The 288,358-nt window shown below is 42.3% G+C and overlaps 1 protein-coding gene across 1 annotated transcript; it reads right to left on the reverse strand.

Annotated features, from left to right (window-relative positions):
• Positions 1 to 11,387: 11,387 nt before the first annotated feature.
• On the reverse strand, positions 11,388 to 175,455 carry PEX5L (peroxisomal biogenesis factor 5 like). The gene is made up of 14 exons (XM_054040095.1): positions 175,418 to 175,455; positions 80,554 to 80,658; positions 62,417 to 62,528; positions 57,214 to 57,423; positions 53,787 to 53,913; positions 53,067 to 53,163; positions 41,671 to 41,766; positions 26,913 to 27,029; positions 24,514 to 24,657; positions 20,476 to 20,546; positions 18,980 to 19,177; positions 16,875 to 17,040; positions 16,340 to 16,497; positions 11,388 to 13,407 (listed from the first exon to the last, which is right to left on the reverse strand). The coding sequence occupies exons 1-14, from the start codon at positions 175,436 to 175,438 to the stop codon at positions 13,203 to 13,205; spliced, it is 1,827 nt and encodes a 608-aa protein (XP_053896070.1). The 5' UTR covers positions 175,439 to 175,455; the 3' UTR covers positions 11,388 to 13,202.
• Positions 175,456 to 288,358: the final 112,903 nt, after the last annotated feature.

The following is a 288,358-nucleotide window of genomic DNA, read 5'->3' on the forward strand; positions in this document are numbered from 1 at the left end:
TTCTACTGTTTTCTTCTAGGTTAGGCCTTTCTAAGTGTTTGTCTGTAACCTCTCAAATCCGTCTTTGGATATTAGACCTGCTTTTCATCAAATTACAAATGCTTTTTTGAGGATTCTGCTGCTCAATGTGGGGCTAGGCCATAAAAAGATATGTTCCACTCTATATGCATCCAAAGAAGTGGGCAGTAGCCCACGAAAGCTTATGCTCTAATAAATTTGTTAGTCTCTAAGGTGCCACAAGTACTCCTGTTCTTAATGCAGGAGGAGATAGCATTCCAGACATGACTCTGACATGGCTTTCTCTACAGAAGCATAGGGGTTGAGGGCAAGTTAGGGCATGGCCATGGCCAATGGGTCTATAATTTTGTGGACAGACTGGCCATAGCCCCTTAAGTATGTGGGGAGTTCAGGATGGCTGTCATTACTATAAAAAGGAGGATGGTTCCGGGGTTAGGGTGCTAGTCTGGGAATTGGAAGACCTGCGTTCAGTTCCTTGCTCTATCACAGATTTCTTGTGTGACCATGGATAAATCCCTCTGGCCATGTCTATGCTACTTCCTATGCGCACGGAGGGATTTTTTTTCTGTCAATGTAGTTAATCCATCTCTCTGAGATGGTAGCTAGATGGACAGAATAATTATTTTGTCAGTCCAGCTGTCTATATGCTGGGGGCTAGGTTGAGCTAACTACAGTCCTCAGGGTGCAAAATTTTTCACAGCCTTGAGCAACATAGCTATTTGATCTAATTTTTTAAATGTAGACCCAGACCAGAGTGTCTCTGTGCCTCAGTTCCCCATCTGTAAAATGGGATCATTGCATTTTGCCTTTCACAAGGATGTCGTGAGGATAAATACGTTAATGCCTCCTGCAGCGATTAGGATCTGAAATCTGAGTAGCTGAGAAAGGATGTAACAAGACCTTGATCTGTGCTTTTAAAGTATTAGAGGGGGTAAGGACATATCCTGAGCATTTCATAAAAGTGATATAGCGGTTGCTGTGGTGATGGCACAAGGTACTTTAACCTCTAACCACTGATTCCTTTGTTATGGTCGGGTTTTGGTGTCGGAAGGAGACAACTGGGACACAAACAGAGTCTTGTTTTTTGACAGCCTGGCTAACAGAGCAAAAGGTTTGACATACATAACTATGGTCCACACAGAGCCTTACTGAGTGTACCTTACACAGCATTGGAATTTGGGCCTGTGATGGGGTGTGTAAACTCCAACCTGGCAGTGACAGGATTAAGGGGAGCTGGAGAACCCTATTAGCCCATTATGTGGCACCTAGAGGGGAGAAAGATTAGACCCAGGTGGAGAGAACCAGACCTGGTAGTTCATATAAAGAAAGGACTGCAAGGCCAATAGGGGGCTGAGAGAAGAGAGTGCCAGAGAGCTTATCCCTGGGTCTGCCCCTTACGGGAGAATCAGCAAGAGGGAAGAGTTCCAGGCAGCTACAAGAGAGGGTAGGAACCACCCTGAGAAAGCTCCTCGGCAACAGACTGGGACAAGCCGCAGGGAGAGACGAAACTTCAGGGAGAGAGGACTGGAGAGCACAGCTCCATGACTGACTCCTGCAAAGAGGCAAAGGTAGGAATCAGCCCAGGGAATCAGTGAGGGATCATAAGAAACAGGCCCTAACAGTTTATCAGAGGGGCCTTGGGCTGGAACCCAGAGGAGCAGGCAGGCTGGGGTTCTGCTACTGGAGTGGAGGTGTAGGCCCTGGGAGTAAAGGAGTCAGGCCTATTGAACCTAGAGGTGCCAGATACCAGTTTTCCACTGGAACGTCCATCAAAAAGGGACCCTGGCAGCTCCGGTCAGTACCAGTGACCAAGCCATTAAAAGTCGGCACGGGGGCTAAGGCAGGCTCCCTGCCTGCCCTGGTTCCGTGTGGCTCCTGGAAGCAGCTGGCATTGCCCTGCGGCCCCTAGGCTCAGGGGCAGTCAGGGAGGCTCCGTGTGCTGCTCCCCTCCGAGCGCCGGTTCCACAGCTCCCATTGGCCATAGCCCTGAGCCCTCTCCTGCACTCCAAATCCCTCAGTCCAGAGCCCCTTTCTGCACCCCAAACCCCACATCCCCTGCCCCATCCCAGAGCCCTCATCCCCTCCTGCACCCCAACCCCCTGCCCCAGCTCAGAGCTCCTGCACCCTGAACCCCTCATTTCTGGCCCCACCATGGAGCCCGCACCCTCAACCGGAGCCCCACCCCCTCCTGCACCTCAACGCCCTGCCCCAGCCTGCTGAAAGTGAGTGAGGGTGGGGGAGAGCGAGCGGCGGAGGGAGGGGGATAGAGTGGGGGCGTGGGTCCTTGGAGAAGGGGCAGCAGTGGTGCCTCGGGGCAGGGGTGGGGTAGGGGGTGGGGCAAGGGTGTTCGGTTTTGTGTAATTAGAAAGTTGGCAACCCTAATTGAACCCAGACTGGGGCTGAAGGTCTGGTACATGGTCACTAAGATGCTGGGATTTTTGTCTGGACTTTTTACCCTGGAAGGGGTGAGGCTCTAAGCCAGAGGGGCTGAGTTCCACGAAGGAACAGACCACCAAGTTGTCCGAGTAGCTGGCGATGGGGCATTAGACAGAATTCCATCTAGACTGAAGTCCTGACTTTGACAGTGTCTGGTATAAGATGATGCAGCCCAAGGTGCAAGAAACCTGTAGCAGGCAATTGTGAAATAACTTTTCCTTAGGAACAGTTTCTTTTTAACACCCAGTCACTTAGGGCCAGATTTTTACAAGAGCTCAGCATTTTGGGAGCTGAGCATTTTTGAAAATCTGGCTCCAAATGTGGGTTGCCGAGGGCTTGAAAATCTGGCTCTTATTGGGCGGCTTATGCCCCAAACTATGAATGTTTTTTATATCCCTTCATTATAACAGTTATGTTAGCCTGTCTAATATAACTGCAAATCAAATTGCAACAAGAGAAAATTATGTAAATTCATAGATGCAGGTTTCTTTGATAAATGGCAAAGTACAAAAGTAATAGAGAATGCTGTGGCTGCTGAGATTCATTAAAGGATGGCACTGCTGAAGTAACTGGTCAGTTCAATCAAAAACAGGCCGTAGCTTCCTATTGGAGCAAAAAGGCTAAAAGAAAAGAATCCATTTGTTAGTCAAACCGTAATGTATTTCACTATTGGCTGGGCATGTGCTGGAGGAGAAGTGGAAGGAAGTGTGGAAGGAAAAGTAGCTTAGGTGCCTATTTCATTTAGTGAAATAGCTCATGAAAAAGGGATTTGTTAGAGAAGTTAACATTGCTGCACTGGAGCTGTGTTAGCTAAAATGACAACAATGTCCCTCACTTCTGTTGTGGAACCTGTAACATGGAGTGGCTAAAGGAAGCTACAGGTTGTGACTTGGTTCACTTGGCTTCCTGTAAATGCACTTTGTTAGAGGGCTCTGTAACCATAAACGCAGTGTGGCTTCAATTTTTACATTTTAGGGCCAAACCTATAAGTTACTGGGATTTCTGCCCGAGTAAGGACTGTAGGATCCAGCCCTTAGTTCCTTCATGACAAGTGTCTTTAACATGTGATTCATCCAAACTTTGGCTGAAATAGGTGGGAGGCTGTATTAATGTCAATTCTAATTCTCACTCTCTTGCAGATCATGTTCTGTTCCTGTTTACAGTGTTACAAACATAGATTCTATCCCTTATCTAATTTTAGTGTTCACAGGGCCATGTAGTGGTTGTGCTATGAGGATGCATCTTTATTCAACGTCAGATCTATTCTCCAGCAACTGTTTGCTGGGTTCACATCAAGGCTAAATCCTGAGGTCACTGCTCTGGCAAGCTCCCATTGAGGTCTATGACTGTTTGCTTGAGTGAAAACATAGGAAAAACTGAGTATCTCCAGAATGAGGTTAATGTTCTTTTTGGCTTTTCCCTTCAGATCATAGGCTTCTCAATGCTACCATGCACTGAGCAATTTACAGTGTACAAGGAAAAAGGAAAAGCCTTCCCAAAGCCTTCTCTGCATATTATTATGATGACAATCACTTGTTAATGTCTCAAACAGGGACATTTTGAAGAACAGAACTCTGAAATCTGAGGTTTCAGAGCAGCAGCCGTGTTAGTCTGTATCCGCAAAAAGAACAGGAGTACTTGTGGCACCTTAGAGACTAACGAATTTATTAGAGCATAAGCTTTCGTGGACTACAGCCCACTTCTTCGGATGCATATCTGAAATCTGAATTTCCCGCACCTGTATTTTACAGTTTGTTTGACAAATTTATTCTAAATATATAGGCATCTTCCTAGTGGAAGACTTTTAATCACTAAAACCCCAACCGATTTCTTTTCCAAAGACCCTGTGACATAATATTCTTAATTCGTTAGAGTTTCCTGAAGATACAACTTCCATGATTCCAATGGAAAACTCAGAGAATATTTCAATACACCTGCAATTCTGAGGGGACAGAAAATGCCTCAGAACAGATGTTCGCCTGGTGTAAATGTCATTGTTCTATTAACTTCAGTGGAGCTATAACAGTTTACATCAACTGAGGATCTGCCCCCTAATTACTAAGTAGATGTGGCCCAATTCCCCTGTCACTTAAAATGGCCCTGCACTATTTAATTCCATGGACTTTAATGGAGTTACTCCTGATATACAGCAAGAAAAATGGGAGGAGAATCAGGGCCTTTATCTTTATTTTAATGATATTTTATAGTTGCATTGTAAGTATTACGGGTTTCATGTTTTAAAGCATTGTTCAATTGTGTTTCATTTTGTTTTTCTAACCATATGGGAGCTGGTCGAAAGGCTAATGAATCAGCTGGAGAAACTTCCATTGACTTCAGTGGACTTTGGATCAGATCTGTGATGAACAAAACCACCTTGTCATGTCTGAACTTTAACCACAGAAACACATCTCTGCTTCCAAATAGCTAGGAATGAAAATCTCAGATTTAAACGGAAAAAAAAAAAAGTCATTTATGAATATGCTCTGAGAAGTAAGTTCCCCATTTAATTTTAAGCAGAAACAACCAAAGCCCATCTTCAGCTGCACAAGAAATCTGTCAAGTATTTGAAGCCACAGACAAAGTTTATTTTAAAACATATTTAAAAATTGCACAGTTATAAATACAATTTAATATGTGGAAAAGAATCACAGGAAGGCATGCTTCCAATACAGTACAAAAATACTACATTAACTGTGGTGCTCTGCAAATTGAAATCTATAAGCTTAATAAATTAAACACATCAATATACATACAGTTCATTTGTAAGGAAGTAGTTTATTTTAAAGAGCAGTGCAAGAGAACATCAAACTGAAGCATCAGTAAACTGCAGCTCTGTGTTTTTATATTTATTCGCAGCTAGTAATGCACTGAGTATACAGAGGCAAAGTTACCTATTGTGAGAGACTAACGTGCCACCCCATTGTTATGTATAAACGCAGATTGCTCGGTCTGGGTCGATTTGAAACAGAATGTAAATATTCAAATATAGGGTTAAATTTGGCTTTAGTTCACACCTTTGCATCCTTAGGCCCCGATCCTTCTAAGGCTTACATCTGTACTTAACCATGGGTCTACAGTGTATAAAGTTGAATATGCATGTAAGTCTTTGCTGGATCATGGCATTTGTGAAATCATTGTGGTTGTCCATTGTGGGTGTAACTATGAACAGACCTTATAATCTCTTCTTTCCTGTCTGCCGTAAATTGGCTTAAAAATAAAGCCCAAACCTGGTGCAAAATGTAAGGACTTTTTAAAACAGTATGCAGCATATGGCAGAAGCAGCACAGAATGTCTTTCAAAACAATATATTTTTAGTTTAGTCTAGATATGTTGCACTCAGATATATAAAATATATATAAATATTTTGATTTTTCTAAATTTACAATAGAGTACTGATATTAAAAAGGCTGCTAACTTAAGGATATTTTTCGGCCAATGTAAACGACAAATTCTGCAAAAGGGGTGGGGAGCGGGGGAGATCAAAGCATATGAAGGTCCTCACCTGGCAAGCTCGCTCAATGGGACTGCTTATATGTGAGAGCTTTTGCAGGATCAGGGTCTACCTTAGTAAACTTCTGATTCTTCCTCCATCCCCTCTCCCCCAGCAGTTATTGCTATTCTGTGTTCAGACCCTGTAATCTTCCTCCTTTTTAATATTGTCACATGTTCTTTTTTCATATTGTCCATATTTGATCAGCTAACTAAGAAGGTAACTAACTTGCATTTCTTCTAGAACGTTTTCTCTGAGAGCGTGCAGCTCTCTGTCCCCAATATATTTTTCCCTTTCCAATGAAAGAGAAAGTAGAAGAGGGCTATAATAAGGTATTTTATTTCCAGCCTAGATGTTATTTGAAGAGTAGTTAATACTGTATGATGTATCCACAAGAATCTTTGTTCCTATATGACTCGTTTATATTTTATAAACATTTCTTAAATGGGCCTGGAGTGAGATTGCTCCAGGGCCACTTTATGGTCCAATCCAGTTCTTATTGGATCCAATGGGGATTGGACTGGTCCCTTAATTATTTACACCTCTATTGTGGCTGCCAGTCAGGCAGTCAGTTAGTGCCAGTTGTGTTGTGGTATGGATATCTGTGTACTATGAATGGTAGTGAGATCACCTATCTAATCAGTCAGTGTTAGTCACTGTCTTTCTGTGTGACATATAGGCCCAGTTTTTCCAAAGGGGCTGTTATTTCTGAGTGCCCAGCTTTGAGGTTTGAGATTTCAATAATGCTGAGTGCCCACAACTCTAGTTGAAGTCAATGGCAGCTGCAGAAACTCTGCACCTCTGAAATCCAGGGCCTATGTCTTTCAAACTGTGTACCTGAAAATTAACTTCCCCGGATTTAAGTGGACACATTTGAAAATTATGGCCACAATAGCAGTTAGCCATGATGGTTACTGTCTGCTTTGAGATGGTTCTGGGAATCGGATGCTCTGGTTTGATGGCATCTGTCCTAAATCTGTCAAGAAAAGCTTAAAATCTGAATCTGAAAATCCAAACTGCCAGTTTTCAAGAGGGGTAGGCCATCCCGCAGTCTGACGGCTCCTTAACGCTTGTAAAGATCAATATCCCAAAGACGCGGCTGCAAAAACCTTATACCAAGGATTTCTGCAATTAATATAATTAAACATTAAAAGCAAATGTGAAATCGACAGCGCAAAGTAAGCTATAAGGATGGGATTTTCAAAAATGGTCAGCATTGGTCTACTTTTGCCCCCACTGATGTCAACAGTACATCTCCCATTTTAGAGCTGGACCAATATTTTTTAAAATCCCATTCAAAATAGCCCATTACAGAAATTAATAGTTAAAAACCACCCATGTTTGAGCTTTAGTCATGCAGTCTGTAAAGTTACATTCAAATGATGTATCTTGCATGCTTCGGGTTAATATTTTGGTATGTTCATATGTGAATACTGTTCCATGCAATATTTTTGTACCTGAGGCTATGTATTTCTTTAAAAGAAAATAAAATTCACATTTTTACAAACCTTGTATCTAAGCCCATCTTAAGAAAACACTATTAATTAAGAGAGAGAGAGAGAGATTTGTTTGAAACCTCAATTTAATTTTAACTGGACATAAAAATAGTTTCTTGACTGGGAGAGAGGATAAAAGAAACAGGAAAAAATGGGGTTGGCTCAAAAACAAGTATTAATAACTTTTTACATCATAAAATACTAGGTTTGCTTTTCTCCTGAGAAAGGGCATCCACTGAAGATAACTGCACATCAACTTAAGTACACAAGAGACCCTGTTCAAAGTGTGTTGGAGTCATTGCAATGTATAGACCTAACAAGAAAGGAGCCCCTTACTCTCACTGAGTAATTGTACTCCACAATATTCCCATTGACTCCAGTGGGGCTACTCATGGCGTAACATAGGCTGATCAAGGGTATGACAATCCAGCCTTGGATCAGTACCTGAACACATGCACTAGATCTGATCCTGCAAAATACCGAGCACCCTTGACTCCCATTGAAGACAACAGGATTTGAGGGTGTTCAGCATCTTGTCAGAGCAGACCTGTGGTAAGATCACCATTACCCTAAAGCAGCGGTTCTCAACCTTTTTCTTTCCGAGGACCCCCAACATGCTATAAAAGCTCCATGGCCACCTGTGCCAGAACAACTGTTTTTCTGCACATAAAAGCCAGGACAGGTATTAAGGGGTAGGAAGTTGGGCAATTGCCCGGTGCCCCATGCCACAGGGAGCCCTACAAAGCTAAGTTGCTCAGGCTTCAGCTTCAGCCCCAGGTGGCGGGACTTGGAGCCCCGGGCTTCAGCCCCAGGTAGTGGGGGCTTCGGATTTCTGCCCTGGGCCCCAGCAGGTCTAATGCCAGCCCTGCTTGGCGGGCCCCCAGTGCATCACAGACTCTGGTTGAGAACCACTGCCCTAAAGGCTCTGCAACCGGGAATGTGGTTTAAATGGCATGAAATACATATTATATAGGAAAGACTCCAAACCTTAGAATAAATTAATTACCTAGATAGGTAACGAATCTCTTCTGGAGAAACAGGAGAGTAATGAGAATGGAAAGCAGGAAAGTGGGATTAAGAAAAACCAAAGCAGCACTGCCATTTTGGGTCAGACGACAGTTTCTTGACCCTGTCCCTAAGGTGTCTTCTCCATCCTGCTGAGAGAGGCAACGGTCACAATGTGAAATTGCTATTTTGTGTTGCAGCTGAGCTCACTGCACTCTCAACAATTATTTTTAGCTTTCTCACAATTGACCCAACTGTTGACCTGCCCCACAACAGACCAAATAGGCAGCAAAGTAACAGAATACTTTGCATTCCTTGTGCTTTTCATCTAGTGATATCACAAAGGTGGATAAGAATTATTTCCCCCTTTTCACACCTGGGACCCAAGGAGGCTGTGATTTGCCTAAACTCTGTGTATATTTCTGTGTATCTTTTTCCCCCATTCCCTTTCTTACTCCTTTATTTGATCTCTTATATGTTTTCTGTGGAGCGCCAATTCTACTGCTCTGTGGCTATGACTACAATCCATGTGCTGTTATAGCATTTATTCCTGCTTCAACTTACCCCCCTAACACCTACACAGTTTTGGACAGTGAATCTATGCAGTTGGGCATCCACTGGCCATACACAACTGGACAGCAAGCGTAGGGTTGAGCCTCTTAGGAGCAGCCCAGTTGGCCATTCAGTTCCCTTAGCTGGTCACTCAGTAGCCTGTAACCCCCATGTACTGCAGAACTGCAGTGCTTCTGCTAATTTGGCATCCTTACATGCCTATGGGAGGCAGGTTTGGTTTCTCTAGCTTTGTGCATGCAACTCTCAATGTCAATTGTATGTGTATATGACCAGGGGAATACAGATTTGAGCTAGGTCTCCCCTGTTAAATCAGTAGACATCTGCTTTCCCCCCATCTTGTTCAGTGGTGGTGATCATGGGGTGTAATCAGGACCCTACATTTAAAAACAAGGTAATAAAGTAGCCACTCTACTAATAGATGGTCCAAAACCAGAGGTATTGTGAACTACTGTCAGTCTTGAAAACGAACCTTGTTATTTTATCTGCAAAAATTCAGGCAGTTAAATTGTTGTTTTGGATGGCATAAAAATAAAACTTCAGCAGGGCTAGATTTGCCAGATTTGTAGTAATATAATTATCCGTACAGAGATGTTCTAAACGAATTTGTGTGATGGGAGAGCAAAAAGCTAGATCTGAGCTTTTATGCCTTTGCTCTATTGCCTCTATCCAGCGCTCCCTCCTTCCTTTATTACCACCCAAAAAAACACTCTTTCCAGATTTCAATTGCAGGACACCCTCTGCTCTGCCTCATTGAGAGCTGAGAATTGTCATCATACATCACTGTCAAAGCAAAAGAGAAAACTGTTGTCAGCTGATATGAATTTAGCAAGCCTGCTTCAGCTAAAATGAAAAAAGATTTCCCAGCCAGTATTTGGTATTCACTGCTTAAAGGAAAACTGCAGTTGTTCATTATTATACCCATATTTATTTACAAATACCTGCCACTGTTTCAGCATTTCTCCATTCTGTGGTGCACCTCTGTGTGGGGCTGTTATTTTAATGATACATTCTTAACTGATTATTTTTAGTTACTGTCTTACTCTTTGTTATTACAATATTGGATAATGATCTCACTGCACATGAAGGGGTGGGGGCTGTTGTCTGGCTTGTTGGAAAAGGTGTGTGCCCCTTTAAGCACTAGAAAGCCAGCGAGTTATTTTCAGCTGCTGCCGCAGACCAGGTCAGCTAACTTATTCCCTCTTCCCCCAATGACTGAAAGTGGTGGGGGACTATATAGGTCCATGCTGGTGCAAGAAAAGCCCTCTTTTATCTGAACCAAGCAGAGCAGCACCTACCCTCCCACCCATGGAAGTAGTGAAATACTGGGTTTTGTAAGGATCCACTGTGGGCATTGCGCTAGTCATGCGTTTCTCGGGGGGGTGTCTGCAAAGGAACTTGCCCCTCACTGCCAGATTGGCCAAGGTGAAGTGTTTTTTTTACCATTCCCATAGCAGGTGGTACCCCAACTTTTCCTCTTGCCCCCCACTTACCAATAATGGAATGTGCCACGCTCCCCTGGCCAGGAGCAGGAACAGGGCCAAAGTGGAGCTGGGGGCAGAGCAGGGCTGGGTAGTGCTCCTTCCCGCCCCCCCAGGGCCAGGGCCCCGCCACACCCCCGGATGTTCCTCTGTGCCCCTCTAGGGGGCATGCCCCACAGTTTGTGGACCACTGCCATTGCAGGTTCAGGGGGGCTTAGCTGGGCAAACATGAAAGGAGAATGGTGTTGCAACTCATTGTGTAAACATTGGGCAGATGTCCAGTGCAAGTACTCCATAGGCAAGGGATACAGTGATTAGATAAAATGGATTAGTCAGGGACTTAAAGGAGGTATTCCTTAAAGGAGCAGAAACAGGATGGGGGTTTCAGGGCTCCTATGACTGAAACATCAGGGAGCTGACCTCTCCTCCTCCATAGCCTTCCCCCACCCTCATTCGAGGTGTGTGGGGGGAATGATGAGGTCCCAGCAGCAGCTTGGGTGGGGACCAGGAAGGGGTAGGGCTGATGGAAACCCCCTGGGGTATACACCTCTACCCCAATATAACGCTGTCCTCGGGAGTCAAAAAATCTTACTGCGTTATAGGTGAAACCGCGTTGTTTTGATCCGCCGGAGTGCGCAGCCCCGCCCCCCTGGAGCTCTGCTTTACCGTGTTCTATCCGAATTGGTGTTATATCGGGTCGCGTTATATCGGGGTAGAGGTGTAGATTGAAATGATTATGGAATCATGTGCACTGTACACTTTTATCTGCTGGCTATTCCCAGACATTTAAGAATAAAATTGTGCTCTGATTAAACCACATCCAATGTCCTCCTTCTGGCATAGCTAAACAAGGAGTTTTCCTTTAAGTGGTTGCTCAAAATAAGAAACAACTGCAAGAAACTTTTTATTTGTACTAGTGAAATAGACCCCCTTGCCCTACAATCTGTGCAGTGGCTTTTTTGATACAGCTCTTTGGGGGCGGCGGGGGGAGGGGAGGTTAAAATGTCATTTATAGGGAATGTGTTACTTTCCCTGCTTTCACCTGCAATAGCTACTCTGTCCTGTCCATTCCTGAACACAAACCAACACAGTATATTTTTAATGTAAAAATGGTTTTCACTATTTAGAGAAAGTACTAAAAAAAAAAAAAAAACCCAACCCACAATGCTTGAAAATTAACTCTGTACAACTCTATAAATCTGTCTTGGATGGATGGATGCCCCCTGTGCTATACATGTGCATTGTACCCAATCCCTAATATGTGCCGAAAAACTCATTTTGAAGTCGGACTTGAAAGTGCTCAGCACTTCATAGGAAGCATTTGGAACCTGTCGATTCAGGCTGTATCGTAGGAGCTTTAAACGCTGATGAAAACTAAGGTCTTGATTCTGCAACCATTGAGGTCAATCAGAGTTTTGCCATTGATTTCAGTGAGAGCAAGATCAACCTCTATAGCCCCTGTCCTGCAGTCCTTATTCAAGCAAATCTTTACACTTCAGTGGAAGTTTCCCCCCAGAGTATGGTCTGTAGACATCCGCTCCTAAACAGGTTCTTCTTTAGTTCCTGCGGAAAGCTGAAGGAAGAGATTCATTTTTTTTTCTAAGATGACATTTACCTCCAGTTAATCTGTATTTTTGTGTGTGTGTGAAACTACTGGTACGTGCATAATAAATATTCTATTCACTTGAGATTATAACTGATACCCTATTTGCATTTTTAACACTAGGATTTGGAAAGCTATCTAGTGTCAAGAAGTTATATTTGGTCCTTTATGCCAACATGGCTATATCTATATCTATATATATATCGCCTTAAATCTTTTGTTCCTACTTTAAAAGTAAATAAAAGCACAGCATACATTGACAAAAAGATTAAAGTGCTTATGCACATACACAGGCCTGAAACCTACCAGGACCTCCACATAGGCAGCGTCCTGCTCTTTGCAGGATTGGGGCCATAATTGGTACAAACAACAATTCTAGTGCAAATTACTGCTTCTGCTTACAAAGCTCATCCCTCTAGTAAAGAAAGAGCCCAACCCTGTAAATCCTCCATGTGCAGAATTCCTCTTGAATTCCATCTCCGAGGGCCTGTGAATTAGGTCCAAAAGTAAAATTGAATCAAGGTACCTTTACAAACAAAGCCCTTATTGATTGCCAGCGAATCTATTCATCACAAAATATGTCTACCATACATGTACCTCCTGTCAGAGCTATGTGGAAGTAGGACCTTGAAGAGAGGGGCCAACAAACAAACAAAAGTATAGGGACTCCACATTGTAGGGGCGTGCGGTGTCAATTTAGTGCAATGGGCAATAAGGTTCCTTCAATGTGCTGCTTCCCACTCTAATGTGCAACAATGATTATTAGGTTTTGTCTTAAATATATTTTCTCTGTATAGGTGTGAGTGTATATATATGCATATCTTGCATGGGATGAAGGTTCTTCGGGTATGACTGCTTCATCTAGGTCAGGTCTTTGTCAGATTAGCTGCTGTTCATTTTAATCCTTCATTTGAGTTCAATAGTATTTACAAAGTTTTGTGCTTTTGAAGATTTCCAGGAATTGGGTGATGTCTGGTAGAACTTCCCCTAGTGTTCTACGGCCCACGATCTTTTGGAAAGTGTCCTTGGTCATTTTGAAACTGGTAATGAAAGAGTTTTGTATTTCCTAATACATCTTAGTGACTTGGCTGCTTTTGTTTTTTTTATGGCTCTAGGTTAAAAGCTCTTAACAGAACATCCAGATCACCCAAATTAGCGGCTTGAAATAGTTCTGGCTGGTCCATCATAGACAGAGCGATTCTGAGTGCTGCCCAGATATTGCCTGAAATTTCCGGCTGGGGAACCTGCTGTTGATTCCTGCTTTTTCTTTGCAAACTGAGAGCAGTGAGAAAATTGCTGACAGCCTCTCTGTGGGGGAGGAAAGAAAGGCAACATCCGCATATTACAACATAATCTCTTTTGTTTAAAAAATAAAGTATATTTTGTCTTCCTTCTAAGGCATTACAGTAAAATCAAACACATTATCTGACAACATGGGAGACCACAATCTCTTTGTAATATTCTTGCTTGATCTGCCTTTAACAATTCCGGACAAAAGTGTTGCTGCAAGACTTCATTGTTATGTATCAAAAAGGCTGCACTTGTGTAGTGATGCAGAGATGAACCTACTCAAGTGCCTGGGGAAATTCTCCTTAGTGTGGCTATGAATTCCATTATACATGTGCCTTGTTATCTTAATTGTATTGTTGACACTTGGGACTCTTTTTACACAGACCTGGATTTTACCCTTGATTCACACAGAGAACCTGGTCTGTGTATGAAATGTATATTGGGCCATAGACTTACAGGAAAGGGATTTATGGAGAGAGACCATCTTGTTTTATGATCTGATTGGCGTGTATGGATGGTCCAGTCGTTTGAGTACTGACTTGGGAGACACAGGTTCAATTCCCTGCTCCATCATAGATTTTCTGGATGAGTCACTTAGTCTCTCTGGACCTCAGTTGCCCTTCTGTAAAATGGGATAATAGCACTTCCCCATTTCACAGGGGTGTTGTGAGGATAAATACTTAATGACTGTGAGGTGCTTGGCGACTGCACTGATGGGGCCATATAAAAACCTAAGATAGAAGCGAACAAGGCTGGCTGGCACACCAGTTCACTGGCTAGGCATTTTGATGGCAAGCATCAGCCCGGCCCCTTCCTAGTCCCCACCCAAGCCACTAAAGGGCAAAATCCCCACTTTCAAATAAACCAAGTGCCTGGAATATGCATTTAATGGTAAATGGCTATGTGGGACTTTATTTCCAGGAAATAAACCAAATTGTTTGGCTTCCTCCTGAAATAATTACAAAAAGGAACATAGTAGTCCTAAAGGTTCAAAAACCAGAAGACAAACAAATAGAACCCAACATCTTTTTCTTTAATCTCCTGATTTTTCTTGGCATCTGACTCATGATTTTTGAATGGTTGGGTTTGGTTTGGCAATATACTGAAGGTCTATGAGCAGGGCCGGCTCCAGGGTTTTGGCCGCCCCAAGCAGCCAAAACAAAAAACAAAACAAAACAAAAAAAGCCGCAATCACGATCATGATCGCGATCTGCGGCGGCAATTCGGCGGGAGGTCCTTCACTCCCAGGCGGAGTGAGGGACCGTCCGCCAAATTGCCGCCGAATACCTGGACGTGCCGCCCCTCTCCGGAGCGGCCACCCCAAGCACCTGCTTGAGAAGCTGGTGCCTGGAGCCCTGTCTATGAGTTTTGCTTTTGAACATACGCCAGGATCTGGCCCGAAATCACTGTTTTGAAAGCTGTCTGTACTGAGTGTGTAAGTGTTACAGAAAATTAGGTACTGTACCGTTCTGTTAAGACACCCCTTCCCTAGTAAGGGCTTGTCTAGATGGGGAGTTATTCTGGAATAATTATTCCTGATTAATTGCATGTGTGGATGCTCTTATTCTAGAATAAGAGAGTCTTATTCCAAATTAGATAATCCACTTTGGAATTAGGCACTATTATTCTGGAATAAGAGTGTCCATATATGGAGTTAATCAGGAATAGTTAATCCCCTACTTTATTCCCCTACTTTATCTGGTTTAATTTTCATGTATAGACAAGACTTCAAACTAACATGTAGATTGAACTATTTCAAGTGGGCATCTGCATTTCTTTGTTTTTTTTAATTTCATCTTTGTGGGTAGAGGAATAGTGTTGCTAGCTATTGGAATCACCCAGTTTGTCTGCTTGATACAGCATGTTATGCCTAATTAGTGATGAAAATGAAGTAATTATAATAATTGTTACTTCACATTTTGTTCAGTTTGGGCGATGCAAATCAATATTCGTTTTCATTTTCACTTTCAAATTCACGGTGCTGCATTATTAGTGTTGCAAAGAAACATTTAATGTTTTAAAATCAACTGTTTTCATTTGATTTTTTAAATTACAGAAATATTTCTATTGATTTTAAGTTTCATGGAAGATAAAATCACTTGCACTGTTTTGAAAATCTCAACTGACACTTAGTGCTTTTCATCCATAGATTGCAAAACGCTCTGCAAAGGAAGGTAAGTAATATTGTTCTCATTTTAAATGGTAAAATGAGTCTGAGAGATCAAGGGATTTGCCCAAGGAAACACAGAAGGTCAGTGGAAGAGCCAGAAATGACCTCAGGAGAGATGGTCAAAATTTTTCCATTAAAGTTTTTCCAGTGAAAATGGCTACTTGTTAGAATGAAAATTTCCAAGTGAAATGTCAGTTTTTGATTAATATTTTCTACTTTCTGCAACTGAAGAACATTTTTCCCCCAAACTTTCATTTTTTTTGACAAAAACTCCAAAAAAGTCGTAGAAAAATTTAGATGAAAAACAATTTTTTTCATTTTTGTTGAAATTATTCATTGGGAACTTTCCCCCCAAATCAGCTCTGAAACCAAGATCTCCTGACTCCCAGCCCAGTGCTCTGTCTTTGTTGCCTCCTGTTGCCTTATAAAATTTGTTCTGACAAAATGAGATATTTGGATCGTAGGCCCTGATTCAGCAAAGCACTTAAGCACATGATTAGTCCCATTGAGTCTACTGGGACTACTCATGTGCTTAAGTACCTTGCTGAACTGGGGCCTTAACTTTTTATAACATACTCTTCAATTGTTTTATTATATTGTACAATGAATATTATCCCATAGTCCAAAGTGCTTTACATTCATCCAAAGAGTATAACAATATCTTAAATTAAACAAAGATCAGAATACATGTTATAGACTTCTAGCTCAAAAATAAATTTTCAGTTTTTAGAAGCCACCTTACTTTTGGCTTTAAATGTTGATATTCTTTTCATAACTCACCTGTAAGCTCCTAGGTTGATGCAGCTTATTCCCAAATTGTATCTGGACCTAATGAAGCCTGGCTGAATTTCTAAAGCTCTAGTATATGCCTCCACAGCTTCCTCACTTCGATCCCCATTTGCCAAGGTTGCTCCAAGGCGGTTCCATAATGAATAGTCCTGATAACAAAATGAGAGTTTTCTACTATTGGTTTAAGACAAAAGGATATGAGACCTTCCCTTCCCCCCACAAAAGTAATGATCAGTACAGAAAATGCTTGTACCCTCTGTTAATTGGTGTGGAATGTGAGGTTCTGACACATGATTCTAGACAACTTCATAAAATTACTCCAATTAATCAGTGTGCAGCCAAAAATTGGACATGCATAAATCTGTTTCTCATTAGGGCTCTCTTGCAATTAACATTTCTATTTCAGGTATTAAAATTTTAATGGCTGAAGAGACATCTCATTAATACTGGTCAGCTTCAAGTGAGAAAGGAAGAGAGTGGCTTGTAAAATGATGATTTTGCATTACAAAAAAAGTTTAATAGGTACCTCTGGCCGAACAGTTAAGGCAGCATTAAATGCGTCTATTGCTCTGTTAAATTCTCTGTTCAGATGGAAAAGCACTCCAAGTCCTGTTTGCAAGTCAGGGTCTATCATCTCACCATTCTGGTGAGCTGCCTCCAGGTACACTTCCTTTACTTCTTCGAGTAATGAACTAGAAAAGGGTGAAAAATAACACCAAACTGCATTTACCATTCTCTGTAAATGCTGCACCATCTACTGCACAGCCAGCAACTCAAGTCTTTATACTCCTCTAAAACCTGTGCAAATAGGCAGCTTCAGCTCGATTGTTGTAATGACTTATTCCGACTCTGGTTGAGAACTGGCCATTAGAGGTCAAAGGTTTACCAGCACTAAGCCAAAGTGCTGCTGAAAACTCAGGCATATCTAAAATACGGGCTATAAGAGCTGTTGAAGCTGGATCAATTCTCTCGGGCACCCTAAAAAATGGATTAGGGGCTGTTCTCAAGGTTAAAGCAAGGAAACCAGGTTGGCAAAAATGGTAATCAATCCTCAAGAGTCTTAGATAAAGATTTTGAAATCTACAGCCAAGATTTCAAAGACAGATGCCAAAATTTAGATTCCTAAATTCACAGACTTTGGATTAAGCCCAATATAACGCACTTCATCATTCAGTAGAAGTTCCCTATTTTATTGTTGCTTAGTCAAAATGATCTTGCTAGCACAAGATAACAATAATAAACATAACGCCCCATTTCTAAATGGCACTAAACGGAATCCTCCCAGCATTTTGGGTCTATGAAGAAGTTGCTGAAGGTTTTTAAAAAGTTCAGAAATAGATACCTTTCACCACTAATGTAAGTGGAAATCTAACGTTTAGACCAACTAGCAAAATAACAATAGGAACTGGTGGTAAAGGGTCTACTGCAGAACAACTTCTAAATGTTCTGAGTGGACTATGTGCTTGTGTGTGTTCACACGGATACTACACCATATTTAAAAAAGATTTTCCTGATCCAATGATTTAATCACTTTAATTGGAATTGTTTTTCTTACTCTTTCTGGACAGTAATGTGGAGAATATCATAATGTCTATAAACCAGTGGTACAGCCTAATCTGGAATACCGTGTGTGGTACTGGTCACCCCGTCTCAAAAAAAGATACTGCAAGATTAGAGGGGTTCAGAGAAGGGCTATGATCAAGGGTCTGGAAAAACTCTCATATGAAGAGAGATTTAAAAGCTTGGGATTGTTTAGGAAGCAGGGGCGGCTCTATGTATTTTGCCGCCCCAAGCACGGCAGTCAGTCGGCTTTCAGCGGTGCACCTGCGGGAGGTCCGGCTGGTAACATGGATTTGGCGGCATGCCTGCGGGAGGTCCTCCGGTCCCGTGGCTTCAGCGTACCCGCCGCCGAATTGCCACTGAAGCCGCGGGACCGGCGGACCTCCCGCAGGCGCACCGCCAAAGGCTCCCTGACTGCCGCCCCCACAGCGACTGGCAGGCTGCCCCCCGCGACTTGCCGCCCCAGGCACGTGCTTGGTGCGCTGGGGCCTGGAGCCGCCCCTGTTAGGAAATCACCGGGGAGTCATTGTGGCCAAGAATTTAGCAAGATTCACCAAGAGGAATTGGTCATTTATGTGGATATCAAGAACACCCAGAGTTATAATTAATTATAAATTTTGTTGAAGGGATAGTAAATCTCATGCTTCAGGGCTTAAACTAATCTCCAACTATTAGACACCTGAATGAGACCCAATAAGGGGAAGAGTATCCCACGTATGCTTACTGGAGGACTCTGACACTTTCCTCAGAGACAGGATAATGGACTGTCAGATCCCATACTGTTTTCTCACAGGTGAGTTTTTGCACATTCTAAATGGATGCTGATGTTTCAAGCTTTTATCTGAAAATGCAGAAGAAAATAATCTCATCCCAACAGTGTGAGGGGGATTCTACAGCATCGTTTTGTTGGGTCTTATCAGGGATCAAAATTCTTATGTTCCTATGTAACTTAAAAAATCTGAGCAGCACACTGTACATTTGAGAAACTCCATTGAAATCAATGGAAGTTAGAAGCCAAAATACCTTAGGGAATCTGGGCCTAATTGTTTCAGGATGCTAATCCAGGTTTACCTTTCTTTTGATGGCTCAGACTTTCTCCTGGTAAGTGCTGGAGACCCTCTTTTGCTCTTCATGATATACTTGTATTTTGGGTTTTGCTTTATCCAGTTTCTTAAAGCTTCACAGGCTTCCTGTTGATGGCCAGTATTAGTGTAGCTCACAGCCAAGGCCATCAGAGCTTTTAAGTTGTTTGGCTGTAGCTGCAAGCACCTAAACAGAGAAGAAAAATATCTTAGTTTCTTTTAGCAAAATGCAGTGCATCAATTCTTCCAACATAGGGCCTGATCCTGCAACCCTTACTCACAAAAGTAGTGCTACTGGCTTCCAGAGGACTGCTGGTGTGTGTAAAGAGCCACTCACATTAATAAGGATAGCAGGATCTTGGAGCAGGGAACTTGCCTTGTTTTTGTGTGTTATGTGCCATCTGCGACTATGGTGTTATATAAATAAAAAGCTAATACTCCCCACACTTTCTGTTATCAGCATGGCATAGCAAATGTGGGAGGAAGCCTTTTTTTAATAGCACCTGCCTAGTAAACAAATAGAAGACTTTTGAGTAATCTAGAAGTGGGCAGTTGTAGAAGGCATTTGGCTATGTAAAAAGAAATTTTGAAGATTGAAACCAAAGCCCATCTTTTTCAATAGAATTGTTGGGCCAGATTCTGCTCTCAGCTACACCTTTGTAAAGCCAGAGTCAGCTCACGGACTTCCATAGACTTTCTCCAGCTTTACACCAGGATAATGCACAGGGGAATCTGGTCTGCTATATCTGTGAGTGGCATTGTTGAATGTTTCAACCTACCAGGGACAAACAAACTTGTCAGGGAACCCTTTGGATTTCTGTGCAGATAAGGAAAAGATGACATTACATATAAATGAGTTACGGTAATTGAAGTATCCTTAGGTAAATTGGCTTGAATGTTAACATCGCTAATGCAATTAAGTTTGGAGTGTATACTTGGCTACAAGTGGAAACAGAATATAGTGCAGCAACACTCACTACAGATAAAGGCAGAATAATAACTCTGATATTTAGGAATAGGCATTTACTTAACAGGTATAGTGTGATCATTATATTCCCATCAACCTAGCAAAGTTCTCCATCAATTAGTATTCAGTGGCTGAGGATCTCCATCCAATTAAGGAAACATTTTCATTAAGACAGAAACCTTTAGAAAATATATCAAGTGTCTAGAATATTGAAAAGACATTTTATTTGCGTTGTGCCTAATTCAGGTTCGTTGTGACATGTAGGTTTTCTTTTGTGTTTCCATTTATTTAATTAAATATGAGATTTAATATTGCCATTAACTCCATAGGAATGCAAAATCATGCCTCCGGAGTTACTATGGAGACTAGAGGTAGCATATCACTTCTGTATGCCAGTCATTCCCCCTCCCCCCCAATTAAATGTAAAAGGTCAGAACACAAGTGTGAGATGAAATACACACAGGCATCCATTAACTAATATTGATGGGATCCATTATTTTGCAAATATCTTCATCTACCTTTGGAGGGCGACAATAGCTCCCTGCTCATTTTCATTCTCTGCCTGTGTTATACCAAGAAACTGCCAGGCCTGCAAAATAATAACTGTTATTTTATGATATGTCCCCAAGTGCAATTGGAATCACAGAACAATATCCCTATGCTTACTTAAATAAATGGATACATATAGACAGCAGCATGTATCCAACACTGGCCTGACTACAGTACTTCTATTGCCAATACACCAACAGTACAAAGCAAAGTGATTTTGGATATCTTTAGGCCATGTTTATCCATGGGAAGTTCCCATTTAAGTCCATGGTGATTCTACACTGTCAGATCCCATACTGTTTTCTCACAGGTGAGTTATTACACATTCTAAATGGATTCTGATGTTTCAAGCTTTTATCTGAAAATGCGGAAGAAAATAATCTCACCCCTACAGCGTGAGGGGGATTCTACAGCATCATTTTGTTGCATCAGGTACATACAGCAGTAGACACAGTGGGACTCAGATGCACATACACAACCACTCCTGTTGATTTTAGGTGCAGTGGCCCGTGCATATCTGAAGACAGACTTTAGAGTACTATGTTGAATCCCACTCTTTCTTTTTCTTTTCCACTGGTTTCAGGGAAGCTATAGCAAGTTATGCCAGCTGAGTATCTGGTCCCCTAATATTTTGCCCCATACACCCTTGCACCATGAAAGGAATGCCCTTCTCCCAAAAAAGTCATAGCTTTTAAGTACTGTGATGAGGTGTACTCCCCATGCCTGCCCTGGAAGAGCTGAATTAAGTGGGGTGGTCCCAATCAGCCAATTAAGCTGCAAATGCATAAGATTTAGGGTGTGGGGTGGGAGCTAATTAGAAGGAAGCTCACCTCTGAGGGAACAGGTGGGGCTTCTATAAAGCCAGGAGGCTGTCAGCAGCATGGGAGGAAATCTGCAATCTCTCCCCCTGAGGTAAGGGAGAAAGATGGGGCATAGGAACCCAGGAAGAACCTTAGTAGGCCTGAGAGAGGCGAGTCTGACTAGGAAGGCTGAAGAATGAAAAGCTTGGAGAAGCACAGTAGAAATAGTGAAGGGTTGAAGCAGTAAGGTTAGTGTAGCTGCAGACCTTAACTGCTCGCTACAGGGCCCTGGACTGGAGCCTACTGTAGAGGATGGGTCTGGGTTCCCCTAGCATCCACTGCAGAATGGGATTGCTAGTGGCAGTGAAGAGGAAGACTGCCTGAGATGCTGTGGGAGTGATGTAGTCAGTGCAGTGGGCATGTGGATGCCAGTGCAGGACTCTGAAAAAACGTGCCCGGAAGGGGAAAATAGAGAGTGATTTGGCCGGAGGGCTGCTGAGTCATGAGGCAGCCGTACTGTGAGAAGGAAGGGGGCACTGAACTGGGCGGAGCTAAGCACCAGAAGGACACAGCAGTGAGTAGACCACCCTGTGACAAATATACAGGCTGAAATTGTGCTTGTAACACAGCCTTTAATGCAAATAATAAACATTCAGTGGGCCTATTAAATTCTTGACATTCCATTATCTTTATGATTTCTAAGTATGACAAATACTGCAGTATAGGAAACATCAGTATTTTAACGGCACCCGAGGTAAGTGGCTTATTTCTGCTTCATGTTGCTCCTAAGACAGTTTCATGTAAATTGCATCATGTCAGTCAGGTACATTGTGAAATCCTTTCTCTTGCTGCCCTATAGGACTCGGTCTTTGGCTCCTCCTTTCTTCACACCTGACTCCTAGGCTATTTTTTGTTGCTCCCACATCCCACACATCAATTTCAGCTCTAAAATTCAAATAATTCACACTGCCTTTTAACATTAGATACCCGAAACACACAGCAGATGGAGCACTTTCAGCCATGCAGCCTTGAAATATATCACAGTCCTAGCTTTTGCTGTATGCTAGTATCATAGAATCATAGAATCATAGAATATCAGAGTTGGAAGGGACCTCAAGAGGTCATCTAGTCCAACCCCCTGCTCAAAGCAGGACCAATTCCCAGCTAAATCATCCCAGCCAGGGCTTTGTCAAGCCGGGCCTTAAAAACCTCCAAGGAAGGAGACTCCACCACCTCCCTAGGTAACGCATTCCAGTGTTTCACCACCCTCCTAGTGAAATAGTTTTTCCTGATATCCAACCTGGACCTCCCCCACTGCAACTTGAGACCATTGCTCCTTGTTCTGTCATCTGCCACCACTGAGAACAGCCGAGCTCCATCCTCTTTGGAACCCCCCTTCAGGTAGTTGAAGGCTGCTATCAAATCCCCCCTCATTCTTCTCTTCTGGAGACTAAACAATCCCAGTTCTCTCAGCCTCTCCTCATAAGTCATGTGCTCCAGACCCCTAATCATTTTTGTTGCCCTCCGCTGGACTCTTTCCAATTTTTCCACATCCTTCTTGTAGTGTGGGGACCAAAACTGGACACAGTATTCCAGATGAGGCCTCACCAATGTCGAATAAAGGGGAACGATCACGTTCCTCGATCTGCTGGCAATGCCCCTACTTATACAGCCCAAAATGCCGTTAGCCTTCTTGGCAACAAGAGCACACTGTTGACTCATATCCAGCTTCATATCCACTGTGACCCCTAGGTCCTTTTCAGCAGAACTGCTACCTAGCCATTCGGTCCCTAGTCTGTAGCAGTGCATGGGATTCTTCCGTCCTAAGTGCAGGACTCTGCACTTGTCCTTGTTGAACCTCATCAGGTTTTTTTCTGCCCAATCCTCTAATTTGTCTAGGTCCCTCTGTATCCGATCCCTACCCTCTAGTGTATCTACCACGCCTCCTAGTTTAGTGTCATCTGCAAACTTGCTGAGAGTGCAGTCCACACCATCCTCCAGATCATTAATAAAGATATTAAACAAAACCGGCCCCAGGACCGACCCTTGGGGCACTCCACTTGAAACCGGCTGCCAACTAGACATGGAGCCATTGATCACTACCCGTTGAGCCCGATGATCTAGCCAGCTTTCTATCCACCTTACAGTCCATTCATCCAGCCCATACTTCTTTAACTTGGTGGCAAGAATACTGTGGGAGACAGTATCAAAAGCTTTGCTAAAGTCAAGAAATAACACATCCACTGCTTTCCCCTCATCCACAGAGCCAGTTATCTCATCATAGAAGGCAATTAGGTTAGTCAGGCACGACTTCCCCTTCGTGAATCCATGCTGACTGTTCCTGATCACTTTCCTCTCCTCTAAATGTTTCATAATTGATTCCTTGAGGACCTGCTCCATGATTTTTCCAGGGACTGAGGTGAGGCTGACTGGCCTGTAGTTCCCCGGATCCTCCTTCTTCCCTTTTTTAAAGATGGGCACTACATTAGCCTTTTTCCAGTCATCTGGGACCTCCCCCGATCGCCATGAGTTTTCAAAATTGTATCAACTACAATTAACTTTCTCTGGCATATCTCAGAATCTTCCATTTCCTTACTCATTAGCCAGTATTCCTATGTATTTCTGAGATTACTGTTTACAAATAAAAATGCTGTAATGTTTGCTAGGAACCTGCAATACAGATTTGAAGAATACCTTAATTCCAGAGCGGGGTGGAAATTTTTTTGAATTGAAAAATGGTCTTTTTCTACAATGGAATTTTTTGTGAAAAACTGTTGAAATGTTCCCTCCCCCCCCCCCAAAAAATAGAAACAAAACAAAAGAAATACTTTAAAAAATATATATATATTGATTGAATATATATTTGATTGAAAATGGTTATAAACATTGTTTTATTTGCCAGAATTTTTGGTAACTGAAAAATTTTGATGTCATGTCAAATAATTGTTAATAAACTGATTAACATCTTCAAATAACAGCTTTAAAGTTTTGAAACTGCAAAAATAAGTTTTCATTGTTTGATCAGCTCTGCTTAATTCATTTCAAAGTATATGATGCTCCTTACACATTGTTACCTTCCATTTTATTTCACATAAAAACCACTGCCAAAAGTTTTGACCTTGAATCCTCCCCATCCTTGCTATGCTAGGTGAAGTGAGACACTTGTAGCTGCTTCCCCTCCCTAGATAAAGGCAGGGGAGTGAATACCTCTGCATCACTGGGGTCTTGTAGAATGGCAGCCTCCATGTATAAGATAGTGAGGGGCAGGTCTCCTTCTTTCAGTTTTTTCAGTCCTTCCTCAAATGCACCAGGCCAGTCTCTGAAAGGGTTTTCGGTATGAAAATAATAGCCCTGGAGCAGACAGTTAATGGTCCAGTGATGAAACACAGTAGCAAGGAATGTTAAGCACATACAGTTAAATAGCTTATTATTTCCCAGCGAGGTGTAAAACTTCTTTGCTGCATGAAAATGGTACGAGTTCCCTTGTAAAGTTTCAATAAAAAAAGTGTAAAATGATGTGGTTCACATCCAACAGACCAGGGCACTTGTTACTGGCCCTTTATATTTACCCTAGTTTCCAAGAAAGTTGTGACACCCTGGCATTCCCTTATTCACCACTGCATAATTAGGATATGTTTTGCACAAAGTATGCCTTGTGAGGTATCATTCTAAAAGTCTTGATCTGCTAGACATTAATATCTTGTTGGATTGTATGTGCTATCATATGTGAAGTTATGCAGTTTGGCTATGTATGTGTTACTGAAACATGTTGTGAGGTTGAAAACACCCACAAGCAGCCTTTCAGGTACAACAGTAAAAAGTCCAAACAATGTTAATGGCTTATTGAGGAAATTGACACAAGCACAAGGATTTCCCCAGGTATTGTATACAACAGAAACCTCTCAGAGATAGCACTACACAATGGGAACTGTTTGACCCAGATCACAGCAAAAGAGCTTTCCAGGAAGTGGGAAGAAGATATAAAAGGGGGAAATGACATCATGACGGTACCTCACTCTCCCTACAACAACACACTTGGAAACACCTGAGGAACAAAGACTGAACTGGGGGAAGTGATGGCCCCAGGCTAAAGAGACTTCTAGCCTGTGTATGAAAACCTGGGAAACCCACGCTGCAGAGCAAATGCAGCTTGTGCCTTAATCTGCCAGCCTATTTATCACTCAGGATGAGAATTTGTTAGTTCATATCCTATCTTTCTAGTATCTTAGACTTAGTTTGCATTTTATTTATTTACTAGGTAATCTGCTTTGATCTGTTTGCTATCACTTATAATCACTTAAAATCTATCTTTTGTTAAGTTACTGCATTGAAATATGTTTTAATCCAAACCAGCGAGCTTTGACTGGAGTGCTTAGGGAAAATCTTGGCTTGATTATCACAAGTATGCATTGGTCTCTTCACATTGAGGAAGAGGCAAACCAGGTATTAAACCCATATACTGGACAGATTTGACTAGGGGAGGATGGTACTGCCCTGGGGTCCTAGGCTGGGAAGCTGGTGGTTAGAGAGCCTGCATGTAACTGCAGCTGGGTGTGTCCCTACCTGTGTTAATGCTGGTGAAAGTGTTGGCTTGCAGGGTGTTGCAGCTTGTCACCGTAGCACAGTGTGAGAGGGAGCCCAGGCTGGTGGGTCAAAGGGCTCGTGGTACCCCAGTTCCGGGTGGCACCCTTCACAAAAGTATTATACTTAGGAGATAGTCACTTCCTACACAGTGGACCCCATCCATTTCAATGGGAGCAGGATTGGTCCCAGTGTGCACCAAATATATCAAACTTTGGCATAAAGAGCATGTCTCGCATGGACTAGCCTCCCCCAGTGCTTTCAACTCCATGTCGGTTCAGTGCTTGCACATATGAAATAGCATAAAACCTTCAATGAACACCCAAGGGGCAACTCCGTATTGCAAGCACTTGAGCTTGTTTTAGGTTTGAAACAGGGTTTGCCTCACTCTGCGACTGCAACCCAGCTTGTGTCAGCCAATGAAGCCTGGTCATCTCTGCCTGGAGTGGATGTGCTCTCAGGCAACGTGCTTTTGAGGGAGATAAATGAGTGCCTGAATAAGGACTATAGAAACTGGGTCATAAATCATAGGGATCACAATTTTAGGGTTGTCCAATCCACCTTCCTGCCAATGCAAGGTAAAGAGTGTTTTAATATATGAAGAAAGTGAGAATATAAATCAAAGAAAAATACATAAAGGAGATGGGGAGTGAGAAATTTCATCCTAGGATGGGAAGTTGTTGAACACATAGGGCCAGATTTTCAAATGCCCAACACTCTTAATTTAGGGCCTGGTTTCAAAAGTGCTCAGCACCTAGCCGCTCCTATTGTGACACTTATAGCTAGATTTTCCAAAGAGTTCAGATCCCAATATGCTCTCAGAGTGCTGCACTCTTGTGAAAATATGACTCTTACTCAAGTGCCTACATGGGAGCTGAGCTCTTTTGAGAAATTCTCGCCTTAGTGGCAGGTAGTGTGTAGTTGTGAGGAGGAATTTCCTTGTTTCACTCTCATAGACACCAAGGAGAGTGACTCTAAAACCTGCACAGAAACGATATGCTGTGTTAGCGGGTTACTGATGTTACCTTCTCACTGGTCGAGACAGTTACTTGGCCGCGCGCTTCTTGGTTCTCTGAAATCCAGTTTCTCTGAGCCATTTCTTCCCATTCAGCTTGCATCTTATCCCAAAACTCTGTGTCTGACTAGGAAAAAAAGAAAAGGGGCAAGGGGAAGAAAGAGAGAGAAATTAAAGAAACTTTCTAAGAAAATGCCACCTGCTTTTGATCCTCCAAATATGAAAACTTATATACAGGGTCATCTTCAAATGACTTCAGTTGGTGTTAAATTTTCAAGGTTGTAAGTTTAAGTGACAAAAGGTGAAAGGCAACAATGACAGATTTGAGGAGTAACTCATGTTTTCTGAACATCTTGGGGCCCGTTTGGTGTAAAATCCTTTTTGGATTAGGCAAGGCTCCCGTGCCCTCCTTAGTTACAAGTTTCAGTGACATTTTAGAAGTACGGTATGATCTAGGTGTTAGCACCCATGACTCGGAGCTCTTCCCCTAATTTACTGTATGATTTTAGGCAAATCACAAATTTTCATCTCTAAAGAAGACTTCAGTGATCTTGAAAGCTTGTTTCTTTCATCAACAGACGCTAGTCCAATAAAAGTTACTACCTCCCCCTTGTCTGTCTAGTCTAAATCCTGATATTCTGAGCTATATAATCCTTGCCTATCTCAGAGCAGGGTTGTGAATCTTAATGTTTGTCTAAGTGCAGTGAGGTTATCGGCTGAAAGAATAAAATGTTAAAAAAATCCTTCCATTAAGGTTCTTCTCTGAGATTGATTTCCATGCACCTAGTGTTAGAAACTAGCTCACAGTATCTAAAGGACACTGCTAAATCAGTCGCAAGTGTAAAACCAAACCAGAGATTACCAGCAGATAAGGATTTTAAGGGAGGTCAGATTTTTGGCTTTGAACTACTTGACATTATCCCTTTAGATTTAAAGTCATAATAGTGCATATGATAGACTGGTGAATGATGCCATGTTTCTGTAGGAAAAGAAATTGGGATCTTATCACTTCATCCCTAAAAAAGCCCATACAATCAAGCTCAAAGCAGTGGAAGTGGTGGGAGATTTGGAGAGGTGATAAAAGATGCTATATAAACTCAAGATTATTATATTCAGAACATGTTTCCTGTCTGTGGCTCTGCTTGCCATATTGCTTTTTGATGAAAATAAAAATAGGTGAGTCAGAAACAGGTGTTTATAGCACTAAATCATCAACTGCAGCGCTGGTGATAATCCATCAGCACTTGGAATGCTTAAAATTCTTAGCTACTTACTAATTTAAATTTGGAAATTACTTTCACAATCCGCACTTACAATTTTTAAGGCATAAACACTTCATTGGTGTGGCTAAGACCCAGTGTTTCAGGACATCCCCAAAATGTTAAGGAGCTGTATAGTCATTGTCTGCCTCTTCATTCCCACTACCCGGGAGAACTTAGGAACTCAGTGGAGGCAATGAGCATGTTTAGCTCCGAAGTTTTGGGAAGTTATGAGGCTCTGTAATTGATAGTTGAGCTACTCAAGCGCTCGTGTTATAAATGTTAAGCACTCGAAACATTTATTCATTAAATTTTTAGTGGCTTAGCCATAAATGGGTTTCCTTTCACTCTACTGCATATCAAGAAGATGCCTGACCCTAGCTCCCATTGCCATGGGGAGCTTGGGAGTTAACGTTGTGTGGGCAGTGCAGCCAGTTGGAGTGATTACGAATGATCGGTGATTATATGGCTATGAAGAAGTGGCTGGATGTGTCAGCTGTTCATTTGCAGACTTTCTAACATTTAGGCCCAGCTCCACAGGAGCGAGGCAGAGGTTTTGTACCATATTCCTAGCAGAATTTGGACATGGAGACATCATAACTCACCATGGGAGGATCATGGTGTAGAGCCAGCATTGGAGTTCCTCTGCAGCCCATCCTCCCTGAGGAGGAATGTCTGGGAATAGGGGGCATGGACTGGATGGTGCTATGCCCCAGTCATCTCTAGTTGTAGTATTGGCCTCTTGTGGCCATTGGCAGTGGGTATAATTTGCAGCAGCCCTCAGCCTGCCCTAAATTATGCCAGGGGATCATCTTGGTGTGCAGCAAGGACAGGATTCGGAAAGCACAAAAGCTACGTTTGAAGCTCCCATCCTGAGCTATGGAGTGCACTTTATGGTTGTAGCAGAGGATCTGAACCATTGCTTTGTTCTTTGTAAAGAGGTGAAATCTGGTGAGAAGGTGTAATATATTTTCCCTTGTGGTAGCTGGATTCCATTCAGACACAATTTTGACCTTCTCTCTTAGGATAAAGAGAGAGATTTTATTTAATTTAGATTTATAAAATTCCCACAGCACCCACCCTAATCTCTTTGGCTGTTGATGTAACTTCAAATACATAATAAACATTCAGTTCCTTTCCGTCACAGGTCTGATTCTGCCACTCTCTCACACTGAACAGTACTTCTCTCCATGAATAATCCCACTACTTGGAGTGAATGAGGATGGCAGGTTTGGACCCTGATGTAATTAAATTTCATCTCTCATAGGTGTGTTCCTTTAACATGAAACCCTTATCACATAGGTAGCATATGTTCTCTGTGACGCAGGATTTGCTGTAGCTTAGGCTGCATCTTGTTGGCAATAGAAGCAAATTGTTACATAAAATGAATGCAGTAAAGTTTGTCCCTTCCAAAAAACCAACTGAGCACATATGATGCTAAAGAATGCAGACAAAACAGCTCAGAAGAGGATCCGTATCCTATGCCTTTTGGTGTATTGAGCATTAATTCTCAAATTCAAAGAGGAAGAGGTAGAAAGTTTAGGTACGTCCACACTGCAACTAAAAACCTGTGGCAGCGAGTCTCAGAGCCTGGGTCAACTGACTCAAGCTTGCTGTACAGGGCTAAAAATAGTGTAGATGAGCTGGAGTCCAGGCTCTGAAACCCAGCAAGGGGGAAAGAGGGTCTGTCTCTGAGCCTAGGCTCTAGCGTAAGCAGCCATGTCTACACTGCTATTATTAGCCCTGTAGCGAGAGCCCCGCAAGCCCAAGTCAGTTGATGCAGGCTCTGAGATATGCTGCGGTGGGGCTGGTTTTTGGGGGAGGGGTTGTTTTGTTTTGCAGTGTAGACATACCCTTAGAGTCAGGATGTTTACTCAAGTGGAATAATGTAAATGAGGCTGTGTGATACAGGAAGAGAAATCCTAACATTGCATCATATGCTGTATCAGAGAGAGACCTGTAGTAGCTGGTTAAATATTATAGCAATGAGAACAGTGAGAAGTTCAAAGGAAAGGAAAGGAAAAGAGGCAACTACAGAACAAGCACATTAAGAGTCTGAAATGAGACTGAGATTTAGTGGCTGTAATAAACAGAGTGAAGCAATGACTGTGGTTGCCACAAATCATGCTGAGAAATACAAGCACCTCCGCAGAAAAAAAGAGACTCCAAGTTAAGGTGCCACATTTTCACCATTCATGTACTAGGAGAAAAGGGGGACAAGTAATCCCAAAGAAGAGTGCATCTCTAAGCCTTTGGAGATATGCTCCAGTTCCTTCTGCTGGGAAAATTCACTGGATGGCCAGATCTTCATTGCACTGAAATTACTAAATGCGCAGTACCTGAGTTTGCTTTGGCAGTAAGGTGTTAGTGTGACTAATCTCAATGATTTTGATAGGACTATTTGAGGAGAGAGGTACTGAAGGTCTTGTAAAGATTGTAAGGCTCATCCTTATATGCACTCCTGATATGCACAGAGGTATCGTGATCGAAGTATTGAGTCTGGCCAAAGCTCATCTGTACTAATGTGACATGCAACAACACGTCTTCTCAAAGGAGTTTAGTGACAGAGGAACGTGCAGACTAAATCCAGGTTGAGTCAGCAGTGCAAGAATTTGACACTAGATATAAAGGGCTAGGAAGGCTTGTGCTCATAGACAAGTGATTGTTACAACTTACAGGACTGTTTATATAGTCTATAGGAAGATGCACTATCTAGAGGGCTAACAAGGCATTGCTTATGTGCCCGTCACTGCAGTATCTGGATGCCAATATCTGGTATTTTTCTCCATAATCATAAGCAACAGCTTCAGACCTGTCTGAACTGTGCAATTATTGGTCATTGATGGTACATGCCATATTTCTTTGTGAATCAGGATTCCCATGTGTGTCATCCACTCAAGGAGAGAGAAGACACACATCTCTTTTGGTAAAAATTCTGAGTTTAATTCAGGGGTTGTGTAAAAATGTCCTTTATATAGGTAAATTTTAATACAGCCATTATACAAGCTGTCATTTGAACAACAGGTAATTCAGGGTACCAGTGACAAACGTTGATCTTCAGTATTTATAGCTGTGAAATTCTGCTTTTAGTATTATTTCTTGCAAAATCATTCATATGACCAATGACGGGGGGAAAAACTTATTAAAAATCCACTTGTCTTTCTTCTCTCTGCATATAATTAGCAAAGATACTGTATTTTTAAAATCTAAGTCATGGGTCAAATTCTGCTCTCTTTACATGTTTGTAACTCCCAATGAAGTTCACATATTGATATGAAATATGGTATAATTTATTTATCCTTTGTAGTATTGCTGTGGGATATTAATGCTCCACTCTAGAGCTAGCTGCAATTTTGAGGTAGGTAAAGTGATCCCTATGTATCCCTGCATTACCTCCCAAGAGTTCTGATAATTGTTTTTTGTAATGTACTTTGAAATCCTTGGATGAATAGAAAGTGCAGAATATTTTTAAAGATTACACCACACCAGCTAATGTATTTCAGATATTAGCAGATTCTGTATCATACATACTGTGCTGACATTAACCCTGTTAGTCTCATAGACTTTAATGGGCCATCATGATAATCTAGCTTGACATGCACCTCACAGGCCTTAGAACCTCACTGACCCACTCCTGTAGTAAGTCCCTAACCTCTGGGTAAATTACTGAAGCTCTCAAATCTTGATTTAAAGATGTCAAGTTACAAGGAATCCACCACTTAATCTAGTTCAAACCAGCAAGTGACCCGTGCCCCATACTGCAGAGGAAGGCAAAAAAACTTCAATCTGACCTGGGAGCACGGGTGGCTCTAGCTTTTTTGCTGCACCAAGCACAGCAGGCAGGCTGCCTTCGGCGGCTTGCCTGCAGGAGGTCCCCGGTCCCACGGATTCGGCGGCATGCCTGTGGGAGGTCTGCCGGTCCTGCAGCTTCGGCGTACCCGCCGCCGAATTGCTGCCGAATCCGCGGAACCAGCAGACCTCCCGCAGGCAAGCCACCGAAGGCTGCCTGACTGCTGTCCTTGCAGGGACCGGCAGGGTGCCCCCCACGGCTTGCCGCCCCAGGCATGCGCTTGGAGCGCTGGTGCCTGGAGCCGCCGCTGCTTGGGAGAAAACTCCTTCCCAACCCCAAATATGGCAATCGATGAGCATGTTGGCAAGACCTACCAGCCAGACCCCTGGGAAAGAATTCTGTGTAATAAACCAGTGACATCCCCATCTAATGTCCCATCTCTGGCCACTGCAGATATTTGCTAATTTTTCTCCCTTTCTTTTTCTTGCTGCTGCTGTGTTTCTAGGGGAACTGAAAAATAATAGAGCTTTTGGGATTCTTATGGGTCCCCTCAGCTGCTGCTCACAGAGGGAAGTCAGATTGGAGGTATCTAGGATGAAGCAGTGCAGAAGTGCACCATGCTACCCACTTTGCCCTGAAAACCTCCATGGATACCCCATGAGTTTCATGGGGAGCCAGGCTGGAGTACTGGGGGAATAGACATGTTATTTGATGTTGGCAATATCCGCACTGTGACCTGCACAGAATCCACTCTTGCCTGTGAGTGGGATCTCTGCTGGTGTTAAGGGGAATGGGTGTCCCAGTGTGTGGAGGGCTCTGTGGGGAAAATTACCAGACAAACAAATAAGTCCCCAGGCCTACGATGGTGCCAGTAAATGGGTGCATGAGAAGAAGTGTGTGGCGGGGTATACTACCCCTTGAAGGAGCAGTCTACAGTTGGCAGCTGAAGTAAGCTCCTTTGTATTCAAGGATCCCCCCAGCCTGCCCTGGGGTGGGGCTCTTTCCACAGGAAGGAGCTGAGCAGAAGTGAGGGCCCTAGAAGCCAGGCAAACTGTGGTCTCTCTCAGGCTCCAGGGGACTAGCCTGTTTGGATCCAGAGACTTTATTTGCTGACACTAAATTTGGGGAGCTCTGAACTGGGGCCCTGAGGTAAGGCCCTTAGGAACCTGATGACTGCTCTTTCCCAGAGACCTTCTTAAAGGAGACATCTTTGTTTTGTTTTGGCTTCCCCTTGCTTGATCCTTTACCAAGAAACAATGTTTCAGGGCAAGCAGGGCATGGCAATACCAAATATATGGCCCAGGCTCATTTTATCAGGTACTGCGTACACGGGAAGCTGGCCATGACACTGCAATAGATCTGACTGTTAATAATATCAATGGCAAGAAATGACGGTGAAGAAATGTACCACGCACTTTTTCATCTGCATTACAATGACATCAGAGGTGCTTGCCTGAAGTCATTAAAATGTCAAGGGGATTATATAAAGATGCTTGCACTCCTTTGGATATCTACAGCAATGGCTCTCAATCTTTTCAGACTAGTGTACCTCTTTCAGGAGTCTGATTTTTGTCTTGTGTACCCTAAGTTTCACCTCACTTAAAAACGACTTGCTTTAAAATCAGATATAAAACTACAAAAGTGTTACAGCACAGTAGTACTGAAAAATTGCTGACGTTCTCATTTTTACTATTACAATTATAAAATAAATCAACTGGAATATAAATATTGTACTTACATTTCAGTGTATAGTATATAGAGCAGTATAAACAAGTCTTTGTCGGTATGAAAATTTTAGTTTGTACTGACTTTGCTACTGCTTTTTTATGTAGTCTGTTCAGGGCCGGCTCTAGGCACCAGCAAAACAAGCTGGTGCTTGGGGCAGCACATTTCTAGGGGTGGCATTCTGGCCGCCCCTAAAAATGTGCCCCGGCTGCCCTAGCTCACCTCTGCTGCTGCCGCTCGCACACCACGGCTCGTGAAACAGCTGATTCGTGCGCCGCTGCTCGCCCTCCCTCCCAGGTTTGAGAGCCTGGGAGGGAGGGGGAGACCCCAAGTGGCCGCGGCGCGCGCGCGCGCTGCTTCACCCCCTCCCTCCTAGGCTTGAGAGCCTGGGGGGAGGAGGCAGGGCTGGGGATTTGGGGAAGGGGCGGAGTTGAGGCGGGGCCGGGGGTGGGGTAAGAAAAAAACGGGAGGGGGGGCGGCCAAAATTGTTTTTGCTTGGGGCGGCAAAAATCCTAGAGCCGGTCCTGAGTCTGTTGTAAAACTAGGTAAATATCTAGATGAGTTGATGTACCCCTTGGAAGACCTCTGCGTACCCATACAGGTTTGCGTATCCCTGGCTGAGAACCACTGATCTACAGCATGAGAGAGGTCCACTGGCAAGAGGAAAATTGTATTTGGAACAGTTCTGCAACATCCTGGAAATGTTAAATCCATGCTGCTAATCACAGCATGTTGCAAAATCACTTATTGCTCAGGACATGTAAAGATCTGCTGCTCAACAGGAATCAAATAGTGTGGATACTTTCTAAATGTAGATTTTTTTTTTATAGCTATAGCTGTTCAAAACCACTCTAATCTACTTAAATTCATTGTTTTAAACATTCTCTATTACATACTAAAAGCACCCTAGCCAGTTTACAGCTACATAGCCAACACACTGTTGTTATGCCGTGCATTACAGTTTAGGGCACTGCTGGGTGACATGCTGAACCCTGAGAAACACCATTCACGGGCAGTGACTCGACTCTAATGATGTGGATCAATATTTAATAGGTGTTCTAGGGATAGCGGTTTCAAAAGCATTCAGCATTGAATTAACTCTGCTCCTATTGATGTCAATGGGAGCAGAGTTAGGGTATGTCTACACTGCCAAAATAGTTGTTCTTACTTCAGGTTGGCTAACTCACATTAAAATAGCAGTGAAGACATGCTAACTTGGCTTTTAATTTGGATTAGCAGCTGCAGTTCAAGCATGGAGTTGAACTCAAGCCGAGTTGCCCCATCTTCACTGATATTTTAACCCAAGTTTGCTAATGGGGGTTAGCTAACCTGAACTAAGAATGCACTGACTTTTTGCAGTGTAGACATACCCCAAGGCTAATGCTAAGTGCTTTTGAAAATCTCACCCCTAACATCAGGGCTCCTGGGCTTAGTTCCATTCCCTGCTACTGACTTGCTGTGTGATCTCATGCACGTCACTTAACCTTTCTGTCTGTTACCCCATGAAATGGGGGAAACAACACCTATCTCACAGGGGCATTGCCAGAGTTAATTAATGCTGGGGAACATCTTTGTATGAAAGATGAACAGAAGCTTTCATAGTAATATCATGGATGATGTGTTACTATATTAACAGTCTCAAACCATTTGGAGCATTTATGTAGAGTTACAAAAAATCATGAAGTATGTATTTTATCATTTGGCTCTTTACATGTACATGGTATTCCATCTAAGAGGCTATTATTATTGCCGTTAATTCTAAAAAAAACACTGAAACAGTTACATTAACTGACAGCAAAAATATTCCTCTGGTTCTCTATTTCCTGATGTATAATTACCAAAAAAAACCCCACCCAAAACCCTGAAAGCAGCCTGTTTATTGACAGATGTCTAAACTTGCTTCTGTTAACCTTTCATGCTTTCTGAGATAAGAATTTTGACTGTACTGATCTGCCTGAAGAAATAGCTAATCAGAATGAAATCGATTTGTGAAGATTCTTCTTGACCAGTGCTTTAAAAAAAAAAATGAAGTGGGTTTGCTTTTTTAAAAAAAAAATTACTGCTTCAAAATACTATGAGATTTTTTTTTTCTTTAAAGGCACAAAAATAATTATCATACGGTCATCTTAGCTTGATAATTTGCTGAAAGAAAAAGGGAGGTGTCTGTCTTTTTAGTAAAACCTACAGCTATTAATTTAAATAAAGGCAAATATAGGATTCCCACCAGGCATTTACAGGGAATATTAGGTAAAATTTTCAAAAGTACCTAAATATTTTAGGCTCCTAAATCCCATTTTCAAAAGTGATTTAGGCATGTAGGGCCAGATTTTCAAAAGTATTTAGACACCTATAGATACAACTAGGCACCTAATGGGATTTTCAAAAGTGCCTAAGCAGGTGAGGTGCCTAAGTGCTATTGAAATCAATTGCAGTTAGGAGTCTAACCTGTTCAGGTGCTTTTGAAAATCCCAGTAGGTGCCTATCTGCATCTTTAGGTGACTAAATATCTTTGTAAAACTGGCCCTTAGGAGCCTAAGTCCCATTACCTTTCACTGAGACTTAGGACTGATCTAACCTAGAAAATGACATCGATCCAGATACATTGCTCAGACGTGAAAAATCCGCCTCCGAACCTCTGAACATCATAGTTAAGCAACCTAAGTCCCCATGTAGCCAGTGCTAAGTCAACGGAGGAATTGTTCTGCCAACCTATCTACTGCCTGGCTAGGTCTACACTACCCGCCTGAATCGGCGGGTAGAAATCGACCTCTTGGGGATCGATTTATTGCCTCCGGTCGGGACGCGACAATCGATCCCCGAATCGACACTCTTACTCCACCAGCGGAGGTGGGAGTAAGCGCCGTCGACAGGAAGCCGCAGAAGTCGATTTTGCCGCCGTCCTCACAGCGGGGTAAGTCGGCTGCGATACGTCGAATTCAGCTACGCTATTCACGTAGCTGAATTTGCGTATCTTAAATCGACTCCCCCCTGTAGTGTAGATGTACCCTCAGGGAGGTGTATTATCTATGCTGATTGGAGAACCCCTCCCATCATCGTAAGTAGGCTACACTGAAGCATTACAGCAGTGTTGCAGCTGCACTGCTGTAACATTTTAAGTGTAGACAAGCTCTTTAGGTGCTTTTGAGAATTGTACCCATTCGGTTTAAATGAGGGTGTTTCCCCAAAGGATACCCACTCATTCTCAACTGGGAATGCATAGTATGAAGTAGGGGAAAGGAGGGACTAAGGAATTAAAGTCTATGGAAATGATCTAAAGCTGCCAGTTCTGTCATTCTCATCAATCTTTATTGTAGTCCCTTTGTGGCTATGAATTGTGGGATAGGGCATAAAGTTACCACCTGACTTAATATTTCCAGACTCAGGCTTATTTTCTCAGTGATCCCGCATCCTGCGTGAGTGTCACATGTTGTTATGATGTCACATATTGGTACTCCACTGTCATAGTGTTTTGCAACTACTAACTAATTTTTGATGCCTCGTCACTGCCATGTTGCACTGGAATATGCTAATGTAACACTGATGCAAACAGAATGAAACCAAGGTGCACAATTTGAATGTTCTCTTTAAGCTTGTGAAGCAATATGACAAGTGACCTAATGTCTACCCTACTGTAAACTAGTGAATGTGCTATGCCGTAGCCTCAGTGTTGCTTTTCAGTTCTGAGAAGTTTCTCACAAGCTGTAAATGTTTGCACTTTCCTGGATTCACTTTGTTAGCCGGTTGGGATAAATCATACTGGACGATAAAACTGCCATTGTAACAAATTGCAAATACATAAAGCCGCCTTATGGTGGGAATTTGCCTCAGGCCCACAGTTTTGAGAGGGCCCCCAAAATGATAGAGGGGTGGCCAGGCCAAATTTGAGTGAGTGGTGTTGCAACCTGGCTGTGGAGTTGCAGTGCCACTCAGATTTGGAAACTGCCAACAATAGTGTGAGAAGCAACGTGCCTGCCCCAGCCTGGCCCAGATCCCACCATTGACACCACTGACATCATTGCGCTGGGCCTGAAGTGACCTACCAGGCCAAGAACCTGTATGTGTAGTAGCGTGGTCTGAGCTCTGGGAGAGGCAGGAATAGGAGCAGCCCCCTGGCTGCACACAGGGCAAAGCCCCCGCAAAAGGGAGGCCAGAGATCCCACAGACCTGGGTCCTCTCTGACCCCCATCTCTTCCCTGGCCCCCCCATTCCTTCAGAGAGGACAGCAACCCCACAGACCTGGGCCCTCTCTAACCCCTCCACCCCCTTCTTAAACTCTTTAATCTCCATGGTAAATTTTTTGGAAGGATGTTGCCAACTTTCTAGTCGCACAAAACCAAACACCCTAGCCCTGCCTCTTCCCAAGGCCCCGCCCCCGCTCACTACATTCCCCCTCCCTGAGTGTCTCACTCTCCTCCTCCCTCACTCACTTTCACTGGGCTGGGGCAGGGGGTTGGGAGGGCTCTACCTGGGGGTATGGGCTCCAGGGTGGGGCTGGGGATGAGGGGCTTGGGGTGCAGGAGGGTGCTCTGGGTTGGGGGGACTCAGGGATGGGGCAGGGGTTTAGGGTATGGGCTTACCTTGGGTGGTTCCTGGTCAGTGACACAATACGGGGGCTAAGGCAGGCTGCCTGCCTGTCCTGGCACTGCGCTGCACACGCCCCGGAAGCAGCCAACAGGTCCGAGTACTAGGCAGGGGGGCTAGGAGGCTCCACGCGCCACTCTTGCCCACAGGCACTGTCCCATTGGCCGGGAGTGCAGAGCTGATGCTCGGGGCAGGGGCAGTGCGCGGGGACCCCCTGCCTAGAAGCTAGACCAGCTGGCCACTTCTGGGACACAGTGTGGTGCCAGTCAGGACAGGTAGGGACTAGCCTACCTTAGTGCCGCAGCACCACCGACCGAACTTTTAATGGCCTGGTCGGCGGTGCTGACCGGAATTGACAGGGTCCCTTTTCAACCAGGTGTTCTGGTCGAAAACGGGACACCTGGTCACCCTAATGGAAGGCTTCAGTTTCAGATTAGATTCAAATCTAATTTCCAAAGAGACAGGAAAAGTAGCCAAGCCTGCAAGCACCCAAGTTACTGCAAGCGTATCCCTAACATCTCTATAAAGGTAATTCACTCCAATCTTTTATTATCTAAAGATTCTCTGAGGGTATGATTCTCTTTACGCCTCTTTAAGAAGAAATTACCTCACAGACCTAATTTCATCGCAAGGTTGGACAACCTGAGATGATCCCCAAGGTGATCCATGGGTAGGAGATGGTTTGGCATCTTCACTCTCTAGATTATTAATTAAATCCTTTTCACAAAGGTAACAAAGATCCTAAACTTTGCTTTCCCTCCATGATCAGTTCTGTAACTAATCTCACCATTTCAAGATTTCTCACTTGAAAAGTATTATAGAAACATCAAGAGCATAAAAAATGAATTTTTGGACAGTGTCTAGCTTCGCCCTATAAATGTGCTAATGTTTCTGAGCTGGGCTGGAAAATGATTCTCAACCACTCTAGCTTCCTTATTGCTTTGTTCTGGCTAGAATGGCAATTCAACCTTTCAAAAAACCTCTTCAGATGAAAATGTGCCTGGTAAGGTCCTGAAGCATATTTTCCTTTACATTTTAAACACCTGGTCCAACTTGGTATATTAAACAGAAAAAGGTTACTTTGCCAGTTACACAGTTAGAGTCTTTTAATTAGATTCCCTTTTAATACCTGTTTTCCAGAATACATTAAGGCATTTTAATAATCTGTCCTTGTTGCCTCAGAATGACCTTGTTAATATGCAGGTGCATTTGACAATATATTCCTCTCTGTATCTTGTAATCTATTTCAGTAATGTTGCAAGTAGTGTCTTGCAATTTATTTGCCTCAGACCATTGCTCTTGGTCTTTATGCTGAATGTCACCATGCTTAGCTTCTACCAGTTGCAAGAGCAGTACCACCGTTAGCCAGAACACTGACTTTACAACAGTGACTTTAACACTGATGGCATCACTGAGCACTCTATCATCCGATTCCACGCTGCTAACTCACCGACTACAGCATAAGTGTCCCAAGTGAAGTGACTGAAAATATAGAGAGAATTTTGAGCAGGTGAGGTTCGAAAACACCTCTTGCATGATGTGGAATGCACGGAAAACCTTTCATGCATGACCAACAGTTCTTGATAAACAATCTTTGATCAGGAATAAAGAATCAATGGGTTTAGGGGGTAAAAGAGAAATGCATTCAGTGTATGGTTTGTAGCATCTCTATGTTCTTAGTGGGGGAGGGATAGCTCAGTGGTTTGAGCATTGGCCTGCTAAACCTAGGGTTGTGAGTTCAATCCTTGAGGGGGCCACTTAGGGATCTGGGGCAAAACTGGTCCTACTAGTGAAGGCAGGGGGCTGGACTCAATGACCTTTCAAGGTCCCTTCCAGCTCTATGAGATAGGTATATCTCAATATATAAACTGAACTCTAGTTAATTCTTTCTGTTTATCTAGTCTTGTAAGCTGAGGCAAGAATTTTTCCTATATGCATTAAAACACTGAGAAACAAATTGCCATATCCTATTATAAACAATAAACCGCACCAATGAAATGTATCTGTGTATGAGGAGCTCCATTTCTAGTTAGAGACCAGACTCAGCCATAAGGCCTGATTCTGTTCTCATGTAAACCAATGTAAACCCAGAATAACTCCACTGAAGTCACTGGAATTACACAGGCATAAGACAGGTGTGAGAGCAGAATTGGGACCTATATGGTAACACTTAGATCTGCTTCCAAACATCCCCAAAGTTCAGATGTGTTTGCAGAGGTGATTTCAGTCTCTGGAAGCTTGCTTCACAGCCAAACTTCCTCAACCAAGATCACGTTATCTGTGGTTCTCACACATTTCATCCTGGGCTTTGTCCCAGAGGAATGATGGATCATGGCTGTAGGGGTTTGAAAGGCTGTTGAGGGACCCCGTTGAGAGGTTTAAAGCTTAGGAATCAATGATACCATCCAAATCCTTTTTGGTTCATATCACAACACACGTCATTTGGTAAAGAGCTGTCTTTGTCCAACAAGGCTCAGGACTGCATTAGTCAAGTGTTCCTGGTCAGCACTGGAAAGGCAAAGATGTTACAGGACAGGATTGAGGTACATTGAGGAAACTTGCACATCACTTGCCTGCAGTTTTCTGGACTGAAGCCATTAGTAAAACCACCCTGGAGAAAACAGAGAATCCTCTATATGTTAAAGTGCAATCACTGATTTTTATTAACTTGCTTTAGAACAGGGTTACTGTTGTAAGTTCATCTCTACCCCAATATAACGCGACCCGATATAACACTAATTCAGATATAACACGGTAAGCAGTGGTCCGGAGAGGCGGGGCTGCACACTCCGGTGGATCAAAGCAAGTTCGATATAACGCGGTTTCACCTATAACACAGTAAGATTTTTTGGCTCCCGAGGACAGCGTTCTATCGGGGTAGAGGTGTACATATAATTACCCATTCAGTGTCTAGCAGCAAGTTATCCTTCTGTACGGAGATGGCTCTGAACAAACTCCACCAGATTCTAATCCTGGATCTGGTCTAGGTTTGGATGCGAATTCAGAGCACAGACCTGCCTATAATGGACTGAACATGCAGGTAAGTTGCAAATACCCGATCCCTGGGGAAAATCTGCATTTCGTTTTCATACTCGCAAGTTTTTGAAGTGTTTAAATCCACGGGAATTTTTCTCGGCCCATTATAGGGAGAGACAATTTGGATTGTGAGTTGTGATTCAGGCCCATCTCCATGTATAGCTTAGCTTTTATTTTCCCAAGGCAGATAATGGTACTTTAAATGAGTAATTTCATGAAATGTATCTCTCCTCTGCCTTGAGTAATCGAATTCTAAGGTGTTCCTTTAATTGTGCTATGGATTGAATTTGGAATGCATTGGCCCATTACAGGAACAGGTTTGTTTCATAGGTGAATGTCAGCCTTATGCCAAGATACAGCAGAAAATAAAATGATACCTCAACAGCTGCCTTTGCTCTTTCAAATTCCTCCTCCAAGGAATGATTTCTGGAGAGGAGTGAACCTCCCCAACGCTGCTCTTTGGTTAATCGTGCCTTAAAGAAATAAAGAATAAATAAGAAAGAATGACACGCTTTGTCACAAACTTTCAAGATCCTTCTCTTTCTTTCTTCACTAATTTTGAAAGTGACCTTCATCTGGTGCGATGCTGTGTGTTTCCCTATGTGAATCCCCACCAACACTGGACACAGCTTTAGCAGTGTCCACTGCTTCAGTGGAGCAAAGTAACGTCTCATTCCCTAGAGTTTCCTTTTCACTCGGGATTTAGACATGATGAAAAATCCCAGCTTTGGTTGTGAAAGTAGATCCAAAATAGTCCCTTGAAGCTTCAGAGAAAATGAACTTCAGAATGGTTAAAAAGACTATGTAACATTAAAAGCTTGTGCCTCGAATAAGCTATCGTCACACCTCCCCTTCCTCCCTCCACCCCCCCCGCCCCGCAGGTTCATTTTGCTTCATTCTGCAAGACAAATGTAGCTGTTGGAATTCCTAATCAGGAGAGCTGTCATACAGGTACCATTTCATTTTTTAATGGACTGTATTCAACATGATTAATACTTGGTTTAAGTAGTTGAAAGTTTATGTTTGAGAACTGGATCCTGTACAGTTCAGCCTCTATTACCTGAACCCTTTGTGTTATCACCCCAAACTCCCCGCTATCTAAAAAGAGGGTCACATTCTCTGGTGCCTGTTAGTTACACTGACAAACCCCTTGACTGTCTGAAAGCTTCATTTTCTGAATTTATGCCATGTTCCCTGAAATTATCATGTAATCTCACTGTAGCCATTTCTGTAAATTACAATCTACTTGAAAAGACATTCAAGTGGATTTGTATTTTATTTTTTTTTCAAATAGACATTAATTTAAAAGACACAAGGTGGGTGATATATTATCTTTTATCTTCTCCAATAAACAATATTACCTGCCCCAACTTGTCTCTCTAATATCCTGGGACCGACATGGCTACAATACCACTACATACATTTTTTTAAAAGAGACCCAAAATACACAGTACTCCCCTGCCTCTGTCTGCAAGTCTTTTACAATGAAAAATCAGTGCGTGAGAGGTCTGAGTTGTAAATATATGTGGAGAGGACTTTCCTTATGATGATAAAAGGATGTGGGATTGGTTGGCACACAGGAAATGCATGGGACAGATATACAAACCTCACAATTTGCAGTTTTCTCACTCTTATCTAAGTGATTCAGAATGGGCAGAAGAGGATTTCTAGACAGTTCTCGGACTTTGGGTGGGGACTACAAAGAGAGCAGGGAGACATCTTGAAGAGGAAAAGTGTGAAAGTTAGGCTACGGAAGGAGTATTTGGCTGCTATTTTGTTTGCTTCTACTATTGTTCTTTCATAATGGAGGTGCATTTAATTCCCTATCCTCTGCAGGAGAAAGTTGTACCTGTTTTCTCTGCACTTGCTGTATCTGTTTGTCAGGCTGTGTCCTGAGGTTCAGGAACACTAGTACAAAGACCTCCTTTGTATTGATTTTCTCTAAGCCTTTAGTACCTTGAAGACTTCAGTTATAATAAGAGATGACTCCGAAATGCAGGGCTCAGACCTAAATCCAGATCTAGGCTTTCCCAAAGGCTGGAGGAATAAGTTCTGGGGTGTTCTTCCAGCTCTACAGATAATGGACCTGAGTCACCAATGTGTGAAACTGGAGGACTGCAATGGTGAATTGGGTTCAGTGACCAGTCATGGATTTTTGGATCCAGATGTGAACTTTCCCAAAATTGGGGGTGGGGATTTAGATTGTAGGATTAGGTTTGGGGTATCTTTAATATCAACATCCTGTCCCATGTTTTATGTTCAACAGGTACAATCTCTATTGCCTGACCATCCTGCATACTTTAATTCTCCTCCTCCCTTCATTGTTCTTCCCCTGAAGACCCTTTCCGCTAGTCCTGCCTATAACATATGCCACCCTAATTTTAAATAGATTATTCTTTGTGTGTCTTAACAACACATTAGAAAATATCTCTCTCTCTTTGTCTCTACTTGCACATTCCAGAGCTTGGTTTACCATTGTTACCATGACTGCATAGGCTGAGCTCAAGGGATGATTGTTGTTTTTGACATCCCTAGCACACTCTTCTCTCCACTCTATCCCACTGGAAGCACCTTAGTAATGTCCTCTACAACTATTCTTTTATTAAAATAATTCTAATTATGCTTTTGTACAAAAGGCACAGTGCAAAGAACTATGTTAAGTCACTGCAAGGAAAACCACATGGTGACCTCTAGCCTTGCCAAATAGAAATTGCTCTCTGACTCCGCTAATCCCTTACCCCCACACTTGCCTAAGGTTAAAACTCATTAGCTATTTGTCTGCCCATGGTCCCAATTGCATTAATTTACATGATTATATTTCTGATGGTTGTACTTGGTGATATTCAATTACAATGAACCAGATTCATCCCTGATGTAACTTCACTCCTTTGAAATTCAGGTTTGAACCTGACAAAATGTGTTGTATCAGCAAGTGCTGTACGGGCATTGTTGTGATTAAGTAACCTAATCAGAAGTATACCTATAAGCAAATGTACAGAATTCATCTCCAGGAGAAGCAGCACTTTGCCATATTCTTAATGCACAGTCTCAGTACCTAAATATTTTTCTCTTTTTGGGGAAGGATACTGACAAATAGGGCCGGCTCTAGGCACCAGCAAAACAAGCTGGTGCTTGGGGCAGCACATTTCTAGGGGCAGCATTCTGGCCGCCCCTAAAAATGTGCCCCGGCCGCCCTAGCTCACCTCCGCTGCTGCTGCTCGCACACCACGGCTCGTGAAACAGCTGATTCGTGCGCCGCTGCTTGCCCTCCCTCCCAGGCTCTCAAACCTGGGAGGGAGGGGGAGATCCCAAGTGGCCATGGCGCACGAAACAGCTGATTCGCGCGCCGCTGCTCCCCCTCCCTCCCAGGTTTGAGAGCCTGGGAGGGAGGGGGAGACCCCAAGTGGCCGCAGTGCGCGCGCTGCTTCACCCCTCCCTCCTAGGCTTGAGAGCCTGGGGGGAGGAGGCAGGGCTGGGAATTTGAGGAAGGGGCGGAGTTGAGGCAGGGCCGGGGGTGGGGTAAGAAATAAACGGGAGGGGGGGCGGCCAAAATTGTTTTTGTTGGGGCGGCAAAAATCCTAGAGCCGGCCCTGCTGACAAAGGGTCAGATTCTAATCTTATGTGTGGAATGTTTCTTTGCCTCCCTTAAATCTATTCCTGCGCTTGTGACTACATGTTCAGAGGGATTTTTTAAAAGAACTGGAATCATGACATACATTTGAGATTCCAGTCTGCTCCAACTGTGTGTATATTCTTCATATGTCTTTGTGCCAGCGAGGTTAGTTTACTGCAATGAAATCTGTATTGGGCTACCGAACACTGAACCAACACCTGCTGTTAGTGTAGAACAAGATGGCACGATTGCTGTTAGAAGTGGGCAGTAGGGATTCTGCCTAACTGCTGTTTCATGCTCTGCACTGGATGCCTTTGGCATCTGGATTGAGTTTAAGATTTAGCTGTCAATGACCAGATACCTGGGGGTTGTAGTCCTCTCCCCATTATCCTCCATGGCAGGGGTAGGCAACCTATGGCACGCGTGCCGAAGGCGGCACGCGAGCTGATTTTCAGTGGTACTCACATTGCCCGAGTCCTGGCCACCGGTCCGGGGGGCCTCTGCATTTTAATTTAATTTAATTTTAAATGAAGCTTCTTTAAACATTTTAAAAACCTGGTTTACTTTACATACAACAATAGTTTAGTTCTATAGTATAGACTTATAGAAAGAGACCTTCTAAAAATGTTAAAATGTATGACTGGCACGCGAAACCTTAAATCAGAGTGAATAAATGAAGACTCGGCACAGCACTTCTGAAAGGTTGCCGACCCCTGCTCTATGGTGACCCATGGCTGGGCTGGGATCTCAATGGCTGCTGCAGTATTAAGGTAAAGGATAAGGACCCAGGACATCTGGCTTCTGCTTCCACTTTTGGCACCAACCTCCCATGTTGAGCTAGTTGGAAAATCTTATGTTTTTTCCAGAAATTTCCAAACGTGCATTTCATTAGTGATGGGGGGGGGAAAGGGACCAGAAATGGAGAGCTGGCAGACATACCAAGGAGCAGAGTTCTGCTGTGGCTTTCTCTAACAGGGGAATGGGCATACTGGAGAAGTGGCCAGTGGGGCTGCACACAATGTGGTCCATGAAGTCAGTACTCTATGTTGGGAGGTAGGTGCAATAGTTGCCCACTATCTACTGCCTTTGGGGTAGAACGTCTTATTCCCCCGTACCAATCATTTTGTGCACATTTTTCTGCACTTGCTCTCTGTTTACATGGGGTATGTGCTGTTGGTGAGAGGAGTAAATAATAGACTAATTTTGTGATCTCTCTTCAAAGTAATGGGCCTGTTCCATTCCTGGTGTAACTTTCCTGATCTCATTAGAGTTACTGGCACACCAAATATGGATCCATCTGCCCCATTTTTCTTACCGGTAGACACCAGACCACCTTATGCAGTCCCTGACAAACATTCTAAATAGTGATGCGCAGAACTCCTGATGTGAATTGTGAGTTATAAATGTTTTAGGTTTATTTCTGATCTCGCTTACGTCAGTGTAAATCAGTAGTAATTCCAATGAGGCCCACGGAATTTCAATAGTAAGAGTGGTGTGAGTAGGGTGACCAGATGTCCTGATTTTATAGGGATAGCCCCGATTTTTGGGTCTTTTTCTTATATAGGTTCCTATTACCCTCCCACCCCCGTCCCGATTTTCACATTTGCTGTCTGGTCATCCTAGGTGTCAGAATCAGACCCAATTTCCAAGAGTGGGCACTTATGTCCAGGGCTGGCTCCAGCTTTTCTGCCGCCCCAAGCAGCAAAAAAAAAAAAAAAAAGGTGATTGGCGGCACTTCGGCAGCAGCTCAATCGTGCCGCTTCATTCTTCTGCAGCAATTCGGCAGCGGGTCCTTCACTCCCTCTCTTCCTCTTCGGCGGCACTTCAGTGGCAGCTCAAAGAGGAAGAGAGGGACTGAGGGACCCGCCGCTGAATTGCCGCCGAAGACCCGGAGGTGCTGCCCTGATACCGGACAGAGTGCCGCCCCTTTCTATTGGCCACCCCAAGCACCTGCTTCCTTCGCTGGTGCCTGGAGCCGGCCCTGCTTATGTCAGGGTTTTGCTAGTCAGTCTTTGGATGAGTAAATCAGCACATAGAGAGCTCCAATATCCAATGTTTAGGGCAGGTGAGACCAAAGTTTGAAAACTGAGTTTATTGGGTTATTGAATAAGCAGACCATGTACCATTTGAAATTAAATATATTAAAAATATTCTGTTTGCAGTTCTCATCATTGAGGAGAAAACGAAATTGTAACAAGACCAAATTCTGTAGAACATTTCCAGGCAGATAAATTCACAAGTGGGAATCTGCTTAGGTAGCTGGCACCAAAAAAACTTGGCGCTACAGAGCTTCAAAAGGTAAAATTGGGTAGCATATGACAGGAGTAGAATACTGAGAAGGAAGAAGTCCACAAACTATGACTGCCCCAATGTTGTTGTGTATTCTGACCTTCAGATACATTTAAAAAAACAAAACAATAAACCTCCCAAAAGGTGCCATTGTGACTTCTATTAACATTGCTCTGTTAATTGAAATTCTGCTATATGCAGGACTTTCTGTTTGTAAAGAAAATGGAATAGCTCTACGATAACTTCAAGCACAGAAAACACGAGCCGTTCTTTTAGAGAGCATCTGCTCCACACTGGGGACGGAAGCTAGTATGCTTGGAACTGTCAGAGATGGACAGTGAAGTGCATTAAGGTGATTCTCTCAGGAGTTGCAGATGGCGAACAGTAGCAAATTTGACAAGTTAAAACCTCCAGTGTATGGCTGGACCATGTTGCATATACATGGGGTGACCTTTAATATGAAGGTCAAGATCTGTGGTGGATAAACATTGGCAAGTGTATCATCTAGTAAAAGCCACAATAAGGTTTATTTTACTACAAGAGTATTCAGACCTTTGTGATGGTAGAGGGATGGGGCTGTTAGGGGACCTGCAAGGAGGTAGAGAACTTTTCACCTACTGGTGGCAACCTGACCCATGTTGGCACTGACTGAAACTAATTAATGTTTGGTGGACTCAGTCCAGTTCTTTGTAGAACACTGTTTGCATCACACACACAGAAACTGACACAGTGCACTTCTTGTCAGTGTCAACTGAGAAACTCAGGACTGAATGTGTAGTGTCCTGCTTGGAGAGATGAGCACAGGTTGCAGGAGGGAAATTTAGAGGAGGCAGCAGGACCCCTGTCTGTGAGCATACGGCTCCAGCTGCAGCATCTGTAAATAGTTCTCTTAATAAAGAGCCAATCTAGTTTTACAAGCATGGAGTCCTTTCATGTTATTACCCAGCACATGGGACACGAAACAGAATGGGCCAGGGAGATTAAACTATTCTGAGTGGTCCCTCCACTAGGACCTCAAATAGGTCCTTTGGTGCTATTATAAAGTATTGGAGCTCTTAATTGTTTCAGAAAAAGAGCAGCCACAGAAAGGGCTAAAATGCCTTTCCACAATATCTTCTTTTATTGGGGATAATTTTCCACATGTGAATATGATGAGACTTTTTGTCACACTTATGGAAATATGCTTTGTAACAAAGCTCCGTGGCTGTCACTGGCCATCAGTACAGTAATGTTTCTTGACCACACGAGAGAATGACTCAAGATGAAAATAATTCCACTTATCAGGAATAATAAACACAGGGCATTGGGTCAGCAACTCTAGCTTTATCTCCCTTTTACGTTGGCAAAGTCAATTCAACCTTTTCTTATTTTGATGTTACAGCCATTTTACTTTTATGGAAACTAGTCTAACTGAACATGTGCAGCATAAAAAAATGGATTTTTTTTTGCTTCTGCAGGTACTCTGCTTGAAGATTAATAGGAAACAGATGCAAAACTACAGCCTCTGTAAACTAAATTTGCAACTGTTCTTACAGAATGCCACACATTACAAATTCTGTGAATGTCTGCTTGATTTATACATACCCAGGATACACATAAGCTTCCTGCCAGTGAAACTTGCTAAACTGAAGAATACTCTCTTAAAAGAGAGCATGGATGCACTTAAAACTAGACTGGCCAAAGCATGAGACAACATATGGTACTATGCAGGGAAATGAACTACACAACCTAGCAGGTCCTCTCCATCGCTAACGTGTCAATCTAGCATATAAAATATAAAGAAGAGGAAGGTGTCATTCTATTAGAATTAGTGCTAATTTAAACAGGAGAATAATTTCAGATTTTGCAGTTAGGTGAAAATTGGTAAGGAAAAGAAGGATCATCTGAAGAGTAAAGCACAGAATAGGTGACAGGAGAACAGGGTTCTATTTTCTGCTCTGCCACATATGTCTTGTGTGACCTGGGACAAGTCACTCAGTGGCTCTGTGCCTCATCTGTGAAATGCAGATATTAATACCCACCTGACATGGGTATTTCAAAGCATTTTGAGATCCCGGGATAGAAGGTGCTATATAAGGGGAAATTACTGCTATTAACTGTATTATCTGTGTCCTTGAAACCCCACCCATGCTCTGACCTGGATAGAATAGTGAAATTGCGCAATTGAGAGCTCAAAAACCAGCAAATGCCAAATGAAGGTTGTATGTTCAACCTCTCCTCTGTCCCTTTGTATGTATGCATTACAGTATAACATTTAATTAAGCATTGCCTGAAAGCCCTGTCCAACACACCTTACAAGGGTCCTCCTCTGAGGAGGTGCAGAGCCTAAATTTAGAACTAAGTCCACTATTGCTGAGTTCTTTCTCCAGTACAACTTATTGTTCCACTGGAGAGGCTGCTACACACATCTGTGGATATGCTTATAAGCACTGAAGTACGGATTCCTCCTTATATTCCTTAGAAGTTCTTCAGCTATGGAGACTCCAGTTTGGACAATAGAGTTTGGGAAAAGGAAGCTTTTTAGGATCCTCATAGCACCTCCTCATTATCAATAATAATAGGAAGCTAATAGGAAAAGGAAGCTTGAGGGGGCAAAGGAATCATTAGGGGAAGGGGACGTATAGGGCCCAGGAACTAAAGGAGATTAGGGCGAGGGACACTACAGCTACAATGTACAACAGCAGTCTCTCTCTCTCTCTCTCTCTCTCTCTCTCCCTCTGCACTACAAGGTATCATGGCCAAATCCTGCCTTCAGCTACGACAGTGCAATCTCCTTGAAATCAAGGGGTTACATCTACCCAGATTCTGCCCTCAACTATACCCATATAACCCCGTTGCTTTCCAAGCTATTGAATAAGTGGATATGAGGACAGAATTTGATTCTAAGCATCCAATTCATTTTTAAAGTAAAAAATCTGTTCACCTGCTCGGTCAACAAATTTCTCACCGTTTTTTCATTATTATTAGGTACTGAGTGAACTGTATAGGATTCCAGAATGCTGAAAAGATCAGAACTGAGTATCCGAGTTTGGCTCCTTTTCATGTTTGCTGGGCTGGGCATTAGCTGGGTTAGGAAATGGCTTGGCTGCATGTCTTTTGAGACGCTCAGCACTGTATTTAGAAGCATGATTTAGGCTAGAGTCTGAAGTGTTCTGACATCATTTCTCTGCACATTGGAATTTTCCGTCCTTCTCTTCCCCCTTCTCCTTTGCTTTCATTATCTCTCTCCAACCTGCTTCTGCACATTCATTTCTGCTTTAAAAAAAACAGCTCCATCTGGAATGGGCGTACTGCCTTTAAGGGGCTAGAAATACTATACTAGGCTCCCAGATTGACAACGAAGATGGTATAAGGATCCTAAAATGAGGATTCCATTTCCTTAAATCATAAGCAGTAAGAGAAGTAAAATATAAATTAATGGATCCTTGCAGCACAGCAATATTTAGCGTTTCTTCAGCAGTAATTTAGCGGGGGACGTAAAGAATATAATTTGCACTGATGTCTTTGAGCAACTCATTGGGGGAGGAGATTCTTGGGGCAGCAGTATGAAGGAGGTAAATGGACTCATTCTTGTGAATGATGTTAGTTATTTTAAATCCGTCTGTTCTGTGGAACAGGACAGGAGCTTTCTTCTTTCTGTATGACTCAATTCTTTTCTTCTCCCATGTCAGTGAGTTTCCCTCATTCTGTCTCTTCCCATTCTCCCAGTCACTTTCATTCTGCCTTTTGACTACTCTTCCAGTCACTTACTTTTCAAATCTTGTGGTCTGATTCTCAGGGCCATTAGGCCCTTTGTGCTGCTCCCCACTTCTTTGGAAATGTCAGAGTAGATCCAAACTAAGCTTGCCTACCTGGAGGATGGGTGGTCACAAACTGAATCATATGAACTACTGGTGATTATTGTTATTGTTTGTTTTCACTAGCACCCACAATATGCTAGGCAACCTCCAAACACAGAAGAAGGCCCAGTCCATCTCCAAAGACCTTACAAGATGAAAGGCAAACAGCCAGATGAAGCGTAGGGGAGCAGGGCATAATATATAACTAAAGAAATCCAGGTGGTAATTGGCCTTATTAGGCAAGATGTTATAATAACCCTACAGAATAGAAATGCTGGGGCAGATCCTCAGTTGGTGTAAATTGCCACAGCTCCACTGACGTCCGCTGAACTCTGACAATTACACCAGCCGGTGATGTGCCAGCTGTATGCAGTGTTCATGTTTAGCCCGAAGGTCTAAAATTGCCTCTCTCTCTCACTTCAGGCCTTGTTGGAAATACACCTCTACCCCGATAGAATGCTGTACTTGTGACCCAAAAAATCTTACCGCGCTATAGGTGAAACCGCGTGATATCGAACTTGCTTTGATCCGCCGGAGTGCGCAGTCCCGCCCCCCCGCCCCCCCCGGAGCACTGCTTACCGTGTTATATCCGAATTCGTGTTCTATCAGGTTGTGTTATATCGGGGTAGAGGTGTCGTTTTGTTTTGTTTTTTAAATAGGCCTCTTTCACTTATTCATTTTCTTGAGCTTATGGCTGATTCTGAATGTTCCTCACTGTGTTAGCAAATCCAGTGTAATTCTTTTATTTTTATTTTTTATGTTTGTAAAGGAAAAATGATTCACTTATTGGATTATATTAAGTGTGAGAGGTTTAAAGTGCTCACAAAGGATAAAATGGCTGAATTTTATCCACAGGCTATTACCAGCGACAAAAATGATTTAAGTAAAAGAACCTAAAATCATACAAGTTAAGAAAAGGGTTGGCAATATGTGGTTTGATTGTAACACATAACAACTCTACTGTGCTATTGATTTTTTTTTTTTTTTAGTGTGTCAACAAATACTCAGCAATGTCTGGCTTTTTGCAGAATATTAATGGAAAGTCACTGTGTTGAAATAACTAGTGTTTTTCCAAAGGCCCCTTTTCTTGATATGCCAACAATTTTCCTAATAATGTTCAAGGAGCTTTACTTGAAGTACAATGAATGTTTAAAAAAAAAAAAAAAGAGAGAGAGAAAGCAACAGCAGATCCCACAGAACAAGAACAAAAAGTCAACTCTTTGAAGAGCAGCTCTAACAAAATACCTTCTCCAAAACTCTCCAAAAAACACATTAATCCCTAAGTCCTCTGTTCAGATAGATAGGCCTTTGCAACATAGTTAAAAGCAAAAAACTGGGGCTGTTTCAATCCAAAAGAGAGAGAATTCTGAATTTGCTGCTATATTTCATAAGAGCATGATCAGAAACAAGGAAAAGTTAAGTTAGAAACCTATCCCACCACTCGTTACTTATTTTGGTTTATGCTTTTAACGTAAATGATTGATTCTTGAAATCTGTTGATTCTCCCCAAATCACTTTTAATTATTGCACTCTATTTGCTGTTCCTGAGCAGAATGTTATAAGATGATGATGGTTATTTTGTAACTATGAAATTCCCCAATCCATAGGGAATGGTGCATTTTTATTGGAGTTTCAATCGTAATTATTTATCTAATTATTTTTCTTATTTATCAGCACCATTATCATTATTCAGAAGGTGAGAGTCATAGCTTGGATGATAGTCATGCATCAATACTCCACTTCTACTGGAATATACTTCTGAGGAGATTTATAAATTAAAAAGCATTAGCCCCAGGCTACCATGCTCATTCACTGAAGTAATGAACACTGAGATGCTAATGTATTTCAAATACATATAATCTGCTTTTGTAATGTAATGCAGTATGTAAAGATTTAGCTGCATAATTCTCATTGAGTTAACTGATGACATTGAAAACACCCCATTTACAGTTCTCTTGATAGTGAAGAGTAACACAATGAAACAATACCTGCTTGGCTTATTTGTGTAACTGGACCTAATAAAATCACTTACCTGTGTTGCAGGTACTAATTCTAAATCTGATGCTGAATTGGACTCCAAGGCACTTTTGACACTAGTCAGCTCAGACTGCGATCTGTTCTCTGTAGACCTATAAATAACGCATTTACATATTCATTATTGTACACCAAGAAACTATATCTAACAGTTTAATAAATACATCATGACTAATTGGGTTAATTCTGTTAGCTGAGTAGTTTTTAATTGGTGGATACTGATGGTGCACTGACTCGTCTTCCTTCTTGGTTCTGTCTGTTACACATTTCAGCCCCATGCAAACAATGATCAACACAACCTGTCCTCATAGAAGAGATCTGGGGTATGATTTGCCATTATACAGGTTAAGCCAATGGAGTTACATTGTCATGGACCTACTATAATGAAGTGGAGAATCAGGCGCACAGCAATGTTCTCTCTATTTTATAGCAAGGTAAACAGAGGCACAGAAAGCCACTGAGGGAGTCAAAGTGTGAGTAAGGATCAGCACTCCAGAGCACCAGGCTCCCAGTCCCTTATTCAGACCATGCCTGTCTCCCCTTGCCCAGTACCCTAATTTTCTTCCTTTCTAAGTTCTACAAGTGATAATGCAGAAATGAAACACACTGGGCCAAATTCAGCACTTGTGTCAGTGAGTGAAACTCAAGTGGAAATCTCCGAGCAAAGTTGGCAGTGATGTAAACGGTGGTGTAAAATTGGTGTGGGTGCATGTTTTACCATAAAAGCTCTTTTGATGGAGCTCTAGATGATGAAGATTTTCGTTCTGTAGCTGAATGACCCTTGCCGTTCCTCTCTCCATGAAACTTCACTTCATCCCATTTCTCGAGCTGTGTCTGAATATTTACTGGAAAAAAATGAATCTTTTAGGGAACCTAATTCAGAAAACATTATGTCTACAGCTCCATGTAATGGTGGTGAGGAAACGGCACCTCTAAATCACTAAAATCCTATGATGATTGGAAAGCATATGTTTTAGATGGAGCCCAATCCTTTAGGGCAGTTGAAATTCCTGGGAAAAATTGACATATTCGAGAACCAGCAATAAGTTACCTAAATCTTGATTTTCATAGTCACTAAAATTTTAAGATCCTTCAGGAAATAAGTGGGACTGTGCTTGAACTCAGTTATTTCTAAGGCGGTGATTCTTTCACGGAGGTTGCGGAAGTCACGGATTCCATGACTTTCCGCGACCTCTGTGACTTCCGCAGCGGCTGGTGTGGCTGAGTTTAGGGCCGCCCAAGCTGCTGGCCCCAGGGCCCGCTGCTCGGGTGCCCTTCAGCCGCTGCTGGAGCGACCTGGGGCCAGCTGCTCTTGCAGTCTCCAGGGCCAGCCACACCAGCTGCTGCAGCTCAGGAGGCTGTAGGCAGCTGACTCCGGGGACTGCGCAAGTGACAGCTGGTGCGGCTGGTCCCGGAGACCGCCCAAACTGCGGCCCTGGGGGCAGCTCCAGGGAGTGTCTGAGCTGTGGTCCCCGGATCTGCCCTGGGGCCAGCTGCATCAGCTGCTGCTCTGGCGGCCCTGGGCAGCTGGCTCCAGGGACTGTGGGAACAGCGACTGGTGTGGCTGACTCCAGGGGGGGTGCCCAAGCAACAGTCCTGGGGGTGCCCTGGGGACCGCCCGAGCAGCAGCAGTCTCAGGGTGGCTGGACGCCATCTGGAGAGCAGTCCCTGGGAGCAGCGGTTGGGGGGCAGTCAACCCCCAGCACTGGAGCAGTGGGGGGCACTGGGGACCCAGAAGTAGAGATTTAGTCATGGGTATTTTTGGTAAAAGTCATGGACAGGTCACGGATGGTGAATTTTTATTTATTGTCTGAGACCTGTCCATGACTTTTACTAAAAATACCCGTGACTAAATCTTAGCCTGAGTTATTTCAATGTAAATTATATACATTGGAGGGATTGTGGCAGCTTCTTGGCTGTTTTGGTTATTTTTAACCTGTAGATTGTGGGCCAGATTTTGAAATGCCTCCCTTTTAGCACCTGCAATTTATGGGTACAAATGGTTATGGAGGCAATTAAATCATTTAGTCACATGTCTGAAATGATTTTCAAGTTTATTAAGGTCCTCAGACATCCAGATAACATCTTGAACTAACCTAGACAAATTACCGGGGTAATAAATAAAAAAACAATAAAATATAAGATTGGAGGCTGAAAGCCTCTTGAACATCAGGGTCTTTTAAAGATCTACCCGGATGGAAAGAAACGCTGTTATCTTCAGACAGATAACATTCTCCTTGTCAATTTTTCTCTTGTGGTTGGAAATGATTCAGGTTTGGGACAGTTTGGAAGGAAATGACCTGAATTTAACTTTTAAAAAAAATCATTATCCTGCCAAATGTTATCCAGTGATGAGATTTTGATAATCTATATGAATACTGTGCTTGGGCCAAGAATGGAACTCTCACTTGCCACTGCTTTTCTGGGCCTGATGTGTTTAGGTAAAGTAGGGTGACCAGACAGCAAATGTGAAAAATCTGGACAGGGGATGAGGGGTAATAGGAGCCTATATAAGAAAAAATCGGGACTGTCCCTATAAAATCAGGACATCTGGTCACCCTAAGGCAAAGCAGTGTGTTACAAGTATAGTAGGCATTTGTAATATTTGCTGATTTTAAAGGAAGGTCTAAAATGGGCCTGGCTGGTTTGAGAGCTGTGTCTTGCTCTAACTTCTAATAATACCCCCAGGTGATGACCTGGTTGTTTTGTAATTAGGATTTTTTTTCTAACTTCTATTCATCGATTTTCAAAACCTTTCTTGAGAGAGTTCAGTGATCCAGGATGCACACTTATGGTTACTCTTTTGCACATACATTGACCCATTACTAGAAGTGGCTTACATTACCCAGCACAGAAGAAGTATTTAAGATAATATTTTTAAAGACACTGTCCTCTTCCTATCCTTTACCAGTATTTAACATGTATTGCTCCAGTCCTTCACCTGGATCCCTTTCCTCTTTAGTGTAATGTCTTTTCCACCGCACACACTAGTCTCTCTGTATATAATCCTGGGAGACCACACCTAGAATTCAATTTTGGCAATTCATTACCAGAAAACAAGAGGGTGGGATTTTCAAAAATATCTAAGTGAGTTAGAGAGTGTTAACTAGGCACCTATCAATAGGAGTTAGGCACCTAACTCATTCAGGTGCTTTGGAAGATCCCACCCAGAGACAATCTGGAAAGAGTTTTGAGAAAGTTGCCCCCCAATGATTTTACTTAAGTTCTGACAGCTTATCTCACAAGAAGCATTGCTCACCATTTATAAGTTATTGGTTTATATTTAATTAAAACTTGGCATTTGTAAGCCTCTCTCTGGTAGCTACCCTCTTGTTGATTAAAAGTGAACATGAAATGTTTAGTGAGAGAGAGTATGCCAGAGATGATAAATTACTTTCAGACCAGCCCAGCTTGGAAATGTATTATCCTAATGGCCGTCTGATCAACATGGCAAAATGAGTTTGTGGACAGAGCCCAGCTCCTAATAGATAAGTGTCCACATCATAAAAGTGACCTCACAATTGACACCGAGGGTATGTCTAAACTGCAATTAAAAACCCGCGGCTGGCCTGTGCCAGCTGACTTGGGCTCGTGGGGCTCAGGCTCAGCGGCTGTTTAATTGCGGTGTAGACATTTGGGCTTGGGTTGGGGACTGGGCTCTAGAACCTGTGAGTTTGGAGGCTGCAGCCTTAGCCTGAATGTCTACACCTGAGTTAAACATCCCCTTATCCTGAGCTCCGCGAACCTGAGTCATCTGGCACGGGTCAGCTGCAGGTGTCTAATGGCAGTGTAGACATACCCTGAGTGGCACCTTGGAAAAAGAATGATTGATTTTATTTGCATTTAACAGCTCCCCTCCACTATAAAAACACTTTACCCTCTTACCAACACATTCCATTGTACGGGCCAGCTTCTCCATTGCCCTGCACCCCGTGTAGTCATTTACACCAGCGCACATCGAGAGTAAAGTGGGTATAAAATGCTACTAAATCACAATTTACTTGCACTATGCAGTGGTGTAACGGTTTACGGAAGGTGCATGGCGATAAGAAGATGGCCCAGGGTGCTATTCTGTGATAGCAGCAAGGAGCAATTGGTAAAGTTAAGCATGGCTGAGTGGCACTGATGAAATAACCAGCTCTTACCTAAATCTAATGATGACTTCTCTGGCGCTCTCCCAATCTGGACCTTCTGCTCAGCATCCACGTTTATAAGGTCTGAGTTGTCTGTCTTCTTTCTGTGGGTTGAAGCCTTTAAGTTTTCACCTCTTGATGCATTCTCTGACTTCTTTGTCTTGCTTTGGGTTTGTAAGACAGGTTCACTCAGATCCAAGAGATCCAGCCCGGTTGATAATACTATCAGAGATGCAAAATGTTAGAACTCAGTATTGAGCTCAGTTTTAATTTATTTGATTCGATTTTTCTTTTAAATTTGTTTTAATTGACTAAGGCAAAATTGAGTTAAATTAAACACATTTGGATTTGACACAGTAGATGTTACATGGTTACTGGGTAAGGACTATGACCAAGATTTTGAAAAGTGACTAGTGATTTTTGGGTGCCTTGTTTTTTTGGATGCTGGTCTTGAGTCACCTTTAAAAGGGCGTGATTTTCAGAAAGGCCCTTTTAAGTTGTTTCAAGTTGGCAGCAGAAATCACTAGTAATTTTTGAAAGTCTTAGCCCAGAGTTTCCCACATGATCTGGTTGTCCCAGTATTATGCAATTTGGCTCTGAGAGAGGATTAGGACCAGTCTCACCAGTTTAAAGTACTGAAAGCAATTAAAACCCATCTGAGTACCAGCTATTTATGAGATTACTACTGTGTTGTGCTCTATTAGGGAGATGATTATAGACTAAATCAGCTTTACCTGACAGCTTGCAATCATTTTGTGTTCAGAGGTAGGTTTTCAAAGACGCATGTGAGGAGTTAGTGGAATGATTCACACTGACTCTAGCCAATCGCTTTGAAAACATTCCCTTCACAATTCTCCCAGTGAAAAATAACACTCTGAGACAACCCAGGCTTGCCTTACTCATGCAGCTCATCCTAATGAGGTCTCTGGGACTGTTCATATGGGTAAGGCAAGGAGGATTTGGCCCTCCATATTTACAGTGTTTTAGGGAGGACATTTCAAAACAATCTGAGATTTGGATGCTCAGTTCCACTAAACTTTAACAAGAGATTGGCATAGAAATCCTTTAGGCACCTCTGAAAATATCAGTCTAAAATGTGTTAAATACCGTAATTAGTTTTTTGGACACTGCAAGAAACACACACCAAGCTAAACTGTTAATGAGATTCTTATTAAAGGGCCATTGCCAATATAAAAATCACAATTGTCTGAAATTTTTTTTACCTACACATTGATACAAGTAACATATAAGATTATTTTAATAGACATTAAAAAACATATTTTTCTCTCTTTTCCAGTTTTCTTAGTTGGTTTATTTGACAGCACTCTCTTTATATTCAGTTGCACTGTTTTCCTTTGGAGTCGCTCAATTTCCCCTTGTGTTTATGTGAATCTTCCACATAAGAGGAGAGAGAATTTTTTTTTTCAGAAATAGATAAATGTGATTGTAAAGCAACAAAAACTGGCAGGGGTATTTTGGGGCACGCATAGCACCTATAATTACTTTACTTTTTTTTTTTAAATGAATGCTTCCCCTTTAACTACCTGCAGTACCTACAGTCATTCCTGTAACATATTTGTCTGTGCTAAAAGAAAAACTATTATTCAGTTTCATTTAATTCAACGTTTCATTTTCTACTGAAAGCTGCATACTGCTTGGGTTACACATTAATTAGAACTGAAAATAATTATCCTCAGCTCTAATAAAGGAATTAGGGATTCTAACAGTTTGAGTTTATATGAATGTTAATCTTTCATTTCACTGAAATCTTGAAGCTGCTAATTTTTATGTATTTTCCTGCAATTTAAATTAAAAAAGAAAACTTTTTTTATCAATTTAACAATTCCATGCAGATAAAATAGACCTAACAACTGACATCAGTGCAAAAAGAAATACAACAATAAATCCTCTGTTTGCAGTAGAATAATGGGAAGGGACAGCACCATAAATCACGAAAAAAACAACATATCATGTGAAAGCAGTCCAATATTTTCAAAAAGGTCTCAAAAGATGTTATCTGCAATTATAATTATTTTAATTGTTGACTACTTATTACATATTAAGCACCCTTTACTTTTCTTCGATGTATAAGGATGATATAAGCAGATATATTTCAGATTTCCAAAAGTCCACATGCTAAACTGACTGCATTCAAGGTATCACTTTTAATCCTCTAATTGCACACAATGAATTCCAAGGTTAAAGGAGGAAAGGAATAAACAAACAGCTTCCCAGAAGTTCACCAGATGCATGAAAGCATGGGTTGATAATTGAAGACACTTATAGTTCCTACAGGTCAGAGTTGCTTCTGCTGTATACTTTACTGCTGCTGACCAAGGTTCTTTTGTTACACCTGTTAGTTGTCTGTAAATTTTCAGGCATTCCTTGTCTGTTGGCTTTGACACATTCGTGGAAGGCAGCTCATATTAGATCAGTTTCCCATTTGTCCCAAAATATTCATTAATTTATAGTCACTACTGTAGCATTCACCACCATGGTTTTCTACTGCATCAGACATGGCAACACGGCACCTCCTATTCATACAACGCACTACAAACGTTACTATGTTGAAACCTTGGGTGGGGTTTCTGCCTTCTTCTTAACTGCATTTGTTTTTTTAGTAGGGACATTTGTACAAGCATGAGCTTAGATTTGGCTAATGTTTTCTTGAGCATGTGTAAGAAGCAGAAGTGTGGGTCGGCTGGGAAGTCAACATGAATTATGTATGATCATCGTCAATATTTTCAAAGGCATTACAAAGACTTGAATCCCCTTCCTAATATGCAGGATTTCCTGCACAGCTTACTGGGCTTGGAAGGGTTCATATAGCCCAACAGCACATGTTGCAGCGTAGCTTTTTGGGGGGGATACCCATGAGATGTAGTCTTAACCAGTGAATTAAGAAAGTTTCTTTGTAATTTATTATGTTTGTACATTACCTAGCATAGTAGGGCCCAACCTGGTGGTGTCTTTTCAGTGCTAGAATTTTAAATAATAATCCTGCCTTAATTCTGAATGTCCTTGCTTTTGATGGCTTAGTTTCAGACTCAGCGTTATTTCAGCAACCTTTACAATTCAGTTTTCCAAAGCCCAGGATGAAGTCTTAAGTTGTTGCTTTTTCATCTTCTAAGTCTTGACTCAGTGAATTCGGTTTTGACTTTGGAATTCTAAAAGTATTTGGGGTATGGTGTGTTTGATATCATAACTGAGTAGGGAAGTACCAAGTAAGGAAAGGGTGAGGTAATGAAAACAAGAAATATCTTGGAAGAAGCCAAACATTCATTGCTGGTGATTGGTTGAGGGAATCTGACACGATGAATGAGGAGGTGTAGTCTTGCAGTGGCCTACTCTTATGGTGCATTAGTGTAATATCGCTGCCAGTCCTGCTTATGGTGAGCATTTTTTTCCCTCCCAGCTCTGAAGTTGTTAAAACATACTGAAGCAAATTGTCAGCCCAGTTAGCATATGAATATATGTACAGTTGTGTGCCTAATCTGTAGGCACAATTGCCCTCATTGCCTTTGAAAATTAGATAACTGCAAACACAAATATATCAGGTACCTGATTTGGACATACAGATGCAGTATTGTGCACACAAATTATGTGCACGTTTCACATGGCAACTGGCAAGTGCCATCTGTCTGAAATTCTTTCTCAATGTGAAAAATTCATTCATAAGTGGAATCCAAAGCAAGATGTATGAACACAAATTAGAATTCTCCACTTGGCCATTCCAATGGCTTGTAACAAGGCAAGCTGGTTTATGAAATATTTATAAAATATAGTAGTTGTGTTGACTACATTGTCCCTCAACTGATTGATTAATATACTTTGATTAACCTTTATACATTGCAAGTGGCATATTACCTCTGAACATACCACTGAACAGCAACACTAAAATCTTAAAAACCAATCCTGCAAGACAGTATACTTTTCTTAATTTTGAGTGCTTTCAGGATTGCCATATCATTTTTATTACTTGCTCTATCTTATTGAAACACAAGGCAACTAAGAAATTTATTACATTCTTTCAATAGCAAAGCTCCGGAGCTCAGCTTCAGGTTTTCTCTTCTTTTCCCAGTGGGAAGGGGATAACATTTTAGTATCTCTTTTTTTCTCCCCAAGTTTTCAGTAAAGCAAGTCTGTACGTAATAAAGAATTAGTGGCAGGAAGACCAGTGTAGTTTTGACAAGCAGAAATGGAGTAATATTTGGCTCATGTTTTTCATAAAGGAACTTTTTTCATTTACAGAAACACCTAATGCTCCATTATGTCCAATAAAGTAGGGAAGTAAAACCCTGTTCTATAATTTAGGTCAGTGTAAATGCTAGGGTAAGAAAAAACTATACAAGAAGCGGGTTCAATGATAATGAGCCTTCGAAACAAACTTGGCAGTAGTAGCACTGGTATTAGAATACTGTTCATCAGGAGTTTTGTCACAATTTAGATGAACATATATATATTTTTTTGTCATTAACTGAAATTCACTCCAGCCTAGCATAATTGGTGGAGAGATTTTTGTGGGGATGTGATGGCCACGAACTGCTACAGCTTGAACTAGGACAGTAACAGACTCATATCTTCCATTGATCAGACACAGAGGGGGATCTGTAACATACACTCACCAATGGGATTATAAAGGTACTCTGTACTTGGGAAGAATCTTACTTCCCAACTGGAATGGCCATATTCATTACACAAGCCCAGTGGTGAAGACTGCATTGTAGACTAAATGAACTTTATAGAAGTAAGATAATATCTAGACAAGGCCATGAACCATTACTTAAGCCTTTATCAAAAACCATTAACTCCAAACTTAGGAATTTTCGATAAAACAAGAGCTGGTTAAGTTTTTGCAAAAGAAAAGCCAGGCTGAGGAGTTACCAAACCAAAATCACTTTCCCAGTGGACTAAAATCAGAGCTGCGTATCTCAGCCCCTAACTCTGAAGCTTTGGTATAATTTGAGACCTGGATCCTAACAACCCCAGGTTTAAGTTTTGATTTTACAAAACCAAAGCGTGACCAACAAGGTTTTGCTACTCCCAGATTAATCGATTTGTAATTTACTACAACTCAGTTTTGTAAAAATAATAATGAATCATGTTTGATTTAAAAAAAAAACTAATAAGTTATCTGGCAAAAAGTACAATAAATAAGCTAAAATTAAAATTAATTATCTTCCTTTAATGAGTGATGATAAAGAAAATTAGTTACCAGCTGTATTTGATGTTACTGGTCTGGCAATGGCTTCTGGTTTGGTTTCACAGAGAAAGTCATCAATGGAGGGGCTCAAGAGGGGTCTGCTTTCTTGTTGCTCATTCACCAGCTGGCAACAGAAAAACACAAGGGTCAAAGAACTTTGTTGAGATGTAAACTCTAAAGAAATTAAATTAATCCTTACAACAGAATGTGGCTAGTTTCTGCTTGTGGGAGAAGAGAGACTCCAGTGATTGTCACCTTTTTCTAAGGTACAGGCAGCTTTGGGGTTAAACATAGACTTTTAACGGCTCTTTCTGAATGTCTTAAAATTATGCTCAAATTTCATAAGCCATCTGTCTTGGTAAAGTACCAAGATGGTTCTTCTATAGCAATGGTTACATGCTATTGATTATAGGCCTAATTAATGAATACCTGGTGGCATGAATGCATGAATTTCACTTTTATATCATCTGGGTGGGAATGACCAGTCAATGTTGATTCATTGAGGTGCATGGGAGGCATCCTTTTTCCACTAATAACTCACACATGCAGAACTTTAACACAATTTATATTAGAAAATACACATTAGCCCCTTCAATGTAACCTGTTACGTGAGACACTTCTGTGGAATGCAAGAACATATGAATGACATAGCGCGAACTCTGTGAAGTTTATGAACTTTTGAATTGGTTTTTGGCTGTGTAGGGATTATAAATCTACTCTGCAGTTTGAACTCTTTGCTCCTGTAATTTTCATTGCATGAGTTTGGTGTTTTTTAAGGAAGATTCAATTCAGATTTTCTGCCAGCTAAAGGCAAACCTGTGGTACTGCACAAATTAGGGATAAAAGAATCCAATTATTGTCCCTGTGCTGCAGTTGACTCTCTGCTGTTCTCTTTGCGGCATCAGGGCCTCTGCAGACACAACTGGGTGCCCTTTTGATGGAATGGTTTGACTTTATTTTATCTTTAAGAATGTTTTTTCCTCTGTTCCTTTTATCTCAGTCTCTTTCTTCCCCATTTTCACCCTTGCTTTCACCCCCCCTTGTTTTCTCCCTCTTCTATTCTCCCTTTTTCAAAAGTTTTTATTAAGTGGCACATGAACCCCACTATATTTTTAACATGAGATGACCTTTCAAGCCCAGGATGTTTGGATGGTTCAGAAATGGCTAAAAGGCATTTTCTCTTTCTTGTATGACCTCTGTCAACAGCCGCCCTGAAAGTTAGTGACTATTAGATAATGTATAAAAAACCCTCTGATGTGCATCAGCACTTACCCGGACAACAGAATCTCAAATTATTAAGAGTAGCAGAACCACTCAGCTTCACTGTTCTTATAAGGCTTGATTCTACACCCCTAAAGTGCTCAGCATTTTGCAAGTCACAGTACTTCACAAAGTGATAGGTTGGAGCTGATGAGATATGGGGGAGCATGTCCATTTCTGTGAAGAGTCGAATTTTCAAAGTGGCCCCCACATGTGAGCATGTATGTTTGGCGTGAGCACCCGCTCATATGCTCAGGATCCTACATTTGTGCACTCAAAGTAGACATACATAATGAAAGAGGTTAGTGAGATAAGTGCCCAATTTGTGTGTGCCAATGGGTGCATGGGGAAATTTTAGATGCTGGTTTGAAGATTTGGCAATAACAGATTCCCATGCACTAGAATCCTGATATTTGTATAGTCAAATTACAAGGGCACCTTACAAGAGAAGTAATCATATGGTTTTCATCAATGTTTTCCAAATTATTCACTCAATGGAATTTAGGGATCAAAGTCTAATGCCACATTCTTCTTTTTTGAACACATATACAAGTAATTTCCTAATTTAGGTGAATGTCTGCACTTGATCTGGAAACTGCATTTTTTCCAGATGCTGATCTTTGATCTTCATTACTGCTGGATCTGTCTGTACACATATTTTCTAGAGCTACATTTCTAGCAAATATTGTTGGTGTGTCAGACATGTCTCTACATAACTGCACGTTCCACTTATGTGATTTTAAGTTTACCAGGTATAATATACTCCTAGTCATTTCTAGTGGGGGGAAACCAGCTTGGATGCTGTGAATATTTTAAGGCTCTCCTTCTTCTTTTTAATGATTTAACAGCCCCCAGAAATCATCTGTCATGATCATCAAGTAGGCCTCTATCCTTTCTTCCCTCTTGCATTTATGGATCCCATTGTAGGATCACCAAGAGCTTTTCTGCAGGGCTTTTGCAATGCTGAAGATCTGTGCCCTAGGAAACAAAAAGCCCAACCAGAAGATTGTCAGAGCTCCCAGGTCAATGGGATCTTCCAAGGTGTATTTGTGATATGCTAGGGTTCTCAGAAAAGTCCTATAGAATTTGATAGGAATGAAACTATAGGTTTCTAAAAAATCTATAGGATTTAATAGTAAATGCTAATATTTCTGTAATTTTTTTAACCATCCTATAGAATAGGATTATAATACACCATTAAATTATATTGGATGGTTTAAAAATGTTATTACATTCTCTGGAACTTTACCTTTAAGGGAAATATGGAAGTTGGGGATTAAGGAAGGGGATATTGAGAGTCATGGGAATGGAGACAGTCAAAATTGCCAGCTGGGAGGGGCATAGGTTGATAGGAGAGGAGCTTAATGCGGAGGAGTTGGGAAGGAAGGATTGCAGTGGAAATTTGGGGAAGCAGCTATGGCAATGTTGAGAATCAGAATGGGGAGAAAAGAGAGGATTCTAATCCAAATGGATCCGAGTCTCTCAAAAGGTTCAGGTGTGGTTTGGGGATGATTAAGAGTTGAGACATATTGTTCCTCCCCCACCCCCAGTTGGCTGGTTCCCACATTCCAAGTCATTTCTTTGTTATTCTTACAACAAGGCAACTGTCACTCACTAGGATGATATTAGTGATGTGATGGAGGGGCAGCTCAGAAGCCCCTTGTTAAAATTCTGCTACCAAAATGAAGGAAAACTGAGGATTATCTCTCCTACCACTGTCCTCTGCAATTAGTATATTTCCAGAAAATGCACTTGATCTGTTTGCCAAGTTGTGTTGCCTCTCTCCTGAGTTTTGGGCATTTTTGTTTAGTTGGAAAAACAAATAGGTCCCTCATCTTTTTGCTCTTTCCCTCTGTGACACATACACTGATTTCCTTAAGGGTTAAAATCTTGTGGGAGCTCCTTATAATAAAGATTGCTCACTGGATCAACCCTCAACTGAAAGATTTGGGCTCAAAATAGTCTAGCTAACACAACCATGATAAGTGTCTACTAATTCTTGCAGCTTAATAAACACAGACTACATATGGCCCAGTAATACAACATATCAGCAACACAGCAATTATTTAGCAGTGGGGAAGTTATTTCATGACATATCAGACTCTTCAATTATAAGGAATCCCACATGCTGACTCTTTTGCCCTTGATAAGCTGGTATAGGAATAGACTTCTGACTACACTGAGAAGTATGCCATGCAATTTGGTAAGGCCCCCTCTCTCACATCTTGTTTATATCATTTGCATTCCATTGCTGCCACATGTGTTGGGCCAAATTCATGCCTGATCTAATTCCACTGACTTCAAAGTTACACCAGTGTTCTGAAACATTCATATCCATAGTTTAGTATTAATGATGATTTATGGTTCACAGGCACCTTCCATCGAGGCTCTCAGAATACTTTAAAACATTAATGAACAAAGCCTCATAACACCACTGAGGTAGAGCTAGAGAAGTATTGCCCCTACAATATATATATATGAGAAAAGTGAGGAAAAGAGAAATTGAGTGAGTTGACCAAGGTCATGCAATAATTTATGTGGCAGAACTGGAAGTATAACCCAGATCTTCTGAATTCCATTCCTATGCTTTAACAACTAGACAACACACTCTTATTATACTGTAGTATTATAGGATAATAGGGGACAGTATAATACGCTCCAGTATTAGGTATTTGCCAGTAATGCAAAAACTACATTTATAGAGCAGTGTGTAATCATTAATTGATTTATGAATCCCAACTCAACTAGTGGGTGCCACAAATTCAGTGCCCTGACAGCTACATTTTGCTTTCCAAAATCTCATTTAATTGAAACATAGTCTCAATTGAAAGATGTCTATAAACTTGTCTAGTATGCTACTTCCTTATTGACTTCACATCTGAGGAGGCTCCACAATAACATAAAATATTCCTTCTAAATTGAAATGAATTTCATGCACATTTATCTGACTTATGCTATCAGACACCAGACTAGAAAAACTTGTGTTTTTCCCCCACAAGGAATTCTTTTCTCCAAAACGTGCTTGCTTTTGTTATTCCACTGTCATAATCATGACTGAGGGTGTGGGTATTCATATTTTTGGGAAGGTAGTGGGTGGTACAAGTATCTGTCTGGAGGCAGACATCAGCCCCTCTAATGTACTGTATAACTCACTTATCTTTAGCTCTGATCTGAGATGAGAAATTAGTCCTTTGTAAAGAGTCTAGGTTCCTGATGTGGCGCTTTTGCCTTTCTTTGTCCCATTATGTACAGGCAACTGTATATGCCCCCATTCAGTATACAACATGCAGTTTCATAGTGCACAGATGGAATCCACTGATTTCCATTTTACGACTCGCTATCATTCACCACATTCAGATACTCTTGCCAATCTTGCTATGCTAACTGCCATAATGTCCAGCAGGACTCTGGCTTGTGGGGCTTGGAGAACTGCTATGGTTTGTGCCATCATTCCCATCTGCAAGTATATGGTAATATTTTATATAGCTACCAAGTGCTTTTATTGAATTTACTGGTTTTCTGTCACTTGTCAAGGAGCGATAGTGCTCCTTGAGTCTAGACTCTCTCGCTTCCTGACTTCCTATATTTTCCCGTCTGATCACTTTCTTCACCCTTAACTTCACCTTTACTCTCTCTCACCCAGGGACAACTTGGTGCCACCTGGCAGAGGGCATGGGGTGCATAGGCTTGTACAGGGATCCCTTGGGTTAGATATATGCATAATAGTTCACCAAAGGGTGGTATGTCAAGTCTCTACCGAGAGCCAGTAGCCCACTTGTCATCGTAATCATTGCAAAATGTGTATGCAGGTAATATTTAAGAGTTGTGTCTCTATACTGATATAGGCTCTTAAGGTCTTGGAGTTGACAGGTCACCAGGAGGTGATGTACTTCAGAAAAATTCCTTTTATCTATCTCCCTGTCTGCCCGTTTGTGTATTGTATGTCTCACAATGTATGCCTATTTGCAAAGTTAGCCAAGGCTAAATAAGAGACTGTGAAGTCTACAAGAAAGGAAATCTACCGGATGAAACAAACAGTAGGAAGTGATCTGTTTATGAATAAAGACATACATCTGGTATATCTTGGGGTTCAAGAAAACACACAGGATCCTTCACTTAGGAGGCAACTGACACTTGCTTGTCTCATTAAAAGAGTGTCACAGCCAACCTGTAAAGCATAGCAAGAATTTTGGGTAAGCAATATTCTAATCTCTGCTAGAGTATCTGCTTAATTAAGTTCAGGCTCTTGAATGCATGTTATAATTTTTTTATATGTTACCATTTGTTTCCAATACTTCTACTTGCTACTACTTGAATCTCTGTTTTGTTAAATAAACAAATACATTTATAGTGAAACTAACTATAAGTGCTGTGTGTTAAGTGGAGCAGTGACCTGAGGCGGAACTGGTAAGCTGTGTTTCTTTGGAAGCAGTGAATCTGGAAACAGTGAATCTGTGAATACTGCAAGTGTTGTGTGGACCATGTGGATGCTTGGAGGGCCCGAGGGTTGGAGTGTGCCAAACTGCAGAGTAACAGTGGAGTCTGAGATTCCTATAGGAGAGTGCTTGTGTTGCCAGTGGCGGGTGGAGCTGAGGAACTGACTGATGGCAGGCACAGACAAGGCTTCCTCGTGCTAAGGGCAGGCAGCAGTGAGGTGCCTCTCAACCCTGGGAAGTGACACACTCTCCTTGTACCATATTTCCCTGCAATTACTCCTCCCTGCCAACGGGAGCTGCTTTGGGCTGTGGTTACAAGAGCAGCCAGGCGGCCCCTCGGCCTCCCCCCTGACTGCTCCGGCCCACACTCCTGCTGCTCGCTTGCAGCCTGCGTGGCACTCTGAGCTGTGGTGAGGGCGGGCTGAGGAGCAAGAGGATGCACTGGCCGCCTCAGTGCCGTGCCACCAGGGTAGGTGTGAGGCCAGTGGAGGGTGACAGGGTGGGGTTGAGGGCTGGGATGGGGCTCAGGGGGAACCGGGTCTAGTGACAATGGGCAGGGGTTGAAAGGATGGATAGGATGGGGTCAGAGGCTAAACTGGGTGGGATAGGACCTGACCATGGCTAGCTGAATGGAGAGGGGGGCTAATGTGGAGGAGGGGCAGGACGAGGGACTTTGCCGTAACTCTCCCACCTAACGCTAGCCACCACCAGGCTCCCTCACTCACCCAGAGAACCCCCAGGCTGCTCTAGGCTCTACCCCCACCACCAATACTGGCTTTTCCATCCACACTCTACCACATCTCTCTCACCTTGTAGTGGTGCCTAGCCCAGATTCACTCCAGTACTCCTGCCTGGACTGCTCCAGCTCTCCCACTCCCTACAAAGCCTCCTCCACAGGCCCATCCCATCCTGTAAAGACACCCCCTTAGATACAGTCCACTATCCCCCGCCACGCTCCATCCTTCCCAGCAAGCTCCCTGCAGGCTCCTCCAGTTACTCCTGGCTCCTCCCCAAACCCGGGGAATACTGGCTGTCACCACTCCTGGGGACCTCATGAGGGGAATTGGTGAAGCATCATCACTGACTGGAAATGTTCCCAGTTTTGTTCTTTCTGTAGCCTTTGGTTCTTGCTTTTGATATAGGATCCTCTTGTGAGTCTAGTGGCATCAGACTTATCTTGTACAGTGCCTGATGAGAATGTAAAGGTGGCAGGATCTTGTATATCAAAACAATTGGCTGTGCCTTGCTGACAACGTACAGTTTTCTAAAACTGCAATAAAAAGAGTTTTAAAACATCCAGGCAGCAACCAATCAAAAATATCGGTATAATAAGGTCCTGTTTGTTGAGGAAATGCTCAAATCTGAGAGTGCCAGAAGGCCTGTAGGTAGATGAACCCTGGGAACTTCCCATATCCGCAGGTAAATTACCAGTGTGAAGACCAGCTTCCTATCAATAGTCAGACGTTTGCAGGTAGAAATGACATTTAGCCTGCACAATCTGCCTTTGGATCAATGGCTACTACTATCTTATTTACCTTGTTCCCAAAACAACCAGAATTACCTCACAGGTGAAATGGTGGCCACCAATAATTTAGAGCTGACAGCAGATAGGTGTGTGTGTGTGTGTGTTTAGGATTCCAACAGATACAAGAATGGGCATTTAAATTCACATGTCTAATGTAGTGTGTAACGCATCTACTGTGCAAAGGTATTTTGTTTCCGCTCTACAGTATCTCCTAACTCTTTCTTCTTTTCCAGACCTTGAAACTTTTATATTCAAAGTCAATGTGCAGTGACAGTGAGTTGTCGGTTATGTTATAATCTTTAAATGTTGAGATGTGTCCCCTTTCTAGTTATGTTGGCCATTTGATTTAGATTCTTTCTACAGTGGAGTTTTTTTCTTCCAGATGAATAGATGCATTCTGCTTCCTTTCAAACTGTTTTATATCAATATGAATTACACATTCTTTCATTTCTTCTCTTTTTATTCAGTGCTGTGTCTTAATTGTAGAGCTTTGCATTTTCCATAGAAGAAATCAAAACTCCGGAGAAGGTGTTTTTCTTCTTTATAATGAGTTTATACAGCCCAGAGAACATTTACTGAAATATCTGGTACATTTCTTTGGGAACTCTTAACTATGCTCTTGACAAAGACCAAGTGCTTTCTTTGTTTGCACCATGTACCTTTCTTCAAACCTTCCGGTACTCACTTATCTAAACTCAGCATAGATGAAGCCAGCTTCCTTTCATAGTTCCTTTAATTTCCTAAGCTACTGGAGCTTATTCCTTATGCCAGCAATCGTGTTTAGAACCTATGTTTGTAAACTTTACATTACAACTATTCTGTTTGGAGACCACCCTCTTTAAAGGAGATGAGTAGCTTTGTGGATTAGAGCAGGGGTTCTCATACGTTTTCATAGCCTGAACCACATTAAATAGAGATCAATTCCCCTCCCATTCGCAACTGCACAGATTTACCCCTTCCCTTTAGTAATTCTAGAGCAGTCCAGAGGCAATTACAGCAATTCCTTACAAAATATTAGGGAAGTATTTAATTTATTTAGACTCTTTTGATGTGACTCAGCACCTGAAAATGTGAGATCCAGCACCATGGGGCCAGCCAGCTTTCTACAAACCACCAGCAAATGCTCAGTGGCTCACCAGTGGTGCATGGATGAGTTTGAGAACCTTTGTGCTAGAGGCTTATATATTTCTACGGACTATCTCAGATGGACAGGAGATATAATCGCGTCTCAATTTGGAGGAATGATACACTGGCACTGGAGAATTTTTCTTGGAGCTAATCCTCCTACTCTTCAGCCTAAAGGTCCATGTTATGTCTAACCACCGAATCAGTATGAAGAATGTGAAGATGGAGAAGAGAGGACTAAACCGTGGCAAAAATACCTTGTCCTATTGTAGAATGTACCATTTTGTAAAGATCAGACAATACTGGCCAATCTTCAGCTGTGCTGAAAACTCTCGAAAGTCAAGGTCCCAAATAACAAAAATCTCTTTAAACCATACCCTTGCAGTATTTTGGCTGTGCAAATGTATGGATATAAGAGAGACTGTCCACTCGTAGTATTTACATACATGGGTTTAGTTACATTTTTAGAAGCTAAAGAGATATTTATTCACTTCTATTTTTGTTTATACACACACACCAAAGCAGTTGATAGTTTGTGGGCACATTAAGCCTAATGACACAGCTAAATATCCATACAGGATGTCTTTGAAACAAGTAGTTTGTGTCTAAACACAACAACCTTGCAGCTCATCAAAGGATAGACTGTTTTTCCTACCAAAAAAACAGTTTTCATGTAAATCTTTTTCTAAAACAATTACATTTCCTTAATTTCTATTCTCTGCAAATTAGAGTATATACTAAGGCTACTTTACACTGCTCTGGCTGTAAAAAATCACCTTAAAATGGATGCAAATTATTCCGCTTTAAGACCACTGAACACAGCCTGAGTGGCGTAAAGGGGCTTTGATGTAAATGAAAATCTGGCATATGTTGCTTAGGGAGCCCTTGCGGCAAAAAAGCACAGTTAATATAGTCTTAATTGAAATCTGATTCAACAATTGTCATTGTCTCAGAATTGTCTATGGAATGGATCATCTCATCCGCTCTACTTTTTGCAGTGCAGGGTCAGAAAGAAGCCGAGGAGCTCAGTTCACCATTTCCCTGAACCTTGTGTAGTCAGTTACACCAGTGAAAAGTGGGTGGTAAACACTACTGTTCTGATTTGGGGCCATTTTACACCCATTTTTCACTGTGGTCTGCTGTAAATAACTACACAAGGTACAGACTGGCAGTGAATCTAGCCCATGGATGTAATGCTTCCATGGGGAATGAGATGCCATAGAAATAACAAAAGGGTCCAGTTCCTCCATCTGAATATCACTATTTACAGTGGATGCCATGAAATCGTAGGGCTTTCAGGACCTGACCCAAAGCCTATTGAAATCACTGAGAGCCTTTCCATTGACTCCAATGTGCCTTGCATCAAGCCCTCATTGCAGATGTCACAGAGATTCGTAACCCTACCAAAGCTCAGGAATATTAGGATACAGTTTTGTTGTTGTTGTTGTTTTTTTTAATTCAGGTTTATTTGCAACTGTGGGGTTTATTTTGGAGAAGTAAGGAGGCTGGTCTGTGTAGCAGACTGCACATTAATCTGAAGTCTTTGTGTTATGGAGTCAACATACATAGATTTCCAGCTGTTGTAATGCTCTAAAAGGCTGCAGATTTTTTTTCTTCTGGAGCTTTCACAATGTTGCTAATACTGCAAGTGCATTCCTTAAACACAGGCACTTTTATCCTGTACTCATTCTAGCCCATATGCAGTATTTATAATCATGTACCTATCACTGTAATTTCACCATTGGTGGAATAGCTGGTTCCTTCCCCCACCTGCAGGGCTGGAGTAGCCCCCACAGCATAGGGGCTGGAACTAAGGGTGTTGGGGGTGCTGACATACCCCGTAGCTTGAAGTGGTTTCCATTACATACAGCGTTTACAGTTTTGTTCAATGGCTTTCAGCACCCCCCGCTATAAAAATTGTGGGGCAGGGGGCCTGGAACAGTGTGGTCCTAAAAAAAAAAAAAAAAAAGACAGGTCTTGTTTAAATTGGTTTCTATAATGTAATAGCATCTATAGAAATTACTATGTACTTTTGGGGGAGGTCTAGGTTGGATATTAGGAAACACTACTTCACTAGGAGGGTGGTGAAGCACTGGAATGCGTTACCTAGGGTGGTGGTGGAATCTCCTTCCTTGGAGGTTTTTAAGGCCCGGCTTGACAAAGCCCTGGCTGGGATGATTTAGTTGGGGATTGGTCCTGCTTTGAACAGAGGGTTGGACTAGGTGACCTCCTGAGGTCCCTTCCAACCCTGATATTCTATGATTCTATGATTCTACTGTAAAAACCCATAGGGCTTGATTTTCCATTGTCTTGAGCCTTGTGTTGTCATCTACACCTGAGCAAAGTGAGTGTAAAGTCTGGCATTTATAAAAATGTTGACCATAGAATGAATAGAGACTATCCTTTTTATGGGTTTTCTTTTTAACCATCCTATAGAATTCTATAGCAGGAATATACTTTTCTGTTAAATTTTGTAGGGTTGTCATAGAAACTGATGGAAGGTTTGTCATTTTCTATTAAATTGTACAGACCTTCTCCATAGGGGGTCTGGCTTTGCACAGGTATTGGCACTGGAAATGGTCATATGGCTAACTTGAAAGTTCTCTGTGGGTCTTTCTAGTTGCACCATGCAACTTAGGTGACCTGTAGCACAATGCAAATAGCAAGTTAGAAATAAGAAATACTCAAAGCAATAGCCATCATAAATAGTTTGCAATATCCCAGAGACTGAATTATGTTTGCATAAAGTATTTGTTATTTAAAATAAATCAACAACCAAATCTGTAAAAATTGATTCCTATTCACAGATAATTCATGAACAGAAAAAGGGGCTAAATTAATCTAATATATTATTTGCTGCATATAGCTTTCTCAGATCTTTTTATGACCATAGAATAATAGCCAGGACATTTTTAAACGTAATTATATTGTTTCATATCATTCTATTTTTATCTCTTCCTTTTTTGTTAAATGGAGTCCCATACAAAGATATATTATAAATGATTTTAAACTCTCATTATTTCCCTTGGTAATGTACAATTAAGTTATGTGACAGAAAAGTCTGTTTAATTTGTGATGGAAAAGTCTGTTTAATTTGTGATGGAAAAGTCTGTTTAACTTTAGGCAAGCAGCCAATTTATGAGTTTTAAACTATGTTGTCAAGGCAACATTTTTTTATTATTCTCATGAGAATGTTCGTGCTGAAATCATACAAACTTGTCTAAAAACAATAATACTAAAATAAGTTTAATAGTATTTAACTTAGAAATACAAAGTTGGCTAACATACACTTGCATATTTTGTTTTCACAACATTTTAAAGTTATATAGCTTATGCTATGTGGCTAATATTAGATGAAACAATATAAAGGGGAAAAATAATTTAATTAATTTTAATGTGTTGCTACTGGTAGATAACTTAAAAACAGATGAGACTACATAGCTTTGAAGTACTAAATTCATTAATAGCATCTTCTATATGTCAGTAGTCCATTAAAACACAGTATACAAATAAGTATTCAGCATATGGCAAAGGTCTGTTGTATGAGTCCAATGCTACTCCCACTGAAATAGTGGCAAAATTACCATTGACTTTAAAGAGAACAGATTTGGCCATTTCAAGACAACTTTTGTACTGTATGTTTATGTGAAATGGGCCTGATTGTAGTGTGAAAACAATCCCAGTACTGTAATGCTATTAATTTCAATGGAGTTATTCCTGATTTACACCAAAGTAAGAGAAGAGACTCCACCCAAATATAACTAGTCTTGCTGACTTTAATTTTTGCCATTCTACATAGTGCCTGCTAATAATGTATATTAATTAAATACTTCCATAGTGCTATGGTTTCCTTCGTACAAGGGATGCTACAAATCATTCTGCAAATTTTAAAAGCTAAGAAGCTCATAAGAGGTTTTGAGTCATCCAGAACAGCGGGGATTGCTCAGATTTTAAATAGGAAACTATGATTATGGGCCAGATTTTTCCTGGTGAGCCATGTACACACACCAGAAAATCTATCAGTAGCAGTTTGAGCCTATAGTTGAAACCGGCAACCCTAATTCCGTTCCTCCATAAAGACACACAGAAACCATATGGCAAGTCACCTGTGAGTGACTACATGGAAAGTGACAGCCACAGAGAAAGTGGTGTGGTCTACATATAAATTCAAGGACATATACAAATATGACTAGACCAGCAATGATGTCTATGTGTGGTTTCGTCCAAAAACTTATTGCTAGTCTTAGTGGTAATAGAATGCCCCAGGAAAGGATGGTGCACAGGGCTATTCTCAGGAGAAATAAGGAAATCGCATACTAATGCTGCTTACAGAGTATGCATAATATGTAGTGCGTGCCCTTTTAAGAAATGGGGAAGGATATTTCACTTTCCTCATCTGAATGTGGCCTTCTGGGTGTTATTCAGCAAAAATTCAGAAATCTGTGATTTTGTTGTTCCAGGATCAACCTGTCCTCCGGAAGGCAAAATTTCCTCCCCTTCTTGTGCATTGTGATAACAATGGAAATGTTGAGCTCTGCACAGCATGTATCAGCGAGAGTCTCTTCAAGGCTCTGTATGGGCTCAATCTCGCACCCATTTGAAGTCCATGGAAGTGTTGCCTGTGAGTTCCCAGGAACAGGATCATACCTTATATGAACAGCTGACAGGGGACAGTGGGGGAACCACTAAGGCGTTCCTTGGTTATACAGGTCAGTTTGGGGCCTTTTGGCATTAGATATTATGTTATATCTGATTTTATGCTGAACTTCCATAGGTTTATTTGTGCAAAAATCTGTGTATGTGTTTCAGCTGTATGTTGCCCTCTGACATTAAAATGATACAGAGCCGGGTCTCTGCAAAACTTGCATGAACTACATATGCATACCTCATGTGTATTAGTTATGAACACAAAGGAGTGATTATTTTTCAACAAATGATTTGCAAATGTTTTCTTGTTGGCAAATTGTTCACAAAGAGTCTGTGATATAAACAAACTAGGGAAATACATCCTAGATGGAGCTACTATAAGGTGGGTGCATAACTGGTTGGAAAATTGTTCCCAGAGAGTAATCATCATTGGTTCACAGTCATGCTGGAAAGGCATAATGAGTGGGGTTCCGCAGGGATCGGTTCTGGGTCCGGTTCTGTTCAATATCTTCCTCAATGATTTAGATAATGGCATAGAGAGTACATGTATAAAGTTTGTGGACGATACCAAGCTGGGAGGGATTGCAAGTGCTTTGGAGGATAGGATTAAAATTCAAAATGATCTGGACAAACTGCAGAAATGGTCTGAAGTAAATAGGATGAAATTCAATAAGGACAAATGCAAAGTACTGCACTTAGGAAGGAACAATCAGTTGCACACATACAAAATAGGAACTGATTGCCTAGGAAGGAGTACTGCAGAAAGAGATCTGGGGGTCATAGTGGATCACAAGCTAAATCTGGGTCAACAGTATAGCACTGTTGCAAAAAAAGCAAACATCATTCTGGGATCTATTAGCAGGAGTATTGTAAACAAAATGCGAAAAGTAATTCTTCCGCTCTACTCCACGCTGATTAGGCCTGAACTGGAGTAATGTGTCCAGTTCTGGATGCCACATTTCAGGAAAGATGTGGACAAACTGGAGAAAGTCCAGAGAAAAGCAACAAAAATGATTAAAGGTCTAGACAACATGGCCTATAAGGGGACATTGAAAAAATTGGGTTTGTTAGTTTAGAAGAGAAGACTGAGAGGGGACATGATAAAAGTTTTCAAGTACATAAAAGATTGTTACAAGGAGGAGGGAGAAGAATTGTTCTTCTTAACCTCTGAGGATAGGACAAGAAGCAATGGGCTTAAATTGCAGCAAGGGTAGTTTAGGTTGGACATTAGGAAAATCTTCCTGTCAGAGTGGTTAAGCACTGGACTAAATTGCCTACGGAGGTTGTGGAATCTTCATCATTGGGGATTTTTAAGAGCAGGTTGGACAAACACCTGTCAGGGATGGTCTAGATAATACTTAGTCCTAGAGGGCAGGGGACTGGACTAGATGACCTCTCAAGGTCCCTTCCAATTCTATGTTTCTATGATTGTTACATTTATTCACTGTTCAAAATCATTAGTGAATTTCTTCAACAAATAATTCTAGATCTGTAGAGTGTTCATAAACATTTGACTGTGACTATTCAAAAATGGCATTGTATTGATTAGTTAATCATGTGGTATTGATTCAGTTCCTTTATCGGGTGAATTAAGCTGCCAATTCAGTAAGGCACTGAGGGTAAGCCTCAAAGCCCTTAAGCATGTGTTTAACTTCTTCCCTATACAGCAAAACACTTCATCACATTCTTAACATTAAGCACATGTTGAAGTGCTTTGCTGAATCAGGGCCTAAATCTCTAACTGACCTAGAGTGAATTGTGAATCTGACTGTTGATTGTACAATTCAAAATGTGTCTTCAATGAATATTTGAGTGTAAACTGAACTTTTCATGGTTATTCCTGCTAGTAAATAATTCTCAAGTGCTCAAATGTTTCTAAAAAGTGAACACACAAAACTTGCAAAGAGGGTCAAATAGAAATTTACTTTTGAATTCACATGAATATTCATAAATAATTTTCTCCATTAGTCACTCAGCTGCAGTCAGTAATATATGATTTTCTGTAAATAGATTACATCTCTCTCTCCCATTTTCTAGCTTCCATAAATAACAAATGCACTTTAAAAAATTTGTCTTCTCTCTCTGTTTGAACCTTCTTACCAAGAGACAGGGAGACAGTAATATAAAATGGAGACACATTGTACCAAATCCCATTAACACTGAAACCCTGCTTTCTGCACAGATACTTGATATACAGTATTAAATTTGGATACATCTGAATGCCTTCTTATGCCAATAAAGAGACTTTCACTGACAAAATTGAGATAGACTCACAGAAAGTAGAGACTGAAAAGACCTGTTAAATCATGGTGTATCTTGCTGCTAGTGTAGTATGTTCCTTAATGTTGATACAATGGGCCAGATTTGCAGGTGGTGTGAATCAGCAAAGCTATGCTAATTCATAGCAGCTGAGGATCTGTGATTATATTTGATCATGTAACTTATGGTAAAGTAATATTTGCTATATTCATGAATTTGAAAAAAATATTTCAAATATACAGTGATTATTTTTCTCAACAAATAAGTGTCACCTCTTCTCAGGAGAGGCTGGATAGGAGCATAAAAATAATTGAATGTGAATATGTGTCCAGCTTGTGCTCCAGTGAATGTATATGGTATTTTCCAGGGAGAAGAGGAGAGAGGGAGCTTCCTTGAAGCTTTACTTAAAGCACCTTCACACGTTATAACTGGCAATTTCTCACAAAATCCAGGGACTGTATGTCTCATACCTATACTGTAGACGCCACTGATCTCATCTGAGTTTTCTTTCCCAATCAAGCATGGTAAGTCCTAGTTTCACTGAGCACTTTGTGTGTGTGTGTGTCATGTTTTGTCCATTATGAAAACAAATGGGTCTATTTAAGTAGGAATTGCATGTATTCTGGAAGCCACTTCACATGCAAAATTCCCACTGAGTTCAATGGGAGTTGCACGGGCGAGGGGCTGCAAGACCAGGCTCTTAATGAGAACTTGAGATAACCATTACAGTTACAAAAAATACACAGCTACACAGTATTCTTCAATGCTGATTCTGTGTGACTAGTAGATGACCTTTGAAAGACTAGACCTTACTCTTTTGACCTAAATTTGATTTGACTTGGAAAGTTTGGCCAGTGGTAATTAGTAATTATTTCCATTTGATATACATATTATATCCTGTGAGCAGCAGCCACATCCATCTCTCTCATCATGTGAAGAATCAGGACAAATATACCATTAGTAAAGGCCGAATATATATTGCCATATAGCAACACAGTATTCTGAATGAATGACCTGAACAAGAGGTTTGCACAGAGACATTAAAGACATAAATTCCCAAGTGGCCCCCTCAAGGATTGAACTCACAACCCTGGGTTTAGCAGGCCAATGCTCAAACCACTGAGCTATCCCAGTGGTTTGAGCATTGGCCTGCTAAACCCAGGATTAAAGACATAAGAATCTTAATACAGCAACACATCCAGAAAGTTAGGATACAAATGATAAATATGATATGATCATATACCATACATAACACATACATGATGCAGAGGTGGCTATGGAAAATACTCACTTTTTCACTTGATTCTGCTTCCTTTTGGCTTGTGCACCCCATTGGTGCATAGCAGGGAAATAGGTACTTGTGTGTAGTGGAAAAAATTACACTGACTAATAAACACGAGCATTTTACTTAGAAAAACTGTCACAAACTATTGCTGAATGAAATTGACAAACAACCAATACAAATAGTGCATCAAACATGTTATGAACCTGGGATGAAGTCCTGGCCCATTGAAGTCAATAGGAGTTTTGCCATTCACTTCAAGGGGCCCAGGATTTCACCCCTCGTTTCAATATTTGTGATTCTTAAACTGGTTAGTGTAAAATTGGAATGTGATGCATTAAACAAAGCATCCTATTCCCTCATGCAATCGTGTTTTAACTAATACAGTATATCACAAGTATAATACAACATTTGACAGAGGTTTAGGAGGAAATTGACAAATGTTTTCCAATGTATAGGAAAATGTCAATGATCAAAAATTCTATTATTAATTAATTGACTTAGTGTAATACATTTTATACAGGCTATAAGGTAAGCTTGTACTGGCATTTTATAAGTCGCATATTATTTTTAAACATAAATATCTATTACCCTACAGTAGAAAAAAGGTTTTTGGATTTTGTTGAAGATTATTTTTATGTAAGAAAAGCCATATAATGTATGACATCAAACCTATTGTTGAATATGAATAACCTTGTGTACTTTAATGTTAAATATTAAGCATCAAATCAAGTAATTGTATTAAATTCTGTTACTAGTATGTTGCTGGGGAAAATATTGCCAAATTTAGGCCAAAGTTGCTGGTTAGTCACATGATTTTTTTTTTAATTATCCAATTCAGATGTATTATACATTTGTGTCATTTTCATTACCTATAGTCTACCACCTATCAAGTTTCAGGTAATGGACCTGTCTTCTTGCATTTATTGGCTTAACAAAGATGAAAACAATGAAGTATGTAAAATAATCTAATTTGAAATATGAGTTAAATGCTAGTGAAAACTTAAGGGATTTTATGTATTTATAAATGATACCACTACCAAGTGGTTGTTATATATGATTTTATATATACATATTGTACATATGAATAGGTGTGTGTGTGTGTATATATATATATATATATATATTATGATAGGTAAATACTGACAGCATGAATAATATTTGACCTTTTAAAATCAATTTTAAATACTCTACTGGTAACTGACATATGTATATTGTGCTTACTACAAATCATTTGATCAGAAAATTTGCATTTTTTTGTTCAAAAGCTCCAAAACACAAGCAGTTAATTTATTTACCATAAGCTATTATCTTCTATAGTATGTTATGATGACACAACATTTAATTTTGTATAAAATATTTTCTGAAGGGTCAAGCTCAAGCAGAATCACTAAAACTAATATACACCAATTGAAAACCTAAACAATGAATGAATTTCTCCTCATTCCCCTTGTTTTATGTGTGGCATTTTATAATAGCTTTTTCTTTTGGGAAAACTATAATTGCCTGTTAAGTTTTGACTCAAGAATGTTAATGCTTATCTGCTAGTTAAATTACATTCTTCATTAGATTAACATATGTCAGCTGCCTACTGGAATCCTAACATTCTGCCCACCTGTGATGTCATAGTAAGGAGGGGCTTTTCCTCTGCAGACTCCTCCCTCGGTATCTCCTTCATCACCATGGCAACAGCCTTATCTGCCGCCCTAGAGCCTTTCCCCTACAACAGTGAAATCAACAATGGCTTGTGTCAGGAGGAATCTTTGTTACTGGTTACAAAAAATACACCCCAGAACAATCCAGTAATTAAATGACGGTGTTACGCTGGAAGTAAAAGTATGTTGTTGTTGAAAATAAAATACACACATACTGTTAAAAACAAAATACCAAAACCAAACAAGTAAACAACCCCCCCCCCAAAACTTAATTGATAACAGAGTTGGGGCCCCGTCCTGCAGCTTTTACTCATATGAATCACTCCATTGACGTCAATAGGACTACAAACTGCCTTGCTTTTGTGAGGCCTCGCGGGAGTACATCAGCAGGAGTGAAGGAAGTTGAGAATCTCACAGAACTTGGCCCTCATATGAGTAATATCTGGAGGATCAGGCCCTTAATTTCTTCACCACTAGTTAATTGTAGTTATTTGCAACTTTACAGCGGAAATATACATGCTTTCTACTCAAATCAGATTATAGACAAAAAGAAATCAGACTGTTATGAAGATTTACAGCTTACGTAAAATGAAAGTTAAATTCTCCTTTAAATACTCTAAATTTAAGGGCAAAATTCTCCTCTTGGATCTACATTGTAGATCGTGAGTCTCTGATACTCTGCTCTCCCTGTATGTATAGAACTTCTGTAAGTATCAGTGAATGTCTGAGGGTGTAGGGAGAGAAGAGTAGTGGAGCTTGATTAGACTTTTCTTACACTCACAAAACTCCATTGAAGTCCATGGGAGTTTGGGGTGTACAAAGACTGAAGGATCTGGCTCCATGACTTCAGAATTTTGCCCTAAGCTTACATACATTTCATTAACTAAGAGTCTATTGAATGTATTTCTTAACTACAGTACAGTATAATAAGAATGATTTTAAAATAGCATTGTATACTGTGTCCTAAGAAGGATACTATTTATTGATACCAAACAATGCGATGTAATTTTTATATCACAAATACCGTATAATCGTTCACAGCTCAAAAACATGTGCATAATATTGCAATTTTAAAACAATGTTTATGAAAAAACAAGGTCAAATTTAACTTATTTGTGCAACGCATTGCAGTTAACCTAGAGAGAGTTCTTTGCATGCTGCAAGAAGTTCTCATACCATAAGTGTCATAAAACATAGGCATGCTCAATTTGTAATTCCTTTGATATCCAAAGAACTGCAAAAGGCATTGTAAAGTTTACTTCAGATTAGGATATTCTCTCTTATTTGGTGAGAAGAGAGTTCTAAGTGCAAAGCATATCAAAGGTTCTTGTCCAAACATTTATTTATTCATGATTCATTTGATATGTTACAAATCCATGAAAATATTTTCCTTAATATGTGGAGCTACTATTTAGCTAGCATTAGTAACATGCTGTTTGACTTTCAGAAACCTAATCCTTTTGTGTTGAATGCTATAGAGAAGTAGTTTATTAGCTAAAAAAGGATGCATCAGAAAGCATGCAGTGCTTTTTATTTCTTGCACAGTAGAAACCCACCAAAGCAAAGGTCAGGTCACTTTTTTGAAGACAGAGCCACTTTTTCTTCAAGGTTTCACCTACTGCCTGAAAAGAGTCATGATACTCACATTAGTGCCTGCTATCAACTTTTTTAAAAAATAGCCCTGTGAATGGCTGATATCATACACCACATATCTCATCACTTTAAAAGTGTGGCTATAGTCAGAAAAGAAACTCAGTAAAAATGACATCTTAGGATACTGTATTGCTTTTCCTTCAGTGACTTTCATCTCACATTTGCTATGTTTGGAAGTCAAAACACAATTGAACTGCAACCCCACAAGAGTGTGGGTGAACCATGTTGATTTATTTCTGACTGGTACACTCATGACATACAATAAGATTCTGGAATCAGAACTTAGCTTTGCAACATATTTGATGATTGGAGAGGCAGAGCAGAATACAGTAGCTGTAGTTCCCAGTGATTTCAATGGAGGGAGATGCAGGTGCTCAATACCTCTGAAAATCTGGCCACATATTTATGTGCTTAAATATGGATTTCAGTGCCTAATGTTAGGTGTCCAAGTTTAAATGTTTTGGCCACTTCAGGGTACTCTTGTATATACTTGAAATTTTGCCTATCTGTAAATTTTTGGCATCAGTACCTCTGACAGCTTGCATGAGCGAGTTTGATTATGTCTTGTGGGACACAATCAATTATTTCCCCCTTTCAAACCTTGAATCATAGAATATCAGGGTTGAAAGGGACCTCAGGAGGTCATCTAGTCCAACCCCCTGCTCAAAGCAGGACTAATCCCCAGACGGATTTTTTTTACCCCAGTTCCCTAAATGGCCCCCTCAAGGACTGAACTTACAACCCTGGGTTTAGCAGGCCGATGCTCAAACCACTGAGCAATCCCTCCCCCCAGCTATCCCTTCCTGTAGAAAGGAGGGGGAAAACAAATCTAGTCTTTGTATCTAGGGCACAGAAATGGTTAATACACTACCGTTAGTTAGCTACAATTGAAATGATAATCTGTTGGGTTCTAATTACAATATTTTAAACACAGAGATTACTATATACATAATCATGCAAGAATTGCTTTAAAATGTGTATTTATTTATTTGGCTGCCTCCATTGTTAAGTTGTTCTCCATTGTTAAGTGTTATTTCTTAGCAATATTGGATTGCTGTACATATTGTCTGTTACAGTAGCTTGGTGTTGAGCACTATAGTTCTTCTGGAACAGCTAATTTTACACTTGCAAGCTCCTCATAATGAACAGTTCATCATAACTCAGAGACCTGGGGTAAATTATTTTCTCATATATGCATCATTTTGATCACTGAGTGAATGAGTTTCACAAATACCTCTTTTGTCAGCAATGTGCAGATTTAAAGAATTATGATGCACAGCATGCAAACCTGCATATAAAGCAAGGATACTGTCTTGAGTGAATTGGTGCAGGGAAAAGGTATGATTTGCTTTCATACAATATACTGTAGCAGTAAAACTGAGGAGTATATCAGTGTTTTGTTGTCTGGTACAATTAAGATTAAACCACTCCTTTTTAGGAAATATCTCCAAAACAAGATAAACAATACAATAGAATATTTCCACAGCACTTTGAATATTGTAATAGGGTCAGCTAAAAACTTGCTAACGATTTCTGCAGGTTCTCCCAGGTTCTCCCAGGATGAGAGAATGGATGGTAATAGACATTTCCATAGGAGTGTGCAGATTTTGCAAACCCACTCTGTAGGGAAATACACTGGTTTAGCAGCTGGTGTTTCTGAATAGCGCCAAATTAAATTCAGTACAAGTCACACTACTTACAAAGAATGTGGTACGTGTTAATGAGGATTTAATTAAGCTACTGTAAAAGAATATTAATTTAAGGTTCAGGACAGCATGAGCATTTTTTAGTGAGTGAAAACATATAATTTAGCAACTGAGAAACTCAGAGGGCAGAGGACAAGGGTTGGGGGGTGATTCAGCGATAATGAGGCAGGGAGAAGGAGAAGAAGGTGAAATTCGAGGGAGGAAAGAGGAGCCAGAGAGAGGGTGGTCTGGTCTATACTACCCGCCTGAATCGGCGGGTAGAAATCGACCTCTCGGGGATCGATTTATCGCGTCCCATCGGGACGCGACAATCGATCCCCGAATCGGCGCTCTAACTCCACCAGCAGAGGTGGTAGTAAGCGCCGCCGACAAAAAGCGGCAGAAGTCGATTTTGCCGCCGTCCTCACAACGGGGTAAGTCGGCTGCAATATGTCGAATTCAGCTACGCTATTCACGTAGCTGAATTTGCGTATCTTAAATCGACTCCCCGCTGTAGTGTAGATGTACCCGGTGAGAAGAGGGGAAAAAATTAGGGTGGAATTGATAGGTTTGTTGGTGGAGGGAGGGAAATCGATGAATTTGATAGATGGGGGATGCTAATAAAGTCATGCATCTGCATCAATTATGCATGTTAGGATATTTGCTCATTTGTATACTACCTCCAGATTTTCAGACATACAGCCTTGACAGGTATGTAAGCCAAAAGAAAGACTCAAACAGATACAGTTTTATTCGTCCAATGTCTTTCCTTGGTGGAGTAATAATATAAAGCACAATGATGCCATTACACACAGAAAGTGTTACACAGAAATACAAAGGTATGTTTTAATGCAGAAAGGGCTGTTAGATTTCCTCCAAGATATTTCAAATTGTTTCCCAAGGCTTCTTTCAATTAGTAAGCTGGGGAGTCTGCTAATTTACAATTATAGATCCTGTTCCTAGCTATTCCTCCGCCCCATGGCTCCACAGTCTGCTGACAAACCACTTATTTCAGAAAGCCTTTACAGCATGTAATTAAGTTCATCACCAAAAGGGTGGACATAATTACCTACATATTTCACATGGAAAATATTTTCCTATTGCAGGTCTGTCTCAAAGTTCTAAGCAGGCACAATAATTGATATAGAAAATATTTGTTTCCAGTTACATTGTGAAAGTTCACCAAATAGCCACCTAAGAAACTGACTCAGCATTAACCCCCATGCTTCCATTTTTATAACCTTCAGAAATGCATTTGAGTACATTTCAGGCTGAATTTCTTTTAAATGTTAATGAACTCATTTAAAGCTGCTAAATAATGAATTGTGTCCTTTTAGTTGCTAAGAGAAAGGCAACAATTTGATTCTGATAGTCTATTAGATTGACACTGATTCTAGATTGGGTTAGGGAATGGGAAAAGAATGACTATTATCAGCTATAGGAACCCAGTAGCCAACAGATCAATGCTTCTATATCTTTTTAAATAAAACCTTTACCAGGTCCATAGTCTGTGATCTCTATGTACAGAACCTGTGTCCTTTCATGCTATTAAATACAATGAATCTCTTGCAGTGGGAAATCATATACTTTGGGCTTATTTTGAAATACAGTTTCGACTCCACCTCATCTGAATTCTGCAACGTGAGCCATATCTCTTCCCAACCATAATAAGCTCCCTGTCATTGTAACCAACATAACCAAGTACTCCTGCATGGCACAGAACCCAGCTAAGCTATGGCTCTTTGCATGACAGCATGCTGGTGCTATGTAGGGGTGAGCTGGGTTGTCAGAGTTCTACTACGAGAGGGATATTCCCATCATGGTCCTCTGTGGAGGGTGCACACTAGGGGGGCAGAGTCTATTCTAGCCATTAGGCCTTGAGAGGAGGATTCCTGAAACCCTGTCTCCTCCCTCACTGCGTTTCCCCAATGCCCAGCCAAGAGAATGTAAAAGTAACTGTGCCCTCCCAGCTGCAAAGAGGGATGGATCAAATTCTGTCCTCAGATATGCATGTACAACCCCAATTGACTTAATTAAGATCAGATGATATGTCAGCGGCAGTCATGCATACTTAGAATTTGGCACTGTATAAGCAGGTCAAGATAGAGAAGGGATGCACTGTCTATAGAAGAACATTACATAGAAATGCAAAAGAAGCAAAAGCCCTGGCATGATGTGCTAAAGCACATTGGGACCAGGGCAGGAATACAACTGGCCTCAGAAACTGGGAGCAATAGAGAATCTGATGCATAATCTACAAATACATTCTTCAAAAAACTACTTATAGATGTAAAAATTAATGAGGAAGAGCAAATACAACCTATCTTTCCAAAAAATGTACGTGAGATGTGTAATTACTTACGATCAGGCATGCCGAACCTTATTCTAAAAAAGCACAGCAGATACACATTTTCAGTTAATGGGAGAAAGATTTATCAAGGGCCAAATTCTGCCCTCACCTATATCTGTACTGCCTCATTGAAACTGGTGGGGGTACATGGGTGTTACTGAGGGCAGAACCTGGCCCCGAGAGCACCGTTTAGCAAAGCAGAGAGGTTACTCATATAATATGTGATGTCTATTAGAAAAGTCTGTTCTCAGCTGAGAACAATGTCAATCATGAAGCACAAACTAGATATACCTGATCCAAAGCTCTTGAATATTGTAGAACTTTCTGTATAGATACCAGTATGAAGTTCCAAAAATTTTGGTGACTTTGCATCTGGTGTTCTGGTTTGGGTTCATCTGTGGCACACACTTCTACCCATCCCATAGATCATATTTTACCTTTATATATTTTAATTAGAGCTGTATGAAACTCAGTGCTTTTGGGTTCCCAGGACTCTGGGCAAATGCTTTTCCTACTTTAAGTCCACATGGCTCCATGCCTACTAAGTTTTGCATTTGAACCAACTCCAAAACTCAAGAGTGGCTTTGCATGGTCAATACCTGAAACCACAACTCAGCCTGGGTCTCCTGAAAAAATGTGGCAAAGATTTGCCCAAAGGTTGGTGAGCATCTGCAAACCTTGCCCAAGTTTCAAGTTTGAAACAAACGCAAACAACTAGGCAAGTTTCACCTAGTTTGGGTTTTTTAAGGCTGGTTCTGCACAGATCCTCCTTTCATCTCATCTGCCACTATAATATGGTTACTTCAGTAAAGGTCAAAAACTCTCCTGAGCTCTTGCAAATTTTTGATAGGAAAAGTCAGGCTCAGGAAACTTTTAGTGACATCTTTCCTATGCATGAGCAGAAAGTCCAGCCAGACTTACTCCAGCTTAAAATAGGTCTTTCATTAGGTATTCAACTCATGCTCTTTGCTTTGAAAGGTGACTGACTGTGATGCATATTTCATTTTTCAGACTAAAATGTCTCAACATTGTTCAGGTCTGTAGAATACTACACCATTTTCTGAAAAGAAAATCAGTTTTAAATGGCAACACAGAACTGAGAGGGTTTTATTCCTTTTTTTTAAAGGCAAATTTTATGGAAAATATATTTAATTGATGGAAAGCTTAACATAATTGTAGCTTTAAGTTATAGCAACTCAGGTCGTTTGTGCTAAGAAAGAGAATAGACCAAGCTACCGTACATGTTGCACGCTGGCTGCTTGGCTGCTCTCCAGATCTCCAAGCAGCTGATGTATTAGACTTACAGTACCAATTAAATAGCCTATTCAAAATGGATTTATGTGCCACAAATCATTGTATTTTGCAGAATTTAAAAATAAGAGATGAGCCATGCATGGTTCTATTGTTTAAATTATGCAGTGCTAACATTTTCCCTCCTCAAAATGAGTGCACAACTGGACAGTGATGCCAACAGAATTCCCGTGGCTATGGAACATTAGAAACATCTTGAGTTCTCTTATAAAGTCTAAATGTACTTTCTCCCCTGCAGCCCTTCTCAGTCCTTTCTGTTCCGTTTTGCCCCCTTCCCCTTTTCTATCCATTATCTACCTGTTCCTCAGTTACTTTCTTCTTGTACTGTTTTCTGGTCCAGCATCTCTTAAAAAAAATAAGAATATCCCTGCTGGCAGGCAGAGCTTTGAGCCAATTCAAGATAGCTGCTTCAAAGCAAGTATCATCCTGTGGATTCTCTTTCTCCGGGAGACTTGAGCTAGGATTTTTAGAAAAGCCTAAGGGATTTAGATACCTAAATCCAATTTCAGTGGCACCTGGGCCTCTCCTTTGAAACTTCCAGACTTTGTTTGGTCTGTTTCTCCATGATACTTATATGGCCCCATTATTGGGGCCGTGCCCGAAGTAACAGAGGAAGAAGTCTTTGACAGTGCCATGAATTGAACACACATCTCCCAAGTCTCAGGCTAGTTTCCTAACCATCCTTCTCTCTTTCTAATATTTGCCTAAATAAATCCATGTCATCCAGACTGCAAGGACACATTTTTTGCTTCTCGTGTATGGAACGTCAGCAAAGAAAATTGGCAATGAGAATAGTAATGAAATAGCACAAGCTTTTCCACTGAAGTATGTGTTTTGTGTGAATGTATCCAACAGCACAGAAAAAGTGCAGTTCTACTCTGAAAAGTGACTTTGTCAAAGTGGTACTTTGAAGTTACATGTTTATTATCTCAGTGATTGCTGTCTCAAATGCGCTGCCCTTACAGGTTTCCTAACTGCTATCAAAGCAGATTCATCCTGAACTTGGAGAGTCAAGCTAGGTTAATATATGGAGATATGCCCATCTCATAGAGCTGGAAGGGACCCTGAAAGGTCATTGAGTCCAACCCCCTGCCTTCATTAGCAGGACCAAGTACTGATTTTGCCCCAGATCCCTAAGTGGCCCCCTCAAAGATTGAATTCACAACCCTGGGTTTAGCAGGCCAATGCTCAGACCACTGAGCTATCCTTCCCCCCGCCCTTTTCACATCACCAGTAATAAAAACTCTGTAGGCCAAATTCTGACTTAATTGATCCTTGCGCAATCCCGTTGTCTTACACCTGTGAAAATATATTTAATTGACTGAAATTTAGTAAACAATTCTGTTGTTGATGCACATATAGACTCTAGCTCATTCCCTAAGGTGTGCTGGCTGCTGCAGGGCTAACAGGAGAATGGAGTAAAAACTTATTTTTGTTTCTCAAGTCAGCAGATTTGAGTCTGAATACACACAGGGAAGAAATGTATTGAGTACAATGGTGCCATTTTTTATGTAATTAGGAGTTGGAGTAGAACCACACTTTAAATCACCATTTTATAAAACTGTTAGGAAGTATGGAGAAACTAGTCAAGTTTGTCTCCAGCAATCTTATTTGCTGCTTTCATTTCCTGATTATTTTAAGCTGGATACTCAAAGAGCAAAGTATCTTTTGCTAGCCCAGTCTCTGACTGATGGATTTTAAACAGTTTCAAGGAATAGCCATAGAACTGCTCTCTTTACATCTCTGTGTATTTTTTTTCAAAGGAACACTGTCTGGCCAGTATGGTTTAGCAGATGACCACTTAACATTTATTAGATGCTTATCAGAACAAAGAATTGATGATAATAATATTTTGCTTCTTTAATGAAGTCACTGACTAGAAGGGTTCCATGTGTCTAGGCTAGAAAGTCATAGGTTCTAGTCCCAACCATGATTTGAACTCATGCCATTACAGTATAGTACTTGGATGATGCATTCGTTGGAACGAATATCCTTCAGATAAGACATCAAACTGAGGTCTATGGTGCCTGCCCAGGTAGAAGTTAAGAACTCATACCACTTTTCAATCAGTTTAATATTCTTGGCTATCATTCCTTCTCTTGGTTAAATGATTAAAATGGTGCATGTGCTATTTCTGAATGCATAACAATGCATTTGCCTGTATCTGCTGCTCTTCTAAAGGGTAAGTCAGTGTCCTCTATTGCTGTAGGATACCTTGCATATGAAAACTGCTATACTAAAATCTATGCTATTCGTTCATAAAATATTTATAGAGAGAAAATGAATCATATACAGAAAACACAATAGAAAAGTACTGTACATTAAGAGTATGTTTTACTATTTTGGTATGCACAATATAACTGAGGAGGAGGACTCTTAAAGGAGTTAGTTCCAGTGTTTTGCATTTACAGTGTGTAAATTTGCTTCAGTGGAATTGCATGGGATGTAAATTAGGACAAAATTTGGCCCTTTGGTTTGCTCAGTCCTGTAGTTATACAAAACTCCTGGACCAAATATCTTGGAGCTCGTTCTGCCCTTGGATATATGAATACAACATTCACTGACTTCAATGTTTTGCTGCATGCATGTGTCTGAAGGGTGAATATGTTCCACTGATTCCAGTCAGAGTTATTTCCATGTAAGGACTGCCAGTTAGATTCCAAAGTCAATCTCAGGGAAAGGTGCATGTATGTAGTTTTAAACAGTATCTTATTCTGCTCTCTATAACAAAAAATAAAATAAAAATCCTCTAGGATTTGCATAGGTGAATGGGACTGTGATACTCTGCTAAAAGTCGACATCAGTGAGATACCAATAGAATCCTGCACAATAACACACCTACACTCTGCTTAATAAGTTGCAGATTCCCAGCATGGATAGCTCTGGGCAGGAATATTTGTGATATGTCCTGTCACTGCTCCATGTGCCTTCTTCGGATGGGAACTGGAATCTCAGAAGAGGGAACTTTCAGCAGCAGAACAGGTTCCCCTCGTCAGCACTGCATTATAGGAAGTCCTGCTGTCCCCCACTGGTTCCCTCTCAGTTCTCCTGCTCTGTCAGCCCTGATGTGTGTATCTGCTGGAAGACCAGTCAGTGGGACTTTAAATGCTGCATATGGGAATTTTTCCAGCTTAGGTCAGGTATGAGAAACTCCAAAGGCTTTGATGTGCTGAGTATGCAGGTTGGAGGACCAGAATGCACAAGAATGTGTACGTGGAAAAATGTGACCTCTTTCTCCCTGACCATTCTTCTGTGTGTGTCTAGAACAATGGAAGCCAGTCAGAGCTGGTTGCTTGCTGTTCTTCATGTCCCCTGGGATTTAGATGAAGGAACATGGGGGAGAGAAGGGCATGTTTGCCACTTTAGTAAGTAAATTAGGTACATTTTCCAGCTACATTGAGGATCAAAATTTGGCCCTGTGTAACAATCAATGGCAATTTTGCCTGGGTAAACACTCACTATTTCAGGATTTGGATTTATGTGTATCTTGACATTATTTAAAACCATGAAACATATTTGTTCCCTTTATTAAAAGACATTAAATGCAGTTTGTTGTTTTTTAGCCACAAATCAGAATTAAACTGTAGTGCTTTTACACATGCAGGCCATTAACCAGAATTATGAGTAAACCATTTAATACTGCTAAAATCAATTTGGATTATATGTAATCTGTGGAGATTTGGAACCTTGTATTAGTGCTAATGCTGTTCAAGATGTAATGCCATAGCTAGATTAAGCACTGAATTGATGCTATAGTGAGTAACTATGACAGTGAAAACAGAGAGAGTATGAATATATTTTATTTTCAGGCATGCATTTGCTATGAATGAAAATGAGCAGAAAAAGATGGCATTTTTCAATTTCTTTGTTAAGATCAGACAGGTTTATCAAAGAGCCAGAATATAAAATAGCCTTGTTAAGGGTTTATAGAGCACCCACATCATTCTGATTGACTTGATGACTATAAGGGTAACTATACTTTTCAAGTCTGTCTTATATGACATGTCTGTAAATTAGAAATTCATTGGTATGTCAGGATAGCCATTTTCAACTGCAGTGAATACATTTTCCCGCTTATTTTACATTAGAGAATGGCCTGAGTTGCAAAGTTCAGTACCTTTATGGAGGTTAAACTTCAAAGTTCAGGGAGAGGTGGGTGGGGAGGGGAATGCTGTATCTGGGTTTTGGTTTGGCTCCATCTTTATTTTATATCAATATAACTTTCTTACTCTGCTTTCTGCACTGTGGGCATCATATGCACCACAGTTTGGGAGTCCTGACAAGTGAAGCAACTTGTTATAAAACCAGCCTCTAACTGCTATGGACTATCTGTTGCTTGCGATGGCTGCCATAACAAGCGATAACACACACAGACCAATCCTGAGCAGAAGATCTAGCAATACCACAAAACACATGTCTGATCTACAGTGATGTGGAGGGGAAGTCAATGAACAACTTAAGTACCACATAGGTTACCCTGGAAAAGATAAAGCCAGCTGCTACAGAAAATGGATAGTATGTGAGTGGTGCTCTTAGCTATTGGCAAAAATATTCACGTTGGCGTGGCAATACAGAAATGTTCCAGTGGCTGTCTGTGCACAGAGGGGCTATCTTCAAATGACTGGGGGGTACTGGCTTCAATCTCAAGCTCTTGTCCCTTTAGGAAGGAAAAGAGCTAGTATTTATGGGAAGGGTGGCTTGCTGTTTGGTTTTGCTATTATTTCCTAATTATGAAGCAAGAGGACTCTGCTGGGTTTATTGTTCTTTGACCTACTTTTAAATCTGTGTCAAAGATGCCTAGAGTCTGGGATATACTCTTTCAAGTAGAGTATGTTGTAAATGGAAATATACTTTTAAAAAGAATAAAGTGATGTACACTCCTAAGCTGTTAAAATCACAAGCCCTAACTCCCTACGATGTGTAGGAGATGTATTTACCTTATTATCAACTTTTACAAATCTAAACTCTTTGCTCTGACTCCAACTTGACACCTGTGTAGCTCCATTCACTTCACGGTCGAACACTTGGGTAGGGGAGAGGAGAATCAGGTCCTATTATTTCTTATTTCTTTTGTGGTGGCTGCTCAAATTAAGCAGAGCAGGAAAAGTGTACCCAGTTTTGGCCATCTGAGTCATCAAACATTTAGAACAAGGGGAAAGGAGAACTAAAGGGGCCTGGCACAGTGAGAAATCATTACTGGTTTTTAAAAGTACCATTTTAGTACCTTTCTTGCTCATCTTTGGCTGCTCTCCCTGGCTCTTCCTGGAAATGGGTGTTAAAGTACAATGAGCTCCTGCATCCAGTTTAATTGTTCCATCACCAACTGCATTTTTCCCACCTGCGCTGAGGCTGCTAAAATTCCTACTACCATAAACATATCCTGTTAAATGTGTGTACAACGCAGAGGTGAATATTCTCACTCCTATCTCCATTTAAACCAGAGCTGGAGCTTCCAGCTAGGTTGCCCCTCAGTGATTTGTACCCCAAAGGACCATAAGTAAAACAGAATAAAATCAAAGGGCCCAAAATATTAAACAAAGCTGGGGATGCCTTCTAATCTAATCAGATAGCGTATGCACAGTTTCGTTTGTAGTTAGGACCTACAATTAGTGTCTTTTAAAAAAATGTCAGTCCTAAATATGTAGCATCCCTCATTGTAGAGAAGGAGCCAGACCTCAAGTGTAGTGAATATATAAGGAATTCTTTACTGAAGCTGTTGGACATAGACAGATCCTGAAGCTCTTTCTCTAGTTCTCTTATTTACAGATTAACTACCACAGCATGTGCTACCTAGGTCTCCCTAAATCTTGTTTTATACTAAACAGTCATGGAAGGGATTGCAGATTAAACTATGGGAGACAGAAACTTAACACTGACTAAGCACATTTCACACTAGAGCACGGTGCTTCAAAAGCTAGTTAAATATGGGCCCTAAAACCTTGCAGCATTGGCTAGAATATCTGTATATTCCTCGAGAGACAAGGTGGGGGAGGTAATATATTTTATTAGACCAACTTCTGTTGGTGAGAGAGACAAGTTTTCAAGCCTTGACCTAAATAGAACTATATATGGCTTTTGCTAGACACCTAATTTCAAAACCAGTTAAGAGACACACAACTTCTAGAGTATCAGAGGGGTAGCCGTGTTAGTCTGAATCTGTAAAAAGCAACAGAGGGTCTTGTGGCACCTTTGAGACTAACAGAAGTATTGGGAGCATAAGCTTTCTCAAAGTGCCACAGGACCCTCTGTTGCTTTTTACAACTTCTAGAGTAATTGTGATCTCTTTCAGTTGTTGTACACTATTGTTACACTGGAAGACAGGATAGTTAAGTAATATATTGTCATTGGTATTTACTAACACTTATTGAAGAGAAATAGGGCCAGACTCTGATCTCAGTTATGTGAAGCCAGAGTAACTGATCAGAATCTTGGCCCATTACATTTAGTGGTAATTTCAGGACAAGAATCTCAGAGAATGGTTTAATCTAGTTTAGTTTATTTTTTTATATTTGCCATAATGATGATTTAATAATTCCCCACAGATTTTTTTTTATTAAAAGGTTCCTTCAAATACTATGCACAAATAATGGAAAATATTCCTGGTATCAAAACATAAAACAGCTTAATCACAAAATAAGAGTGTAATACCAGTAAATTGCATAGCGGGACAGAAAGATGGGCAAGGAGAATGGATGGAAGAAAAGAACAGGTGTGCAGAGTGAGTGGAGGGGGTGGCCCTGAGTTTGCTTTAAAGTTCTCTTATTTTCTCAAGGCAGGCAAGCAACGTTGCATTCATAGGAGAAGTTTAAAGGCTTGTCTAGATGAACAGCTGGAATCACATGTTTGCATCCCGCCAGGATAGAATTAGCCATTCACTTTGCATGGTGGATAAATCTGGTTCCATGCAATGTAATTGTCAGCCAAAGCCTTAAAATGTAAAGTTCTTTCTACTTTGCATGGACACTAAAGATCCTGCACTTTTTGAAAGTGTAGGGGTTTGCTTCAGTGCCCTTGACGTAAAATCTCCCCTTATCTCTCTTCTGCAGTGTTTGCTTTTCTGTAAAGTTGTCTGAGTCTTAGTGTGTGTTATGTATATTCTGGAACACAACACTCAGTTTCAACACCACACAATGGCAGATGTCTACTCCAATATTACCTGTCCCTGAATAACAGCAGACTGCCATTCTACAGACAACAGCTATCACAGAGGGGGTATTTGGGAATAAGGGGCAAGGGAATATTGTCTGTATGTTAATGCAAGTTTGGTTCCTGACCCGGAAATGGCCTCTCTGCTCAGCTTCTTGAATTTGGAATGATCTTATCTGAAACACTGGTGTATACTCATGCTGTTTTTTTACAGCATATGTGTACGCCAATCTGGTAGATGGTAACTGGCCAGCCTCTGGCCCTTGGTTTATTACATATTTTTTGAACCATTCAGAAAGTGCTTAAAAGTGAGCTATTATAATGACTCTACTGTTTAAAAACATCATAAACACATTTTAAAAAACTACTATCTCATAGCTACCTACCAGGGTACAGGATTTATTTTTCTATTCTAATATGACACTGAAAATTTGATTATAAAAGTGCAAAAAACAAACATTCACTTCTAGATGATACCTTCCAGATCTATAGAGAGGTTTACTTCTATCCCAGGTAACACAAAAAACTGTTTTTATAGTTTTATGTTTTATAGTTAATAAATTAAAGTAATAATTAAACACAAAGGGCCAGGTTTCCAGATTTACACTAAGTGAGATTACAACCTGGCCCATAGTTTCTGAAACTGAAATTATGATCCAAATTTCTTTCAGCCAGCACAGCACTAAACACCAGCCTGGTTTTTGTTAAAATCAGTTTAAGTAAGGTGATGTAATGCAATAAGCACAAAGAAAATCTTTTTTGGCAAATCAGTTTGACTTTTTCCCAAGTACACTTATTTTTTTGCATTCTTAAAAAGTCACCAGGTTATCAATAAAAATGTCCTGGTTAGGCTAGGCTTTTAAAAATGTGCACAAAAATATGCAATTACTCACTCCATTTTGGTCCATACTGCTGAAATTTAGTCTTATGTGTAAATAATTGTTGAGATTTTTTACAATTAGAGCACCTAGAAGCTCTGAGTCAGGAACAAGGATAATTTTTCTAATTTTTACTCTTGTCTTTGCAGGACCAAAATGCACGCAGTTCCCTGCCAAAGAGAGAGAATTTACATTCTTTTTTATAAGCAGCAATATCACTAAATTTCAAAAGTTAGCTGATAGTTTGGTGATTAATATCTCTCCTAGACATATTTTAGTCTATAAAATAAAAGCTCTTTAAAATTAGACATTCAGTTGAAATCCTAAGAGAGTCCTCTTGTGTGATTAAATCAGAATGATAAATCCACACTACTAAACCAGCCTTAAATAAACCATTCTAGTTTGGCTGGTAAAAGTTATGCTTTTGTTCAATAAGAATGCATTAATGAATCAGTATCTGCAGCATGAGATTTTTGACCTGGTAATGAAAAATGAGGATGACTGGGAAAATAATTAAGTGCCTCAAATACAAAATGGTGTGAACTTAGTAAAGATTTCTGCATGGATTTGTTCTGGAGTCTCAAGACTTCTTGAATATGATCATCTCATATGCGCAAGTTTGTTAAATCAGCAATTACATATGCTGAGAAGCTTCTTTAGTGCTTACTTTCTTGGGATGTAAATGATATTGCTTATATTTCAAAATTGGCTTACGGTACATGGAAAATCCCTCGGATGTACTGTAGCTCCAATTAGCGGAATTTGCTGTCTTCAGCTAGGATGTCAAATCTGGCACTTTCCTGTCCTGTGTAGTTAAGACCAAACTAAAATCTTCTTTGTAGCTCAAGGCATAGTCACCTAGAGCTTGGGAGGTTAAGCTGTGTGACAGCTATTGTCAGAACTGTTTCTCTTCAGGGGCTCATAAAACATAAAAAAAAAATCCCATTAATATATCTTAGTAGTCATGCATTACATACTCTGCTTGTGAGGCCTTCTGCAAGAGCAGGTTTGTTTAGAATGGATTGGTCTTGTACATCAAAATAAATCTTTATCAAATGGAAGACAAGCCAGAGATGAAGTAACCACTTTCCAAATAGCCTGCAGACACCCCCTTGTTATTTGCTTGTTATGAGAGACTCTTGTAGCTAATTATCTGGGGAGAAAACTTGTTTGACTGTTTATTACTCATCCTAAGGGCTAGATTGTAAGTCCATGTGTGAGGTAAGAACACTGTTTACACCCATCACCCTTAGCTGGGCTACCTAAACCTTGGCTCTGGGTGTATAGGAACAAGCAGGGCTGTTCACCTGTAGGTGGATATGGAATGGGTGAAATCTTGGCTTCTGCCTGCTCGCTGGGGAGAGTAGCTGAGTGAGCACAGGAGGGGGAGTAGTAATTTACCCCTGCCCCCCTCCCCCATGTAAGGACGATGGTTTATGGCCTTGGAGATGTGCATCAGTCACACCCTCCTGGGGCTACTGTTCACGTAATGTGGGACTACAGGAAGCATAAACCCAGCATAAAGCCTTTCTTTGTTTGTGGTGTTTGGATTTTTCTCAGAAGTGAAACTCCCAAGGGCGGAGGTGAAAGACGACATTGTCAGCTCTGACACAGAGAAGCTATGTGAACAACTCTTGAGGTATGTGCTTGGACCACCTCGACATTGCTTGGAAGTTTTTTCAATCCTATAATGGTGAAAAGTGAACCAAAAGGGGAGCTGTCACAGATGCTGACTGCCATGAGAGGCTAACAGACGTGCATTTCATGCCCAAATTTGTTACAGTAGAGAAACCTAGTTAGAATAACACTCCAGAGCAACTGCCTACCTCACAAACTCCAAGAAACATACCTATTAGTTAATCCTTCTTGCGTGTTTGTAAATACAATGAGCCAAATCCTCTCTTCCCCTGGAGAAATGTGCATGAGGAACAAAATTAACTAGGAAAGGCAATGACAACTCACGGAGCTCCCCAAGGTAGTGTTCTGTCAGGGACAGACAGGGGAGGGTGTGTGGATCTCCCAGTGTGATGCTGCACTGGTGTTGGAATGAAAAATCATCTGCAATATCCATGGAAAGCAGACATCTTTATAAACTTGTTAACCATCAAATGCCTAAGAGGAAAGCACTAGAGTTTTTCTATAAGGGAAGATGCATCTTCAGTTACACGGGGGCTGCTTTGCACCAGTCTACCATAGCCACCTATGGGAAGATCACATCAACATAGAGAGATCAATTGGTAGTAGAGAGGGCAAGGCCAGGACTTACCTATTCCCTAGTGACACCCCATGTAATGGTCCCTTTGAGTTATTGGCAGCCAACATAAAGTTAAAGCAGCCAGACCAAGATCAGAGGACCAAAAGATTTGGCTTAAAGCCACCTTTGCACACCTCTCCCTGAATTGTGCTGTGCATGGCTCAGTTGGGTCAGCGTTTTGAAGATCCATGTGAGTGCTTTATTTTTAAAGTAGACTCTACATTTCCTGCACAGAGTAGGCTTCTTTGGCCAATAACAATGCTAATGATTGAAGGCAACTGGGCCAAGGCAGGCTCAGAGCTTATTCTCATTTCCTAGCACATCAAGGAGCATTCCCTTCAAACCACAGTTCATTATCCTGAAAATGTTGGAAAAGATTTGCTGTCTTTCATGCCCCTGTTCACTCACAGATGGAGGAGTAACACTTTGTGTGCCTGCTGAGTCTGTTGCTATCTTTTTAGTATTGAAGCTTTCCTTCCTGGCTGCCTCCGCCCCCAGCACTTGTTCAGATTCCGGGTGAAAAGTTGATTTTTTGTTTCCCTGTCAAAATTTTGCTAAGAAACTACAGATGAAAGAGGGCGAGGGAGAGGAGAACATAACCTATTGAAATAGTTTGTTTTACTCTTGAATAGCAGGGATTCAAAAGTATTATTAAGAATATTTCTTATTGCTGTCTAATCCTTTTACTTATACTGAAGTTTGCAAACACCCTGAAAATGCCTGCAGCTATCATGGATTTTTAAAATATTTTGCAAGACTAAATGTACACAGGAAAAATCCATGTTCATTAGTTCCCATTATTTGTAGGCAGAGTTTGAGTAGCTGTGAATGGGAACTGTACACAAATTACCTTAGTTGTGAGAGCAAAAGTGGGCTATGTGAGTGCAAATGTGGCTTAGACCCATGTGTGCAATTCGTGGGAGCAGACTTCTTTTACCATGTTTCTAAAACTTGACCCTCGAGGTTTTCTTGTTGATTTGCAAATCTAAGTCCACGGCAGGCTCCAGTGTTTTTGCCACCCCAAGCGGCGAAGAAAGAAAAAAACAAAACAAAAAAACAATGGCGGCAATTCGGTCCTTCCCTCTGAGAGGGACTGAGGGACCTGCCGCCGAAGACCCGGACGTGCTGCCAGGGCTGGCTCTGGCTTTTTTGCCGCCCCAGGCAAAAAAGCCTCCGGCCGCCCCTCCCCCCCCCCAGCGCGGCAGGGGAGGGTGGCCGGAGCCCCGGGGGGAGGGCAGCGAGCCCCGGCCGGGGCTCTGCTGTCCCCGGCAGCCAGAGTGCCCGGGGGAGGGCGGCGAGCCCCGGCCGGGGCCCCGCTCTCCCCGGCGGCTGGAGCCGGAGCACCGCGCCACCCCCCTCCAGGTGCCGCCCCAAGCACAAGCGTGGTGGGCTGGTGCCTGGAGCCGGCCCTGCGTGCCGCCCCCTTCCATAGGCTGCCCCAAGCACCAGCTTGCTGTGTTGGTGCCTGGAGCTGGCCCTGTCTAAGTCCATACTTAACTTTTTGTATACATACACAACTGCCATTCATAAGCATGCAGGATAAAACACTGGTTATAGTATTTGTATCATGTAGCTACTTAACTAGAACCTACTCAAATGCACATTACCAGGACTGACTTGCTTCATGACTACCTCAGACTAGCCACTAGTGTCTAATAGCAGCATTACAGTACATCATTTGATCAACATGTACCACTTTAGAGAACAAGATGGCTTTCTCTTTTTCCTGGTATCCTGCAGCCAAAACTAAGCGAGGCAGGGCCTTTCTCACAGGATTTATCAGACTAATCTGGTGCTTTCCTAACTTTTGCAAAGTGGCTTTGAATTTTCCCATCATGTATGGGCATATGACAGTCTCCCTGATGAATTCATAGATTTTAAAGCAAGAAGGGACCAACTTTTAGATCATCTGGTCTGAACTCCTGTATAACACAGGCCATAGAATTTCACCCAATTACTCCTGTGTTGAGCCCAATAACTTTCTGTTTGACTAAAGTATATCACCCAGCATATCTTGTAAAGAGAAAAGTGAATTCATGAATCCTGCAAGGGTCACATCATGGGGTTTCTGCCTTGTGCTCTCCTCCAGGTGGAAAGCAGTTTGTTGACTTACTGAGTGACCTGCCAATCCATGGGGACATCAAGCTCCAACAGTGGGTCTGCAGAGAACCTGCCCTGCTCCTCCTACTTCTGTCCTAGCAGCACATTTCCATAAGGAACCCTACTGCCATTGACATCCATCTATCATCTTTATGCTTCACATTCTCTTCAAGGGGGTCACAGACTGCAAGGTAATTCTACTCCTAAAAGTACTAACTTTCATTGCCTGTTGAAGTGGAAATACTTGGTGGGGAGCACTTTTGTTGCACAGATGTTACTTGTCTAACCACCTGCCAGCCTCAGCACCCCTAGAGATAGGTGGGAAATTGGTGCAAAGGGTTTTCCTTGGGCTTCAGATAGAGCCTGAAATCCCAATCATGCTCTGCTTCCCCCTCCAGTGGCTTTGGGGCTTTTAGCATCCACCACCCTTTTCCCTCCTGCTGCTTTGCTCCTCTCCACAGTGCAGAATGGCAGAGAGCATAGAGCCTATACACATTATTATAGCAGCATTACATTTTATAGGTGAGTGAGCTGGTAATTCATTGCATTACGAATTGCTTTTAGTTTCCGGTTATGTTTCTTAGATAAAGGCTCTTAGTGAGTAAGCTGAACAATGGTAATAAGTTGAGAACTGGTTTATATTTTAATATGCAACAATGTTTGAAAAGCATTATCCTCTGAGGTGAAAAATTTATGGTTGTTAGTCACAAACCCCTGGCTACAATGCTCAAATCAGGAATTTTCATTTCAGTTAATCAGTAGGAATTTTGGGGTTGTGGTCACTGCAGCCTGTACTGCACTTTCTATGTTATGTTTGTCATGCAGAAAATCACTCTGAGATTAGAATAGGAGGTCTGAGTAATGCAGGGCACTGGAGATCATTTAATGCACATGTGAGGTTATAATTTTATCTGATAGAACAAACACAGGGGTAAACCCCTGGATAGATAAACCATAGCTACAACTTCTTATGGGTCTAGACGGAAGAGTGGTAACGATCCTTCTAGCACTATGGTGTTGGCTTTCCCCACCTAACATGACCTGATAGCAAGTGTGAAAAATCAGGAACCTTTTTTTGCAGGTAGGGGTATAGTTTCCTATGTAAGACAAAGCCCCTAATATATCGGAACATCTGGTCACCCTATCCCCATCCCTTCATCCTGGCTTCTTCATGTAATGATTAAATATCATTGGTGGGGGGGGGGGGGAGGATTACAGTGGCTCTATCCTGTGAGGCATTGAGCTCCTTCTGAGATATGCTGAGTGCCTGTGCTCCCAGAGGATGCTCAATGGGAACTCTGCACATATTGTGAAGTAGATTTTTCAGCAAAACTCTTAAATGATTTCAGTGGGGATTCCTAAAAATTGATGGCACGATATAGCCCAGGTGTACTGACATAAGGCATGTAACAGGCAGGACACAATGAATATCAAAGGCACTACAGTTATTAAGTATCTCCATGAGACTCACCAGAACCAGAATAAAATCACCCCGAGAGGCATCTAAGTTTTGAAAGCAAAGCTAATGTGTCAAATGCTGCCATATCTCTGTATAAAGAGAACTGTTTTCCCAGCTCAAGACTCAGGTATTCAACTACATTAGCCACTTCAAAAGGACGTGCTTTTATTTCAGTCAGTGGATATGACACATCAAAAACCATGATACATCAGTCCTCTGTCCACAATTCAGTGACATGCACCATAACTTGCAGTATTTTATGCTGAGAAAACAACTTAATTCATAGTACAGTCAATAGCTGTCTTCCAGGCTGAAATGAAGAGACAGACTTCAGCATCTAAATTGCACACGAGTCTGATGTGAGAACTGACAGCAGGAGGAAAGTCTATCTTTGACTTATCTCTTTATTTATTTTTAGTTTCAAGTTTTGTGCTGCTTTATATTGTTTATATGGACTTAATGGAACACACAGAGCTACCCATGCAATTAAAAGAATGTGAACAATTAAAATAAAGAATTCATGTATGAATTCTTCAATTCATAGATTTTGATGGTATTGTTTTTCTTTCCTGATACCCTGTCTCAAAGCTTTCTGCATCAGAGATGTGTTTATCTTGATCCCACGGTTACCAGGGGGATGAATTCTGAGGAAAGACGTCTTCAAAGCTTCTCTCCTTTCTCATGGCTCATTTTGTCCGGTACAGAGTACCAAATGTAGACAGCAAGTGCAATAGAACAGCAGGGCCATGGAGATGTAAAAGAATCTTTGTATTTTACAGGTAGGCAAAGCACTTCATAGGAAATCTTCGCTAAGCAATTGTGTCAACTCTGCAGGAGAAGAGAACAATTTCTAAGAGTTTGACAGCTTTTTCCATGGGGGATTTGGTGGGTAGATGGTTATGAGGAAACACTTCTGTATGGAATCTTCTCGTCTCTTCTTTCGTTGTTCAGATTCTTGAGCCAAAGCTGGAGGCCACATGGGAGTGTACTAGCTAAGAGGACACCAGAGTAAAAGACAAATGAAAGAGATGAGGAAAAGTAGGCCAAGGGGAAATATAAAATGGATGAAGCACTGCTTGCTTCTGAGCACTCAGAGGAGAAAATACTTTTAAGGGAGAGGGAATACACAGTAACATGATTTTCGAACTGATGGTCAGAGATATTATAGCTCTGGTACTATGGAGTACCGTGGAAAGGGATCTGGGAGTTATAATGGATTACAAACTAAATATAAGTCAACAGTGTAACACTGTTGCAAAAAAAGCGAACATCATTCTGGGATATATTACATAAGAACGGCCCTACTGGGTTAGACCAAAGGTCCATCTAGCCCAGTATCCTGTCTTCCAACAGTGGGCAATACCAGGTGCCCCAGAGGGAATGAACAGAACATGTAATCATCAAGTGATCCATCCCCTGTCGCTCATTCCCAGCTTCTGGAAAACAGAGGCTAGGGACACCATTCCTACCCATCCTGGCTAAGAGCCATATTAGCAGGAGTGTGCAAGACACAAGAAGTAATCTGTCCATTCTACTCTGCTCAGATAAGGCCTTGGCTGGAGTATTGTGTCCAGGTCTGGGTGCCACATTTCGGAAAAGATGTGGAGAAACTGGAGAAAGTCCAAAGGAGAGCAACAAAAATGATTAAAGGTCTAGAAAACATGACTAAGGCTGCGAGTATGTCACAGAGGAAATGGAAGTCATGGATTCAATGATTTTCCGGGACCTCCGTAACTTCTGCAGCTGCCAGTGCGGCTGGCCCTGGGGCCACCTAAGCAGCTTGGGAAGCTCCTGGGCCAGCCACACTAGCTGCTGCTGGGGCAAACTCAGGCCATCACACCTCCACCTGCCCAGCAGCAGCAGGAGTTTGGGTGTGGGAGGGGGCTCAGGGCTGGGGCAGGGGGTTGGGGTGTGGGAGAGGGTGAGGGCTCTGGATGGCGCTTACCTTGGGGGGCACCCTGGAAGCGGCTACATGTCCCTCGGCTCCTAGGTGGAGGCATGGCGAGGAGGCTCTGCATGCTGCCTCCGCCCGCAGGCACTACCCTTGCATCTCCCATTGGCCAGGAAGCTGTGGAGCCAACTCTTGTGTCAGGGGCAGCACGCAAAGCCCCACTGGCCACACTTCCACCTGGGACATGTCGCAACTTCTGGGAAGCCACGCAGAGCCAGGTAGGGAGCATGCCAGCCCTGCCAAACTCCCCCCCCCCAGCAACTGCGGGGGTCCCAGGATATCATAGCCCCCTCCAGCACCAGTGGGGTACTGGGCTGCCCCACAAGCACCCATGGCACCCCTGGGCCACCCCCTCTAGCGCACCCGTGGTGCCCCTGTGCCATCCTCTGCCCCAGAGCACCCAGGATTTAGTCAGGGGTATATAGTATAAGTCATGGACAGGTCCCGGGCTGTGAATTTTTGTTTACTGTCCATGACCTGTGTGTAACTTTTACTAAAAATACCCGTGACTAAAACGTAGCCTTAAACATGACCCATGAGGAAAGATTGAAAAAATTTGGATTTGTTTAGTCTAGAGAAGAGAAGACTGAGAGGGGACATGATCACAATTTTCAAGTATGTAGAACGTTGTTACCAGGAGGAGGGTGAAAAATTGTTCTTGTTAACCTCTGAGGCCAGGACAAGAAGCAATGGGCTTAAATTGCAGCAAGGGAGGTTTAAATTGGACATTAGGAAAAACTTCCTGGGAGGGTAGTTAAGCACTAGAACAGGTTAGACAAGCATCTGTCAGGAATGGTCTAGTTCAGGGGTTCTCAAACTGGGAGTCGGGACCCCTCAGGGGTCACGAGGTTATTACATGGGGAAGTCGCGAGCTGTCAGCCTCCACCCCAAACCCCGCTTTGCCTCCAGCATTTATAATGGTGTTAAATATATTAAAAAGTGTTTTAATTTATAAGGGCAAGGGTTGCACTCAGAGGCTTGCTATGTGAAAGGGGTCACCAGTATAAAAGTTTGAGAACCACTGGGAGTTATTACATAGTCCTGCCTTTAGTGCAGGGGACTAGGTAATCTATTGAGGTCCTTCCAGTCCTACACTTCTGTGATTCTATGGTGATAGGTGCTAATGCAAAATCTAAGGCTGGTTATTTTCTTCAATTTAAATTTAATACATTGAAAAAGTGCATATTCCTTTACTTTGTCCACGTGCAAAATTCCCAGTGAGTTGTGAGTGCAGAGCAATGACTGCCCCAGACTGGTGCTGTTTTTTCCCACACTGTTGGAAAATTACTCTATAATACAAGCATCTGTAAATCATATCAGTGGTTTTGCTCTGAGAGTTCCAGAACAATCATTAATTGCCATTGCAGGTACCTACCAGTGAATGTCTCCATTATCATTTATTAGAAGGCATTTGTATCATAGTACAATAACTCAGAGTGGGCAGTGAAGCAGCCATCCCTGCTCATACCCTTGCTTCTGCTGTGCTGGGATTGGTTCCAACTCCTGCTGTGGCCCAAGGGAGCATGTGCAGAGGGGCTGCACATATCTGGAAGGAAAGTGAAACCCCGGGAAAGCTGTTACCCTTGTTCTGCCCTTAGCCCTGAGCGTCCATGAGACTCAGCACAAAGTTTAAGGTAGCGAAGTTAATGCTTCAACTGGGCCATGGCGGTTTGGAGGGCAAAGAAGGACAATCCCGCAAAACCTGGGACTATTGGGAGCTATGCTGCTGCAATGCAAAGCCACCAAAATTTAGCCAATTTACAAGCCCCTAAAAAATCTCAGTTTGCACATCCTCAGAAGAGACTTATTTGAGTTCAGCAACTAAAATCTCCAAAGAATCCATCATCCCTGAGCATGCTCCATCCCTAACAGTGCCCACATGTGACCAGACTGCATGCACCAACCCCACAGAGTGACTGTGCATGTTCCACCGGAGTGTTATGGGGGCTCAGAAGTAGGGTTACCATATTTAAAAAATAAAAAAAGAGGACACTTCACGGGGCCCTGGCCCCACCCCTTTCCCACCCCCGGCCCCGCCCCAACTCCGACCCTTCCCCACCCAACTCCGCCCATTCCCTAAAGTCCCCGCCCTAACTCCCCCTCCTCCCTCCCAGCCACGCGAAAAGGGCTGCCCAAGCGCTACCGGCTTCACGGTTTGCCGGGCAGCCTCCAGACCCTGCGCCCCCGGCCGGCACTTCCCCAGCACAGCTGGAGCCTGGGAGGGGAAGCGCCCAGCCGGGGTCGCAGGGTCTGGAGGCTGCCTGGCAAACCATGAAGCCGGTAGCGCTCGGGCTTCGGGCAGCCCCTATGCCTCCGGACCCTGCGCCCCCGGCTGGGCACTTCCTCTCCCGGGCTCCGGCTGCTCTGCTCCTCCCCTGACTCTTCGGCTCTGTTTAAGAGCCAAGCTGCCCGAGCCAGCGCTACTGGCTTCAGGCAGCCCCCTTGCCTCCGGACCCTGCGCCACCGGAGCAGAGCAGCTGGAGCCCGGAAAGGGAAGTGCCCGGCCGGCGGCTTGGGGTCCGGAGGCACGGGGGCTGCCCGAAGCCGGTAGCGCTGGCTCGGGCAGCTTGGCTCTTAAACAGAGCCGAAGAGTCAGGGGAGGATCAGAGCAGCTGGAGCCCGGGAGGGGAAGTGCCCAGCCGGGGGTGCAGGGTCTGGAGGCTGCCTGGCAAACCATGAAGCCGGTAGCGCTCGGGCTTCGGGCAGCCCCCTTGCCTCCGGATCCTGCGCCACCGGAGCAGAGCAGCTGGAGCCCGGAAAGGGAAGTGCCCGGCCGGCGGCTTGGGGTCCGGAGGCTGCCCGAAGCCGGTAGCGCTGGCTCGGGCAGCTTGGCTCTTAAACAGAGCCGAAGAGTCAGGGGAGGATCAGAGCAGCTGGAGCCCGGGAGGGGAAGTGCCCAGCCGGGGGTGCAGGGTCTGGAGGCTGCCCGGCAAACCGTGAAGCCGGTAGCGCTCGGGCTTCGGGCAGCCCCTATGCCTCCGAACCCTGCGCCCCCGGCCGGGCACTTCCCCTCCCAGGCTCCAGCTGCTGTGCTCCTCCCTGACTCTTCGGCTCTGTTTAAGAGCCGAGCTGCCGCCGGAGCAGAGCAGCTGGAGCCCGGAAAGGGAAGTGCCCGGCCGGTGGCTGGGGTCTGGAGGCAAGGGGGCTGCCCGAAGCTGGTAGCACTGGCTCGGGCAGCTTGGCTCTTAAACAGAGCCGAAGTCTGAGTCAGGGGAGGAGCAGAGCAGCCGCGGGAGAGGAAGAGCCCGTCCGTATTTTTCCCGGACATGTTCGGCTTTTTGGCAATTCCCCCCGGACGGGGGTTTGATTGCCGAAAAGCCGGACATGTCCGGGAAAAACCGGACATATGGTAACCCTATCAAAAGGGCTTTCCCTGTGGTTGCGACTCCCGTAATTGCTGCTGTGGTCTGGAGTGGGGTCGGGCACTGGAACGGAGAGCAGGGAGCTTGTCTCTGCTGAGCTCTCGGTGAACACCATGCTGGCACCCAGGCATCATGGAGGCTACCTAACTCAAATGCAGGGGAGGCAAGAGCTGGACTGTGGGGACAGAAAGGGATAGTTAGGGACAGGGACTGGAGGGGGGGGAAGGTGGGAGTGGGGAGAGATGCTCTGACTGGGAGCTGGGGGAGGATTGGGAGCTGGGGGGTGGTGGAGAGAGTACGAATGCCTGGGCAAGGAGGATGAGACAGGCTGGGTAAAGAGACTGGCAGTGGGAGCTGGTGAGAGAAATGTATATAGGGGGCTGGGGCTGGGAGCCAGCTGGTGTGGGGAACACTGAGCTAGGACCGGGAGCTGGGGGCCAGGGAGGCGATTAGGACAGTTGGACATGGAGACTGGGGATAAGGAGCCATGGAGAGAGAGAGGGGAGAAACTGGGATTGGATGAGGAGCCTAGGCAGGGAGACTGGGATTCAGACTGGGAGTAACTGGGTGCAGGAGGGAGAGAAAGATTGGATGAGGAGAAGGGGGTACAGGGACTGGCTGGAGAAGGAGACTGGGGACAAGGAATTAGAATGGTGGGTGGAAATGGGACATACTGGGCAAGGATGGGATGGGAAGCCTGAAGCGTGGAGCCTGAGAGTGGGTAGACAAAGAGTAAGGGACTAGGAGTAGCCAGTGGCGTAGCCAGCTTCTAAGAGGAGGGGGAGCAAACATAAAAAAGGTGCCCCCCGCCTGGGCTCCTCCTCTGGCCACGCCCCCCTTGGCTCCTCCTCCGGCTGCTCCGTGCCCCCCCCTTGGCTGGCTCCTCCGGCCGCACCGCCCCTCCCCCCCATGGCTCCTCTGGCCCTGCCATGCCACCCCCGCGCCTCTGGCCGCGCACCCACGCATGGCTGTCGGCCATGTTGTGGGCACCAGCCTGCGCCCCCCCCCCTCGCTCCTCCAGCTGCGGCTGCCTGCGGGCCGTATGTCACGCCCCCCCGCTCCTCTGGCTGCGCGCCTGCACTTGCCGCCCCCACCCCGCATGGCTGCCGGACGTGTTGCGGCCTGCGGGCGGCCAGCCTGCGCCCCCCTCCCTCCGGCCGTGGCTTTGGGTCGCAGGCCGCGCCCCCCGCTCTGCCGGGTGCGCGCCCGGCTCGCCGCGCCCCCATGACTGCCGGCCGCACTACGGGTGGCCAGCCTGCGCCCCCCCTCATTCCTCCGGTCACCTTTGGAAAGGCGCCGCTTTTGGTACTGGGAGTAGCAGCCAGGGATGGGGAAGAGACAGGGCTGGGACAGGGACAGATTGGATGGGACAGAGCAGAGGGGGTCACTCTTTGGGGGAAATGAACAGAAGGGTCTGTGCTCACTACAGCAGACTCCCCTCCAGCAGCTGGAATGGACCCTAAGATTCCTGACTCTCACCATTCCTCTGCTGTCAGAAAATAGCTGTGAAACCCACTGGCCAAGTAGAGTATGACAACTGACTATTGCAATCAATTGCTCCATTAGCTCCAGTGACAAAGGTCTGTGTTTGGATCTAAAGGTTCCAATCCTGCTGATGAACCACATGGGTGTCAATATGATACCATGTAATGGAATTCTTGTTTTTTCAGTTTGCCTTTTTTCAAACCTAGGAAATTATACTCCAACTATGTTAAAAGAACATTGTTAAGGTTGCAAAGTCAAGCACTCAAAAAGGAAATGCCAGAATTAATTCAGAGTTTGGTATGATACAGTCTTTCATTATATGGTCACATACAATTTTTTCCACAGGAGCCCTGTGCATAGATTGGACCTACTCTGGGGATGAATCAGGATTGTTTACTGAAGGAGTCTGGTGTTTGTAGGATACTTACTTTATGCGTTGCAGAAGTTGGAAAGTGTGTAGTGAATAAGGCAGGGGTGTACAGGAAGAGAAAGGACAGTCTCATGGTTAAGGCAGTTGAATGCTACTCTGGAGAACTGGAGTCTATTCCTGCCTCTGCTACAGAGTTCCCATGTGATGCTGGGCAAGTCACTTAAGCCAGACTTTTCATAGGTGTCCACTGGTCGTGTGTTCCTTATTTTCTGAGTACCAAAATTGAGACCTTGGGGTCTGATTTATGAAAGTGCTCAGGTCTCTCAGCTACAACTGAAGTCAATGGGAACTGTGCTTTGAATATGCAAAGTGCTATATAATGCTAAATTCCCTGGAAAATCAAGCCATAAGCCTCTCAAATGGGGCACCCAAAATTAGTGGACACTTTTGACCTTAATCTTTCTGTGCCTCAACTCCCCATTTTAAAATGGGGATAATATCCCCCAGGTCACATGGGAGTTGTGAAAATTATTTAATGTTTGTGAAACAACTCAAATTCTATAGTGATGAGCACCATAGAAAAGTCCAGGGGGGAACCAGTAACTCTGTATTCATATCAGAGTGTGCAGTAAATAAGGCATGGGGCCACATGAACAACAAGGATAAGACAAAATATTGAATAGCTGCTTATGGATTAAGCACTGTCCATCCTGTGTACTGAGTGAGGCAGGGGTCCTGTAGAAAAAATAGTATGTGATTTAATTAAAAACTGTATTAGAATACATTTGCACAAGGGATTTGTATTATAACATATATTCACAGGCCACCTTAATTCTGTTATTTCCTAACTTTTGAGTGCTTCACTTTGCAATCTTAATATTAATTTAGTATATTTAAAGTCATATTATAATATAGTAATAATACTAATCACCAAGTTGTGCCTATAGCTAGCCATTGTGTTACTGTTTATCTTATCCTCCCCTATCCCTCCCATTGTTTGGTGCAGTCACTTTTAGCATATATTCTTAAATTGTATTGTAAATACTTAAGGGACAGGGAGTGAGTCTTCTTGTGTATTTGTACGGCACCTAGCACAGTGGAGTCCTTCTCCTGATTGGGGACTTATTTCATGTTGAGCTGTGAAGCTCTGATAGCATCTAAGAATTAAACTCGGTGGACTCAAGGCCCAGAAATAGTTTGCACAAACAGAATCCACTGCAAGCTGAAAGCAGCCCATCTCCCAAATAAGAGTCTGAACTGCATCTGATTAAGAATTAATGTATCTAGCTGCTGCCCGTACAAAACATTCTCAAGTTTCCAGCAGCAAAATTTTTCCGAGGGATACATTAGCTGGAGCGTCTTCATATCCTCTGTGTGTAAAGCTTAACAGTCAGAATCCTGAGAATTAAAGTTTTAAAAATGAGTGATTCAGCTTAGATAATGAAGCTTTTTTGCCACTCAGGTTAGCGAAAAGGCTCAGGAAGTGTGACATTTTATTTCTCCAGAGCAGTTTTTTTATTTAAAAGGCCAGTTAGGAGTGAGATGCAAAAACTGAAGAAAATAAGAATCTGGAAACTTAAAAGCCTCTTTCTATTGTACTGCCACACTTCAGCAAAACACACTCAGTTTCCTTTAATTATCTTACCCATTTTGGTTTCCTAAATATACAGAAGGTTGTGAATCCATTGGAAGACTTCAGTTGCAAAGTGACATTCCTAACTCTCATAGTGTGTGGGATTTATGCTGCAGGGTTATTTCACCCAATCACATAAGTAAATCATTAAATCGTGGGTAAAACTTTTACAGAGCAAACAGGACCTTGCTTTTTAGGGCCAAAGGACCCCCACAGAGTCAAATATGGAATTCAATATATTTACCTCTAGGTTCTCCCTGCATAAAGGAATCCTCCTATGTTGCCACCCTAGCTCTCAAGAGTATGGGGTATAGCTGGGGGAACTGGGGAATGGCCTGCACCCTGGTGATCCCTGGTTGTTGGAATGGTCCCTTGGGTGCCATTGGCAACAGTTCTGAGGTTGTGTTGCTGGCACAGGGGCCCGAGGACAGCAACAGTGGGGTTCGTTGCCCGGAGTGCTTCGCGCCAATAAACATACCGGGGTGGAGAAACAATCAACGTTTATTTGAGATCTCAAAGTGGTGCAAGGAGACAGGCAAGTCTCAAATCAAGCACACCAGCAAAAACAGTTTCTCTCTTCTTTATACATTTTACAACTAAGCCCCCCCTCTCTCCCACCCCCCCTCTACTCCCCCTCCCCTCTCTACCGAAGGCATGTTTATACATTTAAGCAATTAAATCATTCTAGGGCTATAAATCTAGCTTGTTAGTAACTTCTCCCTAAACAGTTATTTGGTTCTGTTTGCCCTTAGTTTATTACCCCTTCCCCAGCTAGAAACATGCAAACCTCATCATAATTGTTTGGTACCTGGTATGAACAAGGTTGGGAGAAGGGATAGCTCAGTGGTTTGAGCATTGGCCTGCTAAACCCAGGGTTGTGAGTTCAATCCTTGAGGGGGCCACTTACAGAGCTGGGGCAAAATCAGTACTTGGTCCTGCTAGTGAAGGCAGGGGGCTGGACTCGATGACCTTTCAAGGTCCCTTCCAGTTCTAGGAGATAGGATATCTCCATTATAAAAAAAAGTAATTGCTAACTGGCTATTTACACATTCCTATCCTTGGCTTTCGAGGTCGATTAGAGTTAAACATGGAAGGACAGAGTTTAAACATGGAAGAACTTTGGCTCAGGCAGGCCTAGTAACCCCAACAGTTGCTTTAATCTACTTCAGAGACTGGATCAGAACAGAAATTACCTCAGAAAGGTGGGCTAATACTCCCTGATCTAGTCTTGGGTATAAAACAGTACTGTTGGCATGAGTGGAGAGTTCTGATTTGGTAATGCTTTACATGCACATTGCATAGATGTAAATGACCCCATGAAATGCAAGGGTGTAGAGAATCAGGCCCACAGTCTGAAACTTGATGCTTACACCATAAAGCCATCTCCCCCAAGAAGTGTACATTTTATCTGTTCTCCAGGTGATCAATTCTTGTGCAAACAAAAAAGGAAAATTCCCCCCCTTTAGCGATTAGGAATTTTTCCTCCTTTGTGTAATGAGGTGCAACTACTTGACTGTATATAGATCAGTGCTATGGCCTGGAACTGGATCTTTCAGGCCGGCTGGATACTATGCCTCCTTCTCTGACATCCTGCCAGTGAGTGCTGACACTGCATTTTTAAAGCTCTTTGCAGAGATCTGTATATTGAAAGAGATTGAAGTTCATTTTGGAGCTAGATAGATATAGTTTAAAATGTCAAGGGCTCTTTTTTTCCTCCCCCACAACCTATGCCTGGCTTTATCCAGTTCTTTGGCACCTTTTGAAACTAATTGGGTCTCTTGGCACATCACGTTGTGTGGCTCTGCAGCCTCATGCTCATTATAAATTCAGCTGACCCTTTTTAGAAGACTTAGGTGTTAAGAGAACTCACCTGGGAATCTGCTTCTTCTTTTGGAAGGCCAGGTGCCTTATTCCTTCTAATTCTGTCTGTGTAATTTCAAACAAACTGTATTTTGTTGAGCAGGTGAGACTCATGTATCTGCTGTTTGATCAAAGGAAGTTTCTTTTCAAGGAGAATTAAATTGTACTTTTCCTACATTATACTTTAAATGACTTTTAATATGTAAGGCCCTGATCCAGCCATAGAGTCCCACTGAAGTCAGTGGGAGGATTAGGGCCTAAAACTTCACAGCAAGGCTTAGGCAGATTCCTGAGAAGCGGAAAGCTAAAATACAGCCCTTGTCTTCTAGAACCATGCTTGGGTGTGACAGTGGAGCCATATCAGCTGCACGTTGTTCACCAGAGTCATTTTCCCATTGCAATAGCTGGCTGCTGCAGACCTGGGTATGGTCATAGCCCTGTGTCACCTTCACCCCCAAGGGATGGCTAGTACAGGAGATTATAGGGAACACAAAAATTGCTGGTCCCTTATACCCCCTACCTTTTGAGTACCTACCCCATGCCCAGCCACAATCTGGCCCGTAATACTGTGGTGCAGGTTTTGTATTTGGTAACAGGAAGTACCAGACTGATGCCAGAATCAAAACAGTGAATATTCTAAGCCAGACAGACTTTATGGACTCCTGCCTATAGGCCACACAACCCCTCTGGAGATGGGTTCTGTGAACTCTGGCCATTGGGCCACACCGTCCTGTAAAGGTGGGCCACTCCGAGGTGTGTCTCACTCTTCATGGGGGGCAATAAGCTGGTAGCTACTCTAACACTGTTGGAGTTCATCTCCCTCTCTGGATGCGCCTAAACCTTCCCTGCCAAAGAGGGCTTCTGTCCCTGGCTCAGAAAAATGCATCTGAAGAGAACAGCTTTTCTCTTTGCTACTGAGTGGCACGTTTTTCATGGGAGGAGGATGGCCCAGACCACCTCTCTTAGGGCTTAATTTCTCATAGTGTTCCCTTTGAAATTACTGCAAACATGATGTGTTGCACTTTAGTGTCTAAACTTTTGATGTAATGTGGGTGATTTGCAGACACAGGGACTGAAGCTGTTTGCCATTAGCTAAAGTGCCCTGATTCTGATCTCTCTTACACTGGTTTTAAACTCCTTTGATTTCACTCCTGATTGACACCAGTCAGTGAGTGCAGGTTCTGGGTCTTGGTCTCTGCATTGCATTTGATGGGTTTTGTGAGATTTTCATCAGGATTTTGCCAATTGTCCATTGACTACTACATTGAAGTAAATTCCTGAAAGTTCACATGCTGTTCAAATGATGATTAACTTTTTTTTTTTTTTTTGGCTATCAATTTGTCCTTCTCGGTCTTTAAGCTTTTCTGTATCAGTGTCACTAAAAACAATTATTTAAAAAAATGATAATTATTACAGGGTACTTCAAAAGTTTCTTATTCTTACAGAGTACTGCAAAAGTTTCTTATTTCCAAGAAGCATCAGAAACAGCTCATTGATCCTCTTGTCAGTAAGCTCCACAATGCAAAGTAATTATCATTTCCTTTTTATGTGGGAGAATTTATTTCAGTGGAAATGTTCAAAGTTTAGAAGAACCGACTTCAGTCAGAGTTTTAATTAGTGACTTTTGCATTTGGCTCCCTGCTTCCATTTGCAAAACTGCTGGATGAGACTGCCTCTTGATCACTCTTGCTGTGTCAGGATGTTACTGAATGCCTATTTGCATTTTTAAGAAGAAAGCCAAAAGAGAAAATCTACCAGCAGTGTACTTGTAGCATAGTCAGCAGTCCTTTCCATGACTGGGATAGGCCAGCACACAGGGTGACCCCCCTTTGTGATGACACAGAAGCATCCCTATTCAGGAAAGCACATAAACATGTGATTAATTTTAAGCACATGCTTAAGTCCCACTGACATCAAGGGGACTCAATAGAATATCAGGGTTGGAAGGGACCTCAGGAGGTCATCTAGTCCAACCCCTTGCTCAAAGGGGGACCAATCCCCAGACAGATTTTTGCCCTAGATGGCTCCCTTAAGGATTAAGCTCACAATGCTGGGTTTAGCAGGCCAATGCTCAAACCACTGAGCTAGCCCTCCCCCATCCTAATAGTTAAGCATGTGCTTAAGGACTTTCCTGGCTTGGGGGGGGGGGAGGTCTATGTTAATAAGTCAGCTATAGAGCCCAGGAGAAACACAGGGTTTGTCAAGATACAATAACCCAAGTAAAAAATCCTGTTTATATTCATAATAGCTAAGTGCTGTCGCAGTGATACTCAGACCTCAGTGGTTCAGGAGCCAAATTAGCGATCAACATTACCCAAAAGAGTCACACTAGAGTGAATTCATTGTTTCATTTACTACAGTACTATATATTCAGATTTAAACAGTATGATGGAAAATATTTATTATTCCCACAGCAAAATGACTGACCAAGCATTATTATGTATCAACTGCAATTGGTTAATAACATAACAAAAGCATCCTGATTGGTTAATAATTAAATCACGCAGCATTTTAATATCATTTGCTGCAAAGAGCCAGACACATTAGAGAGACTTGTGGCTGGCAAGCCTCAGTCTGAGTACGACTATCCTATCTCTTCTTTACTATGATGGACATTATAGCATGGTAGATTCTATAAGGTAGACTCCGCTACCTTCTGCAGACCTATACAATGTGCCCTGCCCCTCATTATATTTCAGATTTAATAATGGCATTGGATGAAATCCCTGCTCTTTCTTCCTTTTATCCTGGCAGACCTAGGATTGCCTTCTGAATCCCTGAACTGCCACCCAGGAAACTACGCTTGACAGAGCCCTAAGAAAATCTTGTGAATAGTTTTTCATGTGGGTGAGGGGGGTAGGAGAGTATTTATGCAGTTTCCCTGAGTCCTTACCTTGAAGGTGCATTCTGGCAAGTTGCCTTCTTTTAAAATAGCCAGTGCTAACAGCAATGGGCCAAAACATTTAAACAGTTTGGGAACATGGCACTGGAAGCATGGAATATAAAGCCCATACTGCATGACTGCCCTGAAGAAGTGAGCTGCTGCATATTAGCTCTGGATTCAGAGGAAAAACAGCTGTGTAGGAACATAAATGCATTCACCTTGAGAGGCTGAGTAATTGGTATCTGAAAGGGAAATGGTGTAAGAACCTGCTCCTTCTGGCTGAGCTCATATGCACACCCTGAGCACAGCCATACACTGCGAACTGCAAGAAGAAGAGCTTTTATTATGCTTGCCTGTCCTTCTGCCTAGCCCCTCTCTTTGTATAGCAAAACCGTACCAGTCCTACTATGGTCAGAGGCCTTTGTCCCCATGGAGGGCAGGGTTTGCTTGTGCACTAGCCTCTGAAAATGTTCCCTTAATTGCTGACAGTTGCTTTGCTGTCTGAAGCTTTGCTCTGTACTAGTCTGTCACTTTGATTAATATTTCAGAGGATGTTCTCCAGAATCAAGGCTAATGATCTAAGATCAGTCTGGGTTACAAAACAAAGATCTTTGACACATTCGGAGATTGATGTCAAAAGAGGATGTTGGTACAATGGCATGACTCTTTAATGGAAGGAAATGCTCTGTGGCCTGGGTTTTAATACACATGCCAATTATATATAAATTATAAGCATGAAAGATCATTTCACTGTTACATAAGTAAGAAAATTACTTGGTTAATAATAGTTTGGCCAAGAGTGGATTTATCAACATAAAGGTTAAAAAAGCAAAACAAAACCACCATCTGGGGAACCTGCCAAACAAATACAAGGGACTTTTCTGCTGGCGATGTAGTGACGTGTGAAAATGTGAGTACTTGTGCTTGACCTTTAGATTCTTGTTTGAATTAATACATGAATATTTGCACTAAAGAGAGAGATCAGTATGAGAAGAAACGTGGAGAGCATTGCTCTGAAGGCTAAGAAATGTAATCTAGGTATGGAAATTACAGGGTGGTAGGAGATGACCGAAGAGATATGTGTCCTTACACAGATAATGCAGTGTGCCAGGAGACAAAGAATGAATGGGGGTGGTTGTCCGCCCCCCCCCCAATTAATTCTGTCTTACTCTTGTCTTACTATTAAAAGTAATTGAAAAGTTCACATCCAAATTTCTGCTTCAGAAACAGTTTTAAGCCTTCTATAACTATTAATGCTGTATTTATAACAGCCTGATCTAGCAGAGTTGTTGAGCTTCTCTAGGAAAGTGTTCCAGTGGCTTTCTAGCGTCTTCTAGGAGATGCCAGGCACCCTTGGTTCCCATTAGAGCCCTCCCAGAAGATGCTTAGCACCTCACAGGACAATACCTTAAGACAGTAATTTCCATTACAACCACCAGAGCAAAACCACCTCCTGAGTCACTGCTTTCCTCCCAGTGCTGGCCTTCATACCAGTCCTTATTCCTGCCATACATTAAAAAAAAAGACCTACCAAGATGCGTATGAAAGAATAATTTTATCTCATGACCTCACTTTCACTACCCTTGTCTTCCTATTTTGTTTTCATTCATTGTCATCCCCTACTGAGTTGTGTCTATTTTAGGTTGTAAACTCCTCAGGGCATTGCCCATTATTGATATTTTGTCTTTTAAGAGCTCTATCAGTTTTCTTATGCACCTGCCTCTGTTCTGCTGAATACCATGCAAAAGTGCACAGTCAAGGTTAACACATGCGCTGTTCCTTGCTTTGCTTTCTTACTTGAAATCAGTGGTTAAGCACATTCTAAATTCTAAAACCTAACCAGCTGCCAGTGTTTGGCTGCAAATTTTGGATGATCTTTTTGCTGAACACTGTAACGCCTACATATCCATCAAGCTGAACAAAAAAGTCTGGAAGACCAAGAAGATGTGCATAAAATGTTTAAAAAGTCTGAGTGGAAGCCTTTATCCCTAGTGTGTATTTGAGGTGGCCAATGAATATTTTATTACATCCAAAATGATGCTTACCAGAGCTGGATGAACTATTCATCCTTTTTTCAGTTCAGGAATTGCTTGTGAGCTGACCTTCACTTCTACTAATGTGTTATTTAGAATTATTAGACAAATGTTTCATGCACACCAATTTCAGACTAGGGATTGCTTATGTACTGTGTTCACAATGTATTGTTTGACATTCATTATAACTGCTGTGTGGTTGGTCACCTTAGTGGTGGTGGTTCTGTTCCCTGATTGGATGGGTGTAACTGTAATAAAGAATGGGGAGAATGTGATCAAGTCACTGGGACTTTAATTCTCACACAGGGAGAGGATATAAGCAGTTTTAGAGTTCCAAGCAGCAAGGCTGGTAGCATAAAGGCCACTTACGCCTTTTCCTTTCTGAGCCACTTGAATCAGGCCTGGCTTGAGGCATTATTGCAAGAAAAATCAGGCTATTATAATCTCATATGTTGCAGTGAGATTTAAAGGTAATTTTCTCTCAAAAAGTAATTGTGTGTGTGCATGGAAGCTTCTAGGTCAGGGCTCTGACCAAGGACATGGGGAACAGTTCAGCAAGTTCCTCTGTTATATTCATTAAGCATTGCACTGTTTGTAACTTCATTTACTGGTCACTGGCATACACCATAAACAAGCCAAGTAACAGTGGAGGAAGAAAAGGGCTTGCCAGTGGGCAGTCCTAACATGGATCCCTCCTGCATAATATTATCCTTATAACCTGGCTCTTTCTCTGGTAGTAGCAGCCCATGGAGAAAAGTTGGATAGGGATATTATTCTAATATGGCTGGGAAAGAAGACAGAGATGGGGACAGGCAGTGTATGCTTTTGAGTATAGAGGATATGGTGAATGCACTCACAAGAGATGGCTGTAGAGTAGGGCAATGAACATGCCCTTGATGAAATTTACAATATATCACAAGAAATGAATTCTCCGGATTTTGTATGCTATCCATCCACCCACCACTTTACAATTGTTTTTCTGAAACATCTTATTTTATTGAGGTAATTGTTAAATTTTGCCTACTACTGTGCCTACAGTAAATTCCTCTTACAGTTTCGATTAATTTTCTTATCTAAACTGTTGTATAGCATTGCTATGCATTGTGTAAAACAGTTGCTAGATTCCACTCTAGAGATGGCTGCATTCCAGCACATGGTCTCCTGTAGTTACGGTTGCCTACACTTTTTTCCATTCAAAAAGGCCCTTTTCACTTGCTCATAACTTTCTAAAACAATTTTCTATGTCTAGTCTGCCTCAGAGAGACTTTTTGGGGGGAAGAATTCTGTATCTGCTGCATAAGATCAGCCATTTCCCTTGACCTCTGGTACTGCTGCTGTGCCCACCGCCTGGCCATACAGGCTCCTTCTGGAAAAAAAATCATCCATAGCAGAGACCAAACTTGGACAATTTTCTGAGAATCTTATAAGTAACTGCTAAAGGCCTATTAGAATTGAACTATTTGTGCAACTTTATTTAAAGGAGTCACTCAACACTCCACCTATAATTATATTATACAAGAATCACTCATCACTGAAATGCAGCCACCACTGAAGTAGAATGCGGTAGCTGTTTTACAGTGCTCTGAACTGTTGTGAAACATTACAGGACAGGAAATAAAAGACAGTAAGCCCCTCCTAAATTTAAATTAAATATACTGTTTGTACAATAGGAGGAAGTATATGTAATAATTATCCACATAAAATGTTTTAGAGAAAGAGTTGTATAGTGTATACAGAATATATGAAATCAATGACAATTATTTTTCTGTGCTAGAATAAAGTTTTTATCACCTATTACAAACTACTGGAGATATACATAATACATCAAATATAGATCTATAAACACGTCATGGGTAGAATTTAGGTTTTTAGGATGGTGTAAGAGATTAAAGTAATGATTTTGTAAGAATGAAAGCAATTTGCAGCCATTTGGTAGCAAATGTTTACATCTTACATTATATTGATTTTTAGTTATGAGAAGAAGAACAGGAGTACTTGTGGCACCTTAGAGACTAACAAATTTATTAGAGCATAAGCTTTCGTGGACTACAGCCCACTTCTTCGGATGCATGTAGTCCACGAAAGCTTCTGCTCTAATAAATTTGTTAGTCTCTAATGTGCCACAAGTACTCCTGTTCTTCTTTTTGTGGATACAGACTAACACGGCTGTTACTCTGAAATTAGTTATGAGAGGCTCCTTGGATTACATAAGCATTAGGGCTGAGTGAAATAGTGGGAGAAAGTTCAGTGAATTAGAAAATGAATCTTGATTTACCATATATATATAACCCTTAAGTATTCACTTTTCATTCACATACATATGTAAATCTTTCAATACAATCACGCTTGGGCAGACACAAGCACTGTAGCCAAACCCAAATGTTCACAAATCATTTTGCCCCACTCATCTTCCTTGCCAGCCCCCAAAAAATCATAAGATTTTATAAATGTTACTTTGGGGTTCATTTTAATTGCCTTCTGGTTTCGTAGGCGTTACTTTTTGCCAGCTTTTCTCAGCAACCATGAAGATTAGAAACTTTCTTTTATTAAAGAAAATAAAAGCAGAGATTCTCGTGTGCCATGAATCTGGGAGCTGCGGCTTTAATAAAAACACCAAATATCCCAAGATGTGTGATAAAATTGCAAGAGTTGACAGTGCTGCTCAAGGCATGGCAAAGTGTTTGGGAAATCTATCAGCAATTGGAAAAGGCCTTTTTAAATGGAAAGGATTGGGAAACATTAAGTGAAGTAGTCCCCATATATCTCACTTATACTATGAGCCCACAGAGCATATAAGTTAGCTGCAAAGAGCTCTGAGCTATTTCTAGATAGAAGGTGCTATGTGCATGTGAGATACTGTTATATTTTATTTTACCAGCACAAAATTGAATTTTTGATTGTGTTAAGAATGAGTTTTAAGGAAACAGATCATTTAAAAATCATCATTAGAGTAAGTCATGGTAATGTTTAACAAGATTTCTGTGACTTCCAGGGCACTTTTTGGAGTGAATGATAAAATATTTTCCTCATGATCTTTATAATTGTGCTCATCACCGTAGTATTTGAGTGAAACATCAGTGAATTTATCTTCACAGTTCACCCGTGAAGTAGAGAGGATTTTCACAGATAGAGAAATGAGACACATGAAATTAAATCCAAATTTGGACATTATTTCCAGTGTATGTTTTGCCTTAGCTTGTTATTGACAGTTAATATTCTGTTCATTTGTTATTTAAATCTTTCCTTCATCTCTTTGGGAGGAGGATCTAATAAAAAAAACAATGTACACTATATATAGTGGTGCATTTACCTATCAACAGCATCTGTATACAATCCCCATTTGAACCCCATGTCTTTAATATTGTGACAGAGTGCTGAGCAACAACAGCTGAGGCCTCACTCTGGTCACTGCAGCTCCAATTAAACACTGCAGAAAAGACCTTGTTAGCAAGAACTGTGTCTAATTGGTGGGAGGAGGAGAACTAGCAGGCTAATTAAGCCATTAGGCAGAGGATTCAAAAAGGCACAGGAAGGAAGTAGGAAGAGGAGAAGCAGACAGAGAGGGAGAGATTGCTCCTCCCTCAAGAGCTGAGGGTCACCCAAGATGGGAGGAGTAAGGCTGTATAGCCGTGATTCCCAAACTTTTTACCTCACACCCCCCTTTAGCCCTGTCCACACCTCCCTCCCCCCTGCTCCCTAAGCTAGGGCTGGGAGTAGGGCTGCGCCTCCAGTAAGTGGGGATGCAGGCAGGAGTAAGGGGGCTGAGGCTGGAGCCACAGTTGGGAGTGGCGCTGGGGCTGGGAATGGAACTTGGTGGTACTCCCTCCCCACTGCCTGTGGGGATTGGCCCAGGCCCCAGCCACCATGCCTGAATGTTCCTCCACACACCCCTAAGGGGGTATGCTCCTCAGATTGGGAACCTCTGCTGTATAGTGTATAAGGGTGGTGGGAACCAATATGGTAAATAAATAGCACTGGGTGTTTTACTAGCATAAAGGTCTCTGAGCTGTTTGGGAACTTGTGCAGAGGCAGGAGTGAGTGGGCCCTGCCACAAATATATTTATCCTTCTAACACCTCGTAAAGTAGGGAAGTGAAATTAGGTGCAGAGAGGCTAAGTGACTTGTCCAAGGTCACCCAGGAAGCATGTGGCAGAGCAGGGACATGAACCTGGGTCCTAGGCTAGTGGCCTTACCATTGGATCATTTTTCTTGTTTAAGGTAGATTAGACCAAGGCGTGTGAGGGGGTTAGAGGAGAGAAGTGGATGAGGGAGCAACATTCTGCAGACCAATGAGGGGAAAAGATTAAACCAGTCTTTCTATTTTTGTCTTTGTGGTTTATTTTGCTATGGCTCACTGGATCGTTCTCTAATCATTTGGACATTGAAGGTTAGATTCTGGCTCTCATCTCTGCGTTATTAAGTGATTACCTGGGAATTCTCCTCCAGGGTTAATCCCCAGTCGTCACATTGGTCTTACTCCACCCCCTTGCAATGAAGTTCTTTTGCATGGACTTTGTCCAGTCACCCACTTCTGTAAATCTGATCTTTGTGCAAACAACAACAAAAAAACCACCCTGTTTATCAGTAAAATCTTTATTTGCAACTAGGGTAGCTTATTGAAAGTAGCAGAAGATGCACTGGTCTATTTCTTCACACTCATCACGTTTTGCTCCCTCTCCTTTGTGGGTCTCTGCAGAGGCAGCCCACAGAAAGCTGGTGATGAAGGGCATAATGAGTTTTAATCAGTGGCAGGAATGTGTGATAATTACAACATTTCCTACTTACACTACATAAACTGGATGAGCAGCGATTAATAGTCTGCCACTATGCAGGGCTTCCAGTCTAATTCAACAGCCCATTTTGGCGGCCTTTCAGTTGACCATCTTTCCACTGCTTTTGTCTCAGTATGCGATCCCTGAATCTGAGTGTTCTGTCTAGGCTAGACGTCCTAGTCTGAGCAACCAAGTAAGGAGAAAAGCAAGCCAATGTCTTCTTTCTTGCTAGCCCTTGTCTTCTCTGATTCTTGTTGCTGTTGCAGCCTCCTATAGCAGTTTGCACTGTACCTCTGAACCAGACAAATGTTGGAGTGAGAAGCATAAGCTATAAGAGTGGAGTGGGAGCGAATTGGCAAAGACAGGGAAAAGGGAAACGGCAGCAAGGGGGAGTTCTAGGAAAAAGTGCAGACGTTATTTGAATAATAAAAAAGATCCCACTTTGTCCTCTATGTGAAGTGAGAAGAAGATCCTGTGCCTTCTCTCTAAGGAGATTTACCATATTCCCAGTTGCTCTACCTCAAGTCATTTTCAAAAAGGAGGAAGGTTGGTTTTGTAGTTAAGGCACTGTAGGTAGATCTGGGTTCAATTCCTGGCCCTATCACAGATTTTTAATGTGACCTTCGGCAAGTCACCTAATCTTTGTTTGCCGCAGTTCCCTACCTATGAAATGATGATAATACTTCCTTTATATCTTGTCTATTTCGGATATAAGGGCAAAAAATGTTCAAAAGCACCTAAATGAGTTAGGAACTTAAGTCTCATTTCACTGCTCTACAGCCAAAATGCTTCTGAAATAAATGTAGTCAAACTTTACTAATTCTGGGTCACTGAGAATGAAAATGATGCTTAAAATTGTTGATAGGCTCTAGTTTTCAAGATATGCTATTGGGTCAGTATATACGACCCTTGACTTGGGAATGGCGGAGGATAAGTGAGTTATAAAGGGAAGGGATCTCAATTTAAACCAGAAATGACTAAAATACATCTTTGACTGGATCTATGAATAAATCTATGACTGGGTTTGGCCAGTACTTGCTTTTTAGGCAAAACAATGAATGATGCAATCTGAAGCTGGTATTGCGTCATACATGATATGAATTGCATCATGTTATTCCTAGAAGTCATGGATGATGCAATCATAATGAAGTTTACATCACTCTGCTGAACAAATTGCCCTATATCAGCTGTAGAAATCATACAGTGTTGTGCTCTCTTATTTGTCAGTGTTTGATTTTGCAAAGGGACACATTTCTGTTTAGCCAAAGTGATCAGAGATGCCTCGTGCTTGGGTGAACAGTGCAGATAACTTCTGCTATGTTTGTGGTGAAGTGACTTTTGCATCCCAAAAGCGCAGTATAACCACTATGTTTAAGAAGGCCTATCACCTTTATTTTGGCTGCAAAATTGGAGATCAGGACAAGAGGTGGGCCCCACACATATGCTGCAACACTTGTGCAACAAATCTTTGCCAGTGGCTGAACAGGAAAAGGAAATCTATGCCTTTTGCAGTGCCAATGATTTGGAGAGAGCCAACAGATCATACCAGCAATTGTTACTTCTGCATAGTGCCTCCAGTTGGGAAAGGTGTGTCAAAGAAGAAAAAGTGGACTGTGCATTATCCAAACATTCCATCAGCTATACGCCCAGTACCCCACGGAGAAGGACTGCCGGTTCCTGATGCACCAGAATCATTCTCACTTGAGTCAGACGAGGAAGAGGAAGAGGATGAAACTTCTGGTCCTGAACCATCAATGTCACAGGACCCACATTTTCTCCCATCCTCCTCCTCTGAACCACACCTCATAACACAAGGTGAACTGAATGACCTCGTCAGGGATTTGGAACTACCCAAGAGTAAGGCAGACCTGTTGGGCTCCAGACTACAGCAGTGGAATCTCCTGGCAGGTGATGTTAGGGTTTCCATGTTCCGTGACCGTCAAAAGGATCTTGTCCCATTCTTCTTCATGGAAGGTGATCTTGTAGCCTGCAACAACAACGATGGTGTGATGGCAGCCCTCAACATCGTTCACAATCCAGATGAGTGGAGATTGTTCATTGATTCATCGAAGACGAGTCTTAAAGCTGTTTTACTGCATAATGGCAATGTTTTGCCATCAATTCCAGTTGGTCACGCAGTCCATATGAAGGAAACCTATGACAACATGAAACAACTTTTGAGGTGCATAAACTATGACCAACATCAGTGGCAGCTTTGTGGCGATTTGAAGGTTGTTGCTCTCTTGCTTGGTCTGCAGACTGGATACACAAAGTACTGCTGTTTTCTCTGCGAATGGGATAGTCGTGCAGGAGATTCCCACTACATCAAGAAAGATTGGCCACTCCGACAGTCATTGGAGCCTGGGAGGAAAAGTGTTCAGCATCCACCACTTGTTGAATCAAGGAAGATTTTGTTACCACCCTTACACATCAAGCTGGGTCTGATGAAGAACTTTGTCAAGGCCATTAACAAAACACAAGCAGCTTGCAAGTACCTCCATGGAAAATTTCCAAGGTTAAGTGAAGCTAAGATAAAGGAAGGTGTCTTTGTTGGTCCTCAGATTCGTGAACTTCTTCGAGATGATGTATTTGACCATGCACTGCGTGGCAAGGAAAAGACGGCATAGAAAGCCTTCCAGTTAGTGGCAATACATTTTCTCAGAAACAACAAGGCAGACAACTACAGGTTGTTGGTGGAAAACCTCCTCAATGCATACAAAAACCTTGGTTTCAACATGTCACTAAAGATACATTTTTTGCACTCTCATCTAGATTTTTTTCCACCGAACTGCGGAGCAGTGAGCAATGAGCACGGCGAGCGATTTCACCAGGACATTGCAACAATGGAGAAATGCTATCAGGGCAAATGGAGCCCATCAGTGCTTGCAGACTATTGCTGGACAGTGACAAGAGATGCTCCATTTAATGAATACAAGAGACAAGCCAAGAAGTGCCGAGTAGACACCGAATAGGACTAAACTATGTACATAATAGTTTTTTGCCTTTTGTTTCATAATAAATTTTATTTATATAACCCATTTGCTGATTTTTAAAGTGTTACATAAACAGGACAGGTGAAATATTATCATGTAAAGCAACCATAAACACATGAAAAGACCTAGGTTTACAATTTATGATTAAAACTCTATTATCTACACAATATATATAGACATAAAATGTAAAAACTTAAATATCTTAGAAACCGTAGCCAATCAGTTGTTTTAATTGTCATATTTGAATTCAGCACATCAAAATACATAATAAATAGCACATTTTATCTCTGAAGCAGACGACTTCTCAAAAATTGTAGACCAGTGAATTTTCAAAAGAGATATAGGCATTCAGGAGCATAAATCCCATTCACTTTCTAATTGCCAAAGTCACTTTTAAAAATGGGATCTACACTCCTACATGTTCATTTTACCTTAAACTCTTTAAGAACATAAGAATGGCCATACTGGCTCTGACCAAAGTTCCATCTAGCCCACTATCCTGTCTTCCGACAGTGGCCAATGCCAGGTGCTTCAGAGGGAATGAACAGAACAGGTAATCATCAAGTGATCCATCCCCTTTCAAGAACTGCTTCTTACTGCATGTGTTTCCACAGTGGAGATCTGATCTTGGTTGTGCACACGTCAGAACTTGGATTCACAAAACCCACTGATCTTAATGTGTTTTGCAGGTGTGAATCCTAACACTTCATTTGTTTTAAAAGTTTGCATTCAGGCATTTGAAGTTTTAAAGCAGATGTGCAATCTTTGCATGTGTATGTGTGCATAAATGAAAGCTGTGCAGAGGCCCTTTAAGAAAAATACTCTTAGATCTCTCTGGGCCTCTATTTCCCCATCTGAGAGTGAAGGCTATAACATTTACCTCTTTCTCACCCACTCTTGTAAGGCTTAGTAAATGTTTGCACAATGTATTGAGTGTCTCAGATGGAAAGTGAAACAGAGGTACAAAGTGTCATCATTACATTATATTTATGCTTAAGCCACAGGGCTCCCAAGAAATGAGGATCAGAACTGCATTTTTTTCCCAAAAGTATTTCACTTTTCTAGATTGTTGGGTTTCTTTTACTCCCTGAATGTTTAGCTGGCCCTGCTGTATAATTGCAGCTGCAGAGGATATAAAAAAAATAATTGCTCCTTGAGCTGCATGTTGAGAGTATCACAAGCAGATGCTGAATTCACAGCATGGTTGTGGCTGCAACACAGTCAGCCCCCTTCGCAGATCTTTTTTTCAGAGGCACTGCAAGAACTTGCTGCGTCTGTACATTATTCTGTTGAAGAAGGCATAACAGAATATTTATATTTTTTACTTTCCACAACTGCAAATCTGATTGTCCTAAACCAGCTATAACCATATTGTTAATAATCTTCACACACCTAAATATAAACGTGCTGTTCAAAATATTAAACCCATGATTCTAATTGATATTCAGTTTTCAACTAAACACACCTCTACCTCGATATAACGCTGTCCTCGGGAGCCAAAAAATCTTACCGCGTTATAGGTGAAACCGCGTTATATCGATCTTGCTTTGATCCACCGGTGTGCGCAGCCCCCCGCACCCCCCCGGAGCACTGCTTTACCGTGTTATATCTGAATTCATGTTATATCGGGTTGCGTTATATCGGGGTAGAGATGTAGCTGTTACATGGAATGTGGGTATTAATTTGCTCATGGAGTGCAAAATTATGCCCTCACACTATTATAAACCTGGACTAATTCTGTTAAAGGGAATGAAGTTGCTCCAGACTTGCAGACGTGTAACTGGGAGCATCATTTATCCCACACTAAGGAAAAATGAATATTTTCAACTATAATTAAAGCCAATTGCTGACTAAGGATAAACTTCTGTTCTCAGATTGCCACAGCAGACCCTGACTCCAATATTCTGCTCTCCAGACATTTGAAGATCTCAACAGAATATTGAAGCAAAATGTCTGACTATGGCCCAGTCCTGCATTGAGATCCCCTACAGCTTGAAGCCAATGGGACTCTAGGAGTGCAGGGATCTGTATTTGTGGATCCTGATACAGTATTGAGGCCTTTATAAGCAGACTACTGAAATGGAGATTCACTGAGTGAATCTGAAAGGGCCATTTGTCCCTAAATGCTGGAAACACCATTTTAAAAGGAGCTGGGGCTTTAGGAAAAGCAGCAAATACGGTGAAACTCAATATAAAAATCACAAGAATGGAAATGCTGCAATAATAATAAGAAAACAAGCATGGAACGAATTATCTTTTTTTCTCACATATATACAGTTGTTGGGAATGAAATCCATTAAGGCTCAGGGTACATAACTTATTTAATTTATTAAGCAGGATGCTTGTGTACAGGGAAAAAGCAGGCTATGCAAATTGTATGGCTGCTGTGATGACATTCTTGTGTGTGTTGCACTGGATTTGAATTTTACTGAAAAGGCCTGATTGAGTCACGTGTGATTATTTAATAAGATTAAATTCTTCCATCACACATATATAATCTTATAGAGAGCCTGGGTGGTATATACTGCAGAGCTAATATCATCTACTGAACTTGTAAGGGAACTTACAAAATGATGAACATCTTTTTCCAACTACTAGTGAACATGTATTAGAAACACAAGGTGCGTGAGGTAATATCTTTTATGGTTATTGAAATAGAAAGGAAGAAAAGGCAGCTAACTACCTGAACTATAATTTAACAGGTTATTTTATTCCATATTTTATATGTTAAATGATGATAAATGAAGACAAATCTTATGATAATGTGCAAGAATAGGGGGTACCTCCTCCCTCTTTCTTCTGTCTCATACTCTTTCTCTCATTGTGTTGACTTCCTTTACATGAAGTGTCATCTTTTCCTACAAAGACAAGTATCCAAGTAGAGATTCTTGCAAATATTTTGCCTCTTTTCTCATGGTTGCAGATTTCCTTAGCTTCAGTATCAACACTATTAAAATATTATGGTCGCTCAAATGACTAATCCCACTGCCAACACTATGTGTAAAAGGCAAACTGCGTTTATAATTATGTGATTTGAAAAACATATGTCAAAACACAAATGAATCAGCTCAGTGAGGAGGATTCTGCCAGCTAGCTTAGCAAAGTAGAATGCTGTAGGATGAAAGGCAATGAATAGGATAAAGAGCTGACTTCTGTCTTCCTGGTTAAATCTAATTCACAGTAGCATTTTATTTAGAACTTCTCTAGCGCTTTCCATTCACAGATTGCAAAACCACAATAATCTTAAACTATACAGCAGGGAACTGTTTTGACTCCATTTTACAGATGGGGAAACTTGAAGCAAAGAGAGGTAAAGGGTCATGTGGGGACTAACCTAAGCAGCCTTCCTCCCCTGTCACTCACCCTGCAGGGGCTAGTCACAATTCCAGTCTGCCTGCTATTTGAGATTCAAACTGCTATGGAGAGTGCAGGTATCCAAAAGGGGCAGGGAGTAGATGGCAATGGTGAGGGTTATTGTGAATGGGAGTGGCCCGTTCACTGTCTAGTCAAAGGATGTAGCAGGGATCACTCACAGTCACTGTGCCTGGAATCTTGTGCTTCTCTACCTCTCTGCGGTGGGCAGTGACTTATGTGCCACAATATGGTGTTTGACTTGCCTGTGACTTCCCCTGGGTTCCTGTAACAAGTCAGTAGCAGAGATAGCAACAGAACCCAGATCTTCTGACTGTCCTAGGCCATGCTTCCTCATTGTGAAGGAAGTGTGATGGTATACAAGTGTGATGATATACTTAATTCTGCCTCAGTGTGGGGGGATGGACTACATGTCCTCTTGAGGTCCTTGCCAGCCCTACATTTCTGATTCTGGGGAAGCTGTAGTCTACAGAGAGGAAAAGACGCAGAAAACAGCATCACCCCCTACACACACACAAAGCCCATCCCCTTCTGAGCCAGTGGTGCCAGCTCTAATGCCCTCATTTGTCCATTTCTCCAGCACTCTATCTCTGTTTTCTCCCCCTGAAGCTCCCTATACATTAGATGCACTTTCTAAGCAAGTTCCCAAGGCCCCAAGCCTCTCCTTGTTAACACCCACAGCTTCCAACTCTTGCCAAGAAATTGGTGGGTTGTGAGTGAAGACGTCATTTGCACTGAGAGAAGGGGCTGAATCTTGAGCAGGAGTGGCATAAGGCCAACACCACACTCAGTTTTCTTTGCTGCAGTTTTCTGGCATCTGCCTATTTCTCCAGAACTTTCACATTTAATTGTGTACAAATTCATTAGCTAACTCCCCGTTTCTACTGGCAATGTTCATTTGTAGATTATTCATTTTTCCAAGTAGTCACTTTCCTGCAGTTTTATAAATGGTATCAATAAGGTCTGCAGTGGTACCGAGTTACCCAGACCCCTTTTCTTGTGAAACTGATTTCAAGCAACTCAGTAACACTGTCATGGATTCATCATGGAAGCAAGTCTCCCTTACTTATTAATAGGCTTCCTTTCTAGTCTTTCCTTTCTTCTCATTAATTTGTAAAAATCATTCTTCCTCCTAGTGTTCAGTCTTTCTGCCTTTCTTCTCTCCTTATCATTTCCCTTCCAGCCTTCACTGACTCTCTCTCTGTTCTTGTTTGGTCCCCTCCCCCCTTCTTCATTTTCAATGCAGGTTCATTCTTACCCTTAGATCTTAAAATAGTTCTTGGTGAAGCTACATTGGCTGCCTCTCATTCCCTGCACTTCCTTTCTCAGTCTGTCTTCATTCTGCAGTCACACTAACTACTCATACTTAGCCATCTTTTATGTTCTATTTTCATATATTTTACCTCCCAGGAATTAGGAGAGAAAAAAGACTCAGCGCCAAGACTATGGCTATGTCTACACTATCGCAGTAAGTCGACCTACGCTGCACAACTCTAGCTATGTGAATAATGTAGCTGGAGTCGACGTACCTTAGGTCAAGTTACCACGGGGTCTACACTGTGGGGGTCAACGGGATAAACTCTCCCGTTGACTTACCTTACTCTTCTCATCAGGGGTAGAGTACAGGGGTCAACTGGAGAGCGATCTGCTGTCAATTTGGCGGGTCTTCACTAGACCCGCTAAATTGACTGCCGGTGGATCAATCTCAGAACGTTGATCCCAGCTGTAGTGCAGACATAGCCTCAGTAATTTTTCTTTTCTGTGTTTTTTTTTTTTTTTGGTAATAAATGATGCTCCTCTTAATTTTGTATATGATGTCTTAATATTGCACAGATAGATGCATTAGAAATGCATAGGCAGATTATTTACCTGTGAGGTATCATTAGCAAGAATATCGCTAGCAAGAGTGTCTTTTATGTTGTGCTGTAAACCGGAATTGTTAGAATGTATTCTACACTCTAGCTTCAAGGGCTGACGGGCTATGGTAGCAGCCACAACCAGGCTCTTAGGTAGGAGGGAAGATTCTGTGTCCCTCTCTCCTCTGTAATTCTTCTACCCATAGCCCTTTACTCGGTCTTTACGTGCAGCATTGAAATTTCATGATAAATGAATAGACTTGTACTTCTCCCCAGCCCCACCGTTATTTGAGTTACTCCTAGGATTCTCATACTTCAATGAATAAAGTTAAAGGGTGCTGTAAATAAAAAACCTGGCTTGATTTAGCTTCTTCCATGGGTCTTTGTTTTGGAAATCCCATCTTGTGGCTTTAAACTAGGCATACGCCTGTGTTGATAACCACTGTTTTAGATCGTGCACGTTATATTGGCAGTAAATAAATCATTAAAACTGATTCCAGAAAATCATCTAGTAACACTAAATTTGATTTACAAATATAACAGCCTTCTAATATCAGCCTTTTATTTTAAGCTATGTACACAAAAGGATCATGCAATATGGGACAGTCAAAACGGATTTCCATTCCAATCACATTTGTGTAATTAATGTATAGCCTTTATCGTCATATAGAAGTAGCCACCTGATAACTAGGAGGCTAAGGGTTCCACCTAAAGGAAGGATGGAAAGAAATATATTTTGTGTTCTACCTTACATATTCTACTAAAATAAATATATGGAGATATACCTATCTCATAGAACTGGAAGGGACCCTGAAAGGTCATCAAGTCCAGCCCCCTACCTTCACTAACAGGACCAACTACTGATTTTGCTCCAGATCCCTAAGTGGCCCCCTCAAGGATTGAACTCACAACACTGGGTTTAGCAGGCCAATGCTCTAGCCACTGAGTTATCCCTCCCTCTATTCATGCCATTGTAGCAACAGATGTATTACATGGAGATGCTGCGTCTGATGGTCTCCTGGGTGACACTCTTGGGGAGTAGGGACAGGTCATTCTTGGTAAAAGGCCTTCTGTTCCAGAGTACCCTCTAACTAGAGGTAAGGCTGAGCCCAAGTCTTACCACTTTTAGGGGGTTAGGGTGCAACCAAAAATTGTAACTCAAATAGGGGGCTCAGCTCAAAGAGTTTAAAAACTGCTGCTTTAGAGCACAACTGCTTGGGTCACTGCATGGCCAGTCAAGAACTGCTGGCTCTGAAGCATCGGTTTTCACCTAGTTTGATCTAAATCAAAAAGATCCTATCAGACACTTTGGCAGTGTTATACATGAGTGAAACCTCTCTCTTTGGCAGGTAAAGAAAGCATAGGCACATTTTCTTGGGTATGGGCTGGAGAGGAGCATGAACTTCGCAGAGTGTTTTATGCAAGTATTCTTTAATTAAGTTTCTGCTATACTTTTGGAGTACTTCTCCAGTTAATAATGCAAACCTCTGAATTTACTGAAGCAAACTTAATGGGAACACTTAGATTGTACAGATTAGCCCCCCAGAAAGAAAGAGCTTTCCAGAGTCTTAGTTATAAACTTGCAAAATCTAAAATTCCCTTGGAGCAATGCAATGTATTTTGATTGATTCTAATTGTTCACATGGAGAAGAAATCATGAGTTTAGACACTGGTTTTTCCACCTAATCAGTTTCTTAACTTAAGTGGAACTATCTAAAGAAATGTCAGAAGTGATCTCTATCTTTGAAATGCTTTGTGTCTTCATACTGACTTAAAAGGTAATGAAAAGTACCTCGGGGTAAAAGGACTGTGATGGTGCCATAGCAAACTACAGGGCCTAATACATATGGTAGAGAGTGAATCTGGATAAAAACCTCACTGTTAATCAATATATTGTAATTAACAGCAGGGTTTGAAGATCCAACCCTTTGCTTATAGAAGGGCTGCTTCTAAGAAGGATGGAAGGGAAAGGACTTTGCACTTTATTTGGCCAGTATATGCGACTACATTAACAGAGAAACTGTTGGGTAGTCGGCAGTGTTGGTCTTGCTGAAACAAGCTAATCTTTCCAGTACTGACCTTGTGAGGTGCTGAGTACCTCCTGAGATTTGCTGAGCATCTACAAGTCCCCATGTGAGTAGGAAGCAATCAGTATTTCATAGACAATACTCAGCACTTCCCAGGATTGTGCCCACTATGCTTATTATATCAGAACAAACTAAGTTAAGTGTAAACACAGTTAAATATTCTGGATTTTCTTTCTTCACAATGTGATACTGAAATCTTCTGTTTACCCAGTTATTTAGAGTTTCATAAATCATATCTGATAACTGAAATCATATTGATCTTGGATAAACATATTTTAATTGTATTCACTTAACACAGCATATGTACACCGCTACCTCGATATAACGTGACTCGATATAACACGAATTCGGATATAACGCAGTAAAGCAGTGCTCCGGGGAGGCGGGGCTGCATACTCTAGTAGATCAAAGCAAGTTCGATATAACGCGATTTCAACTATAACGCGGTAAGATTTTTTGGCTCCCGAGGACAGCTTTATATCGAGGTAGAGGTGTATTAGACTTAATATGGGGCTCCAAATTTCTTGTCTTTCCAAAACTTCCATATCAGATGTGCAGAATTTACAAGTATAATGATGTTTTTCTAATTGCCAGAGTTGCACATTCAACCAGGGATATGAGTCAAGCTGGGCTCCTTCCCACATGTGCTTCCCCATAAGCGGGACTTCTGGTTTTCCTTTTTAAACAATAAATATGGATAAAACAGCCCCAATACAAAAAAAAATGTGTTTATCTAATAACACTGGAAAAACACCAGAAATGGTTACATGTATCTATGGAGTAACTGCATGGAGGAGTATTGCAGATTACAGCGGTGTGAATGTAGACCCTGATGGTGTGCACTAAAGGTTCTGCAGTGTTGTTTGAAACAGTACTATGTTAAAGCGCACTAGGGAACATTACAAAGAGATTACCCATTACAGCCTATACTACGTATATACAAAGAGAGAACCCAGAAAAACCCTGATTTTTGGACATCTACATAAAACTCAAAAATTACTAACATATTAAATTAATAGACCCCGAAAAACAGAAGCCTTACCCCAAAGTGGTAAAGATTCTTAGATTGTGCCTGAAGTTCCACCTGTTCAATCCAATCGTCTCCAAATTTTGCCTGCATTCACACCCGTGCTATTCCCATTGCACTACACTGGAATTTAGGACTTGATTTTCAGAGGGGCTGTGCAACCCCAGCTTTCATTTCAATTGGAGATGTGCACTCTCACCACTTCACAAAACCAACCTCTTAGTAAGCAATTCTCTAGAAGATGTGCAAAAAGGAATAGAATCCCATGTGTGCACTCTCTCCCCCAACTGTGTTGACTCTACAAGGCTAACTGAAGTCAACAGCAGTAAAGTCATTTGTAAAAGTCAGCAGACCTCAGAAGTTAGAAGCTGCCATCCTTATATAGTCCCTTCCATAGGAGAGCATCATTTAAAAACATATGTATTACGGGTGTTCTCCCTTGGTCATGCCTTGACAGAGAGCCGGTTTGATTTCAGAATTTGATCTCTAGCTTCCTGGATTGGCAGTTGTCCCTAAAGGGGTTTGCTTGGTGGATTTCAGGAGCTGCACTGAGAGCCTCCGAAGTGACAAATCAATTCTCCTTGGTTGAAGTGTCAGTCTGGGTTGTGGGTAAATGAGGGGATAGAAAACAGTGGGAATCCTCAGCACACTTCAGGCATTGAAAGAGCTGCATCTGGGGAAGGTAAATTTGTTGACTGCAGTAACTATTTTATAGGTAAATGATACCCGTCCATGGAATGTTAAATTTCAGCAGGCTTAAATAATTGATTTAAGGCTAAACGATACAGCCTTTACTCTGCTTTACCCCAGCAAAACTCCTCATATTAATGGGAGATATTTTCCCAAGTGTCAGTGTGGACTTCATCATTTATTTTGTTGACATAAAATTAATATTTTAATTAAATCTAAATTAAATGTGCAGCTGGTAATATGAAATGACAAATACTGGGTGAAAACTTGTCCCCATGGAAGTCAATGGAAGTTTTTCTGTTGACTTCAATGGGGCCCAGTGTTTCTAAAGGGCCAGTCCCTCAAGGGGTTGAGAACTCCTGGAGCAGTTAAGACCCGAGGTGAGCAAACCACTTAAACATAATGCTTAAATTTCAGTGCAAGCGTAAGTGTTCTGCTGACATGGGAAAATGTAAGAATCTGCTTATGTGCTTTTCTGAATTGGAATTTAAGGACTGAGCTCCAAAATATGTCTGGGAGAAGAGACTCTTTATCAGGACGAAGGGATATCTAGCTAATTGGTACTGTTATGTATGTAGCCAGTTGCAGCTACTGGAAGAGCTATGAACCTCCTTAATTGATTCTTATACAAGTAGCCCAGTTACAATAAGGATTATGTGCTGACATGGGATGCAAGCGAAGCAAAAGCTGCATGTTCATGGTGGTTCAAATCCTGCAATCCTTACTCAGCATTTATTCAGTCAAATAATTAGTCAACGGGAGTTTTGCTTGAGTCGGAAGTGCAGGATTTAATCAGTATTTATGAGGAAATGTCATCCTGATTTTCATGTATGCTGGTCGCTGAGACAGTCCATTGGTAAAAGTTTAAAAAAAGACTTTTCTTCTTGGCTTAAAGAGGTGCTGAGCCGTCACAGCCCGGAACCATGTTCACAGTACGGGAGAAGAATCCCTTACAAAACAATTCCCTACAGGAAATTGCTTGTGTATTATTTCTTTTGCACACATTCAGAGATAATCAAACTTCTCTCAGATGGCAGGATATCACCTCTCCCCATGAACTGACTAATTTCAGGTCTTTAATCTCACCTGCCTGTATGAAAACCAGGCATCCTAGAGGGAAAAATGACATGCCTTTACCAGTGTCAGAACCAATCACTTACACTGGAGATAGCTAGGGCTGTGATCTTCTACCAGGTTTTTTGTCAAAGTAGAATGAGCGCATTTGGTGGGGGAAAGTGGGAAGAGGAGAACTAACTAGTAATGATGTCCATTTTGCCATGTCTTGTTAACACAGATTCACAATGTTCAAATCATGGAGAGAAATCCAGTTCAGAAAATATATAATAATGAAAAGGAAATAAACAGAAAAATACAATGTTTGAATAGACTCTGAAATTAAAATATCCCCCCTTTTCTCAGAAGATTAGCTAGCTGGAAGCTTTGAGAAAGACGCTAAAGATCAGATTCTCAACTGGTGTAAATTGGAGTAATGTTGACTTATACCGGCTGGGAAACTGACCTTCAGCTTCTCTCTCTTCCTTCTAGATGACTATAAACAGGGTGCTGATTCTGGGTGACCAACCTCTTCAAAGACTGATGCCAATAACATTCTAAGGATCCTCCATCGGGTGGTGCTTGTATAAGGCCTGATTCTAAACTCACTATGGAGTAAATCAAGAACAACTCAAGTCAGTGGTAATTAAGAGGTGTAAAATTGATGTAAGTGAGCTATGAATATGGCCCATTTTGAGCAGCATGGCCAGTTTCTGAAGTCCATATCTGTTGCACTTGACCTGCACAATGTATGTGAATTTCACCATGTTAGGAATCATAGAATCATAGGACTGGAAGGGAGCTCGAGAGGTCATCTAGTCCAGTCCCCTGCACTCATGGCAGGACTAAATATTATCTAGACCATTCCTGACAGGTGTTTGTCTAAACTGCTCTTAAAAATCTCCAATGATGGAGATTCCACAACCTCCTTAGGCAATTTATTCCAGTGCTTAATCACCCTGACAGTTAGGAAGTTTTTCCTAATGTCCAACCTAAACGTCCTTGCTGCAATTTAAGCCCATTGCTTCTTGTCCTATCCTCAGAGGTTAAGAAGAACAATTCTTCTCCCTCCATCTTGTAACAACACGCAAGAAGCTTCTCCAAAGGTTTTGATCCTGCCATTGTTTGCATGGTGCACAGCTCCCATTCAACTGGGGTAGGCATGGGAAGTCCTTTGCACAAACAACCAGTTCATAGATGGGTGGCTGTATATATTTATAAGGAAACAATACTACTAGTTACTGTCCCATTAAATAGACAGAACAAGGCAATTCCTCTTTAATGAGAAATGATTGTTAAAGCATCCTCTGTATTGTAAATACATTACTAAAAGTTTAGGATTCAATAGGGTTTGCACCTTTATACTTGCTTTTTTATTTAATGCATCATTTAGGACGGTGGGGTATGAGCTAAACACCAGCTGCTGGGACTTGCAAATGCTGATGAAGTCATGTAATCAGGATTATGCAAAGTGAGTTCTGAGCGAAGTGAATTTTTCTTTTTCTGCAAAAAAGTGAGTTCTGGTAAAAAAAAAAAAAACAAGTGATCAAACAACAGTGATCTGTGAACCAATTCCATGGCATCATAAACAGTTAGAGCTGATACTAGGTATTGCATGTGGAACCTCACATCCTTTGATCAATGTATTTTCAACATACTTGGATTCCCGAGCAAGGCAAATGACTTCATTATACTGTTGTATATAAGGGAGGCTAAAAAAAGTGAAGCTCACAATGGAAACGGAAGAATAAGGGATGTAAATGGCTTGAAGGTTGATTAACAATATGACATCTGAGATTTTGAGTGCGGTGCAGAGTAGGCTTATTTGGAAGGCAATTGGATTTGTACCATCCCTCCCATTAGAAATGTCAATAAGTTGTGCTGGAGAGAAAACTATAACTGAGAAACTAGAGTTGGAGTCTCCGTGTGGATATACATGCTGCTCTATCGGAATAATTTCCCTTTAGGGGACAAGAGGTCAACAAGGCACAGGAATACTCATGTGCTTGCTCATTGACTGGTACTGTCCCTCACTAAAACATCCCAGACAGACAGACCTGAACTGGGCCACAGGAGCACAAGGCCAGTTCCTTGAATAGGATAAAGGGCTCATCTATTATCTTCTTATGCGTGCTGCAGCTCCCTCTGCCTGTGCTAGGCTGCTGCATAAGTGCTCCCTGTGGTGGCTTATTGAAATTAATTCCTCCTGTCCAGCAGCAGATCTCTTCACTGCCACCCCCTTCTACAGAGTTAGAATAGCTGCTGTTTGGGCCCTTAAGCCCCCCGACTGCTGGATGTGAGTAGAAAAGTGTGTGGCTATGACTTGATGGCTGTGGGTAGATCCACCAGCCATTGGAGTGCAGGCAAACAGGGATTACTGCAGCCTCAGGCTTGCAGAACCACTTGTGTTCTGGTATAGAATTCCTTTCACCTCCCATTGTCCCAAGCAGTTCATCAATGGAGGGCCCACCACTCAGGCTTGACTCTAGTTCCTAGGATCTGAGCCTTATAGCAGTATTAATTCAGATGCTGCAAGCACTGAAAGCATCATGAGTAAGGTTAAGATTCTGTCATGGGTATTTTTTGTAAAAGTCAGGGACTGGTCATGGGTAATAAACAAAAATTCACAGAATCCCATGACTTGTTCCTGATTTTTACTAAAAATACCCTGGGGTGGAGGATGGGAGAGAAACCCACTGCTGCTCCTGTGGCCAGGGCTAACCGCTGCTACTCCAATCCCAGAGGGACTGACCCAACTCTGGCCGCTGCTCTGACAGGCTGGGGACCACTGCTTTGGTGGCCCCAGGTTTGACCGCTGGCCAGCTGCTCTGGTGGCCCCAGGGCTGACCCAACCCCAGCCGCTGCTTCAGCCCTGGGACCGCTGCTCCATCCCTGGCCCAGAAGTTGTCACAGAGGTTCCGGAAAGTCACAGAATCTGTGACCTCTGTGATAGAATTGTATCCTTAATCATGAACCTATGCAGTATACATTGAAACCTTTCTTAAATGACCACTTAAGGGACTGACAAAAATGGTCGATTAATGAAGTTGGGACTGAGGTGTAACAGAACTCTACTTCGTAGATTTGGGTATTCTTTGGGGTGGTCTCTTAAGGCAAGAGACCGACTAATAAAGATGATCTCTTGTATGGGTTCCCCTGCATATCATGACTGATCTGCCTAGGCAACAAATCATCAGCCCTCTGATCCTGCAGTAAATGCAGTTTCAAGTGACAAATATCTCAGCTTGATGGATTGTGTGGCATGCAGTGTCAAATTTGGTGACATGCCTTGCACTGGAGTAGAATGAGGTTGTTATGCTATCTCACATTGATTGCATCCAGAGAAAACAAGACTAATCCTTCGGCCCTTTATCATATAAGTAGAGTATGGACATTGGTGGGACTGCTCCCCAGAGTACATGCTAAACATTTGGGCCACAATGGCCATACAATGTAAAATGACACCACAGGCAGCTGAATTTTTGGGAGGGAGAAGCGGGGAAGAGACAGGTTTAGGATTAGCGTAAACTAGTCCTGTTATCATTATTCAATAAAGGGGAAATTCACCTTTATGCCGGGGCATCACCAGCCATTTTCCCCATGTAATCTTTCAAAATAGGGTTTAAGAGGCAAAAAGGAAGAATTTCATCTTAATAGATTAGAGAGGTGCTTTTGACTCAATCAACCAATGTAGTTTATGCAGAATTTCAGAATGCTTGTTTCTTCGAGCAGCAGTTCTCTGTGTATACAGCATGGTGTATTACAGATATATCAGGATAAAAATGACCACATCTCAGGCCACTACTATTAATATCTGTGTTTTCTATGGTATAGGACCCAATTACCCTCTAACTAGTGGGAAGAATAAACTCTCACTGAACCCTGGGCTTTGTAGGATTAAGTCGGTAAAGTTATATGATATTGCCTGCAAATAAGCAACAAGCGTTAGATTGCCTGTGAGACTTTGCAAGCAGCATCATTTATTTTCCTGAAGAAAGAAATTGCTGAGGGTGGCAAAGATGGCACATACAATATTACCCACAGATTCCAGAGTGCTGAACCTGCCCTTGCTGACTGCTCATTTTTGGGTAATTCTGCCTATCTTTGCATAGTGTGCATGTCGTAATTTCTATTAATACACTCGTAACTTGAAGACTTTAATGCGAAGTGTCTGTTTCTCTCTTGGCTATGAAATGCTTCCTCCTAAGTGATTATTACATTTAGAGCTGGGACATACAATTAGGATAAACAATAATTAGCCTAGTAGTATAATGGTACTGAGAAAATCTAGTGTGTATTCACGTAGAACTGCTGCAAATTGTTTACCGTGGCGGTAATTCACCACTGGAATAACTTACAAAGGGCTGTGGTGGAGTCTCCATCACTGGCAATCTTTCAGTCAGGCTTGGATAACTTTCTAAAAGACCTGCTCAGCTCAGCCACATGTGATTGGGCTTTATGCAGGGATCACAGGGTAAAATTCTATGGCCTTTGTTATGCAGCAGATCAGATAATCACAACGGTTCTTTCTGACCTTAAAAGCTATGGATCTGTGACATAGAGGAAATACTTGTAAACTCAAAATGCAAGAATTTGTGTTTGTACAGCTGACCACACAAGGACAGAATGAGACACTGCCCCAGGAGGAGTCTTTATCCATTTGCCTAGCCCATCTGAGCAGCAAAGTGATCAGGCCAGAATTGCAAATCATGTGTTCTCTGTGGGCATTTACCTTTCCAAGAGGGAAGAAGGTGAGTGAAAGGAAGGGTAGCACTGTAGACCAAGATTCTAGAGACTTCGGTTCTATTTCCGCTCTGCCACAGACATGCAGTTTGACTTTGGGCAAGTCACTTATCTCTCTGCGTTGCAGTTCGCCATTCCCAACATGGAGATAATAGCACTGCCCTACCTCACAGGGGTGTTGTGGGGATAAATACATTCATAATTGTGAAGTGCTCAGATACTGTAGCGATGAAGGCCATATAAGTACCTCAGATAGATAGTGGATGCAGTAGCTGTGATTCCTAGAGCACCCCCTTGATTGACCGCCAGCTGTGTCTTAATGGCCCATCTATTTTTAGAGCTCTGAGCTTCTCCTGGCTGAGCCTCTTCACTTCCTCAGCTATATATGGCTTCCTGTCTTGACCTGACCTGTTTTTCTTTTTTTAAAGTGAATTAATGTTATTAGGGTGCTGGTACAAGATTACCAATTGAAAGCACCGGAAATTGATGTCCTTTGTTTATCCACGAAACTGGTGAAACAGAAAGTAGTGAGAGCTTCTCTCCCATTGTCCTGTGATTTGAACCTCAACCTAAACTTGGAGGGACCACATATAAAAGTGAGACTCACAATAACTAATACAGTTCAGCACCTATGCCTTTGGCCTCCCTCTGCTGAGACTGTCTATAAAAGCCCCACCTGTGGTGGGGTTTTGTGAAACAGTTGGTTATTCACCAGGAACTGGACTGGGACTGTGTGGCAGTCTGGAGGCATTGGTGCCCAGACACACCCTGCTATAGGAGAACCCACTTGGGCTGGGTTGCCAGTGAGATTTAGTCCTCTGGAGATCTAGAAGAGTGAGGTGACATGGATGAATAGGGAGCCATCAGGCCAATTAAGAAGGCTTGCCTGTTTCCTCTCAGAGTATTGCTGGGTGAGAGTGGGACAGTGGAGGAGCACCTCAGTGCTAACCCCAAACCCCAGAACCGGGCCAGGCCAGGCCCTGGGCTTAAAGTTCTGCACCTTCCTTTTAGGGTTTTTTTAAAGACGGATTCTGAGCTGGTTATTATTTAACTGTTTAAAGGCTGTATGCTAAGGTTATGGCATGGGCTGCCCTGCTCCAGATTGGCTGCCACCTCTTGTAAACTGAGGCAGGAAGCCTCTGCAACACCACACCCTGACATAAGGGGGCACAATGGCAGTGAGTGGAACAATTACAGACCCCCCCAGCTCATTTCTCAATGGCCACTAAACCTTGCTCACCTTAACTCAGTGGGAGCTTTGCATGATAAAGGTGAGCAGGATTTGGACCTGCAATGATAGGTGATTGCCTGCCTGGGACAAACCAATGAGATGGGAGGAGAGATTCCCTTTTCCAATTTTCTCAGACCAGTGTCTCTTATCCCCTCCTTGCTTCGGTCTCTGTCTGTTAACCAGCCAACTGCCAGCCAACTGAATGTAGTAAAGTTTAATGAGATGAAATAACTAGGTCATGATTCAGAAAGAGCTGAAATGAACTGCTTATTCCAACACATTATGTATCATGAGCTGTTTTTCCACAATTCCCTTTGGAAGTGTTGAAATAATAGATCTTATCAATACATACATTCTGCTTGTGTCAATCTAGAGTTCTGTTTGTATGTATAGAGCCATTTTTACTGGTGCAGGTCTGGATGTTGCCTGTCCTGGGTCTCAGGAACATGTTACTTGAAGACAAAAGTGCACACTTTGAGGAATACAATTTTCTTCCATCACCCAGATTCCATCTCCCAAAGCCCAAGATGTGCAATAATCAGTCCTATACTTTACATAAAAATCCAACCTAGAGAGGCTAGATATGGGAGCTTTCTTCCATTTGTAAGGAGGAGATTCCCAGCACTTGCGTCTAGCCCTAGAAAGTGCCCAAGATATCAGACATGAAAGACAAAGGAAGGTTCTGTTACATTAATTTTGAAGTTTTTATGGGCCCCACATCCTTGGACTCATGATATCTAAGACACCAGACTTTGTGGAGTTTGTTTTATTTATTTGTATTATCATAGTGCTTAGGAACTCTAGTTATGGACCAAGACCTCAATGTGCTGGGTACAGTACAAACACAGAACAAAAAGACCTTTCCCTGCCCCAAGAGCTTACAAATCAGTCCCACTAAAATTTTAAAAAATCTTTAAAAATTCCTAATAGTGTTCCTGTAACATGTGTGGTATTTACAGAACACATGGTTGTATGGTATGGTTTAAAAGTTTTATCAGTATGATCATGGGGTGATCAGCAGAACTCATTGGTGGCTTTATACTCATCCCAAACTCATGTAGCTAAAATAGCTGATAAGCAGGGAGGGGCAGAGTCAGGAAGGACTTCAAGGAACTTGCACTTGATATGGTGGAGGGATTCAAAGAGAGGTGTGATGTGGTTAGAACAATGAACAGGAAAGGTGATCCCAGAAGCTGAAGTTAGTATGGACTGGGGCAGCAGGATGATGTGGGCTCCTGGGAGGCCAGAGAGCTGGAAGTTGCAACAGTCAAGGTAGGACATGCTGAGGGCATGCCCAGTAGTTTTAATAGTCTGGACAGAAAGGGCTGGAACTTAGAGATGTTCTGGAGAAAGCTGTGGCAGGAGTTGGACAGAGTCTGAATGTGCGGGGAAAGGGAATCGTAGGAGACAAAGGTAAACCTAGACAATGGGCTTGAGTGATGGAGAAAACTGGTGTTGACAACAGTGGCAGAAAAGGGGAGTGGGGAAGAAAAATAGAGAGCTCAGTTTTAGCTACGTTAAGTTTTGCTATAACTTTAATCAGCAATTTAGCATATGCCTCAGTAAGACAAATACCAGCTCTGTATCAACAGCCAGTGGATAATGCCATTTCTCCCATACACACACATTTTGGGGCGTTTACCACATTTCTGCCTTACAGTTTCCCACATCTCGCTTGCAAGTAATGACTGTACTTTTTTGGTGCATCAATTTTTTAATCCAACGATCTCAAAGCATTTCACAAACATTAATGAATTTAGCCTCACACCAGAACCCTGTATTATCCACATAGTATCATTAGTCCCTAATTTACAGATAAGGAAACTGAGGCATACCCAGCTTCACATCTAAGTGGACAGAGTTTAGAGAGACAGTTTACATTACCACTGACAGTGCTTTTCCTATTAGGTGTATATATAGCAGACTTTAGTTCCCAGTGCTGTGAATCTTTCATGAGCACTACAAAAAAAAGGTCCCTCTTTAGAAGGTCAGCTTTTTATAAGGCATTGAACAGACAGACTTATTTCCAATAATATCTTTGTTTGGTGGCCACTTCCTTGCATAGTAAAAACCTTGAAATGCCAATTAAAAACATACAGAATTACTGTCTTTGCCAGGCTGACAAAGCAGTGAAGATCAATTTGAAATATTTGTTGCTTATTCCCAGTTTTGTGGCATACATTTTAGCCATAATGCTTGGGTTTATGTCCACGGCAAAGATCTTAATAGGAAAACATTAAAGTTGAAACACACAGAAAAATCATTTGTGTGTTGCAGATGCTATGCTAGAAATAGGGTGTGGACACAAATCTGTTTACTAGAGCCTCACTATTTTAACAATTTTAGCCTGAAAAGCACTTAGCTTGAAGGAAGAGAGTAGTGACTCTTTAGGATAAGAGTTTAATATAGTGCCTTTGTCATAGTCAGTTTGTAGTTTTACTAGTTTGGACAGTGTCCCTTAAAACATTTTCTGGTTGTTAATTTAGTATGCATTTAGGATGGAAACTGGTTTGCAGTCACTTGCAATGAGCACCCACATTTATTAGCCCAAATGTACGAAGAGCCCTTAATCTGTATTGTATTTCTCTGCTTGCAACATTAAACATACAGATCACTTGCATGTGTAATTATTGATCATCACTTCTGCACTCAAATGACAGGATTTACACTCTTGTGTGCTCTACTTGTGTTTGATTTGCACACACACTGGTTTGTATTGTAAATAATGCTATAATTTGTGAGCACTAGTGATAGTGTTCAAACACAAAATGTGCAAGTGAATATGCACACATAATCGAATGTGCACTAATGGAGATAATGTTAGGAAAATGTTGGCCCTGGCCTCACAAATGATGCCATTTTTTAACAAGGTATCTACCATCACTTGCAGTAGGAGAGCTGGAAATGTTTTGCATTAAATCTTTATTTTTAAATACATTTCATAGCTTAGGTACAGTGAGAAGTGATTCTAACTGCCTGAATTTTGCTTTACTGATCAAAATTCATAAAGCTTTATTTTAAGAACCTACAGAATGGCATATCCTGTGCAGCCTGCATTGCAGTAGCTGCAGTCTTGCCTGCTAATTTTTAGTGACCCTGGAACAATGCACCCTTGAGAGTTGAAGATTGACAACTACTGGGTAGCGCTGACCTGATAGGCATCCACAGCTAATATAGAAGATTCTTTGTCAAATGTTTACAAATTGAGATAATGGTTAACTTGCTTTCAGCACCAAATGAGTTTTTTAACGTTTCAGAGCATTAAATATAAAGGATCTAGCATTTAAAGCCAAAAGGTATAAGGTGCTAACATCTGCCAGGATGTTCAAACTATTCTTTTTCCTTTCAGCAGCTGGAAGGTTTCTGTGTCTTTGTACCATATTATCATTTCTGGATATATTGATAAGGGCTAGCCACTAAATTAACCTCAGGTCCCTATCAGAGCTTCATGCAGAAAACACTTCAGAACTCCTCTCTTTTGTTGCAGCAAAACAATTAAGATAGTGGACCACTGCTTGGTAAAATGATCTGATAATCTCTCTGCCGGTCTGTCTCGCTTACATTAAGAGTGCTTATTAAAGTAATGACTGTTATTCTGCTTTCAGTTAGAGATGGGCCCCAAACCAAAATCCCACATCCAAACACACCAGAATATTGGCAGTTTCAAAATGTGGATCTTCATAATCGGGCTACATTTTAGAATGTTCACAACCTAGAGCCAGATTTTGCAGCCCATCTTTATATTTTCTGAAGCATGCTTGCTTATCTACCAGAAAAAGAAAACTGCATCTTTTTTTGTATTGCATTGAGAACAGTTTTCAGCCTGTAAAATTTATGCAGTTCATTACGTAACCCCTCCCCAGTATGAACTCAGTAAATTAAAAAGAACCCTGCTTGGGGCTGGTTGAAAATTTCCATCAAAACCATCTTTCAGTGGAAAAGTAGCTTTTTGACAAAGTTAATATTTCCATGAAGACTGTCTGCTTCCTGTGGAAAATTTGAACTTTTCATAAAAGAAACCCCAACATCCAAAAAATGAAAGATTTTGATTTGGAGATGCTGCCATAGTGTCTCATGGGGGCTGTAGTTTGGGCCCTTCATGTCCCCATTCTCCTCTATGGGCCAGGTTTCCCAGACAGACCACGTCTCCCATGATGCACCATGGCCAGACATTCCCATGATGAACTGCAGCAATAGGGGAGACCATGGGGCATCATGGTAGTTGCAATCTGACAAGAGAGGACAATGGGTGCATAAAGCACCCAAACTTCATCTTGGTGAGGCACTGCACCAGCATTTCCAAATAAAAAATTTCAGTTCTCCGGTTTTGAGAAAATTTTCAGAGGGGGAGGGGAAGGGGACATTTTTGTTGAGCACTGAGGTCAGAGGAGAGCTTAAGGTGCACTTGTATGTACAGATCAAGCATGTTGTAGAAATGTCTGTCACGACTGAGGGCTAGTTGTACCTTTGATTTCTGACCTTTGTCTCTGAGTTGCACGCACTCAGCTAGTAGGCCCATCACCTTCACCTCTCCTTTGATTCTCCTACTGTCAGACTGAGTCCTGGGGTACAGGACCCTGTGTACCAGCTGTGTCACTCAGCAGACCAGATTTGGTTCAACTACCAGCAAGTCTTTGCTTCAGGAGCTGAGAGCACTGTAGTGGGTGTGGAGGAAAGCAAGCGGAGAATGAGTGTGGCCCACAATATATGGATGCGCTCTGCTCCTCTCCACGGCACAATGTATGTGTGTTTATTCATCTCTTTTTAGAAAACACAGCTGAGAAATGGACAGTTATCTAAAAACAAGGCGAGGTTTAGAGAATCTATAAAAAACAAAATTAATGCAGTATGGGAGCAATATAGGCTCTTCCCCACCATAAATGTTGTGATTCTTACATAAAAATCTGGTATATATTCATACTGCACCAAACCTCCATAATAGGTGCAGATGACAATGGCAGCTCAAAGTGCTCAGCACATCCCAGAACACAGGCTGATGTACTTTATTCCAGGAACTTCTAAGTAGCAACCAAGGCTGTACTCCAAGTAGCTTTAATAATAATATGAAGTCAATGGGACAACTCATGTATAAGTACTACTCACTGTGAGTAACCATTGCAGTTTCAGGCTCTAAGTAATTCCAGTGCACCACCAAGATGTAAGCCTAGGGTTTTTATTTAATAGAACGTTACACTAGGAACAGCTTCCCCATCAACAACATTTGATCACAAATACACCAGAAATGTTTTATTTATGATGAAAATGAATGGGTCAGCTAACAACTGCAGTTTAGAAATATTAAGAAACTTGCTCTTTTTAAAGGGTAATTTGAATCCTGTCTTTGTGAGTTTAATTAACTAAGCAGCAGCTGGGAAAGCTAAGGTTAATTATACGGATGTTAATAAGTCCATGAAATTGCATTTTGATTAAGTTTCAGTTTGATTAACTGAAGCACTTTTTGACTTATTTTCAAAGATTCATATGTTATGTGCACTGAACCATGCTAAAATGCAATGACCTATAGTCCAATTAGTATGATCTATCTGTGTGTGTTTATACATACATGATATGCTGATAAAACCTTTATACCACCCCAGTCTAAGTTTGAAATGGTCCCATTATGCATGAATGGAGAAGCCACAAGTAAGTTATGCAAGTTATTCTAAGCAAGTGCTAATGAAACCTTTAAATTTCACAATCATGTATTCTGTATGTGGCATGTACGTTACAGAAAACCTGTTTTAAAAATGTTTTAGTGAGTTTTAAAAATAAGTATTGGAGATTATTTCTTGTATCCTGTGGTCTGTAAAGCCAACTGGGTGGAGCTCAGAGGGAGTGAAAATTAAACTAATAAATGTAAAACACCTCTAAAAATGGCATAAATTAGCTTTTGTTTGCATAAAAGTGTTATGAATTTGAAGTCCACTTGGACTTCCAAGGCTAAAAACAAGTACTGTGTCTCACTGAGAAGCTGGGTGTACCGCCTTTCCAGTGGTACAAAACTCCATTGCAGAGTCACAAGGTATCAGTCTTGAAACCTGGCCCTGGTCTAGGCTTTAATATTGCTCACACAAAGGGGGAAGTGGGTCCTATGTTCCACTGACCTTGGCACTGTAGCAGATCAGATTGGGCCACGGAGAATGAATGAGATACGAAGAACCTAAGTACTTTCCAAGTGCGGGGAGCTGCATGTGCTGGTTTATTCTATCTGAGAAAAATCATAAAGATATGAAATAAGAGTTTCAATAGCGAGACCCTGAGATTCCTGCCTTGTCACAATCCCACTATTAGAAGAAAATATATCGGAAACATACACAGTGGTGTTCTCATAAGTAGAAAATGAACAGTTAGTGATTACAACCAGGGACATTTCCCCTCTTTCCAGACACAAAACCCTGGGATTTCTAGATTGTCTAATTAGCATATTCTGATCCTTCCCCCATTGAGTAGTGAAGCCTTTCCACTAACCTTCTGTCTGCTAACCTGCCAACTCTGTCTCAGTTTTAAGTTCTACTTAATAAATAAAAAGAATTTTATTTAGAATAATCCTGATGCCCAACCAAAAACTGTACTCTGCTCTCTGGAAGAGGTGGTTCCTAATTCACATGACTCCTGATGCAGGCACCATAGGAGAATCCTTACTTCTGTCCTGGAGATCACAGCTGTGTATTTACAGAGTGCTCTCCTTGTAAAAGCGAGGTAGTGTCATGGACTAGCATGCCCGTTTTAACACTACTACAAGAGCTCCTGTATTGTGTGAACATTGATTCCATATGTGCAGAAGAAAGGGTGCACTTTTTGGCCTTAATACTGCGGGAACCCCAATGACTTTTAAATCAGCTAATTGTGACAACCTAGCAGCCCATTACAATTGACCAAATTTGCCATGCTGATCACTTAGATGATTTTCAATCCCAGCATTTATATTCCCTGTTGAAGATAGTTGGATGCATTTACTGAAACATTATACAGTAGAATGACATGTCTTGATAAAGATTTATTTGAATGGCTTTTTTTGTGTGTGTAAGTACAACCTGAAGCAGAGCACAGGAGAGGTGCAGAAACATAATATTGTTGGTGTACTGTTATGTATCAATTTCTGCTGCAGGATTAGGATAAACAGGGTGAAAGTGCTCCTCTTCTCAAGGAGAGAGAAAATAACAGGGAAAACCATGGTATGAATTCAAGGTACGTATCTATTTTAACAGAAAGTGAAGCCGGCAGCAGACTGGTAAAGGTTCATTGCACTACCTCAAATCTACTGAGACTGCTCTAAATAAAACTAATAGGCTTTGCTTCACAAACAAGTTGATTCAGCTACCTAAGTCCCTACAGAGAGCTTTGCTGCCTTTGTTTTATCATCAGGGGACAGTGGAAACATCTCTCCAATTTGATTCCATTATTAAAATAATACATGTATACCTGGTACATGTACCTTTGCTTGACTTAGTGATATCCTACAATCTGCGTCAGAGAGGGCACATATCACAGACTTAATATAAAACAAAATATCCAAGACCTATTAACTTCTGTAACTTCAGGTTATCTAACTGTCCCAAGATCTGGAAAATGTTTTTTTACTCATTATAACATACTTCATATACAAGGTCACTCTTATGATATTGTCCCTACCTATGCACCGTATAAGTTTACAGTGTTCTAGCATATACCCTAAAACCACACAATGAAACTAGTTCTGGTCACATTTATACAGGAATGACTCCCACTGAAGTCAGTATACAGAGGGGAGAGGGAGATTAATATAGTAAAATTTAATACTATACTTGTCTAAATACTTGTCTAAAAGACAAGCTTTCGAGCTATGCAGAACTCTTCTTCAGGTCACTTTCTATGTAGCTTGATAGCTTGTCTCTTTCACCAACAAAATTTAGTCCAATAAAAGACATATCTCACCCATCTTGTCTCTCTCATATCCTGAGACCAACATGGCTACAACAACACTAAACATTTAATACTAACATTTAAGTGAATAGGTGTTGCCCCTGTATAGTTTAGGACAGAAATTGGTCCAATGAATCTAACTGGAAACTGTTTGAAAAAAATGTTGATATTTACTTTCTTGCATACTTGTGAAAGTGAAGATACAGTTGGTCTGGGTAACATAAATGGGTCTTCTGGGATAGTGGTGATGGTTAAGGTGCAAATTTTCCCTCAGAAAATTAGGGATAAAATCCTGGCCCCATTGAAGTCAATGGGAGTTTTGCCCTTGACTTCAGTGGGCTAAGATTTCACATAAAGACACTGAAATTATGGACGAATTCTCCAGTCCATTAAAGCTACTTAGTACTATGCGTGGAAGCTATGTGTGGAAGAATACAGCTGGTGGAGGTGTTTTTATCACTTTCTAAATCAGCCATCCCATCTCCTTCAGTATAAGTAAAATGAGAAGAGGTTGTGGCTGGGGCAGGGAGAGGAGAGGTTGTGTCCCTGCCCGTGCTGCCCTATTACTGTGTGGCTCTGAATTAGGGAGGCATTTAGGGCCTATACATTATCATTTAAAAATACTTTCGTAATAACACTTAATGGATGATTAAAAGAAATTGCTCTTTTTAATGTTTTATTGTAGGATAAGTGCATCAAATAGATTTTATAATAAAATAGTAGTAGACAAAATTAAGACACAATTAAATTTCTAAAAAAATGTAAAAAGCGGTTTCTACTATTCTCTTGTAAATTTTTAATACATTATTTTATCGTATTATGTTAGGAGCACAGAGGTTTATGGGCATGGGGCATCTTAAATGCACATATTTATTATTACAGAGCCAATCCTGCAAATGCTTTGACATATGGGCAGCTCTATATAGGTGAGTAGCCCCTAATTCATTATATAATAAATTAGGCTTCATTACTATTTTTTAAATGGCTGGAAGCTGAAGCTAAACAAATTCAATCTAGGAATATTTCTAACCGTGCTAGGCATTAACCACTGGACCAATTTAGCAAGGGATGCGGGAGATTCTCCAGCCTTTGAAATAGTTAAATCAAGGCTGGATGCCTTTTTAAATGACATGCTCTGGCTCAGCCAAGTTTTGGCCTTGACGCCAGAATTAGTGGGTGAAATTCTGTGGCCTCTGTTAAACTGGAGATCAGACTAGATGATCATAAATGGTCCCTTCTAGCCTTGAAATCAATGAATGTGTGACTCTGAGAAGTTATTGTTATAATCAATTAACATGTTACCCAAATATCAAAAGTAATCATGAATTTTATCATGAATCACATGCTTCAAGTTTAAATAAACTTGTAGGATTCATATTTTTCAGGCCCCAATCCTGCACTCATTCATATTAACAGGAATTTTGCCATCACCCAAATGGGAGCAGGATTCGATTCCTACCTGTTTTGTCTGTAGTCAATCATATACACTTGAAGAGTTGAACTAGTTAAAATTTCTGGATGGTTCATTTCATTTTCCATGGCTCCTCAGGTCTGATGTTCCATGGCAACTGTATTCTTCCCCCCATTTACTTTAAGGCTACTGTTAAATTTGATTAGAATGTAATTTTGGGGTCTTTTTATACTTATACTTAGACGTTCATCAAACAAAATGCCTTTCTCAAGGCAATGCAATAACTTTACATAAAAGGCAAAATATGGAAATAACTTTAATAAGTGATTGAAATTGTTAAATGAATTACAAATGCTAGCTAAATGACGCAACGACTAAAAAAAATGCATTGTGAAAAGCTCTACCCGTTTACTAATTAGAGACCAATAGTTCTTTCACTGTACTATGTGTCAAACCACTCAGAGAGAAATGCCCTCAGTCAGGTAAATTGTGTAAAAAGAAAATTGCATTTCCCACAGGTTAAAATACTTAAGTAATCTCTATAAGAAGCAAAAGTTTTAAGTGAAAGAGATGTGAGTCCTCTACTGAGAGATGCCAACAGGGAGTAAATAGGAAACTGTGATTGAGGCTAGTTTCTGATACCCTCATGCTGAATAGTACCTTAGACCATGTGTAGTCCCATTAAATTCATTTTATTGCTATTTTTAGAGTAGTGATATTTTTAGAGTAAGGAAATATTTCATATTAGCCAGACTATAGCAATCTGATCCTAAATGTGTGGAGCTTACGAGCCTATGCTAAAATATTGCCCAATGGTTGCTCTTTGGTATGTTCAGAATGCATCAGAAATACATTTCTTTACACTAATATATTCATGGGTGTGATATTTTTATACAGAACATCCTGCTCCTGATTCTTTTTTCCCGTTTCCCTCCAGTGATACCCTTTGTGATAGTACTGTCTATATGTAACATTTCTTTTCATAGGGCCAAATGCTGATTCAGGCGAAAAGCCTGAGTAGGGGCTTTCCAAAAAGGTTCAGATCCTCCCCAGGGCACCAGTAGCAGCCATGGAACTTACACTCCCCTTCCACGGTAAGGTCTGACAGTGGTTCTGCATATTCAAACTGGTAGTCATGCTACTTGTACTCCCCTGCTGTGTCCCCAGAGTCTGGTTGCTCTGGAGAGAGCTGCTGTTCTGTTATGAACAATAAGAGCCTGATACCCCTGTTTAGCCTCTCAGTACCTGGGAATGCCCCTCTTCTCCCAAAGCAGTGGACCCATGCTGATTCCACTGCTATGACTCCCTTCCACAGGATGCAGGATTTGGCAGTTAAGAATCAGGGTTGTTTCTGGTTTGCTTTCACTCTTAGTCTCTCTGTCACAAAATACAAACTGCTTCTAGCATCCTTTAGTTTCAGAACTTACCTTGCAGTATTTTGGAAGCATGGTAGTGAACTAGGCTGTAATGGCCCTTTTCCTCTGGAGCCTGGGATCAAATCCTAAATGAGGTCACCAGTGCAAATGAGGGTAGTGGTCTCATCCTAGCCTCTTCTAATGGACGTTTGTCCACACCACACAAGCCCGGTTTAGTTCAGCGTGCCCTGCAGTCTGTGCTTGAGAGAGAGGCTCAGGGCTTCAATAATGGTGCTGCTAATGGTCAGGACTGCACTGGCTGGGCAGTCCTGTGTCCATGTCAGGAAGCTTTTACTGTGTCTAGGTTCCTGTCAGTGCTGCTAATTCAATCACTTTCATGAGCAATACATTCACATAAAAAATTAACAAATATCTAGCCAGCAGCAGTTCCCTCTGTTCCTTTTTCCAAAATTATGTAGCTTTCTCTTAAAATGATTGGGTTTAATGGCTCCTTAATGCTAGCAGCATGTTCTATATTTCAGCATTCAGTGAAAAGGAATTCTGCCTTTATTGCTTAACAGCTTCTCAACTTCAGTCCATGACATCTTTTTATTTAGCTACTGTCTCCAACATTTTGTGCTAGATTGTCTCCTAACTACGTCTATGTGACCCCACTGAATTCACGGAGATTGTTGGGGGCATAGCAGAGGGCAGAATTAGGCATCTGTGACAGGGTATACAAACTCCACGTATGTCACGAAAGGGTTAGTGGGCTGTTAGTCAACCCCACCCTGCAACACCGGAAGCAGATGTCAGGCTTTGAAGGAGGAGCTAAAAGGGGAGAACCCAGCTGAGTTGGCGCCTGGCTGGGAGGAAAAGTAGACCTTTGGTTCTGACTGTGGGAGAGAAGGCTGTTGGGGCCAGGAACTGAGAAAGACAGTTGTCTACCAGATCCTTCCTGAGGGAAGGTAGGGCTGGCCTGGGAGGATTGCCTTGTTTGGCTGATAGTTACCAATTTAGGCTTGCAGGTAGGGCTGAAGTATTTGTTTCCTAGTATGCTGCAGAGCCTGGGAGAAGCGAAGAGTTTGCTGAGGATACTGCCCAGGAGTGGTGGAAGAGTTTGTTTCTTTGTGTTCATTTTGGACTTTGGGTACCCTGGAAGGGGTAGGATTTTTATAGGACCTAGCTGGAGGGCTAAGTTGCCTCAACCTGGAAAGTGTTGGAGGCTTCTGCATTGTGCCATGACATAAGGGGATGTGTAAGGAGGGCATGTGGTGACAGTACCTTACTTTCATTAGGCTGCTCAATTTATCTCAAGAGCACACATGATTCTATGCAACCTTACTTTATTCTCCAACCCCTAAGATACACTGCATGTGGGTATCATCTTATGCTCCTTAAATTCAGGGCTTGGTTGTGGTCATTAAGTGTTCCTGCATGTCTGTTGGACTACAGCCCTGCACACAGCACAACTTAAGGAGAAAGCAACAGAGGGTCCTGTGGCACCTTTGAGACTAACAGACGTATTGGGAGCATAAGCTTTCGTGGGTAAGAAGCTTCTTCAGATGCAAGTCTTCTTACCCACGAAAGCTTATGCTCCCGATACTTCTGTTAGTCTCAAAGGTGCCACAGGACCCTCTGTTGCTTTTTACAGATTCAGACTAACACGGCTACCCCTCTGATACTTAAGGAGAAAGGACTCCTTCCCTCTTTTGAATAAGAATCTTGGGGCGGGGGAGAATCTACCTTCCCTTGACTACCTCTTCTGAGAGGATGGAGGTTTCACCTCTCCAGGAGAAAAGATATAGAATTTCCAAGCACCAGCCTAAGACTCAAGTGGTCTAATTAAGAATAGAGAGAAACGATCCACTTAAAACAAACAACATGGGTCCTGTTGTGGACTGTATCCAAACTGTCCCCGGCACCGTTCAGGTGAGGGAGAAAGTGTTTTTTCCCCCTTATGCCCCCAAATGGGACTGGCTGGGATCCTCACCCAGTCCTCGTGTAAGTTAGAGTAGCATGAGGCCACTTGAGCAGCCAGGGATCACTGGGGTACAGAGACAACCCTGCCACACCCTCTCCTCTGGCCATGCTCCTGCTACTGAGGCCTGTATGCCACGTGAGAATAGATCGTTAAACCCGCATTATGGCTGTTTTGGTCCCTCAGATCTGTGGAAAGTAGATATCATATGGTCCATGATGTTCATAGTAAATCTAGTTTGAAACGCTGCAAAAGCTCATCCAGAAGATTCACCCAGCCTATCAGAGATTGTCTTTGGTATCAGATCTCTTGTGTTTCGCTTCCCCCAACCTGACTCTCAGCTTAGTCAGACTTTCAGGTTTCTCTGATGTGCTTCTCTCATCATCCTACCAGACACCCCCCCCACACACACAGAGTCCCCTAGTGTCTCTAATGCCATGTCCATATCCTGTGTCCCAAATCCATCCAGGACTGAATTCACTGGTTTGGGTAAACCGTTTCAGTTTGTTTTTTCTTCCAAAGCATCACAACTTGACAAGTCCCTTTGAAGATGTATCCGCACAGTAGTTGTTTTGCATCCTATTACTCTGACACCAAAGGCTTGTCTGCCCTTTATTCTCTTCTATCATACTTTTGTATGATATTAGTCTTGGCTTGGGGGAAGGGGGGATTAGTCTGAAACCAGCTCAGTCTACTCGGATAAGCCCAGTGTATCTTTTTAAAAATTATATTTCATTCTTAACATTCCATATTAAATACGAACCACAGATTAAAACAGTCCTGCCACATATGGATAATCTTTCCTAATAACCCAGACCTTCAAAGGAGGGAGACATTCTGGCTCATTTCTGCAGTACCAATTCATTTGTTGCAGTGTCTCTCTCGGACAGAATAATGGTTGAATGTAACAAGGCAATCAAAACCTGAGCATGCCATGTTATTCCATTTGTGGTCTCTTTTTCTTTGTCGTAGGAGTTTAAGGCCAGAAGAGACTATCAGCTCATCAAGCATGACCTCCTCTATATCGCAAGTCATTAAAGTTCACATAGATACCCTACATTGAGCCCGAACACTTTAGTTAGACCCAAACATTTCAGTTCTCAGGAAACTAAACTGTATGTCACAGGCAGAGAACAGGAGAGACCAAGGTGCCACCAATGCCTGAGGCCCCAGCAATGGTAGGGAATTGATTATGTGAGATGTGTGCCCAGATGATCCCAGGTGAACTGCGCCCCATGCTACAGAGGAAGGCAAAAACAACCCAAAGGTCTCTGCTCTGGCACTCAGTTGAATTGTGAGCATGTGAGTAAGACACACTAACCAGGCATCTAGAAAGGATTCTATGTACCACCTCCAAGCACCAGTCCACTCCACCCAGTGTCCTGCCTCCAGAAGGGACCAAGCTCTGATGCTTCAGAGGAAGCTGCCCTCCCTGCCCAACCAACACATCATTGGTGTATTTTTTGATGAATTTTCTGCAGGTTTATACTCCAGTCCTCAAAACAGACAGTGAATCAATAACATAGGTACAACCCCACTTATTGTACTGGGCTTGGTTAACCACTGAACCGGGCTGGACTCATACTCTACACCCCACAATCTATTTCACTTCTGCTAAACATTCTGCAGATTGTTTTTCTGTGAATTTGTCCCACACCCTCTCTTTGTTACTTTATTCTATTTTATTCTATTCTATCCTTGATTATTGTCATCTGCCTCTATTTCCATGATGTTATTCCCTATTACTGTTATCTACTTCTGTGCCCCTACATGAATCATAATTCCATATATCTCTTAGCTGCAGTATTTCTGAAAGTAGTGTTGAATCTACTTGGCTAGGTTCTATTGTTTTGAATGTTAGCTTTCCCATTTTTGAGACCCATTACATATAGTCTCCTTGGCCACCCCCACTAAGTCATTTGTTTACAAGAGACTCAATCCTATGAGGCACTGAATGCCTTTAGCACCTCTGAAGTCTGGGGAAAGTTTAGATTAAAATCTGAACTTCATGGTTCAGGCTCACTTCTTATGTTGATCTCTTATTTAGATATTAATTGGTAATCAATATGGTCCCTGCTTCCATAACATCTACAGTCTTTTTAATGTATTTATCCTCACAACATCCTTGTGATCTAGGGAAGTACGATCTTCTCCAGTGTTACTACTGGGGAACTGAGGCCCTAAGTAACTTGTCCAAGGTCACACAGGAAGTCTGTGGCAGAGAAGGGATTTGAACCCACGTCTGACTAAGCTAGAGCCTTAACCACTGGACCATCCTTCCTATCTGTCTGAGATATAGATCCTCAAGCTAAAAGGAAGGGACATTTATTTAAAGTAAGACAGAAACCCACATACCAACTGGGCTTGGTGCCAGGTGTCAATGGCTTCTCTTCCTTGTACAATAATAAAGACATTTAACATTTCACACACATCCCCTTCTCCAGAAAAATAATGAATCCCAAGCTAGGAAATGTGACCTTCAGCTTCTTTTAAAATTACTGATGCAAAGTGTTCATTGAGTAACATCTGCTCATCTGTCACTAACTTCCTCCTCCTGCCTCTAATGGCCTTTAAAAATGCATGTTTATCATTAGATTTATTTTATTGATGGCCAAATACTTTTACCATTACTAGTGTAAAAATTTGGCCCTAAATTTACTCCATTTACTTCAACATTCCTTTCCAATTTTACTTTCTTTCATTATGCAATAATCATGCCAATGCACAGTTTTATTTTCATTAATTACTTTGCGTCCAGTTCTGTAACATGTACTCATCCTACATGCCACTTATTCATGCAAACAGTCCCACTGAAGTCTTCTGTGAGCCTCTTTTCCCATCTCTTAGGGCTGGTTTATACACTGTTTTTGTATCAGTATTACTATATTGGTTTAGAAACTGATAATTGAGCTGATACAACCTCCTAGTGTGGACAGAGTTATACTGGTAACAAAGTGCATATATTATTACCGCTTATACAGTAAGTTAATAAGCTATACTGGTACAAGCATCTTTACATGGTCTAACTATGTCCACACTAGAGGCTTGTACCACTTTACCTATACCATTTTCTAAACTGATATAGTTATAGAAGTATGAAAATGGTGATAGACCAGCCCTTAGGCCACTGAACCCCCACCAGTTGGCACATATAACTAGATGATGGGCTCAGTCCAATTCCTAACAGACATGTATCGACACCACCCAAAACCACTGTCATAACTAGTACCCTTGATGGCACTTGCAGCAGAGAGGACAAGGGTTCTATGGGCCATGCTGACTGGAAAAACCTCTCCCCTAGAGGTAGTCCCTTTAGATTAGGGTGAGGTTCACAAGTGTGACAACTTTCACCTCCACTCTCTATGCCTAGGCTAAATGTTCTTTTTAATCTTCCTGGGTTAAATTCACTCCATCCACATGAAGCTGGATGATTCAGGTCCTATGTTGGTGAAGTGTTGGATGGTTGGAGAGGTGAGTTCCCCCACTCCCACTAAACCCAATGCCATAGTTCAGCCTATGGGTTGGAATAGTGGTTACAATGCCTTTTACATTTTTTACTAGGAACACTGAATCTGTGTACATGCAGATCCATGGCCCTTCTCCTTTGGCCCACATCTGGACCACCTTAACCTGCCTCCAGCCTAGCCTTCCATGCTAACCTGGAACTTGGAGACCCATCCCACTGCATGTTTGGAACATGCTGTGCAGCTACTTAGTAGGCAGTACCTATGTGCAGTTCCTTTGCAGAGCTTAAGGGGTGTGGAGGTCTTGCTCTGCACAACTAGGGTGCATTTCACTCTCTTTGAATGAACAGTTATCAGTCTCCACACTGTTCTGTGCTGCACCTTTCACAAGCACTACATTTACTCAGACATTGAAAAGGAGAGATAGGGAGAACCCCTCCAGTGCCACACAACAGACTTGGCCTTACAGTTCAGTCTTCACACTCTCTTTTTTTCTCTACACCCAAGCCAGAATGCCATACCTTGTATTGGGCAAATCAGATCAATAAATACCAGTTTCACATCAATTGCATAATAGAGATTATGTGTATCTCCCAACTAAGTTATAAGGACAAACTACCTTAGACATCACCTAGGATGCATCTCTCACACAGAGATTGCTGACTGGATAGATCATTTTTAAAAGACCCCAAATCATTGTCTATTATCAGTATTTTATTCCTATGCCTCTTCATACTGTTTATATAGAAAGCAGCTAATGGACCAAATATGGTCAGATATGGTCTGAGCAGGCACAAATCCTCATGGCTGATTTTGGCCCAGTGATGTACTATTTATTCCTATACAACAGAAGCCATCCGTCACTGCTTCGCATCAGTAATCTTAAACCCTCATACTTTATAGCTGCGGAAATATATACTTTTTTTAATTTGTGCATCTAGTAGTTTAGAGAGAGAGAATTAAAAGTCCCTTGTAGCCCTGGATGCTTTCACTTATGTATACTCATGCAGAGAATTTTCCTCTTTACCAAATGGGTTTCAAGCAAAGCATGATGCCATATGTCACAGGCACTGTGATGGGTCCATATAAAAATCTAGTTAGAGGATTTTTGAAAAGAGGTTAATTCAAAGCAATTTAATCTTAGTTTGTCAAGAAAGGGGAATGTCAAACTGCACAACATGAAGGTGTTCTGTATGGACTGTCTCTTAAAAAAAAATCTCTAGAGAAAAGAAAACTGGAGTGTTTTATATCCATGCTATGAAAAATTCTAGAGTGAAATCCTGGCTCCACTGATGTCAATGGGAACTTTGCCACTGATTTCAGTGAGGCCAGGTTTTTACCCTAGAGCACAATGGAATCTTTTCCAAAGGACTCTTGAAGCACACGGTCACAGGTTGCTGCTAGCTGAGTCAGCATTAAGCAGCTGACACAAGGCAGAAAGCTGTGATCAATAACCTGTTTTGAAACCCATATTTCAGAAAATGGGCCAAATTTTGTTTTCAGCTACACCACAGCATTCTCACAAAGTCCAGCTGTAACCTAATGGAAGTGAATGAAACTCTGCAAGTGAATTGAATGACATCTGCTCAGAATTTAGCCCACTGATCAGTGGGGCTGTACGCGTGTAAATGAGAGCAGGATTTAGCTCATTTTCTGTTATTTATTTCTCTTTTTTATCAAGAGGATTTAGTGGCGTAGGGAAAAGAAACAAGTGGCAGGAGCAGATGAACTCTCAAGAAGCAGTCTTGGTAATAGATTCAGGAAAGAGAAATACAAACAATATATGCTATATAAGCAGAATTGCCTCTAAGTAGCGAGGTTTTCAAAGACTTCCACGAAATGGCAGGAGTTCTCTAAGAGATATGTTTTTAAAAGGCTGTCAGTTGAAATGGGAATGGTATTCCAGCTATCATCTGTCTGGTTCTCAAGACAGAGCATAAAGCATAACTTAGTATATAAATGTCACAATGAAACAACTGGTGCTAATTTTCCAGTTATAAATGAGTGTGACTGTATTGCTTTTGCACTCCCTGATGACTACTACCCAAAAGACATGTTAATGCAGTTGAAGCAACTATTTTCTCTCCTGCTGTTCTGACAACTAGGAACTTAACTTTTTAGAACTGATGATCTTGCAAGGAAGTAAAGAAACTAAAGAATGTGTGTCAGCAGTGATAGATGCAAAGTACTGTACAGGAGCTTAAATAGTTTTTGGAGTTAGTATGTCTAAAAAAGCCTGGATTGTTTCAATGAGCCTTAGTGTAAGCTACGCATTCCAGTACATTCTGCGTGGATCTGTGCAGCCATTCAGAGCAAACCATTTTTTCCCGTTCGTGAATTCTCAGTTTTTCATAATTGTTCACTTTTTGACTGCATTTCAGCCTATGGGTTGTTCACAAACTACTTGTTTTGACTATAACCTTGACTATTTCTCCTTGTATTCATAATCTGTGGTGTGTGATTGGTTGCCTAAATAACATGATATCGTTTCTGTTGCCTAATTGGATTATTGAAGTGTTATAAAGGATGTGAACATAGAGGAATAGCATAGAATGAATACTCCCACTTGTATGTTAATACCTGTGTTCACATGAGAATCTCTGCATCTGCATGAAGTACAACTATTTCCCAAAAGTGTGTGAACAAAACCCTGCTTGCACCAACGTTCTCATGACACTGACTGTGGCTAAACCAAACAGCTATTTGGGAGTTGATCTGAAACTTGTTTTGTAGTATTTGTCCAGCTCGAACTATGAACATAAGAGGAAAAAGTTGGACAGCAAATCTTCAAGCAGGGAAATTCTGCTGTTCTTTGATAACTGTAGAGCACATGTGACTCAAAATCATTCTTCTGCCACCAAACTGTACAAGGTGAATTTGTCTAGTATATCAATGCTTGATCCACAACTGCAACCTACATAATTAAAAACAATTACATAATCATTCACACTGCTCATACTGATCAGAAGGGAACTGTTAATCCTTCAAGAACCATCCTGGGCACTTGCTAAATGAAGCTTGTTAGACAGCAAACCAGAGACTCTTTAGCACTATGCTTTTCCCCAGACCTTGAACAGCCATTAGGTAATAATCTCACATATTTGGAACCCCTTTACTGGTATGACTCCTGAACTTCTGAGACATGAACAGCAGAACAATGCTTCAGTGAACCATAATACAGCAACCACTGGCAACTAAAATATGCAAGGATGTAATGCAGTAGCTGTTCTCAAGAGGTGGTGGCATGACGATGAACACAGTCATTCTGTCTGATACTCGAGGGGATGCAAAATATGATCAACAAGATCTGATATGGTACAGAAAACGGAGAGACTGAACACTAGGTAGTTTTTATGAATCTGAATCATGCCTGGAGTTCTGTCTGACACCGCTGGAAAGTAAATGGAAATGACTTTGAGAAATACTCCTCTGATCCCTTCAAAGAAAAGATTCCAGCTGAGTTCAATTGGAGACTTTCCTGGGAAAAGGTTGCAAGACACAGCAGTTTGAGTTCTCTTATTCAAGATAACATGCTTTAGATAATAATCATCATACTCTGCTTTTATTATTATGACTCTGATAAAATAATGAATAAATCATTTATACAAAGCCACAAATGTACTCTGCACACTATGGGCTAAAATCTGCTCTCATCAGACCAGTATAAATCCCTACCACCACTGACCCCATTACGTTTTTATTACTGCTTGGCTTCTTTCTTATTCTAGCTCTTGCTATGCACGTACAGAAGATTTATTATAAGAATATTATGGGCTAGATAATGGCTTTAAGCCACTATCCTCATTAGAGGGGTTGCAGAGATGAGAAGGGACTGTGCACCAACACAGCTCCTAGGGCAAAACGTCGCCAGGAGCTCTGGAAGAGTGTGTACAACAGCAGCCTCTGCTAGAGCCTTTAATAACATCCATTGTGCACTTTCCATTCCCCAGTCCATTTTTCCTTTCCACTCTTTCTCCTCCTTTCTACTTCTCCTGTTGGCACTAGGTTCCTGAAGCTTTTGAGCACCAAGTGCAAAAGCATTAAGATTGTGCCTTGTTCCTGTGCAGGGGTACAAGAAGGATGAGGAAAGGCTCACTGTGCCTTCCCCTCCCACTTCCCTTTTGGGCCTGATCCAGATGTTATTGAACTCAATGGAAAGACTCCAACTGATATCAGTGGGCTTTGGATCAGGCCCTTTGTACACCCACATCTTTGCTGCTATTAAAATAAATTTGTGTGCATATACACTCACAAACATACACACAAGTTTAAAGGTGCACTAAGAATTTTCTAAACTGTTTTGGAATTTACTGATGTGATATAAGCACTTTCCTTCATGATCATCTCACAGTAGTGTTGTATGATCGGGGCCGGCTCTAGGTTTTTTGCTGCCCCAAGCAAAAAAATTTTTGGCTGCCCCCCCGCAGCCCTGGTGTCTCTCTCTCTCTCCCCCTCCCCCAACTGCACCCTCCTGCCGCCCCAGCCCGGGGTCACTGGTAACTCGCTCCCAGGGCGGGTCATTAAGCAGGAATTTTGGATGTGCACAGAACACAGACAGGATTGGTTCCCATATGGTTACAGAACTGTAGTAAAGTGGAACAATTTTCAGCTTGTGTGATTGAAGGATATCTGGATGCATATTATAAGACTGTCCTACATAAATGAGGAAAAGTTGAGGTGCCTTTATTATTCTTTTGTTCCATACTTTGTTTCTATGGGGAATTTGCCAATGCAATATTACTGTCTTCCTTTTAAACAAATAAAACTAGAACTAAAAAAAAAAGCAATGGCTGTTGAAAATAGCAATTCCAGTTCTAATAACCACTCGGAAGCATTTCTTGCTCAATTTAGTCTACTTTTTCTACAGCAAGTTACAGTGGATCAGTATATTTGATTTGGGAGAAATGAAGTAACAGCTGCCCAAATTGCGCTTGAGCACTCCTGAATTTTGAGGGTGTTCAAATCTGGAAGGCAGGTGCTAGATTCCCTTTCTGAATATTAGCTAAATCTGGAAAGGAAAAGTCAATTTCTGCTTCCATGGCTCAGAAGTGTAAATCCTCCTACGTGCCTGGTACTGTATCTAAAGCTGCCCAGTCTAGTAGAACCTCCCCTTCCTTACTTTTCATTTTAAATTCTATTGGGATCTCCCTTGCTAGGCTTCAGATAGAGAGGTGCACTGTCCATTTAGTCCACCCAATTCTTTCTTTGGGGGAGAGCCCAGGGCTGGGGCGGCAGGGGGGGAGAGCCCAGGGCTGAGGCGGCAGGAGGTGCAGGTGGGGGCCAGAGCTGGGGCGGAAGGAGGTGTGGGCAGGGGAGAGTCCAGGGATGGAGCGACACAGGTGTGTGGGGGGAGCCCAGGGCTGGGGTGGGGAGTGGCAAAAAACCTAGAGCTGGCTCTGACCCTACCATTCACAGCAAGCTGCAGCATGAGGTTTCAGTTCCACACTCCTTCCCTCTCCCTTTCCTGTTAATTGCGGCCAAAGGAATGCTGGGAAATGTAGTTCTTTCCCTGCTCCAGGGCTGGCTCTATAGGCAGGGAGCTAACCAAGGAACTACAGCTCCCAGGGCCCCCTGTTGGTTCTCAGCTCCCATGCTGGATTCTTGCACCCCTGCAAATTTGCCACCCCAAGCAACTGCTTGCTTTGTTGGTGCCTAGAGCCGGCCCTGTGTATGATCATTTACTGAAAACAGTATGAAACACTCTCTTCCTAACTTCAGTAAAATATGGGCCTTTGCAATTATTTGGCAAAGATCCAGCAGGCCACATCTTTAAAGGTCGTTAGACACCTGAAGGTGCAGATACGTGTCTAATGGGATTTTCACCATGGAACTCAATGGAGCATAGGCGCTTTAGGTGCCTAAATACCTTTGAAAATCTGGCCCTGCAACATTTTGTAAGTAATTATGATCTGTTAAAAGCATCAGTTCAATAACATATTGGAACCTCAGATTCTTGACCAGAAAAAAATGTTATTAGCATTTGTCAAGGGGTGATTTAAAACCCCAAATTTCCCATATGCCCCACTTGGCTGATGCTGACTTCCTTATGGGGGAAAGCTCTGATTGACTTAACTTCTCAAGTAAGAACCATTGGGGCTAGCCCTCAAGGGAAAATTCTTCTCCCTTTCCCACTAACATAGGTCCCGCTAAAAGTAGCTAGGTTCAGTTAAGTGGGAGAGAGGAGAGAATGGGGGGATTCTCCAGAGGGGAGTCAGCATTGCAGAGATCAGCTCCTAGGAGGACACACAAGGAGGTTTTGGAGTGGGGCCAGTGGATCAGCTGCCCCACGGATCCATCAATTATTGTCCTCTTCGCAGAGGGTGCGCAAGCTTTATGGAGGCTACTCTAGCCCTGAAGCGAGGACCATAGCTGTGAAGGGGCTTCACCTCTGCTTCATGGCCTCAGTGGGAAGATTCTTCTCATCCAGCTCTTGAAGACTGAGCCAGGATTTTGGCCTTATTGAACAGTGTAAGGATGTTTTTCAGAGCCACTAACCAGGCCTAGAGGTTACCATACAAACCTAGCAAACCAGAGAACCACTGCTTGTTATTGCAGACAAAACCACTGCTAATTCTAGAGTTCAGATCCAAGAAACAGGTTTATGTCAGCATAAGTACAAAGTGCCACACCCCAGTGATCTGTTGAAGGTGACCGGCCATTGATCTAGCTGAGTATATACACACAAGGCTGTACACAAACAAGGCCCTACACAAAGGTAAAAATTTAAGTCTCAGTACTCTCTTTTATACCCAGGATGACACCTTACTTCTATCAACACCCCTCTCCTCTGATTCATTACATAATAACTAATAAAGTTTTATGAGCTAATATGAGATTCTGCATTACACCCTAAATTATCTAACTTATAAGCAATAACAAAACTATCAATCTTAATATTTGACAGTGACTTTGGGGACTTTGGAAATTTTCTTTGTTTACCCTGGCTATATTTGGCTGGATCATCGTAACCTCTCTTCGTTACTTCAGACTTGGAACATCATACCCAAAGTAGGGACATTCCAAGAAGTGAAATAACAGAATATTAAGAAAGCCAAAAACATTGTTTTTCACTCCTTACCGAAAAAGGGTTATTCTAAGGTCTGATGAACGAAACTAAACTAGGCCTACATTTATATTGATTGTGTACTTGCTTTTATATCACATATTAGCTAGTAAAATATACATGAGCCATTAAATTCACTGAGGCCCTTACTATTTAATATGAGGTAAGTTCACCTAATCGTTGTCTCATCCCCTAAAAAGCAGGCGTCAGGGTCTGCTGCTGTTTCCACTGAAGTTAGTAAGAGTTCTTCAGTTCACTTAAATGCAAGCAGAATCAGGTCTCAGGTAACTGGTAGAGCATTTCTTCTACAATGGAAACCTATAAGTGGAAAAGTTACCTTCACTGCCAAACTTCAGTGAATTGCAACAGAAATAACTCATCACTCTGGTACACATGTAGAGGAACAGAGTAGCAGCCGTGTTAGTCTGTATCCGCAAAAAGAACAGGAGTACTTGTGGCACCTTAGAGACTAACAAATTTATTAGAGCATAAGCTTTCGTGGACTACAGCCCACTTCTTCGGATGCATAAGCACGAAAGCTTATGCTCTAATAAATTTGTTAGTCTCTAAGGTGCCACAAGTACTCCTGTTCTTTATGTAGAGGAACCTTACTGTTGATATTTTATTAATCGTTTCTATGCAGTAACACCCAAAAGTCCCAGTTGGGATTGAGGCCCCATTATTGTGGGCACTCTACAAACCTAGTACTCTTCAGTTCTTCTGTTTAAAATCCTACAAACAACTTTCTTTCAGGGTTTTTTGTTTTTTTAACTGGTGTCACCCTTGAGTTTAAAAGGCACTGATAAATAGGTCCACTGTGCAAAATTTGATGCTTTCTATCAATTTTATTTAATGCCCCCTGCAATGCTGCAGTCTGTCTTTATCCCATACTTATTACCATGCTTATGTTAGTAAAATTGAGCTGTGTAAACTCAGTGTTTTTAACTCTAATCTGCAAAGATAGTATGTTATTTATATCTTGACACATTGATCTGAGCATTTGAGGGTAGGTTTTAGCAGGGAAAAATTCTCTCTCAATCCACTTATAATGAACAGTGAATGTGTGTTCACTAACCTCTTTCCTTGATACAAGTACCAGTTGAAAACTCTGTTGGCTTAGAAAAAGCAATTCACAAAAGCTTTGCTGTTGCCACACAGGACAGTTGGTAACTTAGAACCAGGCTGGTGACAAGAAGAAAGCACGGTTAAAGGCAAAAAGGACCAAGGTGCCAATGTTATCCTTACATATATCGATGCAACTCCCACTGATACCAGTGGGAGTTCAGTTTGTGTAAATGAGAGCAAATTTGGGCCCGTTGTTATTCAGACCTAATTACCATGCTCTTCACTGGTTTGATTAGAGGATCACATAATTAACAAGGCAAATGCTAATGTTTCCCTCTGCAGCTTTTTGGAGCTAACTCAAGGAAACCAGAATTATCAATATGAAGAAAAACGAAATAGATGGGCCAAATTCTGGCTGGTGCTGCACAAAGATGCTGCATATTTTTAGCATGCAGTTGCCTGCTCCAAAGTCAGGTGAAGTTAATGGATGGGCTCCCACTGATTTCAGTGGGCTTTGGATCAGGCCCTGTGCGAGCAAGGCAAAAGATTATCACCCCTTTTCTGGCCTCACTAGAATGTTGCAGGGAAGCTTTTCCACAGGACAGGAGATTTTCATTACAGGACATAACCTACTGATCAGGGGACATAATCCATCCACTGATGTACATACATCCTTAAATTGGCTATGGCTTATATGCACGTATCTTGAACAGACTGTACCTGCTCTTAGCAGGAATCGATTATGTGAGGATGTTGGTCTTGGCCAAGATACAGGCAAATATTAATGTTGCTTTTATGTGCACCTATTTGGGAGTCCACTATGCCCATTTCCAAGTACCAGTCAGAATTTGGACTGTTAGTGTTTCCTTAGTTCTGGATAACTGTACTTTACACAACATCTGTTACTTAGCTCAAAACAATGAAAACATGATGACAGGCATTTCACTCCACTACAAGAGCAACATGCCTAACTATTTTAACAGAGCTGCTGAAATTGAATGCCCATAGCAACTATTTCTTTTCGTTAGCCTACCAGATTAAATGTCTTTAAAGACCATGGGGCAACTGGAACAGTTGTCTATAGGTCTGAATTAATTACACAGAATTTTTACTAGCATAATCTGTCTTTATTATGATATTGGTATGGATTAGAAACTCATGGCTGTTATTTTATATAATAATTGAATACTATGATGCAAAGCAATCAGAATTCTACATATGGCTGTATTTATGGTCCTAATCCATACTGGGTCTGGATGAAGTCAGAAATGGCAAGTTTTCAAAAGACTGTAGATCTGTTTACAAAGAGGATAATGTAAACGTGCGTTTGTACAGAGGCCCTAGATTTAACATGGTGAATTGCAGTGACTGGAGTGGAATGCTTCCCAGCCTGGGGAAAAACTAGCCCTGAGGGATTATGAGAGAAGAGCTGCGTGGCTCTGAATCCACACTATGAACATGATCCAATGCCCATGAGTAAAGTGGCAGGTGGGTTCCTTGAAAGACACTTTCTCTCCATTCTCCCACTCTGGCCTCGAATGCAGATTTAGCTCATGTTTATGGGGCTGTAGATTCAGGCAGCAGGAAGCTCACTGGTCCAGGCTTTGCGTATTTCCACATGTGGCCCTGAGCTCCATTATGGAACACTGGTGGCATCACATGGCAGGGCCACCTTTGGCACATAGCCATGAGAGTGTTAAGCTGGCAGCCCCGTTAGAGGGCAGAAAAAATTAAACCGGAGGTGTGTGGGGAAAGTAGAGAAAAATCATAGAATAAATTGGACGAGGAGGAGAAAATAGAAGGACAAGAGGAGAGAAAACAGGCAATGGCACCTGTGCCAGGTTGTGGCTCAAGGGACACGAAGGGTTTAAGGGAACAAGATTGGGACTTAAGTCCACCAGTTCAACACAAGAAAGAATTGGAAATCACTGTTATAATGTTAACATGCTCCACTAATCATGCAAAGCCTCTGTTGTTCATTTAAGGAAATTCATATGTAGTATAAAGAGAGAAACATTACTCTCCAAATGAGGATCGTGACAAAGATGAGTCTTCCAGCCAGTGCAGTACATTTCAATTGATTAATATTTTTTGGAATCTCACTTAATTTTTCTCTATGCCAGTAAACTGGTGTAACCATGAACCAGAATTTCAAGTCCTTGAGAAGAACAGCAGTAAAATATCACAGTTCTCAAGATAGGACTTGTATCAATGTAGCAGGCTTTGCTGATTATGGTCTTTATGACCCTTGGGCATTTTGGTTTGTAATGTTACAGGACAATGATGAAAATTTGTGAATACAGAAAGCAACCTCTTTATGTACCTTTTACGTCACCTGATATGGAAGGCATCTACTCTAGTATGTTTTATTATATCAACTGCTTCCAAAATGGACCAGGCAGACTTGTGTCCTGTGATATAATCAGCTTGTAGAGACTCCTCAACTGGGTAGATAAGCTAGACAACCTGATTAAATTCATATTAGAAAATAACAATTCTATCATATTTCATTTACTGTTACAAAAATGTATTGGATTCAATTCAGTCACACCTGTTTTACATATCATCACATAACATGGACTTTCAGCAATCTTAATTTATTTGGAAACAATATTTTCCTAGTTTAGTCAATGTCTTGTAGGGCTGAATCTTCTAAAGTGCCTCTAAAATTGTGGCGATGACATTCTGTGTATAAGCTTTTTGGGCATGCAAAACCTCAGACGTGTTAGCCCAAGTAGCATTTTTGCTTGGAACTCAAGTAGCTAAGTGTCTGACAATAAGAACTGTCAATGCAAACGCAAACTGCACTTGTGTATCAGAGTTTTGCATGTTAAAAGCACGAGGCTTGCTTCTGCAAAAGTCTACGCATGTGAGTAACTTTACACACATGAACTGTCTCATTGAAATTACTACTTACATCTTTGCAGGACCGAGCCTTTTGTTGTGGATCATTATACCCATTGCTTTTGTGGTTGGGTTGAGGTCTGTTCTGAACATGTGACCACTAAAACATTTCATCTTATTTTAACACTGAACTGTATAAAAGAAACAATGCCATCCTCAAATTTAGTCAGTTTCACAAAGTAAGTTAAGAGCAGTTTCAGATACCACAGCAGCACCAGAGTCTTCTTGCCAATTTTTTTTTTTTTTTTTTGGGGGGGGGGGTTATTTTGAAATGTTTTCTCTCCAGTTATTATCTGAAAAGACACTGGAGACAAGAGGGAAAACTGACTGCAGTGAAACCGACTGTAATGAAACTGACTAGATACAGGTGCTATCAAGTGCGCAAAATAAGCAACAGAGAAAACTGACTACACACAAAGGGCTGTTAAATGCAGATAGAAAACAAGCTAAGAAAGAAAGAAAGAATCTCAGTTATTTCTTTGTTACTATTATGATTGCTTGTCTTAGGGCTGGTCCACACTAAGTCCCCAGTTCAAACTAAGATACGCAACTTCAGCTACGTGGATAACGTAGCTGAAGTCCAAGTATCCTAGTTCGAACTTAAAGGCACTTACCATGGGTCCACACACAGCAGACAGGCTCCCCTGTTGACTCCGCCTACTCCTCTCACGGAGCAGGATTACCGGCGTCAATGGCGAGCACTTCCGGGATCGATTTATCGCGTCTAGACAAGACACGATAAATCGATCCCAGAAGATAGATTGCTTGCCGCCGAACCAGCGGTAAGTATAGACGTACCCTTAGCGTTGTGCAAAGAGACATCAACCAGGAATGGAGCCCCATTAGGCTAGCCACTGTCCAAACATGTAGCAGGAGACATTCCCTGACCTGAAGAGTTTACAAGCTAAGTAATCAAAGCAGACAATGAGCTAGTCTACACTACCATGCTGCATCAGAATCAATGCAGCTGTAGCACATCTGGTGAGGACATGCTATGCCAAGGGTCGGCAACCACTCTAATTTAAGGTTTCGTGTGCCAGTAATACATTTAAATGTTTTTAGGTCTCTTTCTATAAGTCTATAATAGATAACTAAACTATTGTTGTATGTAAAGTAAATAAGATTTTTTAAATGTTTAAGAAGCTTCATTTAAAATTAAATTAAAATGCAGAGCCCCCTGGACCGGTGGCCAGGACCCAGTGTGAGTGCCACTGAAAATCAGCTCCCATGCCGCCTTTTCACGCGTGCCATAGGTTGCCTATTCATGTGCTATGCCAACAGGAGAACATCTCCCACCGACATAGCATGGTCGGACACCACTTTAAGTCAATGTAACTTACGTCGCCCGGGGGGTAGCTTTTTCAGTGTAGACAAGTCCTATGTGTGGGAGGTGAAACACAAGCATAAAGAGGAGAACTGACTTGCCCAAGGTCAGTGGCAGAACTGGAAGTATAACCCAGGTCTCCTGACTACCTAGCCACCAGACTAAACTGCCTCACTTGTTATTATAATGGTAGGTATAAAGATTTAGGCAGAAATGTGATGATTTTTTTAAAGTAAACAATGCCCCTTTCACAAAAACTGTTTCTTGCAATCGAATCAATTTGTTGTTTTTAAAAATGTAAGTTAGGGGATGGTTTTGTTTGTCTGTCTTTGTTTTTGAATGTCAGTAATCCCTAAAAGGCTGGATGACTCCTTGTTTGCATGGAACTCCTCTTAATGCACAGTACTTCAACTACCGTCAGCGAAAATGTGCTGGAACCTTGTAGTAAAATCATGGGATTCTCTGAGCCTTTGCAGGATTCTTTGCAAGGTTTCCATAAAGTTACTTAGCTGTTTTGAGGAGCACTTTGCAGAGTCTGTATTGCAGATACCCACAATTTTCACACGTTAAGCACTATTCTTAGTCAATGACATCCTACCACCTACTTCCCTTGAATGGAATGGGAGAGTAATGAGTCTCCTTCAATGGAAATGAGCTCATTTTTAATGTGTGCAGTTTATAACCAGCTCATAATCTACTATTCAAAATTTGAAAAACTGTTTATGAATAATAGGAAAACACACCATCGTATATACCACCCAGCCATCCTGAGTACTGTTCACAGATGAGCTGTAATAATGATAATTATCAGCTTATCATAATGGAATTTCAGTATGGCTGGGAGTCACCATACATCACTTTCATTTACGGTTACTCAACACTCCAGTTACAAACTCAGATTTTCAGGGCTTCATAACTAAAGCTATACATTTCTCTTGGTCTTGAGCTTGCTGAGCAAAGGTTCAACTTAGCATTGAGTTTAACTGTATTTGTTCTGTGCAGCTTGTTTGTAAGACGGACAGTGTATATATATAATGTCCTGTTTTGGTATATCCCTTTGCAGTCATAACTCAGGAATGGCTTGTTTTCCTGTGTTTTTCAAATCACTAACCATGCAGCTAGTGAGGCTGTAGTATTTTAAAAAGAGTAACAAAACAACAAAGATGGGATTTGCAAAATCACTCAGCGTTGACATAACTCTGATCCCACTGAAGTCAATGAGAATTTTACCATTGATTTCAGTAGGAGAAGTCAGGCCAATGCTGAGAGCTTTTGAAAATCCCATCTTAAATGTTGGAAAATCAGGGCATATATGCAAAAATATTTGTCCTAACTTGTTTTAATATATGCGGCAAATAGTGATGTGAATTGGTACAATATCTCTCACCAGTTCCTTCAAGTTCTTTAGCGTGTCTTACAAATATTTAGCATTTTCCAGTCAGAAGGCCCCCAAAGTACTTCACCCATTTAGAGCCTGATCCTGAAAGCACTTTTACACATAGATAACTCTGTTCACATCAGTAGATCCACAGAAGTCCTATGTGTATGTATTTGCAGAACAGGATCCTTCAATTGAAATGCAAATGATGCACATGGATCATTTAATCCATAACTGAAATTCAGCCACCTCTAGGGTAAAACACAGCAACTCTTCAGCAGCGCACAACAACACTGTCTACCAGGGACAGGAAGTGGATAACCTATGCAATTATCAGTTCAGGGAAAAACTAGGGAGACTGAATGTAATTATCTGATTTGGAACTTGGCCAGAACATCAGAGCTAATACCCTATTCTTGCAAAATTGCCAGTGGAACGTTAATAACCACAAGTGGTCAGGATCTCTGCTTTACCTGACATGTGGCACCTCCAAACACAGCAGTACCACTTAGCTACACACATGAAATACCATGCCAACATTCTGCAAAATAGCTCCTTACTTGTTCAAAAATCTATTTTGTGGAAAGATGAGTGAGTAAAGGCATAAGAGTGGGATTTTCAAAAGCATTCACATTGGCCTAACTTCACTCCCACTGATGTGGGACTTCCACCACTGATTTCGATGCGAGCTGAGTTAAGCCAATACAGCACACTGTTAAAAGTCCTACCCCACAATCATAATTTACCCTCACTCCATGCCTGGAACTCCCATGAAGCTCAGAGAGAGGTCTGCACCAAGGGCAGTGGCACACACAGCGTCCGATAAAATGTAAAAGCTTTGCAACAGATTTGAAGTGCTATTGTTAAAACGATGCAGATTTTAGAAGGTGACTAAGGCCTGCAACCACCCATGCACGGTTTTAACTCTACTCATGTGAGTAAATTTATACACTTGTGTAAATGTTTGCAGGATTGGGACCTAAGTTAATGGTCCATGGGTCTATCCTGAAGTTCTCTTCTTCCTGCAGAAGTCCCCACCAAAGGATCAGGCCTCAGAAAGGTAGCTAATATCTATCTTAGAAAATATGTCAGTACATTCTACATTGTGGACAGCACACTGTTGAAAAGGAGTGGTTTGATCTGGTAAATAATATGGGCCTTAAAAATTCCTTCAATAATACTAAGATGTGTTTGCTTATTTAAATTATAGTGAAATGGCTTTGAAGGAGCTAGGTCATGCACTTCTCTGAGTATTGTCCCGGTGTGTCTTTCTGACTGCCTTGAAAGGTTCAGTTCTGCTTTCTTCTCACTCTTTGATTGGGGCGCACAAGTAACATAGAATTCTGCCCTAAAAATGTGATGTAACAGTGGAAAGTGGATTACACCTATAATATGCCTTTCTTTCAAAACTACATTTCCCTTCCTAATTTGTTTAGGATTTCCCTAATATTTCTTTGTTGAAATAATAAATGAAGTGGCATGAAATTAAGAAAAAAACAGTAGTGAGAAAATCCAGCCCTGATGTAAGCACCGGCTACACTGGAACTGCACTTGCATATACCAAGGCAGAAGTGGCCCTGCATCTTGCTTATTTTGCCCACAAACAAAGCTGTGCATGTGAGCACTCAGAGAGAACACATTCACAGCTTGTTATTTGAGGGATCAGTTCTAAAAAGAATGAGAGAGGAATCTAAATCTAAGACCTACAAGAAAAGAAGAACTTTTTAAAAACTGAGTCATTTTCTGGAATTCCTTGTAACATTTCAAATACTTTATGTACTACAAAGTAATAATTCAAAAAGTAGACACTAATATGTTATGGCTCTGATTTAGCAAATCACTTAAGTATGTGCTTGACTTCAGTGGGGCATGAGCACATGCTTAAAGTTCAGCATGTGCTTAAGTGCTTTCCTGAATCACGGCCTATTTAAGCTAGTCTTGGAGTGTTTATTGCATTCAAAGGGAGACTACAGGTTGGGGATCAGTGTGAATATGCAAAATGGGTAAATTCTCAATCTATATAATAAACAAATGGCATTCCTTATATTGTTGTACGTCTAAATGTTTTCATCTTGCAAAAGTCTTCCAAGAAAATAACTGAATCGCAACAATTGATTAATAAAACATTGCATTTGTAAACATTCATATTAAAGAAATTGGACTTGGGAATTTTTCTGTAAATTCTAGTTTTATGTAGAAGGGCAAGACCTAGGGAAAAAGGAAAATGAGTATTAGCATGCTGGAGTTTATGCATAAGGATGGACGAAATCCTGCATTCTTCTACCATCAGTGACTTCAGTGGGAGTTTTGTCTGAGTAAGGAGTGCAAGATCAGTGTTATATAGAATGGCCAATATTTTCAAATACAGGTGCCTAAAATTAGCTACTTAAATCCATATTTAGGCACCAGTTTAACAAAACACTTAGGTGTATGTTTCCCTTTAAACCAATACGCGCTACGAGTGCTGAGGAACTCTTAAAACTTGACTGGTTTTATTTAGGTGGCTACTTTTAAGCAATTTTATATACCACATAATTTGTAGATGATGAACCAGTGACAGAGAGATGTAAGCATTTCCAATTATCATAGCTTTCCCCAAAGTTAGCAGAACTGTTACCATATTTCACTGACTAGTTCACTTTGTAGAAGAACAAAGTAGAACCAAAAGGACTTGAGGTGCCTATGATGCTTATGCATTTTTTGTTGATACCTGGGTGGATACTATAGTTGCATAAAACTGGTAGTTTGCCTTCCAAGGTGGTTTAAATAAACTTTATAGGAGATCAGCCCATTATAGATTAATTCATTCTGTATTCTTCTTTGTCTGACTCACTTAAAAACTCAATAATTAAGCAGTTACCAAACATGAAGATGCTTTATAAAAGCTTTTTTTAGTCTTTTTACTGGTACCCTTAAGGATCTTAATGATTCCTGTTGGGATAGCAGCAGAACAAAATTGCATTGAAGAGCTTAATTGGACAAGTTGTTTCTTTGTTACATTTGACAAATATACTGAATAGAATTTTTAATTCAGTCAGCTTTGTAAGTGAGGTTGGTTAGAGTTTAGTTAAATTTTGATTAGTGACATTAGTCTACCAGCAAAATGCTTTTAAAAGTTGTGTACTTTAATACAAAATTGTTGTATGTTTAGATCTGATTTTTCTATTATAACTCTAGTGCTAAATTAACTTTTAAAATGGTATTTGTTAAACTGTCCTGTTTTATGACTCATGTAATATACTGAAACTGCCAAGGATATCAATACACCATCACATTTCCCTTTTAACATTTGTAATATATTTATTCAAAGTTTACAATTTATTCTTCACAACAAAATAACTCTGCTTTGTATAATGATACAAATATATTTTGCCCACTATCCAAAGTCAGTCATATTATTTATACAACTATTTTTGTGTTACTGTAAAACAATACACACGTTAACCTACTTCTAACCTAAATAAGTAGCAGTATGCTTATTTCCACCAATTACTTTTCTTGTTAAAACCTATTTATTCTTTAATCACAATAATAGTATGACACAACAGTTATCATTTGCAGAGATTAAGTAATACAATTAAATGGAAGGCAGCAACTGGTCTACATTCAATTTTGGAACGCAGAGGGTTCTGAATCAGGGTAGTTATTTAACTTGTATGTTATACAAAGTTTGACATTGACTTAAGTCTGTAGTAACTGTTCCGCATGTCTTGAAACACTGCATTCAGAACCACACAAAACAGTACTTACTAGTATTGCAGTTTCTATGTAGACATCCTTGACACTCACACATGCTACATGCCAGACTGGTGCCACTGTAACTAATAAATGTGTTTGATCGTTTAACTCAATGAATTGGGATTGGGTCCCAATGCAAAGAAACAGCTTTGTGAGGTCAGTGTCAACTTCTATGCTGTTTTACTATTTCCTTCTGTTCTCCACCATACAGCCGGCTTTTTAAGAAAGAGCCACGTGAAGGAGAATGAGAGTCAAGGTTACAGTAATCACGTCCAAAGCACTAGTGAGTTAGCAGCAGGGAGCGGCATCTTCAGTGATGTAGCTCGATAGCACCAGAAGCCAAGATTTCTACCTAAAATGTTGAAGTCGCTTAGACACGTGTTTGAAATTCCACCCTACAGAGTCATCCTGGTACTTAGCGAGATGAATCCCCGTCCCATAATGGGGGGAGGGGGGGAACAGAAACCGACCACTTCTGAACACGACGCGTCTGTGCAATAAGAGGAAAGCAATGCATGGCTTTAGTGTCGAATGAAATATATGCCGAGTTTGCAAAGCATTTAGTCTGCCTCTCCCCTTATTGTTTGCCCTTCACATGACATACATGGAGGGATGCATCAAGAGGGTGGCAAGAGACGCGGGTCAGTTGAAAACACACCACGAACGTTTTCCCTGAAATGATCACTTGAACCTATCCGAATGATCATAAATTAACATACATGTTTGAGCGAAATCAATGAACAAATAAACATCAAACTTCACCTAGTTATAAAGTTGGCAGATTTCCACATCCCTCTTTTTTTTTTTAGCTAACCCCGGTCGAGTTTTTTCCCTCAACTCCGAATGCCACGATCATATTGCACCAATTCACCTGTTGCATGGTGCGAAATCAGAATCCCCCTCCCCTCTTACACACATCCCGCAGAAACTTAACAGAATCACCTTTCTGCAGCGCCAGCTACGCGTGCTTCCCATAGGGTAGCCTACTAGCACCCTCTTACCTGCATGTGTCCTTGGTACATTCTGCTATGCCTGGTTCGGATCCCTCTGAGGCCGACACGTTGTGGAAGGTTTTTTTTACAGTGCACTTGCAAAAAAAAAAAAAAAAAAAAAAAAAAAAAGGAAGAAGAAAAAAGAAAGAAAGAAAAAAAGGGGGGCAAGACTTAATGATTGTTTTTGCAAAGGGCTCAGTTTGTGCTGCTTTGTTGCTTTCAGCTGCCCCGGGTGACCCGAACTGCTTCCTTTTTAATGCAGTGCTGCAAACTGCAAAGGAGCTGTTCCTTCTTGGGGTGCTGAGAGGGAAGGCAGGCAGGACTGAGGCACAAGGAGAGCAGGGAGCTTGCAATGCAAAGAGAGCACGAGAGGGAGGGAATGCAAACTCTTGCTCTCGCTGGAGCCTCTACAACTCTCCTCTGCTTTTCAGCCGAACTCTTTCTGGCTTTCTGCTTGGCTCCTTCATTGCTCTCCCTGTCCAAAGCGTCCCCTCCCGTACATCCTCCTCCTGGAGGGAACCACAGCCTCCCTCCCCTCCCCCTGCAGAGAAGGGAGCGCGCGGCATCCGGGGAACGTTCTCAAGAGCAGCGCGCGCGGCCAGTCAAGTGCCCGCGTTCTGCCTGCAAACCCAGAGAGGGAGAGAGGGAAAAGCTGGATTTAGGGGGATCCCAAGGGATCCCGCCGATTCCTGACGGTCCTTGGCCCCGAGCGCCCAAACTACTGCATCAAAATAGCGAGTAAGTCTATCGGCTTGGACTGCACCAGTAAATATCCGGGCCCCGGAGTATCCTGGAGCACGAGCATCGCAAAAACCTGGAACTGGCACCAGGTTTCTGCTGGATCCAAGCACATTTTAGTCCCGAAAGCCCTTACAAGTATTCGGAAACCTAGCGGGAGAATGAGTGGACCCAGCTGCTCCCGTTGCACTGCAAAAGTCTAGATCCCGGTGCATCCCGAAGCATGAGCGTCACAAAAACCCGAGTATGGCTCATGGATCCTGCCAGAGCCAGCCAAGTTTTGGCCCTCACCCCCAAATACCATAGCCTGAATAGGGAACAAGGCTACTCACGCTTGCTGCAGCAAAACTAAATAAAGTAATTCAAGATCCCAGGGCAGGAGTAATGCAAAAACCCCATCCAGCATATTGATGCAGGTGTAGCCTGCCAATTTTTGGTCCCAAGCCCCAAACTGTGCACTCTAAATAGAAAACAAGTGTAATCACTCTTATCCCACAGGAAAAATCTGGACCATAAGTATATATCGGGCACCTGAATCCTGCCAATTTTTAAACCCAATCTCTCAAATTCTACTGTCTAAAGAAACAAACAAAAAAAAATGTAACCACAGTTATGAAAAAAATAAATCCAGGCCCTCTGGCAAACTGGCTCAGAAAAACCACAACAAACATGTATTGGGCAGCTGGAGCTAGCAATGTTTTGGCCATAAATCTCTACATTCTATGATAAAAATACAGAGCATAAGAATGGTCATACTGGGTCAGACCAATGATCCATCTACCCCAGTATCCTGTTTTCTGACAGTGGCCAAAGACAGATGCTTCCGTGGGAATGAACAGATCAGGGCAATTATCAAGTGATCAATCCCCTGTTGTCCACTCCCAGTTTCTGGCAGTTAGAGGTTTAGGACACCCATACTATGGGATTGAATCCCTGATCATCTTGGCTAATAGCCATTGATGGACATATCCTCCATGACATTATCTAATTATTTTTTTTAACCCTGTTATAGATTTGGCCTTAACAACGTCCCCTGGCAACAAGTTCCACAGTACACCTCTACCCCGATATAACGTGACCCGATATAACACGAATTCGGATATAACGCTCCGGGGGGGAGGGGAGCTGCGCACTCCAGTGGATCAAAGCAAGTTTGATATAACGCGGTTTCACCTATAACGCGCTAAGATTTTTTGGCTCCTGAGGACAGCGTTATATCGGGGTAGAGGTGTACTTCTTTTTCTTTGTATTAAACCTGCTGCCTATTAATCTCATTGGGTGATCCCTGGTTCATGTGTTATGTGAAGGGGTAAATAACACTTCCCTATTCACTTTCTCCACACCAGTCACGATTTTATAGACCTCTATCATATCCCCCCCTTAGTCGTCTTTTTTCCAAGCTGAACAGTCCCAGTCTTTTTAATCTCTCCTCATATGGAAGCTGTTCCATACCCCTCATCATTGTTGTTGCCCTTCTGTGTATCTTTTCCAATTCTAATATATCTTTTTTGAGATGGGGTGACCAGACTTGCACACAATATTCAAGATGTGGGCATACCATGGATTTATATAGAGGCATTATGATATTTTCTGTGTTATTATTTATCCCTTTCCTAATGGTTCCTAACATTCTGTTTGCTTTTTTTACTGCTGCTGCACATTGAGCGGATGTTTTCAGAGAACTGTCCACAATGACCAAGTAGCTCCCAACCCACTGTACAAATCTGGTCCTTGAGCACATGAGCACTTGAAAAATCCAAATATGGACCTGGATCCAGCAAGGTCTAGCCTATTTTTTCACATAGACCTCCATAATTTTACCTTCTAGATAGACAGCAAAGGTAGAATTCTGTTACATCAGATAAATTTGTATCCAATACGCTAAGATTTTCAAAGGAATCTAATGGATTTAGACACACATTTTCTATTAAAAGGTGTTTAAAAATTAACAAAGGTGTTTGTTTAAATCAGCTTTAAAAATATCAAAAAGTCAAGGGTTGATGAGTTTAAACCACTTCTAAAGTGATCATCAAGACCTGCTAAGCCAATTTGACTGCCAATTTTCAGTGTTATAGTATGGAATTTGGCTGTATCTATAAAGCTCAAGATAAAAGATTTAGGTTATTATAGCTTCTCTTGAAATATAATGCATTGGATATAAGTATCTCTGATGGAAAAAGTTAGCTACACTTGCTCTAAATCTGGAAGGAAATATTGGGGAATACAGTATAGGTGAAAAAATGGACTAAACCTTTCAGTATCCAGGTCCAAGTGCTAGATGTATGTCTTTGAAATTATATTGAGCAGAGAAGTATTGAGGGGCTGTATTTTTTTGCAATGGAATTGAAGCAGCTGCACTCCTTCTCTGTTTAACTGGTGGAATTTTAGGGAGTAGGATATAAACTAGCTGGATGGAGTAGGGATCCAGGTGCCAGAAACGTTCTTTGCAGTGTTGCTGTGCAAATTTGCTGCAGGGTCTGGATTTTGTTGAGGCATAGGAAATTGCTACTTTTTTGCCAGTTTGAAAAACTGCTGGAAATTGGGGTTAAAAATTGGCAGGATCCAGCTAACAGATATGCATTTTTCCAATGCAATTAGGCCAGAATACATCAGGATCCAGATTTTTCCTGTAGAGTAGGAGCAGCTACACTTATTTTCTATTTAGAGCACAGTTTTTGGTCCCAAACCCTAAATTGTGCTAAGATCCAGTTGGATCCATTTGTCAGATTTGAGTTTTTACAGTGCTCATGGTCCAGGATTCCAGGGTCATGACTTTTTGGTGCAGTTCATAGAATATCAGTGTTGGAAGGGACCTCAGGAGGTCATCTAGTCTAACCCCCTGCTCAAAGCAGGACCAATCCCCAGACAGATTTTTGCCCCAGATCCTTAAATGGCCCCCTCAAGGATTGAATTCACAATTAGCAGGCCAATGCTCAAACCACTGAACTATCCCTCCCCCTACAGTTGGAGGGACTGTATTTGTTCTCTAGTCATAGCATGGCATTTAGGGGTTCGGTCCAAAAATTGAACTAATCTGGTGAGATCCATGTGCCAGATCTAGGTTTCTGTGGCACTCATGCATAGGGGTATGTTGGGATATAGAGTTTTTGGTGCGGCAGGCGTGGGTAGATTTTTTCCCTATTTTGACGGTACAACTTGAGTGTTGGTGCCAGAAGTTGGCAAGATCTGGCAAATCAGCAGGATCCGGGTTGTTCCAGCTTTTATCTTTTTCCCCGGGTTGGGAGCTTAAACACTTGGCACCAGCTGGCAAGGAGGCTGAGAAAGCAGCAGGCAGTGGTGTGCAGTGAGAGACTGAGGGAGATCAAGATGCATGCAAAGATAGATGGATGGTTGTCGTTTCTTGCTGGGGAGCTGTTCTGTAAATGTCTTTTTGTGTGAAGGCAAAATATAACACACACACACACACACACACACACACACACACACACACACACACACACACACACACACACACACACACACTGCTCTACCAGTTTAAACTCTGTCACTGCTCTATCTCTTTGCAAGTACTTATTTCATCAGAAGTAGCAGCAGCAGAAAGGCCGTTTCTCTCTCCATCTGTTCGTAACCCAAAACCAAAGCATGATATTTATTGCTCAGTCACTGTGGTTGTAAAAATGCATGAAGGGTGGAGGAACGGATAGCATTACTGTACTATGCAATTTTGAACTGTAAAAATAAAGGCAGGGCTCTTTGCAGCAAAGGAAAAGGTGAGTGCTGCAATACATGCTGTTCTGTGCTCCTGCTCTACATGTGAATGTAAGGGATTGATTTGTCTTGTGAAGTTTTTATCGCAAATGGTTCTGTTTGTAGAAAAGTGCTGTTGTTTCCCCGTTTGGTCTCTGTGTGTGGCATCACTGTTGTTTGAAGCAGTGATGTCTGTGTGCTCTGATGTTCTCTCTAAGGCTGGTTGTTATGGCAAAAAAAAAAAAGTCATGGTAAAAATAATGCAAAAGTCATAATGCTTGTTAAAAAAGGGAAAAGTCACCACATGGCTCACCATATTTTAATTAATACTAAATTGTCATGAAAAATTATACAAAATGTCAAGTAAAAATCCTTTCTTTTACAATAAAATGCTCAGGATAAGATTTTCAAAAACACCTAAGGAAGTTAAGAACTCAGAGCCAGATTTTTAAAGGTATTAGATGTCTAAAGATGCAGATAAGTTCCTTGTGTGATTTTCAAAAGCATCTAGACACTTCTCTGCATCTTTAGGTGTCTAAATACCTTTAAAATCTGTTCCTCGGCCTTTACTGAAAGTCCCATTGACTTTGACTGAGAGTTGGATACCTAATTCCTTTAGGCCTCTTTAAATATCCCAGCCTTAACATTTAACTAGTAGTTTAAAATCATTAAAATCTGAACCTTCACTACAGTGGAGAACCAAATTAGTAACAATTAATGGAGTTTTGCTCAGTCAAGAGCTGTCTGGGGTGACAAAACCCATGGCTTCTACAAAAAACAATTGACAAGTCATGATTTTTCTTGTGGAAGTCAGAGCCATGACAAACAGAGACATAAGCTCTGATTAAGAAAAGGACTTACAAATGCTTAATTTTAAATATGTGCTTAAGTGTCCTTTTCTAAGTTGGGGCCTTTAGTTAACTGTGAATGCCATGAGTACCCAAAGCAGTAACATTATTTCCCACAACAAGTGGTCAACCAGAAATTTCCTTTATGTAAATTGATGGTGATACTTATCCAAACAGAAATCAACCATTGATCATACAGTGCTGTGCTCTAAGAATCTCAGAAGCAAGGGCTGGACAAAACCTTTTATAATGCAGGTCCAAGCCCTGCACCTACTGCAGATTATTCCCTACATCATTCCTCTGAGTTTTGTATCTGATCGCTGTGAATCTTTTGACACTTCTCATATTGGACATTGTATTAAATTGTTGACATCCCAAGATAACATACATCTAGCCAATGATTTGTGGATCATGGTTAGCTTGGCAATTGATACTGATCTAATGATTTGTTAAATCGTAAATGAAAGATCTGGCACTTATACTTTATATAAAACATCAATCTGTCAACAAATGTAACCATGGATATAAGAATTTAATTTGCTTAAATGGAGATTCTGTAGGTTCACTTAGGCCCAGCATATAAGGTTTGTTGGGAAAGACCTTTAAAAACACTAATATAAATAAACACTTGCATGTTTTTTTTTTAATTCAGTGAAAATCAGATGTTTTGTTTGGATGTAAACAATTTTTCATTTGCAAACCAAAGGTTTCAGCATTGGCCCAGTTTGTGAGAACTCGAAAATGAAACTGACTCAAAACAAGTTTGAAATTAATGAGTCTATTTTCAAAGTCTAGCCCAGTGCAAACATTAAAAAGCACAAATCATTAATAAATTGAAATTTTAAATTTTTAACAATTGTAGGGGTTATTAATAACATAGGGAATAAAACAAATTAACCTGACAAAGTCCCTTTAAATTTAACATTCATTATATAATTTGTTTTATAATAGGTATTGGTATTTATAATATTCATTGGTCTATATTATAAGTGATACGGGTATGGATCAAGTTCTAATTAGATCATATATATATATTTACACATTGATCACTTATGTTTACATGGTCTTCGTGTGTTCGTGAGATGTTGTGTACAAGAACTGCTGTTCTTGTAAAATTTACAGAATATAGTGAATGGGTAACTCTGAACCATACCTGGTCTTCATATAATTTTAAAATATAAATATTATTAAGGATGCAGATACTACTTTTAACAAACATGGCTTGAAGTAGAAACCGCAAATCATAACGAGAAACAGGATTTACATGAGAAACAGTCTCTGGATAAAATATTAAGGGATTGTTTCTCCATTCTATGGCACCATTTGTGTACTGGTGTAACTCCACTTAAATCAATGGATATTGGCATAGAACTGGTGCAGCAGACTGGAGAATCCAGCCCCGATTAAGTTAGTAACCAGTATAATTACCAGCTCCACAGTCCTGATTCAGGCAAAGCTTCCATTGACTTCAGCAGGAATTCTCTGCATAGGAACTGTGGGGTAGAATTCATGATGATACATGGTACTGGTGAGAAGTTGTAACTCACTTGCTAATTGTGGGGCCCTGAGTCAAGGGCTAGTGCCTACTCAGGCAAAGCGCCACTGAATTCAATGGCAGAGTTGCCTAAATAAGGACTGCAGGACCTGGCCTATGCTCTCTGTTCAAGCCTTTAAAAATAATCAGTTGAGAGGAAGGAAAAATCACTTCCATATAGTCTGTTAAATGTTCCAGCCCACATTGAAGCATAGCAATTGAAGACAAGAAAACTCTTTTAAGATGTCTACTGAGACCATCCTCCTAGCAACGCAGGACTGTTCTCTACAATAACACCATATTTACTACTGTTTATCTAGCCTTGTATTTAATTTCTTACCAGATGGGGCTTTCTTCCCGTGGGAGCTGTTTTCACAAATTAATGTGTACCAGGATTCCTCGTAACAACAGAAAAAAGTTTTGAGACGCCCCCCACCCCTTCCTATCCAGCCATAAAGAAAGGAAGTGCGATTGCAAACTTTCCTTCCCCATAAACCTGTTTGTGACCCCAAGGAAGTTATGATCCCAATGGCGACAGCCTAAAGCAGCTCACTGTCAGGTAGCTTTTCCTGATATTGGGCCCAGTCCCGCTTCCATTGAAATCAATGGTACAACTTCTATTTACTCCAATGATTGAGGAATACTCATATGAGTAAGGATTGCGGGATCAGACCCTAAATCAGGCACTCCTTCTACACAACACTTTTTACATGCATTTGCAAAATGTTTTTCACAAGGCATTTATGACATGACTTGATTTCCCCCTCTTAATTCCATGTGAAACAGAGGACCTTCACCTCTGCCTTTCATCTTGGCAGTCTCTTGCTGCAGTCTCAGTTTCTTCCCATGTCATCTTGATAGCTTTCCGTTCTGCTCCTGTGATGTGTTTACAAGTTCTCTTTGGTCTACCCTGCTTCCTCTTGTCCTTGGGATTCCAGTCCAATGCCTGTCTTGTTATGTTATTCAGTTCTGTCCTCTATGTGTATCCTAGCCATCTCCATTTTCGTTCCATAATTTCCTGTGATATCCTCCTACTTAATTTAGTTTGGCATTAGGGAAATTATTTAAATAGCAAGACTTATTTAGAGAAAGCACTAATGAAAATCTCCTTTTAATGATTGTTGGGAATGTTATCATCATGTTTACATAAGTTATAATTACAAAATATTGCTAAAAATATGCCATGTAGCGCCAGCAGCTGAAATGTACTCGATTCCCAAACAGTGCCGAGAAACAGCCTCACATGATTACTTAAGGTTTTTTTTGCTCTGATTATTATTTTTGTAGAATTACAGAGATGCTTTGCATTCTTGCAGTTTAATGAGATCTCATCCCCTGATGGTGTCTGATAATACAGATGATATGTATCCCTCTTACAAACATTAACAGCTTCATCATTTGTTACACTTGGCTAAGCCTGAGAATCCATTGGTTACAATAAAGCATCCATATATAACCACTGTACAAAAATACATAAGGGATTGCAGCAGCGAGGGGTTTAATGTTACATAAATTGTAGGTAGCACAAATAAGAAGGTTATGGGAAATAGTTTGTATGACACTCAGTTTAGGATGAAGGAGGTAGACTATATCTGACAACTTAGAAATATTTTTCTTGCAATGTGAATATCCAAGTAATTTCTGAAGTATTCCAATAATACAGAACAAAAGAATAATATCTAGCTCTTATATAGCACTTTTCATCTGTACATCTCAAAACACTATACAAAGGAGATAAGTATCATTATTCCCATTTTACAGCTGGGGAAACTGAGACACAGAAAGTTGAGTTCCATTCCAACAGTAGTGCAGAAGGATGTTAAACAGCTGCTACTAATGTTAGACATTTTAAAATCAGCATCGATCCAGATAACTTTTGCAGCCAAGAATTTTAGAAGAGGTGGCCAAGGAGCTCTCTGGACCATTAATATTGATTTTCAGTACATCTTGGAATACTGGAAGAGTTCCAGAGGACTGGAAGAAAGTTAATGTTTGTGCCAATATTTTAAAAAGGTAAATGGGATGACCGAATAATTACACACTGGTTAGTCTGACATCAGTCCTTGGCAAAATAATGAAATGGCTGATATGGGACTCAATTAATAAAGAATTAAAGAGGGTAATGTAATTAATGGCAATCAACATGGGTTTATGGAAAAATAGATCTTGTCAAACTAACTTGATATCTTTTTTTTGGATGACATTACAAGTTTGATAAAGGTAATAGTGTTGATGTAATATACTTAGACTTCTGGAAGGCTGACTTACTTCACATGGTATCATACAACATTTTGATTAAGAAACTAGAACTATACTAATTCATCCTGGTACACATTAAATGGATTAAAAACTGGCTAACTCATAGGTCTCAAAATGTAATTGTGAATGAGGAATCATCACTGAACAGGTATGTCGCTAATGGGGTCCTGCAGAGATTGATTCTTGGCCCTACACAAGTTAAAATTTTTATCAATGACCTGGAATAAAACACAAAATCATCACTGGTGAAGTTTACAGATAAACACAAAGATTGGGAGACTGGTAAGTAATGAAGAGGTTAGGTCACTGATACAGTAATCTGGATTTTTTTGATAAATTGGGTGCATGAAAACAGTATGTGTTTTAATATATGACTTAAATGTGTTTCAGAGTCATATATCTGAGAACAAAGAAAGCATGTCATACTCAGAGCCGGTGCAAGGATGTTTCACGCCCTAGGCGAAACTTGCACCTTGCGCCCTCTCCCCTCCCCGAGCCCTGCGGCAGCTCCCCGCCCTGTGGCGCCCCCCTGCGGCAGCTCCCCACCCCCCCCTGGCCCGGGGAGCCGTGTGGCAGCTCCCTACCCCAGCTCACCTCTGCTCCGCCTCCTCCCCGAGCACGCCGTCACTGCTCCACTTTTTCTGCCTCTCAGGCTTGCGGTGCCAATAAGCTGTTTGGCGCTGCAAGCCTGGGAGGGAGAGAAGCAGAGTGGGGCGGCGTGCTCAGGGGAGGAGGTGGAGCAGAGGTGAGCTGGGGCAGGGAGTTCCCCTGCGGGCCGCCTCTCCCCCCTTACTTGCTGCAGGCGGCCCTCCCCGCGCCCACCTACCCCCAGCTCCCTCCGCCTAAATGCCGACGACGACCGGGGCGGCTGAAGATCCAGATGCTGTGGTTGCCGCCGAAGAAAATGCCGCCCCCCAAATGCTAGTGCCCTAGGCGACTGCCTAGGTCGCCTAATAGGTTGCCCTGGCCCTGGTCATACTCATAGGATGGGGGACTCTATCCTGCGAAGCAGTGACTCTGAAAATGACTTGGGTATTCATGGTGTATAATCAGCAGAACATGAGTTCCATGTTCCACAGTATGAAGCTGTGACCAAATGAGCTAATGTGATCCTTGGATAAATAAATAGGAATATCAAGTAGGAGCAGGGAGGTTATATTACCTCTGTATTTGGCACTGGTGTGATTGCTACTAGGGTATTGTGTCCAATTCTGGTGTCTAAAATGGTCCCCACTGGCTCTTGGAGCCTTCAGTGTTGAGCTAGGGGTTTGTACTTAAATTGCTGAGTTTACATCTTGCTAGGGTGACCATATTTCCAAAGGGAAAATGGGACACAGCGTGGGGCTAGCCCAAGCACCTCCTCTCCCCCTCCTGTGTCCGAGCCACTCACCCACACACCCCTACCCACGCGGGGCTGGCTTTGCTGCTCACCCAAGCCTTGCCTGCCCCCACCATGCCAGGCTGGGGCTGCTCCCTTGAGCCCTGCCTCCCCCCCGCCCCGCCGTGCAGGACTGGCATTGCTGCTTGCCCCCCACCACGTTCCTCTGCACCCCACTTTTTGACAAAAGTGGGCATTTGTCCCATTTGTTCTTGCCAAATGAGCAAGTTGACAAGAGCAAACAACACAAATGCCCACTTTTGCCAAAAAAATCAGGACAACCGGGACACGGCTTAAAAGGAACTGTCCCGGCCAAAATGGGACGGATGGTCACGCTACATCATGCATATTCAATTCTATTCTACATGGGAGAAATTCTTAATGATGGATTCTTTCTTTTTGCCCTGAAGCAACCCAAAGCATCTCAACTGGGGATGTAATAAGATCCCTGTCATAGAGAGCTCGGGACAGAGACAATGGTAATTGATATCAGGAAAATATGCATCCTTGAAAGGGAGGAGCATAATGAAAGATGTTCTGGGATCTGATCCAAAAAAATCCTGAGCATTGGCAACTTTCAGCACATTAATGGGCCAAATCCTAATCGCCTTACTCAGTTGCCTGATCCTGAGAGGTGCGGTCAGGGCATAGGTCCAAGTGGGTCAAATCCTGAGTGACTCAGTTTTTATCCAGACCAACTCCCATTATTGGGTAACCTTTATATAGTGTGAAATACACCCCAGTGCTGTGGTGTGGAGATCCAGCACCAGGACCTCTGTACTATTTATTTCTGCTTTGAAGCTGGACAGGGAGCCATCAGTGAACCAACCACACAGGGGTACATGGATACTTTTCATGCTGAATATTGGGTATCTCCATGCCATCCTCACATAAGCTGGCGTGGATGACTTAGAAGGAGGCCAACCAAGGGAAGAACAACTGGATTACCATTTATATGGTTCCAGTAGCTCTAGCACCCCCACAAGTAGTGCAGAAGGGCTGTGGCTTCCATTCCAGGTTGGAGCAGCAGCCTGTGAGGCCGGTGGAGGATTGTGTGGCAGCTCTGTACTGAACCAAGGTTTGAAGGGGATGAATTTCATTTCCACAGCTCACCTGTGCAGAGCCAGATCAGGAATTACCTTTTAGGGGTGAAATTTGCTCATGCGCAAAAAGGCCTATCCACAACTTAAGTCCTAAAATTGGACTAAAGTGGGTCTTAATGGTGCATTAGACTGGTGTTAGCCCTCTGCACAGGGGTGAATTTCACCCCAGTGAATCATAGCACAGGCTAAACATGCCAGACTAGATTACCCCAAAGTGAACACATAGTTTACTCATCTTATGTCTCTTCTGCCATTCAGCTCATGGTTTTATGGCTACAGTGGTGCCCCTTAAGTGACTGTATTTATTCCAAAGCCACTCATTTTTCCTATATGGAAGAATGCTCTATCGCTTGGCTATTCATAAGACATCAACAAAATAGCTGTTCTGAAGTCTTGGGATATGTTAATTGCAACAGTGATGGCATCTGTGCAGGCTTTTGCATACAGCAATGTCTGTGACGTTTTCCCTGGTTCCTAAGGATTTTTCACCAACTGGGTTGGATTATCAATAGTCATTTTATTTTTGTAACACATTAAGATAGGCATAAGTGTAACTTATCCTTTCTGTGTGTTGGAAATGTCTCCATTTTTTGACAGCTCGGAAACAAATGATTAAAGTGCACAGTAGGGCTGTGAAATCTGTCTTTTGATACATTAATGATTTGAAAGTTCACCCCTGGCTTATTTCAGTGTTTCAGGTATTACAAGGCTCCTTTAGGACTGACTTCATTTACATATGAAAATGAAAGACCTTCATACTTAAAAAGAGCTGGAGAAAGTGGTAAGTTTTGGCTTTGGGCTAGCTTTACGACCTCTGCCACCATCACCAACAAAAAGAGAGGGAGATTCAGAGGGGGAGATTTCCAAAGACACCTAAGGGATTTAGGAGTCCAAGTCCTATGGAAAGTTATGGACTTATGCTTCTGAGTGCCTGATTTTCAGAGGTATTTGGCATCTAACACCCACTGATTTCAATGAGAGTTAGGGGCCTGAACACCATTAAAATCTGGTTGTAAGTATCTCAGGTGAAAAGGCTCCCACACAGTCTATTGAAAGTCTCCCACACAATCTCTAAAAAACCTGCTCATTATTTCAAATAGCCTGTTTGAAAGTGATTCTGTGGTGTCTGTGTTGTTGAGGGCAAATAAGGCACCAGAGCAAACCTTTAAAAGAAAACTCTTCAGATGAGCTTGTTACTAACATCTCCTCTGTTTCAGTTTTCACTGTTCACTTTCTATGCACTTTTTAAAGTGAAATGTTGACTCTTTCTGTCATTTTCAGAAAGAAAAAGTGTCTCACAGAGAAGTGTGTTATAGCGAGGAACGCCTGGGTTCTAATCTAACACTGATCCTGTATGGCTTTGATCAAATGACTCAATCTCTCTGTCAGTTTCCCCAACTGTAAAATGGGGGTTTAGTTGTTTGTGTCACAGGGATGTTGTTAATTGCTAGTGATCATTATTGTTTGACATATCATCTGGCTATGTGTAAGGGGACTTTTGTCCCCTTACTAAAACTCAGTGGAGGTGTTTTGGTTGGCTAGCTCCCAGTACCAAAAGTAAGGGGAAGGGTCAATGGGAAATCAGGACCCTGAGACTGACAGTCCCCAGGAACAATGGGGAGAGGCCAGTGCTCCAGGTCAGCCTGACTGACAGGGCGGGCAGCTAATCAGGGAGTCAGGAGGCCAGGGGGGTCCCGTCCTCCGTGTGAGCTGGAATTGCCTGGTCAGTCAGAGTGGGGCCGAGCTAAGGAGAAAGCAGGGGCCTGAGCTGAGCTGGGGAGCAGGGCCGTGCCAGCCAGAGGGGCCAGACAAGCAGCCCAGGAAGCAGGTCAGTGCTGGGAGCGAAGTCACAGAAGCAGCCCAGACAGCAGACCTATGCTGGGAGCAGAGCTGCAGCAACCAGAGCCAGAGGGGCCAGACAAGCAGCCCAGGGAGCTGAAGACAGAGCAGCAGCAGCAGCCGTGCCGAGGCCGAGTGGTGGAGCTGGAGCTGAGGCAGAGTAGAGCTGGGCCTGGAGCAGTCCAGAGCCAGGTGCGGTGAGCAGCTGTGGGGAGAGAGAGAGAGACCCTGGGCAGTGGGCCCAGCACAGGAAAATGCCCCCAGTCAAGACACCCTGCAGGCCAGACTTGGAGGGGGATCGTAACCCAAATGGGGAGAGGGTGACGCTGGGAAGAAGGGTCCTGCCACCTAGATCCTGAGAGCGTGTGGCCACCGCCAGAGCAAGTGTCCGACCCGCAGCGTCCCTGCAGGACAGCCAGGGCCTGAGAAGGAGGCCTGGGCCATGTGAGGAACAGACTGAACTTCACTTACATTCCAGAGATGCTGGTTGTGATGTCCCCATGCCACAGAGCAAGGTGATGTGTTTTCCTTTAACTTTTCCCATTTTTCCCTTATTTTTTAAATTGATTGCTGTTTAATAAATTGTATTTGCTTTGAACTGTATGTAACAATCAGTGGGTCAGGGAAGCATCCAGTGCAGAAAGAGCACCCCGGAATGGGGACACCCTAGCCCCTGCCCTAAGTGACCATGACAAGGTTCGGAGTCAAGCCCCCCAGGAATCCTGGGCCCAGCCTTGTTGGGGTTAAGAGGATTCTGCCACACAGGAGAGTGAAAGGGAAGCCCCCCAAGGTCAGGCAGGCCTCTGGGTAAAGGAAGTGGGAGCAAGGACTCAGATCCTTTCGCTAGCCCATTTCACCGCGGTAGTGTATAAGCCAGGAAAGTTCCCCACAATAGCAGGATATGGTTAGTAGTGGACTCCTGATTCAGAAGCTTGCAAAGCAGTTGTTATTAGAAAGGAGGAATATTTACAAATGGAAGCATATATAGTTGAAAGGCTAAAAGAGCAAAGGGTTCTAAGCACAAACACGTCATCTTCCAATAAGTATTTCTGATAGCGTAACATTTTACCGCTACAACAATTGTGAATATCCAGGGCAGATCTTCAGCTGGTGTAAATTGTCATCACCCCATTTAAATAAATGGACAACAATTTTCCCTAGCTCAGGATCTGATCCCTAGCGAATAGCTCTGCCTCATTATAGGAAATTAATCCCTTTACAGAGTACTATTCACCACTAAAACCCATTTAAGCCTTATTTGGAGGGCTTAAAGTGGTGAGTAGGCCTGGGGCTGAGGTGAATTTCACCCACTGTGATTCTGGACACTTTAAGGTAAAGACAAACAACATATGGTCCAAACAGAAATGGAAAAGTCTTTACTAAACAGTGTGAAAGAAGACTCGTATAGCTTGAGGCACTATGATTAAGACATAATGCTACAATTCCTCTGAGGGGAAATAATACACGGAAAGTATCGGTGATGAAGACATCATTTGTGGCAGATGCACCCATTGACTGGCACAGGGAACAGGAGAAAGGTGAAGATGAGGACAGAGGTAGCAAGGGAGAGGAGAAGAGTGCAATGCGTAATGGGTGTGGGAGATTTGGTTAGAGCAGTACATGGGGGTAACCAGTGATGGAGGGGTGAAATAGATGAATGAAAAATGCAGAGCTGATGTTTGAAGCCTGGTGGGCATGTGGAGGACTTCTGTTGTCTAGGTCTGCTTTTGCTTATGCTAGCAACAAGAGCCCCTGAGGAGCCTCCTGGCAGTATGGGGGGTTAGGGTTGAATTTTTTACTCTTCTCTTCCTCCCTTCTTTTTACCTGCTACACCAACCTTGCTTGATTAAGCTGATTACTATCATGCTGGAGACAATTTGCAGAGAGGTTCAACTATTCTCTTTGACCAAGATGCTCTAAACATCCTGATCCTTCTATCTGAAGTAGGGAGTGATTTCAAACAAAACGCATGCATTATGACAGACAGGGATGGGCAATCTCTGGTTGCTAAGGGAAACCTTCCTTCCTTATGTGTATACCTGGGGCAGACAAGGTACAGAATTCCTATTTGCTGTGTAAGCCCATTCTCCCAACAGCTGGTGCTGGGATGCTTCTATCCTAGACTTGGAGTCTCTTCATAAATAATAGCAAGCACATTACTGCTCAGGCATTGTTCTTTGCAACTCATGCAAACCTGCACTTGAAAACCCATTCATAGAAAACTTCATTTCTCAATGTTTTTGTTAAGGAGTCATAAAAAAACCATTTCCACTCTCAACAATACAGAAATCTTTGCTCTGGTTATGCCTGTGAAACCCCTAATGGGTTCAATTCAGACTTTGTGATTCTTTTCATGGTAACAGATTGTGTTATCACTCTACAAAAACTGTGAAGTAAGAAGTTGACGGGGATCAAAATACCTATTGTACCAGCATCTGGCTCCTCTTGCATTACAGGGATGTTAGCTCTAGTGTCCAGGCCAAATTCCACCTTAGGGCAAGTCTACACTGCAAAATTAAGTCAACCTAAGTGATGTCGATGTACAGCCACCACAGTAATTAAACTGCTTTTGCATGTCCGCTCTATGCTGCTTGTGTCGGCGATGCACATCCTCACCAGGACTGCTTGCACTGATTTAACTGCCAGTGTGGGGCATTGTGGGATGGCTTCTGAAAGGCAGCAACAGTTGATGTAAGTAATACAGGGTCTATGCTGACACTGCGTCAACCTAACTACATCGACCTAAGCGCTACGCCTCTCGCGGAGGTGGAGATATTAAGTCGGCATAGCGGGTGAGTTACATTGGTGGGAACTACATTTTAGTGTAGATGCTTACAGAGTTAGGTCGACATAAGCTGCCTTTTGTTGATCTAACTCTGTGGTGTAGAGCAGGCCTTAAAGTAATTATATTCTGCCCATCTAAATTCCACCTCCTTCCCAGCACTTCAGCTGGGTACAGTATTTTTCACTACCTGTCATAAACCGTTGTGTCATTATTGTGTGCTGTTAAACAACTATTGAATTCCACCTAGAGCTTCTGACTCCATTTTAGTGTAGGCTAAATGATCCCTATTATATAGTCTGTATATCCATTTGCACAGCACTTTAGGATCTGTTGGGATCAGGGCCGGCTCCAGGCACCAGCGCAGCAAGCAGATGCCTGGGACGGCCAATGAAGAGGGGGGTGGCACGTCCGGCTGTTCGGCGGCAATTCAGCAGCGGGGCCGCCACTCCCTCTCGGAGCGAAGGACCTGCCGCTGTAGAATGAAGCGGCGGTAGAGCTGCCGCCGATCGCGGCTTTTTTTTTTTTTTTTTTTTTTGCTGCTTGGGGCGGCAAAACCGCTAGAGCCGGCCCTGGTTGGGATAAAGTGTATATAAATGTAAGTTACTGTTACATTATCCGCTGCAGATAGTTATATAATTCCAGGTACAAACATGAAGAAGATAATCAAATTTATTTAATGCTTTCTTTATGGGCACTGTACATTCAATATGTTTTTACATGTGTTTCTATTGCAGTATGTAAGTGAAAAATGTGTTTCAGACTTTAAAATGTCATCATGATCCTAAACAAATCTAAAACCCCACCAAGGCAGGAGTTGCAGTTCTATAAAGATCCCAGCTCTTTAGCTAAGTAATACAATACAAATACTTTGTATTTCTGAGACATTTTATCTCAGCATCTCAAAAAATTTTATACATATTATGAATTTAGCCTTGCATTACTGTTGTGAGGTGGGTAATAATCAACATCTCCATTTACAGAGAAATATACTAAGCCACCAAGAGAACTTAAATGATGTGCTCTAGGTCATACAGTCAGACAGAGCTTTGAACTTCTGGTATCCTCTCTGTGTCTGAAGTACAAGGCCATTCTTTTTTCCTAAAAGTAATTACATAACCCAGCAACATCACTTACAGGGGTGGAAGGTGGCTAATAGAGAAGAATTGTCCAGTGCCTACAGCACTAGCTTAGGACTTGGGAGATCTGTGTTCAAGTCTCTGCTCTGCTACAGACTTCCTGTGTGACCTTGGGCAAGTCATCTAGCTTCTTTGCACCTCAGTTCCCCATCTTTAAAATGGGGATAATAGCACTGACTATGTCACAGGGCTGTTGAGGATAAATACATTAAAGATTATGAGGCACTCAGATGCTACCGTGATGGGGGTGCCATATAAGCACGGGGTTTGTTTCATTCATGGACACATAGGTGCACATTGCACTTTCTCCAGCGGTTAATGTAAGGAGGTTGCTTTTGCATTTCTGTCTCTTTCCTGCCTACAAGAACAACACTGTGGGTGAGCACACAAACACTGTCAAACCAAACCAAAGCTGGTTCTGTAGGTCCCATTTAATGCTGAGAAGCCTTAATTGGGCTTGATTCTGCAAGATCTTGAGCACTCTGGCTCCAACCCAGCAAAGCACTTAAGCCATGAATAGTCCCGCTGAATTCAGTGGGGCTACTCACACTGGTGCTTAACTTTAAGCGCATGCTTAAGTGCTTTGCTGGCTCAGGGCCAGAGTACTCAGCACAATATAGAATAAATCTATATAGAATGGGAATCTAATGACCCTTTAAATGCCAAAAAGAGCTGGACACCATACAATGTAGCTCGAAACTAATGTGGAATTATTAGAGATTTGTATAACACAGAACAGAAAGATGGTCACTTCCCCAAAAAGCTTACAATCTGAGCTTGTGTGAAAGAGGTGATCAAAGATGTCCTTCACATACAGCAAGGTTCAGAGCACAACACAGATTGAGGAGGTTAGCTGGGAGCACTATTCAAACATTCTCTAATTCACTCCAGGTTAATACAGCATGGCAAGGTAGAAAAGCGATGGTTAGGGTTTAATTAAATACTTTGTTCTTGATCCTTTGGGTAATACTTATTCCTTCTAGTTTGGTCAGTGAGGTTTGCATTGGCCCCAAAGCTCAGATTACTTACAGTAATCTATCTACCTATCCATATGACTCCCGTCACTGTTACCTGAGTATCCCGCCATCCTCTTAGCCACATTCTTCTGTCAATCTGAATAATTGATCTCTCTCTTTCTGCTATGTTAGCAGTCTTCGATTCATCCCTCTATTTGCCTTGCTCACATCCAGGATCTTGCTATATCCTGTCAATACTTCCCTTAAGATATTTCAAAATTAGTCTTTTCCTCTCCTGGTGAAAACACTTGGACCTTTCTTGTCATGGCACCTGCAGCCTCATTCTCTCTGATCTACTTGCATCTGCTTACTTCCCCATTAAGTCTATCCAAAACACCATCATTCTGGTAATTCTCTTCTCCCTCTGGCTGCATTTCTTTCCTTTCTGAGCTCTCATGGCTAAATTGCTCTTTCCTTTTTGTAAATATTTGAGGCTTATCATCGTCAGTCCATGCTCAATCCATGCCAGCACCATTTATCATACTTCAGCACGCTGCTAAAATTTTCTTCTTTCCCTTGACCTTGCCTCAGTGTGCAGCTGCAGTCCAGCAAACAAGATGTTGGGCTGCATAAGGAATGGGAGGGAGACTAATAAGGAAAATATTATAATGCTCTTCTATAAAACAATGTTGTAGCCTCACTTAGAATACTGTGTGGTATTGGTCAGCCCATCGCAAAAAAAAGGGTACTTCAAAATTAGTTGGGATTCAGAAAAGGGTGGGAAAATGATTAAGGGTCTGGAAAAAAATTCCCATATAAAAAGATTGGATTGTTTACTTTAGAAAGGAGATGAATAAGGGGTATGATAAAAGCCTGTAAAATAACAAATGGTCTGCAGTATGTACACTAGGAGTTTCTTGCTTCTGCTCTCCCTGTCTCACAAGAACAAGGGGACATGCAATGAAATTAAAAGATGGCAAATTCAAAACCAATAAAAAGAAATACTTTCACGCAACAGATAATTAGACTGTGGAACTCATTGCCCTAGGATGTAACTGAGTCCACAAATGAATAGGATGAGACATTTTATATGGATAACAAGAATATCAGGGTTATAATAACTTATGCTAAGAAAAGCTTTGAAAGAGATATTAAAAGTCATGTTTCAGGGCTTAAGCCAATCTCTAATATTAAGGCATTACACAGAAGCCCAATGTGGGGAGGTAAATCATTCCCAATACAAAGTGTCTTGCACCTTCCTTGGAAGCTTCTGGTGCTGGCAATTGTCTGAGACAGGATACCAGACTAGATGGAACACAGATCTGATGCAGTATAGCAATCCCTATGTTCCCATGGATGCAAAACCCAGTATTTCTACAATCTTTCCTTGCACCTGTTTGGGGAAGCAAAAAGTAAAGGGACCCAGAATGTGGCCCATATTGGTACCACACTAAAATTTCCATTGTAGGTAGATTTCTAATTCTTATTATTTGTATAGCATGTGCTAGTGTGGTGGGCAATGTACAGTACAAATGGACATATATGGTCTCTACCTCAAAGAGATTCTAGTTTAATCTTAGACATGGCATGATAAGAGGGGGTAACAAACAATAGGGAGAGGATGGACTGAGAGAGACTGAGGGTTACAATGAGATTGTATAGTTACTCAGTTTAGGTTTGAGCACATCTCTGTGATTCAGTTACAAATGGGGTATGTGTTTATTATAATAATGATTGTGGTTGATTCACTTTTTATGGGCAGCATGGAAGAAGTGAGTCTTAAGAAAGGATTTGACTGAAGAATTTAAGTCTGGTGGTAGTTGATCCTTTCAATGCGTAGGAAGCAGCATAGGAAAAAAGGATGGAGATCTCTGGGAAAATCAGAGAAATGCTGCATCCAATAATTCCCCATAGACTCGGTAATGTTCATTTTCCTAGGTAAGTGGCTATAGTGAAAGACCACAAAAGGACATAAATCTAGTCCTATGTACTTCTGTAGGTAAGGGGCAAGATACAGTTAAAAATGGTGCTATTTCTTGCAAGCAATGCATGCTACGTTTTGTAAAAATGTTATTTGCTCCTACTAAAATCTTGTAATAGAATTCGCTAAATTAAGGGGGGGAAAGTTGATGCTTAAGGTGTTCCACAGGGATTGTCATTGTATATCTTTTTGCTTTATTCAATGACCTTAGAGTACAATAGGAGTTTGATTGACTTTCTCAGGGAATTAAATCTGAATGCACACACAGCCTGATCATGAAACCTAAAAAAACCAGATAGAGCCAGTAATCTTCAGTAATTGCTTACTTGCCCAATTCAGTGAGGACTGTAAGGATTTACTATTTTACAAAACTATAACAAAATAATAATTGCTTTTTTATCTAAACTCTGAAAGAAACATTTGAAGACTCCTACCACGTCAGCAGGAAGGAGCCGGTAATCAGCACACTTGTCCTTGAGTGGTAAGAAATGGATGCTGTGAAACCTACAGGTGATATATTTCAATCCTTGTATACTGATCATATCTCCTGTACCAAACAAAATCCTGATTCTCAAATATTTGTCTTTCAAACTACAACAGCCTATGGGCCCCAATTCAGCAGAGCACCTAAGCATGTACTTACCGTTAAGCAGGTGACTAGCCCCACTGAAGTCAAGGGAGTTACTTGCATGCTGAAAATTAAGCATGTGTTTAAGTGCTTTGCTGAATCAGGGCCTAAATGAAGAGATGGTATTAATCTGAATGTTGGCGGAAGGGGTGGTGGTTAATATTCAAATATGGCTCCAGATCAGAATTAGGCAAATCACTTCTCTATTTATAAAGAGCCTAACCAAATACCCAAGATCCATACACCTGCAAATCGTGAAGCTTTCAGTCTGGATTTGAATGTGCAGGTTGCGCCCAACTCTGCTTAAATATGAAAATAATCCATATGTGTAATGCTTTATAGAACAACCCATTCAGTCGTTTTCACTGTTCTCCGGCTCAAAGCAATGTGCAATTGTTGACATGTTTGTGCACGTTATCCATCTGGTAGGCTACAAGAATGACTCAGTCTTTGTTTAAAAAGTCTGAAAAGCCTCCACAAAGGACAGGATAGATCAAGATTTTGGCAATGGGATGCAGAATCTTTCACATCCATGTTTGCCTCTTTGAGCGCAGCCCAAATTGCTAGTGAAGAAAGTTATCAAAGGCTCGGCTATTCATTAGCCAGTGTAAAATGAGTGATGCGTCTCTACGAGGAGTGATTTTTCTTGTGAAAAGAAAAGAAGTTAAACTTCAACAGGGGTGTTCTGCATCTTAGCCACATAACTGATTTCATTTTCATTTCACATATTCATGTGTCAAGAAACAGTACTCATATGGGCACCCATGTGGTCTCAGGAGACGCTCCAAGCATTGAATGGATATGAAGAATAGGTTCTGCTCTCAGCCCCACAGGTTTTGGTTCCTCCAAGCGAGGTGTGATGACTTGGGGACTCCAACTGTATAACATGAATTTGATGTAAGAGTATAACCTCTCTGTGTGTATTTTTATCAAGCTATGAACTCCATTTTGATTTTGAAGCACTTTGCCTTTTCTGTTGTCCTTTTGCCTCCATGTTGGACTGAAATTCCAAGAGGCAGTGATACAGAGCTGACAACAGAGGGTCTGGATCATATTCAATACAAGCATCCTAGACAATAGGCTGGCTACCACCCAGGAGAACTAGTTCTGTCATGGGAGAGGTCACCTGGCAACAAAGTCACCTGATAGAGGTCTGTGATCTCCTGAGGTGGCTGATCAGGGAGTTATCCAACAAAGGAGACTGGAAAGCTATATTCGGGGGTCTTTGGCCATTTTCACTAGCTGAAGATGAAGGAAGCCGCTGCAGGAGCCTATGGAGTGGGGAAAACCCTGCCTACCTGAACACAGATGGTCCCCCCCAAGGACTCCCAAGGGATAGGTGAGCTAGAGTGAGGGGCATTGCATTCCGGAAATTTGTTGTTTTCTAAATGATCTGTACTGTCTGTGGATTATCTCATAAATAAAGATCAGTGGTGTTCTCGAATCCTGTGCAAAGTACGAGTGTGTGTTAAGTGCTACACCTATCACAGGCCCCTAAAGAGTTAACCTGTGAACCCAGGGTGCCCACGCGGCTGGCGTTCTGGGTGTATTTAAGCTACAGAGGAGACTGAGGGGTCAGCACCGGTCCCAGGGGCTAGGCAATTGGAATTGGGTACTACAGCTCTCAGAAAGGTGTGCTAGAGGGGATCTGCACCCCAAGAACATATCTACAGAGTCCAAGTCAGAGGTCGTGCCTGGACTTTGTTCAGACTCTGGAGCTTAAAAGCACAAGGGATTCCGTGGTTGGATCCTTCCAGCAGTCTGAGTGGCCAAGAGGGGAAGCTCTGTAGGTGACACCAGGGATGAGGCACACAAGTCTGGCAGCATGGAAGGAACTTGCACTGCTGCTCCCATGCTTTTCCATTAGCAGAGGGCTGTCAGTCTGTCACCTTGCATAGGCATGACATTGGTTTAAAAAAGAATACAAATCTACGGGAGAAATTCATGTGCATGCAAAGGGTCCACACACTTCTTAAATCTCATAGAAGCCCTTTTTAGAGTGGTGCGCCGGTCTAATGAAGCTCCTCTACACAGAGGTGAATTTCACCTTAAAAGAACAGAAAAGGTTAGTAAGACATTGGTGTTCAGCATCTCAGCCTTGTGCCTGATTTGCTCTTCATGCACTTTATCTATTCATATTTCACTGAGCAGTTATAATGGCAGATCAGCACCAAAACTTACTAATAACTGTGTAGCAAAAAATAACCTCGGCACCACCCCACTTGTGTGCCAGTAATGGAATGTGCTAAGATGCACAGGGAAATCGGGCGAAGAAGTGGATTGAGAACTCTCGCAATAGCTAATGAGATTTTAATGTAGTCTATGACCTCGTTGGTCAGTAGTGGAACTGGATGCTCTATCAACATTCCCAGGCGCTATTCTGTAATGCAACATTCATGAAGGTTTCATAAAGATCAGAAAAACCCACGTCATTTTGACGATAAATTGCAAGCTCCTCTGGGCAGGGACCTGCCATATTTGCTGGTCTGTAAAGAACCATGAAAACCCAGGCACTAGATAAATAATAAATGATAACAATAATAGATGAGAAGCCATGATGCAAAAAGAGAGCAAGAGGGAGAATGCACTGAGCAATATAAACTGAGAGGGCAAAGCTACTTAACAAAAGCTTTAATTAATAATTCATAATGTGGCTTTACAGTTAGAACTCCTAAAGGAAAGGAATTGTTGAAAATTTTACAAAAATAAATTGAGACATACAGTGCAAACACATAGGCTTCTGCAAGACCTAAAGGCTCTTAGGAAAAAAAGAGGGAGCAAAATGTAAACACCAACAAATGAAAAAGCCATCTGGAAACGGGGGTAAAATTAGGCATGCCTCATCTTCCTGTATGATCTATGGGCAAAAGGAATGATTTTTAGGGGGATGGAAGTGGTGCATTCGGCCTTGTGCTGCTTCTCTGGAGTGAATGTGACCCTGCTGGAAAAGTTCCCTATCTTTGGCCAAAGATATTGCAGAAATTTCTGTACAAGGGAGGGGTAAAAACTGATGAAAATTTTGCCAAAAAATAAAATGGGAAAACATTTTGTAATAGATGTAAAGCTGGTCAAGAAATGTTAAGTTGTCATTTCTTTTCAATGAGAGTCTTCATCAGTATTTTACGTATTGAAGACAAAAAATATGGAATGGTGGGAAATTTGAATGAAATGTTTGTTATTTGATTCTTGCCCTGTGTTGAAATTGTTTGATTTTTCAAAATTTCAGTGAAATTTACATGAATTTTATTTTCCCTGTCTTTTAACCAACTCTCATTTATAATTGCATTTCATGATATTTCATAACCCAGGAGACGAGATTTGTATGAAATTATCAATGGGTCAGTCTTGCATCAAGCCAGGGAAATTTCAAATGTATGTCTTCTAAGTGAAATTTTGAATTTTTATCTTGAAAACAGAACCATTTTGCCTACCTCTTCTCTCCCCTACACAAAGAAATCACAAAGGCTTTTCATGAAATTGGACAATTTTGTGACTTTAAGATGAAATGCAAAACCATCTCATTTTGAGGTTTTCAGTTGTTGCTGTAAATATTTCTCATAGCTGATGGACCTGATTCTGCTGACACTTAACAAGGGTAGTATTACTAGTGTGAGTAGCCCCATTAAAACTCATGTTCTACTCATGGTGGTAAACATTAAGTAGTAAGTACTTGCACTATCAGACCCTAATGTTGTACTGAGCAGATCAGTGCAGCTGAATAATTTTTCATTATACTAAGGGTTAGATTGTGCCTTTAGGCATAGCTCTGAGCACCAACCCAGGAATAGCTGCAGGAGGCACTGGGATTTCTAGATAACCCTCTGAGAGCCTTTGGTGAGTCACTCTAATCTCTTTGCTGTTTATTGCTCTTCTTTTTAGAAAAATATTGTACTGTCTGTTCTAGTCTGAATGACTATCTGCTCTGTTGATAAAATCTAATCTAGTTTACTGATTTCTAGTGATCTCCACATGTACGCTTTCATTCATCAGATACTCTACTGAGAAGCAACTTATAGCAGTGTATGTTTTATATTCTGCCACATCCACCTGGCACGTCTTATCTTTATCTTCAAAGCATGGTGACATAGTTCACTCTATGCATAGAGGGATGTCATCTCTGGAAGGATTATACTTGAAATCGTAGAGACAAAGGGGAAAGAAGGGAAGGAAAGAGAATGATTGGCACTGAAAGTCATTACATTTTTGTGACAAGGCTTTGGCATGTTGTTTGTAGGCAAATGCACCTTATTAAATTTCATAAGCCACCTGGATTTCCCAAGACTCTTTGATGCTCTTTGGTGCAGAGACTTCATAGCATCTGAAGTTATTGAAAGGATGTAAGACAGTAGATAGACTTGCTGGGTTTTTCTGTAGATGTTCTATATGCAACTTTAAAGTTATGGCACTCATATAATGGTGCACAAACGTACTGTACCCCCTTTGACTTTTTCTTATGTACTACCTCCCACCCAGACTTGATTCTGCTAATAAGGAGTTGCTTTGTTCCTTGCAAAGTACATCCAGAGTGTGGCCTTACTCTAAACAATTGATAATTGCAAGAATCCAGAAATAATTTGTGGCATCAATAAAAGTGTCTCAACAACTAGTCTGCAGTTGCTGGAGCCAAGAAAGACCTCCAACAAGGAGCAACATGAGAGAGCAAAACTGAGTGAGTGAGCAGGGAGTAAGAAAATAGAAAGGAGGAAGGAACGGATCATAGATTGGGGAGGATGAGCGTTGAGCATGAGGTCTGTGATACCACATTCCTTGAGGAAAGCAGGCTTTTCATCACACAGCTTCCTGCATTCCAGAGCAAGACGCTTTTTATTATTTTTCTGTCACTGCTTGTAAATGCTCTGTCCTAGTTCTCGTTGAGGGGATCTCAACTCTCACTGAAGTTGAGGGCACGCAGTAGCCTCCCAGGAAGCACTCAGCTCCTTGCAGGAGTGGCCCTTTAATACAGGTTTTGATGGCTCTAGCTGTCTGAGAGCTGGATTGTTCAGCTGCTTTCTTAAACACTGTTCTTGAATAATTTTGTGTTACCTTTAGAGATGGGCCTTGTCACAGAGTGAGCTGGGCCTTTAAGGGATTCATATCCCGTTCTTACCCTCCCCTGATTCTCCTCAGTTCTGTTGATTGTGCGACTGAGGGAGCAAGTGAGTGGGAGCTAAGCCTGTTGGGAAATATGAAGCAGCCTGTTCTGAGTACTGGGGAGTTGGCAGGAAGGTTTTCCAGGAACAAGGAAAGGAGGGCAGAGAGGAGGCCTATCGATGGGCTACAGAAGAACCCGAGAGGGGGAGATATTTATGGCTGAGGAGCCAGAGAAGACCTGACCAACAATAGGCACTATAAGAGGTGACCTTGTGGAGCAAGTGGACTGAGGCTTAGAGCAGACTGCTGCCTGTAACTTAGAGTCACAGGGCTGGTGCCTGTAATGGTAATATGGAGACCCTCCCTCTAAAGGGGTAAGGGCTATTGAGCCTGTGGGTGAACTGATGGGACTGCCTTGTTTATGTTTTGTTTCTGATTTTGCCCAGGAAGAGGAGGATTCTTGCTTGGCTTACGGGGCCAAGTCACCCAACTTGCTAAAGTCTCAAATTGGCTGATGTGACAAACTCGGAGCTGACAGTTAAGAGAGAGTGGGGGAAGGCAGATATATCAGCCCTAGAATGATAAAGGCCCTTTACCCAAAGAACTGAAAAGAGTTTACCTCAGGTTAACTAGGGACACCTGAGTCCAGTTAAGGGCAGCTGGTATCCTTTATAAACCCCTCTTCTGGTCAGAGAGAAAAAAGAGGGATGAGAAATAAGCTGCAGGAGGGAGAAAAGGCTTCTCCTGGGTGGAAGGCTGCTCTCTTCTGTGTAAGGGAAACAACCCAGTTAACGGCTGTTTGTGGAGGGACTGGTAATCAGAACCCAGTGTAACAAGGCAAAACCCTGGAGAGGGGGCAGGGAGAGGTATTTATTTTTGTGTTATGAGTTTGGGTTTTGTGTGGCTTAAGAGAACTACTTGGGCCTACTCTGCAGCCCAGTGAAAAATAAACCAGAGTGCAGAATTAAAACCCTTTGGAGTAGGACTGATTTCCTCACCACCAGAGGGAGAAACGCTGAAGCTGAGGGAGCAAAGGAGGGTGCCTTGCCATGCATACCATTGGTCAAGAGACTGCTGACCTCTGATGGGAAACTGAGCTACAGAGAAAAGGGAAATTGAGGCACAGAAGAACTGACACTGTACTGGGTAAGTGACCCTATTATGGGCCTAATCAAAGGTCCAGATATGAATACATGGGGCCATTCTGTTCCTGTATTGCTCTGGTACCATCCTCATCGCTGGTGTATGAGCACCCAATTCCAATCTGAAGTTTGGTGCTAAAGCTCTAGTTAAAATCAAAGCCAGTTGGTTTTGTCTGTTTGGGTTTGTGTGCATTCAACTAATGGGCCTTCATTAATATTTTCCCCATTTTCCTTCAGGGTTTTCTTTGTGATACAGGGTGTTAGGGACCCTACGTTTTAGGAATTTGGGGCCTATAGGGATCCTGTGCTTGTTCCCCAAACAGTATAAAGATGTGGTCGTGGTTTCTGAAAGCAAACGTATGAGAGGGGTTTGTGCATGTAAAGTTGAAGGGAGTTCAGTATGTAAGTCAAGAGAAATGTAGTTGTTGATGAGAACAAAACTGCCATGTACAATCATGAGAAGAGACTTTTAGAAGGGTAAATGTCAATAATGGAAAGATCTTGCCTCTACCATGTGCTAAATACAAGGATAAAACAGAGTACCAATAATACTACTCAAAAGTAGTATCCGATCGGAGAAGTCGGAGCATACCTCTGCATGGAAAAATAATTGTCACTATTTTAACTTCAAGTTGTAAGAATAATAAAGGCCATATGGCATCATGAACAATGGGAGATAAAAGGAGAATTCAACCATGAAAGCCAGAAAAGAGAAGTGAAGATGAACCAGAGCCAAATGCAAGATCGTGTAACAGACACATAAGAGCACAGCTGACTTGTGAGAACAATTAAGAATAGCTGATAAAATAGCTCAAAACTAAACAAAATCAGAAAAGAATGAGACTAATCATGGATCTTAGCAGTAGATGCCCTAGCAGCCCCCCAAGTCCACTGCTCCATGCAGTGTGCAAGGTGGGACATTTTCAAGAGTTTCAAGATGATTTAGAAGCCTAAATCTCAAATCTGTTTGGTAAATGTGACTTGGGCATTCTTGAAAATGTTACCCCAATAAACTTTTTCTTGATTTTTTTTTTTAAGAGACAAAAAAACATTAAATGTCATGAGTAAGATACTTAAATGCCTACAGCCATCATTGTTTTCAACACTGGGCCAAAGGAATGCAGATTTATACATAAGAATTGACATCCTGCATTAGACCAGACCTCTATCTACTCCTGAATCTGACAAGTCAGTACCAGATGCTTCAGGGAGGTGCAAGAAACCCTATAGTGGATAACTAGAATAACCTGCCCATAGGGAAACTTGTTCCTAATCCCTTCAATTAGGGATGATCTTATGTCTGAAGCATGAGGATTTATAGACACAAAGATGTGAAGGCCAGAAGGCACCATTATGATAATCAAGTCTGGCCTCCTGCACAACAGAAGCCATAGAATTTCATTAATTCCTGTATTTTCAAGCCCATAACTTCTTGTTGAGATAGAGGATAATCTCTGTTTCAAGGGAGAGAATCCACTAAACCCTATCTTATAGCCCGTTATCTACTACTTGTTCATTTGTTACTAAAAATATTCTGTATGAAAGATTCTATATCACAAGCACATGTAACACATCTTATTTGTTAAGCCGTGACAATGTGAGACTGTTGTGCATAGCAAAAAATTACTATAAGCCCCACTTGCAAATATCATGGATACTATTAACAATAGCCATGGAAAATCTGATCCGAAGCATAATGGATTTGGGCAGTTTGAGGCCACCACCTACTGGCGGTGTGGAAGGTGTTTGGCTTTGTGGGAGTGAAAGAGAGCTCAGTAAAAATCGCTGGCAGGTAGACCATGAAAGCACCAATTATATTGATTTTTTGTAGTACAAACTGGTGCGCAAGACGGTGGTTCACCATTAGGTTCTATGCTGCGTGCTATCTCTGGGTGCACAGAGGTTTGGGATCAGTATGGAAATCCTGGTCCAGGAGCAAAAGACTCCACATGACTTGCTCTAATACAGGGGTCGGCAAACTTTTGTGCCCGAGGGCCACATCAGGGTTGTGCAACTGAATGGAGGGCTGGGTAGGGAAAGCTGTGCCCCCCAAACAGCCTGGCCTCTGCCCCCATCCGCCCCCTCCCACTTCCCGCTCCCTGACTGCCCCCCTCAGAACCACCAACCCATCCAACCCCCCCACTCCCTGTCCCCTGACTGCCCTCCTGACCCCTATCCACCTCCCTGCCCCCGACAGGCTCCCTGGGACTCCCACTCCCAACCCTCCCTGTTCCCCATCCCCTGACCTCCCCTCACCCCCCCAGAACCTCCGCCCCATCCAACCGCCCCCTCCTCCCTGACTGCTCCCTTAACCCCGCTGTTGCCCGCCCCCTTACCAGCAGCAGGAGCTCGCAGCCACAACACCCGGCTAGAGCCAGCTGTGCTCCCCACGCTGCCCAGCGGGAGCGGCGGGCTGGAGTGCGGCCCGCGTGGCTGTGGGGGAGGAGCCGGGGACTAGGCTCCCCGGCCAGGAGCTCAGGAGTTGGGCAGGACGGTCCCGCAGCCTGGATGTGGTCCACGAGCCGTAGTTTGCCCACATCTGCTCTAATATCAGCCCAATTTGGCTTGCAGGTGGTGCTGGTAACAAAGGCCAAGCAAAGTAGGTGCAGGACAGAAAGTGAAGCAGTATGTGGGGATCTGGATCAGGTCTAGGGGTAATTGGGAAATTCGGCTCATACCATTTTATTACCTCTAACTTTTATAGATGAGACTCTTCAATATCAGCTAGACTCAGCCACTGTAGTGCAAAGGCCTTGTCAGCATTGCTAATGATAAAATACTGAATAAAACTTTCAAGCCCATGGTATTTGAAACACATGACTGACTCTTAACCAATTGTCTCTCCTTATTTTAACTGAACCTGCCATGAACTGCTGTCAACAATAATGTTACAGGCAAGACAGGAACTGCTGTCTTCTCCTAAACGCTGTCATTCCTAACAGGTTATATAAATAACGTTGAATCACATTTTTCTGGGGTGCTTTCCACTTCATGGTAGATACGCAAGTCATTGTTAATTACCTTTCTCTTCTGAATTAATGATATACCTACAACCCTTTCCACATAGTGTCACTGACTTCTCATGTGAGTGAATACACACAAGGCTAAGAACTTCCAGGATCTAACCCATAAAGTGGGTGAGACTATGAGTTGAAAGACTTGGGCGTGGGGAGGGTCAGGAAGACTTTCAAAATAGTTTAGCACTCAACCGCTCCTATTCTTGGGGACAGAAATGTAACCTTGCCCTTATGGCAATCCCAAGTCGCTTGAGTTTTTATATAACCCTGGGCAAGTCACTTAACGTGTCTGATCCCTAGTTTCCTTTTCGATCAAATGGGGATAATACTTGACATACCTACGTAATAGGGTGTTCTGAGGCTTAATAACTTAGACTTCATTTCAGTGGGACTATTAATGCTTAAAATTAGGCACATGCTGAAATACCTTTCTGAATGTGGGCCATGATGATCACTGAGATCCTCAGAAGACCTGCAGTATGTATAATGCTAAGGTTTATGATTCTAATTCCTCCACACTATTTCTGGTTAGCATTACCATATTGCTGAGGTGAGCAAGAATTGTCCACAGATGCAAAGTGAAACGAGGGTTACTAAACCAGTAAGTCACCATATGTTAAATACACTTTTTAAATATTTTTTATATGCAAAAACCTTACAGAAGTAAGAGTGACTCTATACTATATAGCACATAGATCTCCTTAATGTGTGCAAATTACTTGCATGTGCTAAATGTTATTTTTAAAGACAGTCTTACAAAAAAAATGTAAAACAAAATGAAAGATAATTACCTTAAAACTACCCTGTTCCAGGCTCATTTACAGGAAAAAGAACTTAAAGTAAATGGAGGCACAAAAGAGCCTGAAGCATCAGCAAAACTTTTCATGATAACAACCAAATGTTCCAACAGTTTGAGTTATAAACTCAAATTCTGAAGCAAATCAATGAGCATTGACAAAAATCTCTCCTAACAAGGTTGGAATGTCTATTACTGAGCTCTGTTATCTTCCTAAGGGTCCAATCCTGCACACACTGAAGTCACTGAGAGATTTGCTAGTGACTTCACTAGGAACAAGATCAAACCTCAAGAGTGTAATTTGGAAATGTATTAGCTTCTCAAGTGTCTCATACAAGTTCAAATGAGCTGCACCAGGTTATGGAATAAAAAATCTGTACTTGCTATTGTCTCCTGCTATCTATGAGACACTATAGAAATACAGGAACATTTCTCTCTCCCTTCATAAAAACCACATATGGTTTCCAAGCAATACAAATGTGAAGAGATAATGCATTTCGAGTAGCCAAGGGAACTAGGTTAGGCAATCAGTTAAGCTCTCTGTTGGTGCCTGCTAGTTGTTATTTTTAGCAGGTAGATTGGCCACTGCTGAGCTAACAGATCTTCAGCTCTGCACCACAGTTTACCTTTTTTTTTTTTAATGTAATATCTCCATGTATACAGCTGAAGTTCTCTTTTTCCTATTATAAACCCTGACTTTTATGGCATTGGATATATTGACCATCTGAAATATTTTTTCAAAGAGCCTGATCTCCCATCCTTTTCTCATCTGCATTAGGCACTTCCTCCTTGTCTCTGTCTGCAGTGCCCTCCACAATGTAGCTCCCACTTACCTGTCTGCTGTCTTCTGTTTCAATCATCTCACCCTCTTTGCTTTGTCCAAGCTAGATAGCCAACCACCTCCTTCTGCTTTCATCTCTGTATCTGCTTTCATACTGACCCTGGCTGGAACCCCCCTGCTGACCCTATCATGCTTCCAAGCCCCTTTTCCTTCATGTCCCTGCATAAAGACGCTTCTGCCAGGAGGCCTGTAAAACCTAATTTTCCTCTTCAAGAAACTGTATCTTGAATAAAGTCTGTGTAACCTTCATGACAGGGCCTGATTCAGTGGCATACACCTGGTGTAGGCATTCGGTGATTTTCCCCAATCAGCTGGAATCTGTGTTCACAATGCTTCCATGTGCTGTGCAAACATCCTGTGAGGTCTAAGAGCGAAGGGGCCTGATTTTCCACTGCCTGGCACCTTTAAGTAGTCTGGGATGTATTAGCAGGGGTGTTGTAAGCAAGACACGAGAAGTCATTCTTCCACTCTACTGCGCACTGATTAGGCCTCAACTGGAATATTGTGTCCAGTTCTGGGTGCCACATTTCAGGAAAGATGTGGACAAATTGGAGAGAGTCCAGAGAAGAGCGACAAACACGATTAAAGGTCTAGAAAACCTGACCTATGAGGGAAGGTTGAAAAAATTGGGTTTGTTTAGTTTGGAAAAGAGAAGACTGAGAGGGGACATAACAATTTTCAAGTATGTAAAAGGAGGAGGGACAAAAATTGTTTTTCTTTATCTCTGAGGATAGGACAGAAGCAATGGGCTTAAATTGCAGCAAGGGAGGTTTAAGTTGGACATTAGGAAAAACTTCCTAACTGTCAGGGTGGTTAAGCACTGGAATAAATTGCCTAAGGAGGTTGTGGAATCTCCATCATTGGAGATTTTTAAGAGCAGGTTAGACAAACACCTGTCAGGAATGGTCTAGGTAATACTTAGTCCTGCCGTGAGTGCAGGTGACTAGATTAGATGACCTCTCGAGGTCCCTTCCAGGCCTATGATTCACCCCGGAGGAAAGTGTCTAAAACGCAACCAAATCAGCATGATGGCATTTTATATCCACTCTATGCAGGTGTAAATGAATGTGCAAGGCAGTGAAAAATCTGGCCCTTGGAGTGAAGATCTTGATAATGCTATACATTACACAAATATATAAACTGATTTTTTTAAAGTTATATATGAAAAGAAGTGGTTCCTCAGGAGACTGCTAATGGAAAACAAAGCTTTTCACCATCTACGATTCAGTTTTGGCACAAGTTAGTAGAGGCCAAGATTCGTTACATGACGTTAATGAGAAATATCTTGGTCCAGTTGTTTGGAGCGTTCACATCTTCTCTTGGGACCCAATTCAACAAAGCGCTTAAGCACATGCCTAATTTTTAAGCACATTGAAGTTGGCACAAAAGAATGCAGATACATGGAGCTCAATCTGGCAAGGTTCTGAACACTCTGTTCCCAGTCTAGCAAGCAGGTGCTTAACTTGGACTTGAGTGGGACTATTCACATGCTTAAAATTAAGCATCTGTGTAAGCACATTGCTCAGTTGAGGCCTTGGTGAGAAATGAGCCGTTTGAACTTCTGCCCATGCGGCCAGAATGCGCCAATGGTGAAAATGTGCTGGTTAGGAGATGTGTTGACTGTTCTGTAACCAAACGTGCATTATGCATTTTTTTCTTTCCTTCAGCATTAATTTTAGAAATACTAAAGTTTTTAGAAGATCAATATTTTAAAACACAAACTTCATTGAAGAAAATGTCCCCTGTATACACAGAAGCATCGTATAGCTCTCTCCCTATGTGAGTTGCTACAGTTCTTAGTGTTGGTCAATCTTCATATTTCACGTTCACTTCAAAATAAACTTAACATGCAATTAACTCATGATAAATAACTTTTTAAACATTGAAGAAATAATTTAAAAAACCTGAAGGGGAAAAACTGCATCAATGATTAAAAATCACACTTTTCTGAATGAAACATGAATATCATAAAGGACTATTATATATTAAAAATAATTGCACAAATGAGAAGTTCACATAGGAGGAAAGTACAGTAGCTTTTGGGTCTCCATTTGACAGATTATCTGTATTTCCCCATGTGCAGTGGTGGGCAACCTTCAGCCCACAGGCAATCCGGGTAATCCATTGGCAGGCCACCAGACAGTTTGTTTACATTTGCTCGGCCGCCCGAAGCTCCCAGTGGCTGCAGTTCTCCGTTCCCAGCCAATGGGAGCTGCGGGAAGCGGTGGCCAGCATATCCCCGTAGCCCATGTTGCTTCCCACAACTCCCATTGGCTGAGAATGGCGAACTGCAGCCACTGGGAGATGTGGGTGGCAGTGCAAATGTAAACAAACTCTCGCAGCCTGCCAGCGGATTATCTTGACGGGCTGCAGGTTGCCCACCACTGCCTTAGTGTGATTAGAGCCATGTAGACTTATTTGGAATAGATTATGAGCTTTTTTTGCAGTACATCAGTGACTTTAGCTGTGGGTACTATGGGCTAGCTGTGAATGAGTATAGTTCAGGGCGTGGAGCATATATGCCCAGATGGCTGTTTCTTGGCATAAAGTCTCAAGGCTGCTCATTTTATACTGGCTTCCATTGGCCTGAAGGAGCCCCACTGGCACCTGGGTATCGCTGGGTGGGATACCCTGGCTGCATCCCCTTATTCCAAGTTGCAGCCCCTGAATCACAAAGGGGTGTGGGAGTGGGGTTGAGTGGCTAAGAACTGCTCCAATAGCTCTCTGCCATCCTAGATTTTTCTCTACGCTGGGGGACAGTGGCCAGAATAACCAGATTTAGGGCTGATTTGTTTCACCAGAACAATTTAAAGCAGCCACATCCTGCTAGAGGATTTCTGCATTCCTCCAGCTTAAAGAAACAAAGGACAAGGACGTCTCTCAGGTGGGACAAGTGTTACTGAATGTCTCATCCCAAACCACAGCAGTGAGTACGTTGGGACATGAAAGGACGGTTTACACATATAAGCCTTATCAAGGCCAGCTACAGTCTAGGTAGTGACCCACATATGCACAGTAACTGCTTACTCTGGTACAACATGCTTGCTTGCAGTAGCTTAGCAACGAATGAAAAATTATGGGTCATGCTGTCTCTTCTGAGAAGAGGAGAGTAACTTAAAATCTGCACTCACCAGTTTCATAGGGAGTGTGGGCTTCTGGTTTCTAAGTAATGCAAGATACAGTCATTGAGTAATATGCATGCTTGGGACTCGTCAATGGGAGTTGTTGTGTTGAAGGCAGGTCATGAGTGGGAGGTCAGAGTTACAAATATGGCTTTTTACCTTAAATTTCCTTCTATCCTGGGACAAAGTTCACTCGTGGTTCTATCAGCTTCAGCAGGTGGAAGTGACACTGTTCAGTATCCATCAGGCTGGAAGTCTGGAGATTTGGTTCTGTTCCCAGCTCTACAACTGCCTTGCTGCTCTGTGACCTTGGGAAAGCCAGTTTTCTGTGCTTCAGTTTCCTCATCTGTAAAATTGGGATAATAGTGCTTACGTACCTATGTAAAGCATCCTGAAAAGTGTTATGTTAGGCCTGGGCAGCGGCCTTGGACAGCAGTAAATTTAATGGGGGGGGGGGGGGGGAGAGAGGTGTTGTGGCTGCACAGTTGTATGAAAGCCATGGAGGGCCAGCATAGCACAGGGCAGATGTACTGATTAAAGCACTTCTCCCTACCAGTCTCCAGCAGTGGAGCTCCAATAGAGCCACCTACTGCAGCTAAGTGGCCACCCCACTGTGGGATCCTCCTCACAACTCCAAGTGGGACTGTGGGTTCAGTTCTGCCCACCATTGTTCTGGGTGAATCCCCCGGGAGAGGAAGAGGATCACCTGCCATGGTGTAATAGAACATATAATTTAGTGAACCCACTTCTGGAAATCTGGCCCTATGAGAATGAAGCAGACTGAAATTAGTTGCAATCTGGGCAGGAAAGGGTCTAGTTTTAATTAACTCCCCAACAAACAATTTTTCCAAGATTATTTTATTTCTTGTGGTTAAATGATCGCATATTTCAAATCTGAAAATAAAAATTAATGTGACGGAACCAACGAACAATATCCAGTTGTCTCAAATATTTTATTCCAGACGAATAGGCACCTTTTTTTTTTCTTTTTCATTTTATCGGTGAAAGCAATTACCAAGATAAGCGATAGGGAAGGAGAAATAGGGGTGGTTATAGTTGTGAGCAGTGTATTGGCAGGGAGCAGCCTAAATAAGAGGAAAGGGTGATCTAGTGGTGAGGGCACAAACCCAGGACTTGAGATCTCTGGGTTCAAGTTCCAGCTTTCCCACAGAGGCCCTGTGACTTTGGACAAGTCACTTAGATTCTCTGTGCCATAACTCCCTATCTGTACAACTGGGGACAGTAACTCACAGCATGTTGAGGTAACGTGGGGCATATATGTACTATAGATAACATGTGTGCTCCGTTTCACTTCAATGCCACCATTCATTTCTAGCTTTAAATACCCATAAATGTTGGGTTTTGTTGATGGCTCTTTTCCCTAAACAGCTATATAAACAGCTGTGATAAGCAAGATTTATATATCTCCCTCCACATGACCTGACTATTTAAAAAGTGTGTATTGATTTTTCTGGTAAGAGTAAGAAACAACTGAAGAAAATAAGCAACTTCAAATGCAAGATACAGATGTCTTCTCAAAATGGAAGAACAAAGACCCAGATTCAGCAAGCTATTTAAGCACATGCCCAACTCTGGGGACATGAGAGTCCCTTCTATCAATGTTCTTCCATTTTGGGGAAACATCAGTACCTTGCATTTGAAGCAGCTTAAGTAGCCAACTGTGTGTCTGTATTTTGTCTGCAGATTGTTAAAATAGGGAAGAAAGGAATATAGGACACCAAGAGATCATGAAAGTACATTCATTACACAAATTGCATGCCTGGTATGTACGTGGACATGTCACGTAATTTTAACTTTAATAGATGCAATACACCTTCTAAAACCCTCATGAGGGACCTACAGATAAACACTGTACACCCTGGTAAATTATTTTCTAAAGTTAATCTAGCCATTTTCATGTTAGCAAGCTGGGTATGTCATATCTTGCCTGGAGGGGCATTGTTCTTGTCAGGGAATCTCCATTCATCACGTTCATCAGCATGGTTTCTCTTACCACTTGTATTTAATCTTCCCAGATAAACATGCTGTGCTGGTTCTCTTCATATGGAAGAACTATTTTTTTTTTATTTGTCTGGCTCTTTCAGGGAATTTTACATTTGTGAATGCATCGGACAAGAATTAATTGCTATAGGTTCTTTTTTCTTTCTACTTTATTTCAAAGACTGGATTCAACCCAAGTAACACTGATTGCAAGAACCAAGCTAGAGTGTTTTGAGTCACATTAATTTCAAAGCTCATGTGGGAGTTGTTTGGTGTGCAGCTGCATTAGCTGCTCCTGGGATTAGAAGCATCGAGGGTAAATGTCTCTAGTCTGTGTAGGGTTACCATATGTCCGGATTTTCCCGGACATGTCTGGCTTTTTGGCTTCAAATCCCCGTCCGGGGGGAAATCCCAAAAAAGCCGGACATGTCCAGGAAAACAGGGAGGGAGGGCCCGGCGGTGCTTGGCCTGGGCCACTGGGGCTGGGGCCAGTGGTGCGGGGCTGGGCTGGGGCTGGCGGTGCTCAGCAGGGGCTGGGGCCGGGAGTGCGGGGCTGGGGGGCGGCGTGGTGCTCAGCCGCGGGGTCGGGGGCCGGGGGCGCGGTGCTCGGCCGGGGGCGCGGACACTTGGCCGGGGGCCGGTGCCCCAGGGCCCGAGCCGGGCGGGAGACGCCGGGGCCAGAGCCCCTTGGCCTAGGCCGGCCGGCTGCCGAAGGGAGCCGCTCGGCCAGGGGGGCCGGACTGGGCCGCGCCGCACCCAGCCCCAGCCCCAGCTTACCTGCTGTCTCCCTGTTTCAGGCTTCCCGCGAACATTTGATTCACGGGAAGCAGGGGAGGGGGAGGAGCAGGGAGCGGAGCGTTCAGGGGAGGGGGCAGAGTTGGGGCGGGGCTGTGGGCGGGGAAGGGACGGAGTTGGGGCGGGGCCGGGGCCCCATGGAGTGTCCTCCTTTTTAAAAATTAAAATATGTTAACCCTAAGTCTGTGTCCTTTTCAAATTAAATAGAATCATTTGTAGAGGGGGAATGAATGAACAATACCACATCTTTCTTCAATTTTAGGGACATGTAAACATGATGGCAGGTGATCTGGGCAGAGAGTAGTTCTGATCGAATGGGAGTGTTGTTAAATGGTTAGAGCTGGGCATTGAGACTCAGGACTCCTGGGCTCTATCTCTAAAACTGCCACTGATTTGATTTGTCGCTGAACCTCTCTGCATTTGTCTATGTACAAAATGGAGACGATGGCTCAGATCCTGCTTTGTGATGTTGCCTTGAGCCTGCAGTATGTTTAAAGCAGCTCTAAATCCAGCATAGCCAACCACAAGAGACTTGTCTGAGTTAAAGGGTGTGCTCTGATGGTGAAGAGCTGACATGGCAGCTCCTGTACTACTCCCACACCTTGCTGATTGCATAGGGGGCATGGTGTGGTGTGTCCGGATGATTTCTTCCAGCTTCATTTCTGACCCCTTGTGGCCCTTTGCACCCACAGCTGCTCTAAGATTTGCCAACCCAGCATTCCACTGGTCCAGGATTAGGACAGCAAGAAGACCTTTGCACCTCATTCCTAAGCTGTGCTAGGCTCTCCTGTGTGATAGCTGAGGAACATGGATAAAAACATTTCCCTCTCGTTGGGAACCTTGACACTCTCCAAAGAAAATTCCTCTTAAAGGCCCACTCCTATTATGCTGCTTATAATGAAACAAGATGACTTAAAGATGCAATTTATGTAGCCCTTCACCTGAAGTCTGTCTGTCTCCTTCAGTTATGTCTTCAGAGCAGGGACCCTTCCTTCCTATTTGGAAAGCACCTAGCCTGCAGTGGGCACTACTGGAAATAAGAAGACTAATGACAAAGTCATGGCAAAAAACCTCATTTAGTAATCATCCCTACTGGCAGCAATCCATCACTTTTTCCTAGTCTTGCCCACTTTATAGTTACATGTCTATATAGAAACAAGCAAAGGATTAATTGGTTTCCTCTGCATCTTGGAAGATAGATGTTAGAGCTAGTAATTTAAAACAACATCCATTTTATTAAAATGCAGTCAATAAGTTCTAAGACCCAGTGTTTTGGACTGGAATGCTCAGGCAACCATCAGGAGATGAGGGTGATTATTGCTAAGAGCTGGAGCCAATCTGTAAAGAGCTAGCGGAACACAAAATACCATAAACCAATTTAAAGCATATTTGAATTCATATAAAACATTTATATTCTAAATTACTTGCTTAACACCTTTTTGCAAGCTTCAGAGATCATCACTTTTAGGATTTTTTAAAAAAATATCAGAGCTTTAGCTTTCCCTGGTATATTCATATCTAGCTTTATCTCTGGGCAGATTGTGATACCCTTACTCAAAATGGGCCTGATTTGCATTAACACTGAGGTCCATTTACACAGTCACAATAGGGTAAGGGGCTTTTGTGTAAATGATTAAGCCCGTTGAGTAGTATCTTAGGCCACGTCTACCCTAGCGAACTTACAGCGGCACAGCTGTATCGATGCAGCTGCACCGCTGTAAGATTGCTCGTGTAGCTGCTCTAATAAAACCATCCAAATGAGTGGCGATGTATCTATGTCGGCAAGAGAAAGTTTCCCGCTCATGTAGTGGTGTGCACACGAGCACTTATGCCAGCAAAACTTATGTCGATCAGGGGTGTGGGTTTTTTCATACAATGCCAGGTGCCCCAACATAAGTTTGCCAACATAAGTGGTAGTATAGATATGGCCTTAGTCCATAAATAGTCCTATAGTCTGCCCTTGAGTTATGTTACATCTACCTAACTATTCTTCACAAGAAGAAATAGTTTAATTCAAAGCATGAACTTATGACATTAATGAAAACTAGGATAGATTGCACCCTGGTGAGGCATGTAATTGAAATATTCTGCTTTGTTTCGCTCAGCAGTCAATACATGTAACAAACGAATGGCTGAGAGCATATGGCCTTTTGTAGTGCAGGAGGTCAGATTAGATGCTATGAGAAAATAATTAGGTATTATCACCTTTTTGGGAAACTGAAGCACAGAGGCTCAACAATTTGCCCTTTATGCCTTCTCCCATGCTGCCCCACGTGCTTGGAAGGACCTCCCTATAAATATCTGCAAAGCTGCCTCATTCTCCATCTTGAAATGCCTCCTTAAAATTCTTCCTAGGCGTGATGCTTACAAAACACTTGACAACAGTTAGATTGCTAGTGTGCAAAGACCACCGCCTGTCATTCTGACCAGTATTTTTTCACTGTTTCCTTGTGCCTCCCTGTCAATCTGTATCTGTTTCTTGTCTCTTACGTAGAATGTAAGCTCCTTGGGGCTGGAACCACCTTTTTGTTCCGAGTTTGTACAGCACCTAGCACAATGGGGTCCTGGTCAATGACCAGGTCAAGGGCTCCTAGGCAGTACAGTAATACAAATAATTCAGGAAATAGAAGTCAGGAGATCTGGATTCTATTCATAGTACTGCTTCCTATCTATAGCTTTAGTATCTCTATTGCAGTAGTGCTTAGAGGGGCCCAGCCAAGATCGGGACTCCTTTGTGCTAGGTACTGTTCCTGCACACAATAAGACAGTCTAGTCCTTGAACAGCTTATCTAAATAGCCTACCCCACCCTTTCTCTTCTCTAACTCAAGTATTTTCTCCATTTTTAGATGGGGAACTGAGGCACACAAATTAAGGGACTTATCCAAGATCACACAGGGAGTCTGGCAGAGCCAGATCTCCTGAGTCCCAGTCCAATGCCTTAACCACGAGACCATCCTTCCTCTTGATTAGTAGGGCTAATGTTCCTATCATAGTAGTATCCAGGCACCAGATTCTCAGGCCTGTGCTTCATTCATAAGATCATTTTTCCCCCTTTTGCCCACTGCTAAGTGGACAACAGAACTTCTAAGGAACCTATGGAACTGGGAAGGCTCCACTAAGACACCACGCTTGTTTGGATTCTTTTGCTAATAGTAAATAATACTTGCTTTCTTTAGCTTTTCCAAAATTTACCCTTCCTTTATGGATCAGATTCTATTTTTTGTCTCCAAAACAGGAGAAAGAGAATGTGTGCTGATCCTGAAGTTGAGCACAGTCTCCTCTCCAAACTGTACCAGGAGTGTGACCAATATGCATGGGTCAGAGAGGAAGGTGCAGATGAACTTTTGTTGGATTTAGGGGTGGCTAAACTAAAGTACAGAGACCTTACCTTTGATCTCCAAACCCTGCCCTCCACTCCATGGCTCCAGTCTTTTGAACGGTGCAGCAGAAGATTTATTCCCAGCATTGGACTGTGGCTTATGTGGTATGTATAGGGCCCTACCAAATTCATGGTCCATTTGGGTCAATTTCACGGTCATAGGAATTTAAAAATAATAAATTTCATGATTTCAGCTATCTAAATCTGAAATGTCACGGTGTTGTAATTGTAGGGGTCTTGACCCAAAAAGGAGTTGGGGGGGAGGGGGAAGGTCGCAAGGTTATTGTAGGGGGTGTTCTACGCTGCTGCTGCTGCTGCAGTGGTGTTGCCTTCAGAGCTGGGCAGCTGGAGAGCAGTGGATTCTGGCTGGGAGCCCAGCTCTGAAGGCAGAGCTGCTGCCAGCAGCAGCTCAGAGGTAAGGATCGCATGGTATGGTATTGCCCCTCATACTTCTGTGCTGCTGCTGGCGGAGCGCTGCCTTCAGAGTTGGGCGCTGGGCCAACAGCCACCGCTCTCTGGATGCCCAGCTCTGAAGGCAGCACAGAAGTAAGGGTGGCAATACCATGACCCCTCTCAAATAACCTTGTGACACAACTCCCTTTTGAGTCAGGACCCCCAATTTGAGAAATGCTGGTCTCCCCTGTGAAATCTGTATAGTGTATAGGGTAAAAGCAAACAAAAGACGTAGACCAGATTTCACAGGGGTAGATCAGATTTCACCGTTTGTGACGTGTTTTTCATGGCCATGAATTTGATAGGGCCCTAGGTGTGGGCAGTATCTAGCCAGAACGTCCTCTCTATGGCAAGAATACTAAGAATTTAATTTTCGGGATCCATAAACTCCAACAATTCCTATGGAATTGTGTGATTTAATTGGGAATTTCAGCAAGTCAAAAACAAACCTTCACGCAGGTTAGATTCAAATGAGCCTATAGCTTCTTCTGAGGAGCGAGACAGATGAGCATTTTGATCTTGATTCTCCACAGTCTTGCTTCTGGTGTAAAATGCCAATAGCCTGATTCTGTAATGTTTTCCACTCATTTTGCTGGAAACTAAGTGACTAGACAAGGTGCAAGTGGAGAATTGGGCCCTTTTAGGCCTTCCCAGTTGCTGAGGAGTCATTCTCCACTACCTTAAACTTTGTGTGGTCACTTCTGCTGGTGCACAGTGAGTGAAAAATGCTGCCAAATCAGAATGGTTGCGCTTTTCACTTGTGTGGGCATAAATGACCGTAGAAGATGCAGGGCAACAGACAATCATGCCCAGAGTGTTTACTGAACATAGAAGCATTGTGAAAACAGCTTCCACGCTGATCATGGAGTCACTGTGAAATGGTCCGTAATCTTCTATATCTGACTGATTTCTGGGCTCCTTTCCCAACCTGAATTCCTACTTGTTCTAGGGGAAACTGTTTCAAGTAAAGAGATTGATTCAAAGACTCCAGTCTCTTCCATAGATCTTCTATTCTGGAAGCATGTCTTGTATCAGCAAATCCCTCTGACAGCGGCTTTTCTCATAAGACTGGAAGTGTTGTACAAATGCAAATGCAGAAAGTTTCCACAGTCTCTTCATACTCCTGAGTTTATAGGGACTTTATCAACTGGATGGCAAATGAATATTCAGGTCCCTTTTCAGATGTGTCAGGATAAGTTATGAATTATTTATCATTTTTAGATTGAAGTCTTGTCCTTCAATTTCTGCTTTAGAAATGTAAGCATCAGCAGTGGCTTTTCTATTTTCTGAGATTAAAGCTGTATCCTAAATATTCTTTGCTCTGCAGGCATCTAAACTGAGCAAACTGAAGACTCTGAAGTATAATAGTTAGGGGATATTATAACACTGGATTTTCTAAGGAAATCTAACAGTACTTTATGTCCTATAAAGTTATCTGCAAAACCGTAATCCTTCCTATGCTTGTTCTGTGCAGCAAAGAGTAGCAGAGCAGTAATTTATCAGACATGCTGAAACCTGATTGTAAAGCACATTGTCCTGGCTGTGAAATATTGCTGTGTTCCAGATGTAATAATTCCATCAGTTGATTCTATATGATCAGGCATGAAAAGAGACACTGCAGAATTGTCCCATTCATTTCTGGAGACTTAAGTACAGTGGATACGGTGAAGAAAAGATTCTGAGCAGTCCTCTCTTCTTAAAAAAAGGTCATAAACCTTCTAAATTAAATACAATTCGAACTATTGCAAGTTGCTCTCAATGATGGTGGTGTTGATAAAGTATTATTTATTGATGGCTGGCACGGTGCTTTTCTCTGTACAAAAACTGGGATATAAAGAGAGATTTCTGGAGAGGAATAGCTGTAAACAATGCATTATACAAAAAGGTTCTTTAGCACCTAAAAACTATGATCTATAGGCTGTAAACTCAGATTTTAAAGGTGGCCTGCAAAGGAGGTTGATGGAAATAGACTGGTGCCCTTTTTTGTTGCCGCTTTAATGGATAAAGGCCTGTTGCAAATCTACCGAGCTTTGTGAAGTGCTTCAGGAGTGGCTCTGTCCTTGTTGCTATTAGAGTATGGATCATCATCTTACATCTGTGTGTCTTTTAATCCTTATTTCAGAGGAGTCTCCAGTAGATCTTTGCACTAGGAAAAATAGCTTGTAGTGGAGGAATGGAACAAGAGAACCTTAGAGTACAAGTTTGAAATCCTTCCCTCAACCCACATCTCTAGTATTTGGAGTAAAATTCTAAAACTAATTGATTATTAAGGTTATCTGAAATATTGAGCCCTTTCCTCTTTTCCCTGGTGACCCCCGCTCCACTTTCAACAGCAAGTTCAGACCTAATGGCATTCTCTTACTTTCAGAATCTCTCTCAGCCTCCGATAGATTTTGAGCAAGATTTTTCTTTCCATTTTCATCTCAAAGCAGAAGTGATGAACTCTTGCAAGTGGAAACATGAGCAAGCCCAACACGTCTGGACTTCAGCATTAGAAACCAGAGTTAATGACTCTTCACACACTGGGAGTGCCTTGCATTCCAAATCAGAATGAATAGAACTAGCCTGAGAAGAACTAAGCTGTGTACATTATTTGTCCAATGTATGGTAGACCATTTACAAAGAGGTTTGAGGACAAGCTTCATGCCATATAATCAAAGAGGGAGCATGTCCTCAGGTGCCTTGGAGAGGGTGAAGAAGCTGGTGACACAGCTGGTGTCCCCAGGAGGAATTCTGGCTGAGTCAGCCACTGTTCATCCAGGGAGAGGAGGGAGAAGGGACTCGTGGGTAGCAGCTACATTGACCTTGGGAGTAAGTACAGCATGTTTTACATTGTGCAGCTGGCTACTGTGCAGTTCAGGGGTGGACCATGATCACCTCTTTTTTCCATCTTCCCTCCTGCCTTCAGTTAGGTTATGCCTGTGGAGGTACTAGAAAGGAGCAAGGTCTATATTTTCCACACCATACCGTAACTGACCCTTGCTCAGAAGTACAAAAATAGGGGACAGCCTCCTCTGGCATTCACTGTGGGTTCTATTCTGAAATGAGAAGTGAGCGCAGCAGTGGAGAGAGTCAGAGTGGGAAGGTTGTGAACCATACCCAAACTTTTGCCAGGCAAAAGGAGTAGGAAGAGTTTGGGTCTGGAGTTCTAGTGGGGGCCCATCTCCTATAGAAGGGAAAGGTAATATCAGATATTCAACATGTTTCATTTGTTTGAAAGGAACACTTGCAAATGAGCCATGAAGCACCTTGATGCAAATGTTAGGTGGGATGGGGAAGCCATTCATCCGGGGATTATTCTGAAGAAGCTGAAGACTGGCTCTTTGTATTCATGCATGCTGTTTTGTTAGGAACTGAGATTTGCAAATTCTATTGTTATCTCTTTGCTCCTGACTTTGTGTCTCTCTCTCTCTTTTTTTTTTTTTTTTTTTTTTTCCCTCTCATGCAGACCCCTAGGTTTGCAGCAGCTCCTCTCTTCCTGGGCACTAAGCCTAATTAAGGTAAAAAATGTTGAATTTTCATTCATGTTTTTGAAAACCTAGTGCAAGCGTGAGGTACGGGTATGGTTATAGGAGCTATACAATGAGACAACTATAGTGGGGTGGAGAGCAGTGTGAGAATCAAGCATCTAGTCTGAAACTATTGCAACTGGGGGTCTGAAATAAATGTATCTCCACTTTTAAGGGTATATCTATACTGCATGGGAGAGGGGTGATTACAGCACATGTAGACATATCCAGGGCCGGCTCCAGGCACCAGCTTACCAAGCAGGTGCTTGGGGCGGCCACTTCGGAGAGGGGCGGCACGTCCAGCTGTTCGGCGGCAATTCGGCAGACGGTCCCTCACTCCTGCTCCGAGCGAAGGACCTCCCGCCAAATTGCCACCGCAGATTGCGATCGCGGCTTCTTTTGATTTTTGTTTTTTTGGTTTTTTTTGTTTGGCTGCTTGGGGCGGCAAAAACCCTGGAGCCGGCCCTGGACATATCGAGCTAGCTTTAATCCAATTAGCGTGATTACCAACAGCACAAAGCTGTGGCAGCTCAGGCTAGATGCCGGAGTACATACCCAGGGTCCATGCACTGAAGCCTGTGCTGTGTGGCTTCACTACTATTGGTACTCAGGTGAGCTCTCATGGTTGCAATCACACCTCTGACTGCAGTACAGACATACCCTAAGGGACCCTGTATGCCGCCAAAGCTGTATAAAGGGGACTTATTGTAAATGAGAATTCTCCATTAGTGGACTTGTTCTTCCTTGTCTTCAAATCCATAATTGGCTGTTCCTGTTCATAGACCAGTCGAGGTTGTCTGCATTTCACTCACCCTGCCTGCATACCGGTAGCGTAGGCTTGTACTCCATTTTCATTATCTCTCTCACACGTACATGTTCATTTTTCCCTACACGGCATGATGCTTCAACAACTGTAAGACCTTTTGAAAGGTGTGTAATCTGTGTAGATCTGCTGAGTTATGAATGGGAAGAAAAACCCCACTTATTCCATTTCCCTTTTATTTTGTGCACTAGACAAGGAAGTCCATTTAAATCAACTTGGTGGAACTAACCTCTCCGTTCCAATGAAAAGATGGCTTTCCTGATGGGAGAGGTACTGTTAGCCAAATGGGCTCGTTTCCCCCTGGAGCTGCCCAATTACCCCAAGGAGGCACGGGAGTCGAGAAGACGGCTTCAAGTTCTTTGCTGATCAGTCAGCTGAGCGGGTGTCCCCCTCGACTCATGCCAGAGGGAGGAACACACCTTACAAGCACAACTGGGCTTTTTTTATACAGAGAGACAAACAACTTAGCGTGTCTAAATTCTGCTAACCTATGCATTGTTTAAATTCAGTTCTAGTAGTAATCAGGATACATCTGTTTAGCTTCCCGTCCTTCACATTCCTTTCCCAGGGTCTGTCCAACCCTCTCCCCTTTTCCATATATCTTCTATACATCCTGTATACGTGCAGCTTCATGCATGGGAAACGACAGTGAGAACTGAGATAAGCATCTTTACTGGGATAACAAGCAGAAGCCGAGATAAACATGTTTTTCAGTTTTTGGGCCTAACAAGATTCCCCCCTAAAAAGCATTTTGAGAGCCTTATGGCCCCCAATCCTCAGCCTTCACCGGCTGGTATAGGGCCATCATTTGTTGGTGTATAATTTGATTAGCCATTCGTCGGACTAATGCAACTACACAGGGAGCTAAGCAAGCTCGGGTTAATAGGGTTGTAATAAAGAGTACAAAGAGAAGAAGGCCTTCTCGGAGCCATCCCAGTTGCGGTAACCAGGACGTGAACCAGTCCATATTCCACCCGCCCCATGTTTGGACCAGGACATGGGCTAGCTTCCTCATTTCTTTTGTTAGCTGTTTTACCGCCTTTCCATTATCATCTATTTGTAAACAGCAATTAGATTCGTTTAATTTTGCACAAATTCCCCCTTCTTCTGCCAGCAAATAATCAAGTACTAGATGGTGCTGGTAGAGCACATTCCTCATCTGAGTGGGCTGATCAGCCAAAAGATCAAGAGCTGCAGCCGTCTGATTAGTTATTATTTCTAAAATGGCTTGCAGCCTAATTATCCGATTCAAGTTGTAAATGGGCTCCCTGGCCCCTGAGATCCACTCATTAGGATTCTATGTAGCTGGACCATAATGTTTTATAATTCTCTCAGGGGGCCACTCCTGAGCCCCCCATGTTTGGGAGCTTCCGGCGGTCAGGGTGGAATCCACGAACCGCCTTTCTCTAATTAAACCTTAATTCCCAATTTATTTCCCTGCATCTGGGGTAATAGAAAGAACAAGGGTCTTATATATCCAACATAACATATCCCAGACCAATTTGGAGGCAATCTTCAGTAGGCATAGGACCCGCAGATCCAATAATGGCCCTTTAGAGCCCAGGTTCCATTAGCAAAGGGGCCATCCCAGGTTTCCTCATTCTCATCGTCCTCTAGATGGTCAAAATATAAAGGATTACCTGGCCCTAAAGGTTCCCCCCCACCATTCCATCAGCTGAACTGCAATAATCACATCTCCACGCCCTAGCTCCTGCTTTCCAGACTCAATCGCAGCCCCATTTTGGCTGATTGGTGCTAGACCAGAATTGTTTAAAACCCCATACTTGAGTTCCATTCTGATTTTGCCATGCCCATTTGAAACCACCGTACCACGTGGTCCTTGCTAGTGGTATTGTCTACCTGGCAACTCGTGAATAGGGCGTCAAAGAACCCATCCTGTCCTACTGCCCTGCAACCTTCGGCCGTAGGGTAGTATTGTTTGGAGCATTTCACCCAACTATTATTGGTGAGCCTCACATGGGTCTGGTTCCATTGCCCCTGATATTTAGAACAGTCATACAGATGACAATAAGGGTCCCAGCAATCAAACCCTGGGGATAGAGTCCAATCACACTTGCTTTCTCCCAAGTACACTCCCTCCCGCCTTGTCCAATTAAGGCAGAGAATACCCTTTCCAGAAGAATACAGTCGCCAGGGGCTACTATCCTCAGTCCAAACCCCCGTTCCATCGTGGACTATACTCAAATTGCTGAGCCACCATTTGGGCTGTACCGGCTGGGCTACCCAAGGCCATTCATTTAATTCCCCTGGGCCTCCGCATACCCAACAGTTACTGAGGTTAATGGATTTTGCTATTGTCTCCCCCCAGCTGTAAAAACCTATTTTCCCAACCATAATAGTGGTGGAAGCACATAAACAAAAATATTAACAATAATTTCATTATCTTTTTCTAAACAGTCCCTTTAGTCCGTCCAAGTACTGATACTCCCAGGTGGAGTCTTCACCTGTGCCACCCCGGGCATCCGGAGCCGGGGCGGGCAGAGGGCTGGTGTCCTCTTCCGCTAGTTCAGTCTCCGGGTTAGGGTTCAGAAACCACTTTACCTGTGTATGGTGTGCCCATTTGTCACTCCCAAGAACTTTGACTGCAGCTTGGCTGATGAGCGAGACAGTGTGCGGGCCGTCCCACCGTGGTGTTAGGGGGTCACGCTTCCACTTCTTGACGAGGACCTGATCACCGATCTGGAACGGGTACATGGGCTGGTCCAAGGGAAGGGCCTGAAAAGGCACCGCGTCGATGCAGCTGTAACAAAACAGATTGCAACCCAGAGACCTGTTTCCATAAGGAGTCCTTCCCCATTTCCCAGTTTACATCCTCCTGGAACCCCGGGATAATGGTGAAAGCTTAAGACCCTTACGTGGGGCCCTTTGAATGCGGGTAAGGGCGAGTGGTAACGCATCAAGCCACTTTAAACTAGACTCTGTGCATAGTTTAGTGAGGGTATCCTTGAGAGTTCTAATCATCCTTTCCACCTGTCCCTTGCTTTGCGGCCTCCAGGGTGTATGCAACTTCCATTGTATACCGAGTGCCTGGGACACCTGTTGCAAGACTTCAATACAGTCATGAGTGGGGCTGGTCTCATAGGAAACCCAAGGGTCAGGCAATAGGGTAGCTAGGTTGAGGGAGCTAACTGTCCTAAAGGTTAAGTTAGGGGCTAGCAAGGGCCCTACCTCATATCTGGTATGTCGACTGGGATTTAGATGCTTTTCCCCAGCGCCTGTCCCCAGTATTTGAGGCATCCCGTGGGGAACCACAACCTCAGTGTCCCCCCCCCCCAGGGTAAACTTTTCAGCCTCCTGTACAAGGAGAGCGGTTGCTGCAACGGCCCATAAGCAGGCAGGCCACCCCTTGGCGACAGGGTCCAAGACCTTCGAATAGTATCCAATGGGTCGCCAGGTTGGTCCTGACCTTTGGCACAGGACTCCAGCTGCCACCCCTCCTCTTTCATGAACGTATAGGGTGAATGGCTTCCGGGAATCTGGGAGGGCTAGAGCGGGAGGCTGAACCAAGGCTTCTTTAAGCTCTCGAAATGCTTTTTCCATTTCCCTGGTCCATTTCCAGTGGAGCAGACCTTCTTTAGTTAAAGACTCATATAGTGGTCTGGCTTTTCCCCCATAGTCAGGGATCCAGAGTCGACAGAAGCCAGTCAGTCCCAGAAAAGCCCTTAGTTCTCGGGGGTTCCGGGGCTGAGGGCTGTCAAGTATAACCTGGATTCTTTCTTTACCCAAACTGCGACTCCCTTGGCAGAGGTGGTATCCAAGGAAGGTGACCTGCTGCTTAACCAACTGAGCTTTTTCCTTTGATACTTTATATCCCTGTACCCCAAGGGGATTGAGGAGCTCTACAGTTTGCTCCTTGCAGATTGTCTCTGTTTCAGTATTTAAGAGCAGATCATCGCAGTACTGAACTATGTTACATGCAGGATGGTTAGCCAGGAATGGGGCCAGGTCCCTTTTTAGCTGGCTGCCAAAAATCTCTGGTGCACAGGTGAGTCCTTGTGGGACAACGGTCCAAAGGTATTGAGCCCTGTAATGGGTGTCCGGATCCTCCCATTCAAAGGCAAACAGTCTCTGCTATTAACTTGTTAATTTGTCTTAGGTCCTGGACCAACCGATACTGCCCATTAGGCTTAGGCACCCCCATTATTGGAGTATTGTATGGGGACGTGTCTTCCTTTAACCACCTGCACTGCAAAAACTTTTGAATCAGGGGTTTTAACCCGATCCGAGTGGTTAGCTTAAGGGGGTATTGTCGAATTCAGACTGGGCTGCTTCCCTCCTTAAGGGAAATATGCACTGGTGTAGCATTCCTGGCTCGGGCCACGCCTCCTTCCTCCGCCCAGACCTTGGGATTTACACCCCCGGCAGCTGGCTTCCATCACTTCCCTTACATTCCAGGGAGTGATCTCTAGCATTTATGAGAGCCATCTGGTAATTAGAGGCTTGTTGCTTAGGGATTCTGACTTCCATTGTCCCGTTATCGAATGAGATCTCCGCCTGTAATTTAGTGAGGATATCTCGTCCAAGCAGCGCTATGGGGCAGGAGGGACTGCAAACAAACTGATGGGAAATTTGACGGTCCCCTATTTTTACTAGGAGAGGCAAAGTTTTTTTCCAAAGCTGTAGTTTGTCCCTCTATCCCCTGGACTATGGCACGTCCCCGAGTTCTATCTCGGGGAGCCTTATTAAGGGGGAGCAAACTAAGAGTGGCCCCAGTATCAATAAGGGCTTCAATTGGGCGGCCCTCCACTTTAATATTTACCGTGGGATCCAGGCTGGCAGCTTGTGCTGTCAGGAGGGGCCGCTGGGTCCCCCAGCCCCCCTATGGGGAAGACTCCTCCCCTGAACATCCTGTACTGTTGTAGAGGATGGGAAGGGACGGGGTTTTATCTTTACGTTCCTTTCCCATGGCCTGTCACCGGGGGCATTCATTCTTCCAGTGCCCCTCTTTCCTACAGATAGCGCACTGATTTCGACCCAGTCAGGGGCCCCGCCCCTACCCCGGTGGCCCTGGCCGTCCCTTAACTTTGTCCCCCCTTTCTTCATATCCTTTCCTTTGGGCCATGGCTAAAACGTGTGCCCCTTTCTTCCGAGAACGGGGGATTCTGTTGCTTCCAATTATATAGCTCACTAGTGGTAAAGGGAACATATACCATAGTGAGATTACCTCAGGGGCTACAGTTTCCTGCAGTGGACACAAATAATTCTGTTGCAGGGGCCCTTGGAGTACCGGGCCACCCTTGCTCCTGGTGTGGTTAGACACCGGGGAGCTCAGAGAGATCGGAGGGGGTTCCCGTTTGGAAAAGTCCTGGTCGCTTGGCTCACCCCTTTCAGTTGAGCCATTATCCTCAGAGGAGGGGGTGGGGATTTCAATTGAGGATACCGGAGCCAGGAGGCCGGGATACAAAGGGGGGAGAGGGCATAGGATCAGGGGCAGAGGGAATCACAGCCCGCAGACAAGATTTCTTAACAGGGAAACAGGGTTTCCTAACAGGGGCACGGGCCATTAAGGTTTTAATAGTTTGTGATCTACATTTTTGTAACCATGGGGGATGATTGGCCACAAGGTCCTGCCAAATATCTATATAGGGATATTGGTCCCAATGCCCATCCCAGGTCACAATGCTATGTACTGCTTGTACAACCCCTGGTTTGAGCGTCCCTCCCTCGGGCCATTCCACCCCGAATGTCATCCATTCAAGAGTACAGAATTTTACAAGCTTGTCTTTACATAATACAATTCCATAATTAGCCTGGCGTCTAAACGCCTTCCAGTTATGCAGCATACATCCCAGGGGTGTCCAGGAGAAGGTGCTTTGTCCGGACCCCATTATGCTTTACCCAGAGTTTTCCGAGACAGAGATATCAAGAGGGGGAAAAGGTATAGATCTAGTTCTAACTCAGATATCCACTGGGTCACGAGGTTCGGCTGACCCCCCTTGCAACCAAGATATCCTGGTCATCGGGTTTCCCCTTGCAGGAGTCTTGGGGCGGCTGAAGTCAGCTTAAGCCTCAGACCTGTCAGCAGCACTCATTCATCTTTCACACAGATCCTTTAATCAGTTACAATCTCGGTTTCCAACACACCATTAAGAGGAGAAACAAGATTACCCTTCCTATAGACAAGAGTAATCCCTGAGGTTGCTCCAAGTCCCAGTAATTGTTAAAAACGGCCCATGGACTTGTGGAGTTAGTTACGTTACTCATTGGCCGTTATTTGCTTACCCTTTAACCAAAAACACAACAACAAGACATTTACAAAGCTACAATAATGTTAACATACCTTCCCGTATACAGGCTGCCTAGGGGATTTCCACTGTCCAACCCACACCTCGGGGGCGTTATTCCTCTAACCCAGGAGGTAAACGCACTTACCGCCCGAAGTGGCCGCGTCCGGCAGTCAGACTTCCCCTCCTTCTGAAGCCGTCTTGCTTCCGTGTCCTTCAGAGTTCTCTTTAGAGAGGACGCAGCCGCCCCGACCGATTGTGACGATCCGAGGCCCGAGCAAAGCAACAGCTCGAGGTGGCCACTCCTCGGAATCGCCCTCGGCCGTCGGTCAGTGCCCTCTACAGGGAGAGAAGTCCCTTCGTGGTCGCCATTTGTTAGCCAAATGGGCTCGTTTCCCCCTGGAGCTGCCCAATTACGCCAAGGAGGCACGGGAGTCGAGAAGACGGCTTCAAGTTCTTTGCTGATCAGTCAGCTGAGCGGGTGTCCCCCTCGACTCATGCCAGAGGGAGGAACACACCTTACAAGCACAACTGGGCTTTTTTTATACAGAGAGACAAACAACTTAGCGTGTCTAAATTCTGCTAACCTATGCATTGTTTAAATTCAGTTCTAGTAGTAATCAGGATACATCTGTTTAGCTTCCCGTCCTTCACATTCCTTTCCCAGGGTCTGTCCAACCCCCTCCCCTTTTCCATATATCTTCTATACATCCTGTATACGTGCAGCTTCATGCATGGGAAACGACAGTGAGAACTGAGATAAGCATCTTTACTGGGATAACAAGCAGAAGCCGAGATAAACATGTTTTTCAGTTTTTGGGCCTAACAGTACTCTAGGTTGAAGATCAGTCTGTCAGTTCATAGGATCAAGATTTTGAGAAGGATCAGATCCACCATCCTTGGAGACCCTTGACATTTTCAATGATGCACTTGTCTACCTTCCTTACAGTCGGACATGTGCTGCTGCTGGCATTGGTAACCTGTAGTGGGGGCTGGTGACATTTGGAAATGGGTAGGCAAAACTGACACAACAATATGCTCCAAGCCAGCTCATAGCAGTGGGGAAAGATAATGCTGTATCTGCCTCAAAACACAGCAGACAATGTACCTACCCTAAGGAGCCTCCTGTACTAACCTACTTATACCAAGAGCCAGTAAAGAAAACAAGCTCATGTCACTACAGTCCCTCTTCTCCCGGAGGGATGTGTATTTCATAGATATTTCATTGACAAATAGAATCAGGACTCTAGCATTCTAGTCCCTATGGTCATAAAACAAACATGTTTGATTGGGACAGAGAGCCATTAATTTAAATACTTATAAATATAACATCAAGTGTGTGTGTGTGTGTGTGTGTGGCTTATAAAGAGAAAAAATGCTGAAAAACCCAGATAACAAGTGATTTGTTATCTGCAGAATTTGACTTTCAAATTCTGGTTTTTAGAACCAGATACTTTTGGCATCTTTCTGAAATAATTTGACATTTAAATTCATTAATGGGGAGAGAGTTATTTGTGCACAGCAAAGTTCATGCTTTTCTGCTTATGGCCAAGGAATAATCTCTCTCATATCTCTAAGGCGATATATTTTTGTATTTAAATTACACTATTTTTTGTACATTATTTTTAGCTAAGTATTTACTTCTACAATATCACTGAGGATTAGATTCAGCCTTCTGGAACTAAGGCCTTGTCTACGCTTAAAAAGGTTTGCCACTATAGCAATACGAGGAAATCCTCCTAGTGTAGACACAGTTTATGCTGGCAAAAAAAAGTCCTGCCAACATAACTGTGTCTGTATCAGAACTTTTGCAGGCATGGCTACTCTGTAGTGTATACCAAGCCTAAGTTTTCTTTGATTTTTATAATGCGCTTAACACAGCTCTGTAGGAGTAGTAAGATCTGAGAAAGCAAACCACTTATGCCCCAAGGGCTGGATTCTGCCAGTTTCTGAACAATCTGGTCTCAATCCAGCAAAATTAAACATGTGCTTAATTTTAAGCATGTGAGTAGTTCTGTTGCCTTCAATGATTCTAGTCACATGCTTAAAGTTAACTGTGCTTATTTTGTTGTATCAGTGGCCTTAATGAAATTAAAAATGCAAACCTGACATGAAACAAATGACAATAAACCTCTTCTGAACCCATAAATAGGAAAAAAGAACCTCTCTACTGACCTCTCCCAACACTGTTCCATCGATCAGACCCAGTAGCTGCTATGGTAGAGGAGCAGAATCTCTTTACCTCCATCAAAGCCAGGACATTAAACTCTTTATGGCATGGTAGATCAGATTCAGAGCATAATTTCCACTGCTAGTTTTCTAGCTTTCTCCCTTCCAACTTCATCTACCACAGGTCACGTGCGAGGATGATGCAAAAGGAGGGAGCATCTGGGAGGTGTGGACAAAAGGCAATTGTGAGTATGTAAAGTTTTTTTTGAGTGAATTACAATGCACCACTGAAATCAATGGTGCCTCATATAACTGAAAAGGGAGCATTGCCACTGATGTCAATGGGAGTATGATCCGGCCGGAAGGAGCTGAAGGAAACATAATACACCACATCCCCAGCAGAGGTCAAAGTGGGCCTTTGATAACTTATATCAGCTGAGGATCTTCCCCCAGAAAACTTCATTGCCATTACATTTCTTCTGCAAAGGAAATTCCCTTTAATGCTCCAATTTGTTCTGAAAACTCTTGGGAAGTTTAACTTTTCAGAACTTCAGCCATATTCTATTCCACATGAAAAGAATGCTTCTTTTTTTAAAGTCCTCTACAGGCATGTACAGCTTAATAGCATATTGCATGCAGCCAGGTTGAGTGGCTTTTATGAAATCCATTCAGAAAAATGGGCTGAATCCTGCTCTCTGTTACACCCTGAGTATCGCAACTTAAATAAATAGCATTACTCCAAGTTTTCACTGGTATAACTGAGACCAGAATGCATCCCAAATGTTTCTTGGTCTCTTGTGGGCCTCTTTGTACTAGCAAGAAGTGAGAACAAAATGATGAAATGAAGGCAAATATTCCCGTCTGTCAAATTAATGATAGATGCCATCGAAACCTGAGAACAAAATCTGAAGTGCTAGTTCCATGCACAGCCAGTGCCTTTAATTATGATGGTTTGACAGATGGAAAGATCATTGTGTAGGTTTTATTTAAGAGGCTCATGCAACTGTAGCTTTTCTGCCAAGGGTAATCAGTCATGATAAAGAATTTGCCAGAAAGTACAAATCTGCCTTATTTATAACTAGCTACGTCCTAATTATTTCTCTTAAATGCATAGTCAAATAATAACATGTAAACAAAACATCCATAGAGCTGTAATTACCACACAGTGGATGGCCTCCCCCAAGGCATATGATGCTTTCAAACCTTACCATGTCACCAAGCAACACTACTGGAACAGGGCAGTCAAAGAACATATAATCATTTTAAATGGGCGATTTCCTTCTTGCTCTAACCACAAGCCATTCTACAAGCTTAAAATGAAGTCCTTTTCAGCATGAAAAAGGACTTTGGGGTTAATAACCCCATCAAGCCTCTTGCATCATGTTGAATTGGACACCTGAAGTTTGACATCTTCCCTATTTCCATAGGTCTTCCCATTCTTGCAGAACAAATAGTCATGACTTGTTCAGCGACCCAGTGTCATGGTGCACTAAACAACATGGCAATTTCAGGTCATGACATTGATGCTGCCGCCCCCAAGTGGTGATGTAAGCATCTGAACATCATGATGGAGATTACTTGCTATTCCTTGCCTTAAGTGGCCCCCTCAAGGATTGAACTCACAACCCTGGGTTTAGGGGACCAATGCTCAAACCACTGAGCTATCCCTCTCCTTGTTGTGCAGGTTTCCTTTGAAGGTGAGGACTAATAGATCAGATATAAAGTGATAGCTTTGTGAAATGTGTTCACCCCTCAGGCGATATGTTTTTGTCGTATCATTTTCCTGTGTGAGCATGGATGGCAGGTGACCCGCCGGTTAGGGGACTGACCCCCGCTCCTCTTCCCCTGCCAGAGCCCCAACCCCCCACCCCAGTGCGCTGAGTGGTCATGTGGCCCCTGAGCGCCGGGTGGGCGGTGAGTGGGCCCCCACAACCCCGGAGTACATCTTGAGTTCCTGGGGGGATTACAGCGATGCACCAAACACAGGGGCAACCACAACTTAACAGCAGGGACATATTTCTAGTTACCAAAGCCAGCTACAATATCCCATTTACCCTCTGTGCCAAGCTCTTCTGATGATCTGGTTATAAGTATTGCAATGGGAATTGCTGGCTGCAGAACTCTTTTGAAATCTGGTCCTGATTATGGGCCCTGAGCTGTTTTGAAAATCCGGCCCAGTTTGACCACTAGGCAGAGGTGCGTGGCTAATGGGGAGGCTAAAAGTCATCCTAGATTTCACATGGATGGGAAAGTAGCTAAAACTAACTCACATCCTAGTGTTTTAATAGCAATAGGCTAAATAAAGGGATTTAAAGACACGGCTATTAAGGGTCAGACTATGAGTTGCCCCGTGCAGGTGTGCAAAAGTAGAGAGAAGATGCAAGGAGCCTTCTGGTCTGCACTGGCATCTCTATGGCACCTTTGCGCTCCTGGCAGGCAAGGGATTGGGGAATTTAGCAACAGCACTGGCAGTACCAGGCTCTTCACAGGGGACAAACAGCAGCTGAAGTGAGGTGGAAGAGACTCACCCATACCCGTCCTTACCCCTATGCAAAGTACGCAGCTGCGTAGGGCTCCAGGAAATTTGGGGCACCACATTTCGCAGTGCCCTGCGCAGCTGCGTGCTGTTCCAGCCCCTGCTCCGCCACTTCCCCATGGCCTCGGCCCCAGCCCTGCCTCTTCCCGCCCCTGCTCCACCCCACCCCTTCCTCACTCCCCTGAGGACTGCAGCAGGGCTGGGCCTGCACTCACGGGCGGCGGGAAGTGCAGTGACCCAGCCCCAGTCGTGCCGCCGTTGAGTGCTGGGGGGTGGTTCCCCTCTGTCCCCCAAGCCAGCCCCGCCCCCCTCCCGCGGAGGCCTGGGGCCAGCCTAGTCCCCCCCTCCCCCCCTCCCTCCTCGTGGGGGGAGGGCTGCGTAGGGCCCCAGAATAGCTAGGGACGACCCTGGGTGTAGCATGTGCATGCTCACCAAGCACTCCCCACACCTCTATCGCTCCCCAAGCTTCAAGTAAACAACTGACTGCAAGGAGAGAGTGGGAAACCCTTTCTCTAGCCTTCCCCAGACAGATGATTCACACCCCCACATGCACAAACAAAGAAACAGACTTCCAAATGGCTGTCTGGTTCGTTACCCTTATGGCTATGAAAGCTCTTGAAATCAGCCCCCTTCATCTGATACAGTGGAAGACCTAGCCCTGAAAGGAAAAGACACTTTCTTGTTGGGTGCACACATTTAAATTCCTGTTTTGAGTGGGTGGATAGGTGGATAGGGTGTGAATGGCAATGCCTTATTAATATCAACGATCACTTATTTTCATCAGAAACGATGACCTAAATAAACCTCTTCAAAGGATAGACTGCAGGTATCAGGGAAATGGCACTGTCATTGGTCTTTGATGGGAACTTCAAAGGAAATAATAAATGAGCAGATAAAACTTTCTCCAGAAAGTTCTATTTTCAAACATGTCTATATCACAGCCTCAGTTCTTGGTGAGGTTACAATGACACACTCAAAACATGGGCAACCGAATACGCTGTCAGCTGTTCTAGTTCTAAAAAGCTGGCTACAAAATCCCAATAGTATCTCTCTCTCAAAAAAAATCACTACTTAATACAGTAAATTAGCTCCGTAAGGTTTCTAAAACCAGGGGAAACTTACACATTGAGTGTAAGAGGAGACCAAAAGAATACAGCTTTAAGTGCCTTACAACTTTGTTCCATGCAAACTCTATCCCCAAATGCTTTAGAGAGTTAAATAAGATCATTAGAGAGCCAAATAATAGCATAGCAAGACAAAATAAGAGGCATATGTGAGGAACAATAAACATAGGGTGAAATCCTGGCCCCATTGAAGTCCATGCCAAAACTCCCATTGACTTGACTGAGACCAGGATGTCCCCTCAAACATTTGAGATTTGAAAATGAACAATGAGTCCGATACGTGAAAGCTGTTTCAAAAGCCAAGAGCTATAGAGGGGAGACAAGTGTCTTGGCAACAGTGTCCAGATTCTGTGATTGAATTAAGAGAAGACACCAATACTAGGTAATGGAGAGGGAGTCAGGAGGGAGTAGAGGGAGACAAGGATCCTGTAGGCTAGGGATTTTTAAAAGGAAGGCAACTTGAACTAGATCCTGACGTGAATGGGGGATTGTTTAATGGGGGTGACATGATTGCCCTTGTATATGTGAGAAATGAGCTTGTGGCATTTGGTTCACACTAGAATCTGGAGCACTGTGACTTGGGAGAGTCAGAGAGAGAGAGCAACAGAGGGTCCTGTAAGACTAACAGGAGTATTAGGAGCATAAGCTTTCGTGGGTAAGAACCTCACTTCTTCAGATGCAAGTAATGGAAATTTCCAGAGGCACCGTTACCTAGTATTGGTGTCTTCATTGGCACTGCCTCTGGAAATTTCCATTACTTGCATCTGAAGAATACTCCTGTTAGTCTTAAAGGTGCCACAGGACCCTCTGTTGCTTTTTACAGATTCAGACTAACACGGCTACCCTTCAGAGAGAAGAGAGTTGCAGTTATCAAGATGAGAGGATCAAGGCCTAGAAGAGGTGGATCAGTCAAAGTCCTCAACTGAGGTTGCAAATCTCTTAACAAAAACACCTCTCCTTCCCCAAAACGCAGGCACAAGCAAAGGACACTCAACAAACTAGAATAACGTTGGCCTCTATTGCTTAAATCAGACTGTAATCTACTAAGGGGCTTGTTACACAAGAAAAACATGTATAGAGCCCTGCGCAGGTACAAAACATGTATCCGCATCCAATCCGCAAACATGGTACGCAGATATCTACCGATCTGCAGGACTGTACACATGTCATGCAGTCAGACCCAAAAGTGAAGGATATCAGCTCGTATAAGAAATTCCTTCATATGGGCTGAGAAGGGGAAAGTTCTGCCTAAATCATCATCTGAGGTGACATCCTCACCCCCACTTTGGCCCCTTGACACCATGTAGAGGGGCCAGTGTGGGATAATGTAGCTACAAAAGACCCAGACTGGCCATGTGGAGAATTCTCCTAGTGCAGGACCTGCAGATAACAGCCATCAGGCCATCTTTTGAGGGACCCCTCACAAGCCTTGGCTTAGGGGCTGTGCCTGGAGGTATGTTGGGGGCATGGCTGCAGGACACTGCATTGCAGTGATACTGAGAAGTGCTGCCTCAAAGCTGTCTAAATTATGCAAGGGGCTGCAGGGCATCTCAGGAGAGTGCAAAGGTGGCTTAAATATTAATTCCTAGCTCTTATCAATAGATTTAAAAGTGCTGTACAAAGGAGGTAAGTATCATTAGTCCCATTTTACAGAGGAGGAAATGGAGGCACAGAGAGAGTAAGTGATTTATTCAAGGTAGGGTTGCCTCTGAGGTACAAAAACCTCAGGACATCCAGTATGATCCTCAACAGAGCCTATAAAACTGGACAGCTGGCAGGGTATACTGAGCACCCTTACAAATATTCCAAGACGGCTACCCCCAAAAAAGGAGGATCACAGATGACCTTAAAGTGAACTGCCATTGCACTGGTACAGGTTTTCCTATCCGGCAAGTGGCAAAGTTAGGCACAGAACCTAGCTCTTGTGAGTCCTATGCCAGCACGTTTATCCACCAAGCCATGCTGCCTCTCTCTGTTAGACCCCTCTCCTTGGCCTATGATTCTTACTGCAGAAGTATTGGAAGATTATAGGAAAGACTGAGCCGGTGGATTTTTTTCATTGGGGTGTATTTTAATCATCAGCGAGAGTACTCTAACATACCGTTAGCACATGGCGTTAATAAAGAACTAGTCAGAAAAATAGAAGATAGAAACTGCTTCTCTTTAAAATATTTCCTAAGTAAGGGATGTCATTGTTTGAGCCATTGCTATATTAAAAATATATCTGATGCAGACTGAAGCAGCTACTTGAACTAATTACTTTGCTAATGATTCCATAAAAATGAATGGAAAGGTAATTATGAGGACAGCAAGTTAAATTCAAAAGGATCTGAATGTGACTCTGCCTAATAAAAGGGCTCAAGAGGCCACGTGAAAAAGCATGTACATTTGGGCTGAAAAATAATGACTTCAAATAAGGGAATGAGAAATTGTACTTGAGCACATGCCAAACTTTAAGTACATGAGTAATCTCATTGACTACAATGGGATTACTCATGTGCTTGAAGGAAGGCATGTGTTTAAGTACCACGCTGAAAAAGGCCTAAAGGAGTCTGTATTAAAGACAATCTTCAAAATATATAAACTTTAATGACTCCAAGTTTGATTAATAGTAATTAATCATGCCAAAAGAAGGGCAAAGATTCTAGGGAGAACAGTATATTCCAAGGGACAGCAAGGTTTTGTCATTACAAAGTTTGGGCCTGATCCTGCAGATTGTATTCAGAAAATGTTCCCACGAAAGGCAAAGGTTGTTTCCTTTGAGTAATGACAAAAGTGTTAGCCCCTGAGTTTGACTTGATCATGGGAAACTCAGAGAGCTCGTTTCTTGTTTTGTTTGTTCAGCTCTGTCTTCAGGTACCAGATATTGTTTTTACAAGCTTTGAAATTTCTACCCACATAATGGGTCATGTTATGATTGTAGTTACCCTGGTGTAAATTCAGAGTAATCCCTTTGAAATCACAGGACAAATTGAGAGCTGAATATGTCCCTATATATTATTAAAATATGTAGGAGCAGATCTTCAGCGGGTGTCAATTATCTTAATTCCAATTACTTTGTTAGAGCTAAACCAAATTACACCAGATGAGGCTCTGGCCAGGAGCACCGCCAGGTTTTCTGCCACCCTAGGCGGCAGAAGGTCCCGTCCCGAAATGCCACCCCCCTCAGAGGCGGTGGAAGGTCCTGCCGCCAAAATACCACCGCGGTCACCGCCCCCCAAATTGTAGCGCCCTACGCGACCGCCTAGGTTGCCTAATGGGTTGCGCCAGCCCTGGATCTGACCCATGGCTTCTGAATTATAACTGAAGCAAAAGAATTGGAGTAACCTGTCTTAAATTTGTTTCCTTTTTAAATAAGTCTGTTAGAAGCACTGGAACAAATTCATCCTTGATATGACTCTAATGAAGTCCAAGGCATTATATATGAGATGTATGTGGATCTCATAACACCCTTTGTTTTATTGAATTTTGCCATACTTCCAGTTGATATTGTAAGGTGTACCCTGGAGCGTCTCAGTAGGACTGCTAGCCCAGTGACATTTAGCATCCTTAAGAATAGTATTTTATGGTGTTGAATGCAGCATTTGTGAAACTATATAAGAAAGGTTGGACACTAAGGTACTGGGTGAAAACCTTCAGTTCTTTTCATAAGAAAATACATGAATTTCAGACAAACGTTGTGCCTCTGTGTGATGGGGTATAATCACTCTCATCCCAGCACTTAAGGGGTTAAGAGGAGCTGGCGAGCAGGTGCATCCAATTACACCTGGAGGCAGGGTCAGGACCAATTTGGAATGAGACTGAGATGGGGATGTCTAGGTGGCACTATAAGGGAAAGGTTTCAGGGTAGAGAGGAGGAGGTGGTCTAATGGGGTTCTGGGATTGTCTCCTGAGAGGAAATATAGGAAAAGGGTAAGGAAAGCTAGGCTGTAGAGGAAGGTAACTTTCCTGGACAGTGGGTCCTGAGAGAAGGGCAAGACTAGAAGAAAGCCTGGGCTATTGGGGAGGCAGGATAGCAGGGTCTGAAAGAAGGATGGGCCTCAGTGAGAGCTTTGACAATGGAGTTAAGTCCTGAAAGAGGCTTGGCAAGCTGGGCTTTGGAAGAAGGTATAGATTAAAGGGGAAAGGAACAATTGAGGGGCCTGCAGGAAGGAGCTTATACCCTGAGACCCTCCTTAAAGGGAGAGGGCAGCTGGGATAAGGAGATTTCTAAAGCAGGGTTGGGCGAAGATACTGCAGGGAAGAAGCTCTGAGGGCCAGTAGCTTGGAAGGATCTGGACTTCCATGGAGAAAGCTGTGGGAGGCAATGCTTGGTGACAGAGTGATGAGGAACTCTAAAGAGCCCAGGAGAGGGATGACGTCTGTGGAGGATTCCTTCTGGGAAGGATAGACGCATATTTTTTATTCCTCTGAATTTAGAGGTTATTACCCTGGAAAGGGTGGACTTAATTGTCACCTGGCTGGTGGGCCAAGTTATGGAAAGAAATGGACCACAGCGACTGTTGGCAGAGGGCATGAGATGGGGAGAGCTGGTATGCCATGCCCAGCCATGAGTTCATTCCTTTCATACTCTGGTTAGAGGTTCATGTAACAAAAAACTTTGGTTGAGATTTTCAGTTCAGTGTAGAGAATTTAGACACAGCTTTCAGACATCTTTGAAAATCTCAACCTATGTTTAAAGGAAATCTAATATAGCATGTTCTTCCCTCCTTCACATGCAAATAAATGATGCCTGGTCAAGAAGTCTCATAAATTTTAAAGCCAAAGGGGATCACAACAATTTAGTCTGACCTCCAATATAACACAAGCATGACTGGGCATCTGGGTTCTTTTCCCAGCTCTACCACAGGACTGCAGTGTGACCTTGGGAAAGTCTATAGAGGCCTATGCGTTCATTTCTCCACCTAGTTTGGATGCTTTTGTTTTTAAATGGCAAACTTGAGAGACTGGGAGCCTGATTTCCCCCCCGCCCCCCCAGAATTGCAGAGTCCCCTGGAGGCACCCAAAAGTTAGTGGGCAAATTGAAAGTTTTATGAAAGATTTCTCTCCCCTTCTTCTCTAAAATGGGTACAATTGTACCTGCAACAGAGAGTTGTTAGGCTTAACCAGTTAGACTCCAATTCAGCAAAACATTGAAGCACATACTTTGCTTCAAGCATATGAGTAGTTCCATTGACTTATAGGACTACTCACAGGCATAAATTTAAACATATGCATAAGTGTTTTGCTGAATCTGAGGTTTAATGTTAGACCAGAATGTTGTGGTCCTTGCATAGAAGGTGCTACAAGTGTGTGAAGTATTAGTGACACCTAGATACCACAGAGACAAGTGTATTATAGAGTTGGCGGAGCATAATTTGATAATGTTTTTTCCATTGGAAAACACTGACTTGTTGAAACAGAAACTTTTAACAGAATTACATTGGTTTCAACAATTTTTTCTGGGTCTGTGATTGGGTAGGGGAACACCATTTCAGCCCAGAGAATAGCTAATAGTCCAATGGTTAGGGCTCTCACCTAGGACATGAGCAACCCAGATTTGAGTCCTTGCTCTGAATCAGGCAGAGTGACTGCCCTAATTGTTGGCTGGTGATATCAGTCAATCACTCTCCACTTTAATTGAGCCAGAGAGAGACTGACACCGTATTCTGATAGCGGCCTCGTAGGTGACCCAGGTTCAAATACCTGTTCAGAAACCAACAACTTAAAATCTTGATTGTTTTGTGAAATGGAATTCTTATTTTCTGGCCAGTCCTAGTGTATTAGAAACTTATAAAAGCCGTGGATGAAATTTTGGTCCCATTGAAATCAGTGGAAGTTTAGCTATTGACTTGAATGGGATCAGGATTCGATTCTATATACGGCCCATCTACACACATACATGTACTCCATTGATCTTTATAGGGGTGGAATTGAAAGGACAAACAGTTAATCATTTCAGGACTAACAAAATGCACTCTGCTTTCTAAAAACGACTTCCCATTCTACCACTGATTTTCTATTTTTAGTGCAGAGATATGTTTTATTTCCACATACAGATGGGTGTATTTTTATAGCTTATGCAGTTGCTTATGTAGCTCTTTTAGGCTCCGAGCATTGCTGTGAATGATTACTCTTATTAGCATGCGAGCTCCAAATTTCCTTTGAGCATAAGTGCAGCTTTTGCAAGAAAGATCTCCCTGCTTCCCTGAACACCTGTTTCACAGAGAAGGCACTAGTCCAGTTTTCTTGCTCCTATATGAAATCTTGGTGGATTTACAGGCTGGTATATAAAAGAGACTAATATCTTTGTTAGTGTAGAAGATCAGAAAGCAGCACCAGACTGTTTAACTCAACTGATAACAGATTGAATATATAGAGCAAAACAGCATCTTTCCTTAATGAGTCCATGTTTGGTGCAACATGCAGATGGTCATCTTTGGATTCCAGCTTGTATCCTGCACTGGGATCTACAATGACTAAAAAGATGTCAGTACTGCAGTCCATGTAGTCACTGTATGCAGCTGCTAAGATCCAGCCAAATGAATGCACTGGCTGTTTTCAAGCCCTGAGAGATGGAGCTAATGATTGACTGTCCTCAGTGCTGGGGTCTGGACATCTTAGAATATTTGAATGGAGTTGTTCTTCTGTCACAGCTGTAGTGCTATGTTTTTTGCAATCATAAGGGTATTCTAGATTCAGCGGTAACTCCGGGAGAGGTCTCTTTCTGCTGTGCGTGTCTCCTCCCCTGGCTAGTGGAGTGTAGAATGCCCATGGAAGAAGTAATAGTGCACACCGATCCCTTTAGTGCACCCCTGACCGCTTACTCATGCCTTTCCTTCCTGAAGTGAACTTATTGCTTGGTACAGGGGACAGAAAGACATACAAAGACCTCCCGAAAAGATAGATCCTGAAGTCCTATCCATAAAATAAGTATGGTGCATGGACAGAATTGGTGCAAGTTTCCTTGTACTATCCTTCTACAATGCCACCCGCCTGACTTGGAGGGACCAATGCCAGTGCTAAGAGAGCAGGTCACTCTCCACATCTGCCAGTCAGATTTCTGCTCTTCTGCTTGAAACCTCCATTTAGGGTGCTAATTACTCCTTGTGGTGGTTGTTTTGGGGGTATGGGAACTTGGGCATGAGACAACTGGACTAATCTCCACTTATTTTGCATAGCTAACAAAAGCCCACCGATAATAATAAAAATATCTTGTTCCTATAGCACTGTCCATGCAAATGTCTCAAAGGCCTTTTCAGTTCTTAAGAATTAAGCCTCACAGTGCAGCCATGAGGTAGGCAAATATTATCCCCATCAGATGAGGAAACTGAGGCACGGGTTAAATGGGTTAACCAAAATCATGCTGGAAGTCTGTGGCAGAGATCAGGAATAGAACTCAGGGCTTGTAGGTCTGTGCATTGACCAAAAGACCATTCTTCCTCACATCAGACCTAAAGGTTTTCAGTTATTATTGACTTTTCTTGATTTGAACCAGCGACTTAGAGGTTAAATTTACTGGGGGTTTCTTAGGATACAATATGTAGCTTATTCCATCCCTTCCATGGTCAGGAACTGGCAGGGTGCTCCCTAAAAAACATAGATAGCAGAGTCAAAAGTTTTCTCTGTTAAAATATTATTCTCTTCCCCATCCTCCCCACCAATGGCCCATATTTCTTCCCTGACTTATAGTACGTGACAATAGCTGTGCAAAGGAGTTTGTGTTCTGACATGCAAGCACTTTGCTGGAAAATTAGATGTTGGGGAGATTTCTGAATCTAGCATTATGGCACCATGCCCTTTGCTGCTTTTCTGGTAGCTGCTGAGGCTTAACTGATAGATTTCTCAGCAACTGATCAAGCATTTGTGGACAAGGCATTGATCTCCCTAAAGCTGGTGCACATTATGTCCTAGGACAATAAGCTGCTTAATTCATGTTTCCAGAGTGTTGGGCTGTCTGTGGGCTAGGTCAAGGGGACCCTCCCGAAAGATCTCCTGCCATTGTTGAGAGGAGCAGAGCATGGGTTTGTCAGATTTCTCTTATCTCTGAAACGTTGACATATCTTGGAAAAACAGACAATGCCATCTAGGGACCTTAGGAGAAGCTGGGGCCTTTAGTTTATTTTTAGCTGATCAGACAAGGGGTTTCTTTGCAGTGCATCTTTTTTGTGCTTTTTGCTGTAGAACTGCCACCTGTCTCTATGTGTGAGATGATGCCAAATGCTCGTCCCCTTACCACCACAGGGTACATTGCTGCCAGGAAAATGCCTAGTTAAAGCTTCTGTCTCTGAGTCCAAGCACAACTGGAGTCAGATGAGTATAATTACGAATGTGAATTGATTATGAATATTTAGAAATGCTAAAAGGGCACCTCGTCCTCTGTTTTAGTCTCCTTTGATCAGTCTTGAAAATATATCACAAATACCCTAAGTGCAGCAGTACAATTTAATATAATCCCTACCAGTAAGACAGATATCTTAAATTGAAATATTCCCTCCCCCATTTTCAATAGGGTTTTGATACTTAAGCCTAAATTTTACACGTGGGTACAGGGACATATTTTCTTCTGGCTCTCTCTAATGTGATAATGACATGTCTGTGTGGGAAGTATGCTGTACTACTAAACAGAGGCCCAGCTCTTGAATCCTTACTCAGGCAGAACTCCAACTGACTTAAAGATGGAGAACTGCCAGCATCTGCTAACCACCCAATGTTATATGATGATTCTCTCCCAAGAGAACCCCAGGTGCCTTGGCATCATTAGTAAGACTGGAAGAGGAGCTCTGTGTCGCTCGAAAGCATGTATCGTTCACTGACAGAAGTTGGTCTAATAAAAGAGATTACCTCACCCACCTTGTCTCTCATGGTATCATTGGCCACTTTCCTTTTGAGTGGGGGACTCCCTCTCCTTTTTGGCGTGTGAGAAAGCAATTTCAGCCCAAATCAGAGGGGAAGGCCCTTGAAAGTAATATTTGTAACTTGACCAAAAACTCAGATGCTGACCCCAAAGTATCAGGGGGTAGCCGTGTTAGTCTGTATCTACAAAAACAACAAAGAGTCTGGTGGCACCTTAAAGACTAACAGATTTATTTGGGCATAAGCTTTCGTGAGTAAAAACCTCACTTCTTCGGATGCATAGAGTGAAAGCTACAGATGCAGGCATTATATACAGACACATGGAGAGCAGGGAGTTACTTCACAAGTGGCGAACCAGTGTTGACAAGGCCAATTCAATCAGGGTGGATGTAGTCCACTCCCAATAATAGATGAGGAGGTGTCAATTCCAGGAGAGGAAAAGCTGCTTCTGTAGTGAGCCAGCCACTCCCAATCCCTATTCAAGCCCAGATTAATGGTGTTGAATTTGCAAATGAATTTTAGTTCTGCTGTTTCTCTTTGAAGTCTGTTTCTGACAAAAAAACTTCAGAAACAGACTTCAAAGAGAAACAGCAGAACTAAAATTCATTTGCAAATTCAACACCATTAATCTGGGCTTGAATAGGGATTGGGAGTGGCTGGCTCACTACAGAAGCAGCTTTTCCTCTCCTGGAATTGACACCTCCTCATCTATTATTGGGAGTGGACTACATCCACCCTGATTGAATTGGCCTTGTCAACACTGGTTCGCCACTTGTGAAGTAACTCCCTGCTCTCCATGTGTCTGTATATAATGCCTGCATCTGTAGCTTTCACTCTATGCATCCGAAGAAGTGAGGTTTTTACTCACGAAAGCTTATGCCCAAATAAATCTGTTAGTCTTTAAGGTGCCACCAGACCCCAAAGTGCGTCTGGGTGTGAAACACAAAGAAAACTCGTATGGAACTTAATTCAACATATCAGGCAATATTAGGTGGGATAAGAGCGGTCCAGGTATTGATGACATTATGATGGACCTGTGTCCTGGTCTGAGTGTTATGTTGACAGCATACACACAGAAAAGATAAGAGGAAAAACATAAATACTCTTGCTGAAAGGCTACAATGTGAATAACATACAAGAATTCAAAAAAGGAGCAAGACACAGCAGGCTTCTCCCTGAAACTGAAGGCACAACTCACCCCCACCTTACAATAGGCTGGCTGCAGACTGCCCGCTTCTAAGCCCATATCACAGATTTCCCTATAGGGCCCCTTGGCCTGCAAGCAGGACCAGGAAGTCTTCCCTGAAATTTGAAATGACAGTTGACAATTTCAGGAATTTTTTAATACACTACACTACTGTGCCTTTAAGGCTTCCCACTGCCTGTTGGTACTATGTATTAAATTGAGGTGCCTATTCTACAGCCTCATTCTGTTTCTTCTTTTCAAGATGAGGTTCTCTGATCAGTGAACATCAAAAGAGGGAGGAAATTCAACCTTGGGAATCAAGCTGAATTTTCTTTGTATTTACCACAATGACTGTGCTTTCAAAAGAGAGGACGTGGGCTGGGAAAAGACTGTTACAGATGATATTAAAGGAAATCACATTTGTTTAAACACAGTGGGAGATGATGCTGAAGATAACACTGAAAGAGGAAAATATAGGGATTTGCCCAGCAGCTGCATAAGAACTGGCCAAGCAAATTAAACCTCTCCTGAGGCCAATATAACTCATGCACCTGACTTTTGGAAATGTTTACTACTTATGTGGCTACTGCCACCATTGTGAGGTAGAAGCATAATTGCCGCCTTCTATATTTGATGACAAGTCACTGCGGTTTCTGCTTCCTAATCATGTGATGCCCCTACATCTCCTGTTCCTGTTGTTCCCTCTTCCACATGCTTTGAAGCATTTGGTTAGGTGAAGATTTGAAAGGCCTGTTAAATGTGTCCATGTACATTACATGAATATAGAGGAAAAAGAACAGGAGTACTTGTGGCACCTTTAGAGACTAGCAAATTTATTTGAGCATAAGCTTTCGTGGGCTAAAACCCACTTCATGCGCTGATACAGACTAACACGGCTACCACTCTGAAACCATGAATATAGAGAGTAATTTGGATGCAATTATGAATAAAAGCCCCTTTTAAGTACAGCCATCAGACCAATGGTCCATCTAGCCCAGTATCCTGGCTTCTGGCAGTGGCCACTGCCAGGTGCTTCAGAGGGAATGAACAGAACAGGCAATCAACAAGTGATACATCTCCTGTTGTCCACTCCCAGCTTCTGGCAAACAGAGACTAGGGACACTCAGAGCATGGTGTTGCATCCCTGCCCATCCTGGCTAATAGTCATTGATGGGCCTATCCTTCATGAACTTATCTAGTTCTTTTCTGAACTCTGTTATACTTTTGGCCTTCATAACCTCCTCTGGCAATGAGTTCCACAGGTTGATTATGTGTTGTGTGGAAAAAAGACTTCCTTTTGTTTGTTTGTTAAACCTGCTGCCCATTAATTTAATTGGGTGACTCCTACTTGTGTTATGTGAATGAGTAATAACACTTCCTTATTCACTTTTTCCACACCAGTCAAGATTTTTATATACCTCTGATATCCCCCCTTAGTCATCTCTTTTCCAAGATGAAAAGTCCCAATCTTTTCAGTCGTTCCTCATAGGGAAGCTGTTCCATACCCCTAATAATTTTTGTTGACCTTCTCTGTACCTTTTCCAATTCTAATATTTTGAGATGGGGGTGACCAGATCTTCACACGGTTTTCAGATGTGGCGTACCATGGATTTAGAAGCATTATATTTTCTGTCTCATTATCTATCCCTTCCCTAATGGTTCCTAACATTCTGTTAGCTTTTTTGACTGCTGCTGCACACTGAGCAATTGGATGCAATTATGAATAAAGCCCTTTTTGTTTCTCTACATCATATGTTACTAATAGATACATATTCATTGTGATTATACAAGCAAGGTCCTTAAAGGATTTTGGGGCCCAGAGAGCCTCTGCATTTGCTTGAGTAATGAGTAAATTAGATTAAATGAGAAAATGGTGAAACTGGGAGAATAATGGTAGGGAGACACAAAGCAGAATGACTTCAAGGAAGCAAGTGGGAATAAGCAGTTTGTGGCTGGATGATCCCCAGAGAATTAGTTGGGAGGGCAGCTAAGAGAAGCAGTGAGCAGGGAACCAAACAAGCAGGTGAGAGGACTGCAGAGAGAGACCACTCAGAGTGAGTGACAGCTTCACAAATGAAAAGTGAACCCAAAAGTTCATCATTTGATGTATACATCAAATATGCTATGAAAGGACAGCACCTTCCCTTGAAAGGGACAACTTTACCTCTGCTCACATATGTTTGGCTACTTATGAGTAGGGTTACCAATCATAATCCTAAAATAAATTCTCAATCCCGTTATTGGTGGCACACCATCTGTTTAGTTAGCTCTTCATAGACATCAAGGCCTGATCTACTCTACAACTATAATTGTATCCCCTGACCAGCTTATGCACAGTTAAGTTGTGTGGCAGGGACTGACCCTTGTCCTGATAATTAGGCTGAAGCTTCCTGTGATGATTTAGAGGATCTGCCCATGTACAACTTATGAATTCTGATTTTATTAACCTTATGTATAACTCCACCCCTCAATGTCTAGTAAATCGCCTATGGGCTGACAAGGACCCTGTTGTGGATCGCACACCCTGTCTGGAAGAAGCTACAGAACAAACAAAAAAAGTTAACATTTTAATGACCCTGCTCTGGCAAGACAATGGGCACACTAAGGAAAGTACCTGAACTGGAAGAATCCAGTTGTTCCAGGTGATCTATAGGAAGCAGGTTTGGAGCAGTAGGTTTTCCACAGAAGGAGAAACAAAGACATCAGGTGCTAGTGCTAGCAATAAAAACTTAGAGGGACTAGAAGAGACAAAAGAAGCATGGGGCAGGAGAGAGGTACAAAAGGGCAAATATTTGTAGAAGAGGGGACGTTTTTGACTCAAGAACCAACCAGCAAAGAAGGAAATTGGGTGCACAGGAGAGAGACCACATGCTTTGGAGGAGAGGCCATGAGCTGCAGGAGGGAGATTCTGGGTACCAAAGAGACCAACTCTGAGAGATCGCTTGTGGGGATAGGAAATGACACATAGCTTTGTTTTGCCTGGATCTGTATATCTCTTGTGCTGGCTGAAGTAAAGAGTAACTGTGGTTAGAAACCTTTGCAAACCTGTGTCTCTTTGCTTCAGCAGTCATGTCCTGGAAGAGATGAACTGTAAACCAGCATGCCCGCAAGGCTGGAGCTCTGGGAAAAGGTATGCTTAAACAACTGGAAGTGTGAGGGGGCAGGCACTAATCTAAAGGTCTAGGCAGTTGACCTGTGAAGCCTCAGCTCTCAGAAGGGGTTGCTAGAAAGGGAATCTGCATTCTGAGTGTGTGCCTAGATACCCAGAGGCATTGCTGGACTGTGCTCAGAGTCAGGAAAGCTTAAAAACATGAGGGTCCAGTATGTGGGACTCAAGCACAGTCGAGAATGGGGAACTTGACCAGGATTTGCAACACTGTCAGTATAGCCAGGTCTTTAGAGCTGGTTTCAGCCTCCCAGTAAAAGGGTGGGAAATCTGTCTTGTTTTTGTTTTCAAATTCAAAATTTTGAAAATCAAAAACAATGTCAACCAACTAGTAGTATCCTAGACCCTCTCTATATTGCCCTGGTTATAGGGACATGCCGGGTTTCTATCTACCCTATGTCATTTAACTGTGTGTGTAAGGAGAGCCCCTGCCTTGGTTATGGGCGTGATAAACATGCTTTTGTGGTCAGAGTATTGACTGCAGACATGCTGTTCCTATCCAAGGAGGAGAGGTGTAGCCTGATGATTTCAGCACAGGGGCATTCCTGAGTTTTAATCCTGCCTATCATACTAACTCTCGCTATGACCTGGGTTAGGTGCCCTACCTTTACAGTCTGTAAAATGGTGAGGTTTCCCTGCTTCTACTTACAACCCTTGTGTGAGGGGGAATTCATACAGAAATGAGGAAGAAGGAAGATCTGTATCTGTTACTTGTGTTTAAATGTACAACAATCTAGTAGGTTAGATGCTAATGTGCTATCTGAACAGCTTTTATTCCTTGCTGCTTTAGACAATTGAGCTTTAATATATACACACCTGCTCTTGGCAACATGTCTCTTTCTATTGTCAGCTGCACCACAGGCCAGATGAGAGGACTGACTCAGATGCAGCGCTGAGTTGCGTTGCCTGAGCTGTGGTGAAAAGGGCCTTTTAATGCAAAGAGGCAATCTACAGTGTGTTTGAACATAAAATAAAGAACTGGAACACTTAAGGAATATTTCTCAGTGAGGAGATGCTTTTATTTCACAAACAATGAGAAGAAGGATGTTTGAATTCCCCTCCTTATCGCTCTCTTTCAGATAGCAAAGCAAACAAATAGAACAACCCATTATCCTGGGTTCCTACTATGCATGGGTGATTTGGCTCAGGAAAAACTGGTGCCTAGACAATGTGCTAATAGATGCACTCAAAATCCAGAGAGAGAGAGAGAGAGAGAGAGAAGCAAACCCCTGAAACTCAGTCTCTGTTGGAACCAAGCTTTTTCAGGCTCAGAATCTGGCCTCCTGTTTTCCTATTCGCATAGCTAAAGTCGATGTATCTAGTTCGACCTACCTGGCCGTGAGGACGGCGACGAGTTGACCGCCACGGCTTCCCCATCGACTTCACTTACTCCTCCTGCCGAGGTGGAGTACGGGCGTCGATTTGGGGATCGATTTATCACGTCTAGACGAGACGCGATAAATCGATCCCCGATGGATCGATTACTACCCACTGATCCGGGTGGGTAGTGTAGACGTGGCCTTGGAAAATCTCTTCCCATTAAATTTTAAGCCCAATTTTGCAAACTCAAACGGGTCAAGCAAACTTTAGATAAATGAATTTTGAGATGCTTATCACATCTCAGCTCAAAATCAGACCCATTTGAGGGCCCTGCTTCCATAGCTCTTAAAACAGAGGAATGTATCTTATACATTTCTTACCAAAGAGGCCAAATCCTGCTCAGCTTATCTCCTGATCCTGCACCATATAAGTCAATGGGAGTTTTGCCACTGACTTTAGTGGGAGCAGGATCAAGCTCTTAGATTTCAATCCTGCAGATTTATGCAAATACTTAAAACACATGTAAGTCTTTGCATAATGAGGGCCTTTCAGAGGAAAGATGGTCTTGCGGCCAAGGCACTGGACACAGCACTTGAGAAACTGGGGTTTAATGCCTGCCTTTGCCATATACTTACTATGTGACTTGGAGCAAGTTACTTCAATTCATTTTGCCTCCGCTCCCCATCCATAAACTGAGAACAATAGTACTACTCTTCTCTCATTCTTTTCTTGTCTGTTTAGATTGGTGTAGAAAATGTCTCTGAATATACAGTGCCTAGCACAGTGGGGCCCCATTACTAGTTGGTGCTTCCAGGCACTACAGTAATACAACCAATTAATAATGGAAATTTTGTGTCATTCCTAACTGCAGTGGGACGCTTTCTGAAGTAAGACAAGCAGGATTTGGCTGAAAAAGTTCTGCTCTGTGCTCTGCGTGCAAGGATGATTAGCCGAAGTGCTATATAAAACATATCTTTGACATCTGCATTATTTTTCCACTTTCAGGGTGAAAGCTTCTGGTTTAAATGCTCTACTGCTCATCATAAGTGGGAACAAAAAGCTTAATCTTACTGGAGTCACTGACTTTGTTAGTTTGAATTGGTTTATATCAAATTAATATCTCACCACCACTACAGCAAACATTGCCAGCCAGTTCTTGTACAGCTCATTTGGGAAGAGAGCTTTCATACCGCTGAATGATCAGTTTTGTTTGTTTTTTTTAACTCCATATGTGAGATCCTCACCCTCATTCTCTCTCCTTGATGACAGGCTAAAAAAAGGGCCCTCAGAGCCTTGGGTTTTGGCTTGAGGAGAATTCCTCCAGCACAGGAACTGAACAAGACAGCTGTAAGGCTGCCTTCTCAGGACCCCTTTATAATCCTAGGTCAATATAGGAGGTGTACCAGGGTGAGGGCTGGGAACTTACATAAGAATGGCCATCCTGGGTCAGACCAAAGGTCCATCTAGCCCAGTATCCTGTCTACCAACAGTGGCCAATGCCAGGTGCCCCAGAGGGAGTGAATTTAACAGGCAATGATCAAGTGATCTCTCTCCTGCCATCCATCTCCACCCTCTGACAAACAGAGGCTAGGGACACCCTTCCTTACCCTTCCTGGCTAATATTCATTAATGGACTTAACCTCCCATGAATTTATCCAGTTCTCTTTTAAACACTGTTATAGTCCTAGCCTTCATAACCTCCTCAGGCAAGGAGTTCCACAAGTTGACTGTGGGCTGTGTGAAGAAGAAATTCCTTTTATTTGTTTTAAACCTGCTGCCCATTAATTTCATTTGGTGGCCCCTAGTTCTTGTATTATGGGAACAAGTAAATAACTTTTCCTTATTTACTTTCTCCACATCATTCATGATTTTATATACCTCTATCACAGGGGTAGGCAACCTATGGCACGTGTGCCAAAGGCGGCACGCAAGCTGATTTTCAGTGGCACTCACACTGCCAGGGTCCTGGCCACCGGTCCGGGGGGCTCTGCATTTTAATTTAATTTTAAATGAAGCTTCTTGAACATTTTAAAAACCTTATTTACTTTACATAGAACAATAGTTGAGGTATACATTATAGACTTATAGAAAGAGACCTTCTAAAAATGTTAAAATGTATTACTGGCACGTGAAACCTTAAATTAGAGTGAATAAATGAAGACTTGGCACACCACTTCTAAAAGCTTGCCGATCCCTGCTCTATTATATCCCCCCTTAGTTTCCTCTTTTCCAAGCTGAAAAGTCCTAGCCGCTTTAATCTCTCCTCATATGGGACCCGTTCCAAACCCCTAATCATATTAGTTGCCCTTTTCTGAACCTTTTCTAATACCAGTATATCTTTTTTGAGATGAGGAGATGCAGTATTCAAGATGTGGGAGTACCATGGATTTATATAAGGGCAATAAGATATTCTCCGTCTTATTTTCTATCCCCTTTTTAATGATTCTTAACATCCTGTTTGCTTTTTTGACTGCTGCTGCACACTGCGTGGACATCTTCAGAGAACTATCCACGATGACTCCAAGATCTTTTTCCTGATTTTTTGTAGCTAAATTAGCCCCCATCATATTGTATGTATAGTTGGGGTTATTTCTTCCAATGTGCATTATTTTACATTTATCCACATTAAATTTCATTTGCCATTTTGTTGCCCAATCACTTAGTTTTGTGAGATCTTTTTGAAGTTCTTCACAGTCTGTTTTGGTCTTAACTATCTTGAGCAGTTTAGTATCATCGGCAAACTTTGCCACCTCACTTTTTACCCCTTTCCCCAGATCATTTATGAATAAGTTGAATAGGATTGGTCCTAGGACTGACCCTTGAAGGACACCACTTGTTACCCCTCTCCATTCTGAGAATTTACCATTTATTCCTACCCTTTGTTTCCTGTCTTTTAACCAGTTCTCAATCCATGAAAGGACCTTCCCTTTTATCCCATGACAACTTAATTTATGTAAGAGCCTTTGGTGAGGGACTTTGTCAAAGGCTTTCTGGAAATCTAAGTACACTATGTCCACTGGTTCCCCCTTGTCCACATGTTTGTTGACCCCTTCAAAGAACTCTAAGGGCTGGTCCACACTAAGCCCCCAGTTTGAACTAAGATACGCAACTTCAGCTACGTGAATAACGTAGCTGAAGTTGAAGTATCTTAGTTCGAACTTAAAGGCACTTACCGCGGGTCCACACGCGGCAGGCAGGCTCCCCCATCGACTTCGCCTACTCCTTTCATGGAGCAGGATTACCGGTGTCGACGGCGAGCACTTCTGGGATCGATTTATCGCGTCTTGTCTAGACGCGATAAATTGATCCCAGAAGATCGATTGCTTGCCGCCGAACCAGCGGGTAAGTATAGACGTACCCTAATAGATTAGTAAAACACGATTTCCCTTTACACTGTGGGGCTGCGGCACATAGTGCTGTGGGGATTTTGGGCAGTGCAGTGGCTCGTGGAGCAGCCTGGGGAGGTTGCCATAATTTAGACAGGTCCCCATGGCTGGCTGTCTATGCTGGGGACCATGAAGCAGCCCAGAAGCAGGCAGGCACACAGGTGGCTTAAGGGCACTGTAGCCTGCCACCTCTCTGAGCTGTGAGTTCTTTGCTTCACTTCTAAGGGTACAACTACACTGCAGTTGGGAGCATGCTTCCCAGCGCAAGTAGACACACGCACTAGTTCTGTTCAAACAGCAGTGTAAAGAGCAGCGTAGCATCACTACAAATAGCAGTGTAGCCAGAGGTAGCATGGACGGCTGCCCAGGCGAGCGGCCAGAGTATGTACCCAGAGGGTCTGGATGAGTTTGTACTCAAGCAGCTGGCTGGAGCTGCTGTCTGTGGCACCCCTGGCTATCCTGCTACTTTTAGCACACCAGCTTGAGCAGAGCTAGCATGGCTACTCACACTGAAAAGCATGCTCCCAGCTGCAGGGCAGACATGCCCTTAAAGGTGAAGCACAAAATCTAACCCTATATTTAAAAAACAAAACAACGTATTCCAATTGAGAGGTGCCAGGGTGGCATTCCAGAAGACCCAAGTCTTCTTTCAGCAGCAAGGTGAGCAAGGGCAAGTGGCACTGCAAATTAATCCCCACACCACTCAAGTATCCCCCCCTCCCCCCAGAGAAGATGACACTTACCTCCTTCCTAAGGTCTATGGATAAAAAGTGCTATATGAGGAGAGTTGGTCGGAAAACCAAAACTTTTCCCATGAGAAATTTATGTGAAAAAAAAATCTTCATTTTATTTAAACCAGAGAGCTGAAAGGAAACAACACTTGAAGTGGAAATAAAAATTTTCATTTCCAAATGCTGATTCACAACACAAAATGTTCAATTTGACACTTCTCATGGGGAAAATGGAGATTTTTCATAAGAATAGACATTTTCCCATGAAAAAATTTAGGTTTTGACAAAAACATATTTTTCAGCAAGAAAACCTTCTGCATGAAAATCTTTTATCAACTCTCAATAAGAATTAGCTGGGGGGAAAGGGGGTCTCTGTGCCCATTTAGTGCTTGGCTTCTTAGTGGATACTGCCAGGTAGAGCCAATTATGAAGATACCTTTTGTCATGAGGACACCAATGTACTGAGAATTGAATGGAAACCACTTGCTCATTTCACATAGGTCTCCAGACAGCAATGAGTTTTGGCCATTGCTAACCTGGGCCAGATCTTACTGACTGGAGTTCCATGCCATATCCCACGACTAATTTCTTGAGCATGCAGTCTCCTGTTTAGAATAGATATAAAAATCATCTGTGTCTAACTCTTCCTATTTCATTTTTTTACACTGATGCGGTATCTAATATCGTCACACTGATATTTAAGTGATATTTTAAATGTTTAATTACTACTTAAGTGCTAATAAATCTGTGCCATCTTTTTCTGGCTCCCATATATCTCCCATACAGCTGATGGATGTTGCCATATATAATCCAAGATTAAAAGGCAGAGGCCGCAGCAGAGAAATTAGCTCATTTATCTGGACTCTGAATAGCAAGAGATTTTACATATTCTTATGGTTTTTGCTCTGCTGGGAAACAAAGTCCTGAAATCAAGATACCGCATTTATCTTGCCAAATTAGATTGTTTTCAGCATAGCCCAGTAAAGAACAGCTGTGACTATACACAATATGCCATTATGCCATCAACCAAATGAAGGGCCTGTACATTGCATTTAATTTGAGAGATGCCTATGGTGCAACTATATTTTTTTCTTGTGATCACTAAATAAAATCAAGGAATAATTACAACTATTTAAAGTATGCACTTAAGTACATTCTTGCTATAATGTCAACAGGTAGATACACCGTTCTGTGGCTGGTAGAGAGCTTGGCAAGTTCTGGTTGTTTTTGTACCTCTGAGTGGTTTTGTACCTCTGAGTGTATCTCACTTAGAGAAGTTTTCCATCTAATTCTATGGATAAGGTTGCTTAGATTTAGACTGGGTTGATTTCTTCTGGGGTTGTGCAGCCCGGTCAAGAAAAGACCAACATGAATTCCTGCCAGTCTTGCTCACTTGAGGTTCAAAGGTAATAGGGGAACTTTGATCTGTGCCACTTTTGCCTGGCAACAAACATGTTGGGGGTCATTCATCCCGTTGTTAGTGGAGGTTATCAATGAATCCTTCTAAGAGGGCAGGGTGCCAGTTCTTAAAAAAGGATTGGTAGACCTGTGCTCAAGTAATCAACTGGCAATCTTTCCAATTATTGCCCTCTCTCTCTAATTTTTCATGGTGGGGGGTAGAGTGAAAAGGCTGGGGATGCTAGCTCTGCCCCTGGACTCCTCAGTTTCTTGACTCCTTTCAGCTTATCTTTAGACTGGTGATGGTGCGAAGATTATGGAGTTGATCCAAAGACCACTGAAATCAGTGGAGGCCTTCCCATTGACTTCAGTGAGTTTTGGATAGGGCTGTATCCAGAGGATAGTATTTGACACTATTGGATTCTCTAAATTGAAGTGTCAGAGTTCTTTTCTGGCATGTCTACTGTTGATCTTTATGTGAAGCCATCAAAGAAGATAGTAAGATAGTTTTCAGTGTCATCAGTTTCACCATGTGATGGCTTTGCTTTTATAATACATTTGATTCCTCTCCCCCACCCTCAACTACAATATTACGTCAAGAGTGGAGCTTTAAGAAGGTGGAAAGTGAAAAGATGGGATACCATTGTTCAGGCATAGGGAGTGGATTGAAAAAAGGTCCAGCAACATAAATTAGGAGGCGCTAGCAGAGAGTAGAGGGAGAGGAAGGGATATTTTAGGAGACAAGATGAGAGAGAGGCCCTGATTGCCCAATAACAATTGAACTTGTGAGGAATTCCATTCCCGCTGAGCAAGGACCTGACATAAAGCCAATTGAAAGGTTCCCTTTGACTTCAGTAGGTTTGGATCAGGATCCAAAGCTCTTGCATGTAAAGCTGGTCAGGAATTTTTCTTCAGTATTTTTGTGTGGGGAAAATCCTTCTTTAAAAAAACCGAACACCCTCCACCCCAGCCCCAAACTTTCCATGGGAACATGTTGGTTTTGAGTACCTTTTTGTTTTGTGCTGCTTTTTGTTTTTTTGGGGGGTTTTTTTAAACAACATTTTTAATATGTCCTATTTTGACACTTTAGGGAAAAGGTTTAAATTGCAGTTCAAAATGACTTTTCATTTCAAAATTTGTTTGATATATATTTTAAATGAACAAAGACTTAAAACACTGTTTCAAATTTATCAAAACAAAATGATTTGCTTGACATGAAACACACTTTTTTGCAGAGGATTGGTTCATGACCATTTTTGAGATTGTTGGCTCTTTTTCCTGATTCAGGACAGGAACAAATTTAAAAATCTCAAGATTTTTCATGGGGCAGGGAATCAATTTTCCATCTACTTTTGATTAAATGTTCAGGTCCTGTTGACTTCAGAGGGACACAAGGATGTGCTTAACTGCTTTGTTGATTGGGACCATAGAGAAGAGTGGCTCCATGCAGAACTCTGAGCAGGAGAGGGGACTGGACTTTATTCTAGAATGAGATAAGAAGCCAGTGGAGGGATTCTAGCACAGTTGTGTGCATAATTGTAGCTTTAGCGTATTGTATGGATTGTAGAAGGAAAGCGGGTGGGAGTAGTTCTAGCATAAGACAACCAGAGCATATATGAGAGTTTTAATAGGGAAGGGACAGATTTTGGAGATGATAAAGGGAGCATTTGGAGACAGTGAGGAAATAAGGAAAGAGGGATCAAAAATGGCCTTGAGTTGGTGGGTTTGAGTGACCACGGGAAAGGTGGGGAGAAGAGGAGGAGACAACGGGAGGAACAATGAGAAGTTCAGTGTTAGGGCAGGCAGGTCTATTCTTAAAATGCTGCATCAGCACTGTGGCATTGATGCAGCTGCGCTGCTGTAGTGCTTAAGTGAAGACGCTCCTAGCTCTCCCCTCGACACAGCGCTGTCTGCATGGAGAGGTTAGGTCAGTATAACTACATCACCCAGAGGTGTGGAACAATGTATTTATACTGATATAGGTCTGTAGTGTACTACCTGGCCTTAGATGTTTAATTTGGGTGGATGTCTCACATGCTTAGTATGCTTAACAGGCTGTGTTAAAATGAGGACAAAATGTTGGCTCTGATGCCACTCCTGGAATGTTGAACGCAATGTTGAATGTTTCAAAAGCCAAGATGGGAAGATGAGGAGATATATGGCCATTGCTGATACAGAGAAAGGCATAAATGAAGACTAGTCATTGGGAAGGATTAAATGAAATGTAAGAAAGGAGTTCATTGTGAAGAAGAACTTAAACTTATGCTGGAAAAGATATGTACCTTGGTGACACATTCTGGCAGGGACACTGAAATAATCTGAAAAACAGGTCAAGAAACCTTGGCTACTCATTACAAGTGACAGAACAGCAAAACAGTTAGGATGCTGTAACCTGCTAAATTGAGTGGTTTGGGTAATATGTATTCTGTGGCTATGGGTAATATGTCATATATAAACTGCGATAGCTCATTCAGTGGGCTGGAAAGAATAAATTGCTCTAGAGAAAGTTCGGTCTCATAGTGCACTTAGATCTGAAACTAAGCAGTAAAATAGAGAAGAGGAGGGGATAATGTATAAATTGTGCAATTGAAAGTTCATTGTGTTGAGAATTGGCTTGTAATAGTCTGAAAATAGGTGACCGTGTCTTTCCACTGTATATGTCAGTAGCTACTGTACTCACCTTAGACGAAGAATATCCTTAAGAGTCTGACTAAAATCAGTTACTTACTAGGCAACTTGCCATCTGAGGTGGGGGTGGGAAGGAAATCCTTTCTCTCTGAACTAGTGCATCTAACTTCTTAATTGCTGGGTACATTTAAAAGATGTGAGAAACCCAGGAAAGACTTTTCCATCCTACGGTGCAAAAACAAAATATTAGTGCTAGAACATATAGTGCAACAAGTCATCAACATAGCTGTGACAATCCTGAATTCCAAAAGCTGCAGGTGGATTAGAGAGCCTGTCACACCACTGAAAGTGGTGAAGTGTGATTAGAAGTCTTCAGACATCTCAAAGCATAACTGAAAAGGGGAGAGGCTGAGATGGCAGTGGCTAGCAGCATCCCATCCTATGTAGGGATGGATCAGCTTGCAATAGGTGAAAGGTGCATTATGTTACCATAGGTGACTGTCTTACTACAGTGACTTTTATTAAAAATTAGGGATGTGCCCCGGCGGGGACGGTTCTGAAGCTGGATCAGAGCTGTTGAGTTTGGAGCCACACTGTTGAATCAAGGATCTCTTTATTTAAATGGCAATATAATAACAATCCTGTGTGGGTGGTAACAACTGTTTGTTTTTCAAAGCTAAAACTAGAGGTTTTGTTTTATCCCAACTTCCACATTAAATCAGTTTATAGAACACTTCATTTTGGGAGTCCGGATGGGTGTTTCAGGGAAAGGTTCAGTTTGTTGCCCCACTCATCTGAAGAGAGAAGTATTTTCATTGAATAGTGGTATCTTGGTTTTGAAAATACAGGAAGTGCAGCCATTCTGATGACAAGTAGTGATGCACATGCTATGGTAATAAGCATGCATAGACCCAAATTCATCCGTAGTGTCCCTCCACTAAATATAGAAAGAGATAATATAAATTAGGCTCCTAATTCCATCCCCTCTACCTATCCTTTTCCTATTTGAATGATTTGTAAGTAACCTGGACCTGGGAATGGGTCTATTTATGTGTTTGTAAAGGACTATACTTACTGCTATGTAAATCACTATATGTTAAAGAGTTGAAAAGGCAGTGTCTTGGTTGGGTTAGGGTTAGGCTAGAGTTTGGTGTTCAAGTTTAAGGACTAACCTACATGAGAGTTCAGGTCTGCTGGTCCTGAAACCTTTACATCAATTGTGGTAAGATTTTTTTAATTTATTTATTTGGTTGGTTGTTCCAAAATTGAGAAAAATCACAGAAGATCAGCAGTTTCTTATGATTTCATCTTGTGCCACATCTGAAGTGAGTCTGGAATACATGCCCTTTCAAGCCTGGTTTGGTTTGGTTTGAAGTTTACATCTGGAGAATTGAATCTACATTCCCAAACCAAAACATGAAGGGATTTGGTCTGAAGTTGTAGTTCAAATCCATCTCTAACCTATGAAGTCATGTGCTAGTGAAGCTGAATATAGAGATTATAGATGGAATTTGGGGCCTATGCCCATAAATGATCTTATTAAAATATTATTCTGGTTTAGGTGTGTGTAAAATATAGAAATATGGCATAAAAATAGCATAGATTAGATAAATCTTATACTGCTTTAACTCTGTCAATGCTGAGTTTATCTTCCAACCCTGCTCCTATTATTGCAATAATAATAGCTCAAAAACCAAACAAAGCAATCTCATTATTTTTTCCTCCTTTTATTAAAGACAAGTGGCAATTAAATATGAATAAAATTAGATCTATTTTGACATCAGTACTTCTGAGAAATACTGAATTGAACTTTCAGAGCCAATTAAACCTCTGTTTCAGAGGTAGCTGTATATACAGTTAGACTGTTTATTTCCTTATAACTAGCACTATTGCTGCTAGATGATACAACTATTAATATCTATGCCAGTCATCGTAAGGTAATTTCTGTAATGTAAATAACAGAATAGTTTATTCAATTTAATATCGAAGAGTAACTTTCTCTGAACAAATGTAATCAATATTTTTACCCACATGTTTGACAAAGCTGAATTATAAGGTTTTGACTGGGCTCATTTCAGAATGGGGAGGGAGGACATAGGGGAATACTTTCCTCAAGAGACAAGATAGTCAAGATATGGATTCGAAACTGGGAGATCAGAATTGTATTGCTGTTTTCTTATGTGAATTTGAGCAAGTCACTTAACTGCTCTGTATCTCAATTTCCCCTTCTATAAAATGGGGCTAATATTTACCTACCTCATAGTTTGTACAGCACCTAGCATAATATGGGACCCTGACACAAGGCAACACAGTATAAATGTTAACAGGTTGCCAATTATTACCAGTTTTTATGAGATTAACATCTTTCCCATGGAGTTGGGCTGGGTTTTCAGTCACTACCATGCAGAACTAGATTTGAACTGAAAGGTGAAAGGATTTATAGCTCGTTACTGTCTGGTGAGCCATACAATCCTACAGGTTTTCCTGTTTTGTTTTTGCAATTCCATATATATACATTCACCTGGCCCCCAAGGTGTGCTTCCCATTACTCATATAGTCTTACATGCCCGTTGATGCTGTTGTACAGCTCAGCATTAATTGCTATTTTGCATTGCAGGCCATTGCCCTCCCTGTTCCTGATCTGATGCACTCTTCCTGAACTCTTAAATCTTAAAATGCTAAGCTGGTAAACCCTCTTGTTGCTTTAAATTGAAATTGGGCTGTGCTTATCCTGTTCTGTTCTCTTTACCCTGGTTAGCCCTAATTTTTTATTATTATTTCTAAATTTGAATGAAAAATTATCCCTTAATCTCCCTAAAAACTTTCTAAACCACAGTGTGGTTTTTTTTTTTTCATTTTTCAGATTCCAACTGGCCCCTTACAACTGTAAGATTAAAGAATGTGTCCTTAAATGGCTTGTGCCAGGCAAAAGGCATATCCTTCTGTAAATTACTCTGCTGTGTTGTGTACTCAAACTGGGTATTCATCAACATGGATTTATTCACTGTGGTTGCCCAGAAGAAAATTATAGGGTTATGAGCAGGGCAGGAAAGAATGACCTAAGTGAGCAAGGAATAATCATGCAAGAGCCAGACCCATCAGCCTTCCTGCTCACCCATGTAGGGGAGTAATGGAAAATAGGTAGCCTTCTTATTCTCCTGCATGGGCTACCCAGATCACCACTGCACAACTACAAGAGAAGCTGCTGCCAGACTGCTACTCTCCTTCCCACGCAGATGGGTGAGGTGTGAATGATCAGGAGTGGGTGGCGTCTTGTGGGGGGTGGGCTGGAAGTGTTCATACTTCCATACTAGCATACACAGCTGAGCCACAGCAAAGAGGAAGTAAACTGAACCAGGAAAAGGGCTGGTGCATCTTTATTCCCCCAGGGACCAATGGGACGGCAGGGACTGAACGATGGCTGAGTCATAATTTGGTGCCTGCCTTGTTTGGGCTGGATTGTAAAATTATAATCAGAGGTACGTTGTGGACAGAGGTTTCATAGCAGATAATCCACATGATACTGCTGCTGCCAGCACACGGGGATTACATTTACACCAACTGTTCTTGAAAAGCATCTCCAGTTTTCTGTATTAGCTGGAAACCAGCTTTTAAGCACTAATAATTTTATTATGTGCCAGTATGAGTTATGAACTTATATCAAGGAGAGACCAGGTCCTTAAATCACCTCCATTGAAAAGACAGGGGAAAGAGTGTCTAAGTTTACTTTATTTTGGGGCTCATTTCTTATCTTTTTCACATTCCTACCAGTGGGACCTCTCTTCCCTATACAGTATGGAGCTATCAGGACTCCTTGTTCCAAACTCTGTTAGACACCATACTAGCTCTCTGACAAGTTTAGTGTAGCAGTTCTGTTACCTCCAAAGTAATTCTAGTCTCTTGTATCTAATATAATAATGCTAGACACATTCTGGATCCAATGAACATGGTGTTTATTATCCTCAAGAACTTTTCAGTTAACATATTTAAAAGCCTGCACAACTGGCTTTTGAGATTTACAAAGACAATGAATATAGGCTCAGTATTTCAAGAATTGCATGTCTTTTCCTGAATGGCTATTGGCCAATTGGTGGGTGTTCTCCATTAGGAAAAACATTGGTGTTCTCCATCAACAAAAGATTTTTGCCTTTCAATTTAAGGTGGGGCAATATTGCCAAAAAAAAAAAAAGTTGACTGTGTAAAAATGGCACCTTCTTACTCAGCAAATATGTTATCTCTGTGTATTTGATCCGAGCTGTTTATTTTAGTGACAAAATAATTTCTCCAACTTTTTGTGCCTGGTAGTACTACAGTGCCCACACAGCTATAGACAGTGTTTCATTTGTGCCAGGGCTTGCCAGGGTTGAGCCCTGGCACCTCTAGGCTTAGCAGTTCATAGCCCCACCATCACTGGGCTTGCTGCATCAGTTATGAATGTAAAAAAATTGCTTGACCCCAGTACCTAATTGCTTGAGCCCCAGCACCTCTTTCATCACAAATTAAGCACTGACTGTCGGAGAAGGAGCTAGATTCTATTATGATTCCTGCAGTAACACACTGGAAAGAATCCACTTTGACCTTGAGAACTCTAGTTGAGATTGCAGGGCTGGTTCGAATACATGGTGAATTTGATCTGGAGTCACTGAGGTACCATAAATATAGAACCCACCATACTTTTTTTGCTTGAGGTACAACATGAGTGTTGCCCCAAACCTGACTCCTGTTTGCAAACAAATGTCTAGCTCGAGTTAAGTGGTGTTTTTAAACTCAAGTTAGGAGGCAAAGGTTGAAGCCCAGGTTAGCATGCAGAGGGGACACAGCTATTCTATATTGTTAATCCAATCACTCTATGCAATTCACCAACCAGCTGCCAATGCAGTGTAGACAAGCCCATAGTGAGTGGTCTTTATCAATGGAACAGGATTCCTCCATGTTTAACTTTTGCTCACACATTTAATGTTTGCTGCTTTTACTCATCAGCAGAGTAGATGACATCAGCTCATATCAGCAGAGTTTTACAAAAACTTCCCTTATGAAGCCCCAAATCATGCATTCTTGCTGGGGTTTGGGTTTCATGGCAAACTATGAACTCAGGCCAGGTTTGCTGAACTGTTCCTAAGGTTTGTGATTCTTCTGAGCAAATCTGGGTTTAGGTACAAGGAAACCAGGGATTACTTAGTTTTCTCTGAAACTCTGGGCAGCCTGTGATGTTTGCAAAGTTTCAAGGTGATGTATTGGCTGGACTGGGTTGGGTTGAGCCAAGCCTGAACTTCAGGAGGTGGGGAGGGCTGGAATCCATATGAACTGAAACAGAAGGCAAGGTTTGCATAAGTCCCTCTGAACTGAAACTGTTGAGTTTTGCTTGAATCATGATCACATGATATGTGTTTGTATCATGGAGTAAACCCACAGGCAGATGGAACCTGCCAATCTTGGACATATCCATTTTAAAATGTAGTTTTAGGTCTGTTAGATACACAAAATCAGGTAACATGAACTAAGCCAATATTAGTTAAAACTGAATTATAGTAAGGAGACTGTTCTGGCTTTTGCAGTGTAGAGCAGAACTGTTTCCTGCTTTACTGGAAGTGATGGATAGAGACTAGCCAAGGGGTCCCATTGAATCAAATGGCTTGAGGTAGACTGCGACAGCTGAAACAGGTTCAAGGACTGATGGGCCAGGACTGCCTGCCAGGAACAGCTTGACACCAACCAGCTGCCAAGAGTTGAGGTTGACTCCCTGTACCACAATAGCTGCCAAGCCATATTTAATCCCATAGGAAGATCATGTCATGCACCAGCACAAAAGAAACCTGCAGGATAATCTGAGTCGGGGTGAGTTACTGTAGGTTCCTCACAAACATGGCAGCTTTTACATTCCTAATGAGCCAGTAGAGGTATTTCTGTTCTAATGACTTTCTCTTTTGCTGCACAGGTTCTCCTGGTGAAGTAATTCCCTGGGGCCTTCTAAGCCGCTCCAGTGCAGGTGGAATGTTAGTTGAGAAATGGGGAGTTGCTTGGCAACTTCATTTGAAAACTTCAGCACTTTTTAAGCTTTCCTCGCAGCTGCAAGTTGGAGCCTAAATGAATTTCTCTACCTTGCTATTAGCTTGAGGCCAATAGGGGAGTTATTGCTTCTATGTTTAAACCAATGTAATCAGCATATTAACAAATCATCGTTGTTGAAAGCTGGACCCATATCCCTTTCCACAAGCAGGGAAATACTAGGCACTGAGCAAATCTTGTCTAACTTGATTAGAAAGTTCTAGTCAAGGTTTTTTGCCTTTCTCTTCCCAAAGGCCAAGCGCCCTCTACCACTTCCTCCCTAACTCCTGCCCAAAGCTTCTCTTCAGCTCACTTTCCATCTGCAATCTCAGCTCCAGCACTATCTGCACCCTCTGTTATTCCACCTCATTTTCAAAACACAGAAATAAATTGAATGTTCTGAAGGACTTTTCAATAATTCCCTCCTAAAGGCTACTTTCCCCTTTTCTTTGACATGCACCATCACTGCTCTTGCCCTTCCTGCCATTCTTCGTTATGTCCTCTCTGATGAAGGCCTTGATCCTGCAACTAACGCCAAGTGGGTGTTTCCCTGTACCCATGCAGAGCCCCACTGACTCCGGAGTAGCTTATCATAGGCACAGGGATGTCTGCTCACTTGGAGTCAATTACAGGATCAGGGGCTTAGAACAGCATTATTTCAACTGCTTAGCAGGCCTTCTGTACCCGTTGGTGGAGTAGCGGGGAAGGGAAGAAGAAAGATTTGCCCCCGTGTTAAAATACTGTGATTTCATAATCTCTTTGGACTTGTCTGATATCACCGTCAGAAGGATATTACCTTTTAGAATTCAGGTGGTTTATGCTTCACTTTTGGGAGATGCATGTTTAGTCCTTCAGAGTTGCCTCATGCACTTATTTAAGTTACTTCCATTATCCATTTGTATCTCTTGTGAACTCTTTCAGCTGAGGAGAGTTTCACAGGGAGTACTAGAGAATTACGTCCGTTTCTGGATTTTGATGCCAATGGAAATCTTCCATGCTACTTGAGGATTTTTAGGGAATTACAGTGCCTACATCATCATTTTTCTTCAGTGGAGAGCATTGATAGCTAACAAGTCATATAACATACACTGACTTATGCCCTGGTCATATTCACTGCAGTGATACTGTAAAAGTTAATGGAACACAGTTAAGGTAGAAGCTTGGATCACTAGATGGTGGTGCAGATCAGTTGGGCTTTTGAAATAACAACTTTTTGTAATGGCTTTCTATATTTGTTAGATGGCTTTGTTGACCTGACCCAGTTTGGTCTCATCTCTGTTTCAAAGCTTGTGCTTGTATAGCTAGTGTGTATGAACTAGATTGTGGCTTCTGTTCAACACAAGGGTAAAAGAAACAACATGAACTGAAAGAGAGAGTGGGCCTGAAATCAGACTGTTCATCAGATAATCTTAGAATCCATGAGTTGCATCAGATCCTTGGCCCCTGGAAAATCCCCTTTCTGCCACTTAAAGCTGCCTCAAGGTATCCGTTCAAGATTCCTCTGTCATAGGAGCACTCAAGGAGAACCCCCACTGGGTTTCCCTAGATATGAAGAACCCAATCTGGCCCTTGGTTTTTAAGACCAGTGAAATGCAGATAGTTAAAATAAAAGCCAAAGCTGTCATTATGCTGCAAACAGTAATTTTTGGTAGTACACAAACATGCATATATATATATATATATATATTTGTCTCCATCATTATAGTTAACAGTTGACTCTGTCTAATCATTAGCTGGATTGTGAAATCTATTCCTTTCATGTCTTCAGTAACTCCCCTTGTCTAAATTGTTTCAATTCCTCAGAGATAGTTGTGAATATGCATGACCCCCTTCAGCATAATAACAAGGAAGTCATTTTATGTTCCATCTCATTAGCAAAATAAAGTATCAAAACAGGCTTCTCATAGATGTAGCTTTTCAGTTTGCTCAGGCAAATAATTCATCCTCCATTCCCACACATGTAAACACTTATGCCTGGATATTTGACTTTAGATGACACACTAGACTAATTTTAATTGCCTTTAAATGTGACTCCTCCTGAAGACTGCTAAACCAACTATGGGACAGAGCCTCAGGCACAAACCAAAGCGTGAGTCAAAGAGCTTTGCCTTGTATGCATCTGCTCTGTGGGATGAAATGCTTAGCCCCAGCCGGTAGTAGGTACCGTGCTGCTGTGCTGCAGCTTATAGTAAGAGGGGAATGAATGAGCAGCCCAATTTGCAGCTCCCCACAAAGCAGCCATTGGAGTCACAATGTGTGGGGCCAGTGGGTCTTATCCTCAGCATGCTACTTCTCCTTCTTCCACAGTCTATTGCTGGGAGTCACCACAGAGCTCTGCTCCATGGGGATCTGGGTGTGCTGAGTTCCCCTGGGTAGATTCTCAGCAGCACTGGCAACATAGTCAGTGGAAACTCTCAATTCAGGGTATAAGTAGGCACAATAATTGAGCCTATATGCCTGTTACATGATTGTTTTTTAAAGATGATTTATATCATGCCTAATGGTATCAGGCACTTGCCTATGTACAGGAATAACTTTTCCATCTCTGGGGTGGAAAGCAACCTTAAGATAGGAAATGAGATAGAATGCATCCTATCCATTTGAAACTGTAGTGGAAAATTAGGAAGGCAGCAAGTATTTACCCAGATGGCAATTTAGCAAGGACACAGGTTTAAATTTTTTCCTCTTTTGAGATCAGGTGGCAAGTTTCAAAAGGAGGTAAGTAGAATTGTTTTAAGTCTCCTAAGAATGGCAGTACTTCCAGCTGCACAGAGTTTCCTAGCATCATGCTGGTCCCTTGCTTTAGGACTGACTCAGACACAAGAGTGAGTGCCCACCTACTAACCCCCAGCACCATTTCCAATGGCCTGCAATCTTCCTTGGAGATCTTTAGTGTAAGCACTGACTTAGCTTGACCCAGCTTATGGTTAGGGTCTGATGGGAACACAAGAGAAGGTGGTATAGCTACAGGCTAAATATAAGTATTTGATCATCAGGGCAAAATAATGAATCATGACTCTTCTTCTTCCTCCCCTTATACCATCTGGGGTTAGGTCATTTTGCAAGCATCAGCTATCTCTGTCTGTCTGAGACACTAAGGTCCACCTTCTTACCATCTTTGATGCAATCCATCCATCACTTCCTTGACTTTCATCAGTGTCTCTTTCCTACCATCCTCTCCTGCTATGCTATCTTCACCAGGTCCCCTTCATTCATCTTCTGCATGTGTCTGAACCAACAAAATTATACTTCCTGGATTTTGTCAGCCACATCACAGCCTTTGACTTCCATCCTAATAGTTATTGAAATGAAAGTATCTCTTTGCATAACTCCTCTTATGGCATGAAATCATCTCATCTCAAATTCCTGTAGGCGTTGCACTTGCTGTCTCTTTACCATGTATGCTTCTGCATTGTACAACATTGCAGGGTACTATTTCCTCTAGGTTGTCTCTTGAGGATATCCTTATTACTATGTCATCTGCATATAGCAACTTCTTACTTTTTCCCATTGGCTTAGACTTAGATTTGACATCCCTTGTGCAGTCCAACTTTTACTTCAAAGGACTTGTTCCAGTCACTGTTTTAGGTGATCTGTATAGTGCATTCACCATAGTTATTAAATCCCCAGAAACTCCATATTTCCTCAGCACTGGTGCAGGTATCCTTCTGTCCACTTTATTGTATGCCTTCTCTAAAGCTATAGAAGCCCAGAAGCAATTCTGTTGGTACTCTAGTCGCTTCCCTAGCCCGTGCTGAATTACAAACATGGCATTTGTGCCTCCCCATCCTTTCCTAAAGCAGAACTGGAGAGGTTCTACCCTTCTCCCAATTCTAGCATCTAGGGTACATTCTAGTGTTTTCATCTTACGTGATAATAGCTTTATCTGTTGGTAATTTCCATGTTCATGAATGCTTTCCTTCTTATAAATTGGGACCAGGATAGACTTGCACCAGTCTTGAGGAATTCTATTGTTTCACCATATAGCGTTAACTCCTCTGCTCATCCATTTTATCCCTCTCTTGCCCAAGACTTTCAGCTGATCTGCCATCACTTCATCCGGTCCAGGTTCCGTACTCTTGATTTCTTGGACTATATTTCTCACCACCACCTCTGTTATGACAGGCTCAGGTACCACATTAGGACTACATGTTGGCAACTCTGCATTCAAGCCAGTCCCACCCCTCCTTGTAACCGGTATCTACTACTGACCTTTTGGTAACTTGCAATAAAAAAGAAAACTGCTTGCATCAAGGTAGTCACCTGGCTTCAACAGGTACTATAGTTTCAATTGGCATCCCTGACATAACTGTGAGAGGGCCTTTCCCTAGTTACACTAAGTATATGCCCACTCTTTTTTGCCACCTTATTGCTGTAGATCTGGTGGACCACCAACAGGAAGTAGTGGTGTCGCCACTGCTGAACACCAGGCTTCATTTAACCCATGGATGGGGGTTTGAGATAGGCTGCCCTTCCAGGCAGAAGGCCCCTGCCTGCTGTAAGCAATCTGGTTATTCTTAAAGGCACCAGATACCCACCTTTCACATCTGCATTTTCAGTAAAACCACCTCCCCCACATGAAGCGAGTGATGGGGTTTTTAGCTGAGGGGGTTTTATAGGCATCTTGTAGATGTTAGAACTCATCCCGAACCCCATCCCAGCCAAGAAGTGATTTAGCCTAACATATTTCTCTGTAGGGTCCAGTATGAACACAAGAGAAGGTGCGACAGCTAATGCAAATATTTGATCATCAGCAAAAATAATGGACCTTGAATGACTTAGGTCAAGATTTTAAGTAACATCTGTGACCATATATCAGAGGGGTAGCCGTGTTAGTCTGAATCTGTAAAAAGCAACAGAGGGTCCTGTGGCACCTTTGAGACTAACAGAAGTACTGGGAGCATAAGCTTTCGTGGGTAAGAACCTCACTTCTTCAGATGCAAGAAGTCCACAGGACCCTCTGTTGCTATCTGTGACCATAGTTGTAACTTCCTAGAAAAACCCTCACAAAATCAAAGATTTTTTTCATTGTATTTTTGGTACCTATGGTACTGTAAGGAACAGAAATGGTCTCAGCCGATGGTCTCTGTATGATTGCTTTGGTATCAAGAGTCTCTAACTTACAGAAGAAAGACTATAGGAAAAGGGATGTGCATGATGTGAAGGGAAAGAATTGGGGCCCCACTGCGACACAGCCCTGGACAGAGCACTCATTCTCACTCCTCAAATAACTTCCATTTCTCCAAGGAATTGCTGTATAACACTGATGCTCCTTGTTTTATAGTGTGTTTATGCCTGGGGGGGGGAAAAATAGGTGTAGATGGGCCTAAATCAAGTGTCTCAATATGTAGGCCAGTAATTACTTTTATGTAGCTTGTATTTACTGAATGAATTCAGCTCCACCTACAATACAAGTTAGGAAACAACTTGTTTGTAAGCAGAGCTGGGCAGAATATTCTCCTTGAATGTAAACCCTTCACACTGAGGACTGGGCTTGGAGTTTGATGCAATCACAAATTTCAGCCTACTCTTGCACCTGGTTCACACAAACCTTTTTTCTCCCCACGTATGATAGGAGGCCCCTTTGTTAACTTAGAGGATTTCCCAGAGTATTTGGGGCCTGTTGAGTGATCTTGTTTAAGGGAGAGACTAGCTGGGGGGTTCTTCAGGAGGTCTGAGTTAATCCTAAACTAATCTTCAGGATCCTAATGGTTTGCTTTCAGCCCCTGTCAACCAAACTTCAGGATTCCATTCACAACCCCTGTCATGATCCAAACCCCACAGGGCTCGTACAGCACTCGCTGCAAACATTGTTCCTGTATACAGATTTCTCTGCTACATGTACTGGTACTTTAACTTAACCGTGCAATCCATAAATGTCTGTAGTGGTCTGACATTTATCAGGCAGGTTAGAAATGAGAAATGTTCCCTCTTCAGATTAATCAGTTTCTCAAGTCTTTGTTCCTAGGAAACTTGCACAGCTCTAAGCAGCAGGTGGGAATAAGGAACAGCTGTGACTTTATCACATAACCCTTTAAGGACTCATCAGGCTTGTTGATTGGTAACTTGCAAATACTGGCTGCAGAGCGCCAGCTACAGCAGTGTTTCAGGGCATTAAAGGAAGGGGGCACCCACTTAACATTCAGGGTATCTGCCTATGTTCAGTGTTTTTATAAATTAGAGAAGGGCTAAGGATATGTTGTTAGCACCTGGATTAGGTTTAACATGGGCTTTGGGTTCAAGGTTGAATCATTTTAATTGCATTGTGGTAGTGCCCGTAGCACCAATCGAGGATCAGGCCCCTATTGTACTGTCTGGCACCTAGATTGGCTGTACATCCCCTAGGTCAAAATGGACAAAGAAGACAAGGGTTGGTGGTAGAAAGAAGTTACTAAATGATCAGAGTTTAGCAGAAAAATAGAAGGGTTAGTATTGGGTAATGAATTCAACGCACTGATATCCTGTGAACTGGTCTGCAAGATGTTAACGACATTGTGAACCACAAGCAGGAAACTGGCTATTTCTGGGCTTGGATCTGACATGGAACCAAAACCATATCCAAAGGGAGTCGAACTGGCGATTCCAGTTTTGATCCATCTCTGGTATAACAGTTGCCAACTTGTGATTTCTATCATGATATTTGGTGTCTTTAATAAAGCCCTTACTCATGGAGTCAAGTGATTATGTGAAAATATCAGCTTTCATTTGTTTTTAAAAAGTAAGATCCTAACTCTTGTGGTTGCAGGTAAAAATTTGAAAACCTGACCATAGTGCAACCTAAAGAATCAGAAACCAGAAGACAAAATAACCTGATATATATTAGTTGACTTAAAAATCATGAGAATTTTTTTTAACAATCTCGTGATTTTTTATGCCTGACTCATGATTTTTGAGTTACTGAAATTGGCAATACTGTCGTTCCCCAGATGGTTGTTTAAAGTGAAAGAAAGTCACAAAACCTTATGGGAAGCCTGTGTCGGAATCCAAAGTACAGTGGGAAACATATAAATGAATTATTTGAGAGAAGAAAAGAATGTACAACTCAGAAAAATCTGTAGCTAAATATTATTGGCAAGATTGTGCCTCTGAGGAATGGCCTACATATGAGGCAGCAGAGGGTCCAGGAGAGAACACGGACTTTCAATTGAAGCTGGCCCAGGGGTTGCCACAATCTGAAACTGACACATCAAAGTAGGAAAATTCAGGCAAATTAACTAAAGGTGTGAATTTAAAGTGCATCAGTACAAGTGCAGGGGTTTAATGTGCTTTAACTAATGCACTTTACATTTGCACCTTTAGTTAATTTGGCTTAACTTCCTGTTTAGACAAGCCCCAATTGTATTTTGCAGTGCTCTCTGTAGAGTGAGAGGCATTGAAAGAGATTGAGGTTGAGAACCATAATGAGAAGGTAACTCCTGGAAATATTTCCTTTAACATATACATACTAAGATACAACAGAGGGTCTTGTGGCACCTTTGAGACTAACAGAAATATTGGGTCTGAAGAAGTGAAGTTCTGAAGAAGTGAGGTTCTTACCCCCGAAAGCTTGTGCTCCCAATACTTCTGTTAGTCTCAAAGGTGCCACAGGACCCTCTGTTGCTTTTTACAGATTCAGACTAACACGGCTACCCCTCTGATACTTGATACTAAGATACCTTTATTTTAAAACAAAATGCCAGGTTCCTTTACCCTCTTGCGTTGAAAGATGCAGGAGCTCCTTAATACATGCAGTTCTAGCTGTCTTGCAGAAATAAAGCAGAATTTATGCTCCCTCTGTGCTCTAAGGATTACTTTATTTTTTAATGACAAATATGTCCCTTTGAAAGCTAATCCAACACTCTCTGTCCAGAAGAAGTTCTGTTCTTTCATTTTGGATCCTCATTTGGTATTTCAGATCTTTTATTTATTCAGTGAAATGCTTCCACCCCCTTCCCTGATGAAATCAATCAGGACTCAGCTGCACATGTGCTGCATTATTTATTTGTATTATGAGGTCCCAACTGAGATCAAGGCCCCATTGTACTAGGCACCGTGTAAGCACAGTGAGAGACAGTCCCTGCCCTGAAGAGGTTAGTCTAAACCAGTGATGGGCAACCTGCGGCCCGTCAGGGTAATCTGCTGGTGGGCTGTGAGCCAGTTTGTTTACATTGACTGTCTGCAGGCACAGCCGCCTGCAGCTCCAAGTGGCCGCGGTTCACTGTTCCCGGCCAATGGAAGCTGTGGGAAGCAGCAGCCACCCCCCCCCCACCCCCATGCCACTTCCTGCAGGTTGCCCACCACTGGTCTAACCAGCCAAAGGCTAGGAGGGGAATTGCAAACAAACCAGTCCTCTGAAATTGGGAGGGCAACTGATCATGTGGGATAGGCCTACCTGATCATAACAGCTGCTCTTTGCTTGGTGCTCTAGAAGATAAAAGCCTCTCCTTCCCGAGTATATATTTGTGGGGGAATGATGTGGGGAAGAGGTATAGGGTGGGTAAATAGCATGTAAGGCTAGAGAGGAAACATGGGAGAGAGAGCTAGGACTCCTAGGTTCTAGTTTCTAACTCACTGTACAACCTTAATCTGTCTGTTTCCCCATATGCAAAATGAGAATCAAAATCTTATCTACTTCCCAGGCCTATTTTGGGGATGAATTGGTTAATGTTTGTAAAGCATTTTGAACACACCAAAGTGTTATCTAATTTCAGAAAGGCCATTGCGGTAATTTTAAAAGATCCCACTGATGTGCAGTCTGCTACTATCTCCTGGGATATAGAATTCCACCTGGTGATTATGCTCTGAGGAAATCTTGTCATAGATATTTCTGCTAAAAGGAGCTAGGGCTGCAGCAACCCCTGCCCAGCTACTGCACCAAGGGACTAGAGAGAGTTGGGAATAGGATCCAATGGTTAGTGTGAGATGGCAGGGGGGGTGTCTTTCTATGGGACCCTGTGCTTCTGCCCCAGAGGGGTGCTTAAACAATTTGTATAGTGGGGATGCTGAGAGCCATTGAACCAAACTAACAAGGAGTCTGGTGGCACCTTAAAGACTAACAGGTTTATTTAGGCATAAGCTTTCGTGGGTAAAAAACCTCACTTCTTCAGATGCAGAAGTGAAGTTTTTTACCCACGAAAGCTTATGCCCAAATAAACCTGTTAGTCTTTAAGGTGCCACCAGACTCCTTGTTGTTTTTGTGGATACAGACTAACACGGCTACCCCCTGATAATTGAACCAAACTGTAAACCCTGTATATGATGGAAACCACTTCAAGCCAAGGGGTGTGGCAGCACCCCTAATTCCAGCACCTATGATCTCTCCCCTCTCCTCCCCCACACACACTTTGAATGGTGTCCTTTGAACTGATGGAGTCAATTTGAGATTTGCTAAGATTTGGCTTAATTCTTCAAAAAGATATGGGTTCCTTATTCCTTTCTCCTGAACTTTTATGTAGTATACATTAGAGCTGTCAATTAATCGCAGTTAACTCATGCGATTAACTCAAAAAAATTAATCGCAGTTTTAATTGCACTGTTAAACAATAGAATACCAATTGAAATGTATTAAACATTTTGGATGTTTTTCTACATTTTCATATATATTGTATTCTGTGTTGTCATTGAAATCAATATATATTTTTATTACAAATATTTGCATTATAAAAATGATAAACAAAAGAAATAGTATTGTTCAATTCATCTAATACAAGTACTGTAGTGCATTCTCATTGTCCTGAAAGTGCAACTTACAAATGTAGATATTTTTTTGTTACATAACTGCACTCAAAAACAAAACAATGTAAAACTTCAGAGCCTACAAGTCCACTCAGTCCTACTTCTCGTTCAGCCAATTGCTAAGACAAACAAGTTTGTTTACGTTTACAGGAGATAATGTCCTCCTGCCCTCTTCTTATTTACAATGTCACCAGAAAGTGAGAACAGGTATTTGCATGGCACTTTTGTAGCTAGCATTGCAAGGCATTTACGTTGATATCCTAAACATTCATATGCCCCTTCATGCTTTGGCCACCATTCCAGAGGACATGCTTCCGTGCTCATGGCGCTCATTAATTAATGCATTATTTTTTTAAATTTGTGACTGAACTCCTTGGGGGAGAATTGTATGTTCCCTGCTCTGTTTTACCCACTTTCTGCCATATATTTCATATTATAGCACTCTCGGATGATGACCCAGCACATGTTGTTCATTTTAAGAACACTTTCACTCCAGATCTGACAAAACGCAAAGAAGATATCAATGTGAGACTTCTAAAGATAGCTACAGCACTCAACCTAAGGTTTAAGAATCTGAAGTGCCTCTGAGAGGGACGAGGTGTGGAGCATGCTTTCAGAAGTCTTAAAAGAGCAACACTCCAATGCGGAAACTACAGAATTCGAACTACCAAAAAAGAAAATCAACCTTCTGCTGGTGACATCTGACTCAGATAATGAAAATGAACATGTTGGTCCACATTGCTTTGGATTGTTATCGAGCAAAACCCGTCATCAGCATGGACGCATGTCCCATGGAATGATGATTGAAGTATGAAGGGACATATCTTTAGCACATCTGGCACGTAAATATCTTGCGACACCAGCTACAACAGTGCCATGTGAACACCTGTTCTCACTTTCAGGTGACACTGTAAACAAGAAGCAGGCAGCATTATCTCCTGCAAATGTAAACAAACTTGATTGGCTGAACAAGAAGTAGGAATGAGTGAACTTGCAGGCTCTGAAGTTTTACATTGTTTTATTTTTGAATGCAGTTTTTTTGTACATAATTCTACATTTGTTAGTTCAACTTTCATGATAGAGATTGCACTACAGTACTTGTATCAGGTGAATTGAAAAATACTATTTCTTGTGTTTATCATTTTTACAGTGCAAATACTTGTAATCAAAAATAAATATAAAGTGAGCACTGTACATTGTGAATTCTATGTTATAATTGAAATCAATATATTTCAAAATGTGAAAACATCCAAAAATATTTAAATAAATGGTATTCTATTATTGTTTAACAGTGCGATTAATTGCGATTAATTTTTTTAATCGCTTGACAGCCCTAGTATACACCTATACTTAGGGTTCTGGTGATACACAAAAGGTAGGTCTTCAAAATGGTGATCTGATGTTAAGGGGAGGCATGCTGCTAAAATCCAGCAAATCCCATTTCAAGATCTATGGCAGGGGTCAGCAACGTTTGGCACGCGGCTCGCCAGGGTAAGCACACTAGCAGGCCGGGCCAGTTTATTTACTTGCTGACGCGGCAGGTTCGGCCGATCGCGGCTCCTACTGGCCACAGTTTGCCGTCCCGGGCCAATGGGGGCGGTGGGAAGCGGCGCGGGCGAGGGATGTGCTGGCCGTGGCTTCCCGCCGCCCCCATTGGCCCAGGACGGCGAACCGCGGCCAGTGGGGGCCGCGATCGGCCGAACTTGCCACGTCAGCAGGTAAATAAAATGGCCCGGCCCGCTAGGGTGCTTACCCTGGCGAGCTGCGTGCCAAACGTTGCCGACCCCTGATCTATGGTGACCGCATTCTTTAGAATGATTGGCAGAAGCTGAGGGAATCATGTAGACCTTAATACCCAGGAGGATGTTCTTGATTGGCATTGCAATGAGATCATGAACCCTTGGCAAGAAAGCTCTTTGGTTATGAAATGGCTTAGGATACTGACAGGAGGTCTTTTTGTATATATGTATCCAGCCAAAGGAAAAAGTTTAGTGATTTAGTGATGTCTCCTTTAGAAATATACAGGACCCTTCAAATCAGGTATAGGCCATAGAAAAACCTTTTGCTATCTTCCTCAGCATGTGGCCAGAAGGCAAAGAGTTATCTAGCTGGGAACCCTTCAGAACTACAATAGGCAGGTATTAAACTTGAATGATGAAAGCCGTAGAATGCAGGTTAGTCCCTGGGATTTAGAGCTTCCTAGCCTTAATGTTAACACTAGCACCTAAAGAATTTTTTTTCAGCTGCTTGTACGCTTATCAAGAAGACGTTTGATACAGATCAAAGGTATAGCTCAACTCATCCTCAAAGTGCTGGGGAGAAATATACTCTGAGCAAGTAACTTCCATCATTCATCTGCCCTTCCAAATGTTTATATATTACTAATATGAATTCTATTACAGGCTATGAATTCTCCATATATGCTCCTTAGCCTTCCTCTAATTCGGGAAATATATGGAAAAGTCAAGCTGTTCCAAATACACACCAATGAATTGCCATGCACTACAGATAAATTTGCATAGTCGGGTTGGGGTTATGGTACTCTTATTAGTGACAAAAGAGCTTCAAAATCCATTCTTGCCGTAGTACAGTAAATGATGGATTTTTCACCTTAATATAAAGAGTCCTTGCAGCCCTCTGGAGTTATTCTATTTTTACATTTTGCTATTGGAGAGCGAGCAAAGATATGCCAATATGTCTTCCTTTAAACAGTGAGAACTGAAGTGTAGACCAAGCTGGCACCATCATTAAACTACTGTTGGGAACAGATTCAGAAGTCAGACTTACTTTTTGTATCTTCTCTTCAGAGGAATGTGTTTCGCTTACTTGAGATTTGTTAGCAAAGGTAATCTAATGCTCTCTGGCTAATCATTATTTTTAGGACTTAAAAAAAATAGTGCTAGTGTAATGATGGGCCAGTGGATAAAACAACCTTAAGTAAGGAAAACTGGGCTCTATTACTTGCTCAGCTACTGATGGGATGTGTGACTTTAGGCAAATCACTTAGGGTTAGATTGTGACTTGGACTGCAAGTTTAAATGGCTATGGGGGAGGGACAGCTCAGTGGTTTAAGTATTGGCCTGTTAAACCCAGGGTTGTGAGTTCGATCTTTGAGAGGGCCACTTAGGGATCTGGGGCAAAATCAGTACTTGGTCCTGCTAGTGAAGGCAGGGGGGCTGGACTTGATAACCTTTCAGGGTCCCTTCCAGCTCTATGAGATAGGTATATCTCCTTATAATATACAGCATTATAATCCATTACGTTGTTAGTGGATTTTTACATGCAGTCCTGTGTTTAATGAGTTAGAAATGCAAGAAAAGTTATGTAATAAGTTTGTCAGTCCTACCCTTTCAGTTCTGGGTTCTGAATGCTTCACTGTCCCCAAAAAACGTTTTTTAACCAAAACAGGGAAGAGAAGACTTCCCATTCCTGAGACTAAGATAATAAACTGTACCCCGGGGGATGGCTCACTAGATAAATTGCCCTGTTCTGTTCATTCTGTCTGAAGCATCTCGCACCAGCCACTGTCAGAATACTAGGCTAGAGGGGCCATTGGTCTGGCCCAGGATGTTCTTACGTTCAGGATCAGCCTTTATGTGCTGTATTATCGTCAATCACCAACACAAAAACAGCGGAGATAAAGCAGGTTGATTCGTATTTGGGAACCTGTTTAAAGCTTTTATTTGCATTGCAGCCTAAAGAACTCTGTGGAAGAACAAATGGCTGTGATGGTTCTAAAGCAGCTTAAAGATGGTTCTAGTCTTTCTTGATAGATTCTTTTAAACAATTGTGGTAAATTCTTTCTTGCTCTTGGCTGCCATAATTAGAGTAACTGATGCATCGAATTCCTAACATACTTCCTGGTAATTATTATAAATCCTAAAATGTTGTATTCAATGTTGTTGTAGCCATGTCAGTCTCAGCTGTTGTAGCTGAAGCTGTGTCAGTCCCAGGATATTAGAGAGACAAGGTGGGTGAGGTAATATCTCTTAGAGTTGGTGCAATAAAAGATATTACCACACCCACTGTGTCTCTCTAAATCCTAAAAGGCAAAACTATTGTAACTGACTGTATCATTCAGATGTTTTGACTGATAAAAATGGCCACAGAAGACACACTATTGGTTTAAGCAGAGCGGTGTGTCAGTTGAATCTAAACTGAGCAAAAATTATGTTCCCTTTTGCTTTTCTTCTTAGGTTTCTATGGAAACATCTTTTGAAGTGGTTTGAAGGAAAGATATTTTAAAATAGAACAATAAAAAGTGTTGTTTATATATGCAAAGTCAATATCCTTCCTGCATTTTTGTTTGGAAGCGAAAATGTGATTTCATCATTTAATATTCTTCCCAGACAACCAAAGTTGTCATGACCCAGGGTCCTAAAGGTTTGTTTTTGTGCATTTGGCCAGGATATTGGAAAGAGGAGGAATACTCCTGCTGTGCAGTGCATCCATTATTTATCTGCTATATCTTTATCTTTATTTTTTTATATAGCGACTCTGACAGCTCATACAATGCAAGACACACTTAGAAAGATATTTTGAAACTACAGCTCAGTTAAGCTATTTAATTCATGAACATCACTGCTCTCTTCCAGGAGTCTGTACTGTGCGTAACATGGGTACATCATTCCTTTAATATGCTGGAGAGAGTTAAAACCACTATTTTCTTCTAACCCAGGGCCTGCTCCTGGTTCCACTGTTGCCAAGGGCACCAGCACGGGGTCCATAATTAATTCATTTACATCTCATGGCATGAACAAGTTATACTGTATCAAGCTTATTGGCTTGATTAATCTTATGTTATTGATATTGGCTCTTTCTTCCTATGGACCCTGGGTGTCCCTAAGAAGAAAGAGCCACTGTTGCCCTCAAACAATTAATCATCTTCCATGTGCAGCTTCTTAGATTCTGCCTGTGTTTCCAAGCCTGGAGCATCTCTCTCTGGAACTCTATTCAGGGCTCTCTCACTCTTAGGCCAGATTTCTTTTAACTGCATTTTCACCTACCTTCCTCCATTATGGCCCAATCAGAACCGTTGTACTCCAGGGGAAATTTGACTCTAACGCAATAGAAGCAGATTGGACTGTTAGAGCCTGCTCCAGGGTCCAGTAAAGTTAAGGGGGAAATCCCTCATTGATTTCAAGGGGCCAGGTTACTAAGCTCTCTCTTGAAGACCCACTCCTCCTCACATATCCAAACACTCCATGTACAGCGCTTCACCATGGCCGCCATTTGCCGGACACAAGAAGTTTAATCGGTTCTACGAAATCCAGAAAAAAATGCTACATATCCATTAACTATTTACCTATATACAGACATCTCGTTTATAAAGCACTCCTGTGCCATATTCAACATCCTTTCCTTCTCTGTTTCTAATCTTCCAGACCCTTCTTTTTTCCCCTCTTTGATCTCCCCCAGTCACACACTTCTTCCATATTTACTGATGATTGACCTGTATGCTGTGCATCAGTTGGACTGACAGTTCATTCTAGCCAATCAGGTGTAGGGTTTTTAAGGGCTTGTTTTGCTTTTCATGGACTTCATGTATGTTTTTCACAAGCTGATCTGTAATCGACTTCGAGCTCAAAGTGTCAGGATTTTGCAGCTTCTCACATTCTAAATTTCCAACGGAAGTACCATTTTTTTTTGTAATTTTGGTTTCTCAAGCAAAATCAGGGCTAGATTAATACGTTCACACTCACCAAACACCTGGAGAGGGGAGCTATAACCAGGAAGGAACATACACCCTTCTCTGGGCTTCCAAAAGTGGCACAGGGGTCTGTTAGGCTGTACATCCTCAAGTCCTCCTGTTCCTCTGTATTTGAAGCAGCAGTTGGCACCCAAAATAAGTGGTGTCACTGTAGGTAGCAAGCAGGAGCCGAGGCAGCAGTGAGCACATGCTGTCTACTTTGCTGCTGTGGGACTGAAGTGAGAGAGTTCCACAGAAGTCTGCGTTCCCTACTCTGTGCCTTCTCCTTCTGCTCGGTGCTGTCTATGTGCGACAACAGGGGTTGGCAACCTTTCAGAAGTGCTGTGCCGAGTCTTCATTTATTCACTCTAATTTAAGGTTTCACGTGCCAGTCATACATTGTAACGTTTTTAGAAGGTCTCTTTCTAGAAGTCTCTAATATAGAACTAAACTATTGTTGTATGTAAAGTAAATAAGGTTTTTAAAATGTTTAAGAAACTTCATTTAAAATTAAATTAAAATGCAGAGCCCCCCAGACCGGTGGCCGGGACCCGGGCAGTGTGATTGCCACTGAAAATCAGCTCAGCACGCGTGCCGCAGGTTGCCTACCCCTGTGCTACAACTTCAGGAGTGCCCTGTGACAACTAGGCATATTGGAGAACCCCAGTGGCAGCAGAAATATTACACCTGGCAATATATCAACTGTAACACACAATGGAAAGTATTGGTGATGAGGTTTAGCCCCAGTAGGCCTTAATGACCAGCCACCCTGCTTATATGTAATGGCAGGGTGATGCATCTATTCTTGGGCCTGCATACTCTGACTCTTCTGCTAACTTGACAATTGCCATATATTTTTGCTCAGTCTTTGGGTTCTCTTCTTTTTTTATTTAATAACACCTTCATTCCTGAATTGTACTAAACATTTTTCTGTTAATACAAAAATAAACCAGCCATCATCACCTAATGGCTGTGATCAAGGCCCAAGCCTTGTGGGTTTGGGGTTAATAGAGCCCTGGACTGGTGGACAGAGTTTGGCCACTTACTGTCATTTGGAAAAAAAATCCCATCACATCTCAGTAGTTAGTGACAGGAACAGTGAAAGCCTTTATACTGCACTTACAAAACTGCTGAGAACACCAGAGCCTTTTGCCAATGAACGTCAGAGGGGTCTAGAGATGAAATTTGACTCAAAATCATTGCTACTCATGCCTTTGAATCGTTTCCAAATGAAAGCTATGTGGCTGTAACGCAGAATGAGCACACAGCGATACTCTCCTTGTAACCAAAAGGCTAGGCTAGCGGAGTGTAATGATTTGCATTGTCACGTACAATTAGAGAAGTGTTTAGTGAATAACATACTGAGTGGGTGGGTGTGCGAGTGCATTTCCCCTCTCCCTGGGGCTGGGCCAACAAAGAGGCTAAGAGATCTCTTAACACTGCTGCCAACTAAGGAAGATTTCCTTTGGCTCAAATGGTAGTCCTATGTTTCTGGAACCAAATGGGCTATGTGATATCCCCAATAACACGTGTCTGAGAAAACAGTGGGTCTGCAGGTGAATCTCTGCCATGCAGGAGCTACCTTTGCATGTGCTTTGTTAAAAAGAATCTCCTATATATTAAACCAGAATGTGAACATTCATAGAATCATAGAATGTCAGGGTTGGAAGGGACCTCAAGAGGTCATCTAGTCCAACCCCCTGCTCAAAGCAGGACCAATTCCCAACTAAATCATCCCAGCCAGGGCTTTGTCAAGCCGGGCCTTAAAAACCTCCAAGGAAGGAGACTCCACCACCTCCCTAGGTAACGCATTCCAGTGCTTCACCACCCTCCTAGTGAAATAGTGTTTCCTAATATCCAACCTGGACCTCCCCCACTGCAACTTGAGACCATTGCTCCTTGTTCTGTCATCTGCCACCACTGAGAACAGCCGAGCTCCATCCTCTTTGGAACCCCCCTTCAGGTAGTTGAAGGCTGCTATCAAATCCCCCCTCATTCTTCTCTTCTGGAGACTAAACAATCCCAGTTCCCTCAGCCCCTCCTCATAAGTCATGTGCTCCAGACCCCTAATCATTTTTGTTGCCCTCCGCTGGACTCTTTCCAATTTTTCCACATCCTTCTTGTAGTGTGGGACCCAAAATTGGACACAATATTCCAGATGAGGCCTCACCAATGTCGAATAAAGGGGAACGATCACGTTCCTCGATCTGCTGGCAATGCCCCTACTTATACAGCCCAAAATGCCGTTAGCCTTCTTGGAATTTGCAAGCTCCAAATGATTAATTGCAGCTGTCTCAACTTCACTTGCAAATAAAAGTGCCCTGTGGCTCCTATAAAGTGGGTATTTGTGTGCATCCATCCTGAAGGTGCATGTAGCCATAGCATGTATGCACAAAAGCAGGTTTTTTACACACACATTTATAGTAACAATATAGGTGGCAGGGTCTATAAATGTAGTTCTCGGAGCTTTTAATGCATCAAAGCATGGCCTAAATCACCAGTTTAAAGGAATGCAAATACTGTATGTGACCAGAGCAACAGTGAAGAGGTTGCTTTCAATAGCAAATCAACAGTCATGGGAAAATACTTCACAAAATAAACCATTGATATCACTTTAATGCACAGATTTGGTGGTTCTGACTATTCCTCTGCTGGTCTCTAGGAGTGTCCTATCTCTGAAAGGTGCTGCTGCCTGTGAAGAAATTTCATGTTCATCAATGAACTCTCCTGGCGTACAGTAGCATGGCCTGGGGCAATACACTTGTTCATCACTGGATGTATCTTATTCACAGTATCTTAGGGGCAGTTCAGAAATTATCATAGGAAAGCCATTAATAAATGATAAGCCACTCCCAGACCTCCAGTTATTGTCATATGCCAAGTTTCATTTACTTCAAAGTGATGGTTTTGCTGTCTGCTTTTCTCTTCTTTTTTTGAGGGCTACACTTGCATTCAGTGCCCCTATGCACAGATTTTACTATGAAAAAATAAGATCCTGCTATGCCTTCTGAATCCTGTCTTGTAGATTCTAGCTCTCTACTCCTATGAGAGCTCCTGGAGCACTGTTCAGTATATTCACAGAGGCAACTACAGGTCCCACATTCACAAATCAAGTGTAGGACCAGTTCACAAAATCAGGAATCCCCTTCCCTGCCCTTGAGTCAGGGTGGCCTCCCTTGTCCATAAGTTTCATAAGCCTCATAAACTAGCTCTGAAGGTTGGAGAAGTTGAGTGGTCTCAGCTCTGGGTTGCAGTGTTTATTATTTACAGTGCCTGCTGTGCTACCTATAGCAATAAAAGAAGGACACAACTTCAGACTTCAAGTGATACTGTTTGTTGGTGATGAGTTGGTGGAAATGCCCTGGAGAAGAAGTATTTTAAGAAGGGATTTGAGGGAGGGAGATTAGTTCACTCAGGGATGACGGAGGGAGAAGAGGAGTGGGAGAAGGATGGAAAGCTGGGGAGTACCCGGGGAGAATGAAAGAGAAGGAACCAAAAGTGATGCTGAAGGAACAGGGAGATCGAGGGAGAGGTACAAAGGGAGAGTGAGGTGAGAAGGGGGTGATCTGTTGTTTTGGAAGCAGTAGACAAATCAAAAAGAGTTGACTCAGCCTTTGTACCAAATGTCAGCCTTTTCCACTATTCTGCCCTGCCCTCTCTAATGCTTCCTAGCCATTCTGACTTTCCTACCTTATCAGAGCCCTGCCCTTCGGGATCTCTATGCTTTGATACTCTCTCTGGTCTCTTTTACAGCCTTCATCCCCCCACAGACAGCATCCCCACCTGCTGGCTGAAATTGGTGATAATTAAGGTCCTGGATTTCATCTGCTTCAAGAGTCACTTTGGCTCCATTCAGGCGCCTAATGTAGATTATTTTTCCTTTCTCAGATGTTCGTTATCTCGTAATTGGATGTCCTTTTTTTTTTATGGAGCCTTGTTCAAAAACTCCATGAGAAATTGGTTCAGTTATGAAATAATTGCATTGAAACCTACTTGAATAAATAACTTATCAATGCATTAAATGTAAAATCTTTGCTTTGACAATGAATAATGGCAACTGTATGGAAATCCACTAAGTGCTTTTATTATTAGTTTCAAGATTCTTAAAAATGTTTGCCTGTTAATCAGAGAGCCATATAGCTGACTCAGCAGCTAGTTGAAGGCTGATTGGTTCGTCCTTAGAGATTTTAAGGCCTGGCTTGACAAAGCCCTGGCTGGGATGATTTAGTTGGTGTTGGTCCTGCTATGAGCAAGCGGTTGGACTAGATGACCTCCTGAGGTGTCTTCCAACCCTAATCTTCTATGATTCTATGATTCTAAATCATTACCCAGGTCCTTGTTCAGTTTTCACTCAGTCTTTACTCAAGCAAAACCCACATTGAAGTCAATGGGCCAGATTCTATCTAACCTATCTAGCCATTTTAGGTTTATCTATAGTGCCTGTTACTGTGGTATCTAAAAGATCTATGGGTGGAGGGGACCTGCAATTTGAGATCTCCCCAATCCCATGGAGAACAGGGGCACAGCCACCTTCCCTACAGTGCTCATATCTCCTCTGAGCTCCTCAGAGCCCTTTCCCCACATCCAGAGATTCACTTGGGACTGAGTGTTTGTGAAGAGTAGAACATCCCAACAGTTGTTGCAGAAGATGAAGTTTGGAGTTGAGGGTGTTTATCTGTCACTTGTCATTCCTGGGGGATGCACAGGACTTTGTGGGCTGGGATAGGAGTAGGCAGTCTGTGAGCAGGGCCAGACACAGAACCCCTGGTGGTATGACTCTAATGGAGCTTTGTGGCTAGGGAAGCAGGGACACTTGTGATCAAAGCCAGTACAAGACAGGGTCTTTGGAGACAGGGCCGGCTCCAGGCACCAGCTGAGCAAGCTGGTGCTTGGGGCGGCAGATTGTTCAAGGCGGCATTCTGCCCAATCCTAGGGCAACACGGACGCTTTTTTTTTTGTTCCGCTCCGGCCGCCCTGTAGGGGGCAGCAGCGCAGAGAACCAGAGCGCCCTGCAGGGCAGTCCTCTTCCTTCCCTCCCCGCCGACTGGAGCGGAGCCCTCGCGGCAGGAGGCAGCGCAGCGGGAGGGACCGCGTGGCAGCGCCCCTACTGTAGCCCTGGCCGCCCCCTTCTCTCTCTCTCCCGCCCGCTCCCTTCCCTCCCCCCCCAGCCGGTCCCCCTGCACCCGCGCTCAGGTTTTTTTTGCTTTCCCGTTCTGGTCACCCTGTTTTTTTTTTTTTTTTTTTTGCTTGGGGCGGCCAAAAAGCCAGAGCCGGCCCTGTTTGGAGATGATGGGGCCTTGTCCAAGCTGGCTTGTCTCTTTAAGAGGGAGCAGGCCCACTGCATCTGTGGCTGGTTAGCTGATTCCCCAGCTGGCTTAAGAGAAAGCAGTGGCACGTGGGTCATATAAAGAGAAGACAGTAAGCAGATTGGGTGAATTGGAGGCTCAGTACCAGACAGCTACCTGGGAGAGACTGGGATGCTGTAAAGACTGGAAAGCTCTGCAGGCTCTACCTGGAAACAGAGAGGAATTAGGTAGGAGAGCAGCCGAGGAGCTGGTTCGCTGACCTTCCTGAGCAGGAGAGCCAGTCTGGGAGGCTGAGGGCTAGATGACCAGCAGAGGGAGTAGCCCTGCTGACCTTCTTGAGCCAGGGAGCTGGAGCTGGGAGGCTGAAACAGGCTGAGGGCTAGGAGACCAGTAGGGGGGCTAGCTTGCTCAGCCTCCTGAGTTGGGGAGTTAGTGCCAAGAGTCTGAAAAGGGCTGAGTTGTTGGACTGTGTTTGCTCAGAAGAGTCAAGAGACTGGTCTTTCATAGGGGGATGGTTGGAGAGTGGGGCCCTGGAACAAGGGCAGAAAGGAACTGGCAACTGAGTGCTGGTGGACTCACTGGGGAAGGGAATGGAAAATCATGGTAGCTTGCTATATTTCACTGTGGGAATTGGGAGAACAGTTTTGCCATGAGGATTCTATAGATTATGGTATGTGAATAAATTATGCCCAGAATTGGACAGTGAAAGAGACTGCTTTTTTTATGGCTTGCCAGGGAGGGGAACTGTGGTAGGGACACTTGTGCTACAGCCTGACACTGGGGGGCGGGACCCAGGCAGCGGCTGCCTTATCACAGGCTCGCTCCCATTTTCACCATGAGGTGGTAAAACCTGCCTAATCAGAAAAAGAGGAGAGGGCCATGGACAGAAAAATGGGGAATGTGCTGGGAGAGATGGAAAATGTACAGGGGCTTTTGTGAGAGGTTCCTTGTGGAACTTTCTTCTTCCAGATCCTCCTTCCAAGAGAATGATTCAGGCATAAGTGCTGACTCTGAAGTCCTTCAGCAGATGGATGGGCCAATTCAGAGCACTTGCCTGAGAAAAGGCTGAGTGAAGACCTCAAGATCTGGCCCATTTACTTCAATAAAAGGTTTGCCTGAGAAAGGACTTCAGGGCCAGATCCTTATTCCCTCCATGCTTATCATGTATGTTACAAACCAGCACAAAGAAATTCTGAAAACCTGCATCAAGGGCCCACAGGCTGACACAGTGAGGATATACTAGGAATAAATAACACATAAGAGAGGTAGGCTTCTCATGTGGTAACCACACACTGCAGTTGCATAGTGGGCCCTTATGCCAAAGACTATATGCCTCTAAACCCTGATAGGTATGTGCCCTGGAATGTCTCAGTGTTTGAACAGAGTAACTGCTGCTGGTGGTAAATAAATTATAAGAAACACCTTTTCTTCTTCAAAATATTTATCAATCATTCACCCTTCCAACACTCTGTGAGGTAGGTCCCTTGCAGTGTCCTGCCCTAGGGAAATACTGCACATGCCATGTGGTCTGAGCTCAGCAAAACATATTTGTGCTCTGGAATTATTTTTGAAGCAACGATTAAAATGACAAATCTGTGTCTAGGCTGGGGGAGAGGGTGAGGGAAATCCAGCTATCCCTCCCATGATTTCAAACACTGATATTTTCTGTACGATGATATCTTGGGTTTGTCTGCTTTCTTGTATCTCCTTTCTTTTTTGTAGTCTGTGCTATAGATGTTGGTTTCTTGTTGATCAGACCATATCAATTAATAGGCTCTCCAAACATCAGTTTACAATATACAGTAATTTACAAATTATACAGATATTTAGGTGTGTATATGGAAAATAATATACAACCATTATTAAAAAAATGTTTTGACTACAAAAAGCAGACTTATCTTCTTTACCATAGATGGAGAATTTATCGTGAACTGGACAAACATTGCAAAACTACTTCCTTTTGATAATAATTTGAATTGTAATTCACATTTCCTTTGTAAATGCTCAACCCCTTTACATTCACTTTCCATGAATATTCTTGCAAACTGTTTTACTCGTTAGTGTTCTCTGATGGGGCTGGTACAGCAACTGGATATTGCCAAGGTGAAGGGAAGCCCTGGTCATTCCCCCTTTCCATTGGCCATACCCACTGACCAACTGCCGAGAGTTGGGGTGGCTCTGGAGCTGCTATGGGTCTACAGCCCTTGAGGATCTCCCTGTGCTGCAGCTGGCTAACCTGACTATAGGGCAGCTTTATGCAACCAGAGCAGTACAAAGCTGCCTTAATGCAGGGGCGAACATGGCCCTAATATGTAATCTGACTTGTATGTGTATAGTGCTGATCTAAAATATTTGAATGAGGAATTGTGAAAAATGGTCACAACTTCAGCTCTTGCTGCTGGCTTCCACTGCAGCTCCTGTACTTAGAAGATGAAGCAGTGTTGCATTGGGGTCACATTTGAACATTATTATGACCCGATCATGCATTTTGCCCCATGTAAAAAGGATGCCAGGCAACCACTAATACAAAAAAACATCCTTCGCTGTTGTGAATTGTCTGATAATCCCATGCAAAAGCTACCCTACATAGTCACAGAAACCACCCAGAATCATGTGACGGGAAAGCTAGAGATTCTTAGACTGTCACAAAACCTCCAGAAATATATTTTTGTTCATTTAACTCAGGCAGGAACATGCTGCAATATCTTCACCCTGAGTCCCCATCCGGCACAATAGGGCGTTAATGGAACATTACAATTTTATTCTAACATACCAGCTATCTCATTCACAGCACAGACAAAGCTGTTCTCCCAAGTAATTACAGTGAATATACAGCCAAGGCTTTTCAACATTAAATAATACGGCTTTTTAAATTAAAGTATTTTACTGTATAGGGAAAGACATCAGGCTCTACTTAGGCCTAAGTATTGGTAAAATTTCTGGTTTCAGGAATTAATGAGGTTTTTACACTTTAGTTAGGAAAGTTTTTGAATGCATATTGGAAACCACTGAAACTATGATTTTATTTGACTCCCTTATTATTTTCTAACCAAGTATTTATAAAGGGCACCCATCCATTACTTGATGTGCCTTGGATATAACGAAGCAACAATCAAACGTAAACAGCAGATCGCCCACTAGCAGCCTTCAACAAATCAAAACTCTTTCCTGACCAAATTCCCCTACTTCCAAACATTACCTCTCATTAAGCCCATCACGCTTTCAAAGCCAGAGTAAATAGGCTTTGCAGCGTGGCCTAAAGGTCAGTGAACTAGGGCTATTTCAGGGGAGATGAGGGAATAAGCTCCAAAGCTGAGAGGCCTTCATGGAAAATGCTATACCACTCGCCTCTTCTAAAGTAAGAGGGATCCAGCTGGAGTGCCGCCACTGATCACAGCTGTGGCAGAACACGTATTGCCAATGCCAGGTGTTGCCTTCTCTTTTCTGAACCTTTAGGGTACAATTGGTTCACGTGCTCAGATTTTTCTCTCCAACCCATGAAGCCTGGAAACTTATCTTTGTAAAAAAAAAATTAAATCTAAAATTCTCACCTAATCATATGCCTAGGCATTTAAGAAACTTGTTGAGATTTGCAATAAAATTGCAAGAGTTGGCAACACTAAGTATGGCACAGGGGGAAAGGCATTCTCTAAGGTAGGTTGGTCTCAAGCCATTTTGAGAGTTATTGGTTAAAACCACCACCTGGAAACCACTAGTCACCAACTGCAGATCCCAGGACTCTGGTGTCATGAGTAAACATAATAATAATACAAAATTTTAAATTGTCTAACTGACTTAAGCCATACTTTTATGGAGAAAATGAATACAAGGAGCTGTTGTGTCTAGGGCACCAGGAGCTCCTTAAGTCAAAGGCACTGAGACTCAATAGTGATGCATATAGCTGCAGGGGTGCTGAAACAATTTGTATAGTGGGAGTGCTGAGAGCCATTGAACCAAACTGTAAACGCTGTATACGATGGAAACCACTTAAAGCCAGGTGATGCTGCAGCACCCCTAGTTCCAGCACCTGTATATATCTGAGTTTTATCAATCACATTTACACTACCTGGGTACCCACACTAAATTCCCCGAGTCTGGTACCAGCAAGCACTGGAATGAGTGTAAAACCTGGGATGGATTCTCTGGAATTGCTTCAAAGATTTGATCAGGATGCTGGAGGGGAGAGTCCTAAAGACATTTCAGGGAACAAACTGTGTTGGGGAGGGATAGCTCAGTGGTTTGAGCATTGGCCTGCTAAACCTAGCATTGTGAGCTCAATCCTTGAGGGGGCTACTTAGGGATCTGGGGCAAAATCAGTACTTGGTCCTGCTAGTGAAGGCAGGGAGCTGGACTTGATGACCTTTCAGGGTCCCTTCCAGTTCTATGAGATGGGTATATCTCCATAATTTACAGTTTTCAAGCAGATCTTAATAAGAATGACAGATATATGCTGTTGAAAAGCTGATATATAATAAAATAAGTAGCATCTGACCTATCAACTGAAAGCTTTTATCCTGTATCAAGTAATGGTCTCTAGCATTGGGCATGATTTTCTTCCCAGTGAAGTGAATGACAAAATTCCCACTGACTTCCTTCTGAGGGACTGTGGTGGTCAGTGGCACAGATGTGAAAGGCCATCTTGCTTTTAGCTAGGATGACCAGATGTCCCAATTTCATAGGGACAGTCCCGATATTAGGGGCTTTTTCTTATATAGGCGCCTATTACCCCTCACCCCATCCTGATTTTTCACACTTTCTGTCTGGTCACCCTACTTTTACCTCATACTGGCTTGACTCAAGGCTCAAACCTGCTTCCATTCAAGTTAATGGGACTTCTTGCCACTGACCTCAGGGGGTGCTGGGGTCAGGCCATCGGTCATATGGCCACAGCTGCAGTGAGGTGACATATTCCTCTGGATGTGAGTCCTAAGTGATTCCCATTCCTACTATTCAGGCTCCTTGCATCCCTAACCCAGCAGCCGTCTGACCAGTTTTGTGGAACAGAGTGAAGAAAGCCTCCATGCCCATGTACACTGGCTGACGTGCAGAAAGCAAAATATGTTTTAGGAGATGAAAGCCCAAAAGGCTGTAAAGAGGATGAGACAGACGCTGTTGCTAAGAGCGCAGAAGGAAGCTTCCTCTGCTCCTTGAACTAATGTTATCTTTTAGTATGTCAAATCGGTGGTGCTACATAGGAGGTGTCATTCAGCCACTGCAGATGCACTTACCAATTTTATTATCCACTGGGAAACAGAGTATGACTAAAAGCAACATGATAAATTGTTGTAGAAATGGCCTCGAAACAAACATCAGTTCTCTCTCTTGCTTCTTTTCTTCAATTTCTCTTTATATCCTTTTTTAGATTATAATATTTCTACGCACTATAAATGGAAACAAAAAAAACCCCTGCTCAATACAGTGAGCTGGGAATAGAGTTCAATGATTTGGAGAATATTTTTTCAGAATAAAAACACTGAATTTTGTTAGTTATTATTTATGGGGTTGGATTATTTGTTATTTATTCCTATCTGGCCAACCAAGGGGTATTCATTGGACCTTTCTGTAAAATCCTGACTGCTTCATAAAAAATTATTTGTCTGAAAATACTG

Source organism: Malaclemys terrapin, chromosome 9, assembly GCF_027887155.1.
Source record: "Malaclemys terrapin pileata isolate rMalTer1 chromosome 9, rMalTer1.hap1, whole genome shotgun sequence".
In the NCBI taxonomy this organism is placed as follows: Eukaryota; Metazoa; Chordata; order Testudines; family Emydidae; genus Malaclemys; species Malaclemys terrapin.

What these genes read in the sequence shown, in the direction of transcription:
- PEX5L (XM_054040095.1), bottom strand. Translation starts at nt 175,438, where the DNA reads ATGTACCAAGGACACATGCAG. An exon ending in GAGCAAAGGCAGCTGTTGAG is followed by an intron (nt 27,030 to 41,670) that starts GTATCATTTTAT and finishes TTTTTTTCCTAG; the next exon opens with TCAGACACAGAGTTTTGGGA. An exon ending in CTGTCTCGACCAGTGAGAAG is followed by an intron (nt 24,658 to 26,912) that starts GTAACATCAGTA and finishes TGTCTGCTCCAG; the next exon opens with GGCTATTATTTTCATACCGA.